The 243793-nt window shown below is 47.9% G+C and overlaps 2 protein-coding genes and 1 long non-coding RNA gene across 9 annotated transcripts; 1 reads left to right on the top strand and 2 right to left on the bottom strand.

Annotated features, from left to right (window-relative positions):
- Nucleotides 1–21963: 21963 nt before the first annotated feature.
- LOC143821345 (uncharacterized) lies at nt 21964–67109 on the bottom strand. Its single transcript, XM_077305199.1, has 3 exons — nt 66897–67109; nt 41702–41774; nt 21964–22074 (listed from the first exon to the last, which is right to left on the bottom strand). The coding sequence occupies exons 1-3, from the start codon at nt 67042–67044 to the stop codon at nt 21981–21983; spliced, it is 315 nt and encodes a 104-aa protein (XP_077161314.1). The 5' UTR covers nt 67045–67109; the 3' UTR covers nt 21964–21980.
- A 2150-nt stretch (nt 67110–69259) lies between these two features.
- On the bottom strand, nt 69260–165239 carry FUBP3 (far upstream element binding protein 3). Of its 5 annotated transcripts, XM_077306814.1 has the most exons (20): nt 165002–165239; nt 133056–133161; nt 116952–117002; nt 116353–116386; nt 111876–111925; nt 110057–110128; nt 107171–107228; nt 103714–103876; nt 101621–101719; nt 100021–100125; nt 98016–98118; nt 97304–97404; nt 96351–96492; nt 87505–87665; nt 87102–87172; nt 82685–82761; nt 79946–80014; nt 76340–76411; nt 74241–74368; nt 69260–70800 (listed from the first exon to the last, which is right to left on the bottom strand). In XM_077306814.1, the coding sequence occupies exons 1-20, from the start codon at nt 165089–165091 to the stop codon at nt 70792–70794; spliced, it is 1761 nt and encodes a 586-aa protein (XP_077162929.1). In that variant the 5' UTR covers nt 165092–165239; the 3' UTR covers nt 69260–70791. The 5 variants fall into 5 exon arrangements, with proteins under 5 accessions (XP_077162929.1, XP_077162931.1, XP_077162930.1 ...); XM_077306816.1 differs by lacking the exon at nt 116952–117002 and having other exon boundaries at nt 116353–116383; XM_077306815.1 differs by lacking the exon at nt 116952–117002 and having other exon boundaries at nt 165002–165238.
- Nucleotides 165240–165289: 50 nt separating this feature from the next.
- On the top strand, nt 165290–240045 carry LOC143822115 (uncharacterized). 3 transcript variants are annotated; one of them, XR_013226050.1, is made up of 4 exons: nt 165290–165487; nt 181557–181762; nt 238513–238649; nt 239052–240045. It is a non-coding gene; the product is annotated as an uncharacterized LOC143822115 (long non-coding RNA). The 3 variants fall into 3 exon arrangements; XR_013226049.1 differs by lacking the exon at nt 165290–165487 and adding an exon at nt 176561–176942; XR_013226048.1 differs by lacking the exon at nt 181557–181762.
- The last annotated feature ends 3748 nt before the right edge of the window (nt 240046–243793 follow it).

The following is a 243793-nucleotide window of genomic DNA, read 5'->3' as shown; positions in this document are numbered from 1 at the left end:
CCCCCCTGAAAGAAAGAAAGAAAGAAAGAAAGAAAGAAAGAAAGAAAGAAAGAAAGAAAGAAAGAAAGAAAGAAAGAAAGAAAGAAAGAAAGAAAGAAAGAAAGAAAGAAAGAAAGAAGAAAGTCCCTTGAAAGGCACACGGGGGTTTTGAAATCTCGTTCGGGCATCAGGGCAGGGTTGAACGGCTCGGGTGGGGGCTTTAAAAAACATTAAGGGGGGGCTGTCTTTATTCTCCACGTGCTTCAGTACGTTCCGGTGAAGACCCAGGGATACGGGGGCCCACCGGTGGGATCTGGCCCCGAGGGCTGCTTGCGGACGACCCCCGTTTGGGCCGCGGCGTCCGAGGCGACCCTCAACTCCGCCGTCGGGGCCGAGCAGGACCGCGGGGAGAACGCGGGCATCGGGTCCCGTCGGACGCGGCGTCGGAGGCTGCGGGGGGGGGGTCGTGGGGCAGCTTGCAAAGCGGTTCTTCCCTCCGGCGCCCCCCCAGCAGCCCCGACCCGACAGGCCACCCGCTGGGAAGTGGAAGTGGAAGGCAGGGGCGGGGAGGGGGGGGGTTGTCTGTCTGTTTGTGATGAATGCGCGCAGACCCCGCGTCCTCTCCCGGAGCCGGGCTGGGGCTGCTGTTCCTCCCGCTCCGCCCGGCGGGCTCCGTGGGCCGGCTCGGCCTGCGCAGGGCGGGCGGGCGTCTGGAAGGGGCGGTGGCGCCTGTCCCGCACGGGGCGCCGAGGCCGGGGCTGTGGACGGAGCGCTCCTTGGCTGGGGAGGGACGGCCAGGTGGGCGCAGGAAGGGGGCCCACTTTTCAGGCCGCCTCGGAAGCGGAGCCTGCCGGAGAGTCGATGCGCGCAGAGCGCCCGCGGCCCAAGGAGAAGGAGAGCTGTCCGGGCAGGGTCGTTTTCTTTCCCGGTCAGTTGGCATCCGAGCTCCCCTGCCTTGCGGGTGGCCGCCTGATTCTCCCCCTCCCCCCTTCCGGGGCTCACCCGCTCTCTGCCCCCGGGTCTCTCGGGCCCTTCGCCGAGCCGGTTGACTTCCCCGCGGGCGGGCTGAGAGAGACGAACGGCCGACGGAGAAGGGAGAGAACCGCCGCCCCTGCCTGAAATGCTGCTCGAGGCGCACCTGCTGCTCGACTGTTCCCCAGGTGTAGGGATCGGCAAGAAGCATCAGGCGAGGCAGTTTGCACGCCCAGGAAGCTGCCTTGGTCCACTGGGGCCAGTATTGCCCACTGGGACCGGCAGTGGCTCTCCAAGGTCTTTCCCATCACCGGTTGTTTGGTCCTTGTAACTGGAGATACTGCCAGAGACTGAACCTGGGACCTTCTGCCTGCCAGCCAGAAGTTCTGCCACTGAACCAGCTCCAATCCCCCCCAAATTATGGTCATGTCCATGTTTAGACAACCCATGACATTTTTGTTCTTTATAACCATCACTTGTGAGTTCTTTCAACATGCAACATTCAAGAATACAGTCAGTGAACTCTTGTGCCAGCTTTCAAGAGTAAACAAAGCCACGAATGAAGGGATGTCGGCCACTTAATCTACATTTCTGTGATGCAGGTCTTCTGTACCCGTAGCAGCAGGGTCTCCAGGAACAAGACTTTTGTGTTCTGACTGGCAGGGTCTCCAGGTAGAAATCTTTTCCGACATGACCTGCAGTTCCCCAGAGAGAAGGCTTTTTTGCCTTGGCTGGCATGCTCTCCAAGTAGAGGCTAGCAGTTAGAAGTCATTTCTGCCCTGATTTGCAAAATCTCCACTAGAAGCATTTTCTGCAATCACTCACAAGTTCCTGTCTGTCTGCCCATTTGTTTTGTTTCTTTGTTTGTTTGTTTACATTTGGGGTTCCTAGACTGCCCCTCTCCAAAAAATGGTCTTGGGACAGTGTACAACAGATTTGGATTCAGAAAATCTTTATTGGCATAAGGAGGGTACAACAGTAAAAGAATAAAAGCATTAAACAAGTAAAAACACTAAAATGCAAATTAAAACCAAATTCTTAACTCCTATTAATTAAGCTTGCCTTAAACAGTCCGGTGAGCCCAGCGGACAGCTAGAGATGTGATTTGTAAAAGCCTGGCTCATCCCAGCATAGCCCCCAAGTGGGGCACGGGTGCAACCTGTCCTCAACCAAAGGCCTGGTGGTAGAGTGTCACCTTGCAGGCCCTCTGGAATGTCAAGAGCTCTGTAAGGGCCCACCTTTCTGTCAGTAGTTCGTTTCACCAGGTTGGGGACCGGCTGAAAAGGCCCTGGCTTTGGTTGAGGCCAAGCACACCTCTTTAGGGCCAGCAATCATCAGCAGGTTAGAATTTGCTGACCACAGAGCTCTTGGGGGGCATATACAGAGAGGTGTTCCCTCAGGTACACAGGTTCCGGATTGTGCAAGGCCTTAAAGGTTAAAATCAGCACCTTAACCCTGATCCGGATAACACAAAAGAAGGGTCTAAAAGAATGCACATCCAATTAGGTATAGCAAAGTTGTGTGATGGGAAGATCCTTGGTTTAGATCTTGCCTTCAGTGGCCTATGTTACAGGGGGGGTTATAAGGATGATCCAGTTAACATAGAGTATTGTGCCAGGAGGCCCAAAGTTTTAAATAAACACATGAAGAACATTCATCCTGATTATGGCACTCAGCATCCCTGACCTGGAGGTCCTAGGCTAACCTGGCCTTGTCATATCTCGGAAGCTAAGCAGGGTCAGACCTGATTGGTGCTTTAGATGGGAGATCACAAAGAGGCAGGCGATGGTGGACCGTGGCAGCAGGTCTCTAGCCTTTGCACATCACTAGCTGTCCTGTGTCAACTGCCTTGAAGGCCTCTTGCCTTTGAAAACCTTTTGGGGTTGCCATTTTCCACACCTAGAAGAATGAAAGGCTATTCAGAATGAGCTGGTTTGGATTCACCTGGGGTGAGTCTGCACTTACTTTGTTTTTTCCATTGTGGATCTTGCTGAATTCAGATCGATTTGAACTCGGGTCTTCCTCTACCCCCCCCCCCCAATTGAAACAGAAAGTGTTCTGCACTTGATTGGGGAAGGTCAGAGTGGGGAGGCGAGCCAACACACATCAGGAGTCTCTTTCTTTTCTTGGATGGGGGGGAGGTGGGAGGATTGGAGACAGCAGAGAAGAAGGAATAAATCCTAGAGGCAAATATTTGCTGAGGGAAGTTAGGGCTTCTAGAGCGCAGCCACTTTAAGACAAGTCTTGCAACCAGAAACCAGGAAGTCTTTGAACTGATACCCTGGCCAATCAGGGAAGACTGCTTTGCTCCGAGAAATCTGCACACTTACTGGTGGCGAATTTTCAAATATCGCAGCTTATCTCCACTTCTGGATATTGTGGGGGAAAGGTAGGGTCACTCCGGATCAATCATGCATGTTGCAGTGGGAAAATTTAAAGCGCCCAAAATCAAAACGGAAATCAAATTCAGTGTAAATGGGAAGGGTTTATTTGAGCTGGGAGTGGATAAAAAACCCGATGCAGACTACACTCTGGTTATATTCGCAATCATTTTCTGTAGTAGGGGCTACTTCTGAAGATTTATTTATGTATTAATGACATTACATTTATAGTTCAGAAACTTCTGTTGGAGAAAAATACACCCACTCAGTTGCTGGCTGCTTATGAGGAACAGACCTGGCCAGTCTTAAAATATCCCTGCTGGCTGTCCCCCACCCCCACCCCTCCAGGGACCTGCTCAAAGCCCTGATGGGGCTTCCCTTCCCAGCCTCAAGGGCTGACAACTTCCATTCATAACCAGCCATCAGCCGAGATCCAATTGGCCTCCCTTCCCTCTCTGGGATGAGAGCTTTTGGTGCCATTATGAGATACTCCCCCTCCCCCCATGCTCTTTCTTTTGAGAGGTGTCCGGATGGCTTGGTTCAAGCTCTACTCCGAGCTGTCAAACTGTTTTAATGGATAATAATACTGCTTTTTGCTAAACATTATTTCTATTGGACTGATAGCATTGATTTAATATCCAGTTTGGAGGGGAAAGACTTCTGTTGCTTTCACGGTTTTGTCAGAGCTTGTTATTTTTTTTTACAATGCATTTCATGTACTTGGATTTATTGAAAAGCATCCTGAAGCTCAGCTCGACAAGCTGAGCGGTCCAGCTCTCCTAGCATCCTAGGGATTGGCAAGCTGCCCCAGAAAGCCCACAACTGGGACACAGAGGCCACAGTCTTCCCCTGCTGCTGCCATAGGTGCACTGGCCCTGAACAGGCAGGTTCCATTTAGCCAGACAATGGTGGGCCTGAATACCATGAATTTGCTAAATGTTCTTTTAAAGCCCTTGTTGGCCAACAGTCTACAAGTTAGATCTTCTATAGATGCAGGGGAAGAGAAAGTATCAAACCCACAGGCCGGGAGACTGAATGTGTAATCCACCTTGAGTCCAAGTGAGAAAGGCAGATGGCAAATAAATGAATTAGCTTTATTTAGTAAGCACATCCCAATAGTGGCTTCTTCCCACAAACGGTGCATGACTCAGCAAAGCTCGTTTCAAATTGAGAGCAAAAGATAAGAAATCTATCCAGCTGTGCTAGCTAGCAAAAGTATTGTAGAAATCCAGATAGCCATTTACCCTACTATTCTGAGACATGTTGTCACTAGCTTTGGAGGTTCCATTTAGCTCTTCATTGAAGAATATTTATAGCCCACCTTATGAGAAGCAATGGCCAGCAAGGAGTTAAAATAACACCCAACTGAAGGAGCACATCATTGGCAACCAAAGAGCAGATGTTCCTCACCCTGAAGGGACCATCAGGAGAAGGCTGTCTGGGAAGAACAGCTATTTAGCATAGGGTCGCTTAGGGATACCAACTCCAGGCTGGGAAATTCCTGGAGATTTGCAAGTGGAGCCTGGACAGGGTGGGATTTGGGGAGGGCCCGCAGAATGTCATGGTGTAGAGTTCACCCTCCAGAGAATCATAGAGTTGGAAGGGTCCAACCCCTACAGAATGAAGGAAAATCACAACTGCCTGCCCACCCATGGTGACCCCAATTTCATGCCCAAATGATTGCCCCCCCACCCCCGCACCCCCAAAATCTTGAGAATCCTGTCTGGCCTGGAGAAAATTCACCTACCATCCCATACCAATTCCCTGGGTATGCAAGTATGGGCCACAAGAGATAAACACTGGCACATCCCTTCCCGCCCACCCACTTGCAATCCATCTAACTTCAAAAAAACGTAGCATTTCTGTGAGATGACTATCTAGCCTCTGCTTAAAGAAGAAGAAACCAACACCTCTCAAGGAAGCCTGCTCCACTGAGGAACTGCTCTGTCAGGAACTCCTTTTGAATGTTTATCTGAAAACTCTTTTGAATTAATTTCAACCCATTGAATCATAGAATCATAGAGTTGGAACGGAATACCTGGGTCATCTAGTCCAACCCCTGCATTATGCAGGACACTCACATCCCAATCACTCATCCACTGTCACCTGCCACCCCCTTGAATCTTCACAGAATCAGCCTCTCCATCAGATGGCTCTCCAGCCTCTGTTCAAAAATCTCCAGAGATGGAGAACCAACCACCTCCCGAGGAAGCCCGCTATGTCAGGAACTTTTTCAGGATGTTTAGACGGAGTTTCTTTTGCATTAATTTCATTCCATTGGATCTGGTCTGTCCCTCCGGGGCAAGAGAGAACAACTCTGCTCCATCCTATATGGCACCCTTTACTTGAAGATGGCTAGAAGAAGAAGAAGAGGCTGAGAGAGCTCTGAGACTACTGAAGAGGAAGAAGAGTTGTTCTTATATGCCGTTTTTCTTTACCCGAAGGAGTCTCAAAGCGGCTTACAGTCGGCTTCCCTTTCCTCTTCCCACAACAGACACCCTGAGAGACCCCTGATATCACTGCCCGGTCAGAACAGTTTTATCAGTGCCGTGGCAAGCTCTACACTTTTTCTTACTTGAAATATAACTAAATCAGCCTTTTTTCTAATGTTTAGCACTTCTTGCTAGCCTAAGTTCATATTGAGCTTTAGCTTTTCTAACACTCTCCATACAATTATTATTATTTTTTGTTTATAATCCTTGGCAATAAGGCTTTCCTTCCATTTCCTAAATGACTCCTTTTTATTCCTCAAATCATTTTACAACTGCTTATGGAGTGCCTTGGCTTCCTTAGGCTCCTTCCACCCTTTCTTCTCAAGGGAACTGTTTGTGATTGGTTATAGTCCGATCCTCTGGGGCAACAGAAAACAACTCTGCTCCATCTTCTATATGACAGCCCCTCAATTATTTGAAGATGGTTAATATATCACCTCTTAGTCACCTTCTCTCCAGGATAAACAGACCAAGCTCCCTCAACCTTTCCTCATATGACTTGGTCTCCAAGCCCCTCACCATCTTTGTAGTTCTCCGCTGGACATGCTTCAGTTTCTCTACATCTTTCTTCAATTGTGATGCCCAAAACTGAACACAGTACTCCAAGTGAGGTCTAACCGGAGCGAAGTAAAGGGGTAACATCACCTCCCATGACCTGAACACTATACTTCTTTAAATAAAGCCCAAAATCCCATTTGCTTTTTTAGCAACCGAGTCTCACTGCTGACTCATGTTCAATGTATGGTTTACTAAGACCCCCAGATCGTTTTCACACAGATTACTGCCAAGACAATTCTCACCTGTCCTATAGGGATGCATTTCATTTTATTCATTTTAGCCCAGTTTTCCAGACTGTGAAGATCATCCTGTATCTTGATTCCGTCTTCTAGTGTGTTTGCTACCCTTCCCAGTTTACTATCATTGCAAATTTAACAAGCGCCCCCTCTGTTCCTTCATCCGAAGCAGCCGTCTGCTAGGAGGTCGCCGTCTGCCTTGAATCTGTGGCTTGGGCTTCCTCAAGCAGGGTTTCATGGAACTCTGAAGGTTCTTGATGGCCCTGGAAGGATTTCCCAAACGGGTGGGCGCTAGTTAATTTCTAACTTATTTTTTAAATTTGTTAAACATTTACTGGGTGAGATGACCATATATAGTCATGTTGACTCCCCCCCAATGGCCAGTGATGGGCCTGGAAGGGGTGGGAAGGGGAGGGGCCGCATGTGGGTGTGCACACAGCTCTGTTGCCCGACCCTATTCTGAACGACTGTGCAACTCCTGGGGTTTCTCGAAGGCTGAAGAATGAGAAAGGTGGCCGTGGAGAGAAAAGCAGGCTAGAAATGGCATCAGGGGTTGCTGTGCAATAAGTCAGTGGTCCCCAACCTTTTTATCACTGGGGACCACTCAATGCCTTTTACTGAGGCCCGGTGGGGGGGGGGGTGGATGGCAGTGGATGGCAGACAGCGATCGACTGAAGAGCGACTTAGACTCCCTTCCTCTGCAGATCTCACCGGTCTTTTCCCAAACCACTTTGGAGCCCTTTTGTGAGAAAGGCCAAATTAAATAGATGAGACCAATGTGAATCTGGTGACTAGAACGATCCCTTGGGGCAGTGGATACCAGAAGCTATGTTTACTTACCAAGGTTTTGCCTTTTGTCTCCACCTGTGGGTGTCAGTGCCCTCAAGTCCCTTCCCATTTACGGTGACCCTGTCAATTAATGACCTCCAAAACATCCTCTTGTCAGCAATCTTGCTGAGCAATGGGGCTTCCATCCATCTCCTGTTGAGTCCTGCTCTTTTCCTGCTGCCTTTGGCTGGGGATCCTAAGCATGTTTTGGTCAGATGACCTCTTTGGGGGGCATGATGGAAGAGCCTACAGTATCCGTAAAATTCTCTTCCAGCCCCACATTTCAAAGGCATCTACTCCCCCCCCCCGTCAGCTTCCTTCATTGTCCAGCTGGCAGCTTCATTAGATGGCCTCAGCTTCTCTTACTAGGGGAGGGAGAACATCTTCTGTTCCTTTACAATATCTGCCTACCCGCCTCCCCCCATCACATTTTCCCTCAAGGAACTCAGCCTTCCTTCAAAGGGATCATGATTTTTGATCCTCTCAGTCTTGAGACCCCCACAAGACTCCTCAAATAGGGATTGGGTAGTTCAAAAGGCCCCACTCCTGCTAGCACAGCATTTCAAACCAAAGCGTCCTTCAGAAAACAAACAACTAGGGGGGCTGGAGGAGGCAGAGAGGCTCCAGATGTGAAGACCGGGCCCCAGCCAGCCATTAAACAAATGACAACAACTCTTGATCCGAAGGATTTGAGTAATTACAGGCTACTCTTAAATCGACCACCCTCACGTGAAGTGCTTGAAAGGGAAGTAGCTTCTGACCTCCGGGTGTTCCTGGATAATCGTGATCCTCCCCCATCTGGATCCAGGCTGGGGCAGGCAACACCTGCATTGTTCCTTTCAATCACCTGACTGGGGGAGGGTGCCAGCTCTTCTGGGTCTCTTGGGATCTGTAGAAAGGTGTTGGGGAGTGTTTCGACAGAATGAGGTGGGTGGTGGCTTTGCTACTCCTGCTTTCCTCTTGGAGCAGAGAGGGCCGAGCTGCCCACAGCCTTCGGCCTACAAAGTCCATCATCTTCAGAGGTGTTTAAAATCCACATGAAGAAGCTGGGAGGGATCATCTGGAGATCTGGAACAAAACCTCTGAAGTAACCTTTTGTTGTATTTGGGCACTAAATGGGCATGGCTAAAAAGAGAAGGAGCTACAAGACACCCACTCAGATTGAGGGTGCTAACCTGCAAGAGGGACCTGGACATCTCTTGAAATTGTCATAGTTCTCCAGATGGCAGAAGTAAGAAAATGGTGGACTCTTTGGTATTATCCCCTGCTGAGGTCCTCCCCTTCTCCAAACCCCTCCCTCCCCCCTAAATCTCCAGGAATTTACTAACCTGGAGCAGCCAACCCTACCTCCAAGGTCTTTAAGATGCAGTTGTATCAAGGGTAAGAAAAGCTTTCTGAAGTGCACAGCTATGATTGAGTTCCTTCAAGAGAAGATGTTTTTAGCCTTCCATTGAGGTCTCAATTAATCACTGACCTCGTGTCCACACTGAGTACACACATGTTGTCACTCTAGATCCTAGGAGCTCCACATTATACTTGGCTCATGCACGAAACTTCAGCTAGAGATGCCAGCCTCCAGATGGGACCTGAGGATTTTCAGAATCCAACTCAATTTGAGATGACAGAGACCAGTTCCCTGGAGAAAAGGGCAGCTTTGGAATGTATTGCACCCCACTGTGTCCTCTGCTCTCCTCAGGCTCCACCCCCAAATCTCCCTACTCCCCTCCCCGCTACTGGTGGCCAAGGCAGACCTGGCAACCTTGGCCTCAGCTCTGAATATGACCTGAATATGTGCAGCATCATTCCCACCTGTACTTCCCAAGACAAAAAAGGCCATGCTAGGACTTCTGTAGACCAGAAACACAACCCTGAGTTCAGTCAGCCACTAAAGCCAATGCAGGAGAACATGGGCCTGGTATGGCCAAGGAAGGGGAGTAGAGCTGGGGAAATGGGAAGATGCCCCCCACTGAGGTCTTCCTTCCATCACGCAACTGCCTCATGAATATTCCAACATGACAGGAATAATTCTGGGCCTCATTTCAATCCCATGGATCTGTTTGAACAGAAAAGCTCCAGTTCTTAGTAGCCTGATCCAGGTACAGGTGCCAATCTCCCACTGGAGGCTGGAGATCTCCTGGAATGACTTCTGATCTCCAGACATCATAATATATAATTATTTATTTAAAACATTAATCCCACTTCTTCTGGAGAATGCAAGAAGGGGGACTGCATGGCGTGCTGCTCGGCTGAGGTCCCTCCCCTCCCTAAAGCCCACTCTCCAGGCATTTCCAAATCTGGGACTGGGTAGTGAAAAGCCAGGTGTAACAACCCATCTCTTTTCTTCTTGGTTCTGAGCTTGTGGGCACAAATTAAATTCTGACACCGCATGGTGGACTCAGTCCCAAAATGGCTGCCACAGTAGGCCGAGACAGCTGCAAAACAGCTGCCGCAGCTTACCTCCGCCCACATCTTTGTGCTGTGGCTGCAAGTGCACCCAAGCAATGTTTTTTTAAAAAACCTGCACAATCAATCAAGTTTCCAGAAGTCAACCAGAAGTCCCTCCTAGTGTCTCAAAGCTCTTTGTGGGCACCGAGTTGGCATATCCTAGCCTAGAGATACCTTTGTCCCCTTGCTCACGGGCCATTCCCACCTGTCATCTGTTCCCACCTGTTCACTGCCTCTTCCCAGCCACCCTTAAGAATTTACTCCCCAGGAGATCCTTCTCTCGAGGCAGACAGGAGGGACATACCACCCACTTTGGGAACCTCTTGTATTAGCTGAATATTGACTTTATCTTGCACTCTGATGTTTGCCCATCTGACTTTAACACCCTGCCCCATTGGTTCTGTTTATTTCAACCGAAGTTACCTTACACTAAGCAAGGCATCCCTAGAACATCTTCTGTCGATGAACTCCATGAGCACAAACTGCTGATCCTGTCCCACATTGCTTGTTCGCCTTGACATTTTCCCACATGGCGATGAGTCTGCTTCAGGTGGGGTGTTTGAAATCATGCCCCAAGCACACCTTCTACAGCACACATGCTTGGTGCAGAGCATTGGTGGTTGTGTTAGGGATGCATCCTGGGGTCGCCCTGTTCCTAGGAGTGGGGGATAGCAAACTAACAACGTTCAGATCAAGATATTTACACACACACAGACACACACACCCTGCAAGATCGATCCAGATGGGCCACTGTGATCGCCTGTCTGTAACAGCAGGAAAGAGCAAAAGTTCAGGAGCACCAGAATGATTTTGTGGCAGTTTCCATGAGTCACTGCTTCCTTCTTCAGACACAGCCCATCTCTGATTTTAGATACCTGCTATTGATATTTGCCTGTTATTTTCATTTGTCATCTGAAATCGCTCCACTCTCCAAGACAGAAGGACAGATGGACTCATGGTCTAGCTGTATCAGCACCAGGGAGTTAAGAAAACACAAATTTCTCATGCTGGCCATTGGGATCATAACAGCAATTCAGAATTAAGCAATGAAGACACGTTATCCAGAGCAATGGCTATTCAGAAGCTACAAAGCACAGAAAACCAGAATTGGTATATTTTCCAATCAAATGCAGGGGGTTTTCTCCCAGGGGTGTGTCTTTGCAACTGACCGAGGGAATCTCAACAAACTTTTATTTCCACCTTACAGAAACCAGCGCATGCTTGGGTCCTTAGTTTCAGGGTTGTTTTTCTTATTTTATAAAACCTTATTTCAGCTTCCATCACCATACCCAATTGGGTTCAGAGCAAACGTCTCCTTGATCCAGGTCACAAAGGTAGCCTGGCCAGGCATTTTTCCATCTTCGCCCTCCCTGTCCTCCAAACACTTGGCCACAGTGATCCAGGCAATGGTCACTTCCAGGTTAGACTTCTGTAACTCTTTCTGCGCAGGTCTACCATTGGCTTTAACCTGGAAATTACAGCTGGCACAAAATGCGGCTTCAGGGGTCCTCACTGGGACTTCTTGGAGGGCCCATATTCAGCCGGTACTTCATCATCTTCATTGGTTACCAGTCAATTTATGGATCAAGTTCAAGGTATTGGTTTTAACCTTTAAGGCTATATGCGGCTTGGGCCCTGCTTACCTGCAGGACCATCTGTCTCTTTATGTCCCCCACTAGAAGTTAAGCCTGCTGTAAGAAAAATACAGCAGGTGCTAGCGGGCAGTGGGTGGGTGTGGGAGCCCCCCCCCCTTGGAGGGAGGGAGGGAAGGAAGGAAGATGGGAAGGTAGGCAGGCAGGCAGGCATAGAGAAAGGGAGAGAGAGAGAGAGGAAGGAAGGAAGGAAGGAAGTGGGTGCCATGGAAGGGGATGGGGCAGAGGGTGAAGGAGGGGGGAAGGGTCCGCGGTTTGGGTGTGTGTGGGGAGAGCTGCGAGGGTCCCCCCCGGGAAGGGTTTCCCCCCCGCTGCCTCCAGGCGCAGCCTTTCCCCGCTGCCCAGGCAGTGCGGTCGCTGGCTCTTGGAGCCACCAGCCATGCGGCTGGAGCCACCGGAGGCCGTGGCTTGGCGGGCGGAAAAGAAGCAGGGCTGGTGTGTCTTTGATGCGCCAGCCCTGCTTCTTTCCTGGCGCCAAAGGCCCCCTCCTCCCGGCCCCAATGGGACCCCCCTCCCAGCCTAGGGTCCCGGCTTCGTGGCCGGGGAAGGAGCCGAGCTGGCAAGTCAGCGACGCAGCGGCCCAGTTCCTGGGGGGGGCAGCGAAGGCCTCTCCCCCCCATTCTCGGCCCAGGCAGCAGAGGAATGGCCGCAGTGGGGCAAAGGTGGCCCACGTGGGGTGGTAGGTAGGCTGGGAGGCACTTTGCGCCTCCCAACTGGTCAATCCTGGAGCAAGGGGAAAATCAACAGCCATGTGCAGCACGGCTGCTGATTGGGCCCTTGGCCCCGGACTGACAAGCGGAGGGCCCAATTGGGTGACGCATCGCGCCTCCAAATTGGGCCCTCCACTTGTCAGTCCGGGGCCAGGGGTCAATCGTTGCCCCCCCATCCCGGACAGCGCCCACCCCCAACCCCTTATTGTTTTATTTATACCACTCTGCGGAGCGGTTACAGATAGGGCACTTTGCTCTATGGGTATGAATTTGCTGGCTGTCCTGGGCCCCCAGAACATTCGCTTGGCCTCAACCAGGGCCTTTTTGGCCCTGGCCCCTGCCTGGTGGAACGAGTTCCCAAAAGACCTACAGGCCCTGCAGGAGATTTCAGAATTCCGCAGGGCCTGCAGGAGAGCTCCGGGGTTACCCTTAACATCAGTTAAATCAAGACCCTTGCTCCCAATGAAAGAGAGTTCTTGGCCCCTGTTGGACAGTGGGAGAAGTTAATGTCAATGTTAATTGTATACTTTTAAGGGATTTTAGGGGATTGGACTGGTTTTTATTGTTTTATTGTAAACCGCCACGAGTCCGAATAGAGTGCAGCGGTATATAAATATGAAAATAAATTTTAAAAATATTTTTTAAAGTCAACCAATGAAATGCCACAAATCTACTAGTCTGTGGGCAGCACAAATGCACCTTTTAAAATGGGAACATCTTTCCATAACTGGCATTTGCAGCACCACAAATATCTTCCCCAAAGGCTTCACTGCCATGTCATAGAACCAATCCTCAGAGCTGAGTCCATCTCCAGCAATTCCCTTCTCTTTTATTCCCTGCCCAAACAATGAGAAAAGGCCAGCCTGTTCATGGCGCCTGGGAGCTTGGAGCAGAACCCACAGGCCATGTGTGGAGGACGGAGTTCAGGTCTGTGCTTGGAGTCCTGAGCCGGACAGACGGCTGGGCAAAGCATCTTGAAGGCAATGCTGGCCCAGATCAGGCCTGGTATAGCTGCTGGTTCTTCTAAGCCAGTAAACAACCTGCCATTTCCTGCCTGCACATGGGTGACCTTTGAAACCCGTGGCCCCTAATGGTGGGCATTCCCCCCTCTACCTCTCTTCCCAACCTCTTTGCCTGTTCTGGTTTTCTTTCTTTTCTTTCCCCCCCACCCCCTTACCTCTTCCTTTCTCCAAAGATTTTGGAGGAAACCAGTTTAATATTCATGGCCCTTAATAGAGCAGCCGTTGGCCTGGGAGCTCATTGTGGGCCTGGTATTTTCCTGTCTATAGTTGTTCTTTCTGAAGGACTTTTAATATTCATGGCTGTTAATAAAGAGCCCCCGAGTATATCGGGCCATTGTTCAAAGGTGTACATATTGCGAAAGACTCAATAGCCACAGTTCCCCTTTTTCTTTTCTTTTTCTCCCCCTCCCCTGCCTTTTTTTCCACTCTAGATTTTGATGGACCTCCCGCCTCCTGTTCCCCTCCTTTTCTCCTATAGAAAGAAAACATCTTTATTCCATCTTTAGACTTTCTGGTTTCCTATTCAGAAGCCCTCTGAAATAATGCCAGGGAGAAGAACAGTGGAGCAAATCAATCTTGCATGGTCTTTTGGCCAGCAATTTGACATTCGGGGAGTCGTCTCTCTCCCCCCCCCCCTCTCTCTCCTTTCCCCTCCACAAGGGGACCGGCAGAAGGAGGGAGGGAGGGGGTGGCTTGGGGAAAACTGGACACATTTGGGGGATTGACGTGGAAGAGAAAGATTTGAGGAGAGAGAGAGAGAGAGAGAGAGAGCAGGGATGGGGTGATGGGGGGGTGGAAAATGAGAAGGGATGTCAGGGCAAGAAAGGAGATTAGCCCCCAACAGCTGCCTTGTGGGGGGGGGTGGACTGGAAGGGGTCCTTCTTCACCAGCTCCTTTCAGCCCCCTGGTGCATGAATAGGGGTGGGAGAGAGGGGAGATTGATTTATGGCTCTTGTGGCGGAACATTTATTGCGCTTAAAGAGCACAGGGGAGACAAGAGAAAAGAGGGCCCTGGAAAGCGCCTTTTGTATTAAAGGGGTATCAAATGAAGACCGCAGAGATAATCTACAGGGGACGATGAGGATTTGATTGGCTGCAAAAAAAACCTTTCTTTCCAGCTCCCTTTTTGGAGAGGGGGGAGGGAGGGGGCTGAGCTGGTTGCTTCTGCAGCTGAGGGACACATTTAGAAACCCTTTGCTGGGGGAAATGTAGGCTTTTCTTCCTTGCTGCTCTCATTTTGGGAGGGGGTCTTCAATAGCTCTCAAATGTCTCTCCATGGCTACAATAACCATTTTGTGACCAGGGAGGAAAGAAAGGGGAAAGGGTCATCCCTGGACTGCCCCCAAACCTATAAAACTCTGTCTAAATGAGAGAGCTGGCTAAACTTTTTGCTAGTCAGTCAAGGTTTGGGAGGCAGAGGGTCTTTGCAGAAGAAAGGGGGAGGGTGGAAGAACCGGAAGGAAGCTAGGGGGGGGGGGAGGGAGGAAAAAGAAAAAAGCGATAGATGAGGGAGAGGAGAAAAAGATAGACAGATAGACAGACGAGAAGAAAGGGAGGGACTCCCTTTTTAACCAGGAGCTCACCAGTGCCTTCCTAGGCAGAGTTACCCCCTTCTATTAAAGTTCATGGGATTTCATTGGGCACCGTACCAGAGCAACCCTAAGCAGGTCTACTTAGACTCCTTATCTGGCACGCAAGATTAGCAGAAAACTCTCTGCCTATGCAAAGGCTTTTCCAGCCAGGAAAGGCCTTTGGAAGGAGCCTAGCTGGAAGTTGAAGGATTTCCTAGGCCCTCTGTGCCCCTGTGACCTACACCAGGAGATGCTAGACACATGACATGCAGATATGTACACTATCCAAGCTGCATTAAGGGAGTTTGTGTGAGGCCAGTCAAGCTGCCTCCAAGTCATGGGAGCATAGTACAGGCTCACAGTTTTCTGTGCGTGAATAGGTGAGCCAGTTGGTGTAGTGGTTAGGAGTGCGGACTTCTAATCTGGCAAGCCGGGTTTGATTCTGCGCTCCCCCACATGCAGCCAGCTGGGTGACCTTGGGCTTGCCACGGCACTGATAAAACTGCTCTGACCTCACAGGGTGTCTGTTGTGGGGAGAGGAAAGGGAAGGCAACTGTGAGCTGCTTTGAGACTTCTCCGGGTAGAGAAAAGTGGCATATATCTTCTTCTTCTTCCAAGTAAACATGCCTGTAATAGGCTGGTCAGCATCATTGGAATTCACAAGTGTCTGCTAGTTAGGTATTTTATTTATATTTATTTATTTATTTAGATTGTGGCTCTACTCCCCTGTAATGAAACAGGCAGGTCCACTTTTCTGGCATTCTGAATGGGATTGAAGTAGAAATGGTTCACATTGGCAGGGAGAATTAAAGGGGGGGGGTGCCCCTTCTGTGGGTGAGTTTGGCCAAAAGCCTTTTGGGTAGAAGACCTTCCCTATGGAGAAAGACGTTAGGGCTCTTCAGCTTGGAGAAAGGATGACTGAGGGGTGACAAAGGATAGAAGTTGACAAAGGTATGCAACTCAACCCCCTTAGACTTGATGTGATGGTTGGAGAGGTCAGTTTCAGTGGCCCTGATGCCCAGTGTGTGTGTGGCAACCCAGGGGCCTCCGGCGGAAGAGCCCTTGGCCAGGTGCCCTCGAGGCCGCGTGCAGGAAAGGAGAAGGGGGCAGTCGCCTCCCGGGCCTCCATCAGGACCCCCTCCCCCCACCCCCCGGAGCGCCTTTGGCTTCATGGAGGCGCGAGGGAAGGGGCCACGAGGGCAGGTGACGGCAGGTGGGGAGGGGTGGGGGGCAGGGGACTGGGGCGCTCCGCTAGGGAGACCGACCTCGGGGAAGGGAAATCTGCGGGGATCGCAACGGGTCGCGTTTGAAGGGTCGGACTGGACAAGCCCTTCCGTCTTGTCGTGCAGTCCCACATTGGGACTGCGCATGTGCAGGCCTGCCACTTGGAACTTCCCTAGCTAAAAGACTTCAAAGAGGGCGCTCTGCGATGCAACCGCGCATGTGCAGGTTTCCCCATGTGTTGGTCATGTGGAAGCAAGGCGGAGCACCCACCATCCTCAGTTCTCTTTTCGCCGCCGCAGATAGTGGACGTCTCTTCGCTAGTTTCCTCGTTTTTGCTGCGTCATTCCGTTTTTTTAGAGATGGCTTCCGGAGAGATTTTTTAAAAATGTGGTCAGTGTGCTGTGAAGATGCCTGTGACGGACGAGCACGGCCGTTGCCTGATTGCCTGGCTGAGGTGCACTCGGTGCCGTCGTGTTTTATCTGCCAGAAGTTTACTCCGAAGGCCCGTTCAGGTAGGGCCGCAAGATTGGAGGCGGCACTTTGGGAAAGAGCGCTTTCTGCGGACCATCCAGTTCGGGCTCAGTCAGAGCCGACTCCCTCCAGGTCAATTTCTAAGGTGCCATCTGTCGTTGGTTCGGGACCTTCAGCTGTCCGTTCTGCTACAGAACCATTCAAAGGCTCTACAAAACCTCCTCAGAGACCCCCAGTGGTGTCTGCGGTTTTGAATACTACTCAGGTTCCGGCTCCACCGCGATCGGAACTGGGTACGTCGGCTGATCCGCCCCTTAAGAAGGTTAAGAAGTCTAAGCACGAGGACAAGCCTTCTGTTCCTAAGCCTGGACCCGTAGGTTCCAGTCAGCAATCTGTTACGCCTCCATTGCGGGAACCTCTGACCCAACCTTATTCTTTGGATATTCAAGATGATTTATCATCAGTGACTTTGCCTCGCTCACGTTCAGCTCCTCCTGTACCATGGAGACAGTTGACCCATGTTCCAGTGGAACAGTCCCCTGTATACATAGGTCAATGGGATCGCCCGCTGGTAGATGATGAGGAGGATCCCTCCATAGGTTTGCCGGACAGCACCTCAGTCATAGGTTCTGCTGTGCCATCGGGTAGTACATTTTGGATCCATTCGGTTCCGACTCCGGCCAGCCCTGAGACTACATCTTATTCGTCGCCTGATGAAGCATTAGCGGATCCAACCACAGCTTCACCTACTGAAGATTACAAGATGTCTGGGGAACAGCTCCTCAGGATGGCAAAGGCCCTTGAACCTCTGATGTGAGACCTAAGGACAAAATCCTGAGTAGGCTTTACTCCACCACTCCATCAGTTTTTGCCCTTCCTATCATTCAGGGTTTTGAGGACTTGACGGTTCCCATTTGGGACAAGCCTGCTTTGGTTCAGCCAGCACCAAAGAAGATAGAGCCTTTATAAGGTTAAGCCGGATTCTTCGGAGTATTTGTCAGTCCATCCTTCCAATACATCGTCCATTATTGATGATATGCAAGTGAAACGTAAACCGGGACAGCACTCCTCTCCGGTGGTTAGGGAGAATGGGCGTTTGGACACGCTGGGCAGGAAAGTTTATTCTTCCTCAGCACTTAGCTTCCGTATTGCTAATTACAAAGCGGTCATTGGCGCTTACCAGTTATTTTTATGGGAAAGTTTCTCGAAATATATTGAGTTGATCCCTGAAGAGCAGCGGAGCGTGGCCCGTATGGTCCAGTCTGAGGCGATCAAGACTTCCAAGCAGGGTATTAATTCGGGCAAGCATGTTGCTGACATTGCATCACGTTCTATGGCTTCTGCGATTGTCCTTCAACACCATTCATGGCTCCGAAATACGTCTCTCCCTCTGGAGACTAGAATTAAGGTAGAAGATTTACCTTTCAAGAAGTCTACTTTGTTTGCCAAATCTATGGATTATTTCCTTTTTTCATTGAAGAAGACCAGGAAGTCGGCTAGATATTTGAATTCCTTTCCTCCTCCTCCTTCACATTTTCAACAACAGCGTTTCCAGAAGCAAGCTCCATTTTCTGCGCCCTATTATTCTCATCGTCCTGCGGTGCCTCCATCTCAGTATCCATCCCAGTATCCTCCTCGCCCTGGTCCATCTCAGTTCCAGGGACGGAAACAGGGGCAGTGTCAGCATCCCGCATCTCAGTCGTTTGGTCGTAACCATCCCCCCAAAAAGTTCTGACTGTGCCAATGGCCCGATCCCTCGGTTCCGTGTTTTGGGGATCGTTTGGCCAGGTTTCGTGAAGCTTGGTTCCAAATTACAGAAGACACTTGGGTCTTGTCAATTATTTTTGATGGTTACCGTTTGGAGTTTCAATCCTCCCCTGTTTGTTCTTTGGGCTCATCTGCTCCTGACAACCCTTTTCCTGAGCTTACCATTCAGCTTTCTGAGCTGTTATCCAAAGGAGCAGTTGAATTGGTTCCCAGTAGTTTGCAAGAGCTGGGGGTTTTCTCTCATTTTTTCTTAGTAGACAAGAGGGATGGAGGAGTTCGCCCCATCTTAGACCCTCGACAGCTGAAGAAAAGCTTGTATGTTTCTAAATTCCATATGGTTTCTTTGTCTTCTATTACTGAATCCTTGCAAAGGGATGTACGGTTTGCTGTCCTGGACCTTAAGGACGCATACTTCCACATTGGTATTCATAGGGATTACAGGAAATTTCTACGGTTCCGTCAGGGTTCTAGTATTTACCAATATGCCATTTTACCCTTTGGCTTGGCCACTGCGCCCCGGGTTTTTAAAAAGTGTATGTCTGTGGTTGTTGCCTTCCTTAGGCTCAGGGGACTTACCATTTCCCCATACCTCGATGACTGGCTCCTGGTAGAATCATAGAATCATAGAATCATAGAGTTGGAAGGGGCCATACAGGCCATCTAGTCCAACCCCCTGCTCAACGCAGGATTAGCCCTAAGCATCCTAAAGCATCCAAGAAAAGTGTGCATCCAACCTTTGCTTGAAGACTTCCAGTTAGGGGGAGCTCACCACCTCCTTAGGCAGCCTATTCCACTGCTGAACTACTCTGACTGTGAAAAACTTTTTCCTGATATCTAGCCTATATCGTTGTACTTGAAGTTTAAACCCATTACTGCGTGTCCTCTCCTCTGCAGCCAACAGAAACAGCATCCTGCCCTCCTCCAAGTGACAACCTTTCAAATACTTAAAGAGGGCTATCATGTCCCCTCTCAACCTCCTTTTCTCCAGGCTGAACATTCCCAAGTCCCTCAACCTATCTTCATAGGGCTTGGTCCCTTGGCCCCAGATCATCCTCGTCGCTCTCCTCTGTACCCTTTCAATTTTATCTACGTCCTTCTTGAAGTGAGGCCTCCAGAACTGCACACAGTACTCCAAGTGTGGTCTGACCAGTGCCGTATACAATGGGACTATGACATCTTGTGATTTTGATGTGATGCCTCTGTTGATACAGCCCAAAATGGCATTTGCCTTTTTTACCGCTGCATCACACTGCCTGCTCATGTTTAGTTTACAGTCCACAAGTACCCCAAGGTCTCGTTCACACACAGTGCTCCCTAGAAGCGTATCCCCCATCCAGTAGGCATGCTTTTCATTTTTCTGACCCAGATGCAGAACTTTACACTTATCTTTATTAAATTGCATCTTGTTCTCATTTGCCCATTTTTCCATTGTGTTCAGATCTCGTTGAACTCTGTCTCTATCTTCCGGAGTATTTGCCAGTCCTCCCAATTTGGTGTCATCTGCAAACTTGATGAGTAGTCCCTCCACCCCCTCATCTAGATCATTAATAAATATGTTAAAAAGTACCGGGCCGAGCACCGAGCCCTGAGGTACCCCGCTACTCACCTCTCTCCAGTCTGATGAAACACCATTGAGGTAGGAGCCACAGCTTTGGAACTCACAGACCACGTACATTTCACCTTGTCTGTCTGCACCCGGCTAGGACTAGTGGTGAATACAGAAACATGTCGCCTCATTCCTTCACAGCAGGTTGAATTTATAGGAGCATTCTTGGATGCTACTAGCGCGATCGCTTCCCTACCTGTACTTCGAGTACGTCCTTTGGTTACGGTTCTCAGTTCCTTAAGACGGAACCGATGGCAAGCTGCATGCACTTTTCAACGAGCACTTGGTCTTATGGCTAGATGGCACATGAGGGATCTTCAGCCCTGGTTTGTTCGAAGGTTTAACCCTTTGAAGCATTCCCCATTTCAACCTTTTACGGTTTCCAGATCAGTTGTCCGATCCCTCGACTGGTGTTTTTCCGAAGATAATCTGCTAAGGGGTGTGCCTTTTGGCCCGTGGACACATGATTTGGGTCTAACAACTGATACGTCCTTGGAGGGCTGGGGTGCTTATTGTGGACAGTACTCAATTCAGGGGCGTTGGTCCTCTTTGGAACGCACATTACATATTAATCTACTTGAAATTTGTGCTGTTGTTTTGGCCTTAACCACCTTTTCAGATTTGTTCCGGAAGAAGAGGATTCTTCTTTGAACCGACAATACAGCAGCTCTGTTCTACATCAACAAGCAGGGTGGCACCGGTTCCCTAGCTCTGTCCTCGGAAGCCCTAGACATATGGCAGATTCTTTTCCGAATCCAAGGGGACATGAGAGCTATCCACATAGCAGGTTCCGTGAATATCAGGGCAGACAGGCTGAGCAGAGTTTTCTCCCAGGAGTGCGACTGGATTCTGAGCAATCAGGTCTTGACAGACCTTTTTTCGCTCTGGGGAACTCCCCAGATAGACCTTTTTGCCAGGGCGTATTCTGCGAAAGCCCGCAGGTTCTGTTCCCCGGGAGGGATAGATCCACAATCCCTGGGAGATGCCTTCCAGATTGTGTGGACAGGGACTCTTCATTACGCTTTCCCCCCATTACCCCTTATTCCATGGGTACTGGCAAAGATGTCTACAGACAATACAGATGCAATCCTGATTGCCCCTTTTTGGCCATGTCAGCCTTGGTTTACCAAGCTGACTTTGATGGCCAACAGCCAGTGGATGCGACTTCCATCGGATCCTCCCACTCTGACAGCTGGTTCCCAGAGGGAGCCCGATTTGCTCAGGCTCCATCTCACAGCATGGAGAATCCTACCGGTATTGACTCCTTCACAACCACTGCGAGGGAGGTTTTACTCCATTCTCGGAAGATTTCTACTAGACGTAGTTACCGCACTAAGTGGCTTAGATATGAGCAGTGGTGTTTGTCCCAATACCTTTGTCCTTTTACATGTCCCTTGCCACAGGTCCTATTATATTTATGGGGTTTGGCCAACTCGGGTCTATCAGTTATATCTGTTAAGACTCATTTAGCTGCGTTGGCTTCCTACCACGTGGAAATACAAGGTTTCTCCATATTCGGCCATAAACTATCGAAACGTTTTCTTAGGGGCCTTACCAATCTGTTTCCACCCCGGCGCCCGCCGATACCTCAATGGTCTTTGGAGGTGGTGCTGCAGGCCTTAATAGCCCCCCCCCCTGAGCCTATGGAGTCTATTTCATTGGCTTTGCTTTCTATGAAGGTAGTTTTCTTGGTTGGTATTACATCTGCCAGGAAGGTTAGTGAACTGGCCTCATTTAGGATAGATTCTCCATTTCTACAAGTTTTTCCATCTAGAGTAGTCCTCCATTTGGATTGGCAGTTTCTACCTAAGGTAGTTTCCCAGTTTCACCTTTCTCAAGAGGTGTCCCTACCAGTTTTTTCCCAAACCCTCAGTCACCTGGTGAGAAAAAATTACACAACCTGGATGTCAAGCGGGCAATTCTTTATTATCTGGACAGGACCAGGGAATTCAGAAGATCGCTATTGTTGTTTGTCTGTTATTGGGGACCAAAAAAGGGTTACAGGGCGTCTTCCCAGACTCTTTCTAGGTGGCTCGTGTCAGCAATTCGTGCCGCATGTAGAACTGCTAGTCTCCCGTGCCCATTACACCTGAGGGCGCATTCGCTGAGGGCTCAAGCTTCTTCTTCTGCATTCCTGAGACAGGTTCCTCTTCCTGACATCTGCAAGGCAGCAACACGGTCTAATGAGAGCACTTTCATCAAACATTATGCGATTGATTTGTCAGCGAGGGCAGAGGCACCGTTCGGTACTGCTGTTCTGCATTCGCTTTCGTGTGCAAGCACTCTTTGTCACTCGAAATCTCACGCCCTGAATAAATCTTTGTTGGTCTTAAAGGTGCTACTGGACTCTGATTTTATTGTGCTCCTTCAGACCAACACTGCTACCCAATTGTATTCAAAGATTCCATTTGGTCTAAAAGTTCAATATTTGTTTATCTTTCAGGTAAATTGTCAATTTCACCATCTGGGCGAGCTCTAATATTTTTGACTGCCAATGAAATATAGTAGGTATCTCCTTTAACTTCCAATTTTTTGCCCATACTACCGTTGGTTTCATCGTCCAGTATCTAAATATCTCTCCATATGTTTGAAATTGTTCTCTTCAATATTGCCTGTCAAGGGAAGAGGAATGCGTTGGGAGAGGAATCATAGAATCATAGAATCATAGAGTTGGAAGGGGCCATACAGGCCATCTAGTCCAACCCCCTGCTCAACGCAGGATTAGCCCTAATCATCCTAAAGCATCCAAGAAAAGTGTGTATCCAACCTTTGCTTGAAGACTGCCAGTGAGGGGGAGCTCACCACCTCCTTAGGCAGCCTATTCCACTGCTGAACTACTCTGACTGTGAAAAACCTTTTCCTGATATCTAGCCTATATCGTTGTACTTGAAGTTTAAACCCATTACTGCGTGTCCTCTCCTCTGCAGCCAACAGAAACAGCATCCTGCCCTCCTCCAAGTGACAACCTTTCAAATACTTAAAGAGGGCTATCATGTCCCCTCTCAACCTCCTTTTCTCCAGGCTGAACATTCCCAAGTCCCTCAACCTATCTTCATAGGGCTTGGTCCCTTGGCCCCAGATCATCTTCGTCGCTCTCCTCTGTACCCTTTCAATTTTATCTACGTCCTTCTTGAAGTGAGGCCTCCAGAACTGCACACAGTACTCCAAGTATGGTCTGACCAGTGCCGTATATAATGGGACTATGACATCTTGTGATTTTGATGTGTTGCCTCTGTTGATACAGCCCAAAATGGCATGGGGAACTGGCAGAACCTGTTGGAGACAAATCCATGCTGACTTCCTTGGATCACCAAATTGTCCTCCAGATGTTTGCAGATCGCTCCCTTTAATATCTGCTCCATTATCTTCCCCACAACAGAGGTCAGACTCACTGGTCTGTAGTTTCCCGGGTCATCCTTCCTCCCTTTTTTGAAGATCGGAATAACATTTGCTCACTTCCAGTCCTCCGGGACATCTCCAGTCCTTAAAGAGGTTCCGAAGATGATGGACAAGGGCTGTGCAAGTTCTCTGGCAAGTTCTTTGAGTACTCTCGGGTGCATTTCATCCGGACCAGGGGATTTGAACTCATCCAGTGCAGCTAAATGCCTCTCGACAACCTCTCTATCCATGTTAACCTGCCACCCAGACACTGTCCTTTGGCTATGGCCATCTCTAGATGTGCCTAAACACTTTGACCTGTGGGAAAAAACAGATGTAAAATAGGCACTAAGCCTTTCTGCTTTCTCTGCATCTTCCGTTAGAGTTTGTCCATCCGCACCCAACAGTGGGCCTATTGCCTCCTTTACTTTACGTTTGCTCCTCACATAACTGAAAAATCTTTTCTTGTTACAATGGGCTTCCCTGGCCAATCTTAGCTCACTCTCAGCTTTGGCCTTTCTGATGATTGATCTACAGTGCCTAGTAACCTGTAGGTACTCTTCTTTAGAGCTCTGTCCTTCCCTCCATTTCCTGTACATTTTCCTTTTCTTTCTTAGTTCCTCTTGAAGTTCTTTGTTCATCCAAATAGGCTTCTTAGAGCTCCTGCAGTGTTGTCAGCCAGGCAGGTCAGAAAGTTGCATGACTGAGGACGCTTCGCAGAGTTTGTTTCCCAGCACACACATGATGACAAGGTCCTGCCACTTGTATATTTTCTCAAGCTGCTCACAAAGTGCAGCATCCACATCCTCTCGTTGGTCAGGCGGTCGGTAGCAGACACCAACCACCACACTGTTTGTTTTCCCCTCGCTTATTTTCACCCAGATGCTTTCCACTGTAGATATGCTCTCCTTCACTAGAATTTCCTGACAAAGAATCTGAGGCCCAACGCGCTGGGGCTGCACTGGGTTACCAACTGGTGTTTGGACTGGGGCAGGTTGTCTTTCCTCTTCCCAGGTCCAGAAGGAGAAGCATTTTTCCCACTGCACCTGGTCCGCCCCAGATTCGTGCCTCCACATGAGGCACCTAGGGAACCAGCTCATAGGGAACCAAAAGTAAAAGGATTCAGATGTCTTTATACTAACGCCCGAAGCATGGGCAATAAAAAGGAAGAGCTGGAACTTCTCATGCTGATGGAAAGGTATGATCTAGTAGGCATCACAGAAACTTGGTGGAATGATTCTCATGACTGGAATGTAATGGTGGATGGATATGAACTGTTCAGAAAAAACAGAATGCAGAATGCTAACGCTGCCCCGATCCCTGTCTACGTAGACAAAGACACGCACTACGAGGTTAACAAGATTTTGGACTCGCGCTGGCACAAAGCGAAACTTCAGTACTTGGTGAACTGGAAGGAATTTCCCATGGGGGACAAGGAGTGGGTGGAGGCAGGCAATGTCCAGGCTCCAAAGTTGTTACGGGATTTCCATAGGGAGTACCCCACTGTCCACGACCCATAGATGGGGGGGTGAAGGGGGAAAGGGCTCTTGGACCGGAGGTTGGGAGCACTGGTGTCCCGTATAGGGCCCGGCCGTGGAAACACGACCGGCGCTCTGGGTGTGCTCGATCCCCTTCTAACCTCCGTCCCATCCCCAGGGATGTGAGGGTGGAGGCTAAGGGGAAAGTGGGTCCGACATTGGTCTTGTGCAACGCAAGGTCGATCAAGAACAAGGCTGCGACTCTGCAACACTTCTTTGCGGAGTCAAAGGCTGACCTTGCGTGCATAACGGAGACCTGGCTGAGAGATGGAGAGGAGGTGGCCTTGAGAGAACTGGCCCCAGCAGGATACTCCGTTCTTCACCAATCCCGGACACACAAGAGAGGGGGGGGGTGGCAATCTTGGTCCGGGAGGCTCTCTCCTACAGGGCTCTCCCGGGGCCGGAAATCGGTGGGGTGGAGTGTGTCGGTATTGAGTTGGGCTCGGTCGAGAGCTTGGCTATCTGGCTGGTATATCGTCCGCCCAAAGCCCAGCCAGATGCCCTGCCCCGCCTGCTGGAGGCGGCGGCCGCCTGGGCGTTGCAGTTCCCCAGGCTTTTAATCCTGGGTGACTTCAACGTCCACGCGGACGCGCCCTCTTCAGGACTTGGCGGGGACCTGGTGTCATCCATGGCGACACTGGGGCTCTCGCAATTTGTTGCTGGGCCCACCCATTACGCCGGCCACACGCTTGACTTGATTTTTGGCTCCGGGATAGAGGTGGATCTAGATACAGCTTTGGCTGTGCCCTGGTCAGACCACTATGCCCTGCGGGCCCGGCTCGAGATGCCACCCCCTCCCCAGTTGGGCGGCGGGCGTATTTTTGCCCGCCCGCGGAGACTCATGGATCCGCTCGGTTTCCAGAATGCTCTGCGGGACCCGATGCCTCCTGGCGACTCACTTGCGGCCATGGTGGGGGACTGGCAGTCCCGCCTGACGGCCGCCATAGATGAGATCGCCCCTAAACGTCCTCTCTGCCCTCGACTCAAACGGGCCCCCTGGTACACGGGGGTGCTCCGGGAGAAGAAGAGGGAAGTGAGACGACTGGAGCGAGTGTGGCGGAAGACTCGTGACGAGGCTACAAGAACATCTTATCGCACGCTTATGAGGGCGTATGAGATGGCGGTGAAAGTGGCTAAACGTGAGTTTTTTGCCACGGAAATCGCGTCCGCAAGCTCTCGCCCGGCCCAATTATTCAGGATAGTTAGATCACTTACCGCCCTTGAGGGGCGCCAAAACACCAGACAATTGGAAATCGGCTGCGAGGCATTTGCGAGCTATTTTGCGGATAAAGTCTTGTCACTCCGCCGCGACCTTCCCGCCACAATTAATACAGTGAATGAACTGGAGACCTGTTGGCCGCCATTGGTAGTGAGGTTTGATGGCTTCAGGCGGCTCTCTTCTTCTGAAGTGGACAAGTTGCTAGGTTCAGTCAGGGCGACCACCTGCCCCCTCGACCCCTGTCCTTCTTGGCTCCTCAAGGGAGGTGGCCAGAAGATAGGGGGCCAGCTCAGAGACATCATCAACTCCTCCCTGAGTACGGGAGAGTTTCCTGAGCGGCTCAAGGAGGCAGTGGTCCGCCCTCTCCTGAAGAAACCATCGCTGGACCCGCTGGACCCTGTTAACTACCGCCCAGTGTCGCATTTAGCGTTCCTGGGCAAGGTGGTGGAGAGGGCGGCAGCGGACCAGCTCCTGGCATTCTTGGAGGAAACTTCAGCATTCGATCCATATCAGTCTGGCTTCCGCCCTGGCCACGGGGTGGAGACGGTTTTGGTCGCTCTGCTGGATGACCTCCGTCGCCAGCTGGATAGAGGCGGGTCAGCCGTGTTGGTCCTTTTAGACCTATCGGCGGCCTTTGACATTGTGGACCACGAACTGTTGGCCCATCGCCTGGCCGGCACGGGGATACGGGGCACAGCCTTGTGCTGGATACGCTCCTTCCTCCAGAACCGGTCCCAGAGGGTTGCTGTGGGGGATGAGCTCTCGCGGCCCTATAGACTCCCTTGCGGGGTCCCTCAGGGTGCGGTCCTCTCCCCCACATTGTTTAACATCTTTATGCGCCCTCTGGCCTAGCTGGTACGGAGCTTTGGGCTGGGTTGCCATCAGTACGCGGATGACACCCAGCTCTATCTCCTAATGGACGGTCACCCGAACTCCCCCCCGGAACCATTTGCCAGATGTTTGGAAGCGGTGACAGAATGGTTCGAACAGAGTCGCCTGAAACTCAACCCCTCCAAGACGGAGGTCCTGTGGCTGGGGGGAAGGGGGTGGGAACAGGTAACGCGTTTACCCACCCTAGCAGGGGTGCAACTTACCATCGTGCCCCAAGCTAGGAATTTGGGTGTGACCATTGATGCCTCCCTGACTATGGAGGCTCAGGTCAAGAGAGTAGCGGGCCAGGCATTTTTCTACCTTCGCCAGGCCCGGCTACTAGCGCCCTACCTGTCCTCTGACCACTTGGCCACAGTGATCCATGCGACAGTCACCTCCAGAATAGATTTCTGTAACTCGCTCTACGCAGGCCTACCCTTGTCCCTGATCCGGAAACTACAGCTGGTACAAAATGCAGCTGCCAGGGTCCTCACTGGAACATCTTGGAGGGCCCACATCCAGCCGGTGCTGAGGCAGCTGCATTGGCTGCCAATTGCTGCCCGGATCCGGTTCAAGGTTTTGGTTTTAACCTTCAAGGCCATACGCGGGTTGGGACCCACATACCTGAGGGACCGCCTACCGCTCTATGTCCCCCGCAGGGCCTTACGCTCTGCGGGTGAGAACCTGTTGGTCATTCCCGGCCCGAAGGAAGCACGCCTAGCCTCGACCAGGGCCAGGGCTTTTTCAGTCCTGGCCCCTACCTGGTGGAATGAGCTCCCGGGTGATCTGCGGGCCCTGCGGGATTTGTCAACTTTCCGCAGGGCCTGTAAAACGGAGCTCTTCCACCAGGTCTATGGTTGAGGCTGGGGTCAGCAAATCAGGGACATCGCTCCCCCCCCTAGGAGTTGGAGTGTACGCTACTCCCCTATCCTTTCCTCTTCACCTCTTAATAATTGGGGGAGGGATGGGATTTTTAGCTGCCATGTTAGTTAGTAGATTGATATTTTAATGGGAATTTTAATGGGATTAGTTGTTGTGACCCGCCTCGAGCCTATCGGGAGAGGCGGGAAATAAATCTAATAATAATAATAATAATAATAAAAATAATAATGTCAGGATCAGTCCCCTGCTCTTTGCCATGTTTGATTCAAGTGAACCTGAGGGACTCCATCTTTGTGTGTGTGTACTTTTGCTGCCTTTCCCATGTAACCAAAATGCTTATGGCTCTGTAATATCTCTTTGATCCCCCCTTCCTTTGTTCCCTCCGCTTTTATACTGCATGTTCTCCCTGCTGTGATACATTGTTACCAGTGTCCTTGTAAACATCTTATCTGCAGCCTGGGGCGCTGGGCTAACCAAGGCCGTGCTAACTGAGACACTTTGGCAGGAAGCCTGGGATGGCACCTGGGTGAGGGATGACAACCCTCGCCTTGGGAACGGGTCTGGTTTCGGAGGGAAAATTGTATTGATAACTGCTTGCTTCCCCGATATCAAACAGTCATGACTTCAGATGTTTAAGTGTTCAGATCTACTTCCAATTAAAGCTTTCTTTCTATAGAAGTCTTTCTATAGAAGGAAAATGCCTCCCTCCCCTCAGTCCAGGGGCTGTCAGAGGCTCCTTTGCAGCAGGCCTGAAGGGGGGGGGGAACCTCCTGCCAGCGCTGTCAGGGTTCTGAGGCAATTTACAGTTGGACTTGACAGTTAGGACAGCCTTGGGGCGAAAAGGACTGGTGCAGCCTCTGTTCTCATCCCCCTTGGCAGCCCTACTGACCTCCTCTCCCTTTGGTGGTCAGGAGCAGACTGGCAGCCAGTCTGGGCTGGGTGAATGGAATTTTGGTCTGTCCTGGTGAGGGGCCAATGGGAAGGCGCTTCACATTGGTCGCTTGGCCCTTGAGTGGCGCTTGGACCCTCCGAGTTTTTATCACGGACAGAGCCCGCCCTAACTCCTCCCCAATAGCCCTTAGGTCTTTATTTTATCCGCTCCGCAGGAGCGGTTAAAGATGATCTAGATGAGGGGGTGGAGGGAGTCCTCATCAAGTTTGCAGATGACACCAAATTGGGAGGACTGGCAAATACTCTAGAAGATAGTATAACATGTATTCTGCACATGCTTAGAATCCATTTTTGCCATTATCTCCAAAGTGTGGAGAGCAGTCCTAGCCCCAAGAGCTTTCTGTCCTTTTTCATATGCCATGAAATCTTCAACCACTGCTCAGCAACCGGCTGCCCTCCACAGAGCCCACCCTCCAAAGATTTGATTCAGGTGGGTCACCATGTTGGTCTGAAGCAGCAGAACAAAAATTGAATCCAAAATTAAGACCAACCAAGTTTTACTTAAGGTAAAAACCTTAAGGCTTTTGTGTGCATAAACAGTTCCTCCCACCTTGGATAAAACTTGATTGGCCTTAAAGGTGCCCCTGGACTCCAATTTTGTCCTCCCAAGACTACTGATTGATCCAAGGTAATCTCGGCATCACAGCGTGGTTGACATCTGAACTCGCATCATCCCTCTCTGAGATTCCCCAAAGAGGGTTGCCAACTCAGAGTTGGGAAATTCCTGGTGGACCTGCAAACGAGCAAGATAATTCTAGCAGGATGTCCATAAATAAATTTCCAAAATCCTCATGGACTCCATGGCCTTAAATCCCGAAGCTTCTCTTTTAGGTTTTTTGGTTAATAAAAACAGATTTAATAGAATCACAGAATCAAAGAATCATAGAGTTGGAAGGGGCCATACAGGCCATCTAGTCCAACCCCCTGCTCAACGCAGGATCAGTCCTAAGCATCCTAAAGCAGTGGTCCCCAACCTGCGGGCCACGGCCCGATGCCGGGCCGCAAAGGGCATGGCACCGGGCCACGGCTCCCTCCGCCTGCCCCCCCGCAGTAAATAACTTCCCAGGCCGCAAGCTTGCGGCCGCAAAGCTTCTTACTGCGGGAGGGCAGGGAGAGGGAATCAGCGCCGGGCCACGCCCGTGCGGGCCATGCCCGCGCATTGCACATGCGCATGGCGCATTCACGCATACGCAATGTGCGGGCGCAGCGTGCGGGCGCGGCCCTATGCGCGGGCGCAGGGTGCGGCCTGACGCACGGGCACGGCCCGACGCGCGGGCACGGCCCGTGGGTGTGGCGGGCGCGGCCCGATGCGCAGGCATGGCTCGATGCCCTGCCGGTCCCCAGCCCCAGAAAGGTTGGGGACCACTGTCCTAAAGCATCCAAGAAAAGTGTGTATCCAACCTTTGCTTGAAGACTGCCAGAGAGGGGGAGCTCACCACCTCCTTAGGCAGCCTATTCCACTGCTGAACTACTCTGACTGTGAAAATTTTTTTCCTGATATCTAGCCTATATCGTTGTACTTGAAGTTTAAACCCATTACTGCGTGTCCTCTCCTCTGCAGCCAGCAGAAACAGCATCCTGCCCTCCTCCAAGTGACAACCTTTCAAATACTTAAAGAGGGCTATCATGTCCCCTCTCAACCTCCTACACCAGGTGTGGTCTGACCAGTGCCATATACTATGGGACTATGACATCTTGTGATTTTCATGTGATACCCCTGTTGATACAGCCCGAAATGGCATTTGCCTTTTTTACCGCTGCATCACACTGCCTGCTCATGTTTAGTTTACAATCCACAAGTACTCCAAGGTCTCATTGACACATAGTGTTACCCAGAAGCGTATCCCCCATCCAGTAGGCTTGCTTTTCATTTTTCTGACCCAGATGCAGAACTTTACACTTATCTTTATTAAATTGCATCTTGCCCATTTTTCCATTGTGTTCAGATCTCGTTGAACTCTGTCTCTATCTTCCGGAGTATTTGCCAGTCCTCGCAATTTGGTGTCATCTGCAAACTTGATGAGTAGTCTCTCCACTCCCTCATCTAGATCATTAATAAATATGTTAAAAAGTATTGGGCCGAGCACCGAGCCCTGAGGTACCCCACTACTCACCTCCCTCCAGTCTGATGAAACACCATTGACAACAACTCTTTGAGTGCGGTTCTCTAACCAATTTTCTATCCACTTAACTATCTGAAAATCCAGATTGCAGTCCTTCAACTTATCCATCAGAACATCATGGGGAACCTTGTCAAAAGCTTTACTAAAATCCAAGTAAATGACATCAACCAAATTTCCCCGATCCAGCAAACCTGTTACTTAGTCAAAAAAGGAAACTAGGTTGGTCTGGCAGGACCTGTTGGAGACAAATCCATGCTGACTTCCTTGGATCACCAAATTGTCCCCCAGATGTTTGCAGATCGCTCCCTTTAATATCTGCTCCATTATCTTCCCCACAACAGAGGTCAGACTCACTGGTCTGTAGTTTCCCGGGTCATCCTTCCTCCCTTTTTTCCAAGTATATTGATGGATCTGTACGCAAAAAATTTTTTTGCCTCTGAACATGTCTAACAAAGGTGGTAAAAAGTACCATCAACCAATTTACATATCCAACATTTTGTCAAATCATTTTTGTATATTTTGGACAGTAATACCACAGTCAAATAACATCTATAAAGCATTCTGTAATAATTTCTCCTTATATTAGTTGCTAATGTAAATTTTATATATCTTTTCTATACCATCTCCCATTGCTGAAGCTTAATAGTGTGCCCTATATTTTGTGCCCAGCGAATAATTGATGTTTTTATCACTTCCTTCTCAGTGTCTTTTTTTAAGTGACATATTGTCGATCTTTGCAATTAGTTTCTCTTCTTCTTCATATATACACAGATCAGCCTCCAAGGGGATACCTTTACCTTTACTTTACTAAGCTAAACTTCTGAAATGTTGACAAAATTTTTTGAGGAGATGATATTGGATCTTCTAATAACAGAACTATATAATCTGCAAAAACCCTAATTTTAAATTCTTCTCCCTTAATTTTTATCCCCTTAACCTCATTATCTTCTCTTATTTTGTTCATTAATATTTCCAAAACCAAAATAAATAATAATGGTGAAAGAGTGTACCTGATGTGTACCTTTTTGTACATGACACATCTGTGAAAACTGACCATTAATCTTAATATGTGTTACTTGTATCACTCTTACACCTTTCATTAATTTCTCTCCTAATCCCATCTTTTCTAAACATTTCTGCATAAACTTCCAATTAACGTTGTCAAACGCCTTTTCTATATCTAAGAAAATTAAGGCTGCTGGTTTATCTATATGTAAATTCAAAGATTCTATCACATTTATCACAGTTCTTATATAATCTTTAATTTGTCTTTTAGGAAGAAAATCTGATTGTTCTTTTTAAATATAGTCTTTTAAGACATTTTTCAACCTTTGTGCCAATATATCTGAGAAAATTTAATAATCATTATTTAACAAAGCAATAGGTCTATAGCTTTTAACCTCCAATACCTCCTGTTCCTCTTTGGGAATCAGTTATATATGACTGTTTGAGAATTGAGGCTTTTGAACTCTGGTGTTGGAGAAGACTCTTGCGAGTCCCTTGGACTGCAAGGTCAACAAACCGGTCAGTCCTAGAGGAGATCAGCCCTGCCTTAGAAGGCCAGATCCTGAAGATGAAACACAAATACTTTGGCCACCTCATGAGAAGGAAGGACTCCCTGGAGAAGAGCCTAATGCCGGGAGCAATTGAGGGCAAAAGAAGAAGGGGACGACAGAGAATGAGGTGGCTGGATGGAGTAACTGAAGCAGTAGGTGCAAACTTAAATGGACTCTGGGGAATGGTAGAGGACAGGAAGGCCTGGAGGATCATTGTCTATGGGGTCGCGATGGGTCGGACACGACTTTGCACCTAACAACAACAACAAATGACTGTTTCCATGAACCAGAGACTTCCATTCCTTCCAATATGTTATTCATGGTTATTTGCAGGGGCAGTAGTAACTCATCTAGACATGTTTTATCTTTTTCCTTTTCAAGGGAATTGTCAGCAATTGTGCCTTCAGTAATTCACTTTTGAGAAACTCCCAACTTTCTTGGACTTCCATCTCCTTTAGTTTTTTTGACCACAGGATTCTACCCAACATAACTTTCATTTGTTAACATTTGTTCTCCTGAAGTCCAGCCTGTATGTGTGACTATATACAGCTTTTCTCTTCCCCAAGATCATAAAGTCTAGAATCGCATGGTCACTTCTACCAAGCTCACTCACAAACTTTTACCTCGTCAATGAGTTCTTCCGTGTTGGTAAGAATCAAGTCTAAAACAGCAGACCTCCTGGTTGTTTCTTCCACTTTCTGGTAACTGAAGTTGTCAGCAAGACAAGTCAAGAATTTATTGGCCTTTTCATTTTTAGCAGAGCTGGTCTTCCAACGGATATCTGGGTAATTGAAATCTCCCATGACCATTAAATCTCTGAGAACTTTGTAATCTGGTCTAGGAGCATCTCATCCAAGTCTTCTTCTGGGTCTTCTCAAAATCTGAAGAATGTTTCAGGGGTTTCTCAACAGTAAAAAAAGTTGAGAATGGCTGCTGTAACCTTGCACACCTGAAAGGCAGGTGCTTTGTTTGTGGGTTCTTTCAGCAAAATTCAGCTGTCCCCTTACCAAAATATCTCCTGGCAGCACAGGGAATTAGGCTGTGGGACAGGTGGACTGAAGTTTAAAAATACACCTGAGCAGGTACAGAGTATTCAACACTGAGGAAAAATAGCTGCATGCACAGGGTGAACCAGAGATGTGATTTTAAAGAATAAATTGTTGACTAACGTCATAAAACATCAAAAAAAAAGGAGAAAACCCTTGTTGAGTTGTCTTTGTCAGTAAAAAATGCCATCCTGAAGTGAGCAGATCTGAATGGAGAACAATTCAAGTGATGAGTCTACAAGATCTTTGGTCATGTAACTTGAGAGGCAAATCATAAATGACCCTCCACAATCCATCATCATCCTCCACATTTTGGCATGTGTTTTCAGAGGTAAAGACTTATGCAAAGGTCTTTCATGCCTTCATATAGATCTATGGTACATTTGGAACAGTTTTAGTCAGATCAGCTAAAATACATTAGATTGAAAAAGTGCAGGAAAAGGGCAGGCCAAGTGATCAATGAGTAGAAAACTTTCCCTGCAGGAAAGTCTAAAACAGAAACTTCCAACATGGTGCTCAGGGGCCAGATAAGAGCCCTGGGCAGGCTTTTCTTGTTACAATGGGCTTCCCTGGCCAATCTTAGTTCACTCTCAGCTTTGGGCTTTGTGATGAATGGTCTACAGTGCCTAGTAACCTGTAGGTACTCTTCTTTAGAGCTCTGTCCTTCCCTCCATTTCCTGAACATTTCCCTTTTCTTTCTTAGTTCCTCTTGAAGTTCTCTGTTCATCCAAATAGGCTTCTTAGAGCTCCTGCAGTGTTTTCGTCTTTCTGGGATAGTCATGGATTGAGCATGCAATAGCTCTTGTTCGAATAGCACCCACCCTTCACATGCTCCCTTCCAGCATTCTTGTCCATGGTATGACACTCATCATGTCTCTGAGTTTATTAAATTTTGCCCTACGAAAATCTAACATCCGCGTCTGGCTACCAGATTCCTTGCCCCCCCCATCTCAAAAGGAATTCTATGAGGACATGGTCACTTCCCCCGAGGGTCCCCACCTCCTTCACCTCATCCACCAACTCTTGCCTGTTGGTCAGTATTAAGTCCAGTATGGCTGAACCTCTTGTGGGTTCATCTACCATTTGATAGATGAAATTGTCAGCCAGGCAGGTCAGAAAGTTGCATGACTGAGGACGCTTCACAGAGTTTGTTTCCCAGAACATGTCTGGGAAATTGAAGTCGCCCATGATTATCTGGATCAGCTGAGTAATCCTTATCCATTGGTTCCTATATATATTTGTAAAACAGCCTTGGGGGATGCACGGTCCAGCTGTCCGAGTAAGGCCAATCAGGGTGCAGGCAGCTGCACCCTGATTGGCCCTGCCCCTACAGCTCCCGCCCTCCCTCACCGAGCCCTGACCCCTCACCTCACAGATGTGCCTGGCTGCTAGAACCAGGAATGTCTGTGTGTCTCCGCCGCTCCAGGCCTTGCAGGGCCCCAGGTAAGCAGCCTGGCTGCCGGGGGGAGGGTGCGCTTGGAAGGCTGCAGGGAGGCAGCTCAGGCAGTGGGGGGAGGGGGGATATCCCATCCCCGTGGCCTGCCAACCGCACACGCTGCCTCCCCGAGGCGGCGAGAGCGCTTCCCACGCCCCAGGAACTCACCCGTTCTGTCGCTGTTGCCTGGGCTTATGAATGGGCTTTGCAGCCAGTATGATATATATATTTGCCTTGTGCTTGCATCAGTAGACCTGGAGCAGCCCTTCTGTTTTCTCCTTGTTCTACTGATACTTGTTTGTCATCATCAGAGAGCCAGCGTGGTGTTGTGGTTAAGAGCAGAGGACTCTAATCTGGAAGACCGGTTCCAGTTCCCCGCTCTTCCTCAGGCAGATGGCTGGGTGACCTTGGGAGATCCCCAGTTCTCTCAGAGCTCTCTCAGCCTCACCAACCTCTTGAGGGGAGACAAAGGGATAGGAAGACAATTGTCAGCCCCTTAGATAATAAAAAATGTGGTATAAAAACTGACTCTTCTTTGTCATTGCAGATAGCCTCAGTTCATGAACTGGCTGCCATATTCTGAGCCCACACATGCCTCAAAGGTAGCCCTACACATACATATAAGAGCGTTACCCCATTCCACAGATGACGGAGGCCTTCTTCATCTCCTCTGGACTGAGGTGTGGCTTCATGACTAACTCCAGCTCTATTCAGAGACCCACAGCCCTAGCAAGATCAGGGGGATAGGAGAAACAGAGTCAGACAACACCTGCCCCCTATTGCTGCAAAGGTATCCAGGTCAACAGGCTTTCAGCAGACTAGCCCTGCTTCTCTGCTGCTGGCCACTCCTGCCAATCAAAGCCTGTAACCTTCAAAGATCTCTGTGTTCCAAACCTGGGCATGAAAAAAGTCATTCAAAAATTAATTGCAGAGTTCAAGGATTTGCAAACTCGGAGTAGCAATGGAATAATCGATTGCATGTTGCATTGTGTGCTAATGGAATCGGCTTTGAAAGATGGCACTCAAAGGACTATGAAATGCATCTGCATGGTGCCAGCTCTCCAGCGGTCTGGTACCGGATTCGCTTCGATACCTAAAAAGGATTGCTTTGTTTCCAAGGTCCTGACTTCTCAGCAGTATTGCAGCTCCTGTGTAAACACATTCCAGCACTGCCAAATTGTAAACAGCCCAACAATAATAGTTGAATGGGAGCAGCAGCCATCAGGAGCCTCTGTTTTGCTCTGCAGGGGTCCCAGGAAAGCCGACTGAGATAGTTATATTGCCTCCCTCTCTTCCGATGATGCTTTCTCAAGGACTCTGGCAAAATAGTCTCACGCATAAAGGCAGCAGCAAGGAGGGAGGGAGGAAAAGGGTTGGTGTGGAAGTTGTTCTAGTGGAGTCTTTGCAGCCTCAGGCGGAAACGCTGCTCTTTGACCTTTTCAGCACTGGGGATTTGCCCTGACTCACTGCTCCTCTGATTGCAGGGCAAATTCCCGTTTTCAGATGATGTTGTTGCTGGGCTAGGGCTGTCCTCGGGCCCTCGTTTGCCCTGGGCAAAGGGAACATGGATATATCCACATGCCCTCTTTTTGCCCCAGGCACTGACAGGGCCGGTGTTGGGCCTGGGCTGTGGGGAAGGGAAGAGTCAGGTCATTCTGGTGTCCCAGAAGGGACAAAAAGTGTCACAGGTGGCTCTGCCACGTGGCATAGCGGTCTGGGGCATTTAAAAAAATATTTTTAAGAATGGGATATTGTGTTGTAATACAATGCCCTGTTCTTAAAAATCAAAAATAGCCCCCGCTGCCCCAAAGTGTGGTGGAACCTCACCCCCTAGAATCATAGAATCATAGAATCATAGAATCATAGAGTTGGAAGGGGCCATACAGGCCATCTAGTCCAACCCCCTGCTCAACGCAGGATCAGCCCTAAGCATCCTAAAGCATCCAAGAAAAGTGTGTATCCAACCTTTGCTTGAAGACTGCCAGGGAGGGGGGGATTACCACCTCCTCAGGCAGCCTATTCCACTGCTGAACTACTCTGACTGTGAATTTTCCCCCTGATATCAAGCCTATATCATTGTACTTGTAGTTTAAACCCATTACTGTGTGTCCTTTCCTCTGCAGCCAACGGGAACAGCATCCTGCCCTCCTCCAAGTGACAACCTTTCAGATACTTAAAGAGGGCTATCATGTCCCCTCTCAACCTCCATTTCTCCAGGCTGAACATTTCCAAGTTCTTCAACCTATCTTCATAGGGCTTGGTCCCTTGGCCCCAGATCATCTTCATCGCTCTCCTCTGTACCCTTTGAATTTTATCTACGTCCTTCTTGAAGTGAGGCCTCCAGAACTGCACACAGTACTCCAGGTGTGGTCTGACCAGTGCCGTATACAATGGGACTATGACATCTTGTGATTTTGATGTGATGCCCCTGTTGATACAGCCCAAAATGGCATTTGCCTTTTTTACCGCTGCATCACACTGCCTGCTCATGTTTAGTTTACAATCCACAAGTACCCCAAGATCCCGTTCACATACAGTGTTACCTAGAAGCGTATCCCCTATCCAGTAGGCATGCTTTTCATTTTTCTGACCCAGATGCAGAACTTTACACTTATCTTTATTAAATTGCATCTTGTTCTCATTTGCCCATTTTTCCATCGTGTTCAGATCTCGTTGAACTCTGTCTCTATCTTCCGGAGTATTTGCCAGTCCAAAGGGCTGTGCAAGTTCTCTGGAAAGTTCTTTGAGTACTCTCGGGTGCATTTCATCCGGACCAGGGGATTTGAACTCATCCAGTGCAGCTAAATGCCTCTCGACAACCTCTCTATCCATGTTAACCTGCCACCCAGACACTATCCTTTGGCTACAGCCATCTCTAGATGTGCCTAAACCCTTTGACCTGTGGGAAAAAACAGATGTAAAATAGGCACTAAGCCTTTCTGCTTTCTCTGCATCCTCCGTTAGAGTTTGTCCATCCGCACCCAACAGTGGGCCTATTGCCTCCTTTACTTTACGTTTGCTCCTCATGTCTCTGAGTTTATTAAAGTTTGCCCTACGAAAATCCAACATCCGCGTCTGGCTACAAGCTTCCTTGGCTCCCCATCTCAAAAGGAATTCTATGAGGACATGGTCACTTCCCCCTAGGGTCCCCACCTCCTTCACCTCATCCACCAACTCTTGCCTGTTGGTCAGTATTAAGTCCAGTATGGCTGAACCTCTTGTGGGTTCATCTACCATTTGATAAATGAAATTGTCAGCCAGGCAGGCCAGAAAGTTGCATGACTGAGGACGCTTCGCAGAGTTTGTTTCCCAGCACACATCTGGGAAATTGAAGTCATGTAACCCCATTTTATTATTTTGTTGAAATTTTAAACCCTATTTTTATATGTCTTATACATTTTATGCCAATAAAAGGTTACTGACTGACTGAAGTCACCCATGATGACAAGGTCCTGCCGCTTGGATATTTTCTCAAGCTGCTCACAAAGTGCAGCATCCACATCCTCTTGTTGGTCAGGCGGTTGGTAGCAGACACTAACCACAACACTGTTTGTTTTCCCCTCGCTTATTTTCACCCAGATGCTTTCCACTGTAGATATGCTCTCCTTCACTAGAATTTCCTGACAGGTAAGCCCTTTCCTCACATACAGTGCCACTCCTCCACCTCTTCGATCTATTCTGTTTTTTCTGAACAGTTCATATCCATCCACCATTACATTCCAGTCATGAGAATCATTCCACCAAGTTTCTGTGATGCCTACTAGATCATACCTTTCCATCATCATGAGAAGTTCCAGCTCCTCCTTTTTATTGCCCATGCTTCGGGCGTTAGTATAAAGACATCTGAATCCTTTTACTTTTGGTTCCCTATGAGCTGGTTCCCTAGGTGCCTCATGTGGAGGCACGAATCTGGGGCGGACCAGGTGCAGTGGGAAAAATGCTTCTCCTTCTGGACCTGGGAAGAGGAAAGACAACCTGCCCCAGTCCAAACACCAGGTGGTAACCCAGTGCAGCCCCAGCGCGTTGGGCCTCAGATTCTTTGAGACAGAGGCTTGAGAACCTGTGGCCTTCTGCAGACAAAGCAAATGTTCTGCCACTCAGCCACAGCCTCACCTTATATTGAGTGTGACCTGTGGCCTAGCAAGGTCAATACCAGCAGCAAGGTTCTGACCAGCAGCAGCAGCTCCCCAGGGCTTGAAGGCCAAGGCTCCTCAGTGGGACAGGCTTCCTTGGGAGGTGGTGGGTTCTTGGAAGTTTTTAAGCAGAGGCTAGAGAGCCACCTCACAGAAATGCTGATTCTGTGAACTTAGGCAGGTTGTGAGTGGGTGGGCAGGAGGGACTGTGTCCATGCTTGCCTCTTGTGGCCCTTTCTGGCATGCCCAGGGAACTGCTGATGGCCACTTTGGGGTTGGGAGGTGAATTTCCTCCAGGCCAGATGTGCCATACATTCTTTTTTTTTTTTGGGGTGGGGGGGAAATCACCTGGGAATGGAATTGGGGTCACTGGGTAGGCAGGTGGTTGTGAATTTTCTGAATCCTGCAGGGGATTGGACTAGATGACCCTAGAGGTTCCTTCCAACTCTATCATCCCTTTAGCTGTAGATGCAGATGATTTGGGGGTTGGAGCACCTTCCCTAGAAGGAAAGGCTGAAAAGCTTGTGACTTTTCAGTTTAGGAAAGACATGAGAGAGGTTTATAACATTAAGCATAGGTTGGAGAGAGTGAAAAAGGATAATTTTCTCTCCCCCCCCCCCAAATGCTAGAATTTGAGGGCATTCAATGAGGCCAATAGGCAGTAGGTTCAGGATGGACAAAAGAAAATACTAGTTTACTACACAGAGAGTGATGAAAATGTGGAGTTTGCTGCTAGAGGATGTAGTGATGGCCACAAGCACAGACAGCTTTCAAAGGAGATTAGATTAATAGAAGATAGATCTAACAATGGCTACTACTTCTATGTTCAGAGGAACTAATCCCCTGGGCATTTCCACACATTAGTAAAAATAGTGTCACACCCGTGAAATGGCAAATCGCGACATTATATCCCCCCCTCGGTGCTCCTCGCCTTTTTGCTTCCGCCTGTCAATCAATTCAGGGGTGGGGCAATATAATGTTGTGCTGTATTCCGCCAGCGTGACACTATTTTTACTAATGTGTGGAAATGCCCTCAGAGAAGCACTTTTCAATGGAGGATGTAGCGAGCAGTCGGTAGGCCAGACGCTGGATGTGGGCGACATCATGTGAAGGGGACGGAATATTCAGCTTGCATTTGACTGGCATGACACTACACTTAAAAGATATGGAAATCCCCCCTGAATCCCAGAGCCAGGAAGCAACATCAAAAGAAAGCCTCAAGTCCTGTTGTTGTCCATCCAGAGGAACTGGCTGCCCACAGGGTGAGATAGGATGCTGGATTAGATGGACAACTGGTCTGATCCAAAAGGGCTCTGTTCTTAAGAAGGCCTCAGCTTCTCTGTCCTATTGTTGGCCCTCAAGAGGTCAATAGAGGGACTGTCCCCATCTTCAAGAAAGGGAAAAAGGAGGATCCAGGTAACAATCGACCCGTCAACTTGACATCTGTAGCTGGCAAAATTTTGGAACAAATCATCAAATGCTCAGTCCTTGAGCAGCTGGAACAGAGACCTGTGATTTCTAAGACTCCGCATGGGTTTCGCACGAACAAGTAATGCCAGACCAACCTTATCTCTTTTTTCAAGATGGTTGCTGGATCAGGGGACTATCATGGACATAGTTTATCTGGATTTCAGTAAAGCTTTTGATAAGGTTCCACATGATATACATGACATACATAGACCCCAAGGGGTCTGTGTTGTTCAACATATTTATAAATGATTTGGATGAGGGATTAGAGGGAATACTTATTAAATTTGCAGATGATACTAAACTGGGAGGGGTAGCAAACACAATAGAAGACAGCATCAAAATACAGGATGATTTTGATAGGCTCGAGAACTGGTCTAAACTGAATAAAATGAAATTCAATAGGGACAAATGTAAAATTCTGCATTTAGGTACAAGTGCAGGGGGTTGGACTAGATGACCCAGAACATGCCTTCCAACTCTATGATTCTATGGTTGGCCCCTGTGTGAGACTAGATGAACCCCTAGTCTGATTAAGCCGGGCTCTTATTATGTTCCTCTCAGGGGAAGGCCTTGGCCTCTATGCCCTGCTGTTGGCTGTCCAGCAGAACTGGTTGACTCCTGTGTGAGACAGGATGCTGGACTAGATGGACCACTGGTCTGACCAGCATGGCCCTTTAGATGTTCTTATGCTCTTATGAACCTAGGATCTTCTGCAGGCAAAGTGGGCCCACTGAATCACAGCCCTTCCCCCAAAATGCAACTTTAAGCCAGTTTGGTGTAGTTCTTAGGAGTGCGGACTTCTAATCTGGCATGCCAGGTTCGATTCTGTACTCCCCCACATGCAGCCAGCTGGGTGGCCTTGGGCTCAGCATGGCACTGATAAAACTGTTCTGACCGAGCAGAAATTTCAGGGCGCTCTCAGCTGCACCCACCTCACAGGGTGTCTGTTGTGGGGAGAGAAAAGGGAACTGTAAGCTGCTTTGAGTCTCCTTCGGGTAGAGAAAAGTGGGATATAAGAACAAACTCTTCTTCTAAAGGAAGTTGGACCACTGATCCATTGAACTCCATTTTGGTACAGTGACTGGCAGCAGGGGTCCCGGCAAAGGTGCCTGAGATCCCAGAGGTACCTCTTGGTAAAGATGCCAGGTATTGAAGCCAGAACCTTCTGTATGCCTGATCCACCTACATGGCTGCTACTTCTTGTAAAAGCACACAAACGTCTTCTCTTCTCAGATAATGTCTGCTAATATCTTCAGGGGCTGAGGAGTCATCAAAATGCAAGAGAGAATTATTATTATGTGTTATTTAAAACATTTTGTGCCACCTTTCAGCCCCAGCAGGAACCACAAGGTGAAAATAAACACACACATTAAAACATTTGAGCAATTAAAAATACATTTTAAACGAAAAAACAGTTCAATTAAAAACACTTGAGCAGACAATACCAGTAGCTAGTACTGGGGGAATGCCAAATGAAACCAAAGAAGTCTTCACCTTGCTGACTAAAGACACTGACAGAGGGAGACAGAGAAATCTCCCTGTGGAGGGACTTCTAAAGTTTTGGTGCCACCACCAAGAAGGCATATCTAGCCCAGCATGCAAGGACAGCTGAAGCAGGGGTGGCTGGAGTGAATGGGTAGGTCCATATTACAGAATATTACAGGGAACACAATCGGGAGGGGGGGGGGATATGCATCCTAATATCCACTGGATCCCATTTTCCAGGGGGAGGAGAGTCTGGCAGAATGGAGGTCAGGCCAGCAAAAGTCAGAGAGGTGCAGGTTTTGTCCTCAGGGTATTTATCAGGAAAAAATTTTTCACAGTCAGAGAAGTTCAGCAGTGGAATAGGCTGCCTAAGGAGGTGGTGAGCTCCCCCTCACTGGAAGTCTTCAAGCAAAGGTTGGATACACACTTTTCTTGGATGCTTTAGGATGCTTAGGGCTAATCCTGCGTTGAGCAGGGGGTTGGACTAGATGGCCTGTATGGCCCCTTCCAACTCTATGATTCTATGATTCTATGATTCTATGATTCTATGATTCTATGATTCTATGATTCTATGATTCTATGATTCTATGATTCTATGATTAATTAAAGTATTTATAACGTGCTATTATCATCCCCTCCCCACACACACTTTGTCACACTGAGGCAAATTTTCCCTCTAAAATAAAAAATCTGTACCCTCACTGACTCAGCTGCCCAAGTCGCATGGGTTCTTTACTGAGAGTTACAAACCAGGCTGTCCCGCCCCATCGTTGAAAGATAACTGGGTTTTTAACTCAGCCCTGGAACATCGAGTCTATGAGTCTGAAGCTCAGTCCTTCAAAGACGGAGGTCCTCTGGCTGGGTAGGAAGGGCCCATGTGAGGAAGCATGTCTGCCTGCCCTGGATGGTGTGCAGCTCTCTACGAATCACTCCGCCAGGAACCTAGGCGTGATTCTGGACACTTCCCTCACAATTGAAGCCCAGATCATGAAGGTAGCTCGGCTGGCATTCTACCATCTCCACCAAGCCAAATTACTAGTGCCCTACCTGGCCCCAGAACGCCTAGCCACAGTGATCCATGTGACGATCACCTCTAGACTCGACTTCTGGAACTCGCTCTATGCAGGCCTGCATGTTGGCTGTCCCGGAATGTTGGCCTGGACCCGGAAACTACAGGTGGTTCAAAATGCAGTGGCCAGGATCCTCACTGCAACAACGTGGAGGTCCCACATCCGGCCCATTCTCCATCAACTGCAATGGTTGCCAGTTGAATTCCGGATCAGACTAAAGGTTCTGGTAATTACCTTCAAGGCCATTCGCGGTCAGGGCCCAGTGTACCTGAGGGATCGCCTCCCTGCCTACGCCCCCAAAAGAGCCCTGCGCTCCACTGCTACCAAACAGCTAAAGGTCCCTGGCCCTAAAGAAGTCCACCTGGTCTCGACCAGGGCCAGAGCATTCTCTGTTCTGGCCCCCACCTGGTAGAATGAGCTCCTGGAGGAGATCAGGGCCCTAACGGAGCTTAAACAGTTCTGCAGGGCCTGCAAGGAGGAGCTCTTCTCCCAGGCATTTGGTTGAGACCAGATATAATCAACAGCAACCAAAGGGCCCCTGCCCCCCGCCCCCCCCCCTCAGAACACCACCTATATACTCTGGACCTGTTTGTATTGTTGCACTGTTGTATTGTTTATTGGTTATACTAATATACTGTTATATGTTTACAATTATCAGTTATTATTGCACGGTTATTCAAATGTTTTATAGCCTGTTCCATGTATTGTTCTTATGTTATTATGAGCCCCCGGGGAGGGCAGTATATAAATATAATAAACAAACAAACAAACAAATAAATAAAGGAAGGTGCAGGAGCCCTCTCTACTGAAACCCCCTCAGAATGGCACTTGAGACATTGCTACAGTCAAACTAAATAAAACATTTCATTGATCTAGTTTATTCATTTACTAGTAAAAAAGCCCATTGTATTCCAAATACAATGGGCCCTAGCAGGGGGGTGGAGAGCGAGGGACTGGCGAGGGCAGGGTGAGGAAAGGTAGCTTACCGGTGAGAGGGCTGTAGCGACGTCGGGCAGCTCCTTCACGGCGGGCAGCTCCTTGGGTGGCTCCTTCTCGGCGGGCAGCTCCTTTGCGGTGGGCAGCTCCTTCGGCGGGCGGCTCCCGGGCGCGTTCTTCTTGCCGGCGGCCATCTTTTTGTGCCGGCGATGCGTTTTTAGAGGCCGGGGGCTCCCTGGGCGGCGGCGGGGAGCGGCCGGCGGGCGCGGCCCGCGGGTGCGGCCGGCGGGCGCGGCCCGATCCGCGGGTGCGGCCCGCGGGCGCGGCCGGCGGGCGCGGCCCGATCCGCGGGCGCGGCCGGCGGGCGCGGCCCGATCCGCGGGCGCGGCCGGCGGGCGCGGCCCGATTCGCGGGCGCGGCCCGACACGCGGGCACGGCCCGCGGGCGCGGCCCGATCCGCGGGCGCGGCTCGCGGGCGCGGCCCGATGCGTGGGTGCGGCCCCCGCGGGGGCGGCCCCCACGGGCGCGGGGCGATGCCCTGCCGGTCCCCAGCCTAATAAAGGTTGGGGACCACTGGCTTAGAGGTTCTTAGAGGCTGGCTGGCTTGGAGCAACTGCGAGCTGCGCTACGCGCGGCTCGCAGTTGCTCCGGCAAGGAATCGGAGGGACCAATCGGCAGGCGCTTCGCGCCTGCCTATTGGTCCCTCCGATAGTCTGTCATGAGGAAGGGGCCAATCGGCACCCTTCCTCATCCCGGACACAGCCCGCCTTCCAAGGGCTTACTGGTTTATTTAGTCCGTGGCGCCCGCGGCGCCACGGGCGGTGTAAAGACTAGTGGCAAAGCCCATTCGTAAGAACTGGCTTTGAAAGGGTCACACCCGGCGCGGCAGCAAGGCCTTTTCAGGCCTTTGGGAAGCGCTCCCTCTCCCCCATCCCCCCTTGGCCGGATGGCTTCCCAAAGGACTTGAAAGCGCTCCCAGGGCCTGTGCGAGGCCTTGGCAGGCCTTTGGCTGCACCCTGATTGGCCCTATTCCAACTCGGACAGGGAGGGCGGGAGCTGTAGGGGCAGGGCCAATCAGGATGCAGCTGGCTGCACCCTGATTGGCCCTAGAGAGGCTGGACAGTCCGTCCCCCAAGGCTGTTTCACAATTATTAAGAGGCACCAAATGGATAAGATTATTTGTATTCCTAGACCTTGGGATGCCACCTTGGGATGGTTTACAAGATTCATAAAATACAATTAAAATGGTTAAAAAGTTTAAAATATTTTACAATATCATTATTATTAGTGGTACCAAAACTACAGAGCTTTGGTGTTTGCTGCGACGGAGTGGAAAGCTGGAGCTTTAGCTGAACTTGCCTTATTTACTTATGTGAGCTGGCCCCTCCTGTAAGCCTGGCAGAAGAGCTCCATCTTGCAGGCCCGACTGAACTGTGCTAGTTGTATTAGGGCCTGATGTTCTCTGGGAGCTCACTCCAGAGAAAGCTAAGGTGACCAGAAATGTCTGGTCACAAGGCGGGACATGATGGTCACAATATGGGCCCTCCCTTCCCCCCCTCCCCGACCCTTAGAAGGGCGGCGGCGGCAGGCAGTAGCTGGTGGCAGCAGGCGGCGACAGGCGGTGGCAGGTGGGTCTCCCCCCCCCTCTCCCCTCCCTGACTGACCTTAGGTCTGGAGGCAGGAAGGCCACCCAAGCAGGCGGCAGCAGACCTGGCCAGGAAGCCCCACCCTGGAGCCCGGAGCCCGCGCGCCTGCATGGGGGCCTCCTGAGCCCAGGCACCTGCGTGGGGGCCTCCTGAGTCCGGGCTACCTGCTCAGCTGCCTGCCGCTCGGCAATTTTTTAAAAAAATAATAAATTAAAATAAATTAAAATAATTTTTTAGATATATGAGAACGCTGTGGGAAAGGCAGGAAACGCTACAGGTCATGGGGCAAATGCCCCAAAAGTGGGATAGTCCCGTCAAAGGCAGGAAAGATGGTCACCTTAGAGAAAGCCCTAGCCCCAGCCAAGGTGGGGCGAGGGACAACCAGATGATTCGCAGTCACTGAGCGAAGCACCTTCCAGGGAGACATATTAGATATGCTGGGCCTAGACCATATATGGCCTTATATGGTTAAAGCCAAACCTTTGCTCACATAATGAGAAAACAAGGAGTCACACACTAGAAAGTGCAGTCATGCCAGGAAACGTTGAAGGCGGCAGGAAAAGAGGGAGACCCGACAGGAGAGGGCTAGGCTCAACCACGAAGAAGAGTTGGTTCTTAGATGCCGCCTTTCTCTACCCAAAGGAGTCTCAAAGCAGCCGACAACTGCCTTCCCTTTCCTCTCCCCACAACAGACACCCTGTGGGGTGGGTGAGGCCGAGAGAACCCTGATATCACTGCTTGGTCAGAACAGCTTTCTCAGTGCCGTGGCGAGCCCAAGATCACCCAGCTGGTTGCATGTGGGGGAGTGCGGAATCAAACCCAGCTTACCAGCACTCCTAGCCACTACACCAAGGTGCCCTGTCCTTCTGCTTGCGAGACCTGAGGCTTGCAAGTCTATGAATGACAGGACGTTTTGAAGGACATAAGTTCATGGAGTCACTATAAGTTAGAAGCAACTTGTTGGTGCTTGACACCCAAACTCACCTGGAATTTGGGAAGTTGGATTAGGAACTGGGAAATCCAGCTCTGAGTCTTTGCTCTGGAAGTTTGCAGGGTGACCCTTGATCTCACTCAAACCTATCGCACAGGATTGTTGTTGTGAGGATCAAATAGGGGAGAAGAGAACACTATAAACCACTTAGGAGCCCTATTGGGGAGAATTAAACGAAACCAACAACAGTCATATAGAAAATTACTCTGGTAGATGAACTTTGGGGAGGCTGCAGTCTGGGCTGTGCGGAAGTGGGATATCCCCACTGTGAATAGTGCAGCCCATGAGTCCTGATTCCGAGTGCAAATCCAGCAGGGCATTGGAGCAAGAAAGGGGCAGGATGGTGGGGAAGGTCTGCTTATCACCATAGGGGAAGAAGAAGCACCTGCACAGGAGCCGGGCTTGGATTAGAGAGCTGCTGGCCCTGCAGAGTGGAATAATGAGAGAGATCAGAGGGTTAGTTTTACTAAAACTCCTTCAAAGAGGATTTTCTTGGGAGATCAGGGGAGGAGCCGCATGCTCATCTCTGCAGCCAGGGGAAGGTCACAGCTGGGCAGGAGGACACCACTGGCCCTGTCAGCTTAACGACCTGCTTGGCTTCTGAGCAGGGAATCAGCCCTGGTCCCCTCCCCCACTTGCTCCAGAGCTGGGGCCGGCTGCAAGACAACAAAAGGGCCAAGCAGCTGGTCGGTGCAGCTCCGATTGAGGGCAGATGCTCTAGCCTGCCCAACCCAGGGTGTCTGTTGCCCTCGGGATGCCGGCCTCCATGTGGGATCTGGGGATCCTTTGGGATTACAGCTCATCCCCAAAGATCAGTTCTCCTGGAGCAAATGGCAGCTTTGGAAGGAGTTGTCTATGGCCTTGTTCCCCACTGAGGCCCCTGCCCGCCCCACACTTCAACCCCAAAACTCCAGGAGTGTTCCAACCAGGAGTTAGCAACTCCACCCCAGCGGGGACCTGGCAGCCCTGCTGGAACACTCAAACTCCTTGGCCTCGACACAAGGGGGGTGGCTGGGGTGCGAGGCCTGGTGCTAAGGCCACCACTTCTGGGTTGGTCGATTGCTGGAGATGGGGACAGAGCTTGGGGGATTATCCAAGGAGTCCCCCCTCCAAAGCCGCCTTTCTCTCACTCTCCCCCTCCCACTGCCGTGAACTGATCTCTGCGGTCTGGAGAACTGTTGTAATCCCAGGAGTTCTCCAGACCCCACCGGAAGGGGGGCTGCCCTAGTTTAATCAGGTCCCATTTGTTCTGGACCTTGTAAACAGAATAGTGAGGGCCCTGGGTAGGAGAACCACCAAGGGAGACCCACAGGAGGGCCCATTCAGTTTTAAGGAGTCTGGCTGGAAAATCTAACTTCTGAGATGAAACACTGGCAAACTAGACAGGACTTTTGGAGGCACACTATAGGACAGGCTCCATTCTGCATTACACGCATTGAAAATGGTGTGCAGGGTTGGTTTGTAAAATGTGGCTCTTCTTCATGAGACTCCCCACTCTTTGGTGGATTTGGGGCCCACGATCATTTCCCTCCCTCCCCTCCTACTGCTCAGCTTCAACATGTAACCCATTAATCATGAGATTGTGTGAGAGCAGATTACAAACCAGTTGGAGATCTGAAGTAGCTGAGACCTTGGAGAGCTGCTGCTAGTCTGATTAGGCTATACTGACCTTGAAGGACGAAGACTCTGATTCAGTAGAAGGCAACTTCAGATCTTCCCTATCACCTGGTCCCTTCAACTGGAGATGTCGGGATTGAATCTGGGGACCTTCTGCAGGCCAAGCAGAGGCATTGCCTCTCTCCTTCATCACTTCTCCCTGGAGCATCTCAGTTGCATTTCTGTTTGCTCTTCCTATCCCAGGTGAGCATAATAAGACGAAGAGTAAGGATCCAGAAGCCTTGACTCCTAGCCTCAGCAGGTTCCCTGTGGCTTGGGTACCTGGCCCCAGAGTACAGGTTTTTACATCCTGTTGTACTAGGTACATCTATCCTTAACCACTCCTGCGGAGCGGATTAAATAAAAGGGAAAGGGCTACTGGGGAGGAGTTGGAGCGGGCCTTGTCTGGGATAAAAACTCAGAGTGTCCATCCAGGGCCAAGCTGCCCGGCTCCCCATTGGCTGCTTGGCCCGGCGTCGCCGTGGACTCGCCGTGCAGACTGAGCAGGCAGCCGGCATGGTAAGTCCTCCGGCCCTGGCTCTCCTTCACATAGGGAAAGGAGCAAGGATGCCGCATCGAAGACTCCTGCTCCTTTCCCGCCTTGCGTCCCTTGCTGCTGGGGGGGGGCTGTGGTAGGTTGGGGCCTTCTCCCGGCCCCAGGGACAGCCTTGCCGCATCGCAGATACTGCGAGGCTGCTCCTGGGGCCGGGAGAAGGCCGTGGGTTGCTGCCGGGGGGGGGGGCCGTGAGAAGAAGCCCCCGGGAGCAGAAGCCCCGAGCTGCCGGGAGGGTGGGGTGCGGGCTTCTGCCGGGTCCTGCAAGAGCCTCGCCGTGTAGCAGACGCGGCAGGGCTCTTGCTGGGACCGGCAGAAGCCCCGAGCTGCCGGACAGGCGGCTGGGCCCTGGGGAGGATTTTTCCATTGGGGGGGGGAAAGCCCGGGCAGAAGCCGATCTCCAGCTGTGCAAGCTGGTGATTGGCTTGGGCGGGCCCTGGGGAGGCTTTCCCTCCCCTCGATGGAAAAAGCCTCCCCAGGGCCCGGGCAGGGCAATCGCCGGCTGTGCAAGCTCCCGGTCCCGGGAGGCTTTCTCCATGGAGGGGGGGAGTTCGCCCTTCCCACCCACCCGGGCAGTGCTGGGAACGGCTAGTGCCCGCTGTATTTTTTTTACAGCAGGCTTAATTAGTAGTTTTTGTATATTTGAATTTTAGATATTTGAATTATATTTCTATTATTGTATTCAATTTTATTTTTATTCATTGCCACCTGCTTTGTGTTCCATTTCCCAGGGTCCCTGGCATTTGGTTCTGTCCCTAGCAGTTCTGTGAAGAGGAGAAACCCATTCCCACTATTTTTATAAAAGGCCTTTTTTGATTGACATCCTGAGTTGCTAGGCAACTGCCAGATTTTAAACTTCTATTCCTCCCCCTTTTTGACTCTGCTACAAACCTGAGGATTACTGCAGATTTGTAGAGGGGTCAGATTCAGATTCAGAGTAAATTTATTGGCATAAAATTGCAAAGCATAAAACGAAAATTTCAAACAGTTTCAAATGTAAAATCTATCGTAAAAGATTTTCATTTAAAATTGCCAGTAAAAACTTTGCTACTTTTATAATAGTTGAGTCCCTCACATTTAGTATCATTTTAATCCAGTGTTTCTCATTAACACAGCTGAATTTCAATTTCTTCAGATAATTAGCTAACGGGCACCGAAATACTTCTAACTTAGGACCCACCAGAAGTGTCAGGGACACTACATCCATGTAAACAGTATCTCTCCTGAGATACTTTAAAATTTATCTTCAAAAATTTACCTCGGGTGACATTTGAGGGAAAGATGTTTAAGCGAGCTACTAGAAATGCCCTTCTTAACTGGTGTGTCTCCAAAATTTGGAGATACATGGGCATGGATTTGTAAGATAAGGGAATATCCCAGAAGCGGGGAGAACATACACTGTTGTTAGAGGAGCCCAGAATCTGTGTATCCTGATCTTCTAGTCTCTGTGATATTAGCTTTAGTATCGTCCTTTCGTCTTGCATGCTAAGGGATGAGATGTCCAGACCCATAATTTGAAGTTTTTTGACATTTTGCCCAGCCAGCTGAAAGAATAAGGGTCACTCAAAAGATTAATTAACAAACTATCCGTTTGAGCATGGAAAGGAATTTTTAACCAGTATTTAAAGGACCAAGCCCGGGCTTCTAGACTCTGTTGGCCAAGTTCTGCGACAAGTGTATGATTGGCCACACAGTTTGGGACTCCTAGCAGATTTCTGAAAAAGAAAGATTGGATGTTCTCTAATTTATTATTAAATGCATCCATCTATATTGGGATTCCATAAAGAATCTGAGGAATTATTTTGGCATTGTAGATTTTAATGGCTGCGTAGAGAGGTCTATCTTAGCCGTGCTTGGCCTTCCCTTGCAGATTCGTTGATCCTCCCAGCACTAGTGAATAGATACATAGTACATCTTATCCATTTGGTGCCTCTTAATAATTGTGAAACAGCCTTGGGGGATGAATGGTCCGGCGTTTCCAGGGCCAATCAGGGTGCAGCCAGCTGCACCCTGGATTGGCTTTGCCCCTACAGCTCCCTCACCAAGCCCTCACCCCTTGCCTCCAGGGCCCCAGGTGAAAGGCTGCGGGGGGAGGGGTGGGAGGGGGTGCTTCCAAAAGGCCTGGAAAGCACACCTGGGACCTCACAGAGGCCTGCAGGAAGCACTCCCTCTCCCCCACCCCCCCCTCACTCTCAGCACTTACTGGTGGCCTGGAAAGCAGCCGGGACACTGATGGGGAAGACCCTTTCAATGCCGTTATGAACGGGCTTTGAAGCTAGTATGTAATGAAAATAGACGTATCAAAGGCACTGATGGTGCCTTTGACCCCAAAAGGCCAAGATGCCTGATTCACACACTGCAGTTTTCTCTCTGTGTGTGTCTCATGGTTGACACTAGCCCGTTGACTAGTGACAATAATGTTTGTTGTTGATGTCTTTCTCAGTATGTCTAAAACTGCTATGAGATCCATCCATTTGGCCAGGTGTGGTGTGAGTCCACCCCTCATCTTTTAAATCTCACCCAACTCCCCTCCAGATCGTAGCTCCCGTTCCACAGAGTGTTTGCACCTGCACACCCCTTTGTGAGGGGTCAAAGAGGAGGCTTCTTTTCCCCCCTGGATGCCAACTGCCAGGTGGAGCCTGGGTGTCCCCAGGAATTCCAGACTACTGAGCTTAGTTCTCCTAAAATGGTTGCTCTGGAGTTCAGGACTTTGGGCTCACAACCTCCCTGTATCTTGTGCCGTAAGAGGCCCTGATGAAGAAATGGCCACACAAGCCCTGTTACTTGAAGCTGTCCCATGGCCATGTTTGGCCACAGAAAAGTACTGAAACTACGCTCCATAGTAACTGATGCCCCCAGACACTGAGTGTCTCTCGCTGGATGGATGTGTGCTTCCAGCACTCTCTAGGGGTGTTTCCGCACAAGGACCAAGTTGCCAATTGGTCCCACAAAGCGGAAACGCTATTTTTAAAAGTGCAATCTCGGTGTTACGCATACCTGCTTTTTTAGTGGAATCCAGTAGCATTTCATTCGTTCCCCACAGGTTTCTGGTCTCGCAAAAATTGCTAGACAGGAAGCGATTTTTTCTGTGCTTTGTCCCACCCCTGGCCATCAATCAAACAAACAGCCAATGGGCGGTTGTTATCATGCTCCGGGAAAGCCCCTTTCCCTTTAAGAACAGGTGAAAAAAAAACACGTTGCAACGAATATGCGTTGATTCATTGCAATGGAGAGACCCAACTAGCTGGCAGCTGGCGTGTGAGCTGGCGATTCATCGTTACCACGCTCCCTCGAGTGAAAAGAAAAATCCCCCCCCCGAACGGGCGCGATTTTCGGCCAAAAATAAAGGGAACTTGCAAACGGGGCTGTGTTGTGCTTGGGGACTTAGGGGAGCTTTAAAGCACTTCTGTGGAGGGACTGTAACCGGAGAAGCCTCGCTGGGTGAATGAAGGCTTGCTGGTTCGTTGCTTTCTGCTCGCTTTGAGAAAAAAAAATGGTGATTGCTTCGCCGGAAGTTCGGAGGAGAGAGCCACGGGGAGGGACTTTGTTGGAAACGCAACAATGGGAACGCACAGGTCTTTTTCGCTAGTGTTGCAGATTGTTTGCAAGAGTGTAGCGCTTTTCGGAGGGTGAATCCACTTTTCCCGATTTCCCTTTAAGCACTGCAACGAATCGCTTTTTGCAGGACTGTTTCAGGAGTGTGGCAGATTGTGTGCGACGTCTTGCGGAACTGCAAATTAGTAGCATTTACAATTTGCAAGCCTTCTGCTACATTAAAGTCGTGCGGAATGGCCCTAAGTGTGCTGCTTGTTCAATGCATCTTCTAGCTGCCTCTCCCCCTTCCCCTGTATAAGCTAGTGCTGGATGATCGATCACACCTTCTCCACCCTTTGAGCATTATGGCTCAAAACTACAGGCTGACTTTCAAAACCCCAAAAAGGTTGTTGTTGTTGTTGTTGTTGTTGTTGTTGTTATTATTTAATTTTTACTCCAGTATCTTTCCTGGTTCTCCCAACCACTAGATGAACAAGAATTATGGCCAACTGCCAGAAAGGGCAAAATTTGGGCTTGTTAGTCAAAAAGCCAGCTGGCAATGCTGCCTTAAGACATTGTGGATTCTGCATTTGTTTCTTTGAACCTTCCCCCCCCCCATGTACGTTTCCCCCTCCTCACAAGGATGATTGGCAATTGCTCCAGACTTAGCCACAGCTCAGATAGTAACCTAAACATTAATTTGCAAACTAACAGACCTAAATTGCCAGAGCTTTGGATTTTTTACTGGTCCCTTTCTCTGAGCCATTGGATAATAAAAACAAACAAAAATAATACAATAAAATACTGGTACAAACCGTTAATTATACAAGACAATTTACATTAATAGACTTGGTCCATAACTGAAATGGCACACTACAATGACAGGCATTTCAACAAGTCTTGCTGGAGTAAAAAGAGAAAGAAAATCTATTAAAGAAAAGAGAACAAAAGGAATTGTGAATTTAGCCATGAAAAATGCAAAGAATATGCAAGTCTCAACAATAAGTGTACTTCCTGAAAGTGCTTTCTGTGGCAGGAATTACCAAATGTACCCAATTTGCAAATGGAAAATCTCCATAAGTGGAGGAGGCAAAACAACACCAATGCCATGTGCAGAAAAAAATGTGTGTGTTTGCAGAAGGGGAAAGTAGTTCATCTCTAAAACCCAGCAGTCTCTCCATGAGTTTTGTTTTAGAATTAATTCTATTTTATATTGGGAACTGCTTTTAGAAATTAATTTGCATTCTGCCTTTCTCCCAATGGGGTCTCCAAGCAACTTATGTTGTTCCTCTCTCCTCCATTTTATCCTCACAACCACCCTGTGAGGTAGATTAGGCTGAGCAACTGCGACTGACCCAATCTACCTCACAGTGAGCTTTCATAGCACAAGTGGGGATTTGAACCCAGGTGTCCCAGATCACTGCACCATACTCCCCCCCTCCCCACTCTGTGTTAGGCCCTAGAGATGGCCCATGTTCACCAACAGACTTTCAGCAGAAGGGGGTAGATTGGTATGGTGATTCTATGGGCTGGAGGGGTCCCCAGAGCAAGGCAGTATGTTGAGCCTGTAGAGTTAGTAAAAAATTATAGCACACGACACAGTGATGGGTGATTTCCAGCGCAATGAAGCCCTCTCAAGGCATGGAAGCCGATGCATCTGAGGAGCACAGTGCTGTGGAGAAGGAAGCCACCAGTTCTCATCCAGCCTTTGCTACTCACCCACAGGGTGGCCCTACGCCCTGCAGTAATGCTCCCCCATCGTACAGAGCCACCTTCCTTAACTCCACCACAATGCTGACTGTCTTTAGGTCAAAAACATACCAGCTTGCTGGAAGTGGCGGTCTATAAATCGAACAAATAAATAAACAAATAATAAATACATAGTGGGGAGAGTGTCAGACTTGGATCTGTGAGACCCAGGTTGGCATCTCTGCCCCGCCATGGAGCTCACTGGATGACCTCAGGTCAGTCTCGTAATCTCAGCCTCACCGACCCCCAGGGGTTGTTGGAAGAAGAAGAAGAAGAAGAAGAAGAAGAAGAAGAAGAAGAAGAAGAAGAAGAAGAAGAAGAAGAAGAAGAGTTGGTTATTAGATGCCGCTTTTCTCTACCCGAAGGAGGCTCAAAGCAGCTTACAGTCGCCTTCCCTTTCCTCTCCCCACAATAAACACCCTGTGAGGGAGGTGAGGCTGAGAGAGCCCTGATATTCCTGCTTGGTCATAACAGTTTTATCAGTGCTGTGGCAAGCCCAAGGTCACCCAGCTGGTTGCATGTGGGGGAGCGCAGAATCGAACCCGGCATGCCAGATTAGAAGTCCACACTCCTAACCACTAAACCAAACTGGCCAAGATGGAGGAGTACAGAATGATGCCAGTACACCTGGATCCCAGTCCCAGAGAAGACTTTTGGGAAGGTAATCCTTCCTGTTCATCATCATCATCATCATCATCATCATCATCATCATCATCATTATTCAGAGCCTCTTGTGGGGCAGAATGGTGAGGCAGCAGACATGCGGTCTGAAAGCTCTGCCCATGAGGCTGGGAGTTCAATCCCAGCAGCCGGCTCAAGGTTGACTCAGCCTTCCATCCTTCCGAGGTCGGTAAAATGAGTACCCAGCTTGCTGGGGGGTAAACGGTCATGACTGGGGAAGGCACTGGCAAACCACCCCGTATTGAGTCTGCCATGAAAACGCTAGAGGGCGTCACCCCAAGGGTCAGACATGACTCGGTGCTTGCACAGGGGATACCTTTACCTTTACTTACCTACGCCACGACTACTTACTGGAAGGACTGATGAAAATGCAACCTGTGCTCCCAGGTCCTTTACCTTTTCCCCCAAATCCAAGTATTTCTTAATGTGTTCCATGTTCTGCTGGGCAGTATTATTTGTTCCTACATGGATGAGAAGGAAGGGGTAATGATCTCCGGGCTTGATGAGCCTGTCCAGCCGTCACCCCAAGGGTTAGACATGATCCAGTGCTTGCATTCATCTGAAATAGCCAGTGAGGTTCATGTTCCTGTTCTTGTTTCACATGAACTTGAGCCTAAGGGGAGGGGGGTATATAAATGTAAATGAAGGAAGGAAGGAAGGAAGGAAGGAAGGAAGGAAGGAAGGAAGGAAGGAAGGAAGGAAGGAAGGAAGGAAGGAAGGAAGGAAGGAAGGAGAGCTTTTTTGTGTACACCACTTTTCACTACCCGAAGGAGTCATGGAGACATAGATTCATAGAGTTGGAAGGGGCCATACAGGCCATCCAGTCCAACCCCCTGCTCAACGCAGGATCAACCCAAAGCATCCTAAAGCATCCAAGAAAAGTGTGTATCCAACCTTTGCTTGAAGACTGCCAGTGAGGGGGAGCTCACGACCTCCTTAGGCAGCCTATTCCACTGCTGAACTACTCTGACTGTGAAAAACTTTTCCCTGATATCTAGCCTATATCGATGTACTTGTAGTTTAAACCCATTACTGTGCATCCTTTCCTCTGCAGCCAACGGGAACAGCATCATGCCCTCCTCCAAGTGACAACCTTTCAAATACTTAAAGAGGGCTATAATGTCCCCTTTCAACCTCCTTTTCTACAGACTGAACATTCCCAAGTCCCTCAACCTATTTTCATAGGGCTTGGTCCCTTGGCCCCAGATCATCTTCGTCACTCTCCTTTGTACCCTTTCAATTTTATCTACGTCCTTCTTGAAGTGAGGCATACAGAACTGCACACAGTACTTGAGGTGTGGTCTGACCAATGCCGTATACAATGGGACTATGATATCTTGTGATTTTGATGTATGCCCCTGTTGATACAGCCCAAAATGGCATTCGCCTTTTTTTACTGCTGCATCACTGCCTGTTCATGTTTAGCTTACAATCCACAAGTACCCCAAGGTCTCGTTCACACACAGTTTTACCTAGAAGCGTATCCCCCATCCAGTAGGCATGCTTTTAATTTTTCTGACCCAGATGCAGAACTTTACACTTATTTTTATTAAATTGCATCTTGTTCTCATTTGCCCATTTTTCCATTGTGTTCAGATCTCGTTGAACTCTGTCTCTATCTTCCGGAATATTTTTCAGTCCTCCCAATTTGGTGTAATATGCAAACTTGATGAGTAGTCCCTCCACCTCCTCATCTAGATCATCAATAAATATGTTAAAAAGTACCGGACCGAGCACCGAGCCCTGAGGTACCCCGCTACTCACCTCCCTCCAGTCTGATGAAACACCATTGACAACAACTCTTTGAGTGCGGTTCTCTAACCAATTTTCTATCCACCTAAATATCTGAAAATCCAGATTTATCCATCAGAACATCATGGGGTACCTTATCAAAAGCTTTACTAAAATCCAAGTAAACTACATCAACCGAATTTCCACGATCCAGCAAACCTGTTACTTGGTCAAAAAAGGAAACCAGGTTCGTCTGACAGGACCTGTTGGAGACAAATCCATGCTGACTTCCTTGGATCACCAGATTGTCCTCCAGATGTTTGCAGATCGCTCCCTTTAATATCTGCTCCATTATCTTCCCCACAACAGAGGTCAGACTCATTGGTCTGTAGTTTCCCGCGTCATCCTTCCTCCCTTTTTTGAAGATCAGAATAATGTTTGCTCTCTTCCAGTCCTCTGGGACATCTCCAGTCCTTAAAGAGGTTCCGAAGATGATGGACAAGGGTTCTGCAAGTCCTCCGGAAAGTTCTTTGAGCACTCTCGGGTGCATTTCATCCAGCCCAGGGGATTTGAACTTATCCAGTGCAGCTAAATGCCTCTCGACAACCTCTCTGTCCATGTCAATCTGCCACCCAGACACTATGCCTTTGGCTACTGCCATCTCTTGCCATTAGGGCGGGCACGTCATAGATCCAAGAAGTTACAGCAGAAGGACTGCAGCCTGTGCAGAGGGATGGAATGGGATGGGGGGTATGCCCCAGCCTATAAGTGATGTCACTTGTTGGACGAGGTCTACAAGGGTCTAAAAGGAGCTGCGTTCAGTGCCATTATGGGAGGGAAAAGGGCGATTCTTATGGATGCCATTCGTGTACAGAGAAAGTATTTCCACCTGGACCCAGTCTGAGCCCATGCTTTCTTGGCTGCCAATGCAAACTGCAACTATATAAGGGACGTACTAGTCCAAAAGGAAAATTAGTTTTTCCACATTTCAAGATTTCAACAAGGAATTTATTTCTGGGCTCTATGAACAAAGGGCAAAATAGAATATTGTATGGAAGATCTTTTGGGGCCAAAGTTCCACAAATGCACAGGGTCAGCAGTCACTGACTGTGCAGTGCTCATCTGTACTAGCAGAAGACCTGGTTTGAAACTACACAGAAATTAAAACCTCCTAAAAGTGGGGAAAGGAATGCTGGAGAGACAGGAGGCTCTTCCATGTCCAGTTTAAACCAGGGAGGAAATTTTGAGCAAAAGGTGGTGTTTCTGCCCAGCATGGCATTCACCAAGAAGCCACTCTTGTGTACTGAAACCATCCAAGAGGTGCCATGAGAATCATCCCCTGAATAATGTCAAAGAAAGAGAGTATAGCAGAGCTGCACTTTGTCCTAAAAGTGAGATATTCTTTTGCTCACCTCAGAATCTGGATAGGGCCAGATGCTGGCAGGCTCTAATACTGGGGTGGCCAAACTGCTGGCAGGGGCTCATGGGAATTGTAGTCCACGAACATCTGGAGAGCCACACTTTAGCCACCCCTGCTCTAGTGGAAGGTAAACCAAGTTCAGCCCACACTAAAGGCACTGGGATACCAAAAGGATTTCCAGATTTGCAATTAAACACTCATTCCGGCCCCAGAATTCTATGCCATATAGGAGCTGTAGAACAGCCTTGCTGTGTAACAGTTTGAAAGCTGGTTCAATCAAAAATCCTCTTTTTAAGCTGTAAAATTTCAAAATGACACGTAGTTCTCAGAACTGGAGATCTTGTCATCGCCCGATGGGCTTCCAATGAGAGAGTTTGGCTAAAAGTCATGCTACAGTGTTTGATGGAATCGCCATCTGTTGACCACTTAGATCTTTAAGGTCTCTTCCAAAAAACCTTGGTCTTGGTGAAATTAATATTTAAATCCTGCTATTACAAAAATTACCCAGCTCTTTCAGCCGATAGGGAGTCAAGCAAGAATCAGTGGTACTCACCCTTTACCTGATTAATCCATGATTCAGAATGGATTACATCATTGGAGATCCCTGAATTCTCCAATCTGCACAGCAGAAATTTGTTGTACAATTTGGAGGTTATATCTAACAAACTAATTGGATGATAGTTTTGGGCAACCAGTTTGCAGCCCTTTTCAAAAGCTAGGTCAAAATAGGTGACCATCAATTGAAAAAAGGCCTGTTTCTGGCGGAACTGGATTTTCTCCAAAAGAAAGAGAAGCAATAAGATCATTGAAGTAATGGGAAGTCATTGAAGTAAGGGAGACCTTTAAAAGAGAGGAGTCTGCTCCAAAGACCCTGGTCTAGGAGAGGACCATTGTGCTATAGTTTGTATGCCAGTTTCTTGCAGTAATCTACACATCCCAACCAAGAAAAGACCTCCCTAGGCTGAATGATACAAGTTCCCAAAACCAGGACTCTCTCATCTTGATCATTGAAACCTACTTTCCGGCCATTGCAGTTTTGCATAATTAAGCTTCTTTGTTTAGAGAAGACTTTTATAAGAATCTTTGCTACATGAGGTAATTAGAGGACAGTTGAAATTTTTACCAGTGAAACTACTATGATATAGTCACCCTTTCCTAGCATCCCTACATTCTCTGCCAAACCACCCTCAACCTGGGGATTTGTTGTTGTTGTTAGGTGCGAAGTCGTGTCTGACCCATCATGACCCCATCCTCCAGGCCTTCCTGGCCTCTACCATTCTCCAAAGTCCACTTAAGTTTGCACCGACTGCTTCAGTGACTCCATCCAGCCACCTCATTCTCTGTCGTCCCCTTCTTCTTTTGCCCTCGATCGCTCCCAGCATTAGGCTCTTCTCCAGGGAGTCCTTCCTTCTCATGAGGTGGCCAAAGTATATGAGTTTCATCTTCAGGATCTGGCCTTCTAAGGAGCAGGCAGGGCTGATCTCCTCTAGGACTGACCGGTTTGTTCGCCTTGCAGTCCAAGAGACTCGCAAGAGTCTTCTCCAGCACCAGAGTTCAAAAGCCTCAATTTTTTGACGCTCGGCCTTCCTTATGGTCCAACTTTCGCAGCCATACATTGCAACTGGGAATACCATAGCCTTGACTAAACGCACTTTTGTTGGCAGGGTTATGTCTCTGCTTTTTAGGATGCTGTCTAGATTTGCCATAGCTTTCCTCCCCAGGAGCAAGCGTCTTTTAATTTCGTTGCTGCAGTCGCCATCTGCAGTGATCTTGGAGCCCAGGAAAATAAAATCTGTCACTATCTCAATTTCTTCCTCATCCATTTGCCAGGAATTGAGAGGGCCGGATGCCATGATCTTCGTTTTCTTGATGTTGAGTTTCAAGCCAACTTTTGCACTCTCCTCCTTCACCCACATCAACAGGCTCTTTAGTTTCTCTTCACTTTCTGCCATTAGAGTGGTATCATCTGCATATCTGAGGTTGTTAATATTTCTCCCTGCAATCTTGATCCCAATTTGTGACTCCTCTAATCCCGCCTTTCTCATGTTGTGCTCCGCATACAAGTTAAATAGGCAAGGCGACAGTATACAGCCTTGCCGAACTCCTTTCTCAATTTTGAACCAATCAGTGATTCCATGTTCAGTTCTCACTGTTGCTTCTTGACCTGCATATAAGTTTCTAAAGAGACAAATAAGATGCTCTGGTATTCCCATCTCTTTAAGAACTTGCCACAATTTGTTGTGCTCCACACAATCAAAGGCTTTAGCGTAGTCAATGAAGCAGAAGTAGATGTTCTTCTGGAACTCCCTAGCTTTCTCCATGATCCAGCGTATGTTGGCAATTTGATCTCTAGTTCCTCTGCCTCTTCGAAATCCTGCCTGTACTTCTGGAAGTTCTCGGTCCACATATTGCTGGAGCCTAGCTTGTAAAATTTTGAGCATAACTTTGCTAGCGTGAGAAATGAGTGCAATGGTGTGGTAGTTTGAACATTCTTTGGCATTACCCTTCTTTGGGATTGGAATGTAAACTGACCTTTTCCAATCCTGTGGCCATTGTTTAGTTTTCCAAATTTGCTGGCATATTGAGTGTAGCACTTTTACTGCATCGTCTTTTAAGATTTTTAATAGTTCAACTGGAATGCTGTCACCACCACTAGCTTTATTGTTGCTCAAACTTCCTAAGGCCCATTTGACTTCACATTCCAGGATGTTTGGCTCCAGGTCAGTGACTACCCCCTTGTGGTTATCAGGGATGTTAAGCTTGCTCTTGTATAGTTCTTCTGTATAATTTTGCCACCTTTTTAAAATCTCTTCTGCTTCTGTGAGGTCCCTACGATTTTGGTCCCTTATCATACCCATCTTTGCATGAAACGTTCTCTTCATATCTCCAATTTTCTTGAAAAGATCTCTGGTCCCCCCCATTCTATTGTTTTCTTCTATTTGTTTGCACTGTTCATTTAAGAAGGCATCTCTTCTAGCTTTTCTCTGCAATTCTGCATTCAATTGGGTGTAAATTTCTCTTTGTCCCTTGTCTTTCACTTCCCTTCTCTCCTTAGCTATTTGTAAAGCTGACAGCCATTTTGATTTCTTGCATTTCTTTTTCTTTGGGATGGTTTTAGTTGCTACTTCTTGTACAGTGTTGTGAACCTCCGTCCATAGTTCTTCAGGCACTCTGTCTATTTGTCACCTCTACTATATATTCATCGGGGATATGATTTAGTTCATGCCTGAGTGGCCTAGTGCTTTTCCCTATTTTCTTCAATTTAAGCCTAAATTTTGCAACAAGAAGCTGATGATCTGAACCACAATAAGCTCCTGGTCTTGTTTTTATTGACTGTATAGAACTTCTCCATCTTTGGCTGCAGAGCACATAGTCAATCTGATTTCTGTGTTGACCGTCTGGTAATATCCATGTGTAGAGTCGTCTCTTGGGTTGTTGGAAAAGAGTGCTTGCTATGACCATTGTATTCTCTTGACAAAATTCTACCAGCCTGTACCCTGCTTCATTTTGTACTCCAGGCCAAACTTGCCTGTTATCCTGGTTATCTTTTGGCCTCCTACTTTAGCATTCCAATCCCCCATGATGATAAGCACATCATTTTTTGGCGTTGCTTCATCCTCTTCAGCAGCAGTGGTTGGGGCATAGACCTGGATTACTGTGATGTTGAATAGTTTGCCTTGGATTCGAACTGAGATCATTCTGTCATTTTGGGGATTGTATCCCAAGACTGCTTTTTCTACTCTCTTATTGATTATGAAGGCTACTCCATTTCTTCTGCGAGATTCTTGTCCACCTGATGGTCATCTGAATTAAATTCACCCATTCCTGTCCATTTGAGTTCACTGATTCCTAAAATGTCGATGTTCAGTCTTGTTTAACCACGTCCAGCTTGCCTTGATTCATGGATCTGACGTTCCAGGTTCCTAAGGAATAAAAATCTTTACAGCATCGGACTGTCTTTTCGCCACCATTTACTTCCACAATTGAGCGTCCTTTCGGCTTTGGCCCAGTCGCTTCATTCATTCTGGCGCTACTCGTACTAGCCGTCTGCTCATCCCCAGTAGCATATTGGACACCTTCCGACCTGAGGGGCTCATCTTCCGGCGTCATATCGTTATGCCTATTGGAACTGTCCATAGAGTTTTCATGGCAAAGATACTGGAGTGATTTGCCATTTCCTTCTCCAGTGGATCACCTTTTGTCAGAGCTCTCAACTATGACCTGTCCGTCTTGGGTGACCCTGCACGGCATAGCTCATAGCTTCACTGAGCTACGCAAGCCCCCTTGCCACGGCAAGGCAGCGATCCTTGAAGGGGGACTGCCATCTCTAGATGTGCCTAAACCCTTTGACCTGTGGGGAAAAACAGATGTAAGATAGGCGCTGAGCCTTTCTGCTTTCTCTGCATCCTCCGTTAGTCCATCTGCCCCCAATAGTGGGCCTATTGCCTCCTTTACCTGACGTCCCAAAGAAGCTTACAGTCGCCTTCCCTTCCTCTTCCCACAACACACACTCTGTGAGGCAGGCGGGGCTGAGAGAGCTCCAAGAGAAATATTTCAGGTGGGGCTGAGAGAGCTTTTCTGGGAGAGCCCAGGCCCAGGGTCACCCAGCTGGCTGCATGAGGAGGAATGGGGAATCAAAATTAGAGGCCATTGCTCTTCACCATAACCCCACACTGGCTCTCTTGGTAGGGTATCAAGTGAGATATCAAGGAAATAAACATATGATCAGAAAATGTGTTTGCAAAGAGCCTTGCAGACCTGGTAAGGAGGGCTTTAAACTAAATCCAGTGGGGGAGCAAGACGTTCTGTCATGTTTGTCCAATGGCAAATTAGAATGCTTGCTGGGCAAAAACTCTACCCACTTTCTAAAAACACTTAGTTAGTGCCAGGAAAGTTGCTGGCAGGTGCCATGGCTCCCACAGGCACCAGGTTGGGGACCCTCATGTAGAGAGATCACAAATGGGTGAGACTTCCAATGATAGCTGGCAGCAGTTCGTAGGAAAAGAGAGCTCCAGTCAGCTGCCAGGCACCCTTTCATCAGGCACGGACCCAGCTCTAGTGAAGTGCCCTGTCCATCCTGCTGTCCTTGCACCTCCTGACCATCCTCTACTTGAAGAAGGAGAAGAAGAAGAGTTGGTTCTTATATGCCGCTTTTCTCTACCCGAAGGAGGCTCAAAGCGGCTTACAGTCGCCTTCCCATTCCTTTCCCCACAACAGACACCCTGTGGGGTGGGTGAGGCTGAGAGAGCCCTGATATCACTGCTTGGTCAGAACAGTTTTATCAGTGCTGTGGCGAGCCCAAAGACACCCAGCTGGCTGCATGTGGGGGAGCGCAGAATCAAACCCGGCATGCCAGATTAGAAGTCCACCCTCCTAACCACCACACCAAACTTAAGGCTTTCTAGCAAGAGGTGCGAGATGTTATCAAAGAACACCTGATCCAGACAGAGTATGGCTGAGCATCAGTTTCCAGAGGCATGCACTGTATGACCACAACCCCGCCCCCCAGTGATTCACACTGTGTCCATTCATCAAGGAACCCTCAGCCAAGCCTGTAAATGTTATATCCTGAAGGACCGTGCTAGAAATCTTTCAGCACTTTAACCTCTGCAATGCTTGCACTGCAGTTTGTCATGAGCTCACCATCAGATGATAAAGAGTGATGTATGATCTCTCTTAGATCCCCCAGATCCATGCTGCTAGCAGAACAGATTTCTTCTGGGAGAAGGAACCTTCCCTCTGACACTGGGGGCATCACCCCTGCTAGAGGAATCAATCAGCACAAGTGGGGGGCCTGTGAGACTTGCTGGGGGGGTGCCATACCTCCTCCATCTCTGAGCTTGGCAAGGCTCTAGCCTCGACCACTACACTAATCCCAGCTGCTGGTATCTTCCACTGGTCCAACTGGGCCCACAGTGCCAGAATCCTAGGTATTCTGCCATGAGATTAATTGGCTTCAGTGACATATGAAGCTGTCCATTTTATCAGGTCTATGCTATGCTGGTTTCTCTCACTCCTCAAGGCCATGTGCCTTGTTATTGCCTCTCCTTCCCACAAAATGCTGTGGGGAGGCTGAACTCCCTTTGCCTTAGTTTGCTTGTCCTGTGCCTGGCACCCTGATTAGTGGAATGTTTTGTCTCATCCTGAAACACAAGTCATCACCTTCCCATGGGAGGGAGGGGAGGGGAGGGGATGTGCTTATGTTTTATATATGTGACTAGGGGCAAAGCCCGCTGTATCCAAGAATACAACGGGAGCTAGAGCTCGGCAATGGGAAGAGGAAGGGGAGGGGTTGTCCAGTCTGTAAGGGCATGGGGTTGAATGTGTGTGTTGTGTGGGAGGTTGTGGTGGCGTGGTGGCAAATGAGGGTATGGGTGTGGAGATATGGGTGTCAAGAACCTGTGGTGTGGAATGTTCATTGAGTGTGGGAGAGGACTGACCTTTGGGAATTGTGGCATAGTGGTTACAGATGAGCTTTCCAGAGCCATGTGTTCAGATATGTGAAGGGAAAATCAGACTGGAGACTCTTCTTAGGGGAAGATTTCATGGCAACCAATTCCTCCCAGTTCTGCATCATTTCCCTTCTTGTGTGAATTAGGCCACAGACACCGAAATGTCCCCCTGCCCTAATACACATGGGGTAGTCACAGTACACAGGTGTCCACCCTGTTCCTTCTCCATTTTTTCACATGTTGATAAAATATTATGTGCCCACATGCTTCTTTCATGGCTGCTCCTTAGAAGAAGAACGGATTTTTGTACCCTGTTGTTTCCTACCCAAAGGAGTCTCAAAGCAGTTTACAAACAGCTTTTCCATTTGTCTCCCCACAATAGTCAACCTGTGAGGTATGTGGGGCTGTGAGAGGTCTGAGAGAACTGGGAATGGGCCGCAGTGACCCAGCAGGCCTCAGGTGTCTCAAAGCATTTTCCAATCATCTTCCCTTCCTCTCCCTATAGCAGACTCCCCATGAGGGAGGTGGGGTAGAGAGCCTCACATGGAAGCTAGCAACCCTAAGAGGAAGACTCTCTGTGCACAGCAGTCTTGACCTTAGTAAGGTTTTTTATACTGTTTTTTAATTTGCCAGGCCAAGGTTGAAAAAAGTTATTTTAGTTCCCATGTGTCTTCAGCCATTTACTTATTCACTATTTACAGTTTCAGGCTGTAAATATTTATTTAGATCTTCCTGCACATTCCAGACTCACAGGACTAATGCTGATCTACCTGTCTGTGCCCCAGAATACAAAAAGTTGATGGTAAGGGCTGGCTATAACCCATAGCCTAGGAGGGACACACCTGCACCACTCCCTCCCAACTCCAGGCAAAAATGGCTCCTTTCAAGGCTGGACTCTGAGGCATTGTACGATTTTGAAGTCCAACCTCCAAACCCCCAGGAATATTTCCAATCCAGGGGTAGCCAACCTCCAGGTGGGGCCTGGAGAGCTTCTGGAATTACAGCTCACCTGCAGAGTATAAAGATCAGCTCCCCAGGCCGAAAAGGCTACTTTGGACAGGGTTGTGGTAGAGAAGAAACTTTTAAGGCCTCCCACACAGGTTGTTGTTGAATTGAAAGACTTGAGGCCTACTGCACAAGGTTGTTGTACAGATGAAACATCGAGACAAAAGAACCAGTTTTGTCTGCAGAATAATGCTGTGCAGTGGCCTCAAATCTGCAGAGAGTTGCAAAGAAGAAAGACACATGGCTTGCCTGCGTCTAACCCCTGGCCAGAGCAGTATTTTAAGTGAGAAGGGGCTTTTCTGTGGCCTCCCTGTCAGCCATTTGACAGGGGAAATCCCCCCCTCAAAAGGAATGCCCACCTCCATGCCCTGAGGCTCCCCAGCGTTGTTCTTGGAAATGCCTCAGTCAGGGCCTGTCAGAGGCTCCTTTGCAGCAGGCCTAAAGGGAGGGGGAGGGAGCGCACTCACCAGCCTCCTGCCAGCTCTGTCAATGTTCTGAGGCAATTTACAGTTGGACATGACAGTTAGGACAGCTCTGCACCTTCCGATTGGCCCCTCCACTTGTCAATCTGGGGCTAAGGGGCCAATCCAGGAGTTTTGATCCCAGACTCAGCCCACCCCAACACCCCTTACTGTTTTATTAAGAGGGACAGATTGTGTGCAACCCCAGTTCTGTCTATTTCCCAATGTTGGATGCTTTTGCTTAAGAATAAAGAAACTTTCCAAAATATAAATTTTCTTGTCTACAAGTCTAGAATTCTGACACACAGAGAGCACAATTGTATTGGGGAGTGGGGGTTAAATCACCTTTATAATTTATTTTTTAAATCAGATTTTTCAGCAAACTTGAGGAGTCCCCCAAATTTGTACAAAATATGTTTAGTATCAGTATGGCCCCAGTCTGCAGATATAGGTATCCACAGACAGGGACCATAGATTGCTATTAGTATACAGATAATTCAAATCACAGATGATCCCTACAGTGTTAGATATGGGGAATTTCATAGAATCATAGAGTTGGAAGGGGCCATGTAGGCCATCTAGTCCAACCCCCTGCTCTACGCAGGATCAGCCCTAAGCATCCTAAAGCATCCAAGAAAAGTGTGACATTTGTGGCATTAGCCATTGGCCAACAGTTATCAGGGACCAAATTAATTCAAATTCATAGTAACCAAGTTATCAATGATCAGCCATGAAAGCTGATCTGAGTTATTACACCCCAATGCCTGCCTACTGCTGCTGCTTTCCTATTCTGATTGAGTTTCCCTGAGTCATCGAAGCTTGTACCTGCCGTCTATGCTGCCCCTATTACCCACTACAGCCACTGTTGGCTGCTGTGTAAAGCTGTGCTGGACAAGGGAGCACTGGTCTGATCCAGCAGGGATGCTCTTATGACTTGACTAGTAAAAGAGCCCATTGTATCCTAAATACAATGGGCGCTAGGAGGCAGTGGGAGAGTAAAAGATTTCTTACCCGGCGCTGGGTTTTCTGACTGGCGGCCATTTTTAGCGGCCGCTTGATGGAGGCGGCGGAGGCGGCTTAAGGGCGGAGGCGAGGGCTTGATCGGCGGCAGCAGAGGCTTGAGGGCGGAGGCGGCTTTACAGCGAAGGCTGGCGGCCATTTTGAGCGGCGGCTTGATGGCGGCGGCGGCGGCTTGATCGGCGGCAGCAGAGGCTTGAGGGCGGAGGCGGCTTTACAGCGAAGGCTTGAGCGGCGGCTTGATGCGGCGAGAGGCGCTTTGCGCCTCTCGCCGCACCAAGCCGCCGGCCAGGGAGCCCCCGGCAGCCGCGCTTCGCGCCTCCGACACGTCAGCCCGCCAGCAAGGAAGCAACTGCGAGCCGCGCTTCGCGCGGCTCGCAGTTGCTTCCTTGTGAGTGGGGTGGGAATCGACGATGGTCCGTCAAGAGGAAGGGGCCAATCGGCACCCTTCCTCATCCCGGTCCGAGCCCGCCCTAACTCCTGCTACACAGCCCTTACGGCTTTATTTAGTCCGTGGCGCCCGTGGCGCCACGGGCGGTGTAAAGATGGGAGTTTTGGTTTAACGTGCAGAGGCAATTTCTTTTCTGAATATGGGTGGAATCGGGCATTTTCGCACTGTCTGGAGAGGTCAAGTGGAAATACTGAGGGGGTGAGCAGGTAGAGGGGCTAAATATAGTTCACTTCTAGCAAACTGGCTAGGGCATACCTCCAAGTGCAAGTGGGAGCCAGCAGCAGTTCTGGTAATGACACAGCTTTGCTCTACGTCTCTGGCTGTGACCCAAAAAGCCAACACGAGATGGAAAGATCCAGCAGTGCAGGAGAAGCCTATCAGATTACTTTTGAACTCTCCATTCTTTTCACCAACAATTCTGCAGGTCTAATGCAAGAGGGACTGAGGGGAAGGGGCGGGGTAAGAAAATCGATTGCCGGTTTTGGTAACTTTTCAAGCACTTAAGACTTCTTCCCTAACACCAGACTGCTGATGAAAAACCCAGCTTTCCAAGGCGCCAGGCCTTAATGGCTGGCCTGGTGCCAAGGACCTTTGGCGAACTCTGATGCCCCACCCACTCGATATTAAAAACAAACAAACGAAGGTTGCATCAGCGTTGAAGCTCCATAATTCATATTCTGTACATTTCACTAGGGAGTCACTCATCTGTACTTACAGATACATTTAAGAAAATGCATCCTCTTTGGCCTTCTCTCCCGCCCCATTTATGGCTCCCGGTCTGATGGGCAACAATACTCTCTCTTCAATTAAGGGACACCTTAGGGTTGATCATCACACAATTGCTCCCAGAGACCCTTTGCCAAATGCTCTTTTGGCACCGAGCTCGGAAGATGAATTAGAAGGAAGTCTTCTCAGTAATGCCCCCTCTCCAATTCCCATCCCCATCATCAGCATTTATCCCTCCTGCCGCCTGATTCCATCTTTCCCCCCTCTCTTCTGCCCGAGTGGCTTTTACCATCCCCATCTTTCATGCACAGGCCTGTCTTGATTCTCTGGAGGTGTATTTAAGAGATGTCATATCCCCCTTTTTCTTCCGGCTTTCAGTGGGCCTTCAAGTCGCCACTTTTGCAGATGGGGTCGTCTTTTTTTTTTTTAATTGAGCAGATGCCAGGGCATTGGGGGAGGGGTGTAAACACGCGGAGGTGGTTGGGGGTGGGGTGGGAAAGGAAATGAAGGCAGCACCATTTTCACAGGGTATGGCCCAATCCAGGTTGCAAGCAACTAGCGAAAAAGTTTCTTTGCGAGGGGGAGAAGACGGGAAACACGGTAAGCTAGAGATTTGCACGGTGCGTTTGTTGGTTTTATAGAGTCCAAGGCAAAGAGACTGGGGTGGGGGCATTTCATGGACAAGGGGCCAAGAGGAAAGCCAATTTCTCCCTAAAGAACTACGCCACCAGGTGTGAGAGGCAGCAAAAATATTCTTCTAAGGAGCACGGGGGATAAAAGAGGGGGAAGGACTGGGGTATAACTGCGCCTCCAACTCAAAACCCAAGCAACCGAGCGTGCCACCAGAGGAAGCCCTTGTCCCAGCCACCTTAACTGATGCTGCCTTTCACTGGCTCATCTGGGCCTGATCCTGAACTATCCTTGCAACTTACTTGGTGCGGGAGGAGAGGGACTATTTGTAGCAACACAGAAACAGCACAGCCACATGATGCATATAGCAGGGTTTAAGCAAAGCCAGCCTGGGAACAACGGAAGCCAGCAGCCAGGCAGCCCCCCCCCCCCCCCGAATAAGACTTTCCAAGTGATGTGTGCACAAACCGAGGAGGCTCAGGCTGCATTCGGTGCAAGGGCAGCTTCTCCTCCCGGCTGTCTTGGAGGAAAAGGAGCAGGGACAAACAGATTTAATACTTAAGCCACAAGACACCTTGTGGAATCTTTTTATTATAGAGAGAGTGTAAAATGCAACTGTCAGTCAAATAAAAAGAACAATTTTTTGTTTAAAACACATCATGCTCAACATTATCCAATTGTGTCTCTGTATAGTTAGACATTTCAAGCATTATAAAGAAATAAACGGCGGGGGGGGGGGAGGATCTTAGAACAGTCACTTCAGTACATTTCAAAACGGAATGTCCCCGGAGGTCAATTAAAAATGTCAAGAAAAAATAGCTTTACTTCTGGGTTTTTTTTTTCTCCTTTAAAAATACACTGTTATCTGTACAAGAAAACACTACAGTAAACATTGGAAACCATATTATCCCTTTTATTAAATCAAAAAAATTATTTAGCACATACCTGTGGTTAATACTAGATTTCATTTTATTTCTCTAGGTAAATTCTGACAAATATTAAGATAAGAAAATACTTAAAAAGAAAAAACAAAACTGAAAACAAGTGTTGGGGGAGGCGGGGGGAAAAGCCAACACACACCCTGGAATTAAAAAATAGCTACTACTATTTTATATGTTTTAATGTTCCACAGTGTTTGTTAAAGGTACTAATAGCAGTTTCTTCTTAATATTAAAAATAACAGTATTTATTTCTGAAATAGACAAAAGGTATTTTGTTTGTTTTTTTTTCTATTTTTTAAGACAAAGCTTGGAGGTCTTAGATACACAAATGCAACCAACAACGGAGACATGGAAAAAAATAGTATCGCTAAAAAATTAAACATTGTTTTTTATATTAACCCTTTAGATCTCTAGAAATTATACAACCCCTACAAAATTCTCCCCCCCATAACCTGCCAGACAGTAAGACAGCGTGGCTGCCTTGATAAAGTCACATAATTACAATACATACCATAATTCAGTTTTTTTAAAAATGCAATAAAATCAAAAAAGACAGCCAAGATACAAGAAATTAGAAGTAAAATATTTAATGAATTTACATATTTAAGAATATTTAAATACTGTTTTTTTAAAAATTTATCTTTTTTAGAATTTGTTACATACCACCTAAGACTTCCAAGCCTCTTTCTGTTATAACAGAAAAAATTTAAAATTAAAAACACAAGGAGTGGGGAACACACAAAAATCCACCATGTTGAAATGTCACAGCTCTGGGGGACATTTTGGTGCCGGCTGTACTCTGGCTTCCCTCCAAAAGGAATCCCGGAGATTGCTTTCGTTTTTTTTCCACTTTTTCCCTTACAAATTTGGAAACAAAAAAAGCCAAAGGGTGGAGGAGAGGATAAAATTAGCCCCCCCCCCCATTACCCAGCATGTCCATGAAGTTTTAGTACATTACTAATTGTTCCTGATTCTTAGAAAAGTTCAGTAAAGGTTATCCTAACAACTAGTGTTTCACAAAAAAAACAAACAAAAAGTCTTCATCAAAATGTTGCAAATCTAGAAACCTCTGTTACAAAAAGGTTTACTTCCACATTGATTCCAAGGGAGGGGAGGAGGAAAAAAGATCACGCAGACTGTCCTACTGTTCCTGCAAGAGAGAGGAAATAGAAAAATTGGTTAAACTCTAGAATGGAAAACCAGACTCTCACATTTGCTGCACTGTGATTTACCAGATGCACCCAAAAACTTAGCAATAAGACAACTGACCCACTCATTTATGCTCCCTGGCAACTGCCTTATGCAGAAGCAAAATACCTGTGCAAAGGCAGACAACAGCATCGATTTGTGGCCTTGCTGGGCTTGGTTATTTTGTTCTGGCCTAGCACATGTCTTCTATTCTTTCAGAAACATTAGACAAATCCACAGAATATGTGGCTCTACAGATATTCACTGTGAACCTCTAGTTAATCAGAACCCCCAACACAGGGGAAGTCTATTTCACAAGCATGGATAACAGTCACTGATTGACATGCATCTGTGAGCCTATCTCATGGATTTAGCACAAGCAGCCCCGCCCTGCCTCTAGTAGCAGCATTCCACCCCTTCTGAGAAAGTTGTTGATTTCCTTAGTTCATACAGCTGCAGCTGTGCATAATAAAATCTGGAAGCATCATAGAAATGCAGGGAGAACACAAAAATCTGTATTTTGTTTCTCTGAGACAGAATTTGACTGGCTTTCCAATGGGAATGATCTGGACACATGCTCCATTAAATCAAAGGTCTGTGCCAAGGCAAATCAGAGTTGGTGGCAATAAAACTGTACAAGAAGAATTAAACGTGTGTGTGTCTTTCTCTACGTTTCTTGCCTCTTGAAACAACAAGGAAGGGCTGCTGGGCCATCTTCTATGCCAGGGCTTTTAATGGGGCATGAACTGCATGTATATTTGGGTGGAAGGTGTTTTATTTTGTTGGTTTTAAATTGCAAATGTTTAAAATGGGATATGTAACCCACCTTGAGCCATAAAGAAAGGCAGGCTTCTAAGTATACTAATAAATATACATTTTTGCTTTTGTTAGCAAATCTCTGACCATTCATGAAACGGCTTTTTAGTAGATTCAGACTCCTGTGACTGGCAGGGGCTCTCCGGGGTCTCAGGCTGACATCTTTTGCATCACCCGCTGTTAAACTGGAAATGCTAGAGGCTGAATTCAGGGCATTTTGCATGCCAAGCAGATGTTCTGCCATGGAGCCTCCTCGGCTTCCCGTCTTGCTTTGGATCATCAGAACCCCCCACCTACCACCCTTTGGAGGTTTCGATCATTCACACCCTTGGAAGATTTCCAGCACCCCCAATGTGGGCGCGACGCACAAGCATTTTAGGGGTAACATTTTGCTAGTTTTTTGTGCCTGCAAGGCAGGTCCCCAGGCGCACAGAAGATCACTGCGATGCTGCAGCCATACCAAATCCACAAGCCTGGTGTTTCCCTGGTGCCACTTTCCAGATTTCTTGTAAGGTGACAGGGGCCAGGAAGTTGATACCCTTTGGGCTTCTTGATTTGGGTACCCATGGGGACGGGGGGATGAGCTCTGAAGGACTGCTGTCTCAGCATTATGCTGTAACTCAGTGGTCTGCAACCTTTCTTAGGCTGCAGACCGTTGCGCCGGGGTGCGGGGAGAGGGCAACCCGGGGCCCCGCACGTGTGCGGCAGCCCCGGCGCAAACGTGCATGCGCAGACTTGCCATGTGTGCGTGTTTGCGCCCCCGGACACAAACGCGCACGCGCAGCAAGTCTGCGCGTGCGCGTTAACGCCGCCGGCATGCTGGCGGCCGCGGCTCCCTCTCCCCGCCCCTCCGGGGCGCAAGGAAATCGGCGGCCAAAGCGGCCGATCAGCTTGCGGCCCGGCAAGCTTCTCTTCCCGCCCCCTCCCAAAGCAAGAAGCTTGCCGGGCCGCAAGCTGATCGGCCGCTTTGCTCGCAGCCTGGCGAGCTTCTCGCTGTGGGGGGGGGGGAGAGGGAGCCACGGCCCAGCGGTGAGGCCTTCGCGGCCCAGCGCCGAGGCCTTCGCGGCCCGACACCGGGCCGCAGACCGGGGGTTGGGGACCACTGCTGTAACTGACCCTCTTCCAGCCTGGAGAGAGTTGATAGGACAGAAGCTGTGCTTCAGTGGTCAAGTATTTCCACTTCCACTCCGCCAGAGGTCTCAGGGCGGCTCACAACAGTAATCAAAGACCTATGATCAATAGAATGTCCCAGGTTCAACCTCTAGCTTTCCCAGTTGGTCGGATTCCACCTAAGGCTTCCAGTGGGGGCCACGGCTCTAGTGGCAGCGTCTGCTTGTCAAGTCTCGGTTCAGTCTCCCCCATCAGAGAGAAAGGGAGCTTGGTTGCTGGGCTTACTTTTTATCATTTGAAAAGTGCTTAGAGAATGAGAGCTCCTTTCTGGATCAGATCCAAAGGTGCGCACAACAGTGGCCGGCTGGCCAGCCACCCTGTACCTTTAGGCTCCTGAAAGTCATAGGCATTACACTGATGTTTCATTTTGCTTTAATGGCCTTAAGCCATTGAAACACCTAATGGCTCTGTGGACACTTTGTACTCTCCCCCCACTATGGTTTCAGGATGACAATCTGGAGGCCTGGAACCCCAAGGAAGATGTTCCCACTAAAGGACTGACTGGACAACGGGAGACATCCCAACCGTAACAAGCAGCTGATCCAACTTAGCACAGACTGGTACTATCAACCCCGTCTCTTCAGAACTGCCTGCCAGTACACAGCATTGTCCACAACAAAGAAAAGGCTCCTGTGAGGGGCAATGGCCACAGGCTAGCTGATGCATCTCTGTACGATCGACTGTTCAAGTCTTCTGCCACAGACAGACACAGAGGCAAACAGTAATTACAAGGCAAAGCTGCCTTTCAGAGGATGCAGCCGGTCTGGCTGGTCTGTACGTGGTTCTCCGGAAGGCATCCATTACGAGGAATCATGCAGAGATTCAGCAGGTGGATTCCTGTGACAGCAGGCAATCTGATCCACATAATATATTTCTGGTAAGGCCTTGGGGGAGGAGCGTGTCTCATGGCTTAAGGGCCACTTAGCACTTAATACCCACTCAGGACGGCTGTCACGTGCCTGAGTGCCTCCTCCTCCAACCGGCTTGCCTGTCTGTCCAGCGGCCAGCCAATCGCCTTCCGTCCCCCACTGCTGACCACCCCCCTCCTCCTTACACTTCCCTGCTGCGTGAGAGCTGCCCCTGCCAGTGAGTTTCCTGCCCAGCCTGCAGTCTTTCCAGGTCCTAGGGGGAGGGAGAGGCCATCCACAGAGTTCTTCCACACACACACACACCCTAATTAGCACCCGTTGTGTTCCTGAATCCAACAGGCTTGGCACCTAGTGAGGAAATAAAAGGCATTGCTCTAATTTCCGTACTGGCAGAGAAGTCAATCCATTGTGGGTAAACCACATATGCTTGGCCTACAGTGAGTTACATTCACTTTCAAGTGACTAGGAGACACACTGAGCCAAACCCAGGAGGGCCATCCAGGAAAGCAGACTGAACTACAGGTGCTGTGGTGAGGACGACACCAACCTGGCTGTGGGCCTGAGCCTGCCCTAGTGTCTGCCCGTAATAAGCTGCTTGCTGTCTGTAATACTCTGCCCAGGCCATCGTGTAGTCTGGCTGGGAGCTGGCTTGAGAAGCAGCGGTGGCAGCGTGACCTGGAGGAGAAAGCGAAACACACACCGTCAGGAGGAGAGGAAGTCAGGATAGGAGGGCCCGGCCTGCTCCCAACACAGACCCAATCTTTAACCAGGATCGGTGTTAAGGTGGTCAGCCCTGGTTAGCTCTGGGGATGCCCACGGGCCGTGGGCTCCACCTGGCTGCTGTCAGCAGGCAGGCTGGAAAAGGGATTCTGCCTCAAGCAGGGCTCACTGGGGTTAGATTACTTGCTTAACCATGTGTAAGAGACAGCAGGGTGTGATAGTTAAGAGAGCTGGGCTAGGACCGAGGGACCCAGGAGTTGGTGCCCTTGGCTAGTCACACTTTCTTGGGCTAGCCCACCTTACAGGGTTGTTCTTAGGATAAAATGGGAGGAACTCAGAATGGTGCCAGCCATCATGCATCCCCCCTGGGAAGGAAGGTGAGGCATAAATGGAGGAAACCAGTGAATGTGGACTGATCAGAAGCCAACTGCATACAGCAGTCCCACATCCTCTGGCCAATCTGCCACCAGGCTAGCAGAAGGAGAAGAGTTGGTTCTTATAAGCCACTTTTCTCTACCAGAAGAGTCTCAAAGCGGCCTTCCCTTTCCTCTCCCCACAACAGACACGCTGTGAGGGAGGTGAAGCTGAAAGAGCCCTGATATTACTGCTCAGTCAGAACAAAAGAAGAAGAGTTGGTTCTTATATGCCGCTTTTCTCTACCCGATGGAGTCTCAAAATGCCTTCCCTTCCTCTCCACATAACAGGTGACGTAGGTGAGGCTGAGACAGCCCTGATATTACTTCTCGGTCAGAACAGTTATCAGTGCTGTGGTGAGCCCAGGGCCACCCAGCTGGCTGCTAGTGAAAGAGGAGCGGGGAATCAAGCCTGGATCGCCAGATTAGAAGCCCAAACTCCTAAGCACTACACTAAGCTGGCAACACTGAACCTCTGTCAGAAAAAACAAAGGCCAAGAAAGCGTTCTGCCAGCACAGAGACAGGGACTGTCTAACAGACAGAGGGCACAGGGAAACATTCTATGCCAAGAGGCATTGGGAGGGGGAGAAGAGAAACTATGGAAGAAATGAATAAAACAAATCGTCCTTTGCTCCAGCTCCAAATTTCTCTGGCATGCAAAGCTAGAATGTAAGGAAAGAAGGACTCCAGCCCAAGATGGCTACACACAGCAGAAACACTGGACCCGCCAGACCCGCCGTGAATGCTGGTGGAGTTGCTGCCAGTTGCTTTAGATGGGACGGGATTTTGCAACAGGAACTGCTCATGGACTCTGGAGCCAGGGCTCCACACACCCTGGACAACATGTGGGGATGGGCAGAGCAACAAAATGGAAAAGGCCTCACTCTGAACATCAGATCCCCTTTTATGCTTGCTTCCAACAAACAATGACATTTCTCCCACCAACCTGGAGGGCTCAGAGCCAGTTTTGTGTAGTGTTTAGGAGTGCTGGGCTCAATTCTGCGCTCCCCCACATGCGGCCAGCTGGGTGACCTTGGGCTCACCACGGCACTGATAAAACTGTTCTGACCGGGCAGTGATATCAGCGTTCTCTCTCAGCCTCACCCACCCCAGAGGGTGTCTGTTGTGGGGAGAGGAAAGGGAAGGCGAATGGAAGCCGCTTGGAGACTCCTTCGGGTAGAGAAAAGCAGCATATAAAAACCAACTCCTCCTCCTCCTCCTCCTCCTCATAACTTCTGGCTTATGGGCCACAGGAAGTGCCTCATTACTCTTCTCTACTTAAGAGCAGGTCCGTCGCACCTTAAGTAGAAACTGGCAAACATTTCAAGTATTAGAGGGGCAAGCAAGAAGTATTCTGAAGTTATGGAATCTGGATGAGCCCTTTTTAGAAGTGGCAGCAACCGGAGACCTGCCACCCCAAGGTACCTGCCTGTTACACCACTGTCCAGGAAGCCCAGCCTTTGCAGTCCCTTCTGCCTCCCCAGCCCCCGGCAGCAGCCCAGCGCTACTCACTCTGTTTCTTGTAATAGTCCTCCCATGCCTTGCTGTAATCTGGTTGGCTGTTCTGCTGCTGGGTTTGCTGACCTGCACAAAAACAACACAGGAGAGATGCTTGTCAGGGGGGGGACGACACTTGCCTCTCGCCCAGTGGCAATCAGCCCAGCAGGGTAGACAAGGAGAGCACACGCAAATCAGCTGCAGAAGGTGGAGAATATGTTCATGGTAAGATGGTCAAGAAGTCCAGGCCACTTCCTCTGTTCAAGCTGCAGGACGAAAGTTACACTGGAAGTGGAGGGAAAAGGCTGCTAGGGTGAAGAGGATGGTTGCTTAATCTCCGTGCCTGACTTTCTGAAGCAGGGTCCTTCCCGTGCAAAAAGGGTCCAGAGAGAGCCAGGGGGTTTCTGCACGTGGAGCCCCATGAACAGCTGTGTCTGCTTCTACCATCTCCCCATATGCCCACACACCCACCGGCTTCCTTTCCCACATCGCCCTCAAGTTCTGCTCTGCTGATTTCCTATTCTGCAAATAGAAAAGATGCTTTAAACATCTTGGAGAGTGGGAAATGCCCACAGTCCTTTGGGAAGAGCTCTCTGGGCCTAATCCCAGGCCTGGTCCTCAGCAAATCAGCCAATCTGGGCCTGGGTTTGGATTGTTTGCAGAGCTGACAGGTTGTGAACATTAAAAGAACTAGAAAGGTGGCATGCCAGAGAGAAGAGTCCTCCTGTAACCTTCAGCAGCTGCCTCTGTTCCCCAATCTAGTTCCTCATGGGCTCCATATTCAGGTTTCCGAACAGCTACACCAGAGAATTCGCTTCCACAACCTTCACACCCCCTGATGGCTTCACAACTTGCTTCTGTGCCCAAGGGACTATTTTCCACACTTCTGCCAAGAGCAACAGTAGGATATGCTCAGCAGGGGCCTCTAATTCAGGGGTCAAAAACTGGCACCAACCTGGGGTTTGCAATCCTGCTAGATCTGCAATCCCAACCCTCTAACACTAGAAGCCAAATCAGATCTGGTGGATCTCTTCTGCTAATGGTGACAGCTTCCTCTGCTGCAAGAAACCGTTCTACCCACCTTCCCAAGGGATCCAAACCAAAGTCTGTCTCAGGCTCCCAGGCATCTTTCCCCTGCTCCCAAACTGAAAGAAGAGGAGCACACAAGGGGGGAATTTACCCATCTACCTCCACATGTCTGAGCAAGGCACTGGCGGGGTTCAGATGCAAGGACAACCATGTGTGGTTGTGGCAGGAATGCACTTGGGGATCCCCCGCCTAGTTCATGACTCAAAAAATTCAAGTAGTTCTGCAGGTCTCATTTTGCTTGAATCAAGACAAGCGCTGTTCTTTCCACACCACAGGTAGTTTTACTTCATACATTTCTATCCAGCCCTCCCTACCAGAAATGCTCAATACAGTTAGGTATTAAGGTTACATTTCATGCAAGGCTTTAATGGTCACAGCCAACACTTTGAATTCGAACCAGAAGCTAAATAACCAAGGCACATCCTTGGTCAAGTGGGCACTGGTTTAATTATGGTCATGGGGGGGGGGGAGAAGAGGCTGGAGCTTGTAACTGGCACAGAACACCAGCTGCACTGAAAGGCCCAGTGATGAGTTCTAACTGCACACAAGGGGAGGATCCTGCCTCACAGTGAAAAGCCAGGTGTAGGGAGGTTGTTGCATCTGACCCATCTGAGACCGACCAGTGACTAGTGGAGAACATATTACATCATCGGACATGATTTCTGAATGGAGACTGAGCTTGCATGTTTCCTGATTGGGGGGGGGGGGAGGCCATGGTAGTTTGAGGGTGCACAGTGATGCTCCCTAATTTTCAGGTCACAGTTGACTGGGGAGGGGGGAATTTCTTTTTTTTCTGGGCTGGGATCCATGAGAACGAGATGCTCCCCAACCCCCCAAGACAACAGCATGAACTTCAAAGACCTTCCCCAAACACCCCCCCCCCCCATGCTTGAAAAGGGAAGAACATAATAATGAATATAAGCCAGGAGTTAAAAGATTCAAGTGGCAGGGAAATGCAAAAGGCACCAATGAGGAAAGCAACATGCATTTTTTTGGGGGGGGGAGGAGAGAAAAGTCTCCTGATTGTCCAAGGACACCCAACCTCAAGCCGCTGCCAGAGGGGCTCCTCCAGAGCAGGGGGTCTGGATCATGAACGGCTGGGAGGGAAGGAGCAAGTGTGAGGTGGATGGAGGAGAAAATGGGGCAGTGGAGGCTTGGGGGCACTTGAAAGGCTCCACCAAAGCTGTAAGTCAGCAACTTGCCTCTCTAGGGGTCAGGGCCTGCATGGCCAACCCCACCCCCACTGATGGCGACAAAGGCCTCCTTCAACGCCTCTTCTTCAGAGGAGAATTACGGGCTATGGGCAGGTCGAGAGGCCATGCTGAAAAAAACCTGTCCCAAGGCAAAGTGTTTTCACCACAGGGATGGCTAATTTATTGGAGGTGGGAAGTAATTAAAAACTGGGAGGAGGGGGGCTTTGGAGGCACAGGCGTGAGCATGCAGATCCTCTCTCCCCACGTGCACATTGGCAAGAAGCTGTGGCTTGAAACTATTGGGAGGTCAACAGCCACACAAGTCCTGCAGGGAGGGCTAGAAAGAAAAATGGCCAAGACTAGTTCTGACACACGCTTGCAGTCCTCTGGGCACGACAAGAAGTTTCCCTGGCCTGGGAAGCCCAGCTCTGTTACGCTTGGGACTGCACCCCCCATCAGTCTGTGCTCTTTTTTAGATCATGTGTTACATCAAACATGTGGTCCTATTCAGCGAGGTTATTTTCCTCTTGCACTTTTTAAAATGTTTCACGTGGATTTTGCTAACCAAGAGGACCCTCAGGAGCCTAGTCCACAACCGGGGTAGACCTTCAACCACTGATTCCGGCTGCCAAGATTCCAGCAACAACTGCTTGCATGCTTTCAAGCAGCGGTCCCCAACCTTTTTATCATCGGGGACCGGTCAACGCTTGACAATTTTATTGAGGTCTGGGGGGGGGGTAGTCTTTTGCCGAGGGACGTCGCTGCTGCCACCTGAGCCCCTGCTCCACTTGCTTTCCCTCTGGTGCCCCTGACTTCCCACTGGCCACTGGGGGTGCTGCCATCAGCAGCTGCGCAGTGCCACGTTGAGGGGGAGCCCCAGCCATGGTGGCCGCTGGAGAGCACCAAAGGTGAGCTGGCAGCAGAGTGGCAGGGCAGCCCCCGAGGCAGCAGCCGGGGAGGAGGACGAGGAGGAGCTGCAGCCCGACACCAACTGATCCACGGACCGGGACCAGTCCTTGGACCGGGGGTTGAGGACCACTGCTTTCAAGTATATAACTGCAGCCCAAAAGAACGAGAAGCTGGCTCTTGATTTTAAAGCCAAACCCAGGAAGAAAAAGAACTGGTTTTTATACCTTGCTTCTCACTATCCAAAGGAGTGCCAAAGCAGCACCACTCAGTGGCCCACAGTATGTGAGACAATGGAAGTGCGGAAAGAGTGCAAAAGCCTTGAGCTGGGCGAAATGGAGATGGGTGGGGTGTTTGTGATTAAAAATAAAGTGAACAAAACGGAGATGGAGGGAAGAGAAGTGGTCCATGAGGAGTTTTGTGGGTTATTTACCTAGTTTCTTATAATAATCCTCCCATGCTTTGGTAAACTCCACCTGGCCTGACTGGGTGCCATTGTGATCTGCAGCAGGAGGAGAAGAAAACCGTGAACCGCACTGGACACCAGTGTGTTTTGCACTCATCCCTGTGCTCCCCACTCTCATGACCGCCACAGGAGCCTGTCGATTGGCTGCTTGGAGGAGGCAGCCAAGAGGATGCTGAGACAGCAGAAGGAAACTGGGCCCCCGCCCAAGCATCATCAGCATGACGGTCAAAGAGGCCAGTAGCAAGAGCAGGGCCAAGATCCACCATCTTCTGAGGTCACTGGCAGCCACTCAGATGTTTGCCAAGAGATACCCTTTTGTTTTGTCAGGAATATTTAGGCTAGTGGAGGGCTAGAAGGTTTTGCCTCCCTGAACCTACGATTAACATGAGAAGCAACTTTCAGCCCGCGGTTTCAGAACGAACTACCTGCAGTCCTAAGACGTTGTCAAGCAGGGAAGCACAGGCCCTGTTTGCCTAAAGGCATCATGCACTACAGCCCCAGAGTCAGGGTGAACTAGAGAGCAAGGATGATGCACCCCCTGCCTCTCCTGGCCCACAGGACGGCAGGCATAGAAGACCTGCTAACGGCACCTAACCAAGGAGCACCTATGGAAGTGGGAGTTCAGGGTGGCCTCAGCTCTTGTTGGAGATGCTCCTGCTTCCACTTCAGGTGTGCACAGACAGGAAGACCTGCCCCACCCACCCTCGGCAGGCAAATAGAAGCAGCTGGCAGCAGAAGGAAGCCAAGCTAATCTGAAGTCGTGACAGGGGGTTAGAAGGGAGCAGAGAAGAGGGAATGCAGCACCCCTGCAAGTAGAAGGCAGCACATCAGCACTAACAGGCAGCAGGAAAGAAAGAGGCCAGAAGAGGCTTTTGTACATTGAAACTAGGGGTGTGCATGAAAAAAAAAGGGTGGTGGTGGTTTGGGTGTATTGGACCCCGATTTTTTTGCCCCCCTCCAAGAAAAACCAAAACCTCAGGTCCAAATATCACCATGGTATTCAGATCTGGTTTTTTTTTTTGAAAATCCCGATTTGATTTTTTGGAGGGGGAATCCAATAGGCCTGAAAAGAAAGAAACGTGAACATTCTTTTGCAGAAGAGTTAGTTTTTATGCCCTGCTTCTCACTACCCAACTGAGTCTCAAAACTACTTACAGTTGCCTTCCCTTCCCGCCAGCAATTGGCCGGAGCGCAGGAGCTGAGAGCTCCCTGCCACCAGGGCTGATCTTGGGCTGCTTCCGATTCCAGCTCAGTTTAAATTGAGCCGCAAAGGGAGGCAGCACCACCCCGTGGGCCTGACAGCTCCAGCTGCTGGGGCTTATCCCGGACTGGCCCTCCATTTGGGAGGGGGAGAGAGCAAAATGGTGGTTTTAAATGGCAGAGCTGTCAAGCTGTGAGCCACTTCTGCACTCTGTTTCACTGCCTGCTGGAAGGCTGAAATGGTGGCCTGCCATTTTGCTTCCCTCTTCTTGGGAGGACAGGGAGTGAAAAAGAGGTGGAGTCATCAAAGTGTTAGGCTTAAATGGCTGCAAGCCATTTCAACAGTCTGTTTTGCTTCCCCTTACTTGGAACGCTGGGGGGGGGGGGAATGGGATGGGACGGGACAGGACACACAAAATGGGATGGGTATAGCTGAATATCCCTGAATAAAAGCCAGAAAAATATGGCTTTAATTTGGGTCAGCTAAACTGGTAGCTTAAAATATCAACAAGGTATGGTTACAGCATTTTGTTTTATTTACAGTGTTTTATTTGGGGTGATCAGCATACCCAGCTGAAATTCAGGCTGTATTCTCAGGAGGGAGGAGACACTGAGGGCAGGCCCAGGGCACTTCTGAGCAAGCTGCATGTGGAAGAGCTCCAGCCTCCCGCTTGCCCACTTAAGAAGGCTCCTCGGGCTTCAGCTCCAGTCTGGCCATCAGACTGGCTTCCTTTCCCGCAGGCTTCAAGGGATGCTGTGTGAAGCACGGTGCTCCTGGGCCAGCATTCTGCACTCCGTTTGCATCAGAGACATCACAGCCTAACCTTGAAGAATTAAAGAGGAGTCTGGGTTTCTTGCACAAACCATCTTGAGCTCTACCCAACCTATTCAGCTAGTTTCAAAATGGGAGCAAGACAAATTTCTGCTGGAGGTATACCACAGTGCCAACACTGGCTGATACGGATCTTTCATGAATGTTTTCCTTGAATTCTTTTCTCTTTTTTAGGCTTCAGGCTAAAATTTGTTCAGATGTTCTATCATGATTGAGAATATGTTAGATTCCCTATGCCATTCTCATAGTGGGAAATATGGAGCACGAAAAACAAAACGTAGGGAACTTTACAGGGATGAAGGCATGTCCAGACGCTCAACAGTCCCCAAACCTGCAATCTGAAGAGAAAGCCCAGAATTCCAGCCCTCTTTCACATTCAGTGCACAAAAGTCAGTGGAATCTTGCAAGGCAGTCACAAAGATTGCAACGGTTCTCCCCAGCATCTAGTGTAGAGGCAGGCGGCAACTGAACATGGGGGTTACATTTAACTAGCCACTGATGGCCCCAACCTCCACAAATCTGTCCATTCATTTTCTGTTTAGCTGGCTGCTGTTGTTCCATTTATCCTGGGGCAGCCATGAATCCTACATGTTGCAGGGAACAAAGAATGCCTCCTGATTCTGCCACCAATCCACAGCCCATTGCCTCCCATTCTGTAATCCAGAGACACTTACTTGGAACCTGCTGTCCTGGTTGCTGCCATGGCTGGTATGTGCCACCCCAACTCTGCGTCATGAATGCCTGAGGACCGCTGTGGAGGACAAAGCAAGAGGGTTGGCAAAACCAGACAGACACCCCAGCACTATATGCATGGCTGGGGGGCATATGGGATGGCAGGCAGCGCTCACCAAAATGCAAGACGGTAAGCTTAACATCCATGCCTGATGTGAGCTCCACGTTTGGCACTGGTGCCAAAACAAGGTGAACCCCTTGTCTTCCTTCCCCCCTCCCACCTGGCATGGCTTGTCTGTCAACTGAACAAGGTGGGGAAGCTGCCTGCTCTGCTCCCCCCACCCCACATACTCCTAGAGTATAACGACAGCCAATCCACTATAACCACCCAGGCAGAAGCTTTGGAGTTTCCCTGGAGGCAGCTCTCAAACCAACACTCCTCTGTTCCATTCATTTCTCTTAGAAATAGAATATCCCAACACTCTACCTAATAGGACATAAACTTAACATATTAGAATAACAGAATAATATTGCTGGAAGGTACCTTGTGGGTCATCTATTCCAACCCCCTGCACTGGCAGTCTTCAAGCAAAGGTTGGATACACACTTTTCTTGGATGCTTTGGGCTGATCTTGCGTTGAGCAGGGGGTTGGACTAGATGGCCTGTATGGTCCCTTCCAACTCTATGATTCTGTGATTATGTGACTATGAATGACTTAAAGCACAACACATCAGACCAATCAGAAATAAAGGACTAACCACCTGTGCAGGGATGCAGCTCCAGACAGACAAAAATATTATTCCAACAAGCAGCCAGCCCAGCATCAGACCTAGCAACTTATCAGAGCCCATCATGATGTCACTCCCCCATCCCCCAGGCACAACCAAATCCAAGTAGGAGCCAAGGCGACAGCTGTACTTATTTCTTCATTTCTTTAAAAAATGTCACAGAATCTTTAAATAGGACAGGGTCCTATTAAATAAAAGAGTAAGGCCATGTGGGGAGGAGTTAGGGCGGGCCCTGTCCAGGATAAAAACTCAGAGGGCCCAATCAGGAGCCGCAAAGCAGCTCCTGATTGGGCCCTCCGAGTGTCCATCCAGGGCCAAGCAGCCAATGGGGAGGCGTGCAAAGTGCCTTCCTATTGGCCCCTCACCAGGACAGACCAAAATTCCATTCACCCAGCCCAGTCTGGCTGCCAGTCTGCTCCTGACCACCAAAGGGAGAGGAGGTCAGTAGGGCTGCCAAGGGGGATGAGAACAGAGGCTGCGCCAGCCCTTTTCACCTCAAGGCTGTCCTAACTGTCATGTCCAACTGCAAATTGCCTCAGAACCCTGACAGAGCTGGCAGGAGGCTGCAGAGTGCCCCCCCTCCCCTCCCTTCAGGCCTGCTGCGAAGGAGCCTCTGACAGGCCCTGACTGAGGGGAGGAGGCCTTTCCAAGAGCAACACAGGGGAGCCTGAGGGCCTTCCTTTTGAGGGCTTTCCCCTTCTGCCAAACAGTTGCCTGACAGGGAGGCTACAGAAAAGCCCCTTCTCACTTAAAATACTGCTCTGGCCAGGGGTTAGACACAGCCAAGCCATGTGTCTTTCTTCTTTGCAACTCTCTGCAGATTTGAGGCCACTGCACAGCGTTATTCTGCAGAGGAAACTGGCTCTTTTGTCTCCTGTTTCATCTGCACAACAACCTGTGCAGTAGGCCTCAAGTCTTTCAATTCAACAACAACCTGTGTGGGAAGCCTTAAATGTTTCTTCTCTACCACAACCCTGTCCAAAGTAGCCCTTTCTGTCTGGGGAGCTAATCTTTATACTCTGCAGGTGAGCTGTAATTCCAGGAGCTCTCCATGCCACACCTGTAGGTTGGCTACCCTGGGTTGGAAATATTCCTGAGGTTTGGAGGTGGGACTTCAAAATCGTACAGTGCCTCAGAGTCCAGCCTTCAAATGAGCCATTTTTGCCTGCAGTTTGTAGGGAGTGGTGCAGGAGTGTCCCTCCTGGCCTATGGGTTATGGCCAGCCCTTATCAGCAACTGTTTGTATTCTGGGGCGCAGACAGGCAGACCAGCATCAGTCCTGTGAGTCTGGAAAGTGCAGGAAGATCTAAATAAATATTTACAGCCTGAAACTAAATAGAGAACAAGTAAATGTCTGGAGACACATCGTAACTGAAATAGTAACTGGCAAATAACCTTGGCCTGGCAAATAAAAAACAGTATTAAAAAGCTTACTAAGGTCAAGACTGCTGTGCACAGACAGTCTTCCTCTTAGGGTTGCCAGCTTCCCTGTGAGGCTCGCTACCCCACCTCCCTCATGGGGAGTCTGCTATGGGGAGAGAAGGGGAAGACGATTGGAAAATGCTTTGAGACACCTGAGGCCTGCTGGGTCACTGCGGCCCATTCCCAGTTCTCTCAGATCTCTCACAACCCTACATACCTCACAGGTTGACTATTGTGGAGAGACAAATGGAAAAGGTGTTTGTAAACCGCTTTGAGACTCCTTTGGGTAGTAAGCAATAGGGTACAAAAATCCGTTCTTCTAAGGAGCAACCATGAAAGAAGCATGTGGGTACATAACATTTTACCAACAGTGAAAATATAGGAGACAGAAGGAACAGGGTGGACACCTGTGTACTGTGACTACCCTATGTGTATTAGGGCAGAGGGGCATTTTGGTGAATGTGGCCTAATTCACACAAGAAGGGAAATGACGCAGAACTGGGGGGAATTGGTTGCCATGAAATCTTCCCCTAAGAAGAGTCTCCAGTCTGATTTTCCCTTCACATATCTGAGGACATGGCTCTGGAAAGCTCATCTGTAACCACTATGCCAAAATTCCCAAAGGTCAGTCCTCTCCCACACTCAACGAACTTTCCACACCACAGGTTCTTGACACCCATATCTCCACACCCATGGCCTCATTTGCCACCATGCCACCACAACCTCCCACACAACACACATGACAACCCCATGCCCTTACAGACTGGACAACTCCTCCCCTTCCTCTTCCCACTGCCAAGCTCTAGCGCCCGTTGTATTCTTGGAGACAACGGGCTTTGCCCCTAGTCATTTCATAAAGTAAGTTCATAAAATCAGCAATTCTGTGTGGTAGCTCTCTAACCTCTGCTTAAAAACTTCCAAAGGAGAACCCGCCCCCTCCCGAGGCAGCCTGTTCCACTGAGGAACCGCTGAGGCAGCTGCCTTTCTTCCTGATGGAGCTCAAGGAAGTTTAAGGTAAAGGTATCCCCTGTGCAAGCACCGGGTCATGTCTGACCCTTAGGGTGACGCCCTCTAGCGTTTTCATGGCAGACTCAGTACGGGGTGGTTTGCCAGTGCCTTCCCCAGTCATTACCATTTACCCCCCAGCAAGCTGGGTACTCATTTTACCGACCTCGGAAGGATGGAAGGCTGAGTCAACCTTGAGCCGGCGGCTGGGATTGAACTCCCAGCCTCATGGGCAGAGCTTTCAGACTGCATGTCTGCTGCCTTACCACTCTGTGCCACAAGAGGCTCTTCCAAGGAAGTTTACATAGAATAAAAAACATAATAAAACAAAAATTGAAGACTTGTGGGGCCACCACTAAAAAGGCCTTTTCTCTTGTGTTCCCATTCAAACAGTACCCATTTACCCAAGAGCTGTTAACCCAAACAGGGAAAGGTACATTTCCAGCAGTGGCAACATTATCACAACTTCACAGTTCCCTTAAAGGAATCTTCCCCCTTATCATCCCTTCAGCTCCACTGCTTTCAGATGTCTGAAGCACTCCTGCTCGCTCTCTCTCTCTCTCCCTCTCTCACACACACACACACTGCTCATCTTCAAATTCCCCCTCCTCTCCCTTTTCCACACCAGCCCCTGATCCCCAGCCACTGCTGAAACTAAGTCTACGTACTAGGAAAGGTGCAGTGCTCTTTGGTGGAGTATATGCCCTTCATGCAGAAAGTCCCCGGCTCAGCCCCTGGCATCTCCTGACCAAGGGTCCCCAGCAACGGGGCTGAAGCAGTCCTGCCCCAACCAAGACTATGATGGAGTGGACAATAACAAAGCCAGATACATTGACGACTTCGGATCCTGAACAGCATGCCCAAGAATGATGGTTCTGGGTTCAGTGGCGGAAGGTCCCAGGCCCAATTCCCATGTTCTCAGGCAGCATCAATCGCCAGTCCAAGGAACCCAGGAGTGAGGGCAGGACTTCCTGTTCCTCCCTGAGCTCCACTGCCACTACTAAGCTTGCTGGAAGAGTGGACAGAACAAGCACCTTCCTCCACGTCTCTCTCTCCCCCATCCCATGGTCTCCTGCAGGACAGTTCATACTGTGCTCAACTTATCTGTTACACCACAAGCCGCCTCACACAACAAGGAGGCCCTGCAGAACTACTACTTGAAACTGCATTCAAGGGCTATGAGAAGCAAGTGAGAAAGCTTACTTTTGATGAGTGGCAGGTGGCTGGCTGAAGGGGTTCTGCCCAAAGCTTCCAGGGCCCCCCAGACTGGTACCCTGTCAAAAGAAAAGTTGGGGTGAAAGGGAGAGAAAGGAGGCTTATTGGGTGCTGTCAAAAGGGTCTCAACATCTCTTTCTCTTTCTTTGTTAAATGTCCACAAGCAATCTGCTTTTCTGGATTTCCACAAATGTGATGCATTGCGAATGGTGGAGTTCCTTCCTCCTCCAACTCTTTGGTGGAGTTCCTTCCACCATTGCTCCCCCAAGCATCTTGTCCTTGCCGGGGGGGGGGGGGGGGAGGAGGCATGCTCTCCGGTGGCAACTTCAGGACCGGAGACCTCCAAATAGGGTGGGGGCTGGGAAGCCTAAGCAGCCTGCACTATACTCACGCCGACTTTCTCATCTATGAGATGTCTGGCAAGCTCAATCTGCTGGGGGATCCCCCGAATGGTGAATATCCGCACGTTGGGGTCTGTGTTCGGAGGTGGGTTCCTCTGAAGCTCCACATGGGCTCCAGACTGCTGGTTGATGCTCTTGATGTTCTCGCCGCCTGTGGAAGAGTAGATAAAGAGGGGAGGGAAAGGAGAAAGAGCAAGAGAGACAAGGAGAGTTCAGTTGCTTTGGTTATTCGCTTTATGTTGTGCTCAGTCAATCACTGGGGAGGAAGATTTACTGTGACCTGAGCCCATGGATGGTGGGGGCCTCTCAAGCAGATGTCAGGAAGGCCTGGAAAGGAAGGGACTGGAACACCTTCCAGCATCCTCTACCCTTTCCTTGCAGGTAACCTTTTAAAAGCTGAGCTGGCCCCAAGGCACATGTGGAAGGACAAAGGGCTCCTGGGTGAAGCTGGGAAAGTCTGTTAGCAGAGGGAGACCAACACTGTACTTCCGTCGGGGAGCAAAAGGCGCACAACTATTTATTTTACTTATATACCGCCCTCCCCGAAGGCTCAGGGCGGTTTACATGAAATAAAAAACGATACTGGTAACTTCATTTATAGTAATAACAAGGTGATAAAAACAACAACAATAACAATAACTAAGTTAGCTGTGTACTATTCTGAGCCACCACTGGCACGGGTGGAAGAGTCCTGCAGCCACTTGTCTCTGCCAGTAAATGCCAAAGAGATATTCACCTGCTGACCTACAGCCTCTCCCTTCATCAGCAATTAACAGCACTCATGGAGGGAAAAATGCAGAATCATGAATGGCACAGTAGGAGACAGAGTCCTGGAATGGGGTGGTACACATTGGGACTCCAGGAAACTTTAATTTCTCACAGCACATTCATGTGCACACCACCACACAGCTTTGTCTATTAACACACTTCAAAGAAAATGGATGCCCATCTGCCTTGAACAAAGATCCCCTTCGCCCACCAATGCAATGAGCAAACAGGAGTGGTTTGTAAAAGGGAGGAGCAAGACTAATGGAAATTTGCTTTGACTTGGCAGCCAAAAGGAGAGCAAAAGAGACACATACAAATGAGGGGGGGAGTGTCTTGTTTTTAATGGAATTTGCCTAACAAAGGCTCTTACTGCAGCTAGAATGGCTGAATTCTCTTTCCTTCTGTTGGAATTTCACACAGTTAGCCTCACTGAAGCAGAGCAAAAAGGGGCAGGGAGCTGCCATATGTGGCATGATCCCCCTCCCTCCTCCCAAATCTAGAAGGGGCCACCAGCTGAAATCTAAGGCTGCAGGAGTGAGGAGGGCAATCTGTTGAAGGGGACATCAATTGTCAAGCATCTTCAACTACTTGCTTTTCCAGTGGGGACATGAAGAAATGTCCCCCCCCCCTGCACATTGATAGCCAGGTGACTCTTTCCTCTTTGCTGAAAATAGACAGCTCTTGCTGCCCCAAATCCAGGATAATATAAATTTGTCTATGCAAACAGTACAGCACATATCCCCAGGAGCTCCTGACTGGAGCTGGGAGGTCTGCCAGCAGAGGATGTAGCACCTAAATAGGCAGGCTGCCTACAATTCTGAACAGCCAGCTCCCATCCGACTGCACCTACACACACAGGCACAAACCTGTAGCCCACAGAAAATCAGCACAGGCCACATGCTCCCCCCCCCCCATACCCACAGTAGTTTTTAAACACAGACCATTAGTTTGAGCATACTGTTTGAAGAACAGGAACACAGATCCAGGTAGGTAAAGCTACGTGGGTCTGAAGCAGCAGAATGACGTTTGAGTCTGGCGGTATTCTTAAGACCAAGTTTAATTCTGGTTACAAGCTTTCGTGGATATGCAAACTTCTGAGATGCAGGAATGCACACAAAGCTTATACCCAGAATAAAGCTCTGTTGGCCTTCAAAACGCCACTGAACTCAAGCTTCTTCTAGTCTAGCAACAGCTTCACCGCATCTAGAAAACAGACAGTGACTGACTCCACTGTCTGACTGGCTGACTCCAGTCAATGGGGGACAGGGAGCTTGATGCCCCAAATAAGGACTTTCATCCAAGTAAACCACAACATTTTGGCGGGTCTCACGTGTGTGGGGGGGGGGGGGAGGAGAAAAATACGCTGAATCATTGCACTTCTACCCAAACAATGAGGCAGAATATATACAGGGCTTTACCTGTTCCATGACCCCCTTCCCCGGTTTGTATTATTTTGCAGCTGTCTTCACAGCAACAGACAAAGCAATTCAGTTACACATTTTAAGTACCTTCGGCATTTAAGATTGGTTTCCTGAAATGTTCTACGTGTTCTTAACACATTATTGTGGACTGTTTGGTTAATCCCCAGGTAAGCTGAAAAATGACACACTGCAAATTAAATGAATCATAGAATCATAGAGTTGGAAGGGGCCATACAGGCCATCTAGTCCAACCCCCTGCTCAACGCAGGATCAGCCCTGAGCATCCTAAAGCATCCAAGAAAAGTGTGTATCCAACCTTTGCTTGAAGACTGCCAGTGAGGGGGAGCTCACCACCTCCTCAGGCAGCCTATTCCACTGCTGAACTACTCTGACTGTGAAGAATTTTTTCCTGATATCTAGCCTATATCGTTATACTTGAAGTTTAAACCCATTACTGCGTGTCCTCTCCTCTGCAGCCAACAGAAACAGCATCCTGCCCTCCTCCAAGTGACAACCTTTCAAATACTTAAAGAGGGCTATCATGTCCCCTCTCAACCTCCTTTTCTCCAGGCTGAACATTCCCAGGTCCCTCAACCTATCTTCATAGGGCCCCAGATCATCTTCGTCACTCTCCTCTGTACCCTTTCAATTTTATCTACGTCCTTCTTGAAGTGAGGCCTCCAGAACTGCACACAGTACTCCAGGTGTGGTCTGACCAGTGCCGTATACAATGGGACTATGACATCTTGTGATTTGATGTGATGCCCGTTGATACAGCCCAAAATGGCATTCGCCTTTTTTTACCGCTGCATCACACTGCCTGCTCATGTTTAGTTTACAGTCCACAAGTACTCCAAGGTCTCGTTCACACACAGTTTTACCTAGAAGCGTATCCCCCATCCAGTAGGCATGCTTTTAATTTTTCTGACCCAGATGCAGAACTTTACACTTATTTTTATTAAATTGCATCTTGTTCTCATTTGCCCATTTTTCCATTGTGTTCAGATCTCGTTGAACTCTGTCTCTATCTTCCGGAGTATATGCCAGTCCTCCCAATTTGGTGTCATCTGCAAACTCGATGAGTCTAGATCATTAATAAATATGTTAAAAAGTACCGGCAGAGCACCGAGCCCTGAGGTACCCCGCTAATCACCTCTCTCCAGTCTGATTGACAACAACTCTTTGAGTGCGGTTCTCTAACCAATTCCCTATCCACTTAACTATCTGAAAATCCAGATTGCAGTCCTTCAACTTATCCATTAGAACATCATGGGGAACCTTGTCAAAAGCTTTACTAAAATCCAAGTAAATGACATCAACCGAATTTCCCCGATCCAGCAAACCTGTTACTTGGTCAAAAAAGGAAACCAGGTTGGTCTGGCAGGAACTGTTGGAGACAAATCCATGCTGACTTCCTTGGATCACCAAATTGTCCTCCAGATGTTTGCAGATCGCTCCCTTTAATATCTGCCCCATTATCTTCCCCAGTGAGGTCAGACTCACTGGTCTGTAGTTTCCCGGGTCATCCTCCCTCCCTTTTTTGAAGATCGGAATAACGTTTGCTCTCTTACAGTCCTCCGGGACATCTCCAGTCCTTAAAGAGGTTCCGAAGATGATGGACAAGGGCTGTGAAAGTTCTTTGAGTACTCTCGGGTGCATTTCATCCGGACCAGGGGATTTGAATTCATCCAGTGCAGCTAAATGCCTCTCAACAACCTCTCTATCCATGTTAACCTGCCACCCAGACACTGTCCTTTGGCTATGGCCATCTCTAGATGTGCCTAAACCCTTTGACCTGTGGGAAAAAACAGATGTAAAATAGGCACTAAGCCTTTCTGCTTTCTCTGCATCCTCCGTTAAGAGTTTGTCCGTCCGCACCCAACAGTGGGCTTATTGCCTCCTTTACTTTACGTTTGCTCCTCACATAACTGAAAAATCTTTTCTTGTTACAATGGGCTTCCCTGGCCAATCTTAGCTCACTCTCAGCTTTGGCCTTTCTGATGATTGATCTACAGTGCCTAGTAACCTGTAGGTACTCTTCTTTAGAGCTCTGTCCTTCCCTCCATTTCCTGAACATTTCCCTTTTCTTTCTTAGTTCCTCTTGAAGTTCTCTGTTCATCCAAATAGGCTTCTTAGAGCTCCTGCAGAGTTTTCGTCTTTCTGGGATAGTCATTGATTGAGCATGCAATAGCTCTTGTTTGAGTAGCGCCCACCCTTCACATGCTCCCTTCCCTTCCAGCAGTCTCGTCCATGGTATGACACTCATCATGTCTCTGAGTTTATTAAAGTTTGCCCTACGAAAATCCAACATCCGCGTCTGGCTACTAGCTTCCTTGGCTCCCCATCTCAAAAGGAATTCTATGAGGACATGGTCACTTCCCCCTAGGGTCCCCACTTCCTTCACCTCATCCACCAACTCTTGCCTGTTGGTCAGCATTAAGTCCAGTATGGCTGAACCTCTTGTGGGTTCATCTACCATTTGATAAATGAAATTGTCAGCCAGGCAGGTCAGAAAGTTGCATGACTGAAGGGGTGGGGCAGTCTGCCAAGGTCATAGAATCTCCCAGAAAGGCACAAAACCACGTGAATAGCTATGAGTCCAAGGACGAAAGACGAGTCAAGGAACTAAGTCAGCCTGCTCCCCCTGAGAACATACCAAACTATAGAGGGGGGAAACTTGAGGACGGAATGATTTTTACAAACTGTCCCCTATGCCAAGGACTTTTCACAGCACCTTCTTAACTACAAAAATAATCAACATAGTGAAGCAACAAAAATTGAGTCCAATACCCCTCTAAGACCTACAAAGAGTTATTCAAGGCGTGGCAGGCACATTTCCTCAGACACTGGAATAAGGATCATGAAAGTACAAATATAAGGCAGAAGTAAATTAGTAAACTGTCACAACTTCCAAATTACGCAGTATTAGTAGTTAAGCCCGCTGTACTTGAAATACAGAGGGCGCTAGGAGGGCTTTCCCTCCCCTTCCCAGGCCAGCTTCCCGGGGCCTGTGGGCCTACCTCACCTCTCGGTGGGCAGCACAGGAATGGCCGCCATGGGGTGAAGGTGGGCCACGTGGGGGGGGGGGGGGTTGGGAGGCACTTTGCGCCTTCCAACTGGTCAGTCCTGGGGCAAGGGGCCAATCGTTGCCCCCCCCATCCCGGACAGCGTCCATCCCCCCCACCCCTTACTGATTTATTTATACCGCTCCACGGAGCGGTTATAGATGATGCTAATCCTTTGCTTAAAAAGGTAAGCAGTCCTTTGGGTTCAGTTGTAGTTCACAAAAACATTGGAGAAATAAAACTGTAACGGTTAGTAATTAATGGCAGACACTTTCCCAGTTGTGAAAAGAAATAATTAAGAGAGACTAGTTGCTAGCCCCATAGTGACTGATAACTGAAAACATCAAACCAATGAAAAGCTGCTGAATAAATAGGTCTCATTCTACAGTTCAAAAAACTAATTAAAAATTATCACGCCATTAAAAATAATTATTCCAGCCTTATTTATGCTGAAAATGAAATAAACTTGCATCTGAAATACATTGCCAGCAAGGTGTCAATCAGCAGAAAGAGAGGAGCGGAGATCATTTAAGTGCTTTGCAGCCAATAAGGCAATTTCTAAGGAACACGAGTGGCAAGCCATCCGCTCCCTCTGGCCCGGCAAAGTCCAGTCCATCCACTGCTTGGCCTTGGAGCAAAGGCCTTGCCAGAAGGGACCTTTGCCCTCTGAGAGGCATTCAGAAAGATTCTAAACGCCAGCCCGCTGCCTCCAGGAACAAGGTCGGGGTATTGATAAATAGCTATTTACTCAAGAATTGCTGCTTGTGTACCTCCACGCCAATTTAATTTAATTTTCGAACAGGGTTTGTTCTGTAGGTGGCTGTGTGATCTCGCCCCCACCCTCCAATTAGAAGCCCACACAGAAGAGTCACAGCTTTGGTTGCAAACAGGCCATGGCTTTGTCCAAAAGATACAAAAGAAGCACCGTTTCCTGGGGTCCAAGTACTCATTTCTTTTGTTGCCACTGGTCAAAACAAGTTTTGCAGGTTTGAGAAGGATTGCGAAACCCCACAAATGAATGAAGCCTCCACGGAGACAACGGCGGGAGCAGCGTTTGCTCACTGCCACCAACTCCCTGGCTTAGCATACCATGAGCTCTTCCCCTTGGAGCACAGGGAAGCCCAACAGGTTAGGTCTTTGGAGAAGGCAGCACGGAATGGCAAGCACAATGCCAGGCAGCACCAGGAGATGTTCCGTGCCCCTTTTTGCAAACAGGGTCACCCGCTCTGCACATGGCACCCGTCCATTCAACAGGCATGCTCCATTCTTCAACCTGACGCCCCCCCAGCACTGCTTGAACAGCCCCCCCTCTCCACAGCTGGACAGCAAAATTGTAAAGCAATTAATCAAACAGCAATAAAAGGCTGAGCTGACAAGAGCAGTGTTGGGCCACATTATCTGCTGAGATGGGGGCGTTTATCATGGAAATCCATCCGGGGCCCACGGAGGCTGTGGTCTGTTTCCAAGTGCTGGCATGCAGGAGGATCCTTGGACGTTCGAAGGACAGCCTTCCCCTCTTTAACATACAAAGGGAAGCTGCACCCCACAGCCATCCACAGAATGTGCAAAGGAAAGGGGGAGCACAGACCCACCCACAGTTCTACGAGTCAGCCAAACACTTGTTTTTTTGTGTGCAGGCGGTGAGAAGGGGCAGTTGAGGGTCACAACTCAGATTTTAAAGGCACAAGATTGATCTGCTCGTTGTCCATGGGCACCGACACTGTTCCCATTGGTTCTGTGAATGACTGGGGGACATCCCCTGAGACTTGGCGTCTCCAACCAGGAAGATGTTTATAATCAAGCTAGTATCAAAGCCCATTTAAAAAATGGGCTTTGAAAGAGGGGGGGGGCAGGCAGAAGGGTGTGAGAGGGTGGCTGCGGCTCCCTTTGGCCCGCAAAGCAGGCTAAAGGGAGTGGGAAGCCCCCCCCCCCCACCGGTGGTGCTGCTGCTAGAGGCTTCCTTTGGCCCAGCAAGCGCTGTCACCACGGCAAGAGTGCTTTCCAGGCTAAAGGGAGTGGGAAGCTCCCCCCCCCCTCGCCGGTGGCAACAGGGCTGCCCCCTCCCAGCAGGAGCATATCTGCGGGCCGCAAAGCCCTGTCGCTGCCTCTCTCCTCGTGGGCGACAATGGAGGCTGCAGCCACAGGGCTTCTAGCAGGCAAGGAGGGAGGGTGGGAGCTGGAGGGGGAGGCCAATCAGGGTGGACCTGGATGGACAGGCCCCCGGACAGTCTCCTCCCAGGAGGCTGTTTCCCAAATATATAAGGGAGCAAAATACTGTTAAGGATAGATCAGTTAAAGTTGACGTAAGCACGGGAAGGACGTCACCTGATCAGGCCCATTCAATCAAATGCCCTGTTTCCTGCAGGGAGCAGACCCAGATGTAAAGCACACATCTCCCATTGCTGACTCTCACCCCCCACCCCACAGCAACTGGCATTCAGAAGTATACCATCTCTGATCATGGAGGTTTCATTCCTTGAAATATACATCTCAATTTTAGAAGAAATCTTTTTCCAGAGATTTTTTTTTTAATCCCACTTAAAAATATTACTGAAAATCAATTAAGTGGAATGGCGAATAGCAGAAATACAGCCAGAACAGCGCAGGCAAAAGATATGGCCTTCTCCCAAAACTCAGTGAAAGGGTGGCAACCAAACTAGCCTGTCTAGGCAGAATAATCCAAAGAGTCCCCACTGAGCCCCACAGCCAGCAGCTGCAGCCTGTTCAAATGCCCCGTGAAAACTAAGACAAGGGCTGCCTTTGCCTTTAGTGGTCGTGAGTGACGTGATGGCTGCACTTTGTGGGAAGTGTCAACAAAATCAGTTTGCTATTCACCATGAGTCCCTGGGACGGGTCGAGCTACAAATCAAGCCTCATGATGCAGATTGTGGTGTGTGAACATCTGCCAAAGGCTCCACAAGGGGACTTCTAAGGTGCCTGCCCAGCATTGTCAGAAAACGGGAGGGGTTAGGTGGGGCTTTTGCTGAGCAAGGCTTCTGATCGTCCATTAGAGATCGGCTCTACCGAGCAGATTAAGGTAACGCTGTTTAAGTGGCACCTGCAGACAGTTTTCCCAGGGCATTTAAAAAATAACTATACTTCCTCTGTGTGTGCCTCCACCTCCCATGGCAGCCATTTTGTGGCTGCACCTATCTCCCTCTGCCAGAATTCCAAAGGAAACTGCCAGCTGAAAAGGGCAAGGAATACCAAGCCGTGTTTCTTTGTAGCAGTAGAACAGAGAAAAAGTCTAGCAGCACCAGAAAAAGTGAGCCATGACTCACAAAAGCTCATTCCCTGCTAGTCTTCTCAGCTGCTAGTAGACTCATGCTCTTTTCTACTGCTCCAAACACCTGGTGGTGAAGGTCCAAACCGGCAGACTCTCTCCCAGTATTGAAGAGCTCCCAGCTGTTGAGCAGCAGCAGGGCTTGCGAAATTTGCAAGCGACATGAACACAAGAAGGAGGAACACAGGAAAGGTGTTCCACAGATCAGGAGTGATCCTTTCCTACTCTTCAAAGGAACAGCTCAAGCGACTTTCCTTAATCAGCTCACGGAGAGGAGCCCGGATGCCCGCACAGCTCACCTTTGCCAATGACAAGGCCGCATTTATCAGCTGGCACTGTGTAGGTGATTTCCTGCACACCTCCAGGAGTCCCAACGCTCCAGTCCCCACGGCCACGGCCTCTCCCACGGGCCACAGCCAGGCTTCCAAAACCATCACGTTCCTGCAAGGGAAAAACACAGTAGATGCCGATGCATGGAGAAGCATCTGAACTTTACCACTAAAACCACAGAGGAGCCTTACTGTGGCTGCTGCAAAAACCCGCGGCATTGGCGCCTTCTGCTAATGCAGGGAGTACAGGGGAGAAGAAAGGGCACTGGTTGGTGTGGCTGCTCAGCGCAAAGCAATGTGAAGCCTGTGCAACCCAACCTGGGATTTCTGCTTTGTAAGTGTAGAGGAAGATATAAAGCCATGGTGCCTGCCAATACGTTTTTGGTGTTTGTTCAGTGTTTCTTAGAAAGTAGGTGGGGCCTGGTGGGCCTCCTGCCCAGCATGGCTTCTGACTGGCTATATAGGTTAAAATAACACTGTTCTCTCTCTCACTTCTTTTCTCAGTGCAATTTAAAAAATCATGCCTTGGGTTTTGTGTATGTGAGTACAGTCGCCATTTTGTGGTTGTGCCCAACACTGTGTCAGAATTCCAAAGATGCCTGCAGGCTTAAAAAGTTTGGGGACCCCTGATTTAAGGTGAGCACTGGGGGCAGGAAGGGGAGCTGAATATTCTCTACTCACTGCTGTTCCCCTCCACTAGGATCAAAAGCTGAGGTGCTACTCATCCGTAGTGTCACCTCTTCTTTCTAAGAAGGAGCCAAAGGATAGCCTGTGCGGCAGGCAGTGCAAAGCTTAGAGGATTGTCACCCATCAGAGATACAGCTCCTCCAGCAGCAGAAGCAACCAATGCGATCATGCACCCAATGCTCTGCTGGCAGCTTCAGCCCCCATTCTCTGGAGATGCTGCAGGCTGCCCTGCTCACCTGCGCAGTGAGAATGAGCTCATTAATGATGTGAGCTGCGTGTTGACACCGATCCGGAAGACCCATGACCTGTGCGACTCTTTCTGGGCTAATCCCATCGTCTGTGGAAAAAGAGGAGACAGGAGAAATTAAAATCAGAAGCAGGCAGAGTGGGCGACAGGCTCGCCTCTGTAAGAAAAAAGCCCCCTAGCACTTTAGGGAGGAGGAAAAGCACCTTCATGGTAGTTTTGCAGAAATCTTGTAACGAATGCTAAAGGGTAAAGGTCTCCCAACAGTCCCCCTGTGTCTCTTCATAGCCACAGGAGGAAGTGAGGTTAAATCCAAGCTGATGCTGAGAAATACAGAGTATGGGGAAAAGGCCAGGTCATTTTGGGTGCCTTCCTGGGCCCTTGCCCTGAATATTCTCAAGCGTCTACTAAAAAGAGAAAAAAGGCAGGAGCCTTGGCAGGAGCACAGACAGGTAATGCACTTCCTAGAGAGGAACATCTCCACCTTCTTGTATTATGGCCAATGAATGCTGAGATATGAGAATCCAGCCTCTGCTTTGTTATTTGTGTTTCTGGCCATCTATATTGATTTGTGGTGCCTCTTTTCAACAAAGCGTACTCTTCTACCACCCGTCCAAGTTCCCCAAAACATATTTGTCAAGTCTGCATCAAAAGGATAGAGGGAGCAAGAGCCCACTGTTGGCTGCAAAGCAAGATGTACGAACCTGGTTTAAATTGAATTCTTACGCCCGCATCGTTCTGGATTTTTTTAATCATTTCTCCATTTCTTCCTATTACAATTCCCACGGCAAACCTGGGCACAGACACCTGTCAGGGAAGGGAAAGCAATGAGAAGGGGAGTACAGTGCTGTACAGTGCCCACTATTTTTAGAGTTTTCAGGACTGGCTTTGTTACACTGGACGAGATATACACATAGAACTATGAAATCCAGTGTTGGATTTGTTTTGTTAGCATGGTCCTGCCCTAAGACCAGTTGAAGAGGAATCTGGGCACTATGGCTAACTCTGGGCACTATGTCCTGCACCTCTCCCCCGAACCCAAGTAATTTATTCTGTTACCTTCCTATGTTAGCTTTTCATCACATAGCAACTGAAGCCTCTAACCGTTACAATTGCAGGGGTTACAGTGCAGGCCCATGATCTGGCAGACCCAGGTTCAAATCCCCACTCCGTCATGGAAGTTTGCTAGGTGACCTTAAGACAGTCACCTGCTTTTGGCTTAATAGGGGGTCCTTACAGCTAGGCTGTTTTGGACTCCAACCGGGATGAACACAACAAATAAGCAAACAGAAAAAAGCCACACAAACAGAACATTAACAAACAGAAAACACACCCTGGAAACACTGATCACCAGAGAGAAACCGGAAAGCAACATTTTAAATACTGCCTATTCAAGGACCAGTGGTTTTACAAACAGGTTTGGATAAATGATGAGGGACTGCAATCTAAACTGCTGTGTTTAGTTTATTAAAAGTCTGGTTCTATTACTGTGATTTCTGTACTGCTTCATGTGTCATATGGATACTTCTGCTATGCTTCAGTTCTTTCCGTTGGCTCCAGACTTCTACAATCCTAATGCATTGGTTAGTGAAGGTTCCCATTTGTTGATTGTACTGCCTCAACATATGCAATCTGCCCTGACTCCCCGTGAGAAAGGCGAACTAAGAATAAAATATGAGGGTATGTCAAGAAGCATTGCTATAAAATCATTAAAAACGCTATTAAACAAAAATATTAAACTGTGAAGCTGTTATTTCTCAATCTGTTCTCCACCTAGGCCTATCCACTTCTAAAGGCAGTTTCCACCTCTTTAACCCTTCCCCAATGAATTCTTCACTCTTTGATTCACACCATTTCGAAACAGCAGTCTTGGCATCCTGGAGGGACTCAGATTGTGTTCTTTTTAAATGTTCTTTGAGTTTGGGGAACAAAAAGAAGTCTGAAGGGGCAAGATCTGGGCTGAAGGATGGGGCAAGGTTTCCCAGCAAAATTCTCATAGTATAGCCCCTGCTACCCTCGATGAATGAGCAGGTCCATCAAAATGGGGGGGGGGGGGGGGGGGAGAATTCCTCAGCACATCTTTCCTGGCCTTTTTCTCACCAATGCAGTTTTAAATTCTTTTGAAGGCACCCTAATGAGACCAAGACAAGTATATCACTGAAAGAACTTGTCTTTAGCCATCCACTGATCACAGAGACATGTTTAAACGGGTTTTGTTTGGAATAAATTTATGTATGTATGCACTGGAACCCTAATAACAATACTTTTTGACTTACCTTCGTAAATAGGTTGCATTGCAACTAGGCACAATGGTTTGTTTGTTTTTCATCTAAACTCTACCCCCGCAACCACCTTCTAGCAGCCACCAGAGCTCACTAACTTTAAATCCAGAGGCATAACAAGGGGTTCAGTTCCTGGCATTGCCTGTCCAGATTATTTAGGGTGGCCTGGGAAAAGCCCTCGAGAGCCATGGCTAGGCAGAACAGATGGTTAGAGATAAACAGACCCATGGCCTGACTCAAGATGATCATACCTCTGCGGCAGCATGCATGCTTTGTACTCAAGGCAAGCCAGGAGCAGTTCCCAGCATCTCTAGTTCAAAGGATCTTGGGCAAGTGGCGCTCCTGCTGCTAGATGCTAAGCCCCCCCCCCCCCCATGCTGAAAATCCACCTGCAGGGAAAGATGTCACATTCCAAGACAGTACACACCTCTATGCTTCCTCCTCCCATTCTGGAGGTAAAGTCGTTGCGTACACCTCGGAAATCGGCCTGATCTTTTTCTCGGATGATTTCCAGGACCATCTCTCTCGCTTGCTAGATAGACGCAGGAGGATGAGAAGAGGCTTGAAGTTAGAGTTAAACAATATTGCTGCCTCCCTAACCCCAGACCCTTTTCCAAATCCACAAGGGGTAGCAATCGTCTTGCAAATATGAACTGAACTGGATTCCTGGCAGAAAACCTAACGCCCCGACCTTTCATAGTTTGCATTTTCTGAGACCGCCACAAGGCAGCTTGCTAGACCTGGCAGATACAGGTTGCAAATACATCTTTAAAGTTGGCATCTTTAACAAAACAGAACCCAACAGAAAACGTGTGTGCTTAGGGAATGGAATCTAGAAAACCTTCCATCACCATACCCTGTAACTAGGGGTGTGTGCTTCGGCTCAGCCGCCTAGACCAGGGGTAGTCAAACTGCGGCCCTCCAGATGTCCATGGACTACAATTCCCAGGAGCCCCTGCCAGCGTTTACTGGCAGGGGCTCCTGGAAATTGTAGTCCATGGACATCTGGAGGGCTGCAGTTGGACTACCCCTGGCCTAGACGATCAACAAAGCCCGAGGCAGCCAGTGCCATGATGCAGAGAGCTGGAGGTGGTGCGCCAGGCGCCGGCCGCATGCATTCAAAGAGCTCTGCGCCTGCATGTGGCCACCGGCTGGTGCATCATCGCTGGCTGCCCCTCCTATCCACATCGCTGGCCTCCTATTCGCCGCTTCGGTGATCACTGAGGTGGCCGAACCAAGCCCAAGTGAACAACCCTACCTGTAACAGTTTCAACAAAGACATCCCTAAGTATCTATTATTGCCTGACTTTCATATACAAAACTCCACTTTAAGTGCAGGACATGGAGCCCCCTGGCCTTGGCTAATGTAACCTCCTTGAGGGGCCAAGCCTTTTTGCTCCACTCGCAGCCACACTACCGAAGATAAAGCTGGTGAACACACGTTCTCTTGTAGGTAGAAGCACCAGGGATTCTATCCCTGCCCCAAACTAACAGGAGAAAAATCAAAATGCCCTTCCCTTTGAAAGCAAACGAGAGCAGCAAATCCCCCTCTTTGTCACTGTTGTCCCACTTGTTGCATCAACAATTGTCCTTCCTGGTTACCTAGTAAGAGAACCCAGAGTGGAGGTTCCAAACCAGCTACAGTAGAAAAGCCCCCAGAAAGTTCTGACTCACAGCACTGCATCCCTCCTGTAAAGGTGCCTTCCTTCGAGGGAAGACAGCTGCCACTGCCTTGTGATTTTAAGAAGCACTGACTAGATAGCAACGTTTTCTTTTCTCTTTTTGGCAATACAGGGGTTTGCAAACCAACTCAGTAGGGGAGGGTGCTAATTTAAGGGGACCATATGTAAACAGGCAGAGGATTGTTTGGTCCATGGGCCTGAGATTGTCCTCTCCCCAAATACAGAGACACAAACACACACACACACATACACACAGAGGGGCTCACAAGCACCACCAACTGTGCCATTATTCCAAATCCTCCTAAAACTCTATCAGCATGGCCACAAATCCTCTTTGATACACACCTGTACTTTAAAAGCATCTCCGGTAATCCGAAGAGGTTTATCCGCTCCAGTTGGTAAAGGGCCATCTTGGATCATAATCATTTTCACGCCTGTTCGTTCCTGTACATGCAACATGAAGACAATGGAAAAGCAAGAATAAATCGGAGGCCAAAACAGGCAGAAAGACATGAAAAAAGAGAGACAATAACAGAAACCCCAAAGTGCTGGTCAATAATCTGTTAAGCAGCTTGTCTTGACAGCTCTGCTTCTTAAAAAGGCAACATTCTTAGGAATGTCAGTGGTGCACCATTTGGGACACTTGGCCGGATCCACCAAAAGCCCACTGCAATTTGACAGACATGTGGTTGAAAGTGCTGCCAAGGCACAGAATTCAGTTTATGAACAGCAGCACGAGACGGCCTGCAAAACCTAGGGCTCTTGCCAATGACAGAATGTGAAGCTCGGCTGACCCTTGACCTGATCCAACATTTATGTTCTTGAAGTACAAGTTGACTGAGACTTTTTGCTCACTTGAAACCAAGCAACTCAACCACCAAATCACCAATACCCCAAGGTCTCACTTTCACTGTTTAAATTTTGTCTCTGAAAGCTGCAATGAGGTTCTTTAACTGGAGATGCCAGGATCTGAAGCAGAGCTATCTGAATATGCCCTACCATTTAATTTTGGTTATTACTCATTTAAAATTCTTATTATCTGCCTTTCTTCCTTACAGAGCTAAAGGCAGCTTACAATACTTTACATATAAAAACCTTAAAACCAAAATTCAAGATCACAGGTTATGGCTGCTTTAATCAAATGCAATCCTAAATAAAACCATCGATCACCATCCTTGAGAGGCTCTTCCCTAAATGTGCGCCTGCCCCTCTCTTGTGTACCCAACTAACGAGCTTCTTTGATTGGGGGGATAGTTAGCAAGGCCTCTCCCTGTGATCTTAATTCCTGGGCAGGAACTTGTTAATATGTCAATGGGTTGGATCTTATCACCCCTTTCTGCCAAGTCTTCCTCCAACAGAACACGCTCTCTGTCTATATGCACTGGACAAAGGCTTGGTAGAAGGCAACTGCAGGACCTGAACCTGCATAGAGTGTCACCAATGGTGCTGTGGTGCAGTCAGAAAGCAATGGACTCTGGGTTAGGTCTTGCAGATCAGTTCCTCTGGCAGATGTGGAAATCTGCTCTATTGGAACAGAGTCAAGTGACTCAACGTTCTGTCTAAAGCTCCTAGCATAAAGCATGCTCACCTGCAACAACATGGCAGTGGAGCTGAGCAGTGGAGGAAGGCACAGGTCACGACGGTAGCTCGCTGGGCATTTTACCATCTTCGTCAGGTGAGGCCACTAGCCATGGCGATCCATACAACGTAATTTATTTCTGTAACTCATTCTATGTGGGCCTGCCCTTGTCTCTGACCCAGAAATTACAGCTGGTATAAAATGCAGCTGCTAGGATCCTCACAGGAACATCTTGGAGGGCCCATATTCAGCTAGTGCTGAGGCAGCTGCATAAGTTGCCAGTTACAGCCTGGATCAGGTTCAAGGTTTTAGTTTTGACCCTTAAGGCCCTTCGTGGTCTGGGACCCCCATATCTGAAGGACCGCCTGTTGCTCTACGCCTCCCACAGGGCTTTACGGTCTGCGGGTTCAAACTTATTGGTTGTTCCCGGCCTCAGGGAAGCTCACGTGGCCTTTTCAGTCCTGGCCCCAGCCTGGTGGAATGAGCTCTCGGAAGAGCTGAGGGCCCTGCAGGAGCTTCCTGCATTCCGCAGGGTCTGTAAAATGGAGCTCTTCTGCCATGTGTATGGTTGAGGCCAGGGCATGGAAGATCAGACGGCCCCCTGGGAAGATACTGCCACCATGTTTTTTTATCATCTTGGCTAATGGCTGTTAGCTTAAAAATTCCCCTGGTGCCAAAGTGGTACCCGCACAAGTTGGGGGAAGAGAGTGTTAGTTGCCGCCAGAAATTGAACAGTTTCAATGGTTTTTTAATGTGGATCTGTATTTTATGTGGGGTTTTTACTGTGCAACCCGCCTTCAGGTGGCTTGCCATGGGTGGCGGGATATAAATCAAATCAATAAACAAACATTCTGCCTACCTGCAACTGCTTTATCGTCTCTCCACCTTTGCCGATGACCAGGCCCACTTTGGATGCCGGGATGAGGATCTCCTGGATTGTGCTGTTGCCATCCACGTCATTGTGGAATCCGGGCCCATTCCGACAGCGGTCCACAATTTGCCCTAGTAGCCGCTTTGCATGTCTTTGGAAGGGGGGAAAAAGCCGTAAAGAGAAAGCTTCAAGGAAAAAACAGCAAAAATATCACTGGGATGCAGGAAGTTTGGGAGGGGGAGAAAGAAAGAAAGGAGGAGGAAAGAGAAATGAGAAGGTAACTGACAGTCACTCTGGCAACTCAGCATTTTGGATCAGGCTTCCTCACACGTTTTGACTCTAGAGTCAAGGAGGGGGAGAAGATGACATCAAAGATGCGGAGGCATCTCAAATGCTAAGTTTCTCACTTTGTGCTATGCAAAGTCCCTTTCATTTATCCCACCCCACAGACTTTTCCCTTGCTCATTTCACACACACACACTCTCACAAGCACACAATTTTCAGAAACCTCCAGGGTCCCTACTTGGCCGGGACTTGATGTCAACAGCCATCTTCTGCATACACTAGGAGAGGAAGGGAAGATGCCCATTTGGTCAGCTGCTGATCCAAATGGGCAAAAGATGGTCAAGGAAGAACAATCACTTTCTTTAAAACTCAGGAAGACAGTCTCTTTGTACTTAGAATCATAGAGTTGGAAGGGAGCTCCAGGGTCATCTAGTCCAACCCCCTGCACAATGCAGGAACTAACCTGCCCACCCACGGTGACCCCAATTTCATGCCCAAGTGATCCCACCACATACCAAAAATCTCCAAAATCCAGCCTGGCCTAGAGGGAATTCACCTACCACCCCACAGTGGCGATCAGCAATTCCATGGGTATGCAAGGAAGGGCCACAAGAGACAAACCCTGGCACATCCCTTCCTGCCCACCTACTCATATTCTGCCTAAGTTCATAAAATCAGCATTTCTGCCAGATTACTTCTATTTGCCTCCTAGTGCTGATGGTTGGTGCAGTACCACAAAGTGCCTTGAGTTGATCCTCCAACTACATGAATTAGAATGGAGAAGCAATAGGCCAAGGAAGACCCAGGTGCAAATTCCTGCTCCATCATGAAGCTCAAAGCCAGGCTCCTGAAGGCAGTAATAAAACAGGAGAAAGGGAAACATGTACCCTACCCCTTAAGCTTCTTGGAGGAAGGGCCAAAAATACATGCATTTGATGAGAATAAAAGGGACCAATGATCCTGGATGGAGTATAGCCTGTTAGAAGTACAGGATGAAAGCCACCCTTCAGATGCAAAACAGGTGCCACAATGCCCTGGGCTAGTTGTAAATCCAGGATTCTATGGCATGGCCAGCCAAAATTGTAGGTTCGAGCTTTGTGCCATGGTAACATCCACAGGTTGATACTCCGGTCTATGACCGCATAAATAAAACTGACTGATTGGTTCACAGTTTTCCCACACCTGTGCAAGAAATCCCCACCTGCCCAGATTGCTGTACCACTCATGCTTCCCATGGCTCAGGGTGATCACCCATTAACTAGAGACCTTCCCCCAGACACTCCTATGCACAGCAGTCTCTTGTTTTAAGTTTCTAACCATGGCACAAAGGCTGGGGGACATAAAATTCAAAGACTGAGTATACCTCTTTCTCAGCCTCAGTTTCCCACTTGGCAATAGAGAGTTTGCCAAAGCCAGCCAAGAGACCTGGTGCCTCAGTACAAGACAGGTGTGCCAATGTAAGCATCCCCTCCCCCACCACCAGGCACACATTTTAAAAATACAATAAAGATCTTGCAGCTTTTCATCATTTTCCTTCTTGCTCCAGCTCATCCATTAACAGCCAGGGGAGGAGGGAGAAACCCACCTCAATTCTAGCAACAACAACAAAAATTCCCTATATTGCTTGCCCTATAACATGCACCTGTCAATCATACTTATTCTGCTCCAATGCTTGCGGAATTACAGCCCTACAAGACCCACAAATGCAGAAGCAAAAGCGGACCCTTTTTTTTTTAAAGCACAACCTCTAGGGACTGAGGATTTCAAGGGTTGTTCCTTGATTTCCCCTCCCCCCAAAGCACCAAAATGCAACTCTCTTTTCTTTTTTTTGTAAAGAAGATCTGGGATGGATTTGGAAAAAACCCACCTACCCCAAAGGCTGGGGGACAGAAAGAGCTGCTCCATTTTGTTAAGTGGGGTCCTGTAAGCCTGAGGCTTGCGGCTCCAAGTCCGAGCGGGGAGGTCCTCAAAATGGCTTGGGAGAGGCAAACTCAGCTCCTGGGAAGGGGGAGGGAGGAAAGACTGTCCCTCAAGTTTCTATAGGGCCACAGAGAGTGCAGAAACCCCCCACTGGACTGCCACATGGTAGGATCTTGCAAGATACCTGGGGAGAACCCAACAACACTCGGGGGGTGTTGCGCCAAACCCATGGTGGTGACTGGGGGGACTACTGACATGCATGGACGAAATTAAAAGACCTGGGTAATGCTCAGGCTGGAAAAAAGCAGAGGGGAGGCAGCATATTTTTGCTGCAACACCACCCAAATTTATTCAGGTGTCACAAACAGTGCCTTCTTGTGCATTCCCTGCCCACATTTCAGTGAAAGGGGTGGTCAGTTCAAAGGACCTGGGAAGATTGCAAGAGTGGGGGAAAGGGCACGGGAGACATTCTGAGCAGTCTGGGAATCCAGCCTCTTAAGTAGCCTCCAACAAGTTCACCTGTGGCAACTTGCGGATTTGCTCCAGGCGGCCAAACAAATTCTACAAAGAGAAAGACAGTTTTTGACTGTTAGCATGGACACTGACAGGCAGCCTTTCTTTGGAGCATCTCAACTCTGTGTCACTGTTTACAAGGCTGGCATAATCAGGGAGGCCTCAGGTGCCCTAAAAGCATACTTCTGTACAGACCAGTCTGACTTGGAGAGAGCTGGGTTTTTATACCACGCTTTTTGCTACTCGAAGCAGCTGACACCTTTCTTATCCGCACCCCTGTGAGGTAGGTGGGGCTAAGAGAGCCCTGAGTGAACTGCTCTGCCAGAACAGCCCCTAAGAGAACTGTGACTAGCCCAAGGTCAGTCAGCTGGCTGCGTGTGGAAGAGTGGGGAATCAAACCCAGTTCTCCAGATTAGAGCCCACTGCTCTTAGCCACTAACCATTCTGGCTCTCTCTTAGGAAAGGGAAGGAGGAAGGAGGAAAGTAGCATTCAAGGCAGTCTTGGGTAGGTGAACTCAGTCTGTTCCAAGAGGCTTCGGGAAGGGTAATCATTTGGTTGGGAAGGGGATGCCGCTTTTTTGTAGGGGTAAATGGGAGCAGCAGCATAGAGAAGAAAAGCATTAAGGGGTGTGTGTGTCGGGGGGGGGGGGAAACAGAAGAGGGAAGATGAAAGAGGAGAGATGGGAAGGAAGGGACAAAGCAAAGAAACCATTTTAAAAAGACTCACTCAATGCTCTCAGGTGTCCCAGTGAGCACACAGGGTCTCTCGGCCATGCCGCCACTGTCTGGAAAGACAAAGAACATGACACATGGATGGGACCCACATCACAGTTCTGAAACTACCATCCTTTGTCAAGCTCGTGATTTGTGTTTTAATTCAGATTTGCAACCAGAGTTACCACTTGTGCATGAACAGAACCTGAAATCGGCACTATAAAAAAAGCTCAAATCTGTAACTGGTTACAGATTCTGCCAAAGGAGACCAGTTCTGCTTAAACACGTTTGTTTTCCCTCATTTATTCTGCTTCTTATAGCTCCAGGGAAAGGCAATCAACATGGGGCCAGTAGGCAATCTCAGCCAGAGACCTTTTTATATGCAGAGATTTCAGAGAGTACTAGCCACCTGCAAACATCACCAACCCCATGAGGGGTCGAAAATCCCTTACGAGTGTTCTCAAGGAGCAAGCAGACCAATGGGCTCAAATGTTCCTACACCCTCCAGCTCCATAGACATGACGTTCACCAGGCAGCCTGAGGTAAAACTCTTTCAGACACTTTCCAGACCTGGAGACTGAAGACGGGGAGATGTTGAGGATGACCGCCAGAAGGAAGCTGCCGAGCCAGACCACTGGCCCCTCTTAGCTCAGCAGTGTCTCTTTTGATGGGGTTTCAAAAACAGAAAGTGTAATGAGCCCCCAAGGCCTCAGATTGAGTTCCAACTGGCTCCTCTTGGCATCCCAACCAGGTACTTCTTGCCCTGGATGGCGTGTTTACTCACAATCTGAGAGGCCCTGTGGAACCCCTCACCACTGTGGCTTCTCCCTGGTGAGTCTTCTTAGCCATTTGAGCCTCTGGACCTCTCTGTAGCCTACCATGATTCAACCTCTTGCCTGGCCTTGCTTCTCAGGGCTTCTGGGGATCTTCCTCCTGCTCACATCTCCCCTCAATCTCCCTTCACTGCTTGCTGCAATCATTGGCTACCCCAGGCATCTCCACTCTGCCTCTGGCTCCCCCACCTCCCCCAGAGGCTCCCAGAAAACAGGGTCTGGCCCCTCTGTTGGTGGCACATCGCTTCTGGGCCAAGCATAGTTACTTTTGGCTGGGCCTCTCAACACCTGTGAACCTTTACCTGGAGACACTGGGGACTGAACCTTCTGTAGACAATGTGGTTCTCAGCACCCAAGCCACACTTCCTTTTTAGTCATCCACCAGTGAATATATGCTTCCTAATCAATTATGCCTGTGCAAATTAAATACACATTTCAAAGCAAAAAAGTACTGTTGCCAAACAGTTTACAGGATCATAACAGAGCCAGTGATGGCCATTCTGAAGTCCCGGAGCGAATAACATCTGAGACAGAGTTCGGAATGTCACAAAATGCTCAGAGGACCTTGTGGTCAAAAATGATGAAAAGCAACAAAATAAACAATGCACTGATGTGACATAGCAAGCGCCACTGCAGAAGAGGCATTCCCTTGTGTGACGGAAGGGAGAAGGCCTCTTTCATGCCAGAGTTCTGTGCACTTTGTCTAAGTGTTTTTTCCTATGTAAAAGGGACTATTGCACAATAAGCCAGAAGGTGTCCTTTTGGGCGATCAAAAGACCCAATGATGCAGCCTTTTCCCCGTTATTTACTTTAAAGTATATCCCCTCCTAACTATCCAGCCTTTTTGGCACTTTTTAGCCGCTGAAGTAAACTCTCTTAGATTTTTGCATATACCTGTGTCAACTATCTACATGCCCACAATGCAGATGGGCCACTTAAATTTCCCAGTGTGCTGTTTCCCTAGAAGTAGGGACGGGCAATTTGGTTTGGATAAGCCAAAAAGTACCCAAATGCTGACTCGGGTATTTTTTTGGAAGAATTTTAACCAAATTGCCAATCCCTATTCTTTAAACTGGCTGAATCAGTGGTATCTGAATTGTGATTCAGCTGCAATTTGGCCAGTTTAACCCTCTTTTCCCCATACCCCCTCTTCCCAGGCTCCTGAGAATATGGAAGGTTTGGGGAAAGAGAAGAACATCAAACAACTGATTGGTCAATTTCAGTGGCTTGACTCTCCCTTTAAATCCCCCCCCCCAGCCTTCCCAAGCAGCAGAGAGCTGACAAACACCTGACTCTCAGAGATCAGGTGTCTGGTGGATGTTTTGAACCAATCAATTTGAACACCGAATCGATTTTGGCTGAATACAAATAATCTGATTCGGGTGATTCAGATTGGGAAGAATCCAAAGTGGACCCATTTTTTTCCTGCACACATGCCAAGAGGACAGCTTTGGTTAATTTGTAGCATGGTTGGGCCACTCCATTTGGCTTGCTCCAGAGTCAAGGACACCAGGAGCAGACCGGATCAGAGAGTTGCCCTTTACAGCTTCTCATCCAGTCCCATATTCAGAGAACCTAAAAGCATTTCAAACATGGGAATGGGTTTTTTTTTTAAGACTTATAAGACTGAGTTATTTCTTTGTTCTTTGAAATGTTGTCTCTCAAATCTGTTCTCTCCTATTACATCTCATGGCCCTTATTTCTGAACAGAAAACTGGTGGATTTCTTTATTTTGATGGAACCTCTTGCAGTCTATGCGAGTTGCTTTCAGAACTCTGGTCAAGAAGAGAATTACAAATTCTCCATCCATCAGGAATGATGGTTGCGGCAACCACTTAAAGATGCATCCTGTTAGGCAAGAGCTAGTGTGCCCCTTTGAGCTGAATCCAGCAGCAAAGCTTTCCCCAGGCTGAATTCTCTGGGAGCACACAGGAGTTCAGCTCCGTTTCAACCAATGTCTGGGCAAACATCCCAAGCATATTACCCAGTCAAAGGCTAGCTAGCAGTCACACTGCAAGGGCAACCTGCTCCACAGGTAGGCAACAGAAGGGGAAATGGTTTCATACCTGGAGCAATCTGAATTTTGCAGCCAGACTCTGCCTGGATCCGGGAGATTTGCTCGCCGCCCCTGCCAATAACTGAAACAAAATTCAGGATTTAACCGTCATGGGTTTTAGAAGAGCAGAATGAGCTTTGACTTCAGGTGCAGGCAGTCACATTCCAGATTAGCTGTCCATGGAATGTGGGCATAGTTTAGTCATCTCTGGCTCTGAGGAACAGATAGATGTGTCCTGACCAATGACTTCCTTGAACAGTCTAAAAATACAAACATGAGACCCAATGGCTGCTGTGGATTGACTGCAGCAGAGTCAGTGCACCCTCATCTCTACAGGAGAAAGGATGACTCTTGTTCAGACAACCTTTCCACTTCTGCTGTCCTATGCTCTAGTCCTGCTCCACCGAGCTGCAGCACAAGCACAGAAGGATTTCATGGTGTGTTCTTTAACACACAGGGGGTTATTTCTTGGTATTAGTGCACTCTAGATAATCATGACCACAGCAGTGCAGGAGGCAGCTGCCTTGTGAAGGAAAACCAGCAGGTGGAAGTACCAGGATATGAAGACAAAGGCAACTGAGGGAAATCTAAGAACCTGCCCAACAACTACAGTCATCTTTGCTTTGGATTCTCCTGTTTTCTGGGCTTGGGGTGGTGTGGAGGTGGATCGCAACTCAGGAGAGGGCCTTCTCAGTCATGGCATCAAAGGACTGGAACTCCCTTCCCCAGGGAGACTCATCTGTCCCCTTCTGTTGCCACTTTCTGCCAGTGGCTTCATTTGGCATTCCTTCAAGGATCCCTTTGATTGCCGTTTTCATGTTTTGTCCATATTCTAACTCTGTTTTTTAGATTTTTGTATTGATGTGAGTTTGTTAGGCAGTTGATTTTAGTGGTTTTAAGATGTACTTTTATCTGGTACGTTTTTAATTTGTTGGCTGCCCTTGTGGCCCTCACAAGGGCAGACAGGGCAGGATACACATTTTGAAAACAAATAAAAGTAACCAAGGGGTCTCACAGGAGGCCAAGAGGGAAAGCAGTACATTGAAGACAGGGTGGGCAGAAAGCACTTTTGGAGAAGAGAGCAAAGGCAGTGGTCACACAGGCTAATGCCTGGATAAAAAAGTCCAGCCAAAAGTTAACTCCTTGGGGATATATGCAGAATGATAGGATACATTTTCAGGTTGGAAGAAAGCACTATGACTGTGGCCAAGTAAGGAGCTACTAAAACAGGAAAGGTGCTTCCAGAACAAGTGCTGCTGTTTCCAACACAGCCAAGTTGCAAAATGCAAACGTGGGGATTCCACTGATGCTTTTATTTCCAGAACCCCTGAAGTGACCATGTGGTGCTGCTGTCTTGTTCCAAGTGTCCAGCTAGGACTAGCTCTTACCAGCCAGTGAGTCTCTATTTCAGCCCAGCCCTTTCATTTAGAACTGGCAAGGATTGAAGCGGACAGTCGGGACGTGCAAAGCAAGTGCTGGGAATTCTTTCTTTAAGCAATATATGCTTCCCCCCCCCAATATACTGACCCCCACTGCAATTTTCATACATTCATCACCTAGGCAGAACCACCAGCAAAGTCTGGCTCTTTAACTGCAGGTCACTGTAATAGGCAGGAAGTAACAAAATTATCCTCAAATGATTTTAAAGTTCACAGGAGGAAAAAATGCATTTTCCTCACCCAAATTGCCTCGTTTTCAGCAGCACTAATCGAACTCGCGCTGTTTGGCCAAACAGCTACCTATCATAATACAAATTAGGCGGGAGCAGGAATAACTGTTCAGCAGGCCCCACGCGCAGGGAAAAGAAAAATCGCCTCTGGAATACTTACTGAATCCTACCATTTTGTCAGGCACTTTAAATTCTTCAGTTATTACTGCCCTGAAGAAAAGAGAAAGGAAGACTCGTTATCATGGAAATAAATTCTAGCCTTTCAGCAGATGGCAACGGTCATGGAATGCAACGTTCTGGAAGCTTGTTGAGTTCCAATATGATGAACCAGACAGAGAAAACTCTCATGCCTCACAAGAAGGAAAGGAATTTTTGCCCAATAAGCCAAGCCTTTGTTTTCAATGACACTTACTGAAAAATAACAGAGCTGTTTCCTCCAACTTTTTAATCAGAGCCCAAAGTGGGTCGCAGGCCAACACTCCCTAATGGTAGCTCATGCCCCTTCCAATGCTCTCTTTGGTATTTGGAAACTAAGATTGGATCCTGGAAAGATTGCTGTCCATGTTTTCCTCACTGCATATTCATGCTCATCAAGTAAAATGTGTCCTGATGGTCATTAGAGTGAGTGAGAAGCTTGGGGGTATTAGAGAGAGTGATGGAGAAGGAGACGGTGGTCAAAGGCTGGAAATGTAACATCCATATCTGAAGGAAATGTGAATGCCACTTGCTTGGGGGGTTCATAGTGAGGGCAGCTGCACCCTTTGTGAGATATTAATTTATCTAAAGCATAGGCCTGTCACATGGTGTAGGGTAAAGGGCAGGCAGGGAAGGTTGTTGGAAGAGTTAGGTCTTCCCTACACTGTTCCCTACATGTGTTGGAAAAGCAGTAGCACAAGCAGAGCAAGTCTATGAATAGCCTTCAGGTCTCTGGAAGATGGGTTTCGTATACCCCCTTCCTTCACATTATGTTCTTCTTTGCCTCTAAATCCAAACCTCAGGGCTACTCAGTGAAGCTGACAGCAGGTACAAAAGTGGTATTTCAACAAAGCACATCACTGCCAGGAGAGCTAGAAAAAGCTACCAGCTTAAGCATACCATCATGATTTTGTCTAGTCCATGGCTATTACCCCTTTGGCTGCAAAATGAGCCTTCATGGAAGCAGTACTCATTCAGTGCAAATAATAAACAGACCCAGCTCATGTGCTTTCCAAGGTCAACGGAGTGGCCAAGATGCAGCTCATTGGTCTTCCCCAATTCTTACATTCATAGAACCATAGAGTTGGAAGGGACCTCCAGGGTCATCTAGTCCAACTCCCTGCAGAATGCAGGAAATTCACAATTACATGCCCACCCAGTGTTTCAAATTTCATGCCCAGATGATGCTAACCTTCAACCCCCCTCTTCCCCCCCAAGAATCCATGGCCAGTATTGGCCTGGAGGAAATTCACCTCCCAAACCCAAAGTGGCGATCAGCATTTCCCTGAGCATGCAAGAAAGGGCCACACGACCCAAGCATGGACACAATCCCTTCTGCACAATCACTTAAAATCTGCCTAAATTCACAGAATAAGTATTTCTGTGAGATGGCTATCTATCCCCTATTGAAAAGCTCCCAAGGAAGGAGAACCCACCATATTCCACGGAAGCCTATTCCACTGAGGAACTGCTCTGTTAGGAACTTCTTCCAGATGTTTATCCAAAAATACTTTTGAATTAATTTTATCCCATTGGTTATGGTCCAACCCTCAGGGGCAACAGAAAACAACTTTACCTCATCCTCTGTGTGACAGCCCTTCAAGTTCTTCAAGATGGATATCATATCACCTCTTAATTGTCTTCTCTCCAAGCTAAACAGACCAAGCTCCCTCAATCTTTCCTCATACATCTTGGTCTTCAAACCCCTCACCATTTTCATTGCCCTCTTCTGGATGTGCTCCAATTTGTTTACATCCTTCTTCAAATGTGGTGCCCAAAACTGAACACAATATTCTAAGTGAGGTCTAACCAGAGCAGAGTAAAGCAGTGCCATACTCCTTTTGATACAGCCCAAAATCCCATTTGCCTTTTTAGCCATTGAGTCACACTGTGGACTCATGTTCAATGTATGGTCTACTAAGACCCTAGACCCTTTCTGTACATACTACTGCCACGACAGGTCTCCCCCCATCCTATAATGATGCATTTTATTTTTCCCACCTAAATGCAGAACTTTAAATTTTTCACTACTGAAATTTATTTTATTCATTTTAGCCCAGTTTTCCAGCCTATCAAGCTCATCCTGTATCCTCATTCTGTCTTCTGGTGTGCTTGCTACCCTTCCCAGTTCAGTATCATCTGCAAATTTAATAAGCACTCCCCCCCCCATTCCTTCATCCAAATCATTTATGAATATGTTGAATAATACAAGGCCCAGGATAGATCACTGAAGCACTCCACCTGTCACTCTTCTCCAAGAGGATGACAAACCATTTAACGCCCTTTGGGTGCGGTCTGTCAACCAGTTATTGATTCACTTAACAGTAATAGGATCCATACCACATTTTACCAACTTACCAATAAGAATATCATGCAGAACCTTATCAAAAGCCTTACTGAAATCGAGATAAACTGTATGCGCAGTAGGCATGTGCGCTTCGGCCACCAAAGCAGCCAGCGTCGCAGTGCAAGGGGGAGGGGTGGTGCTGGTGGCGGCGCACGACCTGGCACCTGCACCCAGGCCAGAGCTCTGCACCTGTGTGCATGTGCTGACTGGCGCACTGGCGCTGCCCCCCTCCCATACTGTCACGCTGGCTGCTTCAGGCTCCAACGCAGCTGCAGCGCAGAAACATAATGCACAGCATTCCCCTGATCCAGCAAGGTACTTACTTTCTCAGAACAACAGATAAGGTTAGTCTGACATGACTTGTTCTTGAGAAAGCCACGTGGACTCTTAGTAATCACAGCTATCTGCTCTAGCACCAACTGTTTGAGGAATTGTTCTAAAATTCTGCCAGCTATAGATTTCAAGCTAACAATCCTCCTTTCCCCCTCTTGAAGATGGGAACAAGACTTATCTTCTCCCTGTCCTCTGGCTCTCACCCGTCCTCCAAGAATTGTCAAAGATAATGGGCAAAGGTTCAGAAATTACATCCTCAAGTTTTTTTTAGTACCGTTGGATGCAATTCATCTGGTCCAGAGAACTTAACTAGGTGTTTATGGACTATCAATATCATTCCAGCCCCCTTCTCCAAAACTATCAGTACACTAGGAGTCTCACTGCTAGCATAAAAAGTTTCTCCCAATGTGACAGAGCTCCTTGCCCCACTCCAGCCTACTGAGTTCTCCCAAATGCTGCTCGTTCAAGACAAGAGATATTCAGGAACATTGTAGGGGGACGCAGTGCAACATCAGCAAAATCTATCAATCAATCCCCTTCCTTGCACTTTCTGCTCTTTGAAAATAACCTCTAAATCCAACCTTATATTTGGTGACAATGTCATCTTCAGCTCAAGCTTTTGCCCTACGAAAATCTGACAGCACAGAATCAGCTTTATCTGGCACCTAGCATGGCTCCTCTTTAAAAAACAACAACAACCCTAAAGCAAATCCAATCAGGACTTTATCCATGAGTTAGATATCACTACAAAACTGAGCTGTGGCCCCACAAGGCCTAGTTTCTAACACTGATTCAGAAATCCTTTATTGGTATGTAAATATTGACCCAGTCAAAGGGTGTCCTCAGACCACTATGTCACTCCTTCTTGCAGTTGGGGAAGGAAGCACACCAATATTGATCTATTTGCAAAGGGTTGTTTACTATCTGTCTTTAAAGGGCTGTTGCCAGCTGAGTTTGTAATTGCATGTAAGCTGCCTCAACAAGCAACTATCCTGAGAGCTGCCCTAAAGGAACAGGCCAAAAATACTCTATCCCATCCAGCATCCCACTGCTCACTGGCAAGGGTGTCTTCCAGGAAGTCCCAAAGCAGGCAAGATGACAACAGCCCCCCCCCCCCCCCCCGGCCCATTGCCTTAAGGATGCAACTGCTGCACCAGTAGAAGCCCAGGTCTAGAGAACTGTGGAAGGTTTGAGGGGGCTTCAGCCTTGTGCCGCTTCTTTCACAACCCAGCAAAAAACCACACAGTAAACCCCTTTTGGGGACTAGCAAAGGTAGGCTGGGATAGGAACGTAAGGATCTGTGTCAAAAAACAAACCTGCACTGGCTGCTCAAAGCAGTTTGTAGGAGCTTGGCCCAAGATGCTGAGAGAGATCTGGAGGAAGCATCTATTGACAGAGGTGACTTCCTTCAGGAGGAGATGGTTTTCCCTGCCGCAAGATGATTGGGAGGAGGAAAGAATCTCTGCTAGTGGAATGGATTCACAGCACCGGACCCACTGCCATGATTCAGTCCAGCCTCCCACCTCAGCATAAACCTCGCTCCTTCCTAGAAATGCAGGAACGTTTGAAGAGCACAGGCCAAGGGCCTCAGGCTGCAAAGAGGCATTGGGGGCGAGTGTGTGTGCGTGCGTGGGGGGGGAATGAGTCTTCACAGTTTTGCCACGTCCTCAACCTCTGACTTCCTAACACTCTGGTACAGATGGGCGGATCAATAAACAATTAGAAGTGATCAATAAATAATAAAACACAACCCACTGCTTACCTTTGATGTACCAGGGCCCCTAACTGGTTACCTACTGTGGCAGAGAAAAGAGAAAAAAGAAAAATCAAAGCATTAGCACGGATAAACTAACTTCACCCCTATAGAAGAAAAGAATTCTTACCATTTCATCAAGGGGAGGGGGAGACCCAAAGGGATAAAAAAACACTGGGGGAAAAGGTAGCAGCGGCGCGAGCAACAGAGGAGTACAAACAGCAATTTAGGTTCAGTGGCTGAAATGAATGTGTTACGAGGGACGAAAACAGGAGGGGATTTCTTGATCAACAACAGCCTAGAAGCAAAGTGTCCAGCTGAACACAGGATAGGAAATTGATCCAGCTCACCCTCATGCTGAGAGGCACGGAAGGAAATCCTGCCTGCCCACCCACCCCCCTCTGCAAATCCCTAGAAAGCGTGGCACCTTCTTTCTCTCCCCCCCCCCATCCTGACTGCCACAAAGCAACCTCCCCCAATTAAACCCAATGTAAAAAGATCAAGCAGATTGGTATTCATTTTTTTTTTAAAGAAGAAGAAGCCAAAACACAGATTTGGGGAGATTTTAGTCTAATCAACAAAGCATTGAGAGAGGGCTTATAACATACTTCTCTGGGTTTCTCTTATCTGTGCTCCATGGAGCCAACTTAAACGAAGACCTGTCAAAGGAATAGGGTGGTTAAAGAGCTATGCGCCACCAGTTGCAGGCGTTATCACATTTCTACTCCACAGGACCAGGTTAACGGGCGGAGTGGCACCCCTCCACCCCCACATCCGAATGCCTCCATCTGCTGTGCGGGTCATGTCCCACCCATCCCTGGACCAAGGTAATCTTCCTTGTGTTAGGAATTCTAAACAGAAGTAGAGGATGGGGACGAACCAAAGGAAGAAGTGACACAAGGCATCCTTCTGAAATGCAAGTTCAGGGAAATAGGACAGGGGAACGCAGTGGTCCCCAAAATTTTTTTCACTGGGGACTGGTAAACGATTGATAATTTTACTGAGGCCCAGGGGGGGGGGGTAGTCTTTTGCCAAGGGACTTCCCTGCCGCCACCTGAGCCCCTGCTCCAGTTGTTTTACCATCGGCGCCCATGACTTCCCACCACCCACTGGAGGGCACTGCCAGCAGCAGCTGCGCAGTGCCATCTCGAGTAGGAGCCCCAGCCATGGCAGCTGCCAGAGAGCACCAAAGGTAAGCTGGCAGCAGAGTGGCAGGGCAGCCCGCAAGGCAGCAGCCAAGGAGGAGGGTGAGGAGGAGCCGTGGCCCAGTACCGACTGATCCACGGGCCGGTCCTGGTCCCCAGACCGGGGGTTGGGGATCACTGGGGGAACGGAATAAGACATGGCTGAAACACTTTGTGCACCATCTGGATAAAACCTATTCACTTTGGATTGGTGAGCAGATTCAATGTGCTGGGTAGGGAGTGAACATGAACACAAAAATGCATGGGGATAAGGAAGTCTTAATTTTCATGTCTAAATCAATGAGAAATGGACCATCGAAGTTGGTTGGCTTTATTTCACTAGGAATTTTCAGCAGTCTCAACCCTTTTTGCCAGATAGCTGCTATCTCGAAATTAGCAATGTAATAACATGAACCACTTGAGAAAATGAGTTTTGAATGTTTTATTGAATAAGCAGAGCTGACCTTATTCTTTGAAACTAGCCTAGGTTGATGCATTTTTATATGCTTTTGGATTTAATTCCACAGCCCAAATTGGCATTTGCGAGTCACTTCGCAGACAAAATCCTGAGACTTCGCCATGACCTTCCTCCAACTTTAGACACAGTAAGTGAACTAGAGGCCCCTTGGCCATCTTTGGAGAGAACACTGAGACACTTCAGACGACTCTCACTAAATGAAGTAGACAGGATGCTAGCAGCAATGAGGCCAAACGCTTGCCCACTAGACCAGTGGTCCCCAACCTTTTCATCACAATTTTACTGAGGCCCGGGGGGGGGTAGTCTTTTGCCGAGGGACGTTGCCGCTGCCGCCACCTGAGCCCCTGCTCTGCTTGCTTTCCTGCTGGTGCCCCTGACTTCCTGCTGCCCACAGGGGGGTGCTGCCAGCAGTGCCAGCCATGGCTGCCACTGGAGAACACCAAAGGTGAGCCGGCGGCAGAGTACCAGGGCAGCCCCCAAGGTAGCAGCTGGGGAGGAGGACGAGGAGGAACCGCGACCAGGAGGAACCGCGACCAGTAGGAACCACAACTGATCCACGGACCGGTACCGGTTGGGGACCACTGCACTAGACCAATGTCCATTGTGGCTCCTAAAAACAACAGACTTAAGGAGCCCCATCCGGGAAATAATCAACCCTCTCAATAGGAGAATTCCTGGAAGGATTAAAAGAGGCAGTGGGACGCCCCTTGCTCAGAAAGCCATCTCTGGCTCCGCAGGAGCCTGACAACTATCGCCCCGTTTCCCATCTAGTGTTTCTGGGGAAGTTGGTTGTAAGGGCTGCTGCAGACCAAATATCAGCATTCCTGGAGGACAGCATTCGCTGAGGTTGAATCCAGCCAAGTCGGAGGGCCTCTGGCTGGGCCAACACAAAGAGAAAAGGATGATACAGCTACCAGCACCGCACTGGTGCCCACGGCCAGGAGCTCGGCATGATTTTGGACTCCTCTTTATCAATGGAGTCCCATATCATGAAAATAGCCTGCCTGGCATTTTTCCAGCTGCATCAGGCAAGGCAGCTGGCATCTCATCTCTCAGAGGCAGACCGACTGTCACCACTAGATGCGACTTCTGCAACTCACTTTATGGAGGGCTGCCCTTGAGACTGCTCCAGAAACTCCAGCAGGTTCAAAATGCAGTGACACAAGTCCTGACAGGGACACAGTGGAGAGCACATAGAATCACAGAATCATAGAGTTGGAAGGGGCCATACAGGCCATCTAATCCAACCCCCTGCTCAACGCAGGATCAGCCCAAAGCATCCTAAAGCATCCAAGAAAAGTGTGTATCCAACCTTTGCTTGAAGACTGCCAGTGAGGGGGAGCTCACCACCTCCTTAGGCAGCCGATTCCACTGCTGAACTACTCTGACTATGAAAATTTCTTTTTTGGTATCTAGCCTATATCGTTGTACTTGTAGTTTAAACCCATTACTGCGCGTCCTTTCCTCTGCAGCCAACAAAAACAGCATCTTGCCCTCCTCCAAGTGACAAATACTTTCAAATACTTAAAGAGGGCTATCACGTCCCCTTCTCAACCTCCTTTTCTCCAGGCTGAACATTCCCAAGTCCCTCAACCTATAGGGCTTGGTCCCTTGGCTCCAGATCATCCTCGTCACTCTCCCCTTACCACCTCTGCCAAGCCAAACTACTAGCGCCCTACCTGGACCCAGAGCACCTAGCCACAGTGATCCATATGACGGTCACCTCTAGACTGGACTTCTGCAACTAGCTCTACGCAGGCCTACCCTTATCCTTGATCCGGAAACTACAACTGGTGCAGAATGGCCAGGATTCTCACTCAGACATCATGGAGATCCCATATCCGGCCAGCACTCCAAGAAGGAGGAGGAAGAGGAGGAGGAGTTGGGTCTTATATGTGAGGTGGGTGAGGCTGAGAGAGCCCTGATATCACTGCTCGGTCAGAACAACTTTCTCAGTGCCGTGGCGAGCTCAAGGTCACACAGCTGGTTGCATGTGGTAGAATGCAAAATTGAACATATCTTGCCAGATTAGAAGTCAACACTCCTAACCACTACAGCAAACTGGCCATACACGGTTTGGGCCCAGTGTATTTGAATCATAGAAGACTGCCTACCTGCCTATATCCCCAAAAGAGTCTTACACTCCGCCACCTCCAACTGGCTGCAGATCCCTGGCCTCAGAGAAGCGCGTTAGACCTCAACAAGGGCCAGAGCTTTCTCGGTCCAGGCCTCCACCTAGTGGAATAAGCTTCCCTGAGGAAATCAGAGCCCTGCCTGAACTTCCACAGTTCCACAGGGCCTGCAAAAGGGAGCTCCCTCCACCAGGCATTTGCTTGAGGCCAAACTGACTCGGAGAATCTGCTGGTCCCCCCCTCAGAAATCCTTTCATGACTGAACAATTTGCTCTCCCCACCATTGTTATTCATGTTGTGCTGTAATTGTTACTGATTTGTATTGTTGTGTTGAGGATTGTATAATGTTATAGTGTTATCATGTTCCATGTAAAGTTATGCAGTGTTCCATGTAAACTGTCCAGAGCCGTAAATAATGGGCAGTATAAAAATGCAAATAAATAAACAAACAAATAATCTTTATAAGAACATGAGAAGCCGTGCTAGATTAGGCCAATGGCCCATCCAGTCCAATACTCTGCATCACACAGTGGGCAAAACCTAGGTGACTTCAGTAGGTCCCACCGGTAGGGCCAGAACTCCAGAAGCCCTCTCACAAAGAATACAGAGCATCATTGCCTCAGACATAGTTCTCCATCTTTATTGACCATGAGTGAAGGACCTGCTAGCAGGAAAAGTGATGGGACTGTGTGGCAGGAACCCCTGCCCTGCTGTAAATGGAGAAGTCACCAAAGATATGGAAGATATCCTTTGGATTCTGAAAAACCTTTAGATTCAGAAGCTGATTCTGGAGGTTTTTCCAAGTCTTAGGTCAGACTTCCTATCCTGGATACCCCAAGATACCTTGATCATGTCAGATCTTGGAAGCTAAGTATTAGGATGGGAGATTATCAAGGAAGACCAAGGAAGAAGAACGGCAAACCACCTCTGAACATCTCTTATCTATATGGTTGACCTAAGTTGGCTACGACTTGGTAGCACTTGCCACCACCAAGATCAGTCTATGAAAGAATCATAGAATCATAGAATCATAGAGTTGGAAGGGGCCATACAGGCCATCTAGTCCAACCCCCTGCTCAACGCAGGATTAGCCCTAAGCATCCTAAAGCATCCAAGAAAAGTGTGTATCCAACCTTTGCTTGAAGACTTCCAGTGAGGGGGAGCTCACCACCTCCTTAGGCAGCCTATTCTAAAGAGAAATAGGTTCGAAATTCCCATGGAAGCTTCCTTGGTGACCTTGGCCCAGTCACTCTGAACTGAATCTACTCTTTCCAAAGGGGGCTGAGGAGATAATGGAAATGGGAATACAATGGATGCCACCTTGAGCTTCTTGGAAAGAGAGGTGGCATAAAAATGAAATCAGTAATTGTTTTTCTATAATACAATTTGCTAACTTTATGACACTGGATCTTGTAAATCCATTATAGTAAACAGTCGATCTCTCCACTGGCACAGGGAGCCTTCTGTTTTGATCCCCATCAGCAGAAAATGTCACAGTTTGAAAACAGATCCACGGAATCCAATGTTATACTCCCAGCATGATCAGATCATGAAGGGCAGGGATCAATACCAAATGAGCAGGGATGGAATGAAACAAAGGGCTCCAGTCCATTGCCTAAAACACCTGCAATGTGAGATTGCCTCATCGGGCTGATAGCCCTCACTGCCCAAATACATTCCCACTACTTCTGAAAGCTGTGCTAGTCACACCAGTCCAAGGCGCAAGGTCCATTTCTGTGTATGGAGTGCTGTACAAACACAAAGCAATATGCCTGGCACACAAAGAACCTCCACAGAACTACCTAATGCAGTTCACTTTGCCTACTCAAGCTCTAGCTGAACACTGCAGTGAAATGGGTCACTTAGATCTAACAACCAGTTGAAGCCCATTTCAATTATATCATATCACTGAGGGGCAGAGAAGCATGGGAAAAAAATGAGCAAGTGGTGATAATTTTCCCAAGCCATGCTCTTGGGCCCCTACATATGCTTTTCATTTTGAAATGGAGTGGCCATTCCTGGGGTCAATGTGGGGAACAAGAATGAGGGACACAGTAACTTTTGCAAACCACAGGGGGAAAACACAGCCACTCTCTGATTATGAATGTGTCGCAGAGAAATAGACACAGATGAGGAGGGCTAATCTGTTTCTGTTCTACATCAATAGCTCCATAACAGTCCAGGCTCCCAAGTATCGACAAAATACATATGCTTTTATTACTCTTCATCTCAGAGAAGGGGACTGCTGCTGTGCTATTGATGCCCACATTCCCCCTTTGCATGTTCTCACTGTGAGGAGAAAGCTTCTTCTTCGCTACTTATCAATGCTGGAGAATTGGTGTGGGCCAGGAAGTAGTGCAAGTGGCCATGGCACGAGGAGCCAAGGAAACCAGATACCACCTTGCAATAAGGCAGCAGAAGGTGGTGGGGAACCCAGTGATGAGGCATATTTGGGGACCTCATTTCAGGAGACTCCGGCAATCCCCTCCTGGGCTCCACTCCTCTTGCTTAGCCTCTTTCACAATATACAAGTTCTGGCTGCCCAACTCACAAGCCCCACAGCCTCCTCGTTGATCTGCCAGTCAGTTATAAAAGCCCAGTCTTCTGCTTGCTGTGGTTCCCTCCCCCCCCACCTAAGGATGGGGCCAATGTCATTGCAGAAATAACATATAGGTTCTGCCACAGTCATCCAAGCAGATACACCCCAATACATTGTCTTCCCCAAGTTTCTCTTGCAGATTGAGATGGTGGGGGGAGGGAGCGGTAATTCTGAAGTTTGGCATGCACATAGTCTTCACAATGGGTCCTATCCAAAGGAGATCTTTCCTGGGTGAACAGGACTTCTGCTAACCCTTGTGTGTGTGCGTCTTCACTAATTCCCCCAAGTCCACTGTGGCCTTGCGTACTGTGCTGAACACACTCTTGGAGCAGCATTTCCAAGGGTCAGTGGGCAGCAGCAGGAAAGGAGAGGTGGGAGCATTCCAATCTCCTTATTCCGGGCTGGATGCAAATCTCAAGGCAGGATACACAGTTCATGTCCCTGCCCATTCTGCCAGACAGAGCATGTGCTACCGAGGCAAGCTTCACAGGTGACTGGGAATCTGAACCTAGGGCTCTTTAGCCTAGGTCCAAAATTACTCTACTCCACTACAAGTCACTAACTCTTGACACAGAAGAAGGTGACAGGAATATCCTGCTGTGCATAAGATCCCACCATATAATTGGCACCATTATTCACAAAGAGAAAAGCATAATTCACTCTCAGTAACCCACCGGGTTTCTACATCTTGCCCACACAGACATCAAACAAGCATAAGGGCACAACTGCGTTTCTTCTCAGTCTTGGCTAAACTGTGTGGCTGGACACTGATTCCACGGAGAAGGAATGTCTGTGATCCCAGGTGTGAAGTCATGGCATGCTTAAGTTGTGGCAAAGTATTGCAAGGCACCAAGCGAGTCATGATGAAGGCAGTGACCCAAGGGCTCTGTCTGCAGGAGCCGCTGGTATCTCCCTACCTAGTCATGATGAAGTGGCAGAGTTAAACTCTGCTTTGCTTGGTATCCTGACCAGTGTTGAGGCACCTGTGGACAGTGCTTATGCTTAAGCTTCAGGTTCGTCTAGAGTTGCTGCAACGGAATCTCCCCTAGACATCTCAATCAGGCTAGCTAATTGCAATACATGCACTAATAAGGAAACACACCACTGAAAATTTTGGGCAGCCTTTGGGAGAGAGTTAATGACTGAAAGCTAAACATCTTTCATTAAGTGACTTTGATACTTTACAGCTATTACTCTGGAGCTTTTATTGGCTGCTGTACATAATTTACGTGTTAAGAATTGGTGTGTGTTAAAACCAGACCTTTGAAGAAAGCCCTATAAGGGCCAAAACGCATCCATCTATTGGTTCCCATAGTGCATAGCATACTGGTTTGCAATAGCCTATGGCCTGGACATATGTTTTTAATTCCTAGTTGTTTTTTAAAAATTGTGCACAATAAAAGTAATATAATTTTAACAAAAATATAGACGTTCAACTTTTGTCGGTCCAAACTGTTTCCAAATGGGTTTTTTTTGTTCTAGCTAAGACACCCACAAGGTTACAGATTGTCAATTCAGCCTCTCCTGAAGGATGTAAAATGTCTTAGAAGGAAGAGGAAAGTGAGGTTGGATGGCACATAGCACCCCAAATCAAGCTTGGGAGGATGCAACAGGTAAGAATGGATGGGAGAATGTTGGATATGGGGTGGCTTTATTTGTATTCAGCTACTGGCAAAAAAAGAGCCTCTTGTGGCGCAGAGTGAAAGCTCTGCCCATGAGGCTGGGAGTTCAATCCCAGCAGCCGGCTCAAGGTTGACTCAGCCTTCCATCCTTCCAAGGTCGGTAAAATGAGTACCCAGCTTGCTGGGGGGTAAACGGTAATGACTGGGGAAGGCACTGGCAAACCACCCCATATTGAGTCTGCCATGAAAACGCTAGAGGGCGTCACCCCAAGGGTCAGACATGACCCAGTGTTTGCACAGGAGATACCTTTACCTTTTTACGGGCAAAAAGGGTTCTGGAGATGGGAAGAGAGATTAATCATTCCAGGTGAACCTACTGAGCCAAGACAGGAAGTTCTGAATACACAGACAGAAATCTGGGGTTACATTCTCAGGGCTGACTCTCAGGTTCAGTTAAAAAATAATCCCTTTCCTCTCCTCCATGGCACAAAACCCCAACTGATACAAATCAGACATCCTCCCCACAGAACCATGAGGCAGCCGTGTACAATCTGAAACATGCTTTGCCATCAAATGAGTCCATTTCCCTCTGAAACTCTCAGTACCTAACAGAGAGCAAGAAAGCAAAGACAGCTGGAATGCATATGGCTGTTTTACAGCCCCAGCAGAACTACCATTTCAGCCTGAAATAGGAAAGGAGGGGTGGCTGAACTCATAGGCCATGCTCACGCTACCCCCTCCCCATCTACTGAACACAATTTAAGTGTAATGGTAGTCATTCTGCTGCAAAATAAGGGAAAGTACTGCATACAATCAGTCCCACTTCCAATCAACGACTGTGCCACTCAAACCTCCCCAGCCAAACTATTGCAGCCTGCTGCCGGCTTTTCCTTAACTGAGCTTGGCCCTAACAAAGGAGGTAAAACATGACAAATGTATTTTTGTCCACATAAGAAAACAGCAACACCACTATTCTCCTGCATTCAACATGACCCGTCTGATACACTGGGGTTGGTAACTCTGATCACATCATAACCCCTAGTGAAATCCTGAAAGACTTTCTTTGGGGTAAAGGTGAGTCAAGAAAGAGGACGGATGTCTGTCTTACACAGAGAGTATTCTTCAATACTCAATATTTCCATAAGCAGATGATGCCCAGCTATTTCTGTTAATGGATAACCACCCATCAACACCCCCAGAAAACCTGGCCAGGTGTTTGGGAGCCATGGCAGATTGGCTGAGGTTGAATCCAGCCAAGTCGGAGGGCCTCTGGCTGGGCCAACACAAAGAGAAAAGGGTGATACAGCTACCAGCACCGCACTGGTGCCCACGGCCAGGAGCTTGGCATGATTTTGGACTCCTCTTTATCAATGGAGTCCCATATCATGAAAATAGCCTGCCTGGCATTTTTCCAGCTGCATCAGGCAAGGCAGTTGGCATCTCATCTCTCAGAGGCAGACCGAGTAACCCATATGACTGTCACCACTAGATGCGACTTCTGCAACTCACTTTATGGAGGGCTGCCCTTGAGACTGCTCCAGAAACTCCAGCAGGTTCAAAATGCAGTGACACAAGTCCTGACAGGGACACAGTGGAGAGCACATAGAATCACAGAATCATAGAGTTGAAAGGGGCCATACAGGCCATCTAATCCAACCCCCTGCTCAACGCAGGATCAGCCCAAAGCATCCTAAAGCATCCAAGAAAAGTGTGTATCCAACCTTTGCTTGAAGACTGCCAGTGAGGGGGAGCTCACCACTTCCTTAGGCAGCCTATTCCACTGCTGAACTACTCTGACTATGAAAATTTCTTTCTTGGTATCTAGCCTATATCGTTGTACTTGTAGTTTAAACCCATTACTGCGCGTCCTTTCCTCTGCAGCCAACAGAAACAGCATCCTGCCCTCCTCCAAGTGACAACCTTTCAAATACTTAAAGAGGGCTATCATGTTCCCTCTCAACCTCCTTTTCTCCAGGCTGAACATTCCCAAGTCCCTCAACCTATCTTCATAGGGCTTGGTCTCTTGGCCCCAGATCATCCTCGTAGCTCTCCTCTGTACACCCTGATGTGATGCCCCTGTTGATACAGCCCAAAATGTCATTCGCCTTTTTTACCGCTGCATCACACTGCCTGCTCATGTTGAGCTTATAATCCACAAGTACCCCAAGGTCTCGTTCACACACAGTGTTACCTAGAAGCGTATCCCCCATCCAGTAGGCATGCTTTTCATTTTTCTGACCCAGATGCAGAACTTTATACTTTATTAAATTGCAACTTGTCCTCATTTGCCCATTTTTCCATTGTGTTCAGATCTCGTTGAACTCTGTCTCTATCTTCCAGAGTATTTGCCAGTCCTCCCAATTTGGTGTCATCTGCAAACTTAATGAGCAGTTCCTCCACCCCCTCATCTAGATCATCAATAAATATGTTAAAAAGTACCGGACTGAGCACCGAGCCCTGAGGTACCCCGCAACTCACCTCCCTCCAGTCTAATGAAACACCATTGACAGCAACTCTTTGGGTGCGGTTCTCTAACCCAGTGGTCCCCAACCTTTTTATCACTGGGGACCAGTCAACACGACAATTTTACTTAGGCCCGGGGGGGGGGGTAGTCTTTTGCCAAGAGTCTCTCGCCGCTGCCAGAGCCCCTGCTCCACTTTCCCGCTGACACCCCTGACTTCCCACCACCCACTGGGGGGCACTGCCAGCAGCAGCTGTGCAGTGCCATGCTGAGAGGGAGCCCCAGGCATGGCAGCCACCGGAGACAGAACCTGTTGGAGACAAATCCGTGCTGACTTCCTTGGATCACCAAATTGTCCTCCAGATGTTTGCAGACCGCTCCCTTTAATATCTGCTCCATTATCTTCCCCACAACAGAGGTCAGACTCACTGGTCTGTAGTTTCCCGGGTCATCCTTCCTCCCTTTTTTGAAGATCAGAATAACGTTTGCTCTCTTCCAATCCTGCGGGACATCTCCAGTCCTTAAAGAGGTCTCGAAGATGATGGACAAGGGTTATGCAAGTTGTCTGGAAAGTTCTTTGAGCACTCTCAGGTGCATTTCATCCGGCCCAGGGGATTTGAACTCAACCAGTGCAGCTAAATGCCTCTCGACAACCTCTCTGTCCATGTCAACCTGCCACCCAGACACTATCCTTTGGCTACTGCTATCTGTAGATGTTCTTAAACCCTTTGACCTGTGGGAAAAAATAGGCGCTGAGCCTTTCTGCTTTCTCTGCATCCTCCATTAGAGTTTGTCCATCTGTATCCGACAGTGGGCCTATTGCCTCCTTTATGTTTGCTCCTCACATAACTGAAAAATCTTTTCTTGTTACAATATAACTGGAAAATCTTTTCTTGTTACAACATAACACCTGTGCTTGCTGAGCTGCACTGGCTCCAGATTGGCAATTAAATCAGGTTCAAGGAGCTGGTCTTTACCTTTAAAAAGCCCTGAACAGTCTGGGGCCAGCATACCTATGAGACCGCCTTTTCCCTTATAACCTCCCAAGAACCCTGTGGACTTCAGAACAACGTCACCTCAGGGTCCCCAGCCCAAAAGAGGCAGAGTTGGCTACTGCCAGGACCTTTTTGGCCCTGGCTCCAGCCTGACGGAATGTGTTCTGGAGAGATCAGGGCCCCGTGGGACCTACATTAGTTCCACAGGGCCTTTAAGACGGAGTGGTTCCACCAGGCTTATGGTCAAGGCCTAAAATAACATCCACCAATAAAGGCTGGTATTACAATGGGAGAAGGGTTGGAAGACTGGCTCAAAATAAAAAAAAACCTGTCTGGGAAATTTTAGCTGGGTGCATAAGGAAGCTCTAAGCAGCTGATTAGATCTCCAATGGCCAATCAGACTTTTGCCAGGTGCCCAGGAATGGTGCTGGAGGATGTCAGCAACTAGAGATGTCAGGATGTAGGCTGGGCCAAAATATTTACCTGTCCCAAGGGCTTCTCCTCTTACGCTCCTCAGGCACTCACAGGCATATACCCTCCACTTACCTGCCAGAGGGCTCCCACCAAGATCCAGGGCAGGGGGCAGCAAACAGCTGTACAGCATAAGAAGGCCCTGAATCAGCATCATCAGGCTAAATGTGCTAAACAGATGCATTTCAATAGAGCAGGGGTTCTCAGCCTTGAGGTCGCGTTGCCCCTTCTCCGGGGTCCCCAGGTTGCTTCCTGCAGTTGCCATGCCGCCCGGACTGTTGTGAGCCTGTGTGCGTACGCCGATCCCACCACCGCCGGGGTCGCCGTAGCCAAGTGGTTGAGAACCACTGCACTAGAGCCTCCACTGAACAGTATGAAGTCAAATGAGCCCTTTGCCTAGGACAGCAGTTCTCAACCACTTCCATGTCGCGACCCCAACTGCAGCGGTGGTGGTGTGCGGATGCACATGCGCAATGGTCAGGCGGCATGGAGGCGTCCATTGTAATTGCTTTGTTGCCGCTGTCTATCTACCGCCACCCACCACTGCCCAACACCGCTGCCCCGCTGCCACTGGTCACCGCCACTTGCGGCCGTCACCGGTTACTGCCGCTTGTGGCTGACACCAGTGCTTACCACCGCCTACCACTGTTGCCCCGGTGCTGCGGCGGCGGCAGCCAACCAGGAGACCCCAGCAAAGGGGTCAGGTAACCCCAAATGGGGTTGCGACCCCTAGGTTGAGAACCACTGGCCTAGGACCTTATGCAGTTGCAATAAAGACTGCTGTCATGTCAGTAAAACACAAATTTGGCCCCATTTTTTAATGAAAGTGGTAAGAATTGCTTCTAGGTTGCCTGATGTTCATGGGTACCTATGCTAGCCCAAACTGTAAGCGCAAGTATTGTTATTATTAAGTATTATTTAAATTTATTTAAAGCCTGGTATTCCCACCATGAAACTTCTGGCTATAGGCACAAGGAGGCTAGCCATGGAGCACTGTCACAGCCACTGGCCAATCAACACCCCAGTCTCCTATCTCTGGCTGGAAAAGGTCACATGACCGTGTTCTGCCCATACAGGAGCATCATGAGCTGCCCTGAGGTGCACTTCTGGGACTCTTTGCATGAGCCCTAACACCATGCCATGTCATCCCCTCTAGAGCCACGGCCACATGGCAGACACCCCAGCTGACTGACCCCAAGCAGAAGAAACATGCATCTTTTCTTGTACATACCCAAACCCCTCTCCACAGAAACTGCCAGCTCATCACTTCAGCTGGCTTGGTACAGATGGTAAGGAGGACGGACATTTAGCTAAGGACAAAAGGCAAAGGAGGAGACATGCGTTGCAAACAGCACTGCCTGGAGTCCAAGAAAAGGCAGGAGGGCTGGGGTGGTTGGCAAAGTTCTCTGCCCCCCTCAAACCTCATGCTACCCACACTCAATCCCTCAAATCTAAAGACATTTCAAAACTTGGGCTATGACAACACAGACAACTGCAAATCTTTAGTGGGGGAGCACGGTTAGGGTGGGGGGAGGCAGGGAATCAAGGGAACACAGGCCCCAACTACTGCTTGCCCGAGTCTGCATCCCCCTCCAGCAAATTTTCAGCCCCTCCTCTCTAGAGACTGGCCCAGGCCAACTACAGTCTTCTATTCTACTCATCTTCCTGTAAATATTTGGTAGGCTATGTTCACTCTTGGGGGAGGAGATGGGGGAAAATTGCTTCTGACAGTGTGGCAATGCAAAAGAAGAAGGCCTGATGCTCATTCCCCTTTTCTAGAGTCCATTGACTTTCACACACAACGCTTTACTGCTTGTACCTCAAATGGGGAAAAGGAAGTCTTAATTTTCATGTCTAAGTCAATGAGAAATGGACCATCGAAGTTGGTTGGCTTTATTTCACTAGGAATTTTCAGCAGTCTCAACCCTTTTTGCCAGATAGCTGCTATCTCGAAATTAGCAATGTAATAACATGAACCACTTGAGAAAATGAGTTTTGAATGTTTTATTGAATAAGCAGAGCTGACCTTATTCTTTGAAACTAGCCTAGGTTGATGCATTTTTATATGCTTTTGGAATTAATTCCACAGCCCAAATTGGCATTTGCGAGTCACTTCACAGACAAAATCTTGAGACTTCGCCAGGACACAGTGGAGAGCACATAGAATCACAGAATCATCAGAGTTGGAAGGGGCCATACAGGCCATCTAATCCAACCCCCTGCTCAACGCAGGATCAGCCCTAAGCATCCTAAAGCATCCAAGAAAAGTGTGTATCCAACCTTTGCTTGAAGACTTCCAGTGAGGGGGAGCTCACCACCTCTTTAGGCAGCCTATTCCACTGCTGAACTACTCTGACTATGAAAATTTGTTTCTTGGTATCTAGCCTATATCGTTGTACTTGTAGTTTAAACCCATTACTGCGCGTCCTTTCCTCTGCAGCCAACAGAAACAGCATCTTGCCCTCCTCCAAGTGACAACCATTCAAATACGTAAAGAGGGCTATCACGTCCCCTTCTCAACCTCCTTTTCTCCAGGCTGAACATTCCAGGTCCATCTTCATAGGGCTTGGTCCCTTGGCCCCAGATCATCCTCGTCACTCTCCTCTGTACCCTTTCAATTTTATCTATGTCCTTCTTGAAGTGAGGCCTCCAGAACTGCACACAGTACTCCAGGTGTGGTCGGACCAGTGCCATATACAACGGGACATCTTGTGATTTTGATGTGATGCCCCTGATGATACAGCCCAAAATGGCATTTACCTTTTTTACCGCTGCATCACACTGCCTGCTCATGTTTAGTTTACAATCCACAAGTACCCCAAGGTCTCGTTCACACACAGTGTTACCTAGAAGCATATCCCCCATCCAGTAGGCATGCTTTTCATTTTTCTGACCCAGATGCAGAACTTTACACTTATCTTTATTAAATTGCATCTTGTTCTCATTTGCCCATTTTTCCATTGTGTTCAGATCTCACTGAACTCTATCTTCCGGAGTATTTGCCAGTCCTCCCAATTTGGTGTCATCTGCAAACTTAATGAGCAGTTCCTCCACCCCCTCATCTAGATCAGTGGTCCCCAACCTTTTTTTGGTTGGGGATCGGCAGGGCGACAGCCACGCCTTCGCAGCGCGCAAGCGTGGCCGCGCCCGCGCATCGCACATGTGCCGTCGCGCTTGCGCACATGCGTACAGCCGAAATCGCGCATGCACAATTTCGGCAGAGCACGCGCGATGCGCGGCCCTTATTCCCTCTCCCCCCCCCCCTCGCACTAAGAAGCTTCCCGGGCTGCAAGCTTGCGGCCTGGGAAGTTTTTTACTGTGGGGGGGGGGCGGGGAGAGGGAACCGCGGCCCGGCGCCCTGGCCTTCGCGGCCCGGCACCAGGCCGTAGACTGCAGGTTGGGGACCACTGATCTAGATCATTAATAAATATGTTAAAGAGTACCAGACCGAGCCCTGAGGTACCCCGCTACTCACCTCCCTCCAATCTGATGAAACACCATTGACAACAACTCTTTGAGTGCGGTTCTCTAACCAATTCCCTATCCACCTAACTATCTGAAAATCCAAATTGCACTTCTTCAATTTATCCATCAGAACATCATGGGGAACCTTAACAAAAGCTTTACTAAAATCCAAGTAAACGACATCAACTCAATTTCCATGATCCAGCAAACCTGTCACTTGGTCAAAAAAGGAAACCAGGTTGGTCTGACAGGACCTGTTGGAGACAAATCCATGCTGACTTCCTTGGATCACCAAATTGTCCTCCAGATGTTTGCAGATCGCTCCCTTTAATATCTGGTCGTCCCCCCCCACGTCACCCTTTCATGACTGAACAATTTGTTTTCCCCACCATTGTTATTCATGTTGCGTTGTAATTGTTACTGATAGATTGTGTTGTTCTGTTGAGGATTGTATAATGTTATAGAGTGTTATAATGTTCCATGTAAAGTTATGCAGTCTTCCATGTAAACCGTCCAAAGCCGTAAAGAATGGGCAGTATAAAAATGGAAACAAACAAACAAATAAATAATAAGACCCAAGCTCAAATCATGACATTCCCTGCATGACCTTGGACCAGACACACCTTCACAGTCTAAACAACCCCATTCAGAACTCTTTTTAGTCATTCCACAGAACAGTTTTGGAATTCCAGAACATGGCTTAGAGAATTGATGCTGTGCGCAGCCGTGATGCTTGGACTTACCAGACCAAATGCTTAATGTTTCCCAGATAAAGCTAATTGTGGCTGCTGAACCACACTGAGAACGCCTGTCAGATGATAGTGAGTTTTATAGTTCTTGGTGAAACCTGATTATGGATGCTGGATTAACTGAAAGCAAAGTTCAGTGGAACATTTACTATTTATATAAAATATTTATACGCTGCCTCCATACAGACATTTGCAAGGCATCTTATGGCAGCAGCATATCTAAAAATGAACAATAAAGCAACAGGGCCATAGGACAGAAATGAGCAGAATCAGAACAAACTGCAATGAAGCAGTTTCAACCAGTATGAAACGTTATCTGGGGTAAGAATTGCAGAATGGCGGCAGAGCAGCTCCAAGGTACCGGATAATACCGCTGCCTTTGGCCCAGTTCTGCCTTCAGGCAGCTTTAATTTTCTGTGGGGGATGGACTTGGTTCCAAAACTATTCTGTTCTTGCACATTAGGGGCTCCGGCTGATTGTGGCCTTTCCTATTTCCTACACAAATATCATCCAAAGCACAGGAAGAAGGGGGAGGGGGGAACAATAAGTAACTTACTTCCATCATCCAGTGGCCGTTTTTGAACTCCGTAACCATAGACTGAGGGGTCCACAAGAGGTGTGGAATTATTCAAGTGGGGAATATCTCCAATTTTAGCAGCAATCTGTTAAAAAGAAAACATTTTATGTGGATATCATCACCATTTATATGAGTAGAATGAATGTGTATTTCTCTTTCCAGCAGAGTACACATAAGTAGACACAAACCAGAGAAACACAACTTGGGACATGTCCCAAACTAGCCACTCTACCAAAGTGAATTGGTTCGGGAACTTTGGGACACAGGGGTAGCCCCCTCTTGAGGGTCTCAATAGACTCCAATATTGCAGGGCATCTCCAGCTGACTCTCTCCTGCCTGCCCACCAAGTTTGCTGAAGATTGGGCTGGGGTCAGCTACTTAAGGAAATGCAAACAAGGTGCTCCAAGGAAAGTGCTTTTTGGGAAGATGCCAGGTGGGTTCAGTAGTGTATAGAATGGACCCTACGTGACCTACAGGCATCACACTAGGGATGGATGGACCTTCCTGGAATGCCTGCCCTCTACATACCTGACAACTTACGTGAGCATTGGATTTGGAGATCTGAGTTACGGACATCCACACAAGATATCCGCGGGAAAGTGCTTTTGGGGGAGATGTCAGGCATGGGTTCAGGACTGTATAGAGCAGGCCCTGCATGAGCTATAGGCATCACATTCACAGTGGATCTTCCCAGGATGCCCCCGTATATGCTCAATTTGGGGGGGTCGAAGTTACAGTCCACCAAAGAAGGAAACCTCAGGAAAATGCTTTCTGGAAAAATGTTATCAAGGCCATAGAATGGACAGAGCAGACCCTTTGTGACCTAGTAGAGGCGGGGCATCAAACTTACAGTGGACCACTCTGGGATGGGCACCTCCCCTCCCCACCAAAGCATGTGGGAAACAATTGTTGTTGGCAATGCTGTGGATGGACATGTTCCTGGCTAGGCCCATCTTTTCTCCAATGACCAGATGAATGAAAGGCCAATCCAACCCCCCCCCCCCCCCCGCAATGGCTCGGTAGCCACTCACATAGCAAGCGGTTGTAGTGGAGAGCAGAGCCAGGCCTGTCACCATGTCCAGAAGCCATCTCTATGGTTGTGGGTGGATACATCTCCCTGGGGCCACCCTCCCTCTGTGGAAGGACTACCCAGGAGATACCTGCATGGTTGCAAATGGCTGCATCTCTCCACAGGTCCACCCTCCCTCTGTGATTACGGTTATGTGATTACGGGGCATGACCAACCCTCCCACCCTTCCCAAGAGCCACCCGCACAGAGACTGACTGTGTCTCTCCAGGCCCACTCTCCTGCTGCAGTCAAGGTGACTGAAGAACAGGACCAACCTCCCACACCTGCATGGAAGCCACCTGCACAGTTATAGATGGCTGCATCTCCTCGGACCCATTCTTCCCTCTGCGGAAGAACAACTTAATTACAGTACAGGGCCCACTGTTCTGCCCCGCCCAGGAGCTACCCACATGGCATCTCCAGCAGCCCAAACTCCCACTGTGGTCAACTGGGTAGGGCCAATCCTCCTGACCCTGTCTGGGAATCACCCACAAAGTTGCAAGTGGCTGCGTCCCCTCAGGCTCATTCTCCCTCTGGACGTGAACATCAAGATTATCAGGCAGTGCCAACCATCTCGTTCTACCCAGAAGCCACTCGCACAGTGGAGATGGCTCGAGGCCCAGTGCTCGCTCAGTAAAATGAACAGCCCAACCTGACCATTCCATGATCACCTGTGAGAGATTGCAACCAGAAGGACTGCTCTGAAACAAACAACAGCACTGAATTCTTGGGAAGGGTTGGCCTGGCCATGTGTGCCTTGCTATCCTCCTACAAACATCTTTAATTAAGGAGCCCATCCCTCGCCAGTGGTGAGTGGAAGGGGCTGGATCAGGATTCAGTGCAACAGATCAGAAGGCCCCACAACTTTGTCCCCTGCATGCTGCCTGATCCCCAGCTTCTGGCAGGCGCAGAAGGGATAGTCATTCATGACACCCCCCAGGTGACACCCTAGAAGGATCACCCTGTGCCAGCAGTCAGTGGTCAGCTTGCCAGCAGAGGAGATGTCCAAGTCTGCACTGAAGCCCATGACTAGTCTGAACAACAGGATATTTCCCTTGGTGAGCCAGAACCTGGAAACACTCAGTCCTTGTTTTCACCTTGCCAGCAAGTTGTCATGGGAAGCCATTTAAAGGGAAAGACCCCTCAAATACAGCCTAGGAATTACGGAAAGAAGGAGGAAATTTCAAACACAGTTCCTGGGCATGTCCCAGTGCCCCCACAGCACAGCAGTGTCACTTTGTCAATGAGTAAGTGAAAAGGTACAGCTTGGAACAGGGATAGTGATGACAAGGAAGAAGACCTGCCAATTAGCCATCCTGAGGAAAAAGATTGCCCAGCCAGCAATCAATCACCTTGAAAACACTGCTAGAGAAGGCTGACAGAGGTGGAGCCCTCTCACAACACCAACAAAGAGACATTTAGTACACTCCAAAACAAGACCCTTGCTCCTGCCTGGTCTGGCAGGCAGCACCTTCATAACATAGTGAGAGATGGGACAGCTACAGCACCCATGCAGCAGCATGGAAGGGGTTGGCCAGGACCAAGGGAATGAAGAGAAAGCCCTCTTGGATGAGAAAGGAAGCCACTGAGCACCAAAGCAAGCACCATGGATTGCTGTGCTGCCTTGAAAACCTCAAGTCATAGCAGGCAAGGAGGATGCCACAGTGCAAAGAGTCGTGAAGGGAACAACTATTAGTCCTTACCTGAGATGGGTCCTTCTCCCCTGAGGTACAGGAAGGCATCTCTGGGTGATTTCCCTTCTCAGTTTAGGGAGGCAGGAAACTCTTTTCTCCTCCTCCTTCCTATCGTGGGTATGTCCTTCTTTCTCTCCAGTTTGGGTAAACCCCAGAGCTGAAGTTTGAAACACACTATGAGACTAGCACCCTTTTTTAAAAAGACTGATCTGGCCCAATATTACCCAGTCACTATAGTAAGAGAATCATTGAGAAAACATGTGCTGAAGAATAAGACTAGCAGAAAAGATAGATTGACAATGACTAGGGAGGGATGATGACTTTCTGTATCTCAGGGGAGAAGAACACTTCACAGGTAAGGATAGAATCATAGAGTTGGAAGGAGCCATACAGGCCATCTAGTCCAACCCCCTGCTCAACGCAGGATCAGCCCAAAGCATCCTAAAGCATCCAAGAAAAGTATGTATCTAACCTTTGCTTGATGACTGCCAGTGAGGGGGAGCTCACCACCTCCTTAGGCAGCCTATTCCACTGCTGAACTACTCTGTGAAAAAAATTTTCCTGATCTCTAGCCTTTATCATTGTACTTGAAGTTTAAACCCATTACTGCATGTCCTCTCCTCTGCAGCCAACAGAAACAGCATCCTGCTCTCCTCCAAGTGACAACCTTTCAAATACTTAAAGAGGGCTATCATGTCCCCTCTCAACCTCCTTTTCTCCAGGCTGAACATTCCCAAGTCCCTCAACCTATCGTCATAGGGCTTGATCCCTTGGCCCCAGATCATCTTAGTCGCTCTCCTCTGTACCCTTTCAATTTTATCTACGTCCTTCTTGAAGTGAGGCCTCCAGAACTGCACACAGTACTCCAGGTGTGGTCTGACCAGTGCCGTATACAATGGGACTATGACATCTTGTGATTTTGATGTGATGCCCCTGTTGATAGAGCCCAAAATGGCATTTGCCTTTTTTACCGCTGCATCACACTGCCTGCTCATGTTTAGTTTACAATCCACAAGTACCCCAAGGTCTCGTTCACACACAGTGTTACCTAAAAGCGTATCCCCCATCCAGTAGGCATGCTTTTCATTTTTCTGACCCAGATGCAGAACTTTACACTTATCTTTATTAAATTGCATCTTGTTCTCATTTGCCCATTTTTCCATTGTGTTCAGATCTCGTTGAATTCTGTCTCTATCTTCCGGAGTATTTGCCAGTCCTCCCAATTTGGTGTCATCTGCAAACATGATGAGTAGTCCCTCCACCCCCTCATCTAGATCATTAATAAATATGTTAAAAAGTACCGGGCCGAGCACCGAGCCCTGAGGTACCCTGCTACTCACCTCTCTGCAGTCTGATGAAACACCATTGACAATAATTCTTTGTGTGCGGTTCTCTAACCAATTCCCTATCCACCTGACTATCTGAAAATCCAGATTGCAGTCCTTCCACCAGAACACCATGGGGAACCTTGTCAAAAGCTTTACTAAAATCCAAGTAAATGACATCAACCGAATTTCCCCGATCCAGCAAACCTGTTACTTGGTCAAAAAAGGAAACCAGGTTGATCTGGCAGGACCTCTTGGAGACAAATCCATGCTGACTTCCTTGGATCATCAAATTTAATTCCAGATATTTGCAGATCGCTCCCTTTAAAGGTAAAGGTATCCCCTGTGAAAGCACCGAGTCATGTCTGACCCTTGAGATGACGCCCTCTAGCGTTTTCATAGCAGACTCAATACGGGGTGGTTTGCCAGTGCCTTCCCCAGTCATTACCGTTTACCCCCCAGCAAGCTGGGTACTCATTTTACCGACCTCGGAAGGATGGAAGGCTGAGTCAACCTTGAGCCGGCTGCTGGGATTGAACTCCCAGCCTTATGGGCAAAGCTTTCAGACGGCTGCCTTACCACTCTGCGCCACAAGAGGCTCCCTTTAATATCTGTTCAATTATCTTCCCCACAACAGAGGTCAGACTCACTGGTCTGTAGTTTCCTGGGTCATCCTTCCTCCCTTTTTTGAAGATCGGAGTAACTTTTGCTCTCTTCCAGTCCTCCGGGACATCTCCAGTCCTTAAAGAGGTTCCAAAGATGATGGACAAGTTCTCTGGAAAGTTCTTTGAGCACTCTCGGGTGCATTTCATCCGGACCAGGGGATTTGAACTCATCCAGTGCAGCTAAATGCCTCTCGACAACCTCTCTATCCATGTTAACCTGTTAACCTGCCACTATCCATTGGCTACGGCCATCTCTAGATGTGCCTAAACACTTTGACCTGTGGGGAAAAACAGATGTAAAATAGGCACTAAGCCTTTCTGCTTTCTCTGCATCCTCCGTTAGAGTTTGTCCATCCGCATCCAACAGTGGGCCTATTGCCTCCTTTACTTTACGTTTGCTCCTCACATAACTGAAAAATCTTTTCTTGTTACAATGGGCTTCCCTGGCCAATCTTAGCTCACTCTCAGCTTTGGCCTTTCTGATGATTGATCTACAGTGCCTAGTAACCTGTAGGTACTCTTCTTTAGAGCTCTGTCTTTCCCTCCATTTCCTGAACATCTCCCTTTTCTTTCTTAGTTCCTCTTGAAGTTCTCTGTTCATCCAAATAGGCTTCTTAGAGCTTCTGCAGTGTTTTCGTCTTTCTGGGATAGTCATTGATTGAGCATGGAATAGCTCGTTAGAGTAGCGCCTACCCTTCACATGCTCTCTTCCCTTCCAGCATTCTCGTCCATGGTATGACACTCATCATGTCTCTGAGTTTATTAAAGTTTGCCCTACGAAAATCCAACATCCGCGTCTGGCTACAAGCTTCCCTGGCTCCCCATCTCAAAAGGAATTCTATGAGGACATGGTCACTTCCCCCTAGGGTCCCCACCTCCTTCACCTCATCCACCAACTCTTGCCTGTTGGTCAGTATTAAGTCCAGTATGGCTGAACCTCTTGTGGGTTCATCTACCATTTGATTAATGAAATTGTCAGCCAGGCAGGTCAGAAACTTGCATTACTGAGGATGATTCGCAGAGTTTGTTTCCCAGCACACATCTGGGAAATTGAAGTCACCCATGATGACAAGGTCCAGCCGCTTGGATATTTTCTCAAGCTGCTCACAAAGTGCAGCATCCACATCCTCTCATCGGTCAGGCGGTCGGTAGCAGACACCAACCACCACACTGTTTGTTTTCCCCTCGCTTATTTTCACCCAGATGCTTTCCACTGTAGATATGCTCTGCTTCACTAGAATTTCCTGACAGGTAAGCCCTTTCCTCACATACAGTGCCACTCCTCCGCCTCTTCGATCTATTCTGTTTTTTCTGAACAGTTCATATCCATCCACCATTACATTCCAGTCATGAGAATCATTCCACCAAGTTTCTGTGATGCCTACTAGGTCATACCTTTCCATCAGCATGAGAAGTTCCTGCTCTTCCTTCTTATTGCTCATGCTTCGGGCGTTAGTATAAAGACATCTGAATCATTTTACTTTTGGTTCCCTATGAGCTGGCCTTGCCGGTTGGGCTGCCTCCGATCGTTTTCCTTCCATACACTCCCTATGTTGATCGTCTCCTTCTCCTAGTGGCTTTAGTTTAAAGCTCTCCTGATGAATCTCCCCAGGTTCCTGCCAAACACATTCTTCTCCAGCTTCGATAAGTGCAGTTCATCAGGTGCTAGTAGGCCTTCCTCAAGAAAGCCTATCCCATGGTCCCAGAAACCAAATCTCTCCTGCCGGCACCAACTACGCAGCCAGTGATTCACCTCCATTATCTTCCTCTCCCGACGCATTCGTCTTCCCTTGATAGGCAAGATTGAAGAGAATACCACTTGTGCCCCCATTTGCTTGAGCTTCCTCCCCAGATCTTGATAGTCTTTTTAAATAGAAGCGATGGTATTCAGGGACATGTCATTCGTTCCCACATGGACCATCACAAATGGGTAGCGATCCGTAGATTTGAGGAGTTTGGGCAGCCGTTCTGAAACATCTTTAATTTTCGCCCCTGGCAAGCAACACACCTCTCCGGTTAGGGGGTCGGGCCCAGCCACATGGCGATCCATTCTTCTTAGCAGGGAGTCTCCACTTACCAGTACTCTCCTTTTTTTCCCTTCTCAACTCCATTTCCTTCTGTCCCCGTGGCCTCTTCCCTTTGTCTTAGACTTTGTTTTGGGACCTATTCCCTCGTTGACCCTTGCACCTCCTCTGTAAGGGCCTGAAATCTATTCTGGAGCTCCAAAGGCCCCGAGAACTGTCTCGCTCTTCACTGTTGAGTCTTTTTCCGAATTGTCTGCAGAGGCTCCCTAGTGTGGTCAATCTCCTTATCCTCTTCAGGACTGGTTGTATTCTCTTTATTCCGAGTTGCAGGGTTCTGGTCTATGAACTCCTCCCCTTTCTTACTTTGGGTCAGAGTAATAATTCTGTTTTCTAATCCCCTAATCCTTTCCTCCAAAAGTCTTACCAGCTTACATTTGGGGCAGCTGTAGTCCATCTTTTCTTCTGGGAGAAAGGCAATCATGTCACACTCACTGCCGATGATGGGATGAGTGTCCTGTAGGTCCATTGTAATTTCTAGGCAGTGCAAGTACTAGGGAAATATAATCTACTTATTCTAATTGCTCGGCCAAGAACCCCAGGCTAAGAGCCACAGGCCAAGAGCCCTTTGTCTCGGCTCACGCCAAAGGCTCGAGCCTCTGGTGAGCAGCAGCCCTTTTTTAATCCTCCCAACAATTACCCAGCAATCACCTCACCCAGTCAGCACAATAGCCTCACCTGGTCAGCAGCAACTCTCCCCAGTAGCTCTCTCCACGTGCTGTCAGTTGTCTGAGCTCTGCCTCTGGCGAGGAGCAGCCCTTTTTAATCCTCCCAACAATTACCCAGCAATCACCTCACCCAGTCAGCACAATAGCCTCACCTGGTCAGCAGCAACTCTCCCCAGTAGCTCTCTCCACATGCTCTCAGTTGTCTGAGCTCTGCCTCTGGTGAGGATTAGCCCTTTTTAAGCCTCCCAACAATTACCCAGCAATCACCTCGCCCAGGCAGCACAATAGCCTCACCTGGTCAGCAGCAACTCTCCCCAGTAGCTCTCTCCACGTGCTCTTAGTTGTCTGATAAATGGTTGTTGTCCCTAAGTACAAGAAGGGATCTTTAGGATTTCCCACAACAGTGTTCCTAATAGGGTGGGTTGTTGTCTTTGCCCTGTATAACTTTCTGTAGGACCAAACTCCCAAATGCTGTGCCCGCTGAGCTATACCGGCCAATCTTTTAATGCTTTGTAAAGGAAGAAACTGATGACCAAGTTGCTGCCTTGTTGTACCGAGGCTTTATTGTCAAGGGCTGCATTAGGGGCTGCATTGCAAATGGAGTGAGCCATAATTCCTCCTGGTACCGGAATGCATGTTGCCCTGTATCCTTCTAGGATACAATACTTCAAAGCGTTTGCTAATCACAGACTTGGACATCTTTTGACCTTTTGGGGGTTAGAAGCTGAGATAAATATATTATGTTTTCCTGAATGCAACAATACCTTCAGGATTCATCTTATTTCTAGGCAATGCCAGGTCCTCTCCTTCAAATAACTTTGGTTCTGGCACAATTATGCCTCTTCTCCTCTGTGAAACATTGAGCTAATTTTTGGAACAAAAATCAGACTCCTACCCTTTTTGTTGTGAAATACACAGAATTTTGGATTGCATGACAGTATGTCCATTTAGATACCCATATTGCTGATGTTACAGCTACTTAGAATAGCATTTTCATTTGTAACTTGATGTCTTGGATAGGTTCAAATGGGGCATTGGTAAGAACATTCAAAACCACATTCAGCTTCCATATAGGGAACATTTTGGATGGGTAAATCTCTGGAGGTGGCTCCCTTTAAAAACCTTATGACGTGTGGATGCTGTGCTATTTGCTGTTGCTGTTGTCAGATATTCAGATGAGTCTGACTCTTGGCGATCTCATGGCACATCTGTCACCACAATCCCCGATCCCGCACTTCCTCCCTCAGCCGATGTCCATTCTAATCGCATACAACCACCGTATTATTTGTTGGCCTGGTTTCTTTTTTTCCACTGTCCAATCATATAATAACCAGTAATAGAGCCCGCTGTATGAAGAATACAGCGGGCGCTAGGAACTAACCTTAGTGTCCCCTGGCGGCGGTCCTCTGGGTGGGCTCTCAGCGGCGGCGGCTGTTTGAGGGGGCGGCCTGATGCGGCGAGAGGCGCGCCTCTCGCCGCATCACGCCGCGAGCAACTGTGAGCTGCGCGGCTCGCAGTTGCTGGGGCTGGGAATCGGAGGGACCAATCGGCAGGCGCGTCCCTCCGATTGTCTGTCCAGAGGAAGGGTCCAATCCAGACCCTTCCTCATCACGGGCAGATCCCACCCCAAAAAGCCCTTAGCGAATTATTTAGTCTGCGGTGCCCGCGGCACCACGGGCGGTGTTTAGATTGCTTTCTCCACTGAGATGGATCACATGATATAGCCAAAGAAAGTGAGCTGGAGTTGCATGATCTTTTGCTATCTGTGGAACCTGCAGTGTTTTCGTCTTTCTGGGATAGTCATTGATTGAGCATGGAATAGCTCTTGTTTGAGTAGCGCCTACCCTGACAGGAGGGCCGGGTCATCAGCATATCAAAGATTATTTATATTCCTTTCTCCAAACTTAATTCCAGTGTTTGATTCTTTGAGCTCAATCTCTCTCATAATGATCTCAGCATACAAGTTGAACAGGAAGGGGGGAAAGAATGCAATCTTGGTGTACTCCCTTCTCTATTTTGAACCAGTCAGTATCACCAAATGGTATATGTACAATGGCTTCTGGGTTTGCACAGAGCGACTACATCAGTTTGATAAATACACTGGCACCCTCAAGGTTTGCAGGGCTTCCCACAATTTGTTGTGCTCCAACAAATCCTTCTGATATTCCCAATGACTTTCCCAAAATCCAATTCATGTTTGCTTTGTGACCACAAGTGTCATGCCTCCATCGAAAGCCAGCTTGAAGATGTGCTAATTCTCTCTCAATGGTTGTTGTTTGATTTTAAGCAGGATCTTATTAGCATGAAAAATTAGGGCTATTGCACATTAATTGGAACAGTTTGAGTAACCCTTTTGGGTAGTGGGACAAACACAGATCGTTTCCAGTCCTCTGGCAAGTTATTAGTTTCCCAGATTTTCTGGCACAATGCTTGTGGGGCACAATGCTTGTGGGGTTCCATGCTTCAGTGGAGACAGATACAGCAAGCAACTAGTCTCTTTTAATTATTTTTTTAAAACTTTGAATGTGTCTGCCATTAATTACTAACCTTGACATTTTTATTTATCCATTGTTATTGTGAACTACAACTGAACTAAAAAAGACTAATTAGCTGTTTTAGTAAAGAATTACCATATTGCATAAGTGGAATATTATGAAACAGTTTACTAATTTACATCTTTACTCTTATGATCCTTCTTTCGTTTTGTCTGAGGAAGACTGCATGCACTTGAAAGCTCATGCCTTGAATAAATCTTTGTTGGTCGTAAAGGTTCTATTGGACTCAATTTTTTTTTTTTGCTACTTCAGACCAATATGGCTACCTACTTGAAACTATTGAGTAACCCTTTGAGCTACTACTTCCAGCAACCGTCTGTCCTCAGTGGTGGACTTCCATACATCCTGGAACAGCAACAACCTGTCTCCCACTGGGGCCCTGCTATAGTCATTCCTTAGGTTTGTTGTCTCTGTCTTGCTTGTGAAGCGGTTATTCCTGGAATATGTGGAGTTGAAACTATCTTTTATAAAGGATTGTCTAGCTGTGTTCCATGAGGACATTTTGTTATCTTGTCTGTACCTGGTAAAAGATCCCTGGTTATGAAAGGAGGAGTTTGGGAGGGGCCTTTTATCTCCTTTTCTAGAACTTTAGGCATCATCTGTTTCTTATTCCTGGAGTCCACTAGCACTTTGTCAAGAGCCTCACCAAATAACATGTCACCTTGGAATGGATATGCTACAACAATGGCTTAGAGTAGACATCTGTTTGCCAGGCCCTCAGCCATAAGGCCCCGTGTGATGCAGAGGACAAAGCCATGGTTCTGGCATTAAAGATGGCTGAGTCAAACATGGCATTTGCCACAAAGGCGACAGCTTAGAGCAATCTGTTTACCCCTTCTTCCAGCGTCTTGTCACTGTCAGCAACCAACTATACCATCTTTTATTTCCATACAATGGCAAACTTTGAGACTATGGACGCAATAGATGATGTTCGAAGAAGCATGGGCGAAGCCTCATGTGCTTTTTTGAAAGCATAGTCTGCCTTGTCTAGTCAGAATTCTCTCGTTATCTTTCAACAGGAGGCAGGGAGCTTGAACAGCCACGACAGGACAATCCATGATTCGTACTTGAAATAACTGTATAGTATACTCAGGAAAGTTATATAGTTTTGTAAGATACAAAACTGTCCTCAGGTTTGATCCACTTTTTAAAAATCTGATGCTCAAAAAATTCAGTGAATGGGAACATTCACAGAGGAATCTCCTCCAGGGGGAAAAACTCACTTTTAACTTGGAACATTTTGTCTTCGTTGGATTGTCCTCTAGGGCAGCGTACGGGCATTTGCGCCGCTGGCCGCACTTCCCTCTCCCCCCCTCCCGCAGCAAGAAGCTTGCCGGTCCATAAGCTAATCGGCCGCTTTGGGGGGGGACGGGAAGAGGGAGCCGCGGCCCGAAGCTGAAGCCTTCGCGGCCTGGCACCGGGTCGCAGCCTGGGGGTTAGGGATCACTGCTCTAGGGTTTCAGCCTCCATGGGTTGTTTGAGATCCAAGGCTTCCATGGTAGTTGCTAATAGGTATGGGTATTCCTCTATTTTAAAGAAACGTTTTGATGGATCATATAATTTTATTTCTACCACTACTTCTTCAACAGTAAGGAATCCAGTATTAGCCATAGACTGTGTATCGCTATCAAATGAATGCTCATCCTCCCTGCTGGTGCAATATCTTCTCTCTCTTTAGTGCAACCCATCTGACACATAATCCCTACGAGGGGAAGCGGAGAGGCAAGAGGCATGCTTTCCAAGTGGCCTCTGCATCTCTGTCCCAATGCCTGCCATAATGAGTTAACTTTCTTCTTTAAGGTAAAGGTATCCCCTGTGCAAGCACCGGGTCATGTCTGACCCTTGGGGTGATGCCCTCTAGCCTTTTCATGGCAGACTCAATATGGGGTGGTTTGCCAGTGCCTTCCCCAGTCATTACCGTTTACCCCCCAGCAAGCTGGGCACTCATTTTACCGACCTCGGAAGGATGGAAGGCTGAGTCAACCTTGAGCCGGCTGCTGGGGTTGAACTCCCAGCCTCATGGGCAGAGCTTTCAGACTGCATGTCTGCTGCCTTACCACTCTGCGCCACAAGAGGCTCTTGTCAGTCTATACACATAGCCATAAAAATTCTGGCAGCTGCTGCCAAAGTCATGGAACACAAAATTATAAAAAGTCGAAGACTGCATCAGCTGAAAAGCAGCAGCCTGTTGACTCCTTCAGTGTTTCTGAAGTTATTGGCTGCAGAATCATTCTGGACTTTATGATTGCTGCTCTAGATACAAAGGCAGTTGTGATGGAAGCCCTGACTGCCATTGAAAGGCCTCATGTTCCATTTGAAAGGCAAAATCTGGTTTCTTGAGCGTTGTGTCTTTAAGGTTGCCCTCTCCATCCTCTGAGAGCAAACCAGCTACCTGTAACACAGTCACAGGTGCATCTATCAGGGAGACCTGCAAAATTACATCAGCGTAGTTAGGCAGACCATTCAATTGCATTAATGAATGGAGGGAAATGGCAGATAGCTATAGGTCTAGCCCACTCTACTCAAGAATTTCCTACAATTTTGGCAGAGGGAATGCATTTTGGGTTATGCCCAGTCAGGGAAAACAACCTGATTTCCTTTTGATCTGTGACCATTCTCAGTTCCTGAGCTTTGCTTTTCCACTATTGGAAATAGTTTTAAATCTAGTGCAGCCAGTGACTTTCCTCCTCATCCTTATCAGATACTGAATTTAATAATAGGGAGGAGAAGGTATTCCTGTCTAAGGAGTCCACCAACAATGGGCTACTCTTTCCCCTTTGTGAACTGCCTTGGGAGGCCATCTGGTCCCTTTTCATCAGAAGTTTTACCTTCATACTTTGGGGAGGAGGAAGGGCAGCAAGAGAAAGGGCCCTCCTTTGGCAAAAGTTTGAGATCTCTTCTCTCATTATTAGTTTTAGGAAGAAAAAGAGTGTAGAGGGCATGCTGAATAGCCTAGTAATGCTTATCAGGTAATGAGGGTATTCTGGAACAGCTGGGTTCTATTGATATTTCCCACCCATTTGTCTGGTAAATGCCATGGGCTGTTTGGTACCAGTGTATTGGGAGCACATAAAATGGTTTGTCCTAGGTCTCCAGGACACTTCTCTCCTCATGGCAAGCATCATTTAAATTCATTTTTGCATTCCTTGTTAATCATAGAATCAGAGTTGAAAGGGGTCATAAGGCCATCTAGACCAACCTCCTGCTCAATGCAGAATAAGCCTAAAGCACCCTGGATAAGTATCTGTCCAGTTGCTGCTTGAAGACTGCCAGTGAGGGGGAGTTCATCACCTCCTTAGGCAATCAATTCCATTGTTCAAATATTCCGCAAAAATTTTTTTCCTGGTATCTAACCAATATCATTTTACATAGTATAAACCCATTACTGCGGGTCCTAAACTCTGCTACCAACAAGAACCTTCCCCTAGCCTCCTCAAATACTTAAAGACAGTAATCCTGTCTCCTAAACCTCCTCTTCTCCACACTGAACATTCTCAAGTCCTCAGCCTTTCCTCATAGGGCTTGGTCCCCAGGCTAGGTCCTGTTGCTCTCCTCTGAAACCTCACAATTTTGTCCACATCCTTTTGGAAGAGAAGCCTACAGACCTGCACACAGGACTTCAGGTGGGTTCTGACTAATGCAGTATACAGTGGGACTCTGACATCTTTGATTTTGATGTGATGTTGATACAGCCCAAGCCTGCATTAATCTTCTTTACCACCTCATCACACTATCTGCTCATATTTAGCTTACCACAAGTACCCCAAGAGCATGCCACACACACTGCTACCCAGAAGTGTATCCCCCGTCCAATATACATGCTTCTCATTTTTGTGACCCAGATGTAGAACTCTGCACGTCCCCTTATTGAATTGCATCTTGTTATCATGAGCTCACTTTTCTAGCGTGTTCAGATCTCATTGAAAGAAAAGTTCTTTGCTACTCGTCCTAATTCGGTGTCATCTGCAAATTTAATGTCCAGATCATTGATAAAATGTTGAAAATACTAGACCAAGTACTGAGCACTGTGGCACTCCACTGCTCACCTCCCTCCAATCTGATTAAATACCACTGACAAGCAATCTTTGGGTGCAGCTTTTGCAGCCTATCCATCTAACCATGTAAAATCCAGTCTCTAGTCCTCCAGTTTACCCATCAGAACATTGTGGGAAAACTTGTCAAAAGCCTTATTGAAATCCAGGTAAACAACATTCACTGAGTTTCCACAATCTAATAAGCCCGTCACTCAAAGACGGAAACCAAGTTGGTTGGGCAGGACCTGTTGGGAGACAAATCTGTGCTGACTTCCTCAGACAACAAATTTTCCTTCAGATGATTTTAGATCGCCCTGTTTGAAATTTGCTATATTATCTTTCCTGCAATTGAGGTGAGACCACTGGCTTGTAGTTTCCCCTGTCATCTCTTCTCCCTTTCTTGAAGATTGGGATAACATTTGCTCTCCTCCAGTCTTCTGTCACCTCCTTAATCTCCAGAAAGTTCTTTGAGTTCTCTTGGGTGTACACCACCTGGCCGAGGGGATCTGAACTCATCCAGTACAGCCAGATGCCTCTCAACAACCTCTCTGTCAATGTCTCTCGCAGTTGGTGCAGCTTTTGCAGTCATTTGCCTTATGGAATTGTTGTTTCATGGCTTCCAACAAAAGGAGATTCTGTCACCTGGTAGAAGTCTGTCTCTATGCCCCAGCTCATCCACAGAACCAAGCATCTGTGTTATCACAGAAGCAACTGTGTTTTTAAAATGGCTGCTGCAAGCTCTTTTCTCATTAAAAAGCCTTAGAAACATAGAATCATAGAGTTGGAAGGGGCCACACAGGCCATCTAGTCCAACCCCCTGCTCAACGCAGGATCAGCCCAGAGCATCCTAAAGCATCCTTCTTGCTCTTCCCTCAGAAGTGGCTAACTGTAGGTAAGATGGGGGGGGGTTAAAGGAATAGTAGATAGGCTAGTGCAGAGGAGAACTGACAGGCAAGAGGTGGAAATATCAGAAAGAATAAGGAAAAAGGAAATAGAACAAAGACAGCCTACTCAGCTAGCTGCTCTCCCTTTTTCAACCTTTTGACTGTGGAAGAGCCCCTGAAATAACTTTTTCAGGCTTCAAGGAGCCCCAGAGGTGATGACAACTGGCCATGCCTCCCTGTCACACTCCATGGAAGTGCCATGTCACGGGAAATAACATCACCACCTGCATTAGCAGCCAGGCTTGAGGAAACCTGAGGAGGGGAGAAATAAGAGGTGGTTTAAGCCAGGAGTAGGCATGCAGCCTCTGTCCCCTCCCAGGCACAGAAACCACAAGAGAACTCACAATAGGGTGGGGGAACCAATGGAAGCAGCCAGTTCCCTAGCTTCTGGGAGACTCCATTAAAGCAGGAGGGGAAGAAGAAGACTTGGGTTTTATATGCCACTTTTCTCTACCCAAAGCAGTCTCAAAGCGGCTTACAATAGCCTTCCCTTTCCTCTCACCACAACAGACACCCTGTGAGGGAAATGAGGCTAAGAGAACAGCTTTATCAGTGCTGTTCAGTCAGAACAGCTTTATCAGTGCTGTGGTGAACCCAAGGTCACTCAACTGTCTGCATGTGGAGGAGCAGGGAATGAAGTCTGGCTCGCCGGGTTAGAAGCTGCCACGGTTAACCACCAAGCCACATGCACCAAGTCCACGGACCCCCTCCAGAGCATCCAGAGACCCCTGATTGGGAATATCTGCTGTAGAGGCAAGAAGAAAACTTAAGAAAGGGGATTCCTACCAAGAAGACAGGAAGGTGAAGAAAAACTGTTCCTGCCTCCCTGAGTGAATGCTGGGAATCACCCACCAAGATGTCTTCCACCTCAGAAGGAGAACACCACCTCCAACATTATCTAGCTTTTTTATACCAATATTTCTGGGTATGTTTCAATTTCCAAAGTCCCAAAACTCACAGAAAAGCTCAGACATTTCTTCGACCATGTGCATGCTGAACATTGCCTCCCAAGCCCTGATCCAGCCAGAATTCAGCACAACTTTTTGCTCAACTTTTTGCTCATCACATCATTTGTGCCCATCTGTATACATGACAGCTTTCACACATGCTGAATAATGTGTGTTCAAAAAACTTTCACAGCATTTGGAAAATGATGTTACTGTGTGAAACAAAATCCACTTGAAACCAATCACTAAAGTACATTGAATGTGGACTGAAAGTGCACTATTCTACCTGTGTGAAAGTGCCCTATAAATCATTCCAAAATAAAGAAGTACCAAAACAGTATCCAGGATGGTGACATGCTGACATGCTGATGAGGTAGTGGTATCATGCAAACAGAAGCAGACTTTAATTTTGATAGCCAGGGAAACCAAAGGACAAGAACAATTTTAGCCCACTCCTTGAATGTGTGAGAGCCAGTTTGGTGTAGTGGTTAGGAGTGCGGACTTCTAATCTGGCATGCCAGGTTCGATTCTGTGCTCCCCCACATGCAACCAGCTGGGTGACCTTGGGCTCGCCACGGCACTGATAAAGCTGTTCTGACCAGGCAGTGATATCAGGGCTCTCTCAGCCTCACCTACCCCACAGGGTGTCTGTTGTGGGGAGAGGAATGGGAAGGCGACTGTAAGCCGCTTTGAGCCTCCTTCGGGTAGGGGAAAGCGGCATATAAGAACCAACTCTTCTTCTTCTTTCTATTCCCTCAGAATGGCTGCCATTCATTCCCAGAAAACTGAACTTGGGAGGGTATGGCTGCAGCAATTCTATTATTTGGTGGCTGTCTCACCACCATCAAGATTCCAAAGGGATGGCCCCTTCCAGGGACTTTGAACTAGACAAGTCCTTTCACCATTAAACCTCATTCCTGCAGCCCACATGCAGCCCTTCTCCCTCATTCACAACTTTAAAGAAACAGCAGTGTCCCTTTTTGCTGACCCCTTTACATTTAATACCTTTTTCCTACCAGGAATACTGCTACCAAACCAAAGTTTTGGGGATTCCAAGCACGCTCTTAAAATATGTCCCACTGAGATACTGAGAATTTGAAACAAACATTCTACTCCTACTTGAGCAGGTTGGCCTGCACCCTCTAAATATAGCTAATGATGGGCCTGAAGTGGTAAAAATGTTGAAAAAATCAGTATCTCAGTCCCATATCACTCATAGGGCCCAACATATCTGCTTTTTTATTTTTAAAACTAGAAGTAAAGCCTGGTGTGATCAGGAACAGGTAGGGGCTTGAGGGGAAGGATTTAAAGGGAACAGGCTTAGAGAGACTTCTCTCCGCACCCTGTGGGGGTGGGGCCATTGAGAAGCTGGGCTGTAATGTGTGTGTGGGGGGGCTCCTTTGAAGGTTCCCATCTTTGGGGCGGAATCCTTCAAAAGCTGCTGGATCTCTCCATCATGTTGCAGCCAGCTATAACGGGGAGCGGGGGTGGTAGCTCTTTTGAAGTTAAAGAGCTGGGCAGCATCCCTCCTCATTGTAAGAGGTGCTGCCCCAACGAGGCACAGAGTAGCTCGGCTCTGCACCCTGCAGGGGGTGGGTGACTTCTCCCGGTGCTCTAAACATTGGGAAGGCTCCTTGCTGGCAGCCTTTCAAACATTCAGCACATCATCGGAATCAGTCTTTATGTATATATAAGATGATGGTAGGCTACCCCTAGTCTTCCTGGGTAAAACCCAAAGAGAAGTTATGTTTAGTGAACCAGTAATATTTATTATTGTTAGAATAATTCAGTACATATGTGTGTGGGGGAGGGGTACTGCTGGGTCTACTCCCATGAATCCTTCGTCCTTTCAAAATCTAGCAACTACACATTTTTTAAAAGAAGAGAATACATAAAATAGAGACAAAAATGTATCAACAGCAGTGTCAGATCAACAGATACGTTTTTATTAAAAGTTTCCAAATATCCAAAAATATGTTCATATGCTACTGTCATCTATTTGCTATGGTATCAACTAATGATAGAGCTCTAAGGTTCTCAATCAGTTAATGTACAGAAGGTGGACTTTTTTCAATGTTGCCACATGAGCTGTAGCAAGGGTGCTGAAGGTCCATTTTCACTGACCATGAATTAGCCTCCAAGATGGGCATATTGTTCAAAAGGACATAAACTTCCTTAAAATACAATGAACATTTGAACACAAAATGAACACGATAATTACTTCTTCCCAGAAAAAAAATGAATGTCTGGACCTGGCCAATTTCAACACATAAAGACACTCTCTCCAACACATGAGTCAGGAGAAAGTGCCCTGGTCAAGGGTAATGCAATATTATTTGCAGGCAACAGATCTGCAGGTTCCAACCCAAAGTGGCATAATGAAATTACTTCAATGGCTTTCCTAACATGCATGACCAAGCTCACTGAGAAGCCATGTACTTTCCTTGAAAAAATGTTTTGTTTTGTTTTTTGCTTCCTAAGTCATTTTCAGGGGAATGATTATGTTTCCAGGGTAGTTGTGCATGCTAACTGCATAAGCCATCTTGAGCACCCTGGATAGGGTAAAGATGGGGTAAATACATGACAAATTAATGCATATGGGTTGTTTTAAATCAGACTATGTTTATGATTTCAAATTAGCCATTGGATATTTCCATGTTTTACTAAATAGTGAACGCCTACGGCTTTTGTTCAGCCCAGACGGCAGGACACGGATAGTGGAAATAAATGCCACCAAACCATCAGACAGCACCTCTTTTCTCTGCTAAGTACTGAAAAGCAACACAGCTTAAAGGCAATTTGCAATGGTCAGACTCCAGACTACTGCTCTGCTTCAGCCCTTGGGTCATGTGTGCCCTTTCTTCTCTCTGCTACTGCTAGCAGCTGCTCAGCAGACACTTCAAATCCAGCTTATATAACACAATCCACTTGCCACAAGATAAGCAAAAGGAGGAGAGGGCAGAAGGAGGCTGCTGAGGATCAGGGGACAGGAAACCAGCCAATTACCCTCCCTTAGGCCATGGGCACCATGAGCTTTTTATTTGAGAACCCCAATTCTGACACCCTCCATCCCACACCACCTCCACTGCCTATACCCAATTCAGCTACAGCAGTATCTTTCAGGCTTTGGATGGTCCATGTATGAGATCAGCTAAGCCACTTGTCTTTGCACAGGACCCTTTGCAGAGCAAAGAAGGGAATGCAAATCAAGGTATAGCAGAGTCACAACTTTTTTCATTTACAGCATACCAAGCTACTCAGATGACTGCCATTTACTTGGTCCCATTCAAGCATCGTCAATTATTCGAAAGAAAACTGCAAAGGGAAGAGCAATGCAGCCACGAGCAGGCAGACTAAATATTCTTTGTGGCGTGGCAACTTCTGTGAATGTGTACACAAAACTTAGTAATGCAGCCAACCTTTACATAACAATATGGGATCCTGTCAGCAGCCAGGCTGGCAAGAGGCCCCTTAAGTGGCTGGCTTCTGGCTTTGCTTCTCTTCTACCCACCTGGTGGAAGGAAAAGGATTCATTGAATAAGGATATTGGACGTGGAGGAGGAGAGGAGCAAAAAAACCCAAGAGTAGCCACACAGGGCAGAAAGTCCACCCTGCCTCATCTATGACAAGCAAACCCCCAAAGCTTCATAGGACCATGGACAATGGATCTTCCAGACCTTTCACATACTGGTCAGTCCAAACATCTCATGAGTTGCCCTGAGTCCTGCTAGGACAAGAATGGTGGACTGCCAAAACAAAACAAACTAAACAACAAAAAACAGCACTCCAGGGCTTTGCAATCTCCCAGAAATTTACCCCCCTACTTCCTCTCCCTGCGTAGGCCTGATTTCAAGCTCAACTAGTGAAGGAAGCAGCATGTGATAAGTTACTAAAAGACTAAGTGGAACCAGGGGAATGGGATTCAAAATCAAATTTGCCTCACTGCCAAACTGAGAAGCTCTAGGGCTAATCTGATTGCATGAGATCTGGGATGTGAAGCAGCAACAGCCCCAGTTAGTATCTTAATGGGAGTACTCCAAGGAGGTAGATGATGGCTACATGGAGGTAGATGATGGCAACCCACCTATCATAGAATAATAGAGTTTGAAGGGACCTCATAGGTCATCTGGTCCAACCCTCTGCACTATGCAGGACGCTCACATCCCAATCACTCATGTACTGTAACTTGCCACCCCTTTGCCTTCACAGAATCAGCCTCTCCGTCAGATGGCTATCTAGCCTCTGTTTAAAAATTTCCAAAGATGGAGAACCCACCACCTCCCGAGGAAGCCTGTTCCACTGAGAAACTGCTCTCACTGTCAGGAATTTCTTCTGGATGTCTAGATGGAATTTCATTTGAATTAATTTCATCCCATTTGTTTTGGTCTGTCCCTCTGGGGCAAGAGAGAACAATTCTGCTCCATCCTCCATATGGCACCCTTTTAAATACTTGAAGATGGTTATCAGATCCCCTCTCAGTCATCTCCTCTCGAGGCTAAACAGACCAAGCTCCCCCAACCTTTCTTCATACGTGTTGGTCTCCAAACCCCTCACCATCTTTGTTGCCCTCCTCTGGACACGTTTCAGTTTGTCAACATCCCTCTTTAATTGGGGTGCCCAAAACTGAACACAGTACTCCAAGTGAGGCCGAAACAGAGCAGAATAAAGCGGTACCATCACCTCCCGTGATCTGAACACGATACTCTGTTTGATACAGCCCAAAATTCCATTTGCCTTTTTAGCCACTGAGTTATACTGCTGACTCATGTTCAATGTATGGTCTATTAAGACTCCTGGATCCTTTTCGCACATGCTACTGCCAAGACAAGTCTCCCCCATCTTATATTGGTGTATTTGGTTTTTCTTACCTAAATGCAGAACTTTACATTTGTCCCTATTGAATTTCATTTTATTCAGTTTAGCCCACTTCTCGAGCCTATCAAGATCATCGACTATTTGCCTCTTGCCTAGAAAGCTGTAGGTCAGAGACAGGGTGCTCATACACTCTTGCTTTCTCAAAAAAAAAAAGCCTTTAAACAACTGAGATAATTCAAAGTAAAAGGGAATACTCCAGAGCAGTGGTTTCCAACCCCCGGTCCGGGGACCGGTGTCAGTCCATGGATCAGTCAGTCTGCAGCTCTTCCTTGTCTCCTCCCCGGCTGCTGTCTCAGGGGCTGCCCTGCCCACTCTGCCGCCGGCTCACCTTTTATGCTCTCCAGCTGCCACCATAGCTGGGGTTCCCTCTCGGCATGGCACTGCGCAGCTGCTGCTGGCAGTGCCCCCCAGCGGGCAGCGGGAAGTCAGCGGTGTCGGCGGGAAAGCAAGTAGAGCAGGGGCTCAGGCAGCGGCAGCGATGTCCCTCTGCAAAAGACTACCCCCCCCCCCCGCCGGGCCTCAGTAAAATTATCAAGCGTTGACCGGTCCCCGGTGATAAAAAGGTGGGGGACCACTGCTCCAGAGAGCTCTAGAGGATCCTGATATAGGCAATCGGAGATTAAGAATCTGTCATTGTTTTGGAAGCTAACTTCAAAGAGAGAGTCAAAGATCTCTCTATCCCTTGATTCATTCATTCCTGCTGAGAGATGGGTCTCCTTGTTTTCAGATCCACACTTGCAGTCAGCTTGCTCTGATCTATCTGATTTGCCTTCAAGGCACCTGGTTTCCGTTGCAGAGATCTAATCTCACATTCAGTGGCTCAAAAAGAGTAAGGCCCCTACGGTGGATGGGATTACTCCTGAATTCCTTAAAGAGAATGTTGATTGGTGGCCCCCCTTTCTAACACCTATTGGTTATATCCCTAAGGACTGGGGGACTGCAGTTGTGGCTCCTTTCTACAAGAAGGGTAACATAAATTATCCCTCAGACTACAGGCCTTTTAGTATTATAAGTATAACTAGAAATAAAGGCCGCTGTCCTCAGAATACTAGCACATGCAGGCCGGGGTGCGGGGGCCATAGGAAGGGGATGTGGAGAGGGTGGCCGGGTGTCGCCACAGGCGTGTGCAGCAGTGGCGGGTGCAGGGTGGAGGATCGAGCAGTGCGGCAGGGCAATGGCAGCGGGAAGAAGGCGACAGCAGCGAGGTGCTGCGGCAGCAGCGGGCTGGCTCTGCTGCGTTCGCGGCCCTGCTCTGTAGCCATCGGCGCAGCCAGGGCCCGGGGGCGGCGGCAGCGAGGTGTGGCAGCAGCCCGGCTCTGCAGCGTGCGAGGCAGCAGCCACGCCCTGTGGCAGCAGCCACGCCCTGTGGCAAAGGGGCGGCCAGAGCCCAGGGGCGATGGCAGCGAGGTGCGGTGTCGGCCCGGCTCTGCGGCGTTCACGAGCGCAGCCCCGCACTGTGGCCATTGGTGCTACCAGGGCCCGGAGGCGCCGGCGCAGGGAAGAGCTGCGGCGTGTGGGCAGGTGGCCCTGGTGGCGTGGCGGCGGGGAGAAGGCTTGGGGTTCCGGGAAGAAGAGGCGGTGAAGAGACCAACGGCGCAAGTGGTAAGTGGCGGCCGGGAGAAGGCTTGGGGTTCCGGGAAGGGACGTGCGGGGTCGGGGTGGGAAGGGTGCGTTGGTGGGACGCGGAGACCCATTTGGGGAGGCGCAGCGGGGAACTTGGAGGGCCAGGCGGAGCGAAAGCAGGTTTCCCTCAGCCCAGCGGCATGGGGCAAGGCTCCTCCGTGGCGGCCATGCCAGTATCCATGGCGACTTACTGTGCTGCGGGCGCAGAGGCGACAATGGCAGCCTCAGAGGAGTGGAGAGTTGGCGGAGCGGGCCAAGTAGCCAATGGTCCACTTGGCCCCGGAGTGGCACTCAGAGGAGCGAATCAGGAGCCTCTCCGCGAAGAGGCCCCTGATTCGCTCCACCGAATTTTTATCCCGGACAGCGCCCGCCCACTCTCCTCCCACTTACTCCTTACCCTTTTATTTAATACCGCGGAGCGGTTTAAAGATAAGCAAACTATATGCCAGGAACCTTCTAGACATCTCACTTGATCAGGAGACAATTTTAGCACAGGAACAAGCTGGTTTTAGGGAAGGCAGATCTACTATTGAGTATTGCCTTACTCTCCAACATCTTATTGAAAAGTAGATGTGAGTTCCTGCATTGTGCAGGGGGTTGAACTAGATGACTCAGGACGTCCTTTTCAACTCGATCATTCTACAGTGATATGGGTTCAGTCTCATTATACGTGGCATTTGTCAATTTTAAATCACCATTCGATTCCATTTCAAGTCTTTGTTTGTGGGCCAAACTGGAGGCATCTGCTATCAATAAGAGGCTTCTCTTTCTTGTCTGTGCCCTCCATGGACAGATTGAAATAAGAGTGAGACACAGCAGAGTTTGGCATCTCATTGAGTCCATTAACACCTACAAAGGGGTTTATGGCATGCACCTTTAAATGTAGGGGACTGGGCTATTAATTATGCAACTTAAAAAGGAATTGCATGGTTTTATGTTTGCAAATGAATGCTTTCTCGACTGACAATATTTTACTGAACAACTCATAATTCTAATGAAATCAGCCTATTGGTCGTTGTGGGGAGATAATCTGGAAGGGACAATCAGGATTGTCATGAAGAGGTATCTTATCCCTGGTAAAGGGATAATTTCTCTACTCAAAATTGTAACTCACAATTCTGTTTGTCTTGGTATCTAAAGCTTCAGCGTCAGAGGCATGCTATCAGATGTCTGCAGCAGATGGGCTCTATAATCTTGAGGGAGACTATTGTTTTCATGTTGGAAATAAGACCCTGGACCAGAAGAACCCTTGGCTTAGGGTTGGGTGCTTCAGTGTCCGAAGCAGCCGTTCGCGCCCGAAGCAGCCAGCGCTGTGGTGCAGGGGTGGGGAAGGCGCACACACATGCCTCCCCCTACCCCCGCGCTGGCTGCTTCGGGCGCGAACGGCCGCTTCAGACACCGAAGCGCCCAACCCTAGTATCAATCTGTCTTGATGACACATCATGTGCGAGTTAGTTTGCTGGAATGCCATGCTCAAGGTCAATGAGCTTTCCACACCTTAGCTAGAAGCAGGTTAGGAAGCATCCAGCACAGGGCTTTCTCAACCAGGGCTCCATGAAACCCTGGGGATTCTCGACAGCCCTGGCAGAGTTTCCCGAACAGGTGAGAGTTAATTAATTTATATATTTTATTTATTTATTTATTTTATTGGATGATATGACCTTATATGGTCATGTTGACCTGTTTCCCCCCCCCTTCCCAAATGGGCGTATCCACAGCTCTGCTTCCCAACCATATTCTGTGCAACTGTGCTGCTTCTGGGGTTTCTTTAAGCCTGAAGAACATTTCAGGGGTTTCTCAATGGTTAAAAAGTTGAGAAAGGCTTATCTAGCTGGTTCCCCCCATCCAAATGCAGTTTTCCCCCTCACCACATTCTAACCTTCCAATATTCAAGCCAAAAACTAACTTGTAGTATCAACTCTAATGTCTAGCCAAGAAGAAGAGTTGGTTCTTATATGCCGCTTTTTCTCTACCTGAAGGAGTCTCAAAGCGGCTTACATTCGCCTTCCCTTTCCTCTCCCCCCAACAGACACCCTGTGAGGCAGGGGAGGCTGAGAGAGTCCTGAGATTCCTGCTCAGTCAGAACAGCTTTATCAGTGCCGTTGCAAGCCCAAGGTCACCCAGCTGGCTTCATGTGGGGGAGTGCAGAATCGAGCCTGTCATGCCAGAAGTCTGCACTCCTAACCAATACACCAAACTGGCCACAATACATGGATGTTTTTAAGGTACTCTTCCTACTTTTCTCAGTGCTACAATGTAGGACAAAACAGTTTGGGGAAGTAAATGTTGTTCATGCTTACTGAGCGCAACTGTTACGCTGCTGTATTTTATTTCTTTATTTATTCATATTTATATACCGACCTCCCTAAAGACTCAGGGCGGTTTACATAGAACTGAAAACTATACATGGAAACATAAATATAATAACTATAACATTAATATTATTAACTGATAATAACAAGGTAACAGTATAACGTTAAACAATAGTAATACAAACAGGTCCAGGAGTCTTGGTGGATTTCTAGGGGGGAGGGGGGAGCAGGGGCCCTGCAAATGTTGTTGATTGTGCCTGGCCTCAGCCAAATGCCTGGTGGAAGAGCTCCCTTCTGCAGGCCCTGTGGAGTGGGTAACTCCAACACACACAAATACAGTTCTCAGCATGCCTTACAAATGCTTTGTATTAGCACCACACATAGATGGCCATCTAAGTACATGTCACTGGAGAGCCACACTGTGTAGATACAAGATATTGATGCTGGGACATGCATTCAATACGCATCCACAGAACTTCTCCTAGCAAGCAATAAATGCATGGAAGTATGGCTAAATGAAAAGCCCTCCTTTAGCCGGCTTCGGGCATCTCTTTTCAAAGGGCTCTTGTTTTAATAGGAAAGTACAGATGACAAACATACTGTAACTATGGCCACTGTTTGAGTACAATGGTCAAGTCAGACACTGGAGTTTTATATATGGATACATGTCTATGCGAAGTTGCACATGAGTGTCTGGGGCCCCAAACTGAAAGTGACACAAAGTATAATGTACAACCACACCTGGAAATCAAATTAACCCATTTCAAAACTCACACCATGCTTTCCCATTATATACAGAGGAGCAGCAAAGACTGCGTTAAAAGCGGGCTAGAGTGGCTGCTCCCCCCCCCCCCCATGACAAGCTGTAGACAGCAGCAAGAATGAAGTGGAGGACGTGGAGGCCTCCCTGCCCCCACTGAAGCTTACAACACCGGGAAGGAGGCAAAGGAGACGTGTACAGCAATGCTCACCTCTGGCAGGGATGGGAAGTCTGGCTATCTCCTCCATGGAGGGCGCATAGTCCTCGCCAATACCGAGGGCTGGGAAGGCTGGTCAGGGCTCCGCTGTGGAGGCAGGTAGGTGGTGAAGAGGCAGGGCAGGTTCACAGGCCCTCCGTGGAGAAGGCAGCTGTCCTTCTCAACCCCCGCAGGAAGTAAGCAGGCAGCAGACACTGGCACAGGCTCCACAAGATGGTCAGCCTTCATAGCCCCCACTGGTGGTAAGGAGGGGTGCTGGCTGGTTGTACCAAGTAGCTTACCTTCTGCCAGCACCCTCCTCCAAAGGGCCAATCAGAGGGCCTGCGCATCGTCAGAAGCACCCTTCACATTTTATATGTGATATAATCCCACTATAGATTTGTAGATTCTTCCCTCTGCCCAAAAGAGAGTGCCCAACTTCCAGCCAAACTTTCTCCTAGGAGAGGAAAGTCCATCTCTAGCAACTGCTCACATTTGAAAAGAGGCCCCATCAGTCCCTGAGAGGAATCCAAAGAATCGCATAACCAGCTCATATCACCACTAATAGATTGAGCATGTTTCTCTCCATGGCAGTTTGGAAATGGGGAGAGAGAGTGCACATGGTCTTTCACACTCAATTAAACAGTGGTCCCCAACCTTTTTATCACCGGGGACTGGTCAACGCTTGACAATTTTACTGAGGCTCGGAGGGGGGGAGGGGAGTCTTTTGCCAAGGGATGTCACCGCCACCTGAGCCCCTGCTCCACTTGCTTTCCTGCCGGTGCCCCTGACTTCCCGCCGCCCGCTGGGGGGCGCTGCCAGCAGCAGCTGTGCAGTGCCACGCCGAGGGGGAGCCCCAGCCATGGCAGCCGCCGGAGGGCACCAAAGGTGAGCTGGTGGCAGAATGGCAGGGCAGCCCCCAAGGCAGCAACCAGGGAGGACGAGGAGACGCTTCGGCCCAGTATCGATTGATCCACGGACCGGGACCGGTCCCCGGTCCGGTGGTTGGAGACCACTGCTCTAAACCCAACCAAGACAGATACAATTAAAGGCCAGCAGCAAGATGCCAGCTTATTCCACAAAACATGTAGTCAGAAATCTGTTTATCTGCATAATTCAGAGAATTCATATGCTGCCCTTCCATAGCCCTGCCCAAGATAGCTACAACAGAAACTGATTCTGAGGGAATAATTTCAGCCTTCTTTCAGAGTAGCTACACCCAAAGTTTTGTTCATTCAAAAGAAGTGAACGTGAAAGCTGATGCAACTTCCTTTTCCATTTCAACTGCAGGAGGCAGGGTGTAGAGAGAAGGCACCATTGTGATCTGTAAAGGGACAAGAACAGGCTTCCCCAAGTAAAAACACAAAGCGCCAGGACAAGTAGGCTGAGCATCTGCATTGTACAAAAAAAGGTCCAAAAGTCAATTCCAAAAGTCAAGGAATCAGGTTGTAGGAAGTGACACGGATTTTACAAGAAAATTTGAATCAGGGGATTTTCCAATTAAAATTTAAACATTTAAACAATGTCCGCAACATTCAGCTCATCCTCAACCAGGGCCAGAGCTTTCTCCATCCTGGACCCCAGAAGAGATCAAAGCCCTGACGAAACTTGAACAGTTGTGCAGGGGCTAGAAAAGGGAGCTCCTCCACCAGGCATTTGGCTGAGGTTGACCTGAACCAATCATCTTCCATTGGCCCCTGAGCCTCCTTCCTCTGAAGAACACAGCCAATTCGTCCAACTCATGGGGTCATCAGTATGCTGTAGCTCAATTAATGTTCTCACCATTGTTCTACTGTTCTATTATATTGTTCTATGTTATCACTGTATTGTTATTGTTTATAACTACAGGGTTATCTGTATTGTTCCCTGTTTTTATGTAAACCACCCACAGCCTCAGGGGAGGACAGTATATCTGTAACTGCTCCACGGGAGCGGTATAAATAAAGCAGTTAGGGCAAGGGGGGTGGGCAGAGTCCAGGATGGGGAACAGAGCCTATTGGCCCTTGGCCCAGGACTGTGCAGCCCGGATTGGCCCCCTGAACTCAGGACTGCCTGCCAAGCCCACTAACTCGCTCGCCTGCTGCCGCCTGCTGCTATTACAAAAACCCACTTACCTTGGAGCTTGGCTCCGACAAGGTAGGGGCGGCAGGGCGCCGATGAGCGAGCCTTCCTGGCAGGGAAAGGGGCAGGGATGCCACGTCGGAGACGCAGCGGCCCTGCTCCTTTCCCCGTCAGGAAGCCGGGGCCTGGGGTGGGAGGAGGGCGGAAAATGAGGATTTCCCGCTGGGAAAGGAGCAGACCCTGCTCCTTTCCCGCACCGCGGCCGGGGTCCCGGGGGGAGGGGCGCCCAGGAACGATGCTAGAGCCCACTGGAAATTTAGTATACAGCGGGCTTGATGTCTAGTAAATATAATAAAAAATTTAAAAATCTAACGCGATTTTTCTGCAACACAACTATAGCACAACAATCCTTATATACGAGGAAGGAAAATCTTCCATTTTAGCAAAAGTTTCATATTACTGGTAGTAGGCGATATGAAAGAATTCTGATTGAAACCCTGAATAGATGCTCATCTGCAGAACAGAAATATTAACTATGGCAGACCAACAGTCTGGTTCAGTGTAAGGTAGTTTGATGTGTTGAAACCCATAGCTATTACAGTCCAATGAAGGCATCTGACTACATGAAGACTTGATTTGGAAAAGTCTCATAATATCCAAAACCAGAGTAAGGTTTTTTGTTTTTTAAAGTCTCGTTCTACAGTAACTAGCAAGAAGTTGGGTAAGCTAATAGAGATCTACTACCTTTTTTTCATCAAAGGAGAGGAAGTCTTTGTAAGCCACTATGGCAGTGGTCCCCAACCTTTCTGAGGCTGGGACCGACAGGGCATCGGGCTGCACCTGCGGCCCGCGCGGGCCACGCCCATGCATCGGGCCGCGCCCACACGGGCACGGCACGGATTCCCTCTCCCCGCCCTCCTGCAGTAAGACGCTTTCCGGGCTGCAAGCTTGCGGCCTGGGAAGTTTTTTACTGGGGGGGGGGCGGGGAGAGGGAGCCGCGACCCGGCGCCATGGCCTTCGCGGCCCGGCACCGGGCTGCAGCCCGCAGGTTGGGGACCACTGCACTATGGGACTCCTGTGGGTAGTGAAAAGCAGGGTATAAAAAACCAGATCTTCCTCATCTTCTTCACACATCAAGATAGCTAGGTCCACTGAACTATGGAAAAAACAATCCTCCAAGTTTAAGACTAAAAAGGTAAATTACATTTATCTTATGGGCGAACGGAATCTACACAAGCACTCTCGTAGATTATTCCAATATTGCATAATATGTCTGGGTTTCTTACAGCAAGGTCACATACACTCTTTTCCCTTCAGTAGCAAGACATCTCTCCAAAGCCAAACATCAGGATAACTGAATAGGACCAATGTGCAGAAGAGCAAGAGAAAGCCACTAGTTTTTTCACAAGAGTTTCCTGTGGAAGCTACAAACACAGACACAGAATTTCCAGCAGGCCAAAAGACCATGCAAAGAGAGAGTGCATCATTCCTGTCAAAGTTACAACTCACGACAGGGAAAAGGTGGATAGAAGACTGGGAAGAGGACAGGCTGTTGGCTGCATTCTCTGTAGTCATATTCAACTAATGGCAATGCTCCCCTCCAGAGCAAGAAGCCTTCTGTTAATATCAGTCACTTGTAGAAGGCTTCTTGCACCAGCTGAAAGCTCCACTAAATCCCCAACCCTCCAAAACGATTACTGTAAAAGGGGCAATGGTCCCACTGCAGAAAGTAGACGCCTCAGCTTTCTCCTAACAGAATTGCTTGAGCAAGATTTTAGGAGAAGGATAATTCATATTTTCCCTACATTTACTGAGGGTGAACTGATGTTCAATATTATCTGCAAATACAATCATGCAGCTATTTGTGCAAGGCTATGGAGTATTTTAAGTAACTGACTAATCGGTCACCTCTATCAGACCCTGGTCAAGAAGGGATTACCATTTCTATATTGGGGGAGGTTGATGTGTCTGGTCTACACTAGCCCTACCTCCTTAGATCTCAGACACTAACCATGGTCAGCCCTAGTTATTACTTGGATGAGAGACCAACAACAAAATCCGGGGCTGCTTCATATAAGCAGGCAATGGCAAACCACCTGAGAACATCTCGTTCTGGTGATTTGATGGCTCTTTCCATCACCATCTTGGGGGAGGTGCAGCTAATCCAAGGGTCTTCTGTATGGTGCCTGTGGGTGTCCTGGTGCATACCGTTCTGGGTGCCAGCCAAGTAGTTTTACAAGCAGGATGGTGAGGGCTTTGGCCATCAAGGCTCCTGACTGGTCAGATTATTAAAAATGTTGCTTTAGCAGCAGTTGCCCTCACATACATCACAAGGATCTCTGTGGCTGAAGTTAAGTCACAGCAGCTACTTTGTGTCTGGTTCTGGCATTTTGTAGCTGTGTCAGAATTCCAAAGTTGCTCACAGGCTCAAAAAAATTGGGAGCCCATAAACTAATCTGAGGTTTGGGAGCCCATAAAAAACTTAATGAGATCTCGGGTGAAGCAAAATTTGATCCCCAGAACACCTTGTTCACAGATGTGTTGCTTTAAGTTTGGGGGACTGATATTAACCAGGACCAAACAATCCCTAGTAAGTAGGTTGACCAACACCTTGCCAGAGAACTGAAAGGCATAGCTTGTAAGAATCAGTACCTTCCAGATGTGGACAGCCTCCAGCTGGTCCAAAACACTCTGGGGTCAAATGCTGCTTCCCCCCCAGCTTTTGGGCCAAAATGGGTGCTATCCCCATCATACAGTGCCACAGGTTAAACAAAGATTTTCTTACTTTCTTCTACCTTCCCAAGCAAGCACAGAAAAATCCCAAGGAAAACAATGCTGTGGCCCAAAGACACGGTAACCCAGGTTTAATCCCTGGCATCCCATTAAATGGTTGAATATCACACAACTTTGCCTTACCCATCACAGTCAGCACTCTGATAGCCACTGACTCTCCAGTGTCTTAGGTGAGCCTTTTCTATTAATTATGCAGCTATTAGAAAAGACCAGTATATTAGATGATAGAGAAATCCTTTCAGATTAGGTAATGCTGTGCTAGATAAACCCATTTTATCAAAAAAAGGACCTCAAGCAGCGGGGGCCAACAAGGTCTGCATGAAATTCTGGACAAATACTGCCAGTTGGCACACATCAGTCTGAACCAGGTGGACCAATGGTTTGATTCTGTTTTAGGCAGCCATTTACTAGGTGTCCAGTGCCAGATGTTCTTCCATATAGATCTGAGGTTTACCTCGAGTCATCTCCATATAAATGCTTTTATGCAACAGGAATCAAGAACAGTTTCTGCACAACATATAGCAGAAAATACTAGACTAAGACCAGCCACCTGATTATATGTAAGCCAAACACACGATGAGCAGTAAAAGCACTTGCTCCACATGCAGGAGATGGCAGCTTTGGCTTCTATAACTCTACCTTTTAATATCAAAGAAAGCAGGTGCCAGCCAGAGTAAACTATTCCAATCTAAGTACTTAAAATAAACCCCAGTAAGTATTTCCAAAGTAAAGGCAGCTTTGAAATTTACACTTTCATTGGTCCAAGCACTCATTATTGTCTTGGACGGTGCAACAGTTATGGTGCTGCGCTAGTATCTGGGATACCCAGATTCAGCCCATGGAAGTTTGCTGGGTGACCTTGTACTAGTTACTGGCCTTCAAATGAGTACAGGGGTGTTACAGTGAGGCAAAAGTGGGTTGGAAGAACCGGGTCCACTACCTCCTGCTCCGGGAAGGATCAAGAATATTAGCAAAAACGTGCTGGAGATGTACCCTCTAATGCTGTGGTGCGATGTTCTGGCAGTATGCTTGCAGAGGGAAAGCCCCAGAAACAGCTGCAGCACAGACGAGAGCGCTCAGGCCTTGTTCCCCAGAGACCGTTGGGAGGGGGGGTTATAGGCCTCAGCGACCCTCCCATCTCGGGGTAGAAATCCAGGAGGGCCGAGGGCGAGAGGGTCGGATCTCGCCCCGCCAGACGCCGCCGCGCCTCAGCCCCGGAGCTCCCGCGTCTCGATGCCCGGGGGAGGAGGGGGGTTGGCGGCGGCGAAGGCGGCCCAACGTCCCGCCCCCTCCCAGGCCGTGCGGCCTCCTCCTCCTTCTCACCTGGCGGACGCGGTGCAGCGCGTCGGCGAAGCCTTCGGCCTTAATCCCCCCCACGGGCGCCGCGCTCGGGCCCTGCGCCAGCTCCGCCATGACACGCGCCGCCGCCGCCGCTCCTTCTTCTTCCTGCCGCCACCCGCCACTCAACCGCCGCCGCCCGCCCCTCTCTCCCGCCGTCCTGCGCCCAGGGGCTCAAGCGTTCTCGGCTCCCTCCGCCTGGGGATCCGTACCCGGAAAAGGAAATTCCTCCCTCGCTTCCGCCGGAAAAAGGAAGCGGGGGCAAACGAGGGAAGGAGGGGCGGGGAAAAATCTCCAAGGGCTGGGATAGAGGGGTTTCAGCGTGACGTCAACGCCAGACCAGAACGAGGCCAGGGGCGCGGCCGCCGCTTCCGGAGGACGGGAGGCTCGTGTGGTCACGTGGCCAGGGCGGCTCCGCGTGGCTCCGCGAGAAGGCCAAGGGGGCGGCGCGTAACAGGGAGAAGCGCTTGGGTATGTTGGGGCACCAGTGCGCTTGCGCCGAGAAGGATTGCGGCTGTCTGCCGGGCGCGTCGGTGTGATCGCGCCGCGGATCTTACTCGGCCCGGACGCGGCGGCCGGATTTAGAGGGGGAGCCCCGTCAGCCCCCTCAGAGAATGGTCGTGAGGCGCGAGTGGAGCAGCAGGGCTGCCTGCGGGGCGGGGGGGGGGCACTCTCCTTTCACGGGAAGGGTGTGGGGCGCCAGGGGCTTCAGTGGGGGGTAATGCAACGGGGCCCACCCTCCCGAGCAGCCCTTGTCTCCAGCGGAGCGGATCTCTGCAGGCTGGAGTGGAGCTGGATCCACGGGATCCCCAGGCCCCACCTGGAGGTTGGCATCCTTATGGCTCGTGTATGCTGGAATCAGAGTGTTCCTTCCATATTCACTTCTAAGTTCAGGAATACCGTCGTGTACACACGTCAGTTAGTTGCTAAGGAGAAGTTCTCGTAATCCAAACCAAAAGGCCGCACAATTTCTGAGAAAGCAAGAAGGTCTGCTCTGACTTTTTGCTTCAGCCACAAGCAGTATGTTTTTATTTACTTGCTTGTCATTTGATCTTTTTAAATGGCCTTTTTTTACCACCTAGTTGCAATTGACTTGTGTGAATCCTGCCTGTTTTCAAGCTGAGAGTCATTCCGAGGGGGTTGCCTGCCTTCTGTTTAGCACCACTGATATTCCTTGGGGGTCTTCCATCCCAATACTACCCAGGGCTGATCCTGCATAGCTTCTGAGGAGTAGTCTTTTGGCTAAACGTCTTCATACCTTCGAGCCACATGCCCATAAATATATATTGTTACCTGCGGGACTGCTTGGTTGCTTATGCCCCCCGCAGGGCTCTTTGCTCTGTGGGTATGAACTTACTGGTAGTCCCGGGCCCTCGGGAAGCTCTCCTGGCCTCGACCCAGGCCAGGACCTTTTGGGTTCTGGCCCCAACCTGGTGGAATGAGCTCCCGGAAGAGCTTAGGGCCCTGCCAGAGTTGTCAACTTTCCACAGGGCCTGTAAGACAGCGCTCTTCCGTCAGGCAGATGGTTGAGGCCAGGGCGGATTCCCGCCATTCAATCTGGGATCCCCCATCACCATTGTGTCCATCAGTTCCCACTCTTAGGATGGCAAGACTGTGGCCTGGCTGGTCGAGAGGATAAATTGATCTATTCCTGTATGAGATGATCAAGCTTATCTGTTATTAACTTCTAGCTGTTGTAAATAGATTGTACAGTTCTGGCTGTCAGCTGACATAACTCTTTGATATCGCTATTGGTCTCTTCAGGTCCCTCGATGCCTCTAATCATCTCCATTTCTTTCTCCTCAAGTGTTAGAGATACTGGTTCCTCACAGGAGTTCTTTAAAACATCCTCCTCTAGAGGAGTGCGGCGCAATGAAGCCAGGGGGTAAACTGATTAGAGGTGGGAATGTTGTATTTTAATATATTATCTGGAGCAAAGTAATCTTCTATCTTTTTTTGCTTGCAAGCAGGAGTTGTCAAATCTTCCATTCCTTCTGTTCCCTCTAAATCCTGGATCCTCCTTTTTTGACCCATCTCTTGCAGGCTTATAGGGTAATTAACACGGCTCAGCGGTATACAGTAAACAATCCACGAGACCAGGATAAACTTTCGGTCTTTTCCAATAAAATTTAAAAGATGAGAAATTAGTACCAGTAATCCTTCTCAGTGTGCTTACCCGAGTTGCACATTTATCAGATAAGAGAATTCAGTTGTAGGCAGTCCGCTTTAAAAATCCTCCTTAATCAGCAGAGATAACTGTTCCAAGGACATGTGAGAAGGAATTCCAGTTGTTATTAATAAATAAAAGAACTTAAAAAAACTTAATTAACTGTTGAGAGATTAAAAGAGGGAGTTTAAGACTCCCAGCTCTCAGCATCAGAATCTTGCCGCCGCCATCTTGTCCTCCTCCTTTCCGGAGAATGAATTGATCTATTAGTACCGCCATCTTTTAATTTAATAATTTTAACAGTGTAATTGAGGTATTTAAGGAGTTTTATTGTATTTTTACTCTCTTATTGTGTAAACCGCCATGAGCCCGAACAGGAACGGTGGTATATAAATTCAAGTAAAAAATAATAAATAAAACAAATAGGGAATAATAGACTATAGAATTAGTGAAGGACTTGATCCTTATCACATAGTAGTTGGATACCTTGGAACAATGGCATCTGTTTTCTCTATGCACTTAAAATAGTAATAGGAGGAAACAACCACTGATGAAAATGCTACATTGAAAACAGTACAAATCTAGAGTCCGTTTTCATTGTTTGATTTTTATTAGAAAGAAGAGATAAAATATACTGTATTTCCATCTTTATTCATTGTTAAATTATATAACTCTTTGTAATAGCCTAGGATAGATTCTCCTATTTTTGGCTGCTAACTTCCAAGATCTGACAAGGTCAGACCAGCGGGGGCTATCTAGGTCAATTTAAACACCTTCAGGCTCCCATGAATATTATCCAAGGCGTTGTTGTTAGTTGTGAAATCGTTTCTGACCCATCGCAACCCCTGGACAATGGTCCTCCAGGCCTTCCTGTCCTCTACCATTCCCCGTAGTCCATTTAAGCTTGCACCGACTGCTTCAGTGACTCCATCCAGCCACCTCGTTCTCTGTCATCCCCTTCTTCTTTTCCCCTCGATCGCTCCCAGCATTAGGCTCTTCTCCAGGGTGTCCATCCTTCTCATGAGGTTGCCAAAGTATTTGAGTTTCAATTATCCAAGGTAGTTTACAGTTATACCACAAAATATAGATACTTGATCAAATCATTGGCAATGAACAGCAGTAATCCAAAAACAGCATAACAATGATATAAAAACTTCACAGCATAAAACTCAAAATATAAAAGAACAAAAAGTATAGTATAAAACAGCACGGAAACACATAAAACCAGAGCAACAGTACAGCGAACAAAGGTTTAAAGTCCATAAAATCAGTTTTGATTTTTAACTGCAGTAAGATATGATAAAAATGAAATCAGATGAAGGAAGGGCTTCTTCTACGTTTTTTGAGGGGGTGAGGCTAGATACCCATCTGTGCCCCCTTGCTATAGCTTCCCAGTGGAGAAGAGGCTGAGACTACCTCACAGCAGGACTGGACACATTTGTTCATTTATCCTGTGTGGCTGATTTAATAGTGGAAAGTGGTGGTTTGTTTGACTAAGATATACTTAGAAAATATAATTGCCCCAGAATACCCCATCTTGAATAGTTGAGACTTAACCTCATCAGCTGTGGTATGTGTAAAACAGCAGGGTGTGTGTGGTATTGGTGCCTTAGTGTGCATGCACATGCTTTTAAAAAGAGCTGAGGTCTGCAAGGGAAGCCATCACTCAATTTCAGTCAACGGAGCTCACGTGTGTCCCCCCCCCCAAAAAAAAACCAAGCTTTTTTAGACAGAACAAAGTTTGAATCCAGTGGCCCCTTTAAGGCCAGTGAAGTTTTATTCAACCTATAAACTTTTGTGTGCATGCACACATTTTTCAGATGCAGTGGAACAATTTAATCAGCCATTACATATTATGGGGGCTAGGAAGGGCTGGTTAGAGTCAAGATACATAAGGCAGAAGAAGAACAGTTGTTTTTTTGTACACCAGTTTTTACTACTCAAAGGAGTCTCAAGGTAGCTTACAATCATCTTCTCTTCCTCTCTCTACAACAGACAGCCTGTGAGGTAGGTTGGGCTGAGAGACACCTGAGAAAACTCTGACTGGCCTGAGATCACCCAGCTGGCTGCATGTGGAGGAGGAGTGGGGAACTGAACCCAGTTCTTCAGATTAGAGCAGGGGTAGTCAAACTGCGGCCCTCCAGATGTCCATGGACTACAATTCCCAGGAGCCCCCTGCCAGCGAATGCTGGCAGGGGGCTCCTGGGAATTGTAGTCCATGGACATCTGGAGGGCCGCAGTTTGACTACCCCTGGATTAGAGGCTGGCACTCTTAACAACTACACCAATGAGTCATTACAGCTCAGATTGGATTAAGGCAGTTGATAAGGTCTGTGAATCATTTAGCATATGAATACAAGACTTAACAAACAGATGTATGAATGAAGCTAGAACCAATGGCACCTCCAAGACCAACAAAGTTCAATTCTGGGTACAAGAGACATGGCCTGTGTAGATGCAAACTTCTTCGAATAAACAAACAGATTTCATCAAACATTATATATAGGAAGTGGGAGGTTAGTTGCCAAGAAGTCCTAATTAGAGTCAAGATATATAAGTAACTGAGCAATAAATACATCTAAGACTAGAATTACACATTTGGTAAGACATGTGAATAGCAACAATTTGTCTGTTATAGAGAAAAGTGGCATATAAGAACCAACTCTACTTCTGCAGGGAAGGAAACTGGAGATTTAAGGATGGAGGATGGGGACCTCAGAAAGCCAGCTTGGTGTAGTAGTTAAGAGCAGCAGCTGCAAACCTGGAGAACTGGATTTGATTCCCCACTCTTCCACATGGAGCCAACTGGGTGGCCTTTATTTTATTTGTTTTTTAATGTTTATACCGCTGCTCGTCCAGTGATCTCGCAGTGGTTCACAACAATAAAATAATAAAATACCATAAAACCCATAAAATCACCCCTACAACAATCCTTATCCATAGTTCCTCTTAATATTCCTGAAACAGCACAGGGAGTGGAGAGTGTCCGGCCGGTCTGAGATGGAATAGGGCCAATCTGGCCGACCCCTGATTGGCCTTGCCCCAACACCTCCCGCCTTACGAGCCTGAACACTCGCCTCACTCACCTTACAGTTTCAATGGGAGGAGCCAGCAGCCCACGCCATTCTGACAACGGCCCGGCCCGCTGTGCACCCGCAGCCCTCCAGCCGCAAGACTCCCCCTTGCTGCCGCCGCCCTCTGCCAGACCAGCAGGGGGCCAGCAGGGAAGGTGCCACTGACAACTGCTGACTGTGTGACTCGCCCAGCCTGAGCCACGCTGCCATTCCTTCCTGGAGCCCTGGCCCCGCCATTACGGAGCCAACGGAAGCACAGCAGTGACCACCTCCCAGGACAGCGACACCGCTCCACGCCATCTCGCACCTCCTGCACGCTTCCGTCACCGAGGAGGAGCTGTGGCCGCCACTGCACTTCCCAGCCACCAGAGGGACTTCCCACCCACGGCCGCAGACAGCGTGCCTGCGGTACAACTCGCTCAACCCGATGGCAACCGCCAGCCCTCCCTGCCAACGCTCCCCGCGCCACTACGGTGCTGCCAGTGGCACCCCACCCACCTACCAGCACAATAATGCTCTGCACACCACTACCCCGCAGCAGACAATCCACTGCGGTCATTCTCCACCGCTACCGCCAGCGGTACTTGCCCCCCCCCACTGTGAGCCCCGCCGCCCACCGCAGACCTTGCTCTGAGGAATCCTGACTGCCACTGACCTGGCTCCCCACTGTAAGTGCGTCCCACCACTTGCTCACCCACTCGCCTCCGTGCCTCCCCACACTCAGGTCTCTGTCAGAACTCCCTCGCTCGCCCCAACCCTCCCTCCTCCCACCCCCCTTCCACCGTGGGTTGCCCCTCCACTGCTTGCCCTCCCTGCCTTGCCCCACCCTCCAAACTGCCTGCCGCTAGCACCCGCTGTATTGGGAATATAACTAATATAACAATGAATGGCTAGTACAACAATAAAAATAATAGGCAGCTGGTGATCATAATATATGAAGAAACTCTACTCACCTAATTCCCTCCTTCTTCCACGCTGAGCAAGGTGTTAGATCTAATTATACTGTATATCTTGGGAGATCTTCAGATGGAAACATCAGGACTCCACCCTGGCCTCAGCCATATGCCTGGCGGAAGAGCTCTGTCTTGCAGGCCCTGCGGAAAGCTGACAACAACCTGGGCCAGTCACTGTTTTCTCAGCTCTCTCAGCCCCACCTGCTTGTGGGGAGAGGAAAGGAAGGTGATTGTGAACCGCTTTGGGACTCCTTTGGGTAGTGAAAAGTGGTGTACAAAAAACTAGCTCAGCTGTCTTTCACGGGTACAAGACCCTAGAGCCTCCAAAGCATCCATTTTCTCCAGGGGGACTGATCTGTGTAATCTGGAGATGAGCTGTAATTTCCGACGATCCCTAGATCCCACCTTGAGGCTGGCATCCCTAGGTTGGGGTCAGGTACGCCTTTTGTCCAGCAAGACTTCTGATAGACCATTGGAGACTGAGTTGTGTAAATTTTACTTTGGTAGCAGCCGTCACCATCCTCATCATTGTGTGACTGAAGGTAAGCTGCAACAGACATTTGCCATGCTGGCAGGTTCTCCTGTGAACTGTAGTCCATGGACAGCTGGGGAGCCACAGTTAGGTCACCTCTGCTGTAGATCCTTGTGCTTTACTGGCAGCTGCTGCCAGAGCAACATTTAAAATTTTTGTACAGCCAATCAAATCTCTTACTAGTCAACCAGAAGCCTTTCCATGCTAAAGCCCTATCTGACCCCACCAACTTCCTAAAAACCCACGGCTCATTCTAGAAAAAGTGTCAGCAAGTGTAATGGCTCCCACTGGCATCATATTTGGGATCCTAGAAATAAATATAGAAGGTGTACCAAAGCCAAAGGAGAAGAGAAACAGGAAAGAAGCACAGAGGACTTCAGAAGGGGAAACCATGGTTGGGGCTTGTGGATCTGGAGTTTGCTTGGTTTATGCTACATTGTTATTCTGCTCTGACACCAGACTGAAAAATAACTGGAGATTTAGTGGTGGAGGATGGGGTTTGGGGAGGGACGTCAGAAGAGCATAATACCATACAGTCCACCTTCCTAAGCAGCCATTTTTAACAAAGAAATGATCTTTGTAGTCTGGAACTTGGTTGTAATGCTGGGAGAATTCCAGGCCCCACCTGGAGGTTGGCAACCTTAGTTCAGAAAAAAAAACCTGTTGGAGACAGCTGGGTAGAACAAACAGCAATAGAAAGAAAGAAAATACGTTTTCCCTTTCAGGTGAAGTTTGTTCTCTCCAGTGATACTATTTCATTTCCTCCTAGGTCCCCTTGAGTAGGGGGACTTTGCGGCCTTAATGGCCTTTCAGCTCCATGTCATATCCTCTCCCGCTCCCAAGATACAGAAGCTTGAGCAAGTACTAGACAGGCAATGTGGTGTTTGGAGTATCATACTAGGACCTGGGAGACATAGATTCAAATCTCTGCTCTGCAGTTGAAGTATGTCCTCCCCGGCCACTGAGGAGGGGAAAGAGGAAGGTGACCAGCTCTAAGTTGGGAAACTTCTGGATATTTGGGGGTACAGCTTGGGGAGGATGGGACCTCACTGGGGTACATTGCCACAGAGTCCACCCTCCAGAGTATCCAGTTTCTCCAGGGGGAACTGATCTCTGCAGTCTGTGATTCCAGGAGATCCCCAGGTCTTACCTGGAGATTGGGGTCCCTTCATAGAAGCTTGCGCGGTGTCCTTGGGCCAGCTGCGCACAGTCAATCTAACCTACCTCACAGGGCCGCTGTGAGAACAACATGATTTAAGCCACGTTGAACAAATCAATACCTAGGTTTTCTTCCTCTATCAATAGCCATGAGAGCTAGAAACTTACTTTGGGTTTTTAATTTTGTATTTCGCAAAAGTCCTGAGGCTGATGAAAATGTGAGAACAGCCAATTGCTGTAACGTAGCTTTCCAGAAACACCCACACAGACCACAGTGCCATAATGCTGTTGCTGTGTCCTCACATCAGCCTGCTGATTCTCTCCACAGTCTACCTGGCTTGTTATTCACTTCATAGATCAAGTGGCGCCTTTCAGAGCGTTCTGGACCATGCATGGCATGGGCTGACGTGATAATCCACTCCCTTCGCTCCTAAAGCCTCTTTTCAAAATGGCATTTCCCCCGTTCTTCCTCCTTGTGAATTTTATGTCATGGTTCAGTTGAAAGGCTGACTCACAGAATTCCTGTTTCCAGTGTGGCTTCCAGACACAGCTGTTTCCTGCAGAGTAGTCATGCCTGGAAAGGTGTAACACAATTATAAATAAGACTAGGGGCAAAGCCTGTTGTCTCCAAGAAGACAATGGGCGCTAGAGCTTGGCAGTGGGAAGAGGAAGGGGAGGAGTTGTCCAGTCTGTAAGGGCATGGGGTTGAATGTGTGTGTTGTGTGGGAGGTTGTGGTGGGGTGGTGGCAAATGAGGGTATGGGTGTGGAGATATGGGTGTCAAGAACCTGTGGTTTGGAATGTTCGTTGAGTGTGGGAGAGGACTGACCTTTGGGAATTTTGGCATAGTGGTTACAGATGAGCTTTCCAGAGCCATGTCCTCAGATATGTGAAGGGAAAATCAGACTGGAGACTCTTCTTAGGGGAAGATTACATGGCAACCAATTCCCCCCAGTTCTGCATCATTTCCTTTCTTGTGTGAATTAGGCCACATTCACCGAAATGCCCCTCTGCCCTAATACACATGGGGTAGTCACAGTACACAGGTGTCCACCCTGTTCCTTCTGTCTCCCATGTTTTCACTGTTGGTAAAATGTTATGTGCCCACATGCTTCTTTCATGTTTGCTCCTTAGAAGAACGGATTTTTGTACCCTATTGGTTACTACCCAAAGGAGTCTCAACGCGGTTTACAAACACCTTTTCCATTTGTCTCTCCACAATAGTCAACCTGTGAGGTATGTGGGGTTGTGAGAGATCTGAGAGAACTGGGAATGGGCCGCAGTGACCCAGCAGGCCTCAGGTGTCTCAAAGCATTTTCCAATTGTCTTCCCCTTCTCTCCTCATAGCAGACTCCCCACGAGGGAGGTGGAGTAGCGAGCCTCACAGGGAAGCTGGCAACCCTAAGAGTAAGACTGTCTGTGCACAGCAGTCTTGACCTTAGTAAGGTTTTTTATACTGTTTTTTTTATTTGCCAGGCCAAGGTTATTTGCCAGTTACTATTTCAGTTACGATGTGTCTCCAGACATTTACTTGTTCTCTATTTAGTTTCAGGCTGTAAATATTTATTTAGATCTTCCTGCACTTTCCAGACTCACAGGACTGATGCTGGTCTGCCTGTCTGCACCCCAGAATACAAAGAGTTGCTGGTAAGGGCTGGCCATAACCCATAGGCCAGGAGGGACACTCCTGCACCATTTCCTACCAACTGCAGGCAAAAATGGCTCATTTGAAGGCTGGACTCTGAGGCATTGTACGATTTTGAAGTCCCACCTCCAAACCTCCAGGAATATTTCCAACCCAGGGGTAGCCAACCTACAGGTGTGGCCTGGAGAGCTCCTGGAATTACAGCTCACTTGCAGAGTATAAAGATCAGCTCCCCAGGCAGAAAGGGCAACTTTGGACAGGGTTGTGGTAGAGAAGAAACATTTAAGGCTTCCCACACAGGTTGTTGTTGAATTGAAAGACTTGAGGTCTACTGCACAGGTCTACTGCTTCGCGGCTCCTGATTGGGCCCTCTGAGTTTTTATCCTGGACAGGGCCCGCCCTAACTCCTCCCCAGGTGGCCTTACTCTTTTATTTAATAGGACCGGTTAAAGATGTGATGTGATTGATATTTATTGAGCATTTGTTGAGCATATGAGTATCCCACCCTTATCTAGGGCGGCCTGTGAGCCAGCAGGGTCCTGGAATGGCAGTTAATAAATAGAAATAGAAAAATAAAAAACAAATTCCTCCACACCCATTTTGCCCTCACTGACAGCCCTGTATGGTAAATTCATCTTAAAGAAAGTGACTGGTTCATAGTCAGCTGCATAGCTGAGGAATTCTCAATTCCAAGTCACATTGCATGCAAGTGTCCCTTGCCAATACCAGCTATGTGTTGCCCATTGTCACTCTGCATGCAAGAAGATCTGGGGGGTGGAGAAGGACTGAGATTTCTTGCAGGTACACTTGGCATTTGGCCTCACTCATCAATTCAATGTTGAACCTCTGGCTCATGCTTGCCTTCTGTTTCATCTTAAATAGGACAACTCTTCTTCTCTCTCTTTCTTGAGCTTTGACCTGTTGCACGTTTTGAAATGTGAGATGGACTTCTGTTTTTGTTAGTAAAATTTCTTTTGTTACTATTGCAGTCACATGATCTTCATAATTGATTTGAACAGCATTTTCCCCTTACTAAGCTTAGGTTAAGCTTAATGTTTGAAAAGGACAAAGTCTTTGATGAGCAGACCCCTTTTGTATCTTTACTTTTTTCCTTGTTGTTCTTCTCCATGTTGCTGCAATAAGGATGCTGAATTAAGCAGATATTTAGAGATCACAAAACTTACAGCTGAAAAGTATAGAAATTGGTTTTAAAGATTTCATATACCCCTTGAAGCAAAAGGAGCTGCTGGAATCCTAGAAGAAGAAGAAGAAACAAGAGAGATGCAAGGAACTGGACCTCTGAATAATCAAAAATGGGATTAGTGAGACTTTCATTTTTGAAAATTCCCAGACAGCTTAAGAGCCTAGAAGGAATTCTAGGGGTGTTTCCGCACAAGGACCAATATTGCCAATTGGTCCCACAAAGTGGAAACGCTATTTTTAAAAGTGCAATCTCGGCGTTATGCATACCTGCTTTTTTAGTGGAATTCAGTAGCGTTTCATTCGTTTCCCACAGGTTTCTGGTCTTGCAAAAATCACTAGACAGGAAGCAATTTTTCCTGTGCTTTGTCCCGTCCCTGGCCTTCAGTCAAACGAACAGCCAATGGGCGGTTGTTATCATGCTCCGGGAAAGCCCCTTTCCCTTTAAGAAAAGTAAAAAAAAAAACATGTTGCAACGAATATGCCTTGATTCTTCCTAACGAACAGACCCATTTAGCTGGCAGCTGGCGAGTCATCGTTAAATAATGTCTTATTTAACAAGCAGATGGTGCCATGCACGCTGTAAGCATGTGACTTCTAGGGGCATGGCAGGGAGGCATGGCCAGCTAACATCACCTTCAAGGTTACTCGAAGCCTGAATAATATTTCAGAGGTTTCTCCATAGTCAAAAGGTTGAGAAAGGCTGGTTTAGACTATAAATCCACAAATGGGTAGACATGAGTCAGCAGTGTGACTCAGTAGCTAAAAGGGCAAACGGATTTTGGGTTGTATTAAAAGAAGTATAGTATCCAGATCACGGAAGGTGATGTTACCACTTTACTCCGCTCTTGTTAGACTTCAGTTGGAGTACTATGTTCAGTTTTGGGCACCACAACTAAAGAAAGATGTAGAGAAACTGGAGCATGTCCAGAGGAGGGCTACGAAGATGGTGAGTGGTTTGGAGACCAAGATGTATGAGGAAAAGTTGGGGGAGCTTGGTCTGTTTAGCCTGGAGAGGAGGTGACTGAGAGGGGATCTTCAAGTACTAGAAGGGTTGTCACAGAAAAGATGGAGCAGAACTGTTTTCTGCAGACTAGAACCAAAGCATTGAGATTAATTCAAAAAAATTTCAGCTAAACACCCGGATGAAGTTTCTGACCGAGCGGTACCTGAGTGGAACAGGCTTCCTCTGGAGGTGGTGAGTTCTCCTTCTTTGGCAGTTTTTAAGTAGAGGCTAGATAGTCACCTGGCAGATATGTTGGTTTTTATGAACTTAGGCAGATTGTGAGTGTGTGGGCAGGAAGGGGTGAACCAGTGTTTGTCTCTTGTGCTTCCTTCCATACCTAGGGGATTGCTAATTGCCGCTGCGGGATGGTAGGTGAATTTCCTCCAGGCCAGGCTGGATTCTGGAGATTTTTTGTGAAGGGATCACTTGGGCATGAAATTGGGGTCATCATGGGTGGGCAGGTAGTTGTGAGTTCCTGCATAGTGCAGGAGGTTGGATTGGACTAGATGACCCAACTCTATGATTTTATGATTCCTATAAGAGGGGGACTAATCTCCTGGGCCTGTAAAAAGCAAACTACAGTAAGTTTGTCTTCTACAGAGTCTGACTATATAGAATCTGCTGAAGTATGTGGAGAACTATTTGATTAACCAAACCTGAGAATTCTAGCATGCAACATTAAGAAGGGGTGCTGGATACTCTAACTCTGCATGCTGAAGAATCTGGGAAGGAAAAGGTTAAGATCATGCTCTCACAGAAGAAGAAATAGAAGAGTTGGTTCCTCTATGCCGCTTTTCTCTACCCAACGGAGTCTCAGCAGCTTACATTCACCTTCCCTTTCCTCTCCCCACAACAGACTGGCAGGTGAGGCTGAGAGAACAGCTCTGTCAGAACAGCTTTATCAGTGCTGTGGCAAGCCCAAGGTCACCCAGTGGTTGCATGTGCGGGGAGGGGCAGAGAATCAAACCCAGCTCACCAGATTAGAAGTCCACACTCCTAACCATTGCACAAAGCTGGCTCTTGGTTACATTGGCCACACCTTCCCATGGGTTACAGCAGCCCTTCTCAACCTTTTTACCTTGGAGAAACCCCTGAAACATTATTCAGACTTCAAGAAATTCCAGAAGTGATATCAGCAAGCCACTCCTTTCTGTGACACCCCTGAAAAGTCACCAGAAGTTATATTATCCAGACATTCCTGCCAGATGTTACATCACCAGGCCACTCTCAAAGAATAGGAAGTGACACCACAGAAATATTTTCAAATGATTTGCAGACAGCAACATATCTGCAACAGGAAACAGGAAATTACCCTCTAGGGACTGGTCAGTGAGATCAAAGGTGAACCTTCCTTGAAGTGGACTGATCTCGATATGGTTACCTCTCTTGTGTGACAGGGTCAAGAATCCTATAGGCTTTAGACTGAGCTGCATAGCCTTTCATAATGCCCCTTTGAGCCCTAGCGTCTACTTTGTGCCTTTTCTCTTTTGGTATGTGTGCATATGCTGTGCAACCAAAAGTGCACAAATGTCCAACAAACGGTTTGTGCCCATGCCACAGTTCCTAGGGTATATGCTCAGTGGCCTTTTCTGCGTACAGCCTGTTCTGCGTGTATGCTGCATTCATGACTGCTTCTCCCCAGAGTTCTGCCGGTAGATTGGCATATGTTAGCATAGATCATACCGCATCTAGCAGTGTTCTGTTCTTCCTTTCAGCAACTCCGTTCTGTTCCAGATTGTAGGGAATGCTTGTCTGGTGTTGGATATCTTCGCTTGTCAGGTACAGCTGTGTTTCTTTGGACATCAGTTCTCCTGCATTATCAGAGCATAGTACTTGTGCATTTTTCTGGAATTTGTTCCTTGTCATGGCCACATAGTCTTTTAGGTGCAGGAGCATCTCTGACTTGCGCTTTAATAGATAGACAACACAATAACATGAGAAATCATCAATTACTGTCATAAAATACCAATTTTTACCTATAGTCTCAGGTAGTGGACCGCAGATATCAGTATGGATCAGCTGAAGAGGTTTAGTTGTTTCCCCTTCACTTCTCCTTGGGATAGGTGCTCTCACTGCTTTGGAAATTAGCAAGATTCACAATTAGTTTTATCATCAGTAAAAGTCACAAAATCGACCTTCAACTAGTTGATTTCTCTTCATAACAAATTCAGAGTAACAATGTGCAAGTCTTTTGTGCCACACCTGGTCACACATGGAATGATCACAGGTTTCTGCTAAATTCACAGCATCTTTTTTTCCATCAAAGTCTTGGACTTGAAGACCCCTACTTCATGCACTTGAAACAGGCCTTTATATTCAATTCTTGTGAGACAGAGCTGATTTCTGTATACATAACATTCACCAGTTTCAAATGTGACTCTATATCCCTCTTTGTGCAGTTGAGATATTGAAAGAAGACAAGATGTAAATTCTGGAATTAGCAGTTCATATGAACTATCTGGTAGTGAACAAGGTAAAATAACATGTCCTTTCTTGGTTGCTTTAAGAGAAAGCCCATTTCCAATAAACACAGGTATCTCAGGGATATTAAACAGTTCATAAAAGAATTCTGCAGTGTTGGAGATATGGTTTGTACATCCAGAATCAGGAAAGAATATATTTACTGTTTGTCTGATTCAAGCTGACACAGTAAGACTTCCTCATGGTAGCATACGTCACTTTAATTTTCAGGATTACATTGAAAAACCTTATGTCCAAATTGATCACAAAAGTGACATTTGGTCTGTCTGTCTCTTTGCTGTCTGCTGTCTTTCTGCATCTCTGTCTGCCTGACGCTTGCCAACTGGTCTGAAGTTGATCTTTGCTGCCCCTTGTGGCCAGAATAGCCAACTCTATTAATATTTGATCTCTGGTCAGTGTCTGTCATGTGACCTTGCCATCCACCTCTGGTTTCAATGGCTACATTTTTATTGCCATGCAAATGATGATAATTGCCCCTGTGGAATGGGTTCCTTCAGAAGCATTTTGTTTGCTTCCTTCCTTGCAAATCAACTTTGTAAGCAAATGCAGCTGTAAGACTCTCCCCTTCGTCATTTGCTTTCAACACTTTTCTCCCCCAAAATCTCATCTGATAGCATTTCCACAGCTTGACCAAAGGTTATATCCTGTTTTTCTCGAATATAACTATTGTGGGATTAAACGAGTAAGGTATTGATAACAAAATTTCGCATGAGCCTCCCTTGAGCTCTCTAGTTCTCGAAATAGTCCTTTCATAGTTAACACATATACTTCAAATGACTCTCCTTTAAATCTCATCCAATGTAATTGCTTAATGAGCCCAGAGGAATATGTCCAGCCCTTTTTGCATAGACATGATTCCAGAAACTTTAACATTTTGTGGGCTGTATTTAGGCATAGTAATTCTGGAAAATCCATCATACATACTGAGGTCAGTAGTATGGAAGCTTTTGTGTTGTTCTGCTCCCATTGCAAATATTCCTTTTTCACTCCTTCTGTGGCATCCATAGCTGGAATGGCGGGGGGGGGGGGGTCCGTACAATGTCTCGAAGGCTGTCTGCTCTAAGAACGAGCATCAGGCATCCGTGCCACTCATGGTAATTATCTTTTCTTAAGCAATCAAGCTTCTGAGTTGCTGAGCTGAATGGGTTTCACAAGTTACTCAAAAATTTCTCTGCCACTCCCAACAAGAACATCTGCCTTTTAGCAAAAAAAAAATCATAAATCATATATTAGCTTATTTTATTTACGGTAATTGACCAGCATCAAAGTATAATAAATCATAAAAGTGTGAGCCTGGGCTCAAAACCTGAAGGATATTAAGCACTGGTAAAGTGTTAATATCCAGAAAGTTAGCAGAATGCCTTGGTACAGCAAACAACGCAGCAGGAGGCAGAGTGCATGTGGTCAGAAAACAACAAACAAAGAAAGACATGTCAACAAACAAATCTCAGTGAGATCAAAGGTGAGCCATCAGTGTCCCTATCTATCTCACTAGCTCTATGGTAAAGAGAGTTCCTGTTTACAGCCTCACAAGTCAGGAGATATCACAAGTCAGGAGATATCCAACACTATTGAGGATTATATCTACTGGATATCATGGGGGAAAGGTAGAGTCCCTCCGTATCAATCATGCATGTTGCAGAGGGAAAATTTAAAATGCCCAAAATCAAAATGGAAATCAAATTCAGTGTAGACAGGAGGGATTCATTCAACCTGGGGGTGGATAAAAAGCCCCTTGCAGAATACACCTAGGAGTCCCCTTTATGGTGACAAGATGGAAAATTGCTTCAAAATAGAGAAAAAACATTTCAGACATTAAATAGCAATATATCAATATTTATCATCAACTCCAGAACTTCAAAACTAGATATATAACAAAATCACAAAGACGATGAGCATAGCAACATTAATGGAAAAGAAATGTTCAGTGTCCTTCCAAAAGGGCACTCAGAGCAGAGCCAACCCTAACGAACAATGACCAGTAACACAAAAAAAGAGAAAGTCCAGAAGTGTGCGGCTGCTGCCTCTTATCTGCGGCTTCAAGAGGCAACTTGCTGCTGCTATTCATGGGTTTGTCAAACTCTGGGCTTTCTCTTGGCTTTTTCTCTCCTGCTGCAGGGCCAGACTGACAAAGGGGTGGGGCTTTTGTAACTTAATATTATGTGAGCAACTGAACTTACTGCTCATGCTCAGTAATCTTTGGCTCCCTAGGCCTAAATCTGAAACTGTTCGATGGAAATTATTAAAACAAAAATGTAATGGGTTACGCCTGGACTCTTGAGAATGTGGAGTGATAAATGACACCCCTCCCTTTTCTCTTTCCAGGAGGCCTTAGTCCAACTACAGCTATCTTAATGTGGAATTTAGCCACCTGATGGCAATATTTGACCTGCAACAGGTCTGTTTGGGCTGTGATTGTCACTTGAGTGATTTGAAGCAAGGATGTTCTGAACAGGTGCTTGGAGTCAGTAATAGATTTGATGCAGACTGATAAAGTGCTGCTCTGTCCCAGCAAGAGGAAGATGCTGTGGGTAAGTCCTACATTCACTCAGGATCCTGAGGAACACTCTTTCTCCTTATGCAGTCTGAGAGCGAAGAGGATAGTTTATGGATCTCTCTGTCAGGTAAAAGCTAAGTCAGAGGCCCTGATTCACTCTTGCCTTCAGATGTTCAACTACTGGTTATCAGAGAGTCTTTTCTTAGAGTTCCCAGCAGCCTGAAGAAAAATGTTCTGCCTCTTGATTAGAAGCTTAAGGTGTGGAAAAGAGCTACAAAAACTTTTCATGGCATAGAAGTCAATATCATCACCTAGTAAATAACTGTCAGAACTGGCAGACTTCTGCCATATATTTTAGTATGTTAGAAATGTAGATATTAGGAATTCCTGTATGAGTTTATTGCCTAAATTGCCCACTCTGATTTCACACCCACCTCTCCATTTGTCTTCACCTGGTTCTGGGAGTGTAGACAAGTGTCCTTGGGCATCCCTTTAATAGCAGGAATGTTTAGGCTTTGAAGATCTCCTGCCGTTTCTTGGGTTCTCATGGAAGGGGGTTCGAAAGTATGAACCTGTATTGCTTTGCCTCAGTTCTGACAAGGAATTGTTTAGGTTAATGTGCTTGCTTTCAAGTAATCTTGATCTTTTGCACCAAGTCAAAGATTCATATATTGGGCAATCTGTGTCAGAATCCTGTAGTTTCTGCCATTATTTAGGGATGTTTATTTAGCTGGATCTTTTAGAGTGCTAGCCCTGTGGGGGTTGTAGTTGACCTGTCCTGTTTGCCATGTCTATTGACCTTATGTTCTCTTTATTCCCCTTCGTTGCCCTGATGCTCTTTTCTGCGTTCTTTCCCTCCCTTCCCTGTACCTCTCACCTCTGTATTCTTCCCTCCCCTCCAGAACTCATCCTTGGGATCCCTCAAATGGATTGTTGAGACTCTTTTGTGTTTTCCCGCTTTCTCTGGATTCGCACGGAGTGGGGTGTGGGGAGCAGGGTCAGGGCTATATGCAGTGACTGAGACTTTTCCCCTCAGTTTTGACAATGCCTTGCTGAGTGTGCTTTCTTACTCAATAAATGAAATATTTTGCTCCAATCAAGAGTTTGCTTTTCTGGAACCTCACAATAATGCCCCATTAAGTTAAAGTGACAGGACCTTTTTTCTCCATGTTGGTGGCAACATCCTTCCTCAGTCAAACATTATCATCTTCTAGTCTATGTGGTGAAGTCTGTCTGCCCTATTTATCCGTGCTTGTAATCAAAAGAACAATTTCTTCTAAATATTTATGGATTTTTTCCATGGATATGTTCCATTAGTTTTCAATTCATTTTGCTGCTATTCTTTTGATTGGCTTTGAGTGTTGATGTTGATTGCCAGCTGTCTTCAGTGGTGGTGGTGGTGATGATGATGATGATGGTGATTGCAGTATCAGCTTACATGGCACCTTCCATAGGAAGCATTCAGCTGCCAGAGTAAACTAGTTTCTTAAACACTGGCTTGCTTAACAAGCTGAAATAACAAATCCTGGTTTGTCTGCTTCTTGTTTAGAATCATAGAGTTGGAAGGGGCCATACAGGCCATTTAGAGAGCCAGTTTGGTGTAGTGGTAAGGAGTGCGGACTATTCTGACCGGGCAGTGATATCAGCATTCTCTCAGCCTCACCCACCTCACAGGGTTTCTGTTGTGGGGAGAGGAAAGGGAAGGCGACTGTAAGCCGCTTTGAGCCTCCTTTGGGTAGGGAAAAGCGGCATATAAGAACCAACTCTTCTTCTTCTTCTTCTTAGTCCAATCCCCTGCTCAACGCAGGATCAGCCCAAAGCATCCTAAAGCATCCAAGAAAAATGTGTATCCAACCTGCCTCCCAGGTTTGAGGCAATCTTGCGTCCTTGTGCCACAATTTGTTGAGCAGCGTCATACCTTGAGGCAAGCAAGCCACATAGAAAGTAGTACAGGGTTTGTTTTGAGTTTGGGAGGTAGGAAAAGGGCCAGACCCACCAAAATCTGCTGGCCAGTAATCCTAATAAGACCCAGTGCCACACCAACTACAATGGCAGATAGATTTTTTTGGCAGGGGAGACAGGGAAAAGTGCAAAGGTTATGAAACTAGCATTTGTTGAGACAAACCAGGATTGTAATTTGGATCTGCCCTGCAGAGGAAATTATGGAAAGCCAAAACTGGGTTTCACAAACTAACCATAGTTCAAATTTGAAGAAAGGTGCATGCACACAAAAGCTTGTACCAATCAAAACTTTATTGGTATGTTAGTTAAAAGGTACACTCAGTAGGGCTACAGACAGTAGCCATTAATAAGCACAGTAAATACAATTGATAAGAATTAGCCAGAGTAAAAGTAAGATAACCACACAAGATAAAATGTATTGAAAGGAACAATTTGACCTTGAAAATTTCTGCAAGAAATTTTGAAACAGTAAAAGTTGTTTTGGGTACAGTATCCCTCAGTAGGCATTTAATAATCGATTCCTTGCTCACATAGTTCCTAGGTTGTATAAAGTTTAGTAAAAATTTACAACAGGGATCTTTGAAAAGAGCGCACGCAAGGATTATGTGGTGGATAGTAACACATCGTTGGTCAAGATGCCACTAGACTTAAACTCTTCTTTCATTTTATAAAATTGTATTCAATTATCAAAAAAAAAAGAAATCAGAAATGTAACAATTACTAATATTCTAACACCTTACACTTCACCATAGTTTAAGAAATCCCAGCATTCATGTAATTCTTCAGGTGGTCTTCTGTTCATCAAATTAGTAAATCTAGCCATCACTGCATATTCTCTTAATTTTACAAACCAGGAATCCACCTTGGGTAAATCTTGTTGTTTCCATCTTACAGTGATGAGAAGTCTGGCTGTTGTTGACACAGGAAAAAAAAAACCTCTCTGGCAAATACAGACAAATTCACAGGAAAAATACCTAACCACATATTCTTCAGATCAAAAGGGAACTTAATGCCTAGTAACCACTCAAGTTTCTCATGAATTTTTATCTAAAATCTTTTAGCCATCCCACATGACCACCACATATATTAGAAAGAACCCACAGCCTCATGACATCTCCAATCACTTCTATCAAATTGGTCAGACCTTATAAAACATACCAATGCTCCCTCAATAGTTGACATCAAGAATTAACTCTTTCTCAATGTTCTGCACCCATCTCACTATGCTCTGCTTCAGTCTCTAATTTTAAGAAGTATTTATACACTCTCCCCAGTGAGTGGGGTTTATTCAGCATTAATTCAGCTTCAGTTTCAGTCAAGTCTCCCATCACAAACTTTTAAATCCTCTTTCATCCTCAAGGCTAACTGCATATAAGGAAACCTTCTTGCCTTCCTGCCCATCTCTTGTCATCTCTTATCAAACGTGATAAATCCACCAAGTCTTTGTAAAATCTGTCTTCTTTTGAGACATCACATCAAAATAGACTTCTATCAGAGATTTTGAAGGAGAAATATTTGGGCTAATCCTAGCTTTGTATTTTGTCTATTTAAGACAAAATACTGCTCAGCCTGTGATATCAAACTTTTTTCTCATAGTTTAACTAGTAAACCATGGTTGACATTGTGTCTGAACTGAGACTCAGTGGGACATGTCAACAGTTAAAGTGGCATAAAAGTGATAACAGTTTGTGGCGTAGATATGTCAACTTTGTGGCAGTAAAGCATATCTGAATTTTTGTGCCATTCTGTGAGGTAAATGTAATGTCCAAAGATGGTCTGCTGTTGGCATTAGAGAAAGTCGGAGAGCCTAGAGAATTTACTGTGGGTTGAACACAAAATTAGGATTGAGCGTAAGTTATTCCCCCTTCACATTTGGCCTCTCTTGATGTTGAGCAAGGTGGAGGGAACTGATGTAGAGACCAAAACAGCACACTAGCCCACCACTGTTCCTCTTAAACTAGGTGTGCTGCAATACTATAGCAAGATTGAGACGGGAAAATGACCCAGCATTTGGGAACTGTGATAACACCAAGGTTTGTGCCTCTGAATGGAGCAGCTGACAGCTATGTAGCCTTGATTGATTGGGGGTGGGGGCATGGTGAGTTGGAAGTGCAGGCAGCAGAGCTGGGGGGGGGGGGTGATGCTAGGAAATCACACAACATCAAGTGGCAATTGCAAAGAGGAAATTACAGTCCTTAAACACTCCCCGAAACAAATTTTTGATGTAAATCTTCTGAAATTTAAAAAAAAAGGAAAGAGAAAAAAGAAGCCTTGATTCGACATCACAGTTCTTGCAAGTCCACACGTAACATGCACAGATCTGCATCAAAATTAGTTGTGACAGCTGAAATTCTGTACTCATCCGATGACATTTGACAGAGTACTTTAAAAATACACATAAGAATAAAAGAGGAAAGTGGCTCGCCATAGCTATGGGGGGTGGAGGGAGGCGGGCGGGGATTTAAAGTGATACTAGACGCATAATTCAAAGCTTCTTGGATTGCAAGCGCTCCTCTTACCTAAGGGGCCTGCTGCCTTATTTTTATCCAAATGGCTCAATTACCTCAAAGCCCCACAGAGAAAATTATGGATGTTGGCCTTTATTTCCCCTCTCTCTCTCTCTCTCTCTCTCTCTCTCTCTCTCTCTCTCTCTCTCTCTCCTTGTCTCGACAACTGTAGATATTTTGTTTTCTTTCTATTCTCTTTAGTCCTCTCTCTGGTTTTCTTTCTCATTTTGAGGGCTGTATTGTTGAAATGACAAGGCTCTTAAAATAAATTAAAAATTGCTGAACGGAAGCTATCGGATTGGATGTGAAGGCCAAGGATTGGTGGAAACAGGGCCTCTTCACCAAGGCAGGTTCTCATGGGGCCAATTTCACACTTTGCCACATTGCAAACCCCCCCCCCCCCAGCACACTCCTTGCCGCCTCATGTTTACTTTTTATCCTCCTTCCTCACTTCCTCCTTTTTCTCCCCCGTGTTCCCTCTCTCCATTTCCCCCTCCCTTCCTGCCTAAACCTCTTAAAGCCACCCGTAATAGTAGCTTGTTTGGCACTTCACTCAGTCTCAATGAGAAAATACCCCCCTCTCCCCATCTTCAACTTCGTTATTTCCAAACCCTGCAATAGCTCCTTTGCAAAGGCCTGCGGGAAGTGCCCATTTGGCAACGCTTTCCTTTGTCTCATGTTTGTCATCCTTCGAATTACCGCTCCAGGGAGCCTGGTCAGACCAACACCAGGCCTAGCTATTCATGCCTCTTCTACTCCTTGAGATCATGCAGGGAGAAATTAGTTATTTATTTCAAGTGCCCGCTGCACAACTCCGTTGATCTTCAGAAGTGTTTGTTTTTATTACCAAGAAAGGAGGGGGAAAGAAAAGAAGGGGGCTCAATGGGGGATCGGTTTGTGGCAGCCCTGCGATCACTTCACACCCAGCAGGCAGTGCCAGAGGGAACGGGGCACAAATGGCCCCTTGAGGGAGTGTGAGGGCTCAGTGGAGGAGGCCACCATTTCCCAGATGTTGTCAGTGTCAAGTGAAAGCAGCTCCAAAATAAGGATCTCGGGAAAAGGCAAGCCCCAAAGCTAGAAAACTGGATCACCTGATCACTGAAGATCTCCACACATGACACAGCCACAACATTCCCGACTGCTACTTGGTTCCCCGTCCCCCGTCCTACACACACACACACACACACCTTCCACCATGGTGAGTCCTCCCGCATTCCCATCGCCCTAGGGAAAGGAGCAGGGACGCCGCGTAGAGGATCCACCCGCCGTGCGCTAATCCCCCCACCCTTCCCGCCCTGCCGCCGCTTCCCACGACACAAACACCTCCACACACACACACTTGAGCACCCACCTGCCGTGCGCTAACCCCCCCTCCCCAGACCCCTTCCTGGACTCACCACGCCAAAGGTCACGCAACTTTCCATCACGGTGAGTCCTCCCGCCTTCCCATCGCCCTAGGGAAAGGAGCAAGGGTGCCGCGTCGAAGATGCGGTGTACCTGCTCCTTTCCCGCCCCCCCCAACACCATGCGACCGGCCAACGCCAACTACCCCCCTCCATCCCCAGACCCCTTCCCGCCCCGCCACCGCTTCCCACGACACAAACACCCCCACACACACACACACTCGAGCACCCACCTGCCGTATGGCCCCTTCCAACTCTAAGATTCTATGATTCTATTCTATGATTCAATGAATGAATGAATGAATATCCATCTGTCAGTGAGCATAGAGGGGGCTCCCTTCTCCATGGAACTGGACACTGGGTTATCATTTTCAATAATTTCCAGTACAACCCTCAAACACCTATGCCATAATAAAGGTCCTCCTCTGTGACCTGTGGACACTCATATATAAGCCAAGGCTGGTGTTTGGATAGTGGCTTTTCCCCCTTCACTTCTCTAATACTGTATATACTTGCATATAAGCTGAATTTTTCAGCCCTTTTTTAAAGCTGAAAATGTTCCCCTCGACTCATATGCGGGTTTAAAAAAAAACTGCAAGACTAGACATGAGGGTGGGGGTGGGAGACAAGTATACTTAAGTGAAGAAGCAGAGGCAGGAAGAGACGCAGCAAGCCCGAGAGGGACAGTGGGAGGGGAGGGAAGAGCAGTATCCGTCTTCCCCCCTGATTGCCTTAATGAGGCTAGCATAAGGCTAGCGCGAGGCTAGCATGTGCTACTGCTGCAGGAAGCTCTGAAGCCTCTGTTTCAGAGGGAGAGCAGAGCAGAAGGAGGAAACACCCCTAGAGAAAGAAATGGAAAGTGGACGGAGCAGAACACCCGGCTAAGAAGAAGGGAATGAGATAAGAAGGATTGGATAAAAAAATCAAGAGGGATCAGAGGAAAAGAGGGAGGAGGGGAAAGAGGGAGGAGGGGGGCGGGAAGAAAAGGGATTTAAAAGATCCTGCCCAAAAGAGAAGTGAAGGGGGAAAAGCCACTATCCAAATACCAGCCTGGGCTTATATATGAGTCAATAAGATTTTCCAGCATTTTGTGGTGAAATTAGGTGCCTCAGCTTATATGTGGGTCGGCTTATATGCGAGTATATACGGTAACTTTATAGTGTATGTAAGTTCTAAATCCAGTTTGCCCACCAACATGTTTTGTGGCAGGGACAAATAAGGCTTTTGGGCACTGGAGATTTGATTTACTGTGCAGATTTTAAAAAATGTTTCTTTGGCGCAGTTGCGACTGCAATACAAGGGGTTTTCCTATATGACAAAAGTGAAACTTCAGCAGCCATTTGTGTCTGGCTCCACCTTCTCTGGCAGCCATTTTGTGGCTGCATCCACTGTGCTGCATCAGATTTCTATAAGTTCCCACACGCTCTGTGAGGTTGAGCTTTTTTACTGGCTCTGCTCCTGCATCTCTGAACAGCAGCCTGATATTTGTTTATTTTTTCATTTGTTTGCAGGGGCAAATAGAACAACATCTTGCAGCGGGCATGTTTTTTGCGTATCATGTTTCTGTTAAAAGGGCAGGGGTGGCACCAGGAGAAGGAAACTGGCAACTCTTAATACCCTCGTAATTGCCCTAGTCCAGAATTTTGGTTTTAAGGAAAGAAGAATAGATAGATCGACAGACAGACATTTCCTGACAGCTGCCATTTTTCACTGGCTGGTTTCCCCTAATGCAGTTCTAATATAGTGGCCATCTAACTGACAGTCAAGCCCAGAGACTGCAGGGTCTCTTTATGCTTCTGTATCTGACAGATGGGACAGTTGGGCATCAAGCCTATAATCCTATGATTTGGCCTGGTGCGGGATACATTTAACCCCTTTCTGCCGGGGAGGGGGGTTATATCCCTGGAAGTCAGATAACTGCATGGTGGCAAAGAAGGGCTCAGCAATGGAAGAGGAATGTTCTTCTTGTCAATGAAGTAAAACATTTTCATATTTGTACCTTAAATACATTTGTGCTTCAGGAGGTCTTACAATGGAAACCAAACGCAATAGATTTTTTCATTCTGCCTCCACAGGGTACAAATCAGAGCCAAAATGAGAAAGCTTTACCAAAACTCAGTGTGTCTTCATTTAAAAGATGTTTTTTAAAACCCATCACTAAATCACAAATAAAACTCAGTAATCAATAAAATTTTTGTTACTGTCCATAGAGCAGTCTTGGGATACAATCCCCAAAATGACAGAATGATCTCAGTTTGAATCCAAGGCAAGCCATTCAACATCACAGTAATCCAGACCTATGCCCCAACCACTGCTGCTGAAGAGGAGGAGGTTGACCAGTTCTATGAAGCCCTACAACACCTTCTAAAAGCAATGCCAAAAAATGATGTGATTATCATCATGGGGGATTGGAATGCCAAAGTAGGAAGCCAAAGGATCTTAACACAGCCCAGCGGGAGTGGTATAAATAAAGTAGTAAGGGGTGTAGGGGAAGGCTCAGTCCATGATGGGGGGCAACAATTGGCCCTTTCCCCCTGGACTGACAAGTGGAGGGCTCAGTTGGGTGGCACTTTAGCCCCTTGCCCCTGGACTGACGAGGAGGCACGAACCCCCCCCCCCGATCCGCCCACCCCCCCAAACTGCGCCGCCGACAGCCGCCATTACGCAGCTGCCCTTCTGAACCCCACCCTCTTCCCCCCCTGCCCCCCTCGCCACTCAACCCTGCGCTCCTCAGGCGCAGCTTCCCTGTCCTCAGAGCCACCGACCCTTCTCAACCTCAACCCCTCCCCCCAACCTCCATTGCGACTCACCCCCCTACCTCCTTCCTTCCACCCCTGCCCTGTCCCCTTTCATGGCGCCTGCCTGCCTGCCTTCTTTCCTCCCAGAATTCAATTTTCCTTCCTTCCTCCCTCCCTCCCTCCCCCTCTCCCCTCCCCCCCTCTCTTTCTTTCTTTCTTTCTTTCTTTCTTTCTTTCTTTCTTTCTTTCTTTCTTTCTTTCTTTCTTTCTTTCTTTCTTTCTTCTTCCTTCCTTCCTTCCTTCCTTCCTTCCTTCCTTCCTTCCTTCCTTCCTTCCTTCCTTCCTTCCTTCCTTCCTTCCTTCTTTCTCCCCACTGTCCCCACATGCCAGCTCTGAAGTTTCCAGGAATTTCCCAACCCAGAGTTGGTAGCCCTAGTTCATCAAGTGTTTTTGAATCAATTGCATGTGAGTGGCATAGAAATAAAAAAGGATAAGTGTGATCAGCAACCGCAGACAAAAGGAAGCATGACCATACACACAGAATCTAACAGAATCATTTGGGCTTGGTGAGGAAGAGATGAAATGGCTGCAGGGTTATCTCTGGCCTGCTTTTCCTGCTGGCCAACATTCACGTGAAGATTTCAAATTTGCTGCATCACTGCTTGATTCCTCTCCCTGCCCCCATACAATACTCTGCTTTAAAACTGACAACCAGCATACAATTTAAAGACCAATTTTGGGCTGATTCCCCCTTTACTCAAAGGACCTGTGGAAATGCCTGAGTCTTTTGTAAAGTGTTCCTGGTTAGCAGCTATGTTTGATCTGTTTACAGGCCTTGCAGAAAGAAATCCATTTGCCCCCCACAAGCGTACATTTTCCTGATGGGAATGAATATGATTCTCATACAGTCCGACATTTCACAGATGAAAACAGGGACATGTTGTCAGATCCCCTATTCTCATAATTCTCTCTGCATTCATGATCCCCTCCACAATTACATAATTTTGAAGTCTGGGAACCACTTGCCAGTATTTATACTACAAGGGCCTGCTGTCAGGCCTTTGTCAAACTCCCAGTAAGCATATTCACTGTTGAAGAAAATCTCTTTATTAAAGAAAGTGTTGAACAGAGAGCAAGGTACTTCCTTGCTAGAACTAAAGGGCAAGCTTACAGGCATAAATTTTATATTTCCTCTGAGACCTCACCCTCCTAATTTGAAATTAGGGGCACTAAACAAAATACCAGGCATGTAAGTCTCCCAGGCTAAGTTTCTCATGCAAAACACACAATAAAACTTCTTAAAAGCATTCCTAATTCATGTGTGTACAAGGACCACCCTCGGACCTCTGGTGTGTGGCAAAATACTGAGCAAAGCAAGCATACTGAAAATTTCAAGGAAAGAAGGGACCATGGGTCAGGTGAACAGGTAACATATGAACATAGTCTAAACAGTTGCAAGCTCTCTACTTTTAAAGCCAAAAAGGGTGTGAGCCTGTATGCCAACCCTTCCTGAAGGAAATTCAGCACGTCTGAAATTGAAGGCTTCATGACCTTGCATCGTCCCCATCTGACGAAGGCTTTCCAAGTCACATTGTAGAGCTGGATGGTTGATTTCCTGTGCGATGCAAGAATTATGCTAGTTACTTCATCCAAATAGCCCTCCTTCCTCAAGGCCTCCCTCTCAATTTCCAAGTGGTCAAATGCAGCCAGTAGGGATCCGGATGGTGGATTGGGCCTTGATGAAGAAGGTTTGGGATCTGTTGCAGAGGTTCTTCCAAGAGCTGCAAGATGGTAGAGAACCAAGGATGCCTCGCCCAATGAAGGGCCACCAGAATTGTGTCAAGGCAAGTAACCTGGAGTAACCTAGGAATCATGGGTAGGGGGGGATAGGTGTATAGCAGGCCTTCCAGCAGTGGTGTGTTAAGAGCATGCATTCTTTCTGCTCTTGGATGGCAGAAACAAGTCATTAATTGCTCCATATGATTATTTGAATCTGATGCAAATAGATACATGACTGGCATGTCGAATGCATCCATGATCAGGTGAAAAACTTCCTTCAAGGACTACTCCCCCTCCTGAATCAGCTGGTGGCTGAGCCAGTCAGCTTGAAAATTGAGTGTCCCCTTTATGTATTCTGCCCTCAGTGTAAGAAGATTCTTCTCAGCCCAGACAAGAATCCAAGACACCTCTTTGTGGAGAGCTCTGGATCAGGACCCTCCTTGGTGGTTCAGATAAGCACATGTTGAGATATTGTCCTTCCTGACTAGGATGTGTCTGTGCTGTATGAGAGGGAGAAAGCATGTTAATGCCTCAAAGATAGCCCCAACTCCAAGGATGTTTATGGGAAGCATTGTTTCCTGATGTAGTTGGGTGCCCCAAGCCAATGTCTGTGCCAGGGCAGCTCCCCATCCTGTCAGGCCGGGATCTGTATATTGTGCCTCCTTTGTGATGGTGAAGAATTTTTCCTGGTGAAGATTGTGTTGTTTCAGCCACCAGAGTAGACTCTGCTTGATTAGACTCTTGAGTAGACTCTTGCCGCCACAGCACTGAGAGCCAGTTTGGTGTAGTGGTTAGGAGTGCGGACTTCTAATCTGGCATGCCAGGTTCGATTCTGCGCTCCCCCACATGCAACCAGCTGGGTGACCTTGGGCTCGCCACGGCACTGATAAAACTGTTCTGACCGGGCAGTGATATCAGGGCTCTCTCAGCCTCACCCACCCCACAGGGTGTCTGTTGTGGGGAGAGGAATGGGAAGGCGACTGTAAGCCGCTTTGAGCCTCCTTCGGGTAGGGAAAAGCGGCATATAAGAACCAACTCTTCTTCTTCTTCTTCTTCTTGATGGCAAGTGAAAGTTGGACTGAATGATCCTGATGGTGAGTGAGCTGTTGAAAGGGTCTGAGAAAGGCTTGAAGTCCTCAGTGCCACCTCCCCCACTGGAGTGCCTCTGGGTTGACCATGAGAATCCCCATCATACTGAGCCAGCTTGGTGTAGTGGCTAAGAGTAACGGTTTCTAATCTGGCACGCCGGGTTTGGTTCCCGGCTCCTTCACAGAATCAGAGTTGGAAGAGGCCATACAGGCCATCTAGTCCAACCCCCTACTTAATGCAGGATCAGCCCAAAGTACCCTAAAGCATCCAAGAAAAGTGTGTATCCAACCTTTGTTTCAAGACTGCCAGTGAGGGGGAGCTCACCACCTCCTTAGGCAGCCTATTCCACTGCTGAACTAGCAGCCAGCTGTGTGACCTTCTCCACAAGCAGCCAGCTGGGTGACCTTGGGCTCGCCACAGCACTGATAAAGCTGTTCTGACTGAGCAGTAACATGAGGGCTTTCTCAGCCTCACCTCCCTCACAGGGTGTCTGTTGTGGGGAGAGGAAAGGGAAGGTGACTGTAAGCTGCTTTGAGACTCCTTCGGGTAGAGAAAAGCAGCATATAGGAACCAACTCTTTCTCTTCTTCAGTAATATCAGGGCTCTTTCAGCCTCACATCCCTCACAGGGCAACTGTTATGGGGAGAGGAAGGGAAGGTGATTGTAAGCTGTTTTGAGACACCTGGTAGCAATAAACAGGATACTCGAGGGCCAAGCAGCCAATGGCGGCTCCCCATTGGCTGGTTGGCCCAGCCTCGCCTGGGCCGGCCGGGGAGTTGCCGCTCAGAGGAAGAAGCCTCCCCCAGCAGTAAGTCCTCCAGCCGGCTTCCCCTCGCCCAGGGAGCCTTCTGCCGGGCCCTGGGGCAGGCTCGCCTGCCCTTGGGCCCGCCAGAAGGCCACAAAGCCCACTCCCGAAGTCCCGAGCCTTCTGCCGGGCCCTGGAGCAGCCAAGCCTGCCCCTGGGCCCAGCATAAGGTCCCAAGGCCACCTACCTTCCTCTGTTCCTCCCTTCCTCCCAGCATTCCCTTTGCCCTTTCCTTCCCTTCCTCCCAGCATTCACTTTGTTTTTCCCTTTCTCCCTTCCTCATAGAATCATAGAATCATAGGATTGGAAGGGGCCATACAGGCCATCTAGTCCAACCCCCTGCTCTACGCAGGATCAGCCCTAAGCATCCTAAAGCATCCAAGAAAAATGTGTATCCAACCTTTGCTTGAAGACGGCCAGTGAGAGGGAGCTCACCACCTCCTTAGGCAGCCTATTCCACTGCTGAACTACTCTGACTGTGAAAAACGTTTTCCTGATATCTAGCCTATATCGTTGTACTTGAAGTTTAAACCCATTACTGCGTGTCCTCTCCTCTGCAGCCAACAGAAACAGCATCCTGCCCTCCTCCAAGTGACAACCTTTCAAATACTTAAAGAGGGCTATCATGTCCCCTCTCAACCTCCTTTTCTCCAGGCTGAACGTTCCCAAGTCCCTCAACCTATCTTCATAGGGCTTGGTCCCTTGGCCCCAGATCATCTTCGTCGCTCTCCTCTGTACCCTTTAAATTTTATCTACGTCCTTCTTGAAGTGAGGCCTCCAGAACTGCACACAGTACTCCAAGTGTGGTCTGACCAGTGCCGTATACAATGGGACTATGACATCTTGTGATTTTGATGTGATGCCTCTGTTGATACAGCCCCAAATGGCATTTGCCTTTTTTACCGCTGCATCACACTGCCTGCTCATGTTTAGTTTACAATCCACAAGTACTCCAAGGTCTCGTTCACACACAGTGTTACCTAGAAGCGTATCCCCCATCCAGTAGGCATGCTTTTCATTTTTCTGACCCAGATGCAGAACTTTACACTTATCTTTATTAAATTGCATCTTGTTCTCATTTGCCCATTTTTCCATTGTGTTCAGATCTCGTTGAACTGTCTCTATCTTCCGGAGTATTTGCCAGTCCTCCCAATTTGGTGTCATCTGCAAACTTGATGAGTAGTCCCTCCATCCCCTCACCTAGATCATTAATAAATATGTTAAAAAGTACCGGGCCAAGCACCGAGCCCTGAGGTACCCCGCTACTCACCTCTCTCCAGTCTGATGAAACACCATTGACAACAACTCTTTGAGTGCGGTTCTCTAACCAATTCCCTATCCACCCGACTATCTGAAAATCCAGATTGCAGTCCTTCAATTTATCCATCAGAACATCTCTTCCATCTGCCTCTTTCTGGCTACCTGTTTCTCTCCCTCTTCTTCTGTCTCTATCTTCCTCCCTTTTTTTCTGTCTCTCTCCTTTCCCTCCTTCCTTCGCCCCATCCCTCCACCCACCCATCATGCTAGGGCCCGCTGTATTTTGCCCACAGCGGGCTTAATATCTAGTCATAGAATAATAGAGTTGGAAGATACCTCATGGGTCATCTAGTCCAACCCCCTGCACTATGCAGGACACTCACATCCCAATCGCTCTACTGTAAACTGCGAACCCCTTAAGCCTTCACAGAATTAGGCTTTCTGTCAGAAAGCTATCTAGCCTCTGTTTAAAAATTTCCAAAGATGGAGAATCCACCACCTCCTGAAGAAGTCTGTTCCACTGAGAAACCGTTCTAACTGTCAGGAACTTCTTCCAGATGTTTAGTCGGAATTTGTTTTGAATTAATTTCATCCCATTCGGTCTGTCCCTCTGGGGCAAGAGAGAACAATTCTGCTCCATCCTCCATATGGCACCCTTTAAAATACTTGAAGATGGTTATCAGATCCTCTCTCTGTCGTCTTCTCTCTAGGCTGAACAGACCAAGCTCCCCCAACCTTTCTTCATACGTCTTGGTCTCCAAACCCCTCACCATCTTTGTTGTCCTCCTCTGGACACGTTCCAATTTGTCAACATCCCTCTTCAACTGGGGTGCCCAAAACAGAACACAGTACTCCAAGTGAGGCTGAACCAGAGCAGAGTAAAGCGGTACTATAACCTCCCGTGATCTGAACACGATACTCCGTTTGATACTGCCCAGAATCCCATTTGCCTTTTTAGCCACTGAGTCATACTGCTGACTCATGTTCAATGTATGGTCTACTAAGACTCCTAGATCCTTTTCGCACATGCCAAGACAAGTCTCCCCCATCTTATATTGGTGTATTTGGTTTTTCCTACCTAAATGTTGAACTTTACATTTGTCCCTATTGAACTTCATTTTATTCAGTTTAGCCCACTTCTTGAGCCTATCAAGATTATCCTGTATTCTGATTCTGTCTTCAGTTGTGTTTGCTACCCCTCCCAGTTTAGTACTGTCTGCAAATTTAATAAGTATCCCCTCTAATCCCTCATCCAAATCATTTATAAATATGTTGAACAACACAGGCCCCAGGACAGATCCTTGGGGTACTCCACTTGTCACTCTTTTCCAAGAAGATGCTGAACCATTAACAAGAACCCTCTGGGTACGATTTGTCAACCAGTTACTGATCCACCTGACAGAATTAGGATCCATACTGCATTTTACCAACTTGTGAACAAGAATGTAATGTGAAACTTTATCAAAAGCTTTACTGAAATCCAAATAAACTATGTCCACAGCAGTCCCCTGATCCAGCAAGGTAGTCACTTTCTCGAAAAAAGAGATAACATTGGTCTGACATGACTGTGCTGAGTCTTAGAAATCACAACTCTCAGTTCTAGCTGCTCAAGGACTGAGTGTTTGATTATTTGTTCCAAAATTTTTCCAGCTTCAGATGTCAAGCTGACAGGTCGATAATTACCTGGATCCTCCTTTTTCCCTTTCTTGAAGATGGGGACATCTTTTTTTTGAAAATTGTGTAATTTGGTCTAGCAGTATCTCATTCAAGTCCTGTCACGGGCTTGATGGTCTATAGCAGACCTCCACAATAATACCACTCTCATTTCCTGCTCCTTTTATATTTACCCAAATACACTCAACTGAACTTTCATGCTCGGGTACCTGTATTTCTTCACAGGTATAAAGATTCCTAACATATATTGCTATACCTCTCCCTTCTTTTCTTGTCTGTCCCTTCTGAATAGATTGTACCCCTGCAATTTTAGTATTCCAATTGTGATTATTATCCCACCAAGTTTCTGTGATTCCTATAAGGTCATAGCCCCCTTCCTCTATTATGACTACTAGTTCCTCCTACTTGTTTCCCATACTCTGTGCATTAGTGTAGAGACATCATAATCCATCCTTTGTGTGCCTCATGGTTTTGGTTTTTGAACTTCCTTGTAAGCTAGTAGTTCCCTGCTCATGTAACATTCCCTGTAGATTTGAGATCTTATCTTCAGATCTTGCCATCACACCAAGTTCTGAATTTACGTCTCACTTCCCCTTTGTGTCTAGTTTAAAGCCCTCTTCACCAGGTGTGCAACGGTTCTCCCAAAAATACTTTTTATGTCCCTTGTGAGGTACATGCCGTCTTCTAGCCCCTCATATTGACATTGTTGACCATGATCCAGAATCCAAACTGTTCCCGTCAACACCATCGACATAGCCACTCATTTACTTGCATAATTCTTCTTTCTCTTCCTATGCCTTGGCCACTTACAGGAAGGACTGATGAAACCACAACCTGTGCTCCCAGGTCCTTTACCTTTTCCCCAGATCCACAAAGTCTTTCCTAATATGTTCCATGTTCTGTTGGGTAGTATTATTTGTTCCTATATGTTTGAGAAGGAAGGGGCAATGATTTGGGGGCTTGATGAGCCTGTCCAGCCATTCTGTCACATCCTTAATGCATGCACCAGGTAGGCAGCAGACCTCTCGAGACAACAAGTCTGGTCTACACACTTCGGCCTCTACACCTCTTAGCAAGGAATCCCCAATTATCAGTAGCCATTTATTTGTACCCTTGGGAGCAGAACTAAAACTCTTTCTTGTGGGGGACTGTGAAGTGTTTCCTGAGCTTTGTGGGGTCAGCGGGGAAGAAGACCTAGAACTCTCACCTGTGGGGGCCTGTGACTTTTTCCTGGTCTACGTTGGGGCTTGTTCTTCATGGGGAATTGCACATGCTCCTGGGTTCATGAATCAACCTCTTCAGGCAGACCATGGAAGCGATTACTGAGCATCAGTGGGTCAGACCTTCTCCTCATTCTTCTACTCCTATGGGCAAACCCCCCTTCAAGGATCGCTGCCTTGTTGTGGCAAGGGGGCTTGCGTAGTTCAGTGAAGCTATGAGCTATGCCGTGCAGGGCCACCCAAGACGGACAGATCATAGCTGAGAGCTCTGACAAAAGGTGATCCACTGGAGAAGGAAATGGCAAACCACTCCAGTATCTTTGCCATGAAAACTCTATGGACAGTTCCAAAAGGCAAAACGATATGACGCCGGAAGATGAGCCCCTCAGGTCAGAAGGTGTCCAATATGCTACTGGGGATGAGCAGACGGCTAGTACGAGTAGCGCCAGAATGAATGAAGCTGCTGGGCCAAAGCCGAAAGGACGCTCAGCTGTGGAAGTAACTGGTGGCGAAAAGACAGTCCGATGCTGTAAAGATTTTTATTCCATAGGAACCTGGAACGTCAGATCCATGAATCAAGGCAAGCTGGATGTGGTTAAACAAGAAATGACAAGACTGAACATCGACATTTTAGGAGTCATTGAACTAAAATGGACAGGAATGGGTGAATTTAATTCAGATGACCATCAGGTATACTACTGTGGACAAGAATCTCTCAGAAGAAATGGAGTAGCCTTCATAATCAATAAGAGAGTAGGAAAAGCAGTCTTGGGATACAATCCCCAAAATGACAGAATGATCTCAGTTCGAATCCAAGGCAAACCATTCAACATCACAGTGATCCAGGTCTATGCCCCAACCACTGCTGCTGAAGAGGATGAAGTTGATCAGTTCTATGAAGCCCTACAACACCTTATAGAAGCAACGCCAAAAAATGATGTGCTTATCATCATGGGAGATTGGAATGCTAAAGTAGGAAGCCAAAAGATAACCGGGATAACAGGCAAGTTTGGCCTTGGAGTACAAAATGAAGCAGGGCACAGGCTGGTAGAATTTTGCCAAGAGAATACAATGGTCATAGCAAACACTCTTTTCCAACAACCCAAGAGACTACTCTACACATGGACATCACCAGACAGTCAACACAGAAATCAGATTGACTATGTGCTCTGCAGCCAAAGATGGAAAAGTTCTATACAGTCAATAAAAACAAGACCAGGAGCTGATTGTGGTTCAGATCATGAGCTTCTTGTTGCAAAATTTAGGCTTAAATTGAAGAAAGTAGGGAAAAGCACTAGGCCACTCAGGTATGAACTAAATCATATCCCCGACGAATATACAGTAGAGGTGACAAATAGATTTAAGGAATTAGATCTGATAGACAGAGTGCCTGAAGAACTATGGACGGAGGTTCGCTACATTGTACAAGAGGTAGCAACTAAAACCATCCCAAAGAAAAAGAAATGCAAGAAATCAAAATGGCTGTCTGAGGAAGCTTTACAAATAGCTAAGGAGAGAAGGGAAGTGAAAGGCAAGGGAGAAAGAGAAAGATACACCCAATTGAATGCAGAATTCCAGAGAAAAGCTAGAAGAGATAAGAATGCCTTCTTAAATGAACATGGTGGAAGTACCATTTTTAGACACTTTGGTAACTTTAAAACCAGATGGTAGATTGACCACCACATCATACAAAAAACCAACAGATCGTAACACACTTCTTCATTTCAACAGCTTTCATCCTCCCCACCTCATAAGAAATTTACCCTATGGGCAATTTTTGAGACATAAACGTATTAACTATTACTCCTCTTCTTATGAAAATGCCAGTAAGGAATTAGGTAAAGCCCTGGAACATCGTGGCTACCCACCATCTATTATCAATCAGGCTAAAACTAGGGTAGACGCCAAGGAGAGACATGATTTATTGCAGTATAATAAGAGAGTAAAAGATCAGAAATTGACCTGTGCTTTTGATTATTCATATTTTGCTACAAATATCAGAAAAATATTATTTAAACATTGGCACTTAATCAGGGACTTACCTGGATGTGAAAATGGTTTAAGATTAGCATGGAGGCGCAACCACACTATAGGTGAACTAATTAATAAAAAACAATTTAATACTGAAACATCAGCAAGCAACTTTCCTAAAGGCAATTACAAATGTGGTACATGTGGGGTTTGTAAGTATTTGTTACCTATCAAGGAATACAGAGCAACAAGTAATGGCTTTTATGTTAGGATCAATCGGTTTATTAACTGTTCAAGTAAAAACTTAGTATACTGTGTTATATGTCCATGTGCGCAATTGTACATTGGTATTACCAGCCGTCCAATTAGGGTCTGTATCCAGGAACACCAATCCAGACTTAGACACCAGATAACAGATGCTCCGATGGTGACTCACTTCATGGAAAAAGGACACAAACCAGAAGATTTATTATTCTTTGGACTTGAACAAATCTCAATTGTTGGACACCACAAGATGGACATCAATAAGATCTTGAGACAACGTGAAAGTTTTTATATTTACTCATTGGAAACTATGAGCCCCAAGGGCTTAAACACGAACTTGGAACTTTCTTGCTTCCTGTGAGGCAGCACCTGCAAATACAAGGACTGCAAAATGATGCTGTGATTTCTTGAACTCAAGCTAGGTACAAGATCAATAGCCTCTACAGGGGTACCTTGGAAGAAGGTTTATTATAATTTAAATCCTAACTGATAGGCTTCATGGCCAATTGGGAGAATTTAGAGCCCTTAAAATAACTTTTTACATATGTTTGGAACTCTTCGCTTTTAGATGAGACTGCAGCTTTAATTGGTACAGGTGTGGCATGGAGTAAGTTTCTCAGCTAGAGTATAATTACCAGAGGCAGTTTACAACCCAGTGGGAAGAGTCTTTTGACTAGACCTCCCCAAACCTAGGAGCCAAAGGCCACATATATATAATTTAAAAGCAAAACTTGGTAAGAGATTATTACTTAGGATTAGTATTTTCAAACAATATTTTTAAATGATAATAGATTTATAAATCTATAAATTTCAAAGCAGTGTTATTTTATTTTAGATCCTTTTGTTGGACTTCATTAACTATACAAAGAGTTGGTAAGACTTGGCCGTTTAGTATAATTTTTATAATTTTTATATTTTTTACGATAATAGCCAAAAAGCTGGCTTTTGATTTATACATATATATAAGGATACTTAAAGAAACAATGACTGTATGTTTATAAGAATTATAGGAGGTATGCACTATTGCAGACTGGAATAATGACTGTGTTCAGTTAAATATGTTCTCTTCTGTTTTGTAAAAATGGTTGATAAGCCTGTATTAATTGAATGCTTTTATATTTTAGAAAAACAACCACTGAGGAAAACTCAATTGAAAACGGTTAAATCTGGAGGCCGTTCTGGTTGTGCTTATATACATATACATATATAAAAAAGAAGAGATAAGAAATGTTTATTTGTATTCATTGTGAAATTGTTTAAAATAGCCCGGGATAGGTTCTGTTTTCTGTTGCAATAATTTTGAACCGTCCCCTTTTTTTTCGTGGTGTATTCTTAAATGAACAGTGCACACAAATAGAAGAAAACAATAGAATGGGGAGGACCAGAGATCTTTTCAAGAAAATTGGAGATATGAAGAGAACGTTTCATGCAAAGATGGGTATGATAAGGGGCCAAAATGGTAGGGACCTCACAGAAGCAGAAGAGATTAAACAAAGGTGGCAAAATTATACAGAAGAACTATACAAGAGCGAGCTTAACATCCCTGATGACCACAATGGGGTAGTTACTGACCTGGAGCCAGACATCCTGGAATGTGAAGTCTGAGCAACAATAAAGCTAGTGGTGGTGACAGCATTCCAGTTGAACTATTCAAAATCTTAAAGGATGATGCAGTAAAAGTGCTACACTCAATATGCCAGAAAATTTGGAAAACTCAACAATGGCCACAGGATTGGAAAAGGTCAGTTTACATTCCAATCCCAAAGAAGGGCAATGCCAAAGAATGTTCAAACTACTGCACCATTGCACTCATTTCTCATGCTAGCAAAGTTATGCTCAAAATCCTACAAGCTAGGCTCCAGCAATATGTGGACCGAGAACTTCCAGAAGTACAGGCAGGATTTCGAAGAGGCAGAGGAACTAGAGATCAAATTGCCAACATACGCTGGATCATGGAGAAAGCTAGGGAGTTCCAGAAGAACATCTACTTCTGCTTCATTGACTATGCTAAAGCCTTTGATTATGCAGAGCACAACAAATTGTGGCAAGTTCTTAAAGAGATGGGAATACCAGAGCATCTTATTTGTCTCTTGAGAAATTTATATGCAGGTCAAGAAGCAACAGTGAGAACTGAACATGGAATCACTGATTGGTTCAAAATTGAGAAAGTTCGGCAAGGCTGTATACTGTCGCCTTGCCTTGTATGCGGAGCACATCATGAGAAAGACGGGATTAGAGGAGTCACAAATTGGGATCAAGATTGCAGGGAGAAATATCAACAACCTCAGATATGCAGATGATACCACTGTAATGGCAGAAAGTGAAGAGGAACTAAAGAGCCTGTTGATGCGGGTGAAGGAGGAGAGTGCAAAAGTTGGCTTGAAACTCAACATCAAGAAAACAAAGATCATGGCATCCGGCCCTCTCAATTCCTGGCAAATAGATGGGGAAGAAATGGAGATAGTGACAGATTTTATTTTCCTGGGCTCCAAGATCACTGCAGATGGGGACTGCAGCAAAGAAATTAAAAGACGCTTGCTCCTGGGGAGGAAAGCTATGGCAAATCTAGACAGCATCCTAAAAAGCAGAGACATCACCCTGCCAACAAAAGTGCATTTAGTCAAGGCTATGGTCTTCCAGTTGCAATATATGGCTGCGAAAGTTGGACCATAAGGAAGGCCGAGCGTCAAAGAATTGAAGCTTTTGAACTCTGGTGCTGGAGAAGACTCTTGCAAGTCCCTTGGACTGCAAGGCGAACAAACCGTTCAGTCCTAGAGGAGATTAGCCCTGACTGCTCTTTAGAAGGCCAGATCCTGAAGATGAAACTCAAATACTTTGGCCACCTCATGAGAAGGAAGGACTCCCTGGAGAAGAGCCTAATGCTGGGAGCGATTGAGGGCAAAAGAAGACTGGGACGACAGAGAATGAGGTGGATGGATGGAGTCACTGAAGCAGTAGGTGCAAACTTAAATGGACTCCGGGGAATGGTAGAGGACAGGAAGGCCTGGAGGATCATTGTCCATGGGGTCGCGATGGGTCGGACACGACTTCGCACATAACAACATGGGCAAACATTCTTCCCATTATTACCCTCCTGTGTTAGGTGCTCCTGATTTTGTTTTGATAGATTTCCCTCCTCCTGCAGTGTAATCAGTTGTTTCTCTAATTCCTGGACCTTCTCCTCCAACAGAGCCACCTGTACATAATGTGCTTTTTGTCTCTCGCTTCCACGAGAATGTGCTCAAGGGCCTCTTTGAATAGATGATCCCCTGAAAAGGATAACCAGAGACAATTGTTTTGGAGCAGTTGTCTGCTAGCTAGGCCTTGAACCATATGAGTCTCCTGGCCGCTGCAGTGGATGCCATAGCTCTAGAGTTAAATATCATTGAATCTAGGGTGGTGTCTGCTGTAAAAGCAGCTACCTTCAACATCCACCCTCATCTTCGTTTCAAATGTTGACTCATCTTGTTCTCCAAGCCCCGCACCGTCTTTGTTGCCCTCCTCTGGACACACTCCAGTTTGCCTACATGAGCTCCTCCTAGGACTGTCTCAGCCTTCATATATATGGGGTCCCTTATACTTCCCTTGCCATCCTTGGAAACGAGACCAGTATGTTGTTCAACATTTGGCTGGTTAAATCAACCATGGAACTGAGTTGAGGGCTCCTGCTCTGAGCCCATGAAACAACTGCCATGCTGGACCGGCTGCGAAAGTGAAGCCCCTTGGCTGGCTGAGGTGGCGTGCGGCTGAAGTTAAAGAGCTTGTTATCTCAGTTGCTTCGGATGATTCCAAGGCTTTCTTCGCCTTAGTTGGGGCGGCCCTACACAGGACTTCGCTCACTGGGCCCGTTGCCTCTGGATCTGGGGCCGCATAAACCACTGCCAGATCCTCTTCTGAGAGGAAACTGTCTCCCTTCACCGGATGTACCATTAGTACTGACAGAGACGGCTGCTCAAGAAACCATTTGCGTGGTTAAAGTAGCCACCAAAGCATAAGCCTTGCTGGTGTGCCTCTTTCTCTCCTGCCACGATGCTGAAGTCGCAGCCCCATCAGAAGATAAAAGTGGAGGGAAACGAAGAGGGAAGATAGAAGCAGAACTGAGTCGTGTATTGGAAAAAACAAAGGTTCTCGAAGTGTACAGATGTGGCAGAGCTCACCCTGTGCTGTCTCCCTGTCAGAGACAGGAGAACAACTGGAGTGAATGATCACTACAACGCAGCACCAGAACTGGAAGGAGGGCTTTTATTTTAGCTCCTGCCTCCCTGAGAAGCTTGTGGCAAAACCTACACTGCAGATGTCTTCCACTCTAGAGGGAGAACAGGTCATTTCTATCCAGAAACTCTTCTTCAACACCCAAATGCTCTATGCTTTAAAATGCAAGCTTTTTAATGCATGAAAATTGAGAAGGCACAATCCACGGTAGCTTCAGCTGAAAATTTGTGATATAGGACAAGCACTGGTATTGTATAGGACTGCCATATTTAGTTAAATAAATGGTTAAGTAATCTGGTTAATGAAACTTTGATAAAATCGAAACTTGTCAACAGTTTAAAATAAATCTCAGCAGCAAACGCATGTGAAATATGAGGCTGTGCTTTGCGTGGAGCATCACTGTTCATGCACATGAATTTACACAGATGTGCTATGAAGACAGGGTCCATTCTCTCTCTAGACACTGAAATTCTAGAGATAAAAGGTGCAAGTTATATGCAATGGATGCAACCTCCCCCCACCCCCAAATGGAAAGTATGTTAATTTAACATGAAACAGCAAACACTAGAAAAATAGACCATGAGTTTATTTTCACCAAGGCAGAAATGATTTAATGAAAGCCAGGATTGTTCAGATCGAAGCAGCACGCTTGCAAAATTCTGTCTGACCCCTAACTAGCCAAACTGGACTTAGCTGTTGTTTCTAAGGGCTTGCTTCACAGGAGAATGAGCCACCCAGCCCTCAAATGTGACTCTGGCCCCACATAGACCCTCTAGGCCTCTGCTAGGGAAGCCAGCTGCTTTGACATTACCAAAGCTTTCCACACAGGGAGGCCTCACTGCCTTTGCAGCACAGCTTTTGCCTCAGGCTGTAAGCTGAGTGAGTCCTTCATTATTTTTATGAACACATTTTTGTAAAAGTTAATGTCCCAAGTCTTCCCTCCTGCCCCTTGTCCTGCGCCATCTGCCACTCTCTTCAGTGTTATTTAAACTTCCTCTCTCTTGCTCCCCGCAGAGAGCTCAACCCTGTGGCCCAGGATTTACTGCCACACCTTAAAACCCATGTTATTAGCACCAAGAAGCTGAGGGGTCAGCATGTCACAGCAGCTCTCCATCGATTGGTGCTGAAAAAACACCCAACTTTCCCCTCGGCTAAAGCTCTTAAGTCCAGGCTCCGGCGTCATTGCAGCCTCTGTCCATAACTGTCCGTTTAGCTTCTTGGAGGGGACAGAGAGGCCCAGGAAAAACCTCAAGCCGACACTGCTGACCGATGAGCATTACTAAAACATAGCTGTTGGGAAAGTCACCAGCTGTGTTGCTGAACTCTTGACCTCCTAGGAGAGATGTCATGTGCCTCCCCTGGTTTATCTTAATCAATATCTCCATAAAATAAGCCACACAAGGGTGGGATGAAAACCCATCTCACCCTCCACATCTTTGTAAAGCCAGGGCCAAGACACTCCTGGTTTTTTTTTTTTTTTTTTTGGGGGGGGGGGCTTCAGATCAGCAAAATGGCAGAATGAACAAGTATGGTTGCCAACTTCCAGATGAGGCCTGAAGATCTTCTGTCTTTGCAATTGAGCTCTAGGCTAGAGAGATCATTTCTGGTGGAGAGAATGGCTGTTCTAGAGAGTGGGCTCAATATCATTACACCCCCCAGACGTCCCTCCCTTTTCCAAATCTTGTTCTCCACAGGTCCCCAAATCTCCACGGATTTCTATACCCAAAGTTGGCAACCCTGATTACATATATGACATTTATGATTACTAACATCTTCCTCAGGGGAGAAAAAAAAAGCCTCCTTCTGAAAGCAAGCTTGTCAGATCTGACTAGTGAAGTGAGACCAGGGTAAAAAAACGCAGCCATTGGGGTTGCCAAGCTCCCAATAGCACCTAGAGATTAGTAACTATTACAGTTTACCTGCAGATGACCAAGATCAGTCTTGGAGAAAATGGCTGCTTTGGAGAGTTGGCTCCATGGCACTGTCCCTCCCTTCCTCAAGCCCCCTCTGGCCCATATTCCAGCCCCAAAATCTCCAGGAATTTCTCAATCCAGAGCTGGCAGCCCTAGCACTGCTGCCTTCTTGTTAACGAATGACTCGTCTTCACAAACAAACAGAATCAACTGGAAGTTAGGCAGCAGAAAGCACCGGTAACATCACATTTTTCCAATGGAGAACTAGCACAGCCTTTCTCTGCCATGGTGCTGGGTGATTTATTAATACACAGGGGGTTCCGCCTTGCTTAAAAATAGTGTTGCGTTTATGAAACTATGATTCTCTCTACTGCAGTTAATGGTGCATCCTTGTTGTTGTTGTTGTTGTTAGGTGTGAAGTCGTGCCTGACCCATCGCGACCCCATGGACAATGATCCTCCAGGCCTTCCTGTCCTCTACCATTCCCCAGAGTCCATTTAAGTTTGCACCTACTGCTTCAGTGACTCCATCCAGCCACCTCATTCTCTGTCGTCCCCTTCTTCTTTTGCCCTCGATCGCTCCCAGCATTAGGCTCTTCTCCAGGGAGTCCTTCCTTCTCATGAGGTGGCCAAAGTATTTGAGTTTCATCTTCAGGATCTGGCCTTCTAAGGAGCAGTCAGGGCTGATCTCCTCTAGGACTGAACGGGTTGTTCGCCTTGCAGTCCAAGGGACTCGCAAGAGTCTTCTCCAGCACCAGAGTTCAAAAGCCTCAATTCTTTGACGCTCGGCCTTCTTGGAGCCCAGGAAAATAAAATCTGTCACTACCTCCATTTCTTGCTCATCTATTTGCCAGGAATTGAGAGGGCCGGATGCCACGATCTTCATTTTCTTGATGTTGAGTTTCAAGCCAACTTTTGCACTCTCCTCCTTCACCCGCATCAAGAGGCTCTTTAGTTCCTCTTCACTTTCTGCCATTAGAGTGGTAGCATCTGCGTATCTGAGGTGGTTGATATTTATCCCTGCAATCTTGATCCCAATTTGTGACTCATCTAACCCCGCCTTTCTCATGATGTGCTCTGCGTACAAGTGAAATACGCAAGGCAACAGTATGCAGCCTTGCCGAACTCCTTTCTCAATGTTGAACCTATCAGGGAATCCATGCTCGGTTCTCACTGTTGCTTCTTGACCTGCATATAGGTTTCTCAAGAGACAAATAAGATGCTCTGGTATTTCCATCTCTTTAAGAACTTGCCACAATTTGTTGTGCTCTGCACAATCAAAAGCTTTAGCATAGTCAATGAAGCAGAAGTAGATGTTTTTCTGGAACTCCCTAGCTTTCTCCATGATCCAGCATATGTTGGCAATTTGATCTCTAGTTCCTCTGCCTCTTTGAAAACCTGCCTGTACTTCTGGAAGTTCTGTGTCCACATATTGCTGGAGCCTAGCTTGTAGGATTTTGAGCATAACTTTGCTAGCATGAGAAATGAGTGCAATGGTGCAGTAGTTTGAACATTCTTTAGCATTGCCCTTCTTTGGGATTGGAATGTAAACTGACCTTTTCCAATCCTGTGGCCATTGTTGAGTTTTCCAAATAGGCTGGTATATTGAGTGTAGGTCTTTTACTGCATCGTTTTTTAAGATTTTGAATAGTTCAACTGAAATGCTGTCACCACCACTAGCTTTATTGTCGCTCAGACTTCCTAAGTCAGCCAGTTTGGTGTAGTTTGAGCCAGTTTAGTGTAGTGGTTAGGAGTGCGGACTTCTAATCTGGCATGCCGGGTTCGATTCTGCACTCCCCCATATGCAACCAGCTGGGTGACCTTGGGTTCGCCACGGCACTGATAAAACTGTTCTGACTGAGCAGTGATATCAGGGCTCTCTCAGCCTCACCCACCCCACAGGGTGTCTGTTGTGGGGAGAGGAATGGGAAGGCGACTGTAAGCCGCTTTGAGCCTCCTTCGGGTAGGGAAAAGCGGCATATAAGAACCAACTCTTCGTCTTCTTCTTCTTCTAAGGCCCATTTGATGTCACATTTCTGGATGTCTGGCTCCAGGTCAGTAACTACCCTGCTTAAAAATAGTGTTGCATTTAGGAAACTGTGATTCTCTCTATTGCAGTTAATGGTGCACCCTACCTTGCCATTTATTGGCATGTATATAGCAGGCTTAAAATAACTCCTCAAATGAATCCCTGAAATGGAGTTTGCACCAATTACATCTTCATGGTTGCAAACTTGTCTGTGCTCATGATACAGTCCAGTATTCTGGGGGGAAATAAAGCCCCCCCCCCCGAAAATCAAGCTAAGAACCCAAAGGTTGAGCAGCTAAAAGATCCTTGCCCATGGATGGATATATATATTTGTGAAATGCCCCGGTGGGTGGAGCGTGTCCTGGCTGCTGAGGTGGTCCGGGCTCGAATCCCGGCCAATCAGGGTGTGGCAGCAAAGCTGACTGGGCCAGCACCCTGATTGGGCCGGCTCCTACACAGATCACCCTCCCTGTGCGCCCACTCACCTCTCTGGCAGTCTGGCTGCAGACAAGCCTGGCTGCCATTGCTTGCGCCCAGGAGAAGGCAGCACTGGCCAGGAGGATGAGGTGGCGGCAGCAGCCCGCAGGAGGTGGCTCCGGTGCCCAGGAGGCGGCAGCGGTGACCACCAGGCGGAGGGGGTGACAGCCAGCTGCACGTGCCACTGACGCCCAGGAGCCAGCGGCAGATGCCAGGAGGAACTGGCAAAGGTGGCATATGGCATAAGGCGCCAGTGGCATACAGGAGGCAGCGGCAGTGGCCACCAGGAGGAGGAGGAGGTAGCCAGGAGACAGAGGAACCTCTCACCAAGAGGAGGGGTACCCGCGCCGCCCAGCAGAAGGCCATGGTGGCTGCCAGGAGCAGGCTCTGCAGCACCCGCCGCTAAGGAGCCACACGCAGCCCACGCACCGAGTTGTAGGCCGCACGGCTGCGAGGTGTTTCCCGAGTCCAAGGTCACCCAGAGCGCGCAGTCTGCTCTGTGAGCCCTCCCACAAGCCTCTGGACAAGCCACGGGTGCTGTCACACAGCTAGAGCTCCCTTAAGGTGATCACGCACCCTCTCCCTCCCTCAACACCACTGCCTCCCCCCCCCAAAATACAACGTCTCAGTAGAGCCTGCTGCTTGCAGCGGGCTTTCTGCTAGTAAAAATATAATACAACTATTTATTACACCTTGCACAGAATATTGATTAAAAATGACATACAAAGGTACTATTAAAAACTCATGTCCAATTCAGGATAATCACAATAATGGTTACATATGTTACATAATGGTTACATATTATCTGTACACCGCCCGTGGCGCCGCGGGCGCCACGGACTAAATAAAGCTGTAAGCCCTCCTGGGGCGGGATGTGTCCGGGATGAGGAAGGGTCCGGATTGGACCCTTCCTCATGACAGAAAATCGCGCCTGCCGATTGGTCCCTCTGATTCCCAGCCCCAGTGCGCGGCTCGCAGTTGCTCCCGGCCTGACACGGCGAGAGGCGCTTCGCGCCTCTCACCGAGTCAGGCCGCCGCCCGAGGGAGCCCCCAGCAGTCGCGCTGAGAGGCGCCCGAGGGAGCGCGGAGTGCTGGCGGGTGGGAGCTGGCGGGTGCTCCCTGCCCGGCGCGCCAGCCTGCTGGCCGACCAGCCCAGCAGCGCCAGCGTCGGCGCTCAGTAGCACCAGCGGGTCGTCGCCCGAGTCGAGACCCAGCCTGAGAGACCCGGCCGGCGGCAGGAGAACCAGCAGTGGCAGGAGCCAGCGGATCATCGCCCGATTTGAGGCCCACACTGATAGGCCTGGCCGGCGGCACGAGCAGCAGCAGCGCCAGGAGCAGCAGCCTGGCGCAGGAGCCAGCAGAGGACGCGCCACGAGGAGCCGTGGATAGACCGGAAAAGCCTCCCTGGCGGGGTCATCGGCCGAGTCGAGCCCCAGCCTGAGATCCCCGCCCAGCGCCAGGAGAACCAGCAGCGGCAGGAGCCAGCAGATCGTTGCCCGATTTGAGGCCCACACTGAGAGGCCTGGCCGGCGGCACGAGCAGCAGCAGCACCAGGAGGAGCAGCCCGGTGCAGGAGCCAGTGGAGGACGCGCCATGAGGAGCCACGGACAGACCGGAAAAGCCTCCCTGGTGGGGTCATCGGCCAAGTCGAGCCCCAGCCTGAGATCCCCGCCCAGTGCCAGGAGAACCAGCAGCGGAAGGAGCCAGTGGATCGTCGCCCGATTTGAGGCCCACACTGATAGGCCTGGCCGGCGGCACGAGCAGCAGCAGCGCCAGGAGCAGCAGCCCGGCGCAGGAGCCAGCAGAGGACGCGCCACGAGGAGCCGTGGACAGACCGGAAAAGCCTCCCTGGCGGGGTCATCGGCCGAGTCGAGCCCCAGCCTGAGATCCCCGCCCAGCGCCAGGAGAACCAGCAGCGGCAGGAGCCAGCAGATCGTTGCCCGATTTGAGGCCCACACTGAGAGGCCTGGCCGGCGGCACGAGCAGCAGCAGCGCCAGGAGCAGCAGCCCGGCGCAGGAGGCAGCGGAGGACGCGCCACGAGGAGCCACGGACAGACCGGAAAAGCCTCCCTGGTGGGGTCATCGGCCGAGTCGAGCCCCAGCCTGAGATCCCCGCCCAGTGCCAGGAGAACCAGCAGCGGCAGGAGCCAGCGGATCGTTGCCCGATTTGAGGCCCACACTGAGAGGCCTGGCCGGCGGCACGAGCAGCAGCAGCACCAGGAGGAGCAGCCCGGTGCAGGAGCCAGTGGAGGACGCGCCATGAGGACCCGCGGACAGACCGGAAAAGCCTCCCTGGTGGGGTCATCGGCCGAGTCGAGCCCCAGCCTGAGATCCCCGCCCAGTGCCAGGAGAACCAGCAGCGGCAGGAGCCAGCGGATCGTCGCCCGATTTGAGGCCCACACTGAGAGGCCTGGCCGGCGGCACGAGCAGCAGCAGCGCCAGGAGGAGCAGCCCGGCGCAGGAGGCAGCGGAGGACGCGCCACGAGGAGCCGCGGACAGACCGGAAAAGCCTCCATGGTGGGGTCATCGGCCGAGTCGAGCCCCAGCCTGAGATCCCCGCCCAGCGCCAGGAGAACCAGCAGCGGCAGGAGCCCGCGGATCATTGCCCGATTTGAGGCCCACACTGAGAGGCCTGGCCGGCGGCACGAGCAGCAGCAGCGCCAGGAGCAGCAGCCCGGCGCAGGAGCCAGCGGAGGACGCGCCACGAGGACCCGCGGACAGACCGGAAAAGCCTCCCTGGCGGGGTCATCGGCCGAGTCGAGCCCCAGCCTGAGATCCCCGCCCAGCGCCAGGAGAACCAGCAGCGGCAGGAGCCCGCGGATCGTTGCCCGATTTGAGGCCCACACTGAGAGGCCTGGCCGGCGGCATGAGCAGCAGCAGCGCCAGGAGCAGCAGCCCGGCGCAGGAGCCAGCGGAGGACGCGCCACGAGGAGCCGCGGACAGACCGGAAAAGCCTCCCTGGTGGGGTCATTGGCCGAGTCGAGCCCCAGCCTGAGATCCCCGCCCAGCGCCAGGAGAACCAGCAGCGGCAGGAGCCCGCGGATCATTGCCCGATTTGAGGCCCACACTGAGAGGCCTGGCCGGCGGCATGAGCAGCAGCAGCGCCAGGAGCAGCAGCCCGGCGCAGGAGCCAGCAGAGGACGCGCCACGAGGAGCCGCGGACAGACCGGAAAAGCCTTCCTGGTGGGGTCATCGGCCGCGTCGAGCCCCAGCCTGAGATCCCCGCCCAGCTCCAGGAGAACCAGCAGCGGCAGGAGCCCGCGGATCATTGCCTGATTTGAGGCCCACACTGAGAGGCCTGGCCGGCGGCACGAGCAGCAGCAGCGCCAGGAGCAGCAGCCCGGCGCAGGAGCCAGCGGAGGACGCGCCACGAGGACCCGCGGACAGACCGGAAAAGCCTCCCTGGCGGGGTCATCGGCCGAGTCGAGCCCCAGCCTGAGATCCCCGCCCAGCGCCAGGAGAACCAGCAGCGGCAGGAGCCCGCGGATCGTTGCCCGATTTGAGGCCCACGCTGAGAGGCCTGGCCGTCGGCACGAGCAGCAGCAGTGCCAGGAGCAGCAGCCCGGCGCAGGAGCCAGCGGCGGACGCGCCATGAGGAGCCGAGGACAGAGCAGAAATGCCTCCCTGGCGGGGTCATCGGCCAAGTCGAGCCCTAGCCTGAGATCCCCGCCCAGCGCCAGGAGAACCAGCAGCGTCAGTTAAAGCCTCCCCGACGGAGGACCGAGGCGACAGAGCCCACCGCGTCAGCCTGCCGCCCAAAGGAGCCCCCACCAGCTCCCTGCCCAGCGGACCAACGAGTGCTGGCGGACGCCCCACGCTCGGAGCCGGAGCCGTGCCTGCGATCACACATGGAGCCGCCAGCGCCGCTGAACTTGCGACAGCAATGATGGCTCGGAGCCGGAGCCGCGACTGACTGAGGAGCCGCCAGCACGGATGGACCTGACCTCAAAATTTCCACGCCTAGCCCGCTCCCACGGCTGCCAGAAGCCTCAAGATCCCTGCCGTTGGTGGTGGGGGGCCTCAACCGTCTCGCCGCCCCGGGAGAAAACAACGAGACCGTGCCTTTGCCAACTCTCTGGTCCCAGGAGGTATGTCCATCCTTTTCGCTTTACAATGCTGACAAGTGTCTTATGTTCCTGTGCTGGTACAGTTGAGAGACTCTGCCCATGCTGCAGGCCTTAGAACTACATCAGAGTTTCTGGTTCTGGAGTGCAACTCATTGTAGAGAGAAACAAGCTGCCAGGGGCTCCCTGCAGGGAAAGCCTAGCGCCCATTGTATTTAGACATACAATGGGCTTTACCTCTAGTGGTTACATATTGCTTTAGTATGCTTTGGGCTGATCCTGCGTTGAGCAGGGGGTTGGACTAGATGGCCTTATGGCCCCTTCCAACTCTATGATTCTAAGCCCAGGGTCACCCAGCTGGTTGCATGTGGGGGAGCGGGGAATCAAACCCGGCTTGCCAGATTAGAAGCCCTCACTCCTGACCACTACAACAAATAATCAAAGGACACAAGCATTTCAACCCTGGGGGCCTTCTTCAGCGGTCAAAATTTTATTAATGCACACAAACAGTATTGGCATAAATATCTTTTTATTTTATTTATTTATTACATTTATATATCACCCTCCCCAGAGGCTCAGGGCGGTTCACATGGAACATAGGAACAGGAACAATACGGAATAATAAATAAAGAGTAAGAACAATAAATAACTGAAATATACTAGAGAATCCATGAATGGCCACAACAGGCGTTAGTTTCATGGGAGGGAGACTCAGGGGCCCACTGGAAGGTGTTGGGGAACGTGTACCTCAACCAAATGCCTCGCAGAGGAGCTCCCTTTTGCAGGCCCTGCAGAATTGTTCTAGATCCACTAGGGCCCTGATCATCTCTGGGAGCTCATTCCATCAGATGGGGTTCAGGATAGAGAAGGCTCTGGCCCTGGTTGAGTTCAAGTGAGCTTCCTTGGAGCCAGGGATCGCCATGCTGTTGGAGGTGGCAGAGCATAACGCTCTTTGAAGGGGCATAGGCAGGGAGGCAGGCCCTCAGGAACACTGGGCCCAGACTGCTTATGGCCTTAAAGGGGATCACCAGAACTGATCTGGATTTCACCAGTCTGATCTGGATTTCTACTGGAAGCCAGTGATGTACTTGGAGAATGGGCTGAATGTGGGACCTCTGAGAGGTTGCTGTGAGTATCCTGACCACTGAGTTCTGGACCAGCTGTAGTTTCTGGATCAAGGTTAAGGGTAGGCCTGCATAGAGCAAGTTATAGAAGTCCATTCTAGAGGTAACCATTATGTGGCTCACTGTAGGGTGCTAGTAGTTTGGCTTGAGGAAGTGATAGAATACCAGCCTCGCTACTTTTGTGACCTGAGCCTCCATTGAGAGGGAGGCATCAAGAATCATGCCCAGGTTCCTGGCAAAATGAGCCACTGATAGCTGCATTCTGTCCAGGTTGAGGAGGTGTGCTTCCTGGCTTGGCCCCTTCTTGCCAGCCACAGGCTTCCATCTTTGAAGGGCTGAGCCTCAGACTACTCTGCTTAAGCCACCTCATCACAGCTTCCAGGCAGGTGGCTAATGCTTCTGGGGGACAGTAAGGGAGGCTTACGTCAGGAGAAAGAGCTGGGTGTCATCAGCACATTAATGGCAACCCAGTCCGAACTTCTGCAAACAGGGCACTTGTTGAATAGGATAGGAGAGGGAAATGTTCCCTTAGAGACTCCACGTGCAAGCTGGAGGTGGCTTGATGAACTCTCTCCTACTGCTTCCCTCTGTCCGCAGGCCTGGAGAAAGGAGATCAGCTAATGAAGAGCAGTCCCCCAGATCCCAGCGCCAGTGAGGCAGTAAGCTAGAAGCTCATAGTTGACTGTGTCAAATGCTGCTGAGAGCAGTGTCGACCGGCCCCAGTCCAACTGGTGATAGAGGCCATCCACCAGGATGACTAGCACTGTTTCTAGCCCCATTGTCATGCCGGAAGCCTGGTGAGGATGGGTCTAAGACTGAAGCTTCCTCCAATAAAGCTGGCCATTGGTCCACAACAGCCCTTTCAAGCATCTCTCCCAGAAACACAAGGTGCAAGACAGGATGATAAGTGTTGGGTTCTCGTGGGTCTTAACTTGTCTTGCTGACAGCTTCATTTCCCAGAAAGTAGAGAGGGGAACCAGGGGCTGTGATATTTTAGACTTGATTCTCATCAAGAAGGAACAACTGAGGGTGTGGCCAAGATGTCGTCCAGAGAGGATTGCAGTGCAATCACTGAAGCCTGACAGGGGCCAATTGTGGAAGCAATTGGCAGAAAAGAGGAGGGATACGCAAACCCCACCTCACCTTACCTTTCTACCCAGGAAGTCCTAGGGAACTCTTGGGGCCGTCTCCAATCCTTTAGGGAGTATATCTCCCCGGATTACGCCATTTTCTTTCTTTCTTTCTTTCTTTCTTTCTTTCTTTCTTTCTTTCTTTCTTTCTTTCTTTCTTTCTTTCTTTCTTTCTTTCTTTCTTTCTTTCTTTCTTTCTTTCTTTCTTTCTTTCTTTCTTTCTTTCTTTCTTTCTTTCTGAATCTGCTTTAACCCTCCACTACGATTTACTGCAAATGAACGCTGTGAACTGAGGGGAGGACATCTGCTAAATTCCAAGATATCAATTAAAGCACAGAGATCGCAAGTATTTCTCCGTTTTTTTGTTTCTCTTTTCCCCCCCTTTTGCTCTGCCTGAAGCCACCTCATTATGAGGCAGGTTAATTCTCTTTCCTAAGCAGAAGAAGGACTTAAATCAACTCAAATTAATTAGCAATAGCTCTTACTGCAATTGTTTTGGTTTTCGGAGATAAGAGATAAGAGCCGTGGGTGGGAGAATCTCGCGAGAATTCTGCTCCAGTACAAGAATATCTGCTTTACTGATATCAATACGTCACATGCCAGTGCCAGGAACGTCGGAGGTCAAAACAGACTTTTGCTCTCGCTTAGGACTGTGTAGGACCTCTACTGGCTATTCGCAAAATTGTCTGAGATTGGTTGCTGACTTACAACCCTAAAACATGTCTATGTTAAAAAAAATGGCTCATCTAATAGAGAAACAAACTCAAGATTGAAAGCATTTACAGAAGGATTGCTTTAAAATATTTTCAAGGAGATCCAAGACGGCAAGGAAGAAGTCTCTAACAGGAATGATGGATCAATAACAGTGGCTGATGATAGCTCTAAACAAGGTGGAAAACCATCAGAAGAAGAGAAATTTGAAATTAATGGAGATGGAAAAGGGGATGTCGGAGCCTTGCAGCCTAGATAAGGACACCTTTCTCAAAAAGACATACAGCCATTTCAAAGCAACAGTACACAAGAACCAATCAAAAGATATATGGATCTGCTGTGAAAGTAATCGATTTAAAGGAGCTTCTCGGGAAAAAAATTGTATTGATATTGGAGTCCAGGAGGTGCAACTGCCTCAAGATTCATCAATGCATACTCTGTGGGAAAGAGTACAACTGCACTTTCTATGCCAAAGGCCAACTGGACAGAACACAAGTCTACGGGAACAACAAGATGCAGCAAGCCTCGATATGAGACCCCGGAGAAGCAGTTTTTTAAATTTTCTTTTGTAGGCACATAGGCAATATAATCGTAAGTGCCAGAAATATAAAATGGGGTTTCTCCCCCATTATTTCTTCTTTATTAGTTTATTGCCAAAGCTCATACTGTTCTGCAAAAAATGTTTAATGTTAAGCATTTAATTCAAATCTGAAAATATACCTGTCAGGATGGCTCTTAGAATGTGTCAAGTATAAAATGTTTTATAGATGTATGTGACACTAAAAGGGACTGTAAAAATTACTAAAAATTATGTTAACAAACGTTCGAAATGTGGTAACAAAGTAAGCTTCTTTTCCTATATATGGCGGAAATGTGAAAAAGCTTATAAGTTTGGGGCAAAAGTCTATACCATTGTGTAGTCAACATGGGGTCTCAGATTTCCTATGTAAGCTGAATCTGTATTAAGGGAAAGGAGAAGCAATGACTGAAATCCTCTTGTTATTCTCTTGTACATTTTCAAGGCAATGTCACAAAAAAGTGGGGCTTTCCCCCTTCTTTCTCTTCTTTTTTTACTAGGGTCAAGAAGTTAATGTGGGGTCTAAGATCTTCTAAGTAAGCTGAATCGGTATTATTAAATATATATTATCCGCAGTGCCTTCCAGCCTAAAATTAAAGCTTAACTAAAAGGAGACACCTAATGGAGTGGGTTTAAGTATAACAGATGAAGACTATATTTTACTGCTCATTGTAAATTTATACTATTATGTAGTTAGTGTGGGGTCTTAGATTTCCTATACAAGCTGAATCTGTATTATTAAATATATCTTCGCAGTGACTCCCAGTCTAAACTTAAAGCATAACTAAAAGGAGGCACCTAATCGAGGCACCATCATCTTCAGAACCTCTTTAAGGACTGGAGATGTCCCAGAGGACTGGAAGAGAGCAAATGTTATTCCGATCTTCAAAAAAGGGAGGAAGGATGACCCGGGAAACTACAGACCAGTGAGTCTGACCTCTGTTGTGGGGAAGATAATGGAGCAGATATTAAAGGGAGTGATATGCAAACATATGGAGGACAATTTGGTGATCCAAGGAAGTCAGCATGGATTTGTTTCCAACAGGTCCTGCCAGACCAACCTGGTTTCCTTTTTGACCAAGTAACAGGTTTGCTGGATCGGGGAAATTCGGTTGATGTCATTTATTTGGATTTTAGTAAAGCTTTTGACAAGGTTCCCCATGATGCTCTGATGGATAAATCGAAGGACTGCAATCTGGATTTTCAGATAGTCAGGTGGATAGGGAATTGGTTAGAGAACTGCACTCAAAGAGTTGTTGTCAATGGTGTTTCATCAGACGAGAGAGGTGAGTAGCGGGGTACCTCAGGGCTCGGTGCTTGGCCCGGTACTTTTTAACATATTTATTAATGATCTAGATGAGGGGGTGGAGGGACTAATCAAGTTTGCAGATGACACCAAATTGGGAGGACTGGCAAATACTCCGGAAGATAGAGACAGAGTTCAACGAGATCTGAACACAATGGAAAAATGGGCAAATGAGAACAAGATGCAATTGAATAAAGATAAGTGTAAAGTTCTGCATCTGGGTCAGAAAAATGAAAAGCATGCCTACTGGATGGGGGATACGCTTCTAGGTAACACTGTGTGTGAACGAGACCTTGGGGTACTTGTGGATTGTAAACTAAACATGAGCAGGCAGTGTGATGCAGCGGTAAAAAAGGCAAATGCCATTTTGGGCTGTATCAACAGAGGCATCACATCAAAATCACAAGATGTCATAGTCCCATTGTATACGGCACTGGTCAGACCACACATGGAGTACTGTGTGCAGTTCTGGAGGCATCACTTCAAGAAGGATGTAGATAACATTGAAAGGGTACAGAGGAGAGTGACGAAGATGATCTGGGGCCCTATGAAGATAGGTTGAGGGACCTGGGAATGTTCAGCCTGGAGAAAAGGAGGTTGAGAGGGGACATGATAGCCCTCTTTAAGTATTTGAAAAGTTGTCACTTGGAGGAGGGCAGGATGCTGTTTCTGTTGGCTGCAGAGGAGAGTAATGGGTTTAAACTTCAAGTACAACGATATAGGCTAGATATCAGGAAAAAATTTTTCACAGTCAGAGTAGTTCAGCAGTGGAATAGGCTGCCTAAGGAGGTGGTGAGCTCCCCCTCACTGGCAGTCTTCAAGCAAAGGTTGGATACACACTTTTCTTGGATGCTTTAGGATGCTTAAGGCTAATCCTGCGTTGAGCAGGGGGTTGGACTAGATGGCCTGTATGGCCCCTTCCAACTCTATGATTCTATGATTCTTTGAGGAGGTGTAAATGTAACCAACGAAGACTTTATTTTACCATTTTTTGTATTAACAACTTATACTTATATAACCTATACTTATATAACAACTGATATATTTTTCTTCTGTAAAACTAAGTAGGCCTCTTTTCCTAAATGTGGTGGAAATGTGGATGGCTCTAAGATTGTGTTAAGTATAAATTGTTTCATAGGTGTTATGGGACACCAAAAATGACCGTTAAAATTGTTAAAAACTATGTAAACAAATGTTGGAAAGATGGTAACAGAGTGGGCTTCTCTTCTTAAACGTGGTGGAAACGTGAAAAAGTTTATAAGCTTTGGGCAAAAGTTCATAACATTGTGTAGTTAATGTGCGGTCTTTCCAAACGAAGACTATATTTTACTATTTTCTGTATTAATAACTTACATTGTCTTTATTCTATATTTCTATCTTTATGAAAATAAAAAAATATATAATAAAAAAGAAGGAAGAACTGGTAGATGAGGTGGTTTCATGAGCAGTTATCAAGTGATTTGAGGAATAAAGAAGAGTCATTTAGGAAATGGAAGGAAGGCCTTATTACCAAGCCTTATGACCAGCCCTGCTTCCCTCCTAAGCATGAGCCCTAATTACCTGCTATGGCTCCTGCTGCCACGGAGAGACACAGAGAGAGCCGCCTGTGCTGCACCGGAGGGAGGGAGAGACAGGCAGAGAGAGCTGCCCCAAACTGTACACCAGCTCTCCTTCCCTCCTACAAACCAGCCCTAATAACCTGCTATGTCTCCTGCTGCGAGGCACCCTGAGGAACACGCAGGGAGAGGGAGAGAAAGAGACAGAGAGAGAGATCTGCACTTCCTGGTGTCCCCTGGGTCCTAGCACCCATTGTGAGGAATATGGATCATAGAATCATAGGGTTGGAAGGGGCCATACAGGCCATCTAGTCCAACCCCCTGCTCAACACAGGATTAGCTCTAAGCATCCTAAAGCAATGTGCGAGTTGAACAAGGTTAGCATGAATAGTGAGATAAAAATCCTATGAGACCATCTTATACAGAAAGCCTACTGACCGACAAACATACCTGCATGCATCTAGCTACCATCCTAAACATACCAAACAATCCATTGTATACAGCCAGGCCCTACGCGTCTGCTCCAATCCCCCACCTAAATGATCTACAACAAACCTTTTTGGAACTAAAATACCCAGCCAGTGAGGTCAAGGAACAGATTAACAAAGCCAGAAGGATACCAAGAGAAAACATGTTAGAAGACAGACCCAAAAGAGAAAACAACAGAACACCACTAGTGGCTACATATAGCTCTCAGCTCAAGACAGTACAGCTCAAGACAGTAAACCTTTATTGGATAATGACAGTTCTCTTTCCCAAGCACCTTTTCTTTCACATGGACAGCCCCCCAATCTCAAACAACTCCTTGCCCACAACAATGCAGCATCTCATGTGAACATGGACAACTAGTACTAGAGCTTGCAACAAACCCAGATGCCATCTTTGCAGCCATATACACTCCAATGTCACAATTACTGAACCTAACAACATCACCTATACCATCATTGGCTTATACACCTGCTCATCTTCCAACTTAGTATATGCCATCAAGTGCCAACTATGTCCCTCTGTTCTCTACATAGGGCAAACAGGTTAAACCCTGCACCAAAGAATTAATGGGCACAAGTCCGACATCAAAAACCACAAAATTGAAAAACCTGTAGGGGAACACTTCAGTCTTCCAGGACATTCAATAACGGACCTGAAAGTAGCTGTTTTATTGCAAAGAAACTTCAAAAACAGGCTAGAAAGGGAGATTGCAGAAATGCAAGTTATTACAATACTCAAAACTATGACATACCCAGGACTCAACAAGTACAACTGAATTCCAGGGGATTGATTGGTTGTTTTGACAAAGAATTATCATTGGCTGTATTTGGTTGTGTGACACAGTCTGCTGATGTAACAGAATTGATTTTTGCTATATATTCCCTGTCATGTAAGGAGTTCATAGCCTGAGGAAGAGGGCTTGCACTCAAAAGCCCACGCCCTGAATCAATCTTTGTTGGTCTTAAAGGTGCTACTGGACTCTGATTTTATAGCAAAAACGGTTCTTATATTTCAAGTAAGAAAAAGAATAGGGACACTGTAGGACCAGTGTGAGGACAAGAAAGTGAAATTATAACAGATGATGAAGAGAGGGCTGAACTGCCTAACTCCTATTTTTCCTCAGTCTTCTCTTGTGAGGGAAATAGTGATCAATGTGGCAAAAACGTAAAAAAACTGGATGGGAATGGTGGCCTACGATCACTGTTGGAACAGTCCACAAACACCTAGTTTCTTTAATTGAAACAAAGTCTTCTGGGCCAGATGAACTGCATCCTAGGGTACTAAAAGAACTTGCAGATGTCATCTCTGAACCTCTGTCCATTATTTTTGACACTTCTTGGAGAACAGGTAAGGTGCCAGACGATTGGAGGCGGGCAAATGTCCCCATCTTCAAGAAACGGAAAAAGGAGGATCCAGGTAACTATCAACCCATCAGCTTGACATCAGTAGCTGGAAACATTTTGGAACAAATCATCAGTCGGTCTTTGAGCAGCTGGAACAGAGAGCTGTGATTTCTAAGACTTAGCACGGGTTTCGCAAGAACAAGTCATGTCAGATCAACATCTCTTTTTCCAAGAAAGTAACTAGCTGGATCAGGGGAATGCTGTATACATAGTGTCAGGTGCTCATTCAATTCACCCAGGTGACTTTTCAAATCCCCTCTCTGAGCTTCCTTCTTCTTCCCCCCCTCCTTTCCTCCCTCTTTCCAGGAGGGCTCTGCTCAGAGGTGTTAAAAACATAAGTTGCCATGATCACTACCTTCCTTCCCCCCTGTCCTTCTTCTCTCCAAGCGGTGGGATCCAGTGCTCCACTTTAAAATGTTAAAAGCATGAGGAGACTTAGCACCAGGCTGGGTTAAACACTTTTCCTCGGGAAAGGTTATCTGGCTTTCCTTTGAGGGCGGGAGGGAGGTTTTACTCATGTGCCTATAAAACCTGGGTCTGATCTAAGAGCACTGTCGCAGTCAATTGTCCTGTTCTACATATTGCCTTAGCTGAGTGTTCGTCTGTGTGTCCTATCTTCAATAAAACTTTCTTGTGAAATGCCGGGAAGGTCTCCCCAGGAAGGTCTCCACTACTGCACTATTTTCTGGGCTCGTGACAGCTTGATTGCAGTCCCTCATCCTCCCTGTTACTCCCTTTATTTACCGTCCGCCTCCCGACAATGGCAGCGGCAGTGGAGAGGGATACGGGGACAAATTCTGCATCTGAGACGGCGTCCCAGGAGTGCAGACGCGAGGAGGATGAATTGGCGGAGGACTTAATGCTCCTTGTTGAGGAGGAATTGAGAGAATGGCTTTGCAGAGAGCCAGTTTCGTGTAGTGGTTAGGAGTGCGGACTTCTAATCTGGCATGCCAGGTTCAATTCTGCGCTCCCCCACATGCAGCCAGCTGGGTGACCTTGGGCTCAACACAGCACTGATAAAGCTGCTCTGACCCAGCAGGATTCTCAGGGCTCTCTCAGCCTCACCCACCCCACAGGGTGTCTGTTGTGGGGAGAGGAAAGGAAAGGTGACTGTAAGCCGCTTTGAGACTCCTTCGGATAGAGAAAAGCGGCATATAAGAACCAACTCTTCCTCTTCTTCTTCTAGTCAGGAAGGACTAAATGCCGGGTGGCACCCAAAGGTTGCAGTCCCCCCAGATCAGGGTAAAACTCCCTCTGGGAAGCTCGTGGACTCTGCTATGGCTTGCAGGGCCAATGTGGGGTACGTGGGTGATGTCTGGCTGGTCAAAGGATTGCTCGGGTCCCCAATGGGAGATGATCTGTCCGGACTAGAAGGTAGCCATCCCCGTGTACATCTACCTTGTAGGAGAGCACTCACCGCCAGACATGCTGCCCATGAGCAGCTGCTGGATTGACCCCAGCTGGGCAGTGGACATGGAACTAGGGGGGGCAGAGCGCCTGGGTCTGGCTTGTACGAGTCGCACAGCGGCACATTGCAGGTCGTGAGACAGTGTCCAAGGGGCATGGGCACCCAAGAGCAGCTGCCAGGCTCCTCCCCCCTCCGTGCCAGGTACCTCTGCACTCCACACCCTTGATTATACCCAGGATAGTGGATTCCACAGCACTCCTTTCAAACTGAACACAGCGGGCACCTTGGAGGGGCCTTCCGTCTGCCCAGGGCCAATATCTGCACATTCGCATCCAGGAGTTAAGTGCAATGATCTTCTCCAAGACGGGGAGGAGACCCCTCCTTATTGACAGCAAAACGAAACCCCCACACGTGCCCTCTCAGGGCAACTTCTGTCTACTTGCGCGCACCCTCCCTCAGTGCAACCACAGGCCATCTAGTCCAACCCACAGGATCAGCCCTAAGCATCCTAAAGCATCCAAGAAAAGTGTGTATCCAACCTTTGCTTGAAGACTGCCAGTGAGGGGGAGCTCACCACCTCCTTAGGCAGCCTATTCCACTGCTGAACTACTCTGACTGTGAAAATTTTTTTCCTGATATCTAGCCTATATCGTTGTACTTGTAGTTTAAACCCATTACTGCATGTCATGTCAAGTCAGATTTTATTGCATGTAGCCATAGGCCATTACAATACAAAAGGAAAATATAAAAGGATTTAAAACATTTCAAATCAGTAATAAAAAGAATGTGCAATCTCAGACAACAATCACTTAACATCATAAAAACATTTCCAGACTACATGTGTCCACCTATCCTAAAGCTCCACTAGGTACTTGCTCTCTGCAGCACCACTCTGGCCCTTATTTTCTTTGCTGCAAGGGCAAATAATGACATTTTGTTAGAAACAAATGAATTAGTATCTGTTTAACAAAAACACAAGTTTTTCCTGGTTGGATTTATCATTTAGCCCAGTGGTCCCCAACCTTTTTATCACTGGGGACCGGTCAACGCTTGACAATTTTACTGAGGCCTGGGGGCTAGTCTTTTGCCGAGGGACGTCGCCGCTGCTTCCTGAGCCCCTGCTCCACTTGCTTTCCCACCAGCACCCCTGCCTTCCCACCCTCAACTGGGGGGCACTGCCAGCAGCCATGCCAAGGGGGAGCCCCATCCATGGCGGCCGCTGGAGAGCACCAAAGGTGAGCTGGCAGCAGAGTGGTAGGGCAGCCCCTGAGGCAGCAGCTGGGGAGGAGGACGAGGAGGAGCCGCGGCCCGGTACTGACTGATCCACGGACCGGTACCAGTCCCCGGACCGGGGGTTGGGGACCACTGATTTAGCCCATCTAGTAGGCCAGCTAGAAATTTGGCCCTAGGATCTGTATACAATGGGCAAGTGAGAATGTAATGTGAGAGATCCTCCAGGACTAAAGCTCCACAAATACAGAAGCATTGATCTTTTGGTGTTTTATGATATTGCCCACTCAGTACAGCTGTTGGCATTGTTTGAAATCGCATGGAGGTAAAAGCTACTCTGAGACTATGAGTTGAAAGATAGACTAGATAGGAAGATCTCAAATGGTTTGTTTTGAATAATTTGTACTAGGGTGAACTTTTAGATTGCAGGATTAATGATCTATCAATCAAGGCATCTGAGATAAATACCCAGTCTCTGAGTTGGTTATTATCTCCTGAAGAGTTTAACAGGTCATCTGGGATGGAATAACGTGACAAAATGTTATTTAAAAGTCTGGAGCGAGAAGGATCTTTGGCCAACAAAAGCTTAAAAGATTGTTCACTAAGTGAATTTGAACTTGATGTTCCATGCTTTCATTTCTTCCATACTTTTACAATGGCCAAATGTATGCGAGCCCTAATTGAGGGCAGGCCAGTTTCTACTCTGCTGATGTCCCCTTTGGAAGGACTAAGATGTGCCTGAGAAAAAGATTTTGAATAGTTTCTAAGCTGGTACTAATATCTTCCTTCCAACCCCAGATTTCAGCAGCGTACAAGAGGTGAGGGACGACCTTGCTAGTAAATAGTTTCAAGGCTGGGTCTATGTCCTCCCTTTGTGTAATAGAATCTCAGAATAGACCCAACTAACCTCAGTGCAGAGGACTTGATGGTTTCTAGGTGTGCATTCCAATTCAGGGTCTCTTTATATGTGACTCCCAGATATTTGAAAAAGCTACATTGTACGATAGGGTGCCCGTGTATACTCCAGTGTGATTTTTTGGGTCTTTTTCTAAATACAATTACTTTTGTCTTCTCATAATTAATGTTGAGTGACTCCTCCTTGCAGTATGGACCTAATTCTTGCAACAGCCTTCTTAGTCCTATTTTAGTAAAAGAAATTAGGGCCATGTCATCAGCATACAATAAAATGGAGCTTTTTTGTTGGCCAAGAGATGGTGGGAAAAAATGGGGACCGGAAAGCCTCTTAGCAGTGTTGTTTATATACAGATTGAATAGGAGGGGAGCCAATACACAACCCTGTTTCACTCCTTTATTTGTTGGAATTCTGTTAGTTAAAGATCCTGATGTTCCTACCCTGATTTGGGCATGTGTGTCTGTATGTAACTCATGTAATAAAGAGAGTAGCCATCTGTCAATGTTTGTTCCTGCTAACTTTGACCATAAGCGGTTTCTATCAATGGAATCAAAAGCTGCCGCCAGGTCAACGAATGCTACATATAATGATTTTGTTGGGCCATTTATACCAGAAAAGGCTAGTTGATCTAAGGTTTGGCAGTGATTAACTGTACTAAGACCTTTTCTAAATCCTGCTTGTTGGGGATGTATAACCTGATTTTCATTCACCCAGTCTTCCAGTTTATGTAGCAAAAACTTGCTATACAATTTTGCTGACATATCTAACAGGCTTATTGGTCTGTAATGTTGTGGATCCGTTCTGTCACCTTTCTTAAAAATAGGGACAATAATACTCCACTTCCATCTAGATGGCATTAGACCCGATTCATTTATTTGTGTAAAAACTTTGGCTAGCATAGGTGCCCACCATTCTGAAAAGGCTTTAAACAAATCTGGGGGAATCAGATCTTCCCCGGGTGCTTTTCCAGAAGTCAGTGAGAAAATTAACCCCCTAATTTCTACCTCTGTTATTGGGGGCCAAACTGGAAGGTCTAAGATGTCAAGGAAAGTATTTTGCATCTGTGACATGTTCGGTGTAGATGAATTAGCTCCAAAAACCTTGCTAAAATACTCAAACCAAACTTTCCCTGGGATTTGTGCTTCAAATTGATGCAATGAACTACTTAAACCGAGACCAGTTCCCAGAGCCGAGGGTCATTCTTTTCATAGACTGCCAATTCCAACTCATTCCATAACTGTCTAGCATGATCCATTTTCTTTTGTTTATGTAGGCGTTTATATTGAGATCTGAGTTGAAGAAGATGGGGCATTAAAACACCAGAGTTACCACGCCTGACCTGTCTCATGCAAGAGATCAAGGCTTTTTTGAATGCTTTGCATTCTTGATCAAACCATCCATTGCTTATATAAGGTATAGCATTTACTGGTCTATTGTTTATTAACAGTGGTTTGAGGCGATTGACTATAGTCTCATAGCATTTAATAGCGTCATTACTAGAATGTAAAAGAGTTAATCGCAGGGACTCCCATTCTAAATTTTTAAAGGTTTGAAGTAATTTGTTGTTTAGTTGTTCAGACCATTTAGCTCTTCTGAAACCTGGGCAGAGTCTGCACTTACTTTTTTTATTCCATTGTCAATCCTGTTGAATTCAGATCGCTTTGAACTTGAGTCTTCCTCTTCCCCCCCCCCCGGAAAGTCATCTGCATGTGGTTAGGGAGGCTCAGAAGAGGGGGGGGCAAATGGAGACTCTTTCTTTGTTTTCTTGAAGGGGGGGGGAGAAGATCCAAGAAGTCAGAGGAGGGAGGAAAAAAATCTTTTCTTTTCTTGAGGGGGGGAGGGAAGAAGAAGGCACACAAAAAAATCCAAGGCCGACAGAAGTTGAGATAAATTAGGGGCTTCTCCTCTAAGGCAGGCTTGTCCCATGACCACCTGTAGCCAATCACGGGTCCTCTACCACGGAGGAGAGCCCAGATTCAAAACAATGCGATTTTCTGAATATATTCAAGATTTTCAGCACTCCAAGATAAAGCACAATAAAGGTAGGGTGACTCCGGATCAATCCTTCTTGCTGCAGAAGGAAAATTAAAATCGCCCCAAATGCAAACGGAAATCGCATTCTGTGTAGAAGGCAGGGACTGAATCGATCTGGGGTTGGAATAAAATCCCCATGCAGTTTACACCCTGGAATGGTATCTTCTGCAAAACCTTGTACTGGTTTCAGTAGGATATTATCACTAGTATACAACGATAGTCTCAGAGGACAATGATCACTCCAAGGGCAATTACCGACCTCAAAATATGATACTAAATTCAATAAACTAGGCAATATAGCAATATAGTCAATTGTACTTGCCCGACAGGTTGACAGATAGGTAAAGGTACCATGGTATCATAATTGGTACCATGCAAAACATGTAAATCAAATAAAGAAAGAAATTCCAGAAATTTCAAACCAAACTTATTAACAATTACATCCTTTGATAAACGGTCCAAAATGGTAGCACGGAGAGCAATTTGGGCATTGGTCTCTGTTCTTATATCTCTAAAACCAGACCCTAGTCGAGCATTAAAATCACCACAAATAATAAACTGGGCTTTTGGATAGTGGTAAATCAAAAATTCCATTATAGTGGCCAATGAGTCCCAGGGATTCTCCTTATCCTGATCTAAGGAACTCTTGGGTGGTATGTATACACACTAGATTTCCAGAATAAAGACGCTTAATTAAAATTGTCTGGAATTGGTTGGAACAACAGTTTACTAAAACTTGCACATCAACTTTTAAGTCAACATTTACTAATATTGCTAAACCTCCACTACCCCGGCCCTTTGGGCTGATCCTAACTGCTGGGACTGAAAAGGCTTGATAACCTTGGAGGGTGGGGGAATCAGATTCTTGGGACCAGGTTTCTTGGAGACATAGGATATCATGGCCCTGTAAAAAGGTTAAAAAATCTGAGTCATATAGCTTGTTCTTCCAACCTCCAAGATTCCAGGATAAAATCTTTAGTTGTCAATCCAGTTTAGAGATAGTATTAAGGTCACCATCATGGTCTAAAAAAACACAACCATTTTTTGAAGATATTATGGAGTCAGGGTTAGTCTGCTGGTTTATTATAATCTCTGTCTCTATCTTGGTCTGTGAACAACTGAGTGATACACTTTTGGGCTTTCCAGTATTTCCAGCAGCTATTTTGGGAGGAAGTGAAAGTGGGGGAGCTGAATCTGATGGATAAGAGTCTCTTGTTTCACTTGTCGGCTTTACTACTGGCGCCTTTGGAGACAACTCATTTTTTGTACTCAGAAGTTTTTGTCTTAGGTGATCCAGTCTATCAGTGATCTCAGTTTGTTCAGCAGGTGGGAGGGCTGAGAAGGCGTTGATTAAGTTCTCTTCTATGGAATAATCAGGAATAAAATGTTCACATTTCTTATTCATGGAATCAGAGTCAGTCCAGTTTATCAAATCTCCGTGAACAGCGTCCTTCTGATCTTCAAATGATTTTTATCTATCGTTGAGGATTTAAGTTGCGGAGGCTTTGATATCAATGAAGTTAAAATGAGGTTATCGAATACTCGGACTGAAAATATCCCTTTTGTACGCAAAAAGGGTTTCTGGTGCAAAAAGGCTGTAGGTACTTTTGGAGTTGTGAATACAAGCATGGTTCTTTGTACCTGATTTGAGTTGTTGAGAGGCTCAACTGAAATCAAATCAAGACATCAAATCAAGAAATCAAATCAAGACAACTGAGAGCACGTGGAGCACGTGGCTCAGACAACTGAGAGCACGTGGAGAGAGCTACTGGGGTGAGTTGCTGCTGACCAGGTGAGGCTATTGTGCTGCCTGGGTGAGGTGATTGCTGGGTAATTGTTGGGAGGCTAAAAAAGGGCTGCTCCTCACCAGAGGCAGAGCTCAGACAACTGAGAGCACGTGGAGAGAGCTACTGGGGAGAGTTGCTGCTGACCAGGTGAGGCTATTGTTCTGCCTGGGTGAGGTGATTGCTGGGTAATTGTTGGGAGGATTAAAAAGGGCTACTCCTCACCAGAGGCGCGAGAGACAAAGGGCTCTTGGCCTGTGGCTCTTGGCCTGGGGTTCTTGGCCGAGCAATTAGAATCAGTAGATTATATCAGTAGATTATATTTCCCTAGTACTTCCACTGCCTAGACATTACAATGGACCTCCAGGACACTCATCCCATCATCTGCAGTGAGTGTGACATGATTGCCTTCCTCCCAGAAGACAAGATCCACTACAGCTGCCCCAAGTGTAAGCTGGTAAGACTTTTGGAGGAAAAGATTAGGGCACTAGAAAACAGAATTATTACTCTGACCCAAAGTAAGAAAGGGGAGGAGTTCGTAGTCCAGAGCTCTGCAACATGGAATAAAGAGAATAAAGAGAATACAACCAGTCCTGAAGAGGACAAGGAGATTGACCACAATAGGGAGCCTCTGCAGGCAGTTCGGAAAAAGACTGAACGGCGAAGGGCGAGACAGTTCTCGGGGCCTTTGGAGCTCCAGAATAGATTTCAGGCCCTTGCAGAGGAGGTGCAAGGGTCAACGAGGGAAGATGTGCCAAAACAAAGTCCAAGACAAAGGGAAGAGGCCACGGCGACAGAAGGAAATGGAGTTGAGAAGAAAAAAAAATGGAGAGTACTGGTAATTGGAGACTCCCTGCTAAGAGGAATGGATTGCCATGTGGCTGGGCCCGACCCCTAACCCGAGAGGTGTGTTGCTTGCCAGGGGCGAAAATTAAAGATGTTTCAGAAAGGCTGCCCAAACTCCTCAAATCTACGGATCGCTACCCATTTGTGATGGTCCATGTGGGAACGAATGACATGTCCCTGAATACCATCGCTCCTATTAAAAAAGACTATCAAGATCTGGGGAGGAAGCTCAAGCAAATGGGGGCACAAGTGGTATTCTCTTCAATCTTGCCTGTCAAGGGAAGAGGAATGCGTCGGGAGAGGACTTGCAAGACTTGATGGCCGGTCCCCAACAGCCCCCTGTCTCTGGCCAGAAGGGAGAGGAAGATAATGGAGGTGAATCACTGGCTGCGTAGTTGGTGCCGGCAGGAGAGATTTGGTTTCTGGGACCATGGGATAGGCTTTCTTGAGGAAGGCCTACTAGCACCTGATGGACTGCACTTATCGAAACTGGGGAAGAATGTGTTTGGCAGGAACCTGGGGAGATTCATCAGGAGAGCTTTAAACTAAAGCCACTAGGGGAAGGAGACGATCAACATAGGGAGTGTATGGAAGGAAAACTATCGGAGGCAGCCCAACCGGCAAGGCCAGCTCATAGGGAACCAAAAGTAAAAGGATTCAGATGTCTTTATACTAACGCCCGAAGCATGGGCAATAAAAAGGAAGAGCTGGAACTTCTCATGCTGATGGAAAGGTATGGTCTAGTAGGCATCACAGAAACTTGGTGGAATGATTCTCATGACTGGAATGTAATGGTGGATGGATATGAACTGTTCAGAAAAAACAGAATAGATCGAAGAGGTGGAGGAGTGGCACTGTATGTGAGGAAAGGGCTTACCTGTCAGGAAATTCTAGTGAAGGAGAGCATATCTACAGTGGAAAGCATCTGGGTGAAAATAAGCGAGGGGAAAACAAACAGTGTGGTGGTTGGTGTCTGCTACCGACCGCCTGACCAACGAGAGGATGTGGATGCTGCACTTTGTGAGCAGCTTGAGAAAATATCCAAACGGCAGGACCTTGTCATCATGGGTGACTTCAATTTCCCAGATGTGTGCTGGGAAACAAACTCTGCGAAGCGTCCTCAGTCATGCAAGTTTCTGACCTGCCTGGCTGACAATTTCATTTATCAAATGGTAGATGAACCCACAAGAGGTTCAGCCATACTGGACTTAATACTGACCAACAGGCAAGAGTTGGTGGATGAGGTGAAGGAGGTGGGGACCCTAGGGGGAAGTGACCATGTCCTCATAGAATTCCTTTTGAGATGGGGAGCCAAGGAAGCTTGTAGCCAGACGCGGATGTTGGATTTTCGTAGGGCAAACTTTAATAAACTCAGAGACATGATGAGTGTCATACCATGGACGAGAATGCTGGAAGGGAAGGGAGCATGTGAAGAGTGGGCGCTACTCAAACAAGAGCTATTGCATGCTCAATCAATGACTATTCCAGAAATACGAAAACACTGCAGGAGCTCTAAGAAGCCTATTTGGATGAACAGAGAACTTCAAGAGGAACTAAGAAAGAAAAGGAAAATGTTCAGGAAATGGAGGGAAGGACAGAGCTCTAAAGAAGAGTACCTACAGGTTACTAGGCACTGTAGATCAATCATCAGAAAGGCCAAAGCTGAGAGTGAGCTAAGATTGGCCAGGGAAGCCCATTGTAACAAGAAAAGATTTTTCAGTTACGTGAGGAGCAAACGTAAAGTAAAGGAGGCAATAGGCCCACTGTTGGGTGCGGATGGACAAACTCTAACGGAAGATGCAGAGAAAGCAGAAAGGCTTAGTGCCTATTTTACATCTGTTTTTTCCCACAGGTCAAAGTGTTTAGGCACATCTAGAGATGGCTGTAGCCAAAGGATAGTGTCTGGGTGGCAGGTTAAAATGGATAGAGAGGTGGTCGAGAGGCATTTAGCTGCACTGGATGAGTTCAAATCCCCTGGTCCAGATGAAATGCACCCGAGAGTACTCAAAGAACTTTCCAGAGAACTTGCACAGCCTTTGTCCATCATCTTTGGAACCTCTTTAAGGACTGGAGATGTCCCAGAGGACTGGAAAAGAGCAAACGTTATTCCGATCTTCAAAAAAGGGAGGAAGGATGACCCGGGAAACTACAGACCAGTGAGTCTGACCTCTGTTGTGGGGAAGATAATGGAGCAGATATTAAAGGGAGCGATCTGCAAACATCTGGAGGATAATTTGGTGATCCAAGGAAGTCAGCATGGATTTGTCTCCAACAGGTCCTGCCAGACCAACCTAGTTTCCTTTTTTGACCAAGTAACAGGTTTGCTGGATCGGGGAAATTTGGTTGATGTCATTTACTTGGATTTTAGTAAAGCTTTTGACAAGGTTCCCCATGATGTTCTGATGGATAAGTTGAAGGACTGCAATCTGGATTTTCAGATAGTTAGGTGGATAGGGAATTGGTTAGAGAACCGCACTCAAAGAGTTGTTGTCAATGGTGTTTCATCAGACTGGAGAGAGGTGAGTAGCGGGGTACCTCAGGGTTCGGTGCTCGGCCCGGTACTTTTTAACATATTTATTAATGATCTAGATGAGGGGGTGGAGGGACTACTCATCAAGTTTGCAGATGACACCAAATTGGGGCGACTGGCAAATACTCCGGAAGATAGAGACAGAGTTCAACGAGATCTGAACACAATGGAAAAATGGACAAGTAGAACAAGATGCAATTTAATAAAGATAAGTGTAAAGTTCTGCATCTGGGTCAGAAAAATGAAAAGCATGCCTACTGGATGGGGGATACGCTTCTAGGTAGCACTGTGTGTGAACGAGACCTTGGGGTACTTGTGGATTGTAAACTAAACATGAGCAGGCAGTGTGATGCAGCGGTAAAAAAGGCAAATGCCATTTTGGGCTGTATCAACAGAGGCATCACATCAAAATCACAAGATGTCATAGTCCCATTGTATACGGCACTGGTCAGACCACACCTGGAGTACTGTGTGCAGTTCTGGAGGCCTCACTTCAAGAAGGACATCGATAAAATTGAAAGGGTACAGAGGAGAGCGACGAAGATGATCTGGGGCCAAGGGACCAAGCCCTATGAAGATAGGTTGAGGGACTTGGGAATGTTCAGCCTGGAGAAAAGGAGGTTGAGAGGGGACATGATAGCCCTCTTTAAGTATTTGAAAGGTTGTCACTTGGAGGAGGGCAGGAAGCTGTTTCTGCTGGCTGCAGAGGAAAGGACACGCAGTAATGGGTTTAAACTTCAAGTACAACGATATAGGCTAGATGTCAGGAAAAAGTTTTTCTCAGTCAGAGTCGTTCAGCAGTGGAATAGGCTGCCTAAGGAGGTGGTGAGCTCCCCTCACTGGCAGTCTTCAAGCAAAGGTTGGATACACACTTTTCTTGGATGCTTTAGGATGCTTAGGGCTAATCCTGCGTTGAGCAGGGGGTTGGACTAGATGGCCTGTATGGCCCCTTCCAACTCTATGATTCTATGATTCTATGAATCTATGATTCTATCAATAGGCGATATAGACTTGCCAAGGAGATCTCTTAGGTGTTGAAATGCCTGGTGCTTGGTTTTCCAAAGAGGCATTTGGCCTTTATATCTGCAGATAGTCACACAGATTTTGCAAGGCTGTAATTTTAGCTGGTATTGTAGACTCTTGCCATCTTGTATTTTTGGAATATTATCCACTGTCATGAGGGGTTTAGGATTCTGCTTTCGTGGTACAGTTTCATTAGAACTATAGTGAGTAGCTTCCCTCTTTATATGACATGAGATAAGCTGTGAAAGATTGTCAATTTTGGCATCAATTTCATTTAGCCTTTCAAAAATAAACTTCACTGTTTTTAGCAGTCAGGCGTAGAGGGTCATTTGATATGTTATCTGGGTCTCCAGGATATTCTCCTTGCAACGAATTAACTAAATCGTCTTTTTCTTCTTCACAACAATTATCAGTTGTAGGGTTGATCATAGGAGAGAATTTATTGGCAGTTGGATGAGTGCATAATACATTGTTTGTGGCAAAATAATCATCTATTTTTAACTGCTTGGCTCCTGGAGGCGAGCATGATTATTCGTATGGCCTTTTGTTAACGGCCATAATTAAAGGCACAAGCACAAGCACCAGCAGAAAATAATTCCTATGAACGTCTAAAACAGAATGAGTATGAGATAAACACAAAACGGTGGTTTCCAAGCCTGCAATCCAACAAACATCAAATTCCCCAGCTCTCTGCCACAGCGCCTCCTCAGAACTCAGGCAGCTGACTGCCATTAGCTGCTAATTAAAGGATTTTCTAAAAGAGCCTCTTGTGGCGCAGAGTGGTAAGGCAGCCGTCTGAAAGCTTTGCCCATAAGGCTGGGAGTTCAATCCCAGCAGCCGGCTCAAGGTTGACTCAGCCTTCCATCCTTCCGAGGTCGGTAAAATGAGTACCCAGCTTGCTGCTGGGGGGTAAAACGGTAATGACTGGGGAAGGCACTGGCAAACCACCCCGTATTGAGTCTGCCATGAAAACGCTAGAGGGCGTCACCCCAAGGGTCAGACATGACTCGGTGCTTGCACAGGGGATACCTTTACCTTTACCTTAAAGGATTTTCTACTTTCTTTCAATACAGTTCTCCAGTAAAAAAATAAAATTCTAATCAAAGTTGAGCCATTAAATTGCATCTTGTTCTCATTTGCCCATTTTTCCATTGTGTTCAGATCTCGTTGAACTCTGTCTCTATCTTCCGGAGTATTTGCCAGTCCTCCCAATTTGGTGTCATCTGCAAACTTGATGAGTAGTCCCTCCACCCCCTCATCTAGATCATTAATAAATATGTTAAAAAGTACCGGACCGAGCCCTGAGGTACCCCGCTACTCACCTCCCTCCAGTCTGATGAAATGGGGTCCACTGGGCTCCCCCAGGATGCGCGAGCTGGGGCACCCGGGCAGTTTCCAGCCTGCACAGGTGAGCAGTTTTTCTGATTTGCAAGACTTGATGGCCGGTCCCCAACAGCCCCCTGTCTCCGGCCAGCAATGGCACTCACCTCCCAGGCAGCCAGTGCACTCAATCCTGCCACTGCCCCCGCCCCCCAAGACCCAACTACCAACAGTACCGGGGGCAAGTACATTTTCCCGGTCTCAGATTCCCTTTGTTCCCCCGATCCCAGCTCTGGCAGCTCTGGCACCGCAGGGTGGGGAAAACCTGGCGGGTTGCAAGTTTAATGCCAGTTTGATGGCTCAGCAGAATAATTGTCATATTTCGTGGTCTGGTCCTCTGGCTTCATTCGGGACTGGGGAGAAACTTTCCGAAGTGCTGCCGCAGCAATACGAGTGCTAGGCAATCATTTGGAGGGGTCTGCCGCTGAATGGTGGGCTACTCTCCATGAGCAGTATGGCCCTGAGCTCGCAGACTTTGAATTCTTCAGCAAATCCCTGAACTCCCAGTTTGCTGACCCATTTGGGGAGCAAAAAGTCAAGCTGACCTTCAACAAATTTGGCATTAGGGGCACCCGTTTGTGCGATATATTAGTGAGCTGCAGACTCTGTTTGGCTGGGCCAAGGGGCTGAATGAGGTCTCACAAATGCAGTTTTCTGTCCATGATCTAGACCCCACACTTGCCAAGGGTGCTCACCTCTGACAACCTGGCCACACTGGACTTTGAGTCTGGGTTTGAGGCGGTGTGCTGCACTGAGAGTGAACTGCACCATTTGAAACTCCTGCACTAGCAGCATGGCAAGGGCCACCCCATCCAACCCACGGGCATGGCTCAGAGTTGCCTGCCCCCCGGTCCCTGGGTGGCAAAGGGGAAGTTGGACCGTCATAGGGCGCATGAGTTGTGTTTGGATTGTGGGCAGGCAGGGCACTTTGTGGTCAACTGCCCAAGAACTGTCTCATCCTGCCCAACAGAGCTGCCATGCACTTGACTCCCAGGGCCCCCTGTTTCTTCCCCCAATATAGCCCCATGGAAAAGCGCTCAAGGGGGAACGCCCCGTGCCCTACTCTCCCCGGTGGCTGATCACGTGGTCCCTTGGCCTTATGGAAAGGGAGGAGGCAGCACTTCCTTGGGAAATGAGTCCAACCTGCTGAGATGGGTGCACCACTGCAAGTGCCCCACAAGGTGTCCCAGCACCCCCCCCCCCGCAGGATGTATCCCCCCAAGGGGATCTGCACTTTTCTCACCAAGGAGCACACAGGAGCCCGAGTAGAGATACAGATTTGCCTAGACAGCGGATGTAGCACCAGCCTGGTCAACCCCGACTTGTTGCGGAGCCTGTGCTTGAAGACGAAGGACTTAGAATGTCCTATAATTGTGGAGCAGATGGACAGTAACCCGGTGGGGGGGGGCGTATCACAAAAGCCACTGCCCGGTTTTGATGTGCATGGGTCTCCACAGTGAGCGGATTTCTATGACCGTAGCCCCAGTGTCGGGTCACGCTGTGTTGCTTTGGATGGATTCGTTTATGACCCGCTTCCCTAGTTTTTGTTGGGAAGAAAGCATCATAGAGTTCTCTAATGCAAAGGCCGCTCCACACTTCTGACTCTGCCGCCAGGATGGGCATCTCTGTACAAGGGTGGGGGTTACCCTGTGCATGGGGAGAGTTTGCTGGTTACAAGCCCACCCTTGGCTGCCAGAAAGAGAGGGGGTGGACCAGGAGGGGGCAACCAACCTCCCACTCCAGAGGGCCTCCCTGAGTGCTACTGGGATTTGGCTCACATATTTTTGGATGAGGAGTGTGACCAGTTGGCTCCCTACCGCCAAACTGACTGTGCCATTGAGCTGAAGCCCGGGGTGGCTCTCCCAAGGACAAAACTGTATAATATAAGTCCCAGTGAGCCCGAGGAGCTCAGGCTGTTTGTTGACAAAAACCTGTCCTGCGCTTTCATTCGCCCTGCCACCTCTTCCATTGCAGCCCCAGTGCTCTTTTCCAACAGCTTCCCCAGGCTGTGTAGTGATTACAGGGCCATCAACGCAATCTCCATGACCAATGCCTGCCCACTGCCCTTAATAAAAGACCTGTTGGGGCAACTGGGTTGTGGAAAGTATTTTAGTAAACTGGATTTAAAGGACACCTGTTACCGGGTCTGTATCGTGAAGGAGGATGAATGGAAGACCACCTTCAACACCCCTCTGGGGCAATTTGAGTACCTCATGATGCCTTTTGGGTTGGCTGGGACTCCCTCTGTTTTCATGAATCTGATCAACGAGGTGCTTCATGGCCTACTCCAGGGGTAGTAAACCTGTGGTCCTTCAGATGTCCATGGACTACAATTCCCATGAGCCCCTGCCAGCATTTGCTGAGTGTTCGTCTGTGTCCTATCTTCAATAAAACTAACTTTCTGGTGAAATGCTGGGTGTCGGTAGTCACTGAGTTCGGATATCGAGGAAGGGCTCCGCAACTGCACCATTTTCTGTGACACATAGTTTATCTGGATTTCAGTAAAGCTTTTGATACGGTCCATTATTTTTGACACTTCTTGGAGAAGAAGTGTTACTAAAGTGTTACACTTCTTAGTTACTAAAAGAGCTTGCAGATGTCATCTCTGAACCTCTGTCCATTATTTTTTACACTTCTTGGAGAACAGGTGAGCTGCCAGACGATTGGAGGCGGGCAAATGTTGCCCCCATTTTCAAGAAAGGGAAAAAGGAGGATCCGGGTAATTATCGACCCGTCAGCTTGATATCTGTAGCTGGCAAAATTTTAGAACAAATAATCAAACACTCGGTCCTTGAGCAGCTGGAACTGAGAGCTGTGATTTCTAAGACTCAGCATGGGTTTCGCAAGAACATGTCATGTCAGATCAACCTTATCTCTTTCTTCGAGAAAGTGACTACCTTTCAGGATTAGGGGAATGCCATGGACATAGTTTATCTGGATTTCAGTAAAGCTTTTGATAAGATTCTACATGATATTCTTGTTGACAAGTTGGTAAAATGCAGTATGGATCCTAATTCTGTCAGATGGATCAATAACTGGCTGACAAATCGTACCCGGAGGGTACTTGTTAATGGTTCAGCATCTTCTTGGAGAAGAGTAACAAGTGGATTGCTCCAGGAATCTGTCCTGGGGCCTGTGTTGTTCAACATATTTATAAATGATTTGGATGAGGAATTAGAATGTCTCAGATTGAAAGCCCTTGTCAATAATTTTGCCCAGATTTCGTGGTAAAATTAGGTGCCTCGGCTTATATGCGAGTATATATGGTATATCAAAACTGAATGGTGGGATGTGTACATGGGGTGGGGTGAGAATGAGAATGGAGGTGAGACTTTGTGGTGCAGAGCTCCAATCACCTCCTAGGTGATGGGGTAAGGACACGAGATTGTGAAATGACCCCACTTTGCTGCCTTCCCCAGCTGGGGGTTTTGTGAGTGAATCTTATGAGAGTTTCTTCAAACATTAAGCAGTTTTCTAGACAGAAAATATCAGAGACATTAATGAAGGAACATTTAAGCATATTTCTTAAGGATGCTCTGGGCTGATCCTGCGTTGAGCAGGGGGTTGGACTAGATGGCCTGTGTGGCCCCTTCCAACTCTATGATTCTATGATTCTATGATTCTATGATTCTATGATTCTATGATTCTGGCAGAGCTGTGTACATCAGTATAAACTACAATAATTTTTCAGTGATTTCTATCTTGCTATTTGAAAAAAGCCTCAAAGGCAACTGGTGACAATAATTATTGAAAATCAGTCATCAAATAGAACATGTTGCCACATATTAAATAAATACTAGAAAATCCAGCACCGGATTTTTCATCCCTATTCTTTTGACTCAGAAACACCCATTTCAATCGTGCTTTGCCTTGTGTGAATCAAACCCACAAGAATCTCAATTTGCAAGCTATTTTCTGCTTGATTCTAAATTTTCCCAGTTACATGTATACATTTTTAAATATTGTTTTTGTCTCAGCTATAGAAGAATGGTGCAAAAGAAAGAAATCGAAATACTGGCAGTGAAAATGGATGACATGTAAAGAATCACACTGACAGCACAACAAAACCAACACGGGCTGAAAAATGATACATGAAACCCACCTTATAATGTTGGTAAGTTCATAAATCTAGAGAAGGAAGCCAAATGGAAGGAGGGCCTAAGAAAGCAGTAAGTCAAGGGAAGTAGCCGCCAGGATGGGATTCATAAAAGAGGAATTCAAAGAAGGAATAGCCCAGAGTAATGCAAGGAAGGGGAGGTGGTCAGAGAATCTGAGTATTACCCAAATAGGAGGTCTCCTAATATTAGTTTGTACAGGAGATGTAGTGAGAGGGATCTCCACCAATGTCCATAGGGATTGTTCCCTTAGAGCAACCTTCCTAATGCCGCAACCCTCATGTTGTGGTGACCCCAAACCGTAAAATTATGCAAGTGTTCTTTCTCAGAAATTAAACCAAAACTGACCAATGGCATGAAGATCTGTTTTCATGCATGTATATAACTTGTTTTTCCCCCAGGGTTTCTCAGTTCAGTTCTGCCTCTTGTCCCACTATGCCTGTCTTGTGCCGTCACCTGGAGTGCCTGGTGGGAGACTGTGCCATGCTGGAGGTGCTGCCGGAGCAGCTGGTGGCTGAGCGCGGGAACCTGCAGGAGGAGCGTCAACAGTGGCGGCGTCCCCCGTCCCCCCCTGGCCAAGCTGCTCGCCCTGCCGTGATCCTTGTGAAAGGGTCGTTCAACCCCCCAAAGGGGTCCTTACCCCCAGGTGGAGAACACTGCTTTAGAAAAACTCAAATAAACCAGTCCAACATTAAAACTAGATTGCTTTTAATTAAGGAAAATTAAAGGGGTACAGCAAATACACAAAAATGCTGAAAAACAAGGATGCAAGGCTAGATCAGAAAGTAAGGGAGAAAAGAAGAGAGAGAATATGAGAAAGGCAATATTCAGTGATCATAACATAAAGAGAGGCCCATGGATTCAGCTGCAAAACAACCAGCATTTCACAGAGGAAAAAAGGAGGATCAACATTCAAGTAGCGGTGTATGCACAGATCCAAACACACACATGTCACTGGGGCAAGAGGCCCATGTTTTATAGGAAAGAATTTCCTGAGACAATGCTGATGCACCTAAAACATTGTGTGGATGGGAACTTTAGAGTTTGACAATGACTTTAGGAGATATGTGACAGGTTTGTCCAGAGAAGGACAATACTCCAGGAGAAACCTCAGTGGGTTCCCAGAAAAAAAGTAATGGCTCTCATTGCTTTACCTAGGAAGAACTATAGGTGTAATATGGTTCTTGGTGACCTTTGGATTACTGGACAGAAAACTATTAAGTTTAGGAAGAGAGTTAGGAATCGCTAAGAGAAGTAAGATTGGTAAATTGACAAATGACAAATTACTTGCCAATTCTCATGAAACCTATTGCCCTAAATTATGCATCTCCCTGGGATGCGGAAGAGGTTGGTAGTGAGTCAGCCTCTTCACTTTCAAAAGCTAAACAATATGCTAAGACTGGCATGTTGGGGTCCTGCTTGGAAAAATTGCATATTTTGACTGGGTGACGGGTTGACTAGATTATTGTCATGACCAACGGACTTCAGTCCAGAAGCTCACCCTCATAGCCAACACAGCAAAGAACCAGGCAGTAGGAATATGGCTAAAATTAGTCTTTATTGAAGGCATGTTACAGAAACAAGCATCGTCAGGAGGCACTCACAGAACCAGGGATTGTCGAGGATGGAGGGGGGGGGCATATATAGAAGAAGAGTTGGTCTTTATATGCCGCTTTTCTCTACCCGAAGGAACCTCAAAGCGGCTTACAGTCGCCTTCCCATTCCTCTCCCCAAAACAGAGACCCTGTGAGGTGGGTGAGGCTGAGAGAGCCTTGATATCACTGCTTGGTCAGAACAGTTTTATCAGTGCCATGGCGAGCCCAAGGTCACCCAGCTGGCTGCATGTGGGGGAGCGCAGAATCGAACCTGGCATGCCAGATTAGAAGTCTGCACTCCTGACCACTATACTAAGGTGACCAGAAGTCCCGCCTTTGGCAGGACAGTCCCGCATTTGGGGCATTTGCCCCGCGTCCCGTGGCGTTTTCTAAATGTTCCCCAATTAAAATTAAAAATTTTTTTTTTAAATTTTGGCCATGCGCTGCACGGCAGCCCAGGCTCAGGAGGCCCCCGCGCAGGGACCTGGGATCAGGAGGACCCTGTGCAGGCACCTCTGCTGCCGCCTGCTCGGGCAGCCCTTTCTTCTGCGCCTTCCTGCCTCCTCCTGGACCCGGGCTCTTCCCAGGACGCTGTCGCCCTTCTTGAGGCCAGTCAGGGAAATGGGGGTAGGGGGGAGGGAGGGGCCGCCTGTCATCACTGCTGATGCTGCCGCCGCCACTGCCGCCCCGCAGCTGCCCTTCTGAGGCCAGTCGGGGGGGAGGAGGGGGGAGGGTCCGCCTGCCGCCACCACCAGGAAGCAGGAAGGGGAGGATTCCCTTCCCTTCGGCCCGCAAAGCCCTCTAGCTGCCTCGCAGATGAGGCGAGAGGCTCTGCGAGCCCTAGGGAAGCAGCCGTGGTGCCTTTCCAGTCTTTGCCATGGCACCGTGGCCAGAAGCACTGGTATTGTGGGCAGGAGCTGGGTCCCGGCCAGTCCGCCATTGTAAACTGACAGGGGGAGCACAGAGGTTGCCTTTCCTTCCTTCCTTCCTTCCTTCCTTCCTTCCTTCCTTCCTTCCTTCCTTCCTTCCTTCCTTCCTTCCTTCCTTCCGATAAGGCAAGTAGGCACCCACCCTTCTGAACCCCGCCCTCTTCCCCCCGCCCCCCTCGCCACTCACACCTGTGCTCCGCCGCCTCTGCTTCCCTGCCCCCAAACACACAGCCACCCACTCTTCTCAACCCCAACCCTCCCCCCACCCCCCTTGCGACTCACCCCCCCCCACCGGACCCTTTCCCACTTCCTTCCTTCCACCCCTGCCCCGTCCCCTTTCATGGCAACTGCCTGCCTGCCTGCCTTCCTCCAAGAATTCAATTTCTCCTTCCTTCCTTCCTTCCTTCCTTCCTTCCTCCCTCCCTCCCTCCCTCCCTCCCTCCCTCCCTCCTTTTTTTCTTTCCTTCCTTCCTTCCTTCCTTCCTTCCTTCCTTCCTTCCTTCCTTCCTTCCTTCCTTCCTTCCTTCCTTCCTTCCTTCCTTCCTTCCTCCCCCCTCCCTCCCTCCTTTTTTTCTTTCCTTCCTGCCTTCCTATTTTTCTTTATTTCTGTCTGTCTGTCTGTCTGTCTGTCTGTCTGTCTTCCCCCTCCCCTACTTTCCAAGCATGCAATCAGCCAAGTTTAAGTGATCCTATTTCTATTTCCAATATGTGGCAAGACTTTTTGCCGCAAAGATCCCACTCTACTTAGTCTGCCATCTCGTATCAGTTCTCTTGAAATTGTTTATCCAATAATCATGATCAGAGATGGCACCTCAATCGCTGGTTACTTAGGGTAACCAGAATGACACACAAAATTCTAGTACTGGAAGCACCATAGAACTATGTGATCTTGGCTGCTGCTTTTTCAGTCCTTTACCTTCCCCACCCTCCCCCAACCCCATTACTACTCTATCCTGTCAACTATTGAACAAGAAAAAAATTGCTATTTTGGGAAGAGATTTGTGAGTTCCTTCCCCCTGGGTCATTGCAGTCAGTTGCAGGCAGTTCAAGCTTTTGCACTAACACTACAAAATACAATCCTGGCCCAGCTTGTTGCCCCCTTTAGTTCAGTTGTTTCCTGCCCGATAGGCTATCAAGAGCTGGCTTTTGCACAGTCCAGTTGCTGTAGCTATTAAGACTACTGGGCTAAAACTTGAGAGACCTCTACCCTGAAACCTCTTGGGTGACCTTGGGCCACACTCAGATCAACCTGTCTCACAAGGTGAGGTGTGAGTCTTGAAGGAAGGGAAGTCTAAAACATACCAGATGAGATAGCACAGACTCTGTCTCAAAACTGTGTGTTTCTGCATGAGTTAAGGTTGCCAGTCCAGCCATGAAAATACCTATTTTTGGTTTATCCACTGCAGACGATAAGGGGACAGACAAATTATAAATGATGCATTTTATGTTGTTAAAGATTACAAAGTAACTGTTGTATAATTTACATTTCCCCAAATTTCCACCCACCCACCTCAGTCTAAGTTTTTAACACTGTTTCAAAATTTGTGGAACTTTTACACCTCTAAGAAAGCTTGGCCCCTATGCAGTTGGCCATTGGAGTAAGAGTGCCAGAAGAGCCTTCCTCAAATAGCAGCCACCTAGCCATAGTCAGATGCCATCCCTGTCAGCAAACGATGACCCAACAAACACTGTCGGTCTTTGAGCCCCACTTGGATAACCAGTAAGTCCTGGGGAGCTGCAACTGTAAGCAGCATTACCCTAAGGGGGAGGAACGAACGGGAGAAGTTGGCGAACCCTAAGAAACTTTGCAGTTGTCTCCGTGTGTGCGGGGGCTCCGATGCCAACAAATCACAGACCTTCCTGGAGTCCATTTCAATCCCAGCACAGGAGACACAATAGCCCAAAAATTCCACCGTATCTCAGTGGAACTCACACTTAGAAAGTTTAGCGTAGAGAGGTGAGCCCTCAAGCGGCGCAAAACTTCACGCACCAAAGACACATGTTTCTCTGGGTCTTCTGAATACAGCAAAATATCATCCAAATAAATCAGGGCTCCTTTGTACAACAGGTCATGCATGACCTCGTTAATTACATTCATGAACACGCCCGGAGGCTAAACAGGCTCTTTAGTCCTTCTTCACTTTCTGCCATTAGAGTGGTATCATCTGCATATCTGAGATTGTTGATATTTCTCCCTGCAATCTTGATCTCAATTTGTGACTCTTCTAATCCTGCCATTCTCATGATGTGCTCCACATACAAGTTAAATAAGCAAGGCGACAGCATACAGCCTTGCCGAACTCCTTTCTCAATGTTGAACCAATCAGTGATTCCATGTTCAGTTCTCACTGTTGCTTCTTGACCTGCATATAAGTTTAGCACTTGCTTCTTGACCTGCATATTGAGTGTAGCACTTTTACTGCATCGTTTTTTAAGATTTTGAATAGTTCAACTGGAATGCTGTCACCACCACTAGCTTTATTGTTGCTCAAACTTCCTAAGGCCCATTTAACTTCACATTCCAGGATGTCTGGCTCCAGGTCAGTAACTATCCCATTGTGGTTATCAGGGATGTTTAGCTCGCTCTTGTATAGTTCTTTTGTATAATTTTGCCACTTT

This window comes from Paroedura picta, chromosome 12 (genome assembly GCF_049243985.1).
Source record: "Paroedura picta isolate Pp20150507F chromosome 12, Ppicta_v3.0, whole genome shotgun sequence".
NCBI lineage: Eukaryota > Metazoa > Chordata > Lepidosauria > Squamata > Gekkonidae > Paroedura > Paroedura picta.
Note: the sequence above shows the minus strand (reverse complement) of the source record. Positions and strands in the feature narration are given on the sequence as shown.

Coding starts and splice junctions, on each gene's coding strand:
- LOC143821345 (XM_077305199.1), bottom strand. CDS start 67,044: ATGGCCGCCAGCCTTCGCTGTAAAGCCGCCTCCGCCCTCAAGCCTCTG. Junction 41,775..66,896: donor GTCAGAAAACCCAGCGCCGG/GTAAGAAATCTT, acceptor ATGACTCCTCAG/CCCCTGAAGATATTAGCAGA. Junction 22,075..41,701: donor TTACAAGAAGTAGCAGCCAT/GTAGGTGGATCA, acceptor GCTGCCTTGCAG/ATGTCAGGAAGAGGAACCTG.
- FUBP3 (XM_077306814.1), bottom strand. CDS start 165,091: ATGGCGGAGCTGGCGCAGGGCCCGAGCGCGGCGCCCGTGGGGGGGATT. Junction 82,762..87,101: donor CCACCTGCCACTCATCAAAA/GTAAGCTTTCTC, acceptor TGTCCTCCACAG/CGGTCCTCAGGCATTCATGA. Junction 74,369..76,339: donor GGACTATTACAAGAAACAGA/GTGAGTAGCGCT, acceptor TTTCTCCTCCAG/GTCACGCTGCCACCGCTGCT.